The sequence below is a fragment of the Bactrocera tryoni genome, unplaced genomic scaffold (assembly GCF_016617805.1).
Source record: "Bactrocera tryoni isolate S06 unplaced genomic scaffold, CSIRO_BtryS06_freeze2 scaffold_7, whole genome shotgun sequence".
NCBI lineage: Eukaryota > Metazoa > Arthropoda > Insecta > Diptera > Tephritidae > Bactrocera > Bactrocera tryoni.
This window is the reverse complement of record NW_024396366.1, coordinates 6120239-6386269: the sequence shown is the minus strand read 5'-3', so window position 1 is coordinate 6386269 and position 266031 is coordinate 6120239. Positions and strand designations below refer to the sequence as shown.

Genomic DNA, 266031 nt, shown 5'->3' with positions numbered 1-266031 from the left:
GGTAGTATTTAAGCTACATATAAATTGTAAAGTCTGTTGCGACAATATGTAATGCAAGTGTTTGCGTTATTTAAGAGTTTATTTTGCATTACTTTGCATTTTTCTTAAATTTTAATGAGATGTTACTTGTTATATAAGTTCTTTTTTTTAACAAGTTTTAAGCACGCTTTAGAATTTCTTAAATTTTGCATGCAAAAAGATACAGTCCTGGGCGGTAAACTTTCGTTTGACATATACAAATTTATTAGCTGTTACAAAAGAAAATTAGTTGGTGTTCGTATCAAATGAACACATCCCTGCATTGTTCTCCTAACTCGTCTAAATAAAATGGCAGCACAAAAAATAAATAAAACTAAGCGAATGGCATTTCCATTTAGATTTTCTTATTGGAAAATCTGCTATTCACAGCTGTTTTTTGTTTACAATCAGCAAATTAAAACCGAAATAAAAAGTATCGCAAAGCATCAAAAATCATCAATAATTATCAAAAATTATTATTTATACAAAGAATTTTTTGAACCCTTAAAATTCGGATTACTTAATAAGCACATACCTTCAATAAAGTCCATTTCCTGAATAGCAGAACTTGTTTTAAATTCGATTATTTTGCTTTTTAAACTTTGTTTAGGCATTTTATAAGTAGGAATTTCATTGAACTAGAATTGTAAACAATGAACAGCTGTTTGTGTAAAAATAAGCAAATAACCATACATAGGATGTTCACGGAGCACAGAGGTTATTTTTAATTTAATAATCACATAACCCGATAACCCCCTTACCGTGAACATCCTATATGTATCTGAATTGTTATCCAAATTCTAATAATTTTAATTTATTTGGCACGCCGGCAAACACACGTCGATCACCCCGACATTTTGGTCCTTCGATCCGGATCGCCTGCCTATTAAAATAAACCCACCCAACTAATCATCGTTTGGATCAACAGGATTTGTATATTTCCACCCACCCAATCAACCATACTTCAGATCCTCAGGATTAATATTTACCCACCCAATCAACCACTTTGGATTAACACAAACTCTACAAATATCAGCAAACCCATACGTGAAAAAAATTGTAAGTACTCAAATCCAAATTTATTTAATATATAAATTTATTAGTGCAAGTCGGAATAAAACGGCATAGTGAAACAAAAACAAATTTAATATTCTATTCAAAGTAAATCTTTTGCTTAACCAGTATTAAGCACAAAGTATTTGCAGAATTGGTTATTGCTATATTCCGCTTTGCACTTTACCCGTTCACGTATATACACACGCACATATATTTTGAGAGCCAAGTAGCGTACCTACGCGTACAAATGTTTAGTTGCATTACCCGCTCAACTAACAACAAATTAACGTTGACTGCTAGTGCAGTGTGAGCAAGCAAAAAACAGACCCTGTACGAAAAATTTCAAAAGACCCATTAGGAAATTTTCGTTCGTCGGAATTTCACCCATCATATTTTGCGGTACAAAATATATACATCAAACAAAAAAATAAAGTCGTTGCTTACTAACTTATTAAAATTCAAAACTAAATAAAGAAATATTCTTTAAAATTTATTATTTGATCCATTTCAATTTAATTAATTGTTACGACCCGGTTAAGTGAATTTTTAATAATAATGGAAGAGTTTAAATTTTGTATTTCCGATTTATTGGAATATATTGAGGACACTCAACCCGATGAGTCGATTTATACCCTGGAAATACAAAATGGTTGATCTCAACGCGATATACGACAAGGCAAACAAGTCGTATGATACCTTTCGTAGAGCCCCACAAAAACCCGGTGACACTATTGACTTTGCAAAGATCAAAGAAAAATTTAAAAAGGGTCATCAATTATATTTGCAATGTTTAGGATCCATTAATCAAGCTATTGATGATCTCAAGACCCCAACTCCAATAATAAGGGAACGAGTTTCAGAGGAATATACATCGCGGGACATAGGACCCTCAATTCATCTATCTCCTTGTGATATGGATATATTTTATGGAGATTTCGCAACCTGGCCTTCATTCAGAAACATTTTTACGGCTACATATGTCAATCACAAAATCACCAACGAAAGACTGTTCCGTTTGATTCAAAAAACCCGAGGAGAAGCAAGAGAAATTGTTAAAAACGCATCATTAACAAATGATGGCTTCCTGATGGCATGGAGGGACCTGGTATACCAATACGAGAACAAATGAGTTCAGGTCAACGCGCATTTGAGAATTTTATTCAACCTACCACAAGATACCCAAGAAAGTGGAAGCGCGATTAAACACCTTCAGAGGACAATAATTGTCTCACAAATCTGCAAAACGTGTACATAGGCACTATTAGCTGGGACCCCATCTTAATCTTCTTGTGTGGATTGAAACTACCCAAAACCCTACTTCATCAATTTGAGGACACTCTAGAAGATAACTCGGAAATACCATCTTGAAAATCTTTCGATGCGTCGCTCATTCATAGATATAAATCTTTGGAAGCAGTAGGAAATCTAACTGATCCCGTTCCAGTGACCCAATCCGACAGTGGATCCTATAGAAAAGGAAAAAACAGAAAATTCAGCACATTTCACGCTACTGTGTCCGGAACTTCGACCCTGAAATTTTCACACGCTAGTGAACACGCAGTTAGAGGTAACAACTTCTCGAAAAACCTCAAGACATTGAAAGTTGTAAGCTATGTAGAACACAACATTCCATTCGAGAATACCCAATGTTCTTACAAATGAATGTTGAGACCCGAATAACCACAATAAAAAATTATGGTTATTGCTTCAATTGTCTTGCATTACCTCACAGTTTCAGAGATTGCAAGAGCAAATATTCTTGTAGAATATGCAGGAAGAAATATAACACACTTCTGCATAGGGATACACCACCCCGTTCCCAATCCCCCCCGCAAGGATCAAGAACCTCTAACCCGCCTCTTGATCCAAACACCAGCAGTACCTCCTAATACTAATACAAATCCGCAAGCTTACACAACCCTCTTACAGTCCACTAAAAATAAAATCCAAGACCCACAAAACTTCAGTGGGAAGCAGATTTTGTTAGGTACTGCTATAGTGCAAGTTTTATACAAAGGGCAAATATTCACAGCTCGCGCACTAGGCGACTCCGCGTCAGAAGCCACTTTTATTTTAGAGAAATTCCAGAGAAAATTGGACCTACCCACGTTCAAGAAAAACTGCACTAGTGACTGGATTGAACAACACCGTTTCGGCAACACCCACCAAAATTTGTGAACTCATCCTTCGTTCCCCGACAAGAAAAGAGTTTAAGATAACAACGCACGCATTTATCTTAAAAACTTTAACCGATAATTTCCCCACTCACTCACTTAATACGATCATTACTAATACAGATTTCGGTTTTAGTTTAGCTGACCCTCACTTTTATAAACCCAGACCAGTCGACATATTGATCGGAAGTGACTTGTACCCACAAATAATTATCAGTGGTGTACGGAGAAATGTACTCGGAACCCTTCTAGCCCAGGAAACGGAATTCGGTTGGATTCTATCCGGACTCACACCAGAAAAGCCCTTATCACCCTCAATAATGTAATTTTTCAATAAGTTGACCCCAGACAAGTTGCTCACACAATTTTGGGAAGTTGAAGAAATTCCAAGAAAGCGTCTACCCTCAACTTCAGATATAGTTTGTTAGTAAATTTATAAAAATACGACCCACAGAAACTCAAATGGGCGCTATGTGGTAACATTACCTTTTAAAACCCCAGACAACATATAATTGGGCAACTAAAGACACATAGCTCAATTTCTTAGAAATGAAAAATCATTGTCGAGAAAACCCGAAATAAAAACGGAATACGACAAAGCCATCAATGAGTATTTGGAACTCGGTCATATGACCAAAATAGAATACGACCCTGCGGATAATACGAAAACGTATTATCTGCCGCATCACGCAGTCATCAAACCGTATCGCTTAGCGACTTAACTCCGAGTGGTATCCAACGCATCAAGCCCCACCTCGAACAGGAACAGCCTCAACGATGTACTGCATACTGGACCCATTCTGCAAGCAGACCTCGTAATCCTAGTAATAAAATGGCGAATGTTTCGAATCGTATTCAACGCAGATATTCAAAAAATGTATCGCCAAATACTCATTGAAAGCAAACACACTCCGTTTTAAAGAATCTTATTTAGGAAATCCCCTAACGACCCTATAGAAAATTTTGAATTACAAACTGTTACGTTTGGTATGAACTGTGCTCCATATTTAGCTATTCGTACCCTCCTCAAATTAGCGGACAATACTTGTACACCACCCACTGGCATCAGAGACACTTCGAAACGGAATGTATGTTGATGACATGACGTACCAAAAGCGATAATGGCACGAGATGTACTCACTTCAACTTTGAAGTCCGCAGGATTCGCTCTACGCAAATGGACCTCAAATTTCCCAAAAGTTTTATCTGGAATCCCACAAGAACACCTATTGGATACCAACTCACTCAGTTTACCAAAATGCAATAACACACTAAGAATCAGATGGAATGCAAAATAAGATGCGTTCTTTATTCTCATCAACCCTATTCAGGATAAAACGTCGTATACTAAAAGAGAAGAATTATCGATTATAGCAAAATTGTTCGACCCAGCTCAGCCCAGTTGTAGTCACAGCTAAAATAATAATGCAACAGATATGGCTTGATAAATCCGATTGGGATGAATGTATAAAACATTTAACTCTGCATCGATGGAAAATATTCATAAAAAACTACGATTCCTTAAATCTCTTTGAAATTCCTCGATGGACCCACTTTTCGACATCAGCGATCAACAGTTTTCATGGATTCTCTGACGCATCTGAAAAAGCTTACGCAGCAGCCCTATATATCAGTGTTTTTACTAACACAAATACTTGGACAACCCTTTTGGTATCCAAGACTCGTGTGGCCCCAATATGCTGGATAGATTCTCATCCTTATCCAAAGCCATTCGAGTTTTAGCATATTTGTTCAGATTCTGTTCGAATGCGTCACCCAATAAGTCACAACAGTCATACACAACGTTAGAAATAACTCCAGAAGGGGTTCATCACTACTCGCACGAAGATAATTATTTTATCTCAAAAGAAGTATTTCCAGGAAGAGTATGAAGCCTTAAACCAAAAAACCAGCATACCAAAAAAAGTACAATTTCGACCCTAAACCCTTTAATCGATCCCAAAGGAATAATGCGAGTTAATGGTCAGTTGAGCAATTCAGCCGCATTATCATACAGCGAGCGTTATCTGATCATACTACCCCATAGCAGTCGATTAGCCAAACTACTCACCCAATTTACCCATCTAATAACCCTTCATGGCGGCAACCAGCTAGTCTTACGACTTATGCGTTCGGAATTCTGGATACCGAAGCTGAAACCCCTCCTCAAGTCTACCATTCATCAGTGCAAAACTTGCTTGCAAAAGGCGAAACACTAATCAGATTATGGCAGCACTACCCGCAGAACGTACCACCTTAACCCGTTCATTCGCAGCAACAGGAGTCGACTTTGTCGGTCCCTAAGACATAAAAAATTACACCGGCAGAGCATGTCTGATCACAAAAGGTTATGTATGCGTATTTGTTTGTTTTACGACCAAGGCAATATATCTAGAGCCAGTAACTGATCGTTTCTTTTCCAGGCGCGGATGTCCCGCCGATCTCTATTCGGATAATGGTACTAATTTCGTTGGAGCCTCTGAACTTTTAATTAAAGATCGGCGAGAATTCATGAAGTCATTGAAAAGTCATTTAACAACTAGTGAAGCACACCAAAACATCAACTGGCACTTTAATCCTCCAGGAGCTCCATACATGGGTGGACTCTGGGAAGCAAGAGTGAAAAGTTTAAAGAGCCACTTAAAAAAGGTGTCTCAGAACCAGAAATTCACTTTCGAGGAACTAGCTACTCTTTTAACCCGAATCGAAAGTTGCTTGAATTCTCGCCCTTTAAGCCCATTAAGTGAAGACCCAACGAGTTTAGAACCTTTAACTCCAAGCCATTTCTTAATAGGTACACCTTTATTAATCCCAGCAGAACCCAACTTAGAAGATGCATATCTAAGCATCGCACAAAGATGGCAGAAACTGAAATACTCCTTCAACGCTTCTGCAAACGATGGAAAGAAGAATATCTGAAAGAACTCCACAAAAGATATAGGTGGAAATACCTTCAACGCATTATAGACGTCAACGTTAAAGTAGTTAAACGTCAAGAAACACTACCCCCAAATGAGTGGAGACTTGGTCGCATCGAAAAAACGTATCCCGGTGCAGACAATAAAGCAAGAGTAGTTGACATACGTACCTTTCAGGAAACAGTTACCCGCCCAATAACCAAAATAGTTACTTTACCGTATAATTAATATTATTTCCTTATAGAGACATGGCCCGTCAAACCAGTACGAAGCCAATTTGCAGCCGCCAAAGCAGCCCCACTTTCACTGTGCGATCACTCAGCGTGACTCGTAGCATCAGCCTACTCCCCGACGAAGGAACCCTAGCACGACGCCTACATCGCTTTAAAGCGATCCTTTCCCCCATTAGAGAGGAGCGAGGAAATACGTATCGCACGGCCCGACGTACTATCAGCCTTTCCCCTATTCGAGATGAACGAGAAAGTACCCACCGCACGGCCCGGCGTGCTATCAGCCGTTCAACAAAACAAACATACAAACACGTCGCCTGTGGAATATGCAAAAAAGATCATAGACTGGTAACATGTTCAAAATTTACTAAAATGAACATCAACGAAAAGTTTGACGCAGTCATTAAGTATAAGTACTGCGTCAATTGCTTGGCCAGATCGCATTCCAGCGAAAATACATAGCACAAGTACAAAACGATGTGGCACGTGTAATGGGGAACACCATTCAACCCTACATGGGCACCCAAGGTTGTTCTGCAAAGAGCCAGAAAAAACATCAAAAAGCGAAGAAAGATTGCATAGACAAAAAATTCTACCCACTTTACTGGCCAAGCCCACCCTCATACCATCAGTCATGATCAAAGTTAAACACGATGGCAAATGGAATAAAATACGAGCCATAATCAACCCCACCCGAAAGGTGACTATAATGGCGTCAGAGCTGGTTCAAAGATTGAGGTTACAGAATACGTACCTCGACTCGCATCGTATATGCAAAGTCGTCATAAGATCATTAACTGATTCCGAATGGCATGTCGAAGTTAACTGCCTTCTGATACATGATTTACCGACCCGACCCTATAATCGTGACTTAAGTGGCGAAATCATTAAGAACTTCGACTACTTAGTCCTAGCCGACCCTACATTTTTGAAGAATGACAAAATCATGTTGGAACTGGGATCCGACGTATACCCAAAGTTAATGAAACCCGCATTATTCAACCACGATAACAGTACCGTGATCGCACAAAACACCGCACTCGGTTGGACTTTAACCGGTGCTTGTGCGATTTAAACCCAAAGTATACCTTTTTATTCGCAGACCCTGCAAGGCGGCCAGGATGTTCATATCAAATGAACACATTCCTGCATTGTCCTCCTAACTCGTCTAAATACGATATAGAGGGCAATGCAAAAAACACTCAACAGCGCCAACATAACAACGAAGACACAAACAGAAAGATACAATAAAAACGAATCACAGAGCGGACGGACACACAGGCGCCAGAATTCTTAGCAGCAGAAACAACAACAACAACAACAACAGCAGATTCATCAAATCAACAACCCGGGAAAAATTCAGGTTTTATTTAAAATATCTATTATACTTATACTTATAAATAACCCTTAAGTTAAATTATAATTGAATAAACCCACCCACATAACCACACAATTGTACATACTAACCCACTCATATTATATATTACACTCCCTGAAACATATACTATATATCTGAATTTTTATCCAAATTCTAATAATTTTTTATTTTATTTGGCAGACCGCCAAACACACGTCGATCACCTCAACAGGTTTTTTTTTTGCGGGTGAGGGGGTGGAAAATGCCTTCCGCATCATCGGTGCTATCGTCACAGCAGCGGTATGTGCTACATGCAGGTCACTAAAAACCCCCCCTCTAAGGAACCGTCGCCCACCCTGGGACCGCATTTGCAATACTTCAGGGTGGCGTTTATTGGGCCAACCAGGTTTTTTACGGCGGTGCGTTCTCGTGGCCAACACACACATTCAAAGAATGTGTGTTCAGCGTCGTCTTCTGTCGCGTCGTTATATAGGCATGACGGCTCTTCGACTTTTCCTCATTCTGTGGAGGTACTTTTTGAAGTATCCGTGACCGGATAATAGCTGGGTTGTGTAAAAATCGACTTCTCCGAATTTACGGCTTGTCCATAAGTCTAGATCTTTTATAAGCCTAGCCGTCCATCTGCCGCGACTTTCATTCTCCCATCTTTGTTGCCATGTTGTTATTGTATCTTTCCTTATTTGTTGTGTTGCACTCTTGTTATTAATCGGATATATCGGATGATTTCTTTAGCTCCCACAGTTTTTTTCTTTCATATGCTAGAAGGTCAATTGGGCATTACCGCTTGTAACTAATATTGCATCGCCTGATACTGTTCGGTAGGCTGATGCAACTCTGAGGGCTGCGGTGCGGTGCACTCTGGTTATTACCTTACGCCGGTTACCCCTTCAGTTGGAATTATTAGAATATAACTTTACAAATATTTTAACAAAACAAGATTAGCTTAGAAATTCAGCACCTTTTATGTTTTCTGTCGGTCAAATTGATTGATTGATTAATACGAGGAATGCACCGCGACCTTTGGTCTATTGAGCCCTCTCCTAACCTACATAGACTCACCTAGCCCCAGCGCATCGATGAAGTTCAATAGACTTCTGAGCGCTAGTGAGGCTATGCGATCCCTATCCGGAAGCATTGATCCGAGGGCCTTAGTCCTGCGTCTACAGACTGCTGTGCAGTCAATCAGCAGGTGCTCCGGGGTTTCAGGCTCCAAGTCGCAGAACCGGCAGTTAATGCAAGAGGATAGGCCCATGTTGTACAGGTGCCTATTCAACTTGCAGTGGCCGGTATACCATGCGACCAGTAGCCTGAGTTTGTTCCTGGGGAGGTTTATTATAACCTTGAACCTGCTTAGATTGTATCCTCCCATTGGCAACTTGGCATATCTCATACCACGCGTTTGCCGCTAATGCTCCTCTCTGCCCACTCCTTCTTCCCTGCGAAGTAGCTCCTTTATGGTATGTGGACCTACCCCAATAAAGGGTTCCGGTCCCACCATCTTGGTGGTGGCTGCGGAGCGGGCTAGCTCATCCACCAGTTCATTACCGGCTATACCTCTGTGCCCAGGCACCCAGATTAGGTGTACCTGGTTACGTTCTGCAAGGCTGTTCAGCCTCTCCCTGCACTCCTGCACTAATAGTGATTTGATTTCGTAAGAAGAGATCGCTTTTAGCGCCGCTTGGCTATCGCTGAGAATGGCTATTCTCTCATTGCGATAGTTGCGATGGAGGTTTATTTCTATACACCGACTTATGGCAAAAACTTCTGCCTGGAAAATGCTTGGGAACTCTCCGATGGGTATGGAGAGCTTAGTGTATGGGCCCGCGATCCCCGCACCGATTCCCTCCGACATTTTCGATCCGTCAGTGTACCACCTTAGCGTACTATTCCTCTGCATCAGTTCGAGGTTGGAATCATTCCACTCGTCTTTGCTGCCGAGGGTGACCTTAAACTTCTTCTTGAAGTTAACTGTTTGGTAGTGCTGTCCCTCGGGAGGAGGGCTGATGGTACATCGCCACTTATCTTTTTCCATCCTCTGGGACGAGATTACCCTAAATTTACCCCACCCCTCTGCCGTTATTTGCAGAATTGTGTGCTTGGCTACCTGACCGATAACCAAATCAAGCGGAGTAAGCTCCGTCAGAACCTCCAGTGCTGCCGTTGGACAGGTGCGCATTGCGCCCGTCATGCAGACACAGGCTAGCCGCTGCAGCATCGATAGCTTGGTCTTAACCGAAGTCTGCGACGCTATTGAGGCCCAGGCCACCGCCCCGTATGTGATTATTGGTCGCACTATCATGGTGTACAACCATCTGAGGATCCTTGGCTTACAGCCTCGGGACTTGCCCGCCAGCAGGTTGCACACCATTAAAGCTTTTTGTTGCCTTGACCAGGGTCAGGTTTACATGCTGATTCCACCGCAATGTAGAGTCTAGCATTAACCCTAGGTATTTGACACTTCCGGTCATTCTATCTCTCTGCCCCAAGTGTAAGATTCCTGAGACCGGGTAAGGACCTGCGTCTCGTAAACGGGACTACGGTCGTCTTGGAGGGATTTAATGTGGGGGAGGGGGGAGGGGGGAATGTGCTGCCACATTCCTTTTCTCCAGTGCCTTGGCTACACTTTTATGAGACTTGTTGTCAAAGGCACCTTCGATGTCCAAGAACGCGCAACGCATCACCTCTCCATGCTCCAGTGAACTCTCTATTTCAGAGGTTATCTGGTACAGAGCAGTGTTTAGTGGATCTACCCGCTCTGTAGGCGTGCTGAGCCGCATGCAGGGGGTGCTCTCTTCAGCACTGTCGACCTTATTTCATGGTCCACGATCTTCTCCATGGTTTTTAGTAGGAAAGACGTTAGACTGATTGGCCTGAAGGATTTCGCCAATGAGTAGTCTTTCCTACCCACCTTGGGTATGAAGATTACCTTCGATGTCCTCCATACTTCAGGGATGTACGCCAATGCGAGGCTTTCCCTCAGCAGCCGAATCAGGTGAGGCAGTAAATGCTGCTCCCCTGTTGTAACAGCGCTGGAAAAATACCATCCACTCCCGGAGACTTGAATCTCTCAAACGGGCCATTGCCCACCGGATCGAGCCCGCCGTAAAAAGCCGTTTGTGTCTGCGTACTTTTTCCGGAGGTCTGATAGTTTCCTGTACCACCAGGGACTGTTTCGCCTGTCTGTGGTCACTTGTAGGGGGCAGCTGCCATGATAAGCGTTAATGACAGACTCGTTTAGCTTAGATAGGCTAATCTCCAAGCCTGGGCCTGACACGCTGCTATCGGTCTGCTCCCCCCTGCCCAATTCCTCACCTAGTATAACCCTGAAGGCATCCCAGTTCGCCTTCCGAGGGTTGCGTCTGGGGGGGAGTTTCCTGACCTCTGCCTTTAGCGTGAACCTTAAAATCCTGTGGTCTGATATGGAGGGCTCCGTAGAGACTCTCCATTGCGAGACCAATCCATTTGCAGGCTCATTGCTCAAGGTGAGGTCCAGTACCTCCCTCCTGTTAATAGTTACGAAAGTGGGTTCACACCCAACGTTTTCAATCGCCAAATTACTGCCTACAACATATTCTAATAGGGACTCACCTCTCGCGTTGCAGTCGGTGCTGCCCCATTCTGTGTGGTGAGCGTTCGCATCGCAGCCGATGATGAGGGGGAGCTTGTGCCGTTTGCAGTGCTTTACCAGCCTTTTCACCGCCTCCGGGGGTGCCGTTGCTGTCTCTCCCGGAAAGTATGCTGAGGCCAGTACGAAGTCTTTGCCCTCATTATCCCTGGCCTGTACCGCCACCAAGTCCTGTGTCAGAAACTCTGAAATGCAAAAGAAATCAATATTGCTTCTGACAACTATACACGTCCTAGGCCTCTTGCTAGAGGGTCCCAGATTACCTTATTTGCCAGTTTCTCCGCAGTGAACCTGCTTGTAATGACAGCTGAGGCTGCCGCCGCATGATGCAGGTTCACTTGGGCAATTTCCATGACGTCGGCCATCATAGAATGGGCTCGAGGAGAGAGAGGTCCTCTACCCCGCCGACAACCGCACTGCTGTCCATTGGGCCTCCTAGTCCGTCTAGGAGCTCCTGCGTTGAGGGTAGCTCCGTGTTCCGGCCATCTGCGGGGACGTCAGTGGTCGTTGCTGGCCCTACCTGTCCGGACTTGCTCCCGCAGGGCTGCTCCGACAACTCGTCCACCTCCATTTTTGTTTCCTCCGGGGTGGACTCCGGCACTGCCTGGTTGTCGACGCCCTTGTCCTGTAGAGTTTTAGCTTCCTTGCTCGCAGTGTCAGCAGACTTGTAGGGCCGCATGACGACCGTGCTATATCTGTAGAACAGGCGGAAGCTCGCGGCCCGGACATACTTATATGACTCATCGTTGATGTAAAGGTGTAACCTCCATCCCTCAATGTCACCTAGCTTCTCCTTTTGCTGCCTGCAACACACCAGGACGAGATACTGGAGTCCCCGGTTCTGGTTCCTCACCAGGTTCAGGGCGTGCTCGTATGTCCTGTCCCCGCTGAGGGAGGAACATCGTCATGCTGTGCATGATTGGCACATCTTCCACCCTCTTCACGCAGAGGACAGGGCCCGTCCAGCCTCCCAGCTTTGGAGCGTGTTCCCTCAGCCAGTCGGCGGACGACTCGTCCAGGCAGTCTACCTGCATCATACCTCCCCTGAAGTCGATGCCCAGGAAGGACGCCGTGTAGTCCTCTCATTCGGACGCCTCGTCTATCAGGATGTCCTGGAGCACGGTGAGCTCATCCGGTTTCAGCGACTCCGCCGGGTATTTGACAGGCAGGACAGCCATGCGGACGTTTCTGACAGCATACGCATATCCGCGCCGCCCTTCCTCCACCCGGTGAGGAGCCGGTCTATATGGTTGGCCCCCGGCTGCCTTTGTATCCGTGCCTCGCACCCTTTTGGATAGGGGGGGCTCCTGCGACGTGATTTGGCCGCTCTTCCTTTTTCCGGCTTGGGCGTACGTGCCCGCGGGCAGTGCCCTGCTGTCGCCCCGCCTTACGTTCCGAGCTGGGCTGACCTGGCCACGGTTGCTGATACCGCTGCCTTGCGCGCTAACTGGCACGTTGCTGTTGTTACCCATTGCCGGAGACGCGTCCTTAGTTTCTGCTAGCGGCACCAGGCGTTGCCGCCAGGTGCGCTGCGCTGCAAGAGGGCACGTCGTCATCATCCTTCCTGGCGTGCTCCTCAAACAGCGAACGTCATCAAGAGCGTCGAGGAAGCTAAACTTTCGCCTAGCCCCTCGACCCTCGTTTCGATCTCCTTCTTATTTTCCGCTATCGTTGTCCTATGTCGTATTGTCCGTCATCAAGTCCTTTGTTTATGTTTGTTTTGTTGTTGTTGCTATTCCCTGTTCTTTCGACCCTTGGCTCAAACAGGGTGAGCTATCGGGTCTATGTTCTTTATGGGGAACTGGAAGGTCCGCCACGCCAGAGCCCCTTGACGCGGTAAGGCCACCGTTACTTCCCAATTCGTCCCGGTGTTGGGAAGGCTCCGTTAGAATACAGCCACATTAACCTCCTGGCTGCAAAGTTCCAATGGGCACGGGAGTCGCATAACACCCTGGATTAGGAGATGGTAGCTCTTGGTTAGCGCACGCATGCGGCATCCGACATCCCGCGTGGCAAGTAAAATCAAAATGTTGTGTAAAAATATTTTAGATTTTTGTTAGAAATTTTATAAATTCAAGGGATGGTTTTACGACTTGGCAATTAATATATTGCTTTTCGGAAGTGAAAAAGAAATATTCTTCAGGGATACCACCATCAAATCTGTGCAACGGCATGAAACAGTTTTGTTGTTTAAAATATTTATAAAATAAGTAACCGCAAAAATATAGGAAAGCATTTTTTTTGCAGAAAGCTGTTTTCACATTTACCTCTATTTGAATATTTTGAAATGTAGAAAGTGTCTATCCTGAGTCAGCTTTCTTATCATTAAATGTGCGAATCCCTTATGTGACTAGAAATGCCACAAACGTCTTAAGCTACTTATATTTAGAAGCCAACCTATTATAAAATTAAGAGTGTTTGTTATTTCACGACCGAAGGAATCGTACTCTTTAATAGAGCTAAGAAACTTCTCGGCTTCTTAGATACGTAAGATTTGTATAGTATAGTATATAAGGCTTACAAATATCAAAATAAAATTAGAATGTATAATTCTCAGCTTGAATAAGGTTTTTATTTTTCCCCCAACATCGGTAAGAACTTAAAAATTCTTATTTGGGTATAATGTGCTGAACACATAGAGCGCGACAGACTGCAAGCGACATCTGTCAAATATTAAAATACACACGTTCTTAAGGAGACAGTTATTTAGACAGCTGAACGACTATACGACTGCAGGCCGTTGTCGCTCTCGCTAACTTCAAAATATTTTTATATTTGCCAACGACAGTAGAGAGGGCAGTAGAGAAGAGTGATGCCACTAACGTGTAAAATGCAAAATTATTCAAAGCTCTAACAAACCTGACGTTATTTCACAAATAAAAGCATAAAATTGCTGTGTTATATCATTTGTAATAACAATTGATAACACTGGCCGACACTCATTTTGGTGTCTAAGATTTTATACCTGATTTTGGATGCATTTTGTGATTTCATACGAGAAAACAAGTCACATTTTCCATATCAGCTCTTGTTCATAAGAAAGAAGAAAAAAGTAGCGGGAATGTGGTTCATCCTACCCACTATACCGACTACTGATGCGCAGAGAGCTGCACCAAACCAAAAAAATTTTTTGTAGGTCAGTGTAATTGGTTTATTCACATAAATTGCCAATATTTGAAACGGTTGACCTCATGCAGGACAGTACCATACAAGCTTACATTACTTAGTGTATGCCAGGGCGTATGAGTGATGCGGGATGCGGTGGCTGTCAAGTGCCTGCATACATAGTATACGGGGAAATTTAAATGAGAATTGTAGCTAAACTAGAGCTGTCAGTTGACATCTAGTAGCGGGAATGTGTTTCATCCTACCTAGTATACCGACTACTGATGCCCACAGAGCTGCACCAAACCAAACTTTTTTTTTGTAGGCCAGTGTAATTTAAAACAAAAATATTTATCTATTTACTTATTTTTTGCATACAAAATTTCACTTTGAACAAACTATTACAATTTAATTGAAGTGAAATGTATTGGTATGGCAACAACGAAACTGTGTACATACAAAATGGACTGCTTGTTTTGCGGGGCATCTCGACAGGCAAACATTTATGGCATACTAACTTTCAAATCTATTGCTATTGCCATTGCCAAATCTGTATGTGGGCATTTGTTATCATAACCTAATCATTTGCGAAAAGGCGTCGTTTAGATAGGTTCTAGCTGATGTATCGCATGTTTGAACTCTTGAAAGATTTATTTTATCATTTGCGAAAAGCCGTCGGATAGGTAGGTTCGAGCTGATTTAGCGCATGTTTCGAACTCTTGAACTGTTTAAATATTTATGTAGAAAATAAAAAAGGAGAAAGGAAGTTTTTTTACAAATGTATTTCTGGGAAAAATAAGAATTCATATTCTTGGACTACTATATAATAATTGTGGCATACATTTTATATACCAATTAAATAATAAATTTAATATGAGCAATGATATTTTGATTTATGCTTCTATAAGTTTTTTAAATTTAAAACTTAGCTCATTTCCAACCCATTGTGCATAATTTTTCTGTAAATTAACAATATTGAACTAAATATTAATTTTTTGGAAAAATGTTATTTTGTAAATGTACTTTATTTTTATAACATAACACAATCGTCTTAATACTCGCTCTACTAAATTTCATATTACCGAAATGAAAATGCCGTCGGCATATGTGCAAATGGGATATGTTGCCGCTTCGAAATTTACATAGAAATGAAAACTGCACTCTCAAACTGCTGAAGTATTGCTTTCAATATATGGCATACTAATTAGTATTCTATATATTGCTTTCCATAAGCAATAGGGAGTCTCCACTGGCAATAGGCACGTCAATACAGTTAATATAACATAAGTTGTATCCAATCCAGATATCCCGTTGTGTACATGCCGGCCATTGTTATGTCGCTGCCTTCTTACAAATGTTCATGTATGTAGTAGGATTCACGACGCCATTTGCAGTTCATTGTTAAAGTTTGATCATACAAATCAAACAGTTTATACTACAATTCAAACATTTGATCCTTAGAGCCGGATAAGTAGGTTGAGCCAATACTGTAAGACCTGTATGAATAAAATACAGGCAATATCAAGGATTTTTTCTTAACTTGCCAAGAGAGTTGTGGCAGATGTAAAAGTTCTATTATATATGTATGAATATAGGCAATATAAAAGCCCTGTTACTTACAAAGGCAATTTAATAAAGAAACTGTAAGACAGGTGCATGTTCCCGCGTATTCATTTGATCACATAAGCCGCATTAGTACGAAACTAAGCGCTGTGTAAAAATTTAAACAAAAAATTCAACGGCTGTGAATCGAGACACAACAAGGTCAACCAGGTGACGAAAAAAATTACCTCCTACGTTTTTTGAAGAAAAAACAGTTTATTAAAAAAAAATTATTAAAAATGTGGAACACCGAGAACATGTTACAACGCCAAATAAAGGCGATCTACGCGTAGAAGAGATCATTACATTAAATTTGAGAAAATAAATGCGGTTTTTATATTGAGGAAAGCCGAATATAATGGGGAGCGACTCCAGGACCGCTCATAAAGAAACTAAAGTCCAAAGAGATGGACATAAGAGCTAGAGGAAATAGCCCAACTACTAATAGAGAATACTATTATAAAAATATCGACACACATATGTATATTCGATCTATTATTGAAGAGGTAAAAATGAAAATGTATACTGCCGACGAAGATGAACCTAAAATCGTTTTAAGAATTTAAGAATTTATGGGCAACATGGAAAGAAATATCCACGAATTGACACTCCATTACAACAATTCATATTTTAATGTTGAGATAAAAGATCTATCTTTTGATGTCACTGACATTATGAAAAGATTAAAAAAACAAAAAAGCAATTTAAAAAAATGGAGAAGATAAGCTACTATATGTAAAAGATATTACTTTTCAATTGTTTGAAATGTAATTTCAAACAAATTAGAATATTTAAGTTCTTACCGCTGGTGGCGGAAAAATAAAAACCTCATTCAAGCTGAGAACTATTCATTCTAATTTTTTTTTTTGATATTTGTAAGCCTTATATACTATTTTTGAAATCTTACGTTTCTAATTAAATATATGGATGTATATGTACTGCACACCATATGGGGTCCCTGCCAACCATGAGCGGGTAAAACACCAGATAATTAGCGGGTAACATGGTGGTAAACGTGGTGGTAAACATATAGAATGTTTCTTAAGCCTGGCAGATATTTTACCTACTCACGTACGTATACATGTGATCAGACATCTTTGTTGCGCTCATTCAGCAGTGTCATATAAAAAAGTATATCTGTCCTGCTCTAATATCCCCAATCGAAGGCTGATTCAGGGTTGCATTTTCTCTTTTTAAATAGCTGATGCAGGGTTGCATTTTAAACAGCTGATGCAGGGTTGCATTTTTTGATTCCTACTTTTAAAATTTCTTAAAATTTCAAACTAAACTTTTAATTTTCAAAATATTTATTTTATTTTATTTTTATATGTTTACAAAAATTTATTACAATTTATATAAATAAAAATATATTTAATTTAAAAAATATTTAATATCTGAAAAAAGATTAAATAAAGAAAAGAATTTTTAAAACCTGAAAATGAAAGAGTGGAAAAATATTATAAAACACAAATTCCTGTAAATAAAATTCAAGTTATTAAAACCTGAAAATAAAAGACTGGAAAAATATTATAAAAGACAAATACCTGAAAATAAAATAAAGATTATTAATACCTGAAAATAAATAATAATTACATTGAAGAAAGATTAATTGTATAAAATGATAGTAATATCTGAAAAAAAGATTAATATTATCTGAAAGAATAAAATATACAATATACATATAAATACAAATAGAATTTACTCTGATAGCCAATATTAATTAAATAAAAATAGTGATAAAATCTGAAAAGAAAGAATAATTAAATAAAAATCATATTAATATCTGAAATAAAAGAATAATATTACCCGATTATTTAAAATATAAAGCAAACATTTGTTTTCACATATTATATTGGATTGTGCAGGCCGCCTTAAACGCATAAAATACATACTTATGTACATATAATAGTACATATAAATATAAATAATTACATATTTTGCGTATTATGTTGAACTGCGCAATCCAATTTCAAACAACACACACTTTTTCTCACATACTTACTTAACAATTTAAATTTGCTGCTTCTGATGATATTGCTGCAGCTGCTAATTCCAATGCTATAAAAACAAATGAAGTAATTATTTGCAAATTATTTTAAAAAAATCATTCACTTACCTTCTTGTTGTACAAGCCTCCTTTACGATAGTACGATCACGAATGACATGCGTCTTTCAATCGTTTTTTTATTACCCTTTTTGGGATATTCTTTTGTCACTATTGACAATTATGTTTTCTCCTTCGCACTCATTCAAATAAATCAAGCAATGCCACAATCTTTTTTTCATCGCATTTAGGTAAAAAAAAAATAACCCGAAAATGTGCGTTGGTGTTAGTGTATAGAGAAAAAATGTGTAGTTGTATTGGAATATTTGTCTCAAGCGGGTAGCCGTGGTTCGCAGGGGATGTTTCAAACTATACAATGCAATACATGTGTGTGCCTGTGTTATCATATTGCTTATACTGTAAGGTTTGGGATTACTTTCAAGTGCACTGCTTAAATGTATATCTTATCAATAGCCCTGCCAGGCTGGTGAAAAAACTAGTAAAACAGTAGGTTTTGAAATCCTCAAAAGTAGTGGTAAGCTCGCCATAGTCCGCGTGAAGATTCTAACCACTTTTCGCCTCACACGTACGTTTACATGTGATCATACATCTTTGTTGCGCTCATTCAGCAGTGTCATATAAATTATTTATGTAAAAATATAGTTCTAATTACCCTAATTGTCAGCTGATGCAGGATTTCATTTTTTGATTCCTACTTTTAAAATTTCAAACAAAACTTTTTAATATTGAAATTATTAATATTATTATTTTTCATGCATATTTACATAAGATTTATTATTATTAAATATATTAACGCTAACATTGTGTAAATAAAAATATATTTAATTTGATCTGAAAAATAATTTATTAAAGAAAAACATTCTTAGTACCTGAAAATAAAGGATAATTAAATTGAGTTCGTAATATCTAAAATTAAAAGAAAGGTTATTTATATAAAAATTATAATAGCATCTGAAAGAAAAGATCATTTAAATAAAAATGATAATAGCATCTGTGAGAAAAGATTAATTAATTAAAAATAGTGACAAAATCTGGAAAGAAAGATTATTTAAATAAAAATTATAAAAATATCTGAAATAAAAGATTAGTATTATCTGATCATTTAAAATATAAAACAAACATTTGTTTTCTCATATTATATTGGATTGTGCAGGCCGCCTTAAACGCATAAAATACATATGTACATATGTATGTATGAATTTATTAAAATGAATTAAAAAAATACACACACTTTTTTCACACACTTATTTAACAATTGATATTTGCCGCTTCTGATGATATAGCTGCTGCTGCTACTTCCAATTCAGTTCTGATTTCCAATGCTATAAAAATAAATGAAGTTATTATTTTCAAAATATTGTTTAAAAATCACATAAAATTCATTTACTTACCTTCTTGTTGAACGAGCCTCCTTTACGATGGTACGATCACGAATGACATGCGTCTTTCAATCGTTTCTTTTATTACCCTTTTTGGGATTTTCTATTGTGACTATTGACAATTATGTTTTCTTCTTCATACTCATTCAAATAAATCAGGAAATGAAACAAACTTTTTTTCATCGCATTTAGGTAAACAAAAAATAACCCGAAAATGTGCGTTGGTGTTAGTGTATAGAGAAAAAATGTGTATTTGTATAAGAATATTTGTCACAAGCGGGTAGCCGTGGTTGGCAGGGCGTGTTTTGCTGCTTCATTGCATGTTATACATATTATGTATATTCATATGTACTTATGTATTTAATTTTAAGGTTTACAACAAAGGCATTACATATTTTATATGTATTTGGCCTTCAATGACTAGTAATAAAAAAAAAGAATGAACGAAATTGAGCATGTGAATTATTAAAAAAGTAAATATAACTTATTCTGATTTGGTCATATGCTTATAATAAGAGTGTAAAAATAGTAAACTGTCAACAGGTATTGGTCCCAATCTAGTCCGCTTTTCAGTAATGACATTGCCTGCTAATGAAAAAACTCTTACAGCCGGTGCACTACTTGCAGGTATTGAAATAAACTTCAATGCCACCTTTGACAGAAGAGGGTAACGATTTTCATTTACTCACCACCACTGCAATACATCGAAATCATGACTTAAAATAATCCTTTCTCTACAATATTGTTCTATTTCTTGGCGATTGTCTAGAGTTGTTAGCATTAGCAACTAATGTTGGGACTCCTCAGATTCATCGATTGATTGTCACTCATTATTAAAAATAAAACAAATTACAATTGAAAATGGTTAAAACACTGCTCAAATTTTTACTTTATTTCGATGGTTAACGTGAATGGAGGTTTTAAGTTTTTATTTATGGAGTACTCTCCAAGTACCATCCAATTCATTTGAAGGACGACTAAGCACAGTCCTATGCTTAACTCAAGCTTATATAGAAAAATAAAATGTAAGCAAATTGGCGAAAATAATAATGTTGTTTTTGCATACTTGACAATGGTCTGACCAAAGAACAGTATAATCGCATGATGTGCCAAGATAAAACGCATCATCTGATAATCGTGCTTCTAGTTGTTTTTCTATACTGCACAATGGTCTGACGCAAACAACGGTAGAAATGCTGATCATGGTGATGTTAGGTAATCGTTAACTACATGTGATTAATTACTCTTCATGTTTCAGAGTTTTTCTGCCATAATATCATAGAAATTATATTTTTTAGAATAAACAATTGAATTTTACAAAAAAATTTTCAATTTGCCGTAAAAGTTCGAATATTCCAGAAATTACCCAGAAGTTAACTTTAGCCTTGAATAACTTTTAAAGCAGTGAGTATATCGAAACATTGTCAAGACTTTTTTTGTAGAGCATTCAATTCTGTACAAGAATATGACTTTTTATACCTATAAACGAGAAAGTTCCAGAGAAAAAAAATATTCGTAAAAATGGTAAAATCCCATGTAATTTAAATGGGAAATGTTTCGTGTTTGGGACAAGGTTTATTATGAAAATTAAGTGCTTTTATGGTCTGATATTTTTTTTAGATAGAAAACTAAAAGTTTAGGGGGCGTCTCGTCAAAAATAATCAATTCGGTAAATAACGGACACCCTAATATATACATATGTATATACATATATAAGAGCACTAGCTGTTACCCTGTGCGTTTCGCTACACCTAAATCGATTAAAACTCTTAAGGGTTTTATTTATTGGTGTAAAACTGTTACTTATTTATAAAACATTTATAAAGCATATTGGTATACAACATTTTTGGTTTTTCCACCTGGCGCGTAAACGAATAAGCACCTTGGTGTTGCCACTCTCGAGCATGCGACGAACAATTGGCCGTGGGAGAATAACGGTTCTTCCAAATTGACGCCGCACACTTGAAACGTTTGCCTTTGCGATTTGTTGATGGTCATCGCAAAGGTAAGACGTACGTCGATCATTTTGCAATTGGACTCGCATGTTGAGGGTAAGAGTCAGCCTTTGAACATGTCTCCACAAAACTGACGATTTTAAACATACGTTTACTTCGTCAGTAGGAGTTGATCGAGGAATGACTGACAAAGTTTGCCGAAAATCGCCGGATAATAAGATTAATGCTCCGCCAAAAATTTGTTACTTTTGGCTTAAATCTTGCATTGTTCTATTGAATGCTTCTAATGACTTTTTGTTAGTCATTGGGCACTCATCCCATAGAACTATTGCAGCTCCTCGCAAAACTTTTGCCATTGTTGAATTCCTCGATATGTTGCACGTTGGTGTTTCAACGACTTGGATGTTCTACGATAATTTCAACGCAGAATGTGCTGTTCGGCCGCCATCAAGTAGAGTAGCAGCAATGTCTGACGAAGCAATTGTCAGCGCAATTTTCTGATGTAACCGTATAGTAGCAAGAAACAAAGAGATCAGAAACGTTTTCCCTGTACCACCGGGCGCATCAAGGAAGTGGAATCCACCGGCGTTATTGTCAACCGCTCGTATAATCTTATCATAAGCATTTTTCTGCTGAATATTCAATTTGGTAATGTTAGCTTGTATGAAAGCACGCAATTCATTGCAATCGTATTGTTGTTCACGTTGAAGCTCATGGTCAATGACTGGGCGCAGTAATGCCAAGTTGCGCTATTGCCTTATTCGCAATTGTAAGGCACAGATCTTCAACCAATATCAAAGCAGAATTATACATTTGTAATGTATATAGCAAGTCTGCGTCCGATGCTCGATTACGCTCCAAAATTAATAAGTCCTCGGTCATGCAGTCTTTGTACTTATTCCACAGTTATTGCGGATTTGACGGAAGGCATGTAGATATTATTATGGCGAATAGTACGCGTATTTGTTTTGGATGAGATGTGAGTGATGCGTCATGAAGTGCGGTGTCCCAATGCATATCATCTTCTAACAAATGCAATCGCTGACATGCTTCACGATACGTCGCACACAACTGACCGTCAACAGTTTTCATATCATCAAATGATCTTGGTCCGCGCACGTTGACTAATTGCAGACGCAAATAAAAACATTCGGCGTTGTTCGGATGGATGGTGTAAATGCGTCTTATGGCATCGGTTTTACGCGCATTTGGATAACCATCAACACGCTCCCCTTGCTTTCGTCGTTGAAATGTTTTCGATGATGGATTCCAAGTGAAATATTGTGGTATTTCGGAATATAGCAATGTTCTTGCAAATTCATCGTTTTCAGACAACTCGAAAAAGGTAGTTAGTGTTGTCCCCGGTGGTCGTGCTAGAGTATGCATATTTGATGTACATAAATAAAAAGGGAAAAATTAACCTAAAACTACATCTTAAACTATGTATTTTACCCACACATGCATATGCAATAAGACCCACCAACAGTGTATTTGCGAACCGCATGGAAGCACTTACGAAACAATAACAATACTAACTTGCTTTGTGTGTGTTGCACGGTCAGCAGAAAACACAAAATCGGTTCGAATAAATGTAGCAAATCGTTGGAATTAAATCTGGAAAAAACACACAATGTTGAAACACTGTTTTTTACACACACCGCGCATTTTCAAGCGACAATCGAACCGCATGGCATCACATATGAAACAACAACAATATTCACTTGCCTTGTGTTGTACGCAGAATGTTAATCACGTTGAAATCTGAGAAAAATACACACAATGTTGAAACATTTTTTTTGATACACTCAGTGTATTCGGAACACTTACGTTCTGTATGTCTTGTTAGCTTGACAGTCATCCATAGAAAGAACGAATGACAGGCAAAAACGATCAACATGCGATGTCAATGTTTTTTATTAATTGTAAACATCCGCCAGTTGTTTCGTTTTTTGGTTTGTACAGTCCACTAGATGGCATTATTACTAATAATATATTCATATTTGTGAAATGGGTGATGATGAATCAACGTACATTGGTATATGTTTGATAGCGTCATAAGGACTAAAACAAACATATATGTATGTACCAAGAATGATAGAAACAAGATTGCGCAATGAGGTGTTCAAATTTTGTTCGTTCTGCGCATCTACGTCACGGTTGACCAAAGTACAATCAGCTGATTTTCAGTTGCTTGTTTTTCTTTGCAATAAGAATCAATTTTGTATTGTAGGCATACAAAAACATGAATATCATTAAAAGTTAAGTGAATATATAAGTGAATATTAATAAAAGATATCAATATAAGTGAATATTTAATAGTGAACATTTACCTACATATTCATTTAATTGTGTTTTCATTGTATTATTTAATTTTGTCTCTTTGCTGTGTTTGTTTCAACCATATACATTTATTCAAATAAAAAGATTGAATATTTTGTGACCAAGTATCAATTTATTGTCTTATTTAATTTTCTTTTTTTGCTATACATGTGTTCGATAAAGTTTTTATTTACTTGCTCTGAAAACAATTCTTTTACTTTCGAGCTACAATTTACAAAATTACTTAGATCTAAGTGTTTCTGGACGTAATTTGTACATAGTATATGCAAATCAGTACCATTTACATCGTCAAATATTGCTTGCAAGGCTCTCATATGCTCCATCAACATATCTGTTGGTTTTGAGAGTCCTTCAGAAAGGTGATCCACCCAAGTATAAGACGAACAATTTTCTGAATTGGCACAAATTTCCGGGTTGTCTTTACCGAGTTTGTGGCAGATGTACCCTGCCAAATTCTCAAGTCAAAATTTGTTTCAATTGGGTCAGTGGAATTTAGATCAACTGGCACACGTTGAAAAATATTACCTGCAAAAATATAATAAACATACATACATGCGTATAAATAAATGGAATAAATTGTTAGTTAAGATCATTATTATAATTAGGATAATAAACAACGCAAAAACTTAGTTTGTATTTTAGTACCTATGTATTTGCATTTGTTAACATCAATACATTTTTATAAAAGAATGTTTTCTGTAGTTTTAGGTTTATAATACTATGTACGTTTAATATTTTGATAATTACCGGTTAGAGATAAGTAGTTCCCTTCCAAATCTGGTGTGTTGTCTACTTCAACATTTCCTTCTTCTGTGATCGCTCCTTCGTTGTGACCAAGTATATAGGAACGCAGCCTATATTTGAACTCCTGCCTGTCAGGGTGACCGTGAAGACCGCCTTTTGACCTGATTATGCCAAAAACGTCCTGGTTTAACCGGTAGGTCAAAAGTTCTAAGTCATCCAGCAGTAATTTCAAAGCATTATTGCTTTGGAGTATACCTGTAAATCATAAGTAAAATCAAAAACTGTAGAAAATCAACTTATCTAAATATATAGCTTGAGTATTACCTTTTTGGAATGGAAGCAACCCATTTTTACCAATGACTCTCATTGATGAAACCATCTCCGTCATTTGTTCTAGTACATTATTTTGCTTGTTCAAAGCCAAACCGTAGGCTTGTAAGCGCTCCCTCACTCCATCTTTGGGCACCCTGACATTCATAAAATCAAGCCAGTCATTTGTCTACAAAATTAATATTTATTATATATGAACATTTTAGTTAATATTTTAAATATTACTTACAATTTTGAAAAGACGATGGCATTCCTCCCAATTTTCGTTATCTAGCAGACCTAAACTAGCGGCTCGAGTTATTGCTTGAGCAATTGTGTGGGCGAACAATTTTGTGGCTAGTTTAACCTTTTGCCTTTCTGCTCCTGTTACAGACAAATGCTTCTGAGCAATTTTGTGCGTAATGGACAGGTCGTTGGAGGCAAGCGAGAGCAGCTTCAGAATAATGTCTTTTCTAACAATTTTTCCATTAATAGTAAAGCCCTTGTCCAAAAAATGATTTCTCTGTAGTTTTATTAAATAGGGGACATCAGCAAAAACCACAATCCTGTCTCCGTCGTGTAAGAACCTGCAATAGAAAAAAAGAACACAATTTAAAGTCTATCATAATTTAAATAATTGTTTAGTGAATGTACCAAGGTTTTTCCACATTAATTTCGAGATTATTATATAATTCTCTATTTGATCCACCCAAATCGCTTACAATTGCAACAATGTTTTAACCGCACTTTTTAATGCTTGACAAAATGCTTAAAAGTACTTCCTTCGTCATTTTAAAGTCATATTCGAAGAATACAGGCTGTTTCCATTTACTTCTCAAACTTAATAGAACAAAGTACATTAGAAAAAATTGACTTCAAGTAAATTAATTACCTTATCATTGCAACCTGAACGTAGTTAACAGGAGGCAATGTCGAATCAGTGGATCTATCCTAACAGTAATTCTTTCTGATCTTCATTTCATCAAAACTGAGTACACAAATTTTTTGCGCTTGTGTTAGCTCAGTTGGTGCCTTCAACAGTTTCATCACCGGCTCTATGACACCTGGAGCCACGTCAATTTTCTTTGACCACCATTGCAGAGTGCGCACACCTGGAAGAGGAAAGTTGTTTCTCCGTAAAAGTTTGTACGCTTTCGGGCTCGTTGAAAATTGCGTGATCGACTTAGCTATGTCTTCTTCTTTCCAATTCCGCCGTTTATTTCCATCTCTTAATTTTTGAATTTATGTATGTGTAATGAACTTTAATATATTTTGCAATATACTTTTTAGAATTTGGGCACTTACCTGGCCGTTTGTGAAAATGCAGCTAAGTTTTTGCTCCAAAATATTTCTGTGGAATTCCGAGGTTTTAATGAAATCCTAAAGCGTTTAATTTCTGCTGACTGCTCGTTTTTGCACTTCTTCAAAGATCTAACAACACTATTCAGTCTTTGTCTAAAAAGAATAAGAAATACACATACTTATGTAAGAAAAAGATACTTCATCAATATCAATTAGGACTAACATTTCTGTTTCCAACTGCAGTATTTCTCGTCTTTCTCATCGATGCCCTCCTCTCCTGCAGTTTGAGGTGCCTCTCCAACCTCGTCTTCTTGAATTACTTCAACAGGGGCGGTATTCTTTAACATTGTTTTTAACATCTCTTTTTTGGAACGGGACTCCATCCTTTTCTGCCGTTCATTAGCCTCTGCAGGAGCAGTGGTTAACGTGGGAAAAGCGCTAGGTAGCAACTTAGTTGGATTCAGCGAACTTAAACCTACAAGATTGTTTTGTTATAAAAATAAAATTATTGTGTTGAAAATGCTATAATTACCCATTTCAAACTGCAAGTTTCTTTCGAAGGCTACTGGCGCGAAGTGCTCTTCACAAATGCATGCATTTTTAACATTAATTTTGTCTGTACGACGACTAAAATGAATCCATTGTTTTACTATTGGTTTACCTTTGGGGAAACGGAAAAATCTCCATTTCGTAGCACAATTTTTACCATTATTATTATTGCACCCGAACACTGCGCAACGCATTTTAAAAAATATAAAATTTCACAATTATTAGAACACTTGAAAACACAATCGAATTCACTTTCAAAAGCGCGGGCGAATAATAAGTCAACCGTGACGTCAGCAAGAACAGCTGACTGAAAGCAAACATGCGCATTGCGCAATCTTGTTTCTATCTTTCTTGTGTATGTACAATGTTGTGAAAGTTCTAGAAATATAATTTATTTCTAGTATATTATTGCAATAGAGAGAGAGAGAGAGAGAATGAAAAGTTAATATATAACACTGAAAACTGCCATTATTATCGTGATAACGGATTATAACTAAAAATCTGCACAAATTTTATTTCAGCGTAACTCAAAACATACTTTTAACAGAAAGGTAAGCTATTCCATGTGGTATAAATATATTATTTTAAAAATGAAAAAAAGAATGAACTTTAAAATACGGGCCATTGTCAGCAATCGTGATATATAGTATGTATATATAGTACATACATACATACATACATACATACAAATGCGCACAGATATTGGCGTTCGCTTGAATATTTGGTGATTAAATTTTTTTTTAATCGTGAAAAAGGACAGTTTGTGACAAGACATTCCTAATTCGTGTAAGATTTCATCTTGAATATATCTATTTGATTGAAGTTATTGATACAGAATTAAATTTTTTTTATGAGCGATTGTTGAGAAATAACAACAGAATGGGAGGACAAGACCTTTTGGACAGCTCATTAAAATCCATTTCAAGAATTTTTGAGTACTGCCAACATTTTGATTTTGAAAAGGCTACACAGGAGGAAGTAAAAGTTCGAGCTGAAAAGGTAGACGTGTACTACGCACGGTTTGTTGATGCAGATGGGAAGCAGTTGGATCAGGGCACTACACAAGTCGATGCATACGACGACATTGCAGCTATAGTTGAGCTGCGCTATTTTACAGCACAAGCCATGTTGTCTACAAAGGACAAGGAACTAGCACCAGCGCCGACTGCACTTGAGAAGCAACCTATGTCGGTACAAGCAAATATGCCTTATCAACAACATGATTTAAAAAATACGTGGGGTTACTTTGATGGCACATTAACGATGTGGCCTGGGTTTCGTGATCGCTTTTCTGCTGCTATACATGAAAATAATAATGTTTCACCAGCTTTTAAATTCTCTTACTTACAAAAGTCGCTGGTTGGTAGAGCTGCACAAACTCAAGGAGAATGGCAGCTTACCGATGATAATTATATAGAGGCTTGGGATCGACTCAATCAGTTATATGACCGCAAGTATCCGATTTGCCGTGAACACTTACGACAGTTTATTCGTTTGCCAATTATAGGAGGGGTACCGCGAGCTCATGAGCTTCAGCGTTTGTCCATTTAACATATGAAGTGTTGCGACAACTACGAGCACCGGAAATCCCGGTCGATGATTGGGATATGATTATTGTTCATATGTTGCATGAAAGACTATATCCAGATACGAGTAGGCAGTGGGAATTACAACGAGACACAGAGACTCCCACAGCCAAGCAAATGTTAGAATTCTTGGATCTCCAAGCTGCAGCTTTAGTTAATGTTGCGGAGTTAAGTAATTTGCGGTCCAAAGATGCCATGGTAAATTACAATAATGATCTAAGCGCATATGATACACGTGAACGTACGATAAGAGGGGAGAAAAGATCATTTCCATGTATTGCCTGTGGTATTGATCATTATCTATGGGTGTGTGATGAGTTTGTAGCTTTAAATTTACGATCTCGTGAGGACTTTGTGCGAAGAAACGATATCTGCCAGAATTGCTTCAAACAGGGGAATGGAGCTGGTAAATGCTTTCAAAAAGGTTTTACTCGTTGTCTAGGGCAGGCAAAACATAATAGCTTGCTTTGTTCAAAGAGAGAGATGGCAAAACAAGCCCCAACTCTTAAGATTGAAGAACCTCATCGCAGGCGAAAGTGTAAGGGAAAATGTGAACCAACCAGCGCCAAGCGGCATCGTGATTTAGGAGTGGTTATGCCCATCATGCAATCAAATATTGCAGAGGACCTGGTTACCATCATTAAGAAAAATTAAGAAAGTCGACATGCAAATGAATTTGTTAGACAAGTGGTATAAAAAAGGATCATAAGGCAAGTGAGAATGAAATAAATTCCAATGTAGACTATTCTAAGACTTTTATTTTCAATTTAGATTCGAAGCCTGCTCTGTTACCAACTATATCTATAAGACTGGAAGCAAATGGTCAGATTTTCGGAGCAGTACGAGCACTGCTAGACTGTGGGGCACAACAAAACTTTATAGTTACTAGTCTCGTTGAAAAATATCAGTTGCCGTTTTTACTAACATCACACAAGATGGTAGGTATAGAATGGAAATATTTTGGAGTTAGTCGACGTACACAACTGAAGATAATTAAAACAATTGGAAACCAATGTTACCTGATTGTACTTCGAAACCAACATCAGTAAAATCTACCATACCACTTCCTGATTCACAATATTCGGTGCCAGGTATTGTGCAAGTGGTACTTAATGTAAAAACTTTTGCAAAGATTTTGATCACGGTGCATTCACATGATTGTGAAGGAGCTGTATATCTTGAGACTCAAATAGGAATGGTAGTTTGTGGAGCCCATGAGATACAAGGCAGTATCGAAACAAGGAATTCGATGTCTTACTTTTATTGCACAAGCGTTGAAGAATTGGGTGAGTTAGTCAGGCGATTCTGGCAACTTGATTCAGTAGGTTCGTTTTCTAAAAAGACTGAAGAAAATGTTGAAAAGATATTTGTCGATACATATTCAAGAGATGCGAACGGTAGATTTGTTGTTTCAATTTCTTTGAGGGAAAATTTTGGTGATATTGCAACTTCAAGAGAAATAGCATTGCGACGATTTATGTTGTTAGAGAAAAGATTAAGTAGAAATTCCGAACTAAAGAAACAATATATTGACTTTATGAGGAAATATGAGACGTCAGGACATATGGAAACGGTATCGAGGGCTGCAAAAGCTGGAGAACTGGTGTATCACATCATTGTGTCAATAAGAAATTCAGGGTAGTTTTTGATGCCAGCTGCCGTACAGATAGAGGCATTTCTCTCAATGAAGTGAAAATGCTTGGAGGAAAGTTGCAGCGCGACTTACCGGATATTGTTCTCAAGTTTCGCAGACATAAAATTGGTATCATGGGCGATATTAAAAAAATGTTCCGGCAAGTGCGAGTAGTCCAAAGTCAATGGGATCTACAGCGTATTTTTTGGAGGGAGAATACTGATGAACCAATAAAAGAATATTGGTTAAAGGTCGTAACATATGGTTTGACATCATCTACATTTAATGCTGTTCGGGCAGTGATAGTGTGCGAGGGATGCAGAAAAAGAATTCCCAGAAGCATCTAAAGTAATTGAGAATGATTTATATATGGATGATTGTGCCGCTGGAGCTGAAAGTGACGCGATGCAACTGACAAAAGAAATTGATCATATTCTAAAAAGGTGGCGGTTTCGAAATAAAAAAGTGGAAGTCGAATTCGAAAACACTTAAGGAGGAAACTTGGAAGAAGAAGAATGATCATTCATGTTTTCGGAATAAGAGAAAGCATCAGTGCTGGGGTTAAAATGGAAGGTCAAACAAAATCAATTTACCTTCGTAGTAAAGACTCTTGAGATAGAAATTGTCATTGCAAAAAGAAAAATATTAGCCTGTGTTGCTCAACTTTATGATCCAAATGGTTTCATTTCTCCAGTATCTATCTTCTTCTTTTTCTTAAGTGGGGTAGACACCGCTTCCGCGATTATAGCCGAGTTAACAACAGCGCGCCAGTCGTTTCTTCTTTTCGCTACGTGGCGCCAATTGGATATTCCAAGCGAAGCCAGGTCCTTCTCCACCTGGTCCTTCCAACGGAGTGGAGGTCTTCCTCTTCCTCTGCTTCCCCCGGCGGGTACTGCGTCGAATACTTTCAGAGCTGGAGTGTTTTCAACCATCCGTACAACATGACCTTGCCAGCGTAGCCGCTGTCTTTTAATTCGCTGAACTATATCAATGTCGTCGTATATCTCGTACAGCTCATCGTTCCATCGAATGCGATATTCGCCGTGGCCAACGCGCAAAGGACCATAAATCTTTCGCAGAACCTTTCTCTCGAAAACTCGCAACGTCGACTCATCAGTTGTTGACATCATCCAAGCCTCTGTACCATATAGCAGGACGGGAATTATGAGTGACTTATAGAGTTTGGTTTTTGTTCGTCGAGAGAGGACTTTGTTTCTCAATTGCCTACTCAGTCCGAAGTACCACTTGTTTGCAAGAGTCTTCCTGCATTTTATTTCCAGGCTGACATTGTTGGTGGTGTTTACACCGGTTCCAAGATAGACGAAATTATCTACGACTTCATAGTTATGACTGTCAACAGTAACGGGAGTGCCAAGTCGCGAGAACGACGACTGTTTGTTTGATGACAGGAGATATTTCGCCTTGCCCTCGTTCACTGCCAGACCCATTTCTGTGCTTCCTTGTCCAGCCTGCAGAAAGCAGAACTAACGGCGCGGATGTTGAGGCCGATGATATCGATGATGGTATCGAACGGCTCGGAGAGGTCCTTCCCGATTCTGAGGGAGTTTTTGGTGTTACTCAACGTTAGTTTACACAGCCGTATTAGTTTTGCAGGGATACCAAATTCAGACATCGCGACATAAAGGCAGCTCCTTTTCGTGCTGTCGAAAGCAGCTTTGAAATCGACGAAGAGGTGGTGTGTGTCGATTCTCCTTTCACGGGTCTTTTCCAAGATTTGGCGCACGGTGAATATCTGGTCGGTTGTTGATTTGCCAGGTCTAAAGACACAATGGTAAGGTCCAATCAGTTTGTTGACGGTGGGCTTTAATCTTTCACACAATACGCTCGATAGAACCTTATATGCGATGTTGAGGAGTCTAATCCCACGGTAGTTGGCGCAGATTGTGGGGTCTCCTTTTTTATGGATTGGGCATAGCACACTTAAATTCCAATCGTTGGGCATGCTTTCGTCCGACCATATTTTACAAAGAAGCTGATGCATGCACCTTATCAGTTCTTCGCCGCCGTGTTTGAATAGCTAGGCCGGCAATCCGTCGGCCCCTGCCGCTTTGTTGCTTTTCAGGCGGGCAATTGCTATTCGAGCTTCTTCATGGTCGGGCAATGGAACGTCTGCTCCTTCGTCATCGATTGGGGAATCGGGTTCGCCTTCTCCTAGTGTTGTGCATTCACTGCCATTCAGCAGGCTGGAGAAGTGTTCCCTCTATAAGTTAAGTATGCTCTGGGCATCAGTAACTAGATCACCTTTGGGGGTTCTACAAGAGTATGCTCCGGTCTTGAAACCTTCTGTAAGCCGCCTCATTTTTTCGTAGAATTTTCGAGCATTACCCCTGTCGGTAATCTTTAGAGGATGTATTCTGATTGTGTATATAGTATATGTCTATATTCTCTCTTGTTCCCACTTCCTAATACCTTTATCCTGAATGCCGAACTCGCTTCTAGGTTTTTAATTCTGGTCACCACCCCAGTGCTACATCCTTGTATGTACGTTAGAAATGGAGTAATGACTTCCGTATATATCCACATGACTATATTTGCCTTAAGGCCCCAGTTCCTGCTAAGTATTCGTTTGCTGGTGTAATAGGATATACACGCCTTATTTAATCGGGATTCAATGTTAATTTTATTATTCAGTTTAGTATCGGTTTAAACGTTTAGAGAGGATTAAATTGTGGTATTTTTGTTTTACTCGTTAACTTTATCAGTTCCGTTTTACTATGTGTTTAAATGAATAAAGATTCCACTCACTCTACCTGGAAAAAAACTGGCGCACCCTAACAAAACACAGATCAATACACCACAGTCGATGTCACCACAACACCAATACAACTCGCCGCACTTGTACACCAACACACTCAACAAAAAGGATGTACAACGTGATAGCAGACACAATTCGCACATCAACATACGCTTTATACATTCGTTTTTAGACATGCGATCCTACGTGGCGTCACGAAAATGCCTCTTCGATCATTCAGCGGTGCGGTTTGCGATTTACATTCACAACGATCCGTACACCTATTTTTGTCGTCCAAAGATAAATTAATATTTTTATAAGAAGTTAATAAACATTAATTTAAATGATTGTACATTTAATAACGTGAGCATTTTTTTAAACAATATTTAAAGTGGTTAAGACTTTTGTGTGCAAATTTGGTCAGAAAATTATTCACTGGGTTTACACCCATTTTGTGTAACCTTCGTAAGCCATCTGCATATGTAAATGCATATGTAAATAGGAGGAGGATCACCTCCATTAAGGTGAGGGAGTTTTTCATGTGTGTCGCTGAGCCATTTGATATTATAATCATCCTATTCATAAGCATAGATCTTATACATCCGCAAACCATGTCGTCAATACCGCCATGTGACAGACAACCGGTAATTGTGCTATAATTGAGTATGTGAACCACTTTTTCATATAATGTTAAACAATCATATAAATAATATTATTATAATCTATTTACAATACTATACTTTCGTAATACTTTCGCGTAATACTCCTTTCAGCCTTGGCGGCTTGCGACGGCGCACATAGGATCATTTACCCTCAAAAACCGGACAAAATTGAACATTACAAACTTCAGCGATAATACTCAAAATTTATTTTGTTTGGTACCTACATAAATAACCGTTCTACAATGAACCGATTAAATGAATGACCTTCAGGCCGCTATATTGCTACACAAGTAGTCGGAACCTGGACTTCGTTCAGAACGCACATACTAATTCGCGAAACTCTCCATTGTTCTCGAAATTGCAAGTGGTTTCTTTTATTGCGTGAACGGAATTCTTGATAATATTTTTATGGATTCAGGACAACATGGTATGTATTTAATATTAATGATATAAAAATTAATTTAGTTAATGTATTATAATGTTTTTTTCGGGAAAACAATGAATCATTAAAAAAACTAATTTTTTTTTAATTTTTTAGAAATTAGTGTTTTTGTTATAGTGTCTGGCGAGGTCGAGCTATAAATTATTTTTCCTAGTAAACTAAAGGGTTTCTAATTAACATATAAGCTTAGTCTTTCCCCTCTTTACAAAAAAAAAAGCGCGTTGAAAAACGTTGGTCAGTTGCATAAAATGAGTACTGCTTTATTTATTTTTTTTATTAAATACTGAAATCCTGCTTAATTATTCTATACGGATGGTATATAGATTGCATAAGGGGGCTCTATCGGAGCCGGTGTGAAAATTGGACAATAGGGGTGGCACCGCCCACTTACTGGTGAAATCCCATATCTCGGGACCCGACTGACCGATTTCGACAAAATTTGGAACGTAACATTATTTTTATTTTGCTGTGTCACTCTGTGAAAATAAGCGAAGTCGGACGACAACCACTCCAGTACACAAATAAAGAATTAATTAATATAACGGAATAAAATTTTGCGGTAATAATTCCTTTAAAGTAAGATACCTTTTGACCAATAATTGTCTAAATCCAACCAAAACTGTTCAAGCCCCTAGGTAACGAATATGTGAACCCGATACCAATAGTTGACTTTTGACCGAAAGTATCGTTCAATGTGTGAGATATGAAATTGAAATTCACACAGAATCCTTTTCTGACAATAGTATTTCATAATGTCAAAAATGGGTTGAATCAGGTCAATACTTTCCTCACCCCCCATATAGGTCACTTTATGTTGGATATATCCGCCAATATTTCAGTCGAGTCTCAATGAAAATTGCAGAACATATTTTATTCATAACAGTGTATCTTTGCGCCTAAAATAGATACAATTGCGTGAAAACTTGACCCCTCCAACACAACCCTCCCATCTATATAACTATTACCAAGATTTTCGGACATCCACTTAACCTTGCTCCATCTGATTGCTGATTGTATGTAAGGTATCTAAATGAAATCGAGGGAACATTTTTTTGAGTATGTAAAAATAGATCAAATCTGGTCGGCACTACCCCCTTCTCAAATATATTCAATATAAAATGTTCGGTTGCACGCGAACTTAGTCCTTCCTTACTTGTTTTATTTTAATATATTGCATTAATATATTTAATCATGCATTTTTATTCATTTTCATTCATAACAGCACTTTAAATAATTTTGTCCGGTTTTTGAGAACAAACGCTCCTATGTGCGGTGCTCTAAAAAAATAACCCTGGTCGAGTCAATACCCGGGGTGACTGAAGTATTTTCGCGTAGTTATACTTTCCCTATACTTTACACTTTATTACATAAAACTATTATATAATATTAAATATTTGTTTATTAAATTTAAATAAGAAAATACAGTCAAACCTGGATAAGCGAGAGTTTAAATGAGCAAAATCGCATTGTCATTTATAGAGATTTCTCACTAACCCGAGTTTCTCACTAATGCAGGTACATACAGGCGTTTCTCTTTTAAGGTTGGTACGCAGCTCTCAAGTAATTGCTCAAGAAAAAAAATACATTATTTCTCAAGTAATTTTGGCAGCTGGTTACGCATTGTGAATGATCTACATTAGAAGAGCAAGAGAGAATAAACAAAGAAAACAAACTTTGTGCGTAATATGTATGTGTGTATGTGTATGGTAACATAAATATTTTTATTGAGATTTAAGAAATGTTGTTGATGTTTGGTAGGTTTTATACAACATTTCAAAATGGAATATACTTCATAATAATGATTTCAACTAATTTAGGATGAATTTGACGATTACTTCGATTTTCCTTCAAGAAACAATTGTTGATTTGATGTTTCTTCGTAAAATAAGGTTTGCCATATTCACATTTTACTGAAAAAAGTATCAAAAATTGGTACTAGATTCCTTGAGAGCTGCGTACTAGCACAAGTAAGTTTGTCGCAGGAAAGTTTCTTGACCGTTTCTTAAGCGTTTTTTTATATGAAGTTTTTACGTTTCTTGGGAGCTGCGTACTAAGCTTTATCGGGGTACGCAGAAAAATGTAATATGATAAACTTGTGTGCATAATATGCACAGCATGATGTTGCATACAGATCTTTCCTTCGCAATTGATTAACTATAAACCAGGAATAAAGGGATGTCCAACTTATTCCAGTGTGAGAGCGCTTCAAAATTAGCGTTTTTTATAACATTTTCCATTATGGCCAGATTAAACAATATCATAATTTTTGGGGATTTAAATTAATGATACGAATAAAAATTACTATATAGTGGTTATTTATTATATGAAGAAACTATTTAATTCTTTTTAAAGTATATTAATATTTTCCAGTGAGAGAGGAGTTGGACATCTCTTTATCTCTGCTATAAACTGAGTAAGTTCAGAGGCACACATGTCCATTTGAAAAGAATGCGATAAAATAGCAACGATATTTAGTTCTACGCAATAGAATATGCACAATATTGACAAGAAAAAAAATACAAAAAAATGGTAAGAAATTCCACGAAAATTAAGAATGAGTCATAAAATAGCAGATGTTAAATTTGTAATTTGTTTTGTCATTTGTTACTGTATGTGTGTATCTTTTATGTTTGTATATATTTTTATTAGCTATAGTTCCTCCTAATAAAATGCATAACTAAATAAAGCTCGACCTTTTTGGTATAGAAAAATAGCAATCAAAAAATTTCGCCCTGGTTTCTATCTATATAATTATAGATATATAATTAAAATATTTATCAAGTAAAAGCTTACTTGTTGAAACGCCAAAATTAACCAAACAATTCCCTGCAAGACGGGTAGCTGTTAGCAAACGTGTAAGCGGCTTGTTATTGTTCACTTTTGCATTTGTTAAAATATTGTTACTTTTGTTCAGAGAGTAGGAAAAAAGTAACACATAGCTATTTGATGTTCAATGGTTATCTCGCTCTAACCAATGGCAAATATCGCATGCTGCCTTGTTCTAACAGAATACATGCATTTGTTAGCAAATCTCTTCACAGTATGTTACTGGTAACAAATTCTTTTGTTAGCGCATTCCTTACCTATGTGTTATGGATAACAAAAAGTATTTGTTACCCGAATATCTGTTAGTGTTATTATTTTCGTTATCAGTTTGTTACCTATAACATATAAGCATGTTAGCAAGAACAAGCAGTAACAAGATTATCTGTTACCCATTTGTTACTTCTAGCAAATTCAATTCTTTTAAATAAAATTCAGTTTTTTTATTATTTCGCTTTATTTAATAATAACATCAAAATAATCGAATATTTACTTAAACTAATAGCGAGCTCCACGTAATGCTCGTCCTCCAAGTCACCGGTGATGCGGCTAATTGAATGGTGCGTCTTTGTTATACGCATGCAAACGCTCCAAATGATTTCTGTAATATTAAAAATTTTAATTACACACACGACATTCAATTCACAATGCTTACCTTTTTCTCGTTGTTAATCTTTTTCGTTTACTCTATATAAAAGAAATTAATAACACATATAGTATAAATGTATATAAGAAAATAATTATAAAATATCGAATAATGAAATAACGAACTTACCTCTTTAAAAACCAAAATAAACTGCGCTTTTGGTTTTCTTTTTCTTGAAAAATTGGGCATTCGTCTCTCCTATTCTAGCAAGTTAATATTACAATATGTTTAGAATGTCGATAGTTTTTCTCTATCTTACTTACGTATTTTCCCATTCAATTGAAAATTCCAGAAAATGTAACAGTGTTAGTGAACAGCTGAAAATGTTTCAATGTGTTTGTGCAATCTGTTACCTCCGTCTTGCAGGGTTGGGCATTTCATTAATATTTAGATAAGTTTGAATGCCGATAGTTTCTTCTCCCTCAATTTTGTGAACAGCTGGAAATGTTTTAATGTGTTTGTGTAATCTATTACCTACGTTTTACAGGGTTAGAATGGGTTACCTATGTTAACGTAACAAAATAAATTTTTAAATTTCAGTTGATAATATTTTCTAACGAAAAAATTGGACATTAAGACATTGGAATACACAAATTTAGTTTTTTTTAAGAATCTATAAAGACATATAAAAAAATATGATTACAGTTTAGGGAGTTAAATAATTAATTCTATTTTGTCTCGAACATCTGCTACGCTCCAGCTGGCATTCATCCAAAGTGATATGCAAACTTTTTCACCAACTGGTATGGGTGCTAACAAAGGAAATGTCGAATGAGCGTTTGCGTTTGAGCATAACCGCACAACTGTCATTGGTAAATCGCTCACATCTTTCACGCATTCAGCCAACGTACTCGTTGATGAACTAAAGGTAAAACACTTGAAAATATGTTAATCAATTTTCGGGAATAATACACTTGCAGCAGCTAATTGCTCTTCCGCAAATGCTGTCAAAATTCTAAAAGAAAAGTTGTTCCTTTTATTAGCGATTAGAAGGATTAAAGTGACTGGAGGAACTATTCTTTGTTGTTACTTTATTTATACGTGGCCAATAAACTCACAATTCACATAATTGTACCAGTTTCCGGCGGACAATGCATTTTTCTGAAGGTATCGAAAATGTTGAAAAAGTAATGTGCAATTTATTTGTTTACACCTACTTCCATATTTAATTCAATGCATTTATGGGGTGAAAGCACCCATACAAGCAAATCGATGGTATTTATTTAAGGCCTCCATTCGACAATCTTCCGCACAGTATCAAACTTTACAACATTGACTTTGAGTAAATTGTTGCAACTATGGTGTTGTTGGATCGTATTCTGGCAGAGTTATTCATGCATTGTTATTCGCCAAACGAAGCACATATTTTCCAACTGTTTCTAAAGGTCGCATACATCAGAATTTCTACCTGAAGTTAAAAACAATTCAATAGTGTGTAGTAGGTTCACCCAAACTCTGCGCGACATTTCTGTCAAAGTTCCTAATGCCTTCTGTAAACGCGTATCATTGCCATACAAACTGAAAGATTGGAATCAAATGCTTGCATGGGAAATTACCTCATTTGACGAAGGGCTCGTGTGGAAAACTTTCGCAAAAATTTCTGCGACAAAGTTTGGTTATCTCAATTAAACAATTAAATGTAGTGATTTGAAATTTGGAAATTTTTCAACAAAATAAAAAAAGGTATATGAGAATAATAATTGCGGGAATTTTTAAAGTTTGAAAAGCCAACTTTCTGAATCTGCATGTGATGGTTATTTTTGAGAAACGAAAATTAATTGATGAAATTTTAGTTTGAATGAAAAAACCAAAATTCCTATGTTAAATGAATGGGAACCTAAAAAAAAATAGCGACCCCTTAGAGTTAAGCTACAGCGCCTGGCTTGAAGAAGGTTTTTGTGTAAGAGTTGAAAAAAATTTCAAATTTTTTTTAAGCACCCTAATCTCTATACTTCAGCAGAAAACCGATCCGTAGGGTGCTCGTCATCCGCCGCACAGGCAACCGCAGCAGTGGTGATATAAAAAACGTTTCTTCCAATCCAGTGTTTGAGATTTCACGAATTTAATCACGCTGCGGAATGTGAAAAAAAAACATTCTGTAAATTTTGTAAAAATTCAGATCTTTACATAGAGAATACGTCTTGGATAAGTTAAACTGAACTGAACTCACAGAATGACTGATGACGAATCCGACAATTGCGTTATGCACTGCATCCGAAATATTTGTTTGTATACGTATATAACGAAATCGTAGTTAGTTTGTTTAATTTATTCAAAATTTTGCATTATAATTAGAGATTTTTTAATATAAATTTTTAATTTGCTAATTTGTTACCTCTATACGCTCGCAGAAACAAAATATTTTAGGTAAATTTTGCAGTGAACGTGTTCTATAACGGCAAATTATCCAGAGCCTCATTTTGCTGTGCTGTTTTACGATGTATACCAACGATGTCTTAATAATGCCCTTAAAAAAGTTTGAAAACATACAGCATTAACTACAATGTAATAAAATTGAATATCAAAATTTTCTAGAGCAGTTTTCTAATTTTTTCAATTAACCCAGGGTATTTCACCAAACTCTTTTTAACAAACGGACGTCACATACGTGTTTTAAATTCACAATACTTCTTCTTAATTGGCGTAGACACTCCTTAGGCGATTATAGCCCAGTAAACAACAGCGCGCCAGTCGTTTCTTCTTTTCGCTACCTGGCGCCAATTGGATATTCCAAGCGAAGCCAGGTCCTTCTCCACCTGGTCCTTCCAACGGAGTGGAGGTCTTCCTCTTCCTCTGCTTCCCCCGGCGGGTACTGCGTCGAATACTTTCAGAGCTGGAGTGTTTTCGTCCATCCGGACAACATGACCTAGCCAGCGTAGCCGCTGTCTTTTAATTCGCTTCACTATGTCAATCTCGTCGTATAGCCCATCGTTCCATCGAATGCGATATTCGACGTAGCCAATGCGCAAAGAACCATAAATCTTTCGCAGAACCTTTCTCTCGAAAACTCGTAATGTCGACTCATCAGTTGTTGTCATCGTCCATGCCTCTGCACTATATGGCAGGACGGGAATTATGAGCGACTTATAGAGTTTAGCTTTTGTTCGTCGAGAGAGGACTTTACTTTTCAATTGCCTACTCAGTCCGAAGTAGCACCTGTTGGCAAGAGTCTTCCTGCGTTGGATTTCCAGGCTGACATTGTTGGTGGTGTTTACGCTGGTTCCAAGATAGACGAAATTATCTACAACTTCAAAGTTATGACTGTCAACAGTGACGTGAGAGCCAAGTCACGAGTGTGACGACTGTTTGTTTGATGACAGGAGATATTTCGTTTTGCCCTCGTTCACTGCTAGACCCACTTTCAGTGCTTCCTTGTCCAGCCTGGAGAAATCAGAACTAACGGCGCGGGTGTTGAGACCGATGATATCAATATCATCGGCATACGCCAGCAGCTGTACACTCTTATAGAAGATGGTACCTTCTCTATTTAGTTCTGCAGCTCGGATTATTTTCTCCAGAAGCAGGTTGAAGAAGTTGCACTATAGGGAGTCGCCCTGTCTGAAACCTCGTTTGGTATCGAACGGCTCGGAGAGGTCCTTCCCGATCCTGACGGAGCTTTTCGCGTTGTTCAACGTCAGTTTACACAGCCGTATTAGTTTTGCGGGGATACCAAATTCAGACATCGCGGCATAAAGGCAGCTCCTTTTCGTGCTGTCGAAAGCAGCTTTGAAATCGACGAAGAGGTGGTGTGTGTCGATTCTCCTTTCACGGGTCTTTTCCAAGATTTGGCGCATGGTGAATATCTGGTCGGTTGTTGATTTTCCAGGTCTGAAGCCACACTGATAAAGTCCAATCAATTTGTTGACGGTAGGCTTTAATCTTTCACACAATACGCTCTATAGAACCTTATATGCGATGTTGAAGGGGCTAATCCCACGGTAGTAGGCGCAGTTTGTGAGTTCACCTTTTTTATGGATTGGGCATAGCACACTTAAATTCCAATCGTTGGGCATGCTTTCGTCCGACCATATTTTACAAAGAAGCTGATGCATGCTCCTTATCAGTTCTTCTCCGCCGTGTTTGAATAGCTCGGCCGGCAATCCATCGGCCCCCGCCGCTTTGTTGTTCTTCATGCGGGTAATTGCTATTCGAACTTCTTCATGGTCGGGCAATAGAACGTCTGCTCCTTCGTCATCGATTGGGGAATCGGGATCGCCTTCTCGTGGCGTTGTGCGTTCACTGCCTTTTAACAGGCTGGAGAAGTGTTCCCTCCATAATCTAAGTATGCTCTGGGCATCGGTCGCTAGATCACCTTTGGGGGTTCTACAAGAGTATGCTCCAGTCTTGAAACCGCCGCATCTTTTCGTAGAATTTTCGAGCATTACCCCTGTCGGCCAGCTTATCAAGCTCTTCGTACTCACGCATTTCGGCCTCTTTCTTCTTCTGTCTGCAAATGCGTCTCGCTTCCCTCTTCAACTCTCGGTATCTATCCCATCTCGCACGTGTTGTGGTCGATCGTAACGTTGCGAGGTAGGCAGCTTGTTTTCTCTCCGCTGCGACACGGCACTTCTCGTCGTACCAGCTGTTCTTTTGCACTTTCCGAAAACCAATGGTTTCGGTTGCAGCTGTACGTAAGGAGCTTGAAATGCCGTCCCACAGTTCACTTATACCGAGGTTTTGACGAGTGCTCTCAGTGAGCAGGAGTGTAAGCCGAGTAGCAAATGGATCGGCTGTCTGTTGTGATTGCGGCTTCTCGACGTCGAACCTTCCTTGTGTTTGTTGACGTGCGTTTTTTGCTGCACAGAGGCGGGTGCGAATCTTGGCTGCAACAAGATAGTGGTCCGAGTCGACGTTAGGATCTCGGAGCGTACGCACGTCTAGAACACTGGAGACGTGTCTTCCGTCTATCACAACATGATCGATCTGGTTGGTGGCTTTTCGATCCGGAGACAGCCAGGTAGCTTGATGTATCTTCTCGTGCTGGAATCTAGTACTACAGATAACCATATTTCGGGCCCCGGCGAAGTCAATCAGGCTCAACCCATTTGGGGATGTTTCGTCGTGTAGGCTGAATTTACCGATCGTAGTGCCAAAGATACCTTGGCGTTAAAGTCACCAAGCACGATTTTGACATCGTGGCGGGGCAGCTCTCATAAGCGTGTTCCAACCGCTCATAGAATTCATCTGTGGTCACATCGTCCTTCTCTTCCGCCGAGGCGTGGTCGCAAATCAGCGATATGTTGAAGAACCTCGCTGTGATGCGGATTGTGGCTAGACGTTCATTCAACGGAGTGGATGATAGTACTCGGCGACGGAGTCTATCCCACCACGAATCCAACACCAAACTTGCGCTCCTTTATAGTAGATGTCACAAGGACCTACTCGTCTCTGTCCTTGTCCCGTCAATCGCATTTCTTGGACGGCGGTGATGTCAGCCTTTATTTTCGCGAGGACATCAACCAGCTGGGCAGCGGCACCTTCCCAATTAGGGGCCCGGACATTCCAGGTGCATGCCCTCAATTCGTAGTCCGTTTGCCATGGTCGTCATCAAAAGGGGGGTCTCTCATCCGAGGCTTGTTGTTCCTTTTCATTGGGGGTGTTTTTTACGTTGCGGGCCACAAGCCCAGCGCACAACCCTATGCAGGGAATGTTTCGCCTTCTCACTTTAGCTCGCCTTCAAACGGATGTTCTTAGGCTACCCAGAGGATACTTGGTCAAAGACCGGAAGTCGTGAGCTGCTTGAGTCATATGTAAAACCATCCTTTCTGGCCACTCCCAAGTGAATGGCGATCAGAAAACTTTCCTCACTTGCGTGAACTTCTACACATGACTCCATCCTCACAACACTACGGAAAATAAAAAAGCTAATTTTTAACCCAATTCTATGTCGTAATATTAATAATATTCATTTGTTGTGAATATGCTTTTACATCATTACTCATCTCCACAGACAATGTACAATGCTAAGATTAGAAATAAAGGGATGTCCAACTTATTCCAATGTCAGAGCGCTTCAAAATTAGCGTTTTTTTATAACTTTTTCCATTATGGCCAGATTGAACAAAATACTAATTTGTGGGCATTTAAATTGAAACACCCAACATTTAGAACGTATAAAAATTACTATATAGTGGTTATTTATTAAATGGAGAAGCTAATTAAATATTTTTAAAATATATTAGAACAACTGACTTTTGACCTTTAAATACCCAATAAAAGGATTTAAAATTGTTTGCTCTCAATCATTAAATGTTTTTAATCATTTTTCATTGAAAATGATACCATGATGCTTCAAATTACAAAACGTTTCATCAAATAACTTTAAATTGCACAAATTTATTTAATTTTCATTGTTTTACATTTTTTATAAGTGGTCTTGAACGATGCAAAAAATATCTCCGTTTACATATTTTTTTGGTAAGATTTCAATCTGGCCATCGCTCGATTCCAATTGATAGACTTCAAAACCTACTGAACTCGATGAGCTGTCAAAGTTCAGTAGGTTTTGACGTTTAGCAACTGCTGTCTCACTTCCAGTGAGAGAGGAGTTGGACATCTCTTTATCTCTGGCAAAGATTTTGTCAAATACATTGCCAAAGAGGTTGTGATGTCTGAAGCAGAGATAAAGAGATGCCCAACTCTCCTATCACTGGAAATGTGAGAACCGCCAGATCGAAATTTTACCGAAAATATATGTGAGCGGAGGGATTTGTTGCCGCCGTTCAAGATCGCTAATAAAAAATGTAAAACAATGAATACTAAAAAATGCGAAATTTAATTATATTTCATGCAGTATTTTGCAATTAGATGCATAGTAATCTTAATTTTCAATTACCAATGATTATTATTAATTGAAAACTAGCATGCTTAATGCACTCTATTCAATTTTAGATAGTTTTGCGATATATTAGAAGTCCAATATAAAATAACTTTTAATTGTAATAAATGGTAATTGTAGTAAATGGGAGGAATTATTCTTTCAAAGGCGTTATCTATTATAAAAATAGGTATGTGTCTATTACAACTTGCGGTTTTTGTACATTTAACATACTTCCAAGTATGAATAAAAAGACAAATACGCATTTATTTTTTAACAATATGCTTTAATGCTGCTGCTTCTCCTGAGTTGTTCTTTTACATTTTAAAATCTTAAAAATGGACAACCAGTAAAAGTGAGTAGTTTTGCAAATCTTTTAAATTTGCTCAATACATACCAAATTTAATAGTTTTGCAAAAATACTTATTTTTCTTGGCTGTCCTTTTCTATTTATTGTTTTGTTTGTTTTTGTTCACCTTACGAGGTGAGTGCTTTGTAATTTTTTTTGGGGTTTGAGCAAGAATAACCTCACAACGAAACTCAGAAATCTGTTGTAAGGTTTTATCATATTAGGCCTGAATAATTCGAATGATGGCGTCGGGTAGCTAGGTTCGTCCAGATATATTATATGTTTGAGATCTTGAGCTGTTTAAAATTTTTATGAGGATGAAGGAATTTATGTAGGAAATGAAAGAAGCAGAAATGTATTTAACTCTACAAATGTATCAAAAAAAAAAAGATTTTATATTTCAAGGTAATGTAATGTTGCATATTGTTTGCTTACCAATTACATGATTAAATTTATTCGTATATGAACAATGATATTTAAAAATGCAAAGAAAATAGCATTAAAATATTATCCATATCTTTATATACATATGTATGTGTTTAAAAGTCCGTTTACATATGAACTTAATCTCGTGATAAGCTTGTTCAATAATCTACCCGTTTACATAGGCAAATGAGATTATCAACTGTCAAATTTGTTATTTTTGTATCTTTCTTGGTGAATTGTAAAGTTTCGTGAATCAATATTTTTACTCGTGAACTAAAAAAGAAAAAATAATAAAAATTAAAGATATGGAAGAAAAACAAAAAAACGCGATTGTATACTTGATTACGCAGATTGCTGCCAGTAATAAGAAGTTGGCAAAAACACGGAAAAGACGACAACTTAGATTGGAAAAAATATTAACTGAGATAAAAATGCAAAATTCCTTATTGCTTTTTGTAATAAATAACAATAGGCCAAAATGTTTGTGGAAACACGTAAGCAATTACATCATTTTATAAAATTCCCACTTGGCGTTGTATTGTAGGAAAGGCGCGGTAATTTTTGGGAGTTCGACGTTGCTTTTAATAGTGACCAATTCTTCAAGGAGAGCTCCAGAATGAGTCGGCAATCATTCAAAATTTTATGTAATCAGCTAACAAACATTGGCAAATGTGATACTACATACAGGCAATGTATTCCCTTAGAAAAAGAATAGCTATCGCTTTGTATGCCCTTGGTTCTTCTGCTGAGTACAGAACAGTTGGAAAACTATTCGGGGTTTCCAAAGCGTCTGTATGTTGTATCCTTAAAGACTTTTGCAGAGCGGTGTGGGACATACTATCACCTAAATATTTAGCCAGCTCATTTCTTACGCAAGAAAAAATTACGGAGTGCGTTGAAGGATTTAGAAAAATTGGATTTCCCCAATGTCTGGGCGCAGTAGGTAAGTTTATGAATTTGAAATATTTTACCCCTAACATGCAAATACAATTTATTTCAGATGGATGTCACATTAAGGTTAGGCCCTACGCATCTGATGCTGTTGACTATTTCAACTATAAAGGTTGGTACTCAATGGTTTTACTAGCCCTCGTAGACTACAAGTAAGTTAACAACATACATGTTTTGGAAAATACTTAAAACATTTTTTTTTGATATAGGTTTATGTACATTAATGTTGGAGCACCTGGTCGTTGTAATGATTCCCAAATATTTGAAAAATCCGACTTGAAAAGAATGTTTCAAAACCCTCTGCTTAAAGAGAATGCGAAAAAACTTTGTGACACTAATGTCCCAATTGTAGTTCTAGGAGACTCGGTGTTTCGCTTTAGTCCGTTTCTAATAAAACCCTATCCCTATAACCAAGCCGCTGAGGATCACGAGAATATTTTCAATTACCACTTATCTAAATCTCGAAGGGTTGTGGAGATTTGGCCACCTGAAGGCAAGGTTTAGATGGATAGGGAAAGGATTTGACAAAGATATTAAAAACGCTATATTAATAATAAAATGTTCTTGCGTCATGCACAAATTTGTAAATGAAATGAAATGAATGATAGCATAAACACGAAATGGTTGCAAATGCAAACAAATTTCGAAAGCGCACACCCCCGAGAGCAACCTGATCCATTATTCCGACGACCCTAATGCAGAGAACATCAGAAAATCAATAGCTCTATTTCTATGTGAGTTTATGTGTTTTATTTTATACGTTCATTTTTTCATTTACAGTCAATCCATTTTTCATATTAATATATCACAATATAACAATATTAAATCATTAACAAAAGAAAATAATTCATAAGAAAAACAAAATAATTATTAAAACTTAAAATTAATATACATACATAACAATATAAAATAAAAAAAAATTCAAATACATATATATATATATATATATATAATAAAAAAATCTTCTCCTAGACTAGATATATGCTTCGTGGTGTAAAACGTAATTCTCATCAGGATGGCATTTCTTTCTCTTTCAATTTGAAGGGCCTTCCTGCCATCCTCTTTAATTGCTCGGAATTCCTCCAAAAATTCATTTTGAATATTGTTTGAAGTGTGTTTTTTTCTTTTCCTTGCAGGTTCCTCGTCTACACACGGCAATTCTTCCTGGGAATAAAGCGTAATGGAAGAGCTGTTAAGGGGTGATGCACAGTCTACAACTTCGTGAACTGTTATAAATTAGTTTATAAAAATAAATATAAACTTTCCAAATTTCTGTTTTGTTTTACTAACCTGTGCTCCCCTCCACCAATGTTTCCAAATTGAAGCTTTTATAGTTCCCGAGGATACTATTTGTTTTAGGGTAGAATTGCCATGTCGAAGGGCTGCCGCCAGAGGGACCAATAGATTTCCTCTCATCTCTGTAAAATTTTTTTTGTAATTTTTTGAAAACTTTTATATGAATAAATGCACATGCATATTAAATAAACTTACCTGTATTTATTTGTCAAATTATGTATTTTCACACGATCTTCATTCGCGGAATATACATGCCCCTTTGAGGCCATTTCTACAGACGTATCCTTAAAACCGTGAGAATTACGTTTTACACCACGAAGCGTTGGCAATTTTTCCTCCCACTAGCATAAAAGAAGTTCAACTTCCTCTTTGTTCCACCTTGATCTCTTTTTCCTGAAAAATTTACATATATTTTAAATAATAATTTTATTAAAAATAAGTTTACTAACCTCTTTCCCTCGCTGTCGGCCATTTTTGTTTACTTTGTCATTTGACATTTCTCCTCTTTTTCGCAAAAATTATCGATAAAATTAGGAATAACACCGCTAATCTAGTTGTGTAATCTGAGATTAATTTTTAATCTCGGATTAATTAGAAAGGAATTTTGTATGGTAAATCTCGTTTCTTAATTACGGAATATCGAGTTAATCTCGTTAATGGAGATAATCTCGTTATATGTAAACATACTATAACTACTATATTCCATGCTTTGCTAAATTTTATGTATATAGCATTATTTCTTTCAATTGCAATTTCTTTTTCTTAATTGGCGTAGACACTCCTTACGCGATTATAGCCGAGTTAACAACAGCGCGCCAGTCGTTTCTTCTTTTCGCTACGTGGCACCAATTGGATATTCCAAGCGAAGTCAGGTCCTTCTCCACCTGGTCCTTCCAACGGAGTGGAGGTCTTCCTCTTCCTCTGCTTCCTCTGGCTTGTACTGCGTCGAATACTTTCAGAGCTGGAGTGTTTTCAACCATCCGTACAACATGACCTTGCCAGCGTAGCCGCTGTCTTTTAATTCGCTGAACTATGTCTGTGTCGTCGTATATCTCGTACAGCTCATCGTTCCATCGAATACGATATTCGCCGTGGCCAAATGCGCAAAGGACCATAAATCTTTCGCAGAATTTTCTCTCGAAAACTCATAAAGTCGACTATTCGGTTGTTGTCATCGCACAAGCCTCTGCACCATATAGCAGGACGGGAATTATGAGCGACTTATAGAGTTTAGCTTTTGTTCGTCGAGAGAGGACTTTACTTTTCAATTGCCTACTCAGTCCGAAGTAACACCTGTTGGCAAGAGCAATCCTGCGTTGGATTTCCAGGCTGACATTGTTGATGGTGTTAATGCTAGTTCCTAAATAGACGAAATTATCTACAACTTCAAAGTTATGTCTGTCAACAGTGACGTGAGAGCCAAGTCGCGAGTGTGACAGGAGATATTTCGTTTTGCCCTCGTTCACTGCCAGACCCATTTGCTGTGCTTCCTTGTCCAGCCTGGAGAAGCCAAAACTAACGGCGCGGGTGTTGAGGCCGATGATATCAATATCATCGGCATACGCCAGCAGCTGTACACTCTTATAGAAGATGGTACCTTCTCTATTTAGTTCTGCAGCTCGAACTACTTTCTCCAGAAGCAAGTTGAAGAAGTCGCACGATAGGGAGTCGCCTTGGCTGAAACCTCGTTTGGTATCGAACGGCTCGGAGAGGTCCTTCCCGATCCTGACGGAGTTTTTGGTGTTACTCAACGTCAGTTTACACAGCCGTATTAGTTTTGCGGGGATACCAAATTCAGACATCGCGGCATAAAGGCAGCTCCTTTTCGTGCTGTCGAAAGCAGCTTTGAAATCGACGAAGCGGTGGTGTGTTTCGATTCTTCTTTCACGGGCCTTTTCCAAGATTTGGCGCATGGTGAATATCTGGTCGGTTGTTGATTTGCCGGGACTAAAGCCACACTGATAAGGTCCAATCAGTTTGTTGACGGCGGGCTTTAATCTTTCACACAATACGCTCTATAGAACCTTATATGCGATGTTGAGGAGGCTAATCCCACGGTAGTTGACGCAGATTGTGGGGTCTCCTTTTTTATGGATTGGGCATAGCACACTTAAATTCCAATCGTTGGGAATGCTTTCGTCCGACCATTTTTGCAATGAGGCTGATTCATGCTCTTTATCAGTTCTTCGCCGCAGTGTTTGAATAGCTCGGCCGGCAATCCGTCGGCCCCTGCCGCTTTGTTGTTCTTCAGGCGGGCAATAGCTATTCGAACTTCTTCATGGTCGGGCAATGGAACGTCTGCTCCATCGTCATCGATTGGGAAATCGGGTTCTCCTTCTCCTGGCGTTGTGCGTTCCATAATTTAAGTATGCTCTGGGCATCGGTCACTAGATCACCTTTAGCGGTTCTACAAGAGTATGCTCCGGTTTTGAAACCTTCTGTAAGCCGCCGCATCTTTTCGTAGAATCTTCGAGCATTACCCCTGTCAGCGAGCTCATCAAGCTCTTCGTACTCACGCATTTCAGCCTCTTTCTTTTTCTGTCTATAAATGCGTCTCGCTTCCCTTTTCAACACTCGGTATCTATCCCATCCCGTACGTGTTGTGGTCGATCGTAACGCTGCGAGGTAGGCAGCCTGTTTGCACAATTGCAGTTTGAACAAAAAAAACCAAAAAAAAGTGGATCGTTAACTTTCATCTTAGCTGGCATCATGCGACCAAAACCATCCATCCAAATGTTGCCCCCTCAAAAATAGTGTTGAAATATAAAAAACTCTGTCAAACATCCAAAATTACAGTTCAACGCTGGCAATGGTTGACATTAAATATATTTAGATATCAATTGCTATATATTAGCAATGTGCAATATCAAGACAATAATTCTAGCAATACATATTTCTATCATTCTAATTTGACTGTTGATGCCGATAATAGGTATATATTGTCGCTTTTACATTATACCGATAGTTTTATAACATACATATGCGTGAGGGAAGTAAAGTAAAAGTGTTCTCAAAATTTTGAAGAAATGTCATCTGAAAAAGGATATCGGTCAGATTTAAAGGTGACATACGCATTTTAAAAATTTTGTATTTAATGTTGGTAATTTACGACTCTTTTGGCGCCATGGTGTGATGGTACATATGTATGAAAGAGGAAACTTTAGTATACCATCCCACGATTTCAGGGTTAAAAGTGGTATGGTTGGATAGGGCTGATGCTCCAGATTAAGAAAATATATAATTATAGCCGCCGCAAACTTATGGTTTTCGAGATATTTGCTAATTTAATTTTGCTTCTTCTCGAATTATGGTTAGTTTTTCTTTCATATTATGCACTTTTAATACACTTACACTTCACTACAATATTTCTACATATTTATTTTTTATTAATATTTTATATATTTGCTTAAAATAAGCATTTCATATTTTACATAAATATTATTACACGCACAATAACAATAAGTGTTCCGTGTTTTCAAATAATAAGTGTTACCATGTCCCAAATGATTGAAAACAATAAAAATAAATAAAATAAACTCAAAATTATCCTGGGCGATCCAACATCTGGGTGTGTCAGGTTTTTACGATTGAAACCCCCTTTTGCGTTGGCGGCCTTCGGCCGCACTTCAAAAAAATAACCCTGGCCGATCCAACACTGGGTGTGCCAACACCATGGTGTGTCAGATTTTTCTTCGAGTAAAACTCCTTTTTGCGTTGGCGGCCTTCGGCCGCGCTTCAAAAAAATAACCCTGGCCGATCCAACAACGGGGTGTGCCAACACCAGGGAGTGTCAAGTTTTTTCGAGTAAAACTTTTTTTTTGCTTGTTATTCATGATATAGCAAGAAAAGGGATAATGATTTATTTGGGGTATAAACCTATTTTTTATTACTTTGATAAAGGTGACGTTCTCCAGATCACGAAAATATATATATATGTATATAGTTGCCGCTGACTTGCAGTTTTAAAGATATTTGCATTTAAAGTTGAAAAATTGAACACTTTTACATTGGTAATTTGTATATTGTGAATAACTTTTTTACTTATATTATGCAGGCACGATTCCGGCACAATTCCGATTTCTTTGGCGCCGCGATTTGAAGGTATCGTTGGAAAGAGGAAGTCCTCCTGATTAAAAAATATAGGTACCGCAAAGGCTTAGTTTACGAGATATTCGACCTTAAAGTTCAAAAATTCGCAAAATTCGAACATGTCAAGAAGCTATTTCACCACGTTAAACCCACTTTATTCACATTTTTCTCTTCAAATTAATTAAATTACACAATAATCTTTTAAATAAATCCACATTTTACACTTTTAAGAGTCTTTTTACGGAAGAAATCTTTATTTTAAAAATTATATTTTACACTCGTAGTGAACATCATGTGTGTGCTAAAAATTACGACGAAATGGAGCGCTGCCATGTGATAATAAGGAAATTCGCTGAAATGCCTTTTTCCCAAAAATTCCTCTATCCATTCATGTGGATATACTCTTTATTTAATTTAATAAACAAATAAGTAATATTATATAGTAATATAACCTAATAATATATACATATATTGTCACCTAATATACAAAACAACGTATTATCAAAAATAAATAGAAAGCGCTGACAGATATAATGAAATAACCAAAATTTAACCATTTTATAACGAAACTCAATATATTTTTTTTTATTTTAACGCAGAAAGGAGTACTATGTACGAAAGTACTTCAGTCACATAAATCACATATTACACATATACATATGTAGAAAGAATTTTTTTATAGTTAATATAGAAAAATGAATCACGCGAAAAAGCAAACAAAGAAAAATTGTTAAAAATCCTACATATTTGCTGGTTAAGATGTGGCAAGGCTCGTTCTCCTCATAATTGTAAACAACTTAACCTTTTCAACGATGAGTGTGCTAAGTGATTTTTAAATTAATCAATTTAGGTAAAATATAACAATATATTAACCGATAGCCCTAGTTGCTAGAGTTTTTTCACATTTATTCTAATTTCAATTATAATAAATAATAAATAAATAAAAAAACAATATAAAAGTCAAAGTGAACTTATTTTAATGTTTAGAGTGTATATTTAAATATACAGAGTGAAAAACGTGAAAAAATTTAGTGAAACATAGAGAAATACCAGTGTTATTAGTGCAAATTTTGAACTTTTAATCGTGAATATTTTAAAAAATATTAGTAATTTTTACATTATTTTTGCATATTCCTCCTCTGGAGAAGCTCCCCTAACCGTACATATCCCATTTATACGGAAATTCGGTTTTTTTTTACCCCGTGGTTTGTTTTACCTCACCGGCACGATTCCGATTACTTTGGCGGAGGGCTAAAAAAAAACCGAATTTCTGTATAATGGGGTATGTGCGGATAGGGGAGCTTCTCCAGAGAAGAAATATCCAAAAATAATATAAAAATACTTTTATTTTTTGAAATATTCACGATTAAAAGTTCAAAAATTTGCACTAATAACACTGGTATTTCTCTATGTTTCACTAAATTTTTTCACGTTTTTCACTCTGTATATTTAAATATACACTCTAAACATTAAAATAAGTTCACTTTGACTTTTATATTGTTATTTATTTATTTATTATTTATTATAATTGAGATTACAATAAATGTGAAAAAACTCTAGCAACTAGGGCTATCGGTTAATATATTGTTATATTTTACCTAAATTGATTAATTTAAAAATCACTTAGCACACTCATCGTTGAAAAGGTTAAGTTGTTTACAATTATGAGGAGAACGAGCCTTGCCACATCTTAACCAGCAAATATGTAGGATTTTTAATAATTTTTCTTTGTTTGCTTTTTCGCGTGATTCATTTTTCTATATTAACTATAAAAAAATTCTTTCTACATATGTATATGTGTAATATGTGATTTATGTGACTGAAGTACTTTCGCATAGTACTCCTTTCTGCGTTAAAATAAAAAAAAATATATTGAGTTTCGTTATAAAATGGGTAAATTTTGGTTATTACATTATATCTGTCAGCGCTTTCTATTTATTTTTGATAATACGTTGTTTATTATTACTATATAATATTACTTATTTGTTTATTAAATTAAATAAAGAATATATCCACATGAATGGATAGAGGAATTTTTGGGAAAAAGGCATTTCAGCGAATTTCCTTATTATCACATGGCAGCGCTCCATTTCGTCGTAATTTTTAGCACACACATGATGTTCACTACGAGTGTAAAATATAATTTTTAAAATAAAGATTTCTTCGGAAAAAAGACTTAAAAGTGTAAAATGTGGATGTATTTAAAAGTTTATAGTTTAATTCAATTAATTTGAAATGAAAAATGTGAGTAAAGTGTGTTTAATGTGGTAAAATAGCTTGTTGAAATGTTCGAATTTTGGGAATTTTTGAACTTTAAGGTCGAATATCTCGTAAACTAAGCGTTTGCGGTACCTATATTTTTTAATCAGGAGGACTTCCTCTTTCCAACGATACCTTCAAATCGCGGCGCCAAAGAAATCGGAATTGTGCCATTATGCACTTTTCACTTAGTAACACTTCACTATAACGTTTTTGTATATTTTTTTAAATATTTATTGAACATAAAGCTTTATTTTAATTATTTTGTTTTAGTTAAATTCAGTGCATTTGCACAATAAGAATAGGGTTGCATACTAGCAAATAAATGGTATAAATAAGCAAAAACTTTATACCCCAAATACATAAATGGAAAACGCAAAATCTTAAGCAATTTTTTATAAAAGAAAAAAAGTTGAAGAAAGGAGTTTTACGCGAAAGAACTCTGAACACCCCGGTGTTGGATCGACCAGGGTTAGTTTCTTTGCCGCGCCGCTGTAGCTGTTTACTTTCGAACACATGCCATCGATTCCACTGCCCGACGTCTATATCGTACAATCATCCATAACCTCGTGGAAACCCCCTCTGGTGGCTGCGGGAGTTTCGAGATGTAGAAGTTAAACAGTAGCGGGGAGAGGACACCACCCTGCGGAAGCCCCTATTTAATTCTTCTCAATTTCGATGTTTCACCCCGAAATAGTACGGATGACTGACGACCGTTCAGATAGTTCATGGTCCACCTCTTTAGCGTAGTTTTTTCGATGTCCTGCAATAGCGTTGTGTGGTTGACAGTGTCAAAAGCTTTTGACAGATCCAACGCTACGAGGATCGTTCTTTCGCAGGGTGGTTTCTGGTTGAGGTCACGACTTATCTGAGCGTTTATGACGCTAAGTGCTGTGGTGGTGCTGTGCACTTTTCGGAATCCATGCTGGTGGCTGGCTAGGCTCAGGTGGTGAGTGAAGGTCGGGAGTAGCAAGCCTTCAAGTGTCTTCACTACTGGGGAGAGGAGAGTTATCGGACGATAAGATTCCCCTTTGTTGCCGGGTTTCAGTATTGGGACCACTCTTCCGACTTTCCACACATCGGGTAATGAAGAGTGGTCAGCAACAGGTTGAGGACCTTAATGATGTAACTTACTCCCGTCGAGCCTAGATGCTTTAGCATCAGCATGCTAATTTCATCATAGCCAATACATTTGAACAGATTTTGAGTTATTGATGACACTCTGAACCTCCTCATCGGTAACACAACGTTTGGCTTTGTTTATCGAAGGGTGTAGTGTAAATTGCCGGCTAAACAAGCTCGCGCACTCCTTCGCGTCCGAAGAGGCATGTCCATTGAATTGAATTTCAACTCGGTCATCATGTCAGACAAAAACCTTGACAGTAGTCCAGAGCTTACTCACATGGTTGGAGAGGTTACAGGACCAAGTGCCTTATCCATTTTGTCCGCTCTTATTGCTTTATCATTTGCCGAATATGCAAATTGAGATCCTTTATTCGGGGATCACAAGGATCGGCATGGTGTAAGGTGTCGCGCACGTTAGCTCGTTGCTGGGAAATTTGGACGGAGTTCCGCGATTCTTTCAGCCGGGATAAAGCGAGTGGTAACTGCTGAAATCACCTTGCAGAATTGACGTTCGCCTACGATTATGTTTTTAGGAAAGGGTAAATGCGGATGCTTTCAGCATATATCCGACCCAGTTAACTTTCTTAAAGTGGCTGCGATTTAGAATAGCATCCCCCGATTTCGGGGTTAAAATGGGTATGTACAGATAGAGGAGGTCCTCCAGATAAAGAATATATATATTGCCGCTGACTTATCATTTTTGAGATATTTGCATTAAAAGTTCAAAAAAGAACTATTCAAAATGCGTGCTTCTCCGATTTATAATGCATTTTACACTTTTATTTTTAACTTTTATTTACTAATTCGTTTCGAATCATTTATTTTATAATAAATAGTGCAAAAATAACTTTACTTTTTAATTACAATCCATTTATTCGTAAAACCATTTGTAATGGAATAAAAATAAGAAAAAAGAAGGATTATGACGTCATAACTAAATTCATTATCGTGTGATAAGTAATGTAAAATCTTTCAGAACTCCCATCATATTGATAAATCTCGGTGTTGGATCGGCCAGGGTTACTTTTTTTTGAAACACGGCCCAAGGCCGCCAACGCAAAAAGGAGTTCGACGCAAAAGAACTGAGCAAGCCCAGGTGTTGGTCCGACAGAGGAATATTTTTTTGAAGCGCTGCCGAAGACCGCTAACGCAAAAAGGTGTTCAACGCAAAAGAACTGAGCACGCCCAAGTGTTGGTCCGAACGAGGGTTATTTTTTTGAAGCGCGGCCGAAGGTCGCCATTGCAGAAAGGAATTATATGCAGAAAACTAATGTGTTATATATTTCCTGTCATTAGGGTATTATTTGTTTTCTTGTTGTTGTTGTTGTTTTAACGGAGTACCTAATCCCCGTTAGGATGGTGAGGGTCACTTGTGTTGTCGTCGACGTCATCTAACGGGAGGCCCAAGAAACGTGCTGTTCGACGGGGTCGGACCAGAGGAAGGAGGGTGTTAGATGGGTGGGGTTTATGGGGCATGCAAAGAGGTGGTCAGTATCATGCGGAGACTCGTTGCATGCAGGACATACGGCGGGCATGTCAGGGTCTATTCTGGATGTGCTGCCACATTCCTTTTCTCCAGTGCCTTGGCTACACTTTTATGAGACGTGTTGTCAAAGGCACCTTCGATGTCCAAGAACGCGCAACGCATCACCTCTCCATGCTCCAGTGAACTCTCTATTTCAGAGGTTATCTGGTACAGAGCAGTATTGGTGGATCTGCCCGCTCTGTAGGCATGCTGAGTCGCATGCAGTGGTGCTGTCTTCAGCGCTGTCGTCCTTATTTCATGGTCCACGATCTTCTCCATGGTTTTTAGTAGGAAAGACGTTAGACTGATTGACCTGAAGGATTTCGCCAATGAGTAGTCTTTCCTACCCACCTTGGGTATGAAGATCACCTTCGATGTCCTCCATACTTCAGGGATGTACGCCATTGCCAGGCTTTCCCTCAGCAGCCGAATCAGGAGAGGCAGTAAATACTGTTCCCCCTGTTGTAACAGCGCTGGAAACATACCAGTCACTCCCGGAGACTTGAATTCTTAAACGAGGCCATTGTCCACCGGATCGAGTCCGCCGTAAATAGCTGCTTGGCGATACTCCAATCCTCGCGGGATGGCCTGTGTTCAGTCACAGGTAGACACTGGTCTTCCCGAACCGTCTCCGGGAAGTGCGCACGCAGAAGCTCCGTCGCGCTGTCCTCTGCGCTGGCCGTAAATGTCCCATCTCCTCTTTTGAATGCTACTACTGAGTCGTTTGTGCCTCTGGCCAGAGCTTTATGAAGCCGGGCCGCCTCTGGTGTTGAGCTGACATTTCCGCAGAATCTCCTGAAGCTAGCCTGCTTTGCAGACCTAATCTCCTTATTGTATAAAGTGAGATAGGTCCTATATTCTTCCCATACCCCCGTACGTTTCGCTTTGTTGAATAGGCTGCGTACTTTTTTCCGGAGGTCTGCTAGTTTCCTTGACCACCAGGGACAGTTTCGCCTGTCTGTGGTCACTTGTAGGGGTCAGATGCCATGATAAGCGTCCGAGGGTTGCGTCTGGGGGGGAGTTTCCTGACGTCTACCTTTTGCGTGAACCTCAAAATCCTGTGGTCTGACATGGAGGGCTCCGTTGAGACTCTCCATTGCGAGACTAATCCATTTGCAGGCTCATTGCTCAAGGTGATGTCCAGCACCTCCCTCCTGTTTATAGTTATGAAAGTGGGTTCACACCCCACATTCTCTATCACTAAGTTGCTTCCTACTGTGCAGATGGATACTATCGATGCGTGAGAATAGGAAGATTATAGCTTCAAACGGCGCTGCAACACAAACAAGCTATGTGAGTAGAGGAACGCCACAAGGGGGGGTCCTCTCTCCGCTTCTTTGGGTTGCAGCGCTGAACGAAATACTACTCCAACTAAACGGTGGAGGAGTGAAAGCAGTAGCGTATGCAGACGATATAGTGTTGTTGGTTTCAGGCATGTTTCCTTCAACAGTCAGCGAGATTATGGAAAGAGCACTTCGTAGGTTAAACCTATGGGCTAAAAACAATGGTCTAGGAGTTAACCCGAACAAAACAGAACTGATGCTATTCACTAGCAGAACCAAAATACCTCAGTTTCAACTTCCGGTACTAAACGGTACAACACTCACTCTATCCCCCACAGCTAAATACTTGGGGGTGGAGATTGACACCAAACTGTCCTGGAAAATAAATATAGAAAAAGAATAAACAAAGCATACATGGCCTACCTACTATACTTGTAAGAAAATCGTCAACAAGAATTGGGGCCTTAAACAAAGTATAATCATGTGGATGTATACGGCTGTCATAAGACCTATACTTACATATGGAACTCTGGTATGGTGGCCAGCGCTAAACAAACAATACAATATTAGAAAATTAAATGGAATACAAAGAGCAGCATGTGCGGGTGTTACGGGTGCAATCAGGTCATGTCCGACTGATGCGCTCAATGTGATCCTGCATCAACTACCAATGGACATTTTTATTCACAAAATAGCAGCTATTGCGGCGATAAGAATAAAAGAATTGGGAGGTTGGAATCAGCAGAACTACGGACATAGTGTAATTCTAAAGAAGTTCACTATTAATAAATCAGACTACATTTTCCCAAAGCTGGATTTCAATAGACACTTCCAGGTGAGGATACCATCTAGACGAGAATGGAGAAGAGGTTCAATGGTAGAGGAAGATACCACCTCAGTCTACACCGACGGGTCCAAAATGGACTGTGGAGTAGGCACGGGGGTATTCTCCGCTGATCTAGGCATATCTCTCTCTATACGTCTACCGAACTCGGCTAGCATCTTCCAAGCAGAAGTACTAAGCATAGAAAAAGCCTGCGAAGTTCTATTAGAAAACCACGGGAATATACATAAAGCAACTATATTTACGGACAGCCAGGCGGCCCTCCTGGCATTGTCTTCACCCATGACAAATTCCAGTACAGTTCACAACTGCAAGAGAGCACTAAGCTCAATAAAAGACAAGCTCCAGCTAAACTTGATCTGGGTTCCCGGCCACAGGAACATTTTCGGTAACGAAACAGCAGACGAGTTGGCAAAGGCAGGAGCTTTCCTCAATGAATCCAAGGCGGAGCTAATACCAAGCCCGCTAGGATCGATAAAAGGAGAGATCAATAGACAATTTCAGCAAATTGCAAACAACAGGTGGAAAAACATTACAAAATGCGTCATAACTAAACAATTATGGCCAACATATGACAGGAAAAAAACCAATGACTTATTAAATAGGTCAAGAAAAAGTATTTACAGAATAACAGCTACCACAACAGGGCACTGGCCATTTGGGGAACATGCGTCCAAACTCGACATCCACCAAGCACCAAACCTTGAATGGATTTCCACCAAAAGCATATCGGACATAAGTAGTTTCATCGAAACCTCAAAATGGTTTGAGAGAGAAGGTGAAACGTAATAGCAGATACAGGAGGTTCTACGAATAGTGTATCAAAATGGCACATCAAGTGCTAATTGAGCCCGATAGGGCTGCACTCCTACCTACCTACCTGCTTCCTACTATGTATTCTAAAAGGGACTCACCTCTTGAATTGCAGTTTGTACTGCCCCATTCCACATGGTGGGCGTTTGCATCGCACCCAATAATAAGGGGAAGTCTGTGCCTTATGCAATGCTCCACCAGCCTTTCCACCACCTCCGGGGCTGCCGTGGGTACCTCCCCTGGGAAGTAGGCTGAAGCCAGGACGAATTCCTTGCCTTCGAAGTCCCTGGCTTGCCCCGCCACCAGATCCTGCGTCAGGAACTCTGAAATACTGAAGAATTCAATGTTATTCCTGACAACTATGCAAGTTCTGGGTCTCTCGCTAGAGAGATCCCAGATTACCTTATTTCACTCCGTTTTGAAGTCTTTAACCTCTCTATGAACTCAAGGCTCTTAGATCAGCAGTATGCCCAGTTTCTCCGCTGTACAGGTACAATCTCCAACCTATCATATCGCCTATTTTTTCCACCTTGACGAGATGCTGAGCCCCAGTTTCGGATTTTTCACCAGACCTAAGGCAAACTCATAGGGTTTGTCCCCGCATCGAGGGAGGAACATTGTCATGCTATGCATGATTGGCAAATCTTCCGCCCTCCTCACGCAGAGGACAGGACTCTTCCAGTCCCCCCGCTTTGGAGCGAACTCCCGCAGCCAGTTGGTGGACCTCTCGTCTTTGTAGTCCACCTGAATCATACCTCCTTTAAAGTCTACTCCCAGGAAGGATGCCGCGTATTCAGTTCCCCTGAACACCTCTTCCATAAGGAGGTCCTGGAGCACGGTAAGCTCCTCCGGTGTTAGCAACTCCGCTGGGTAGTTTTGAGGCAGTACAGCCATGCGGATGCCTTTGACAGCATCCGCATATCTGCGCCGCCCCTCCTCCACGCGGTGGGGTGCCGATTCGGAAGGTTGGCCTCATGGCTGCCTTTGTGTTGCTGCCCCTCAGTCTTTTGGAGCTGGGGGGCTCCTGCGGCGTGATTTGGAAACTCTTTCGTTTTGCAGCTTGAGCGTACGTGTCCGAGGGCGCTGCCCTTCCACCGCCACGCCTTGCTGACAATGTAGCACTGACTGGGCCACGGTTGCTGGCTCCTCCGCCTTGCGCTCGAGCTGTCACGGTCTTGCCACGCACCTTATCTGGGGATGCGTTGCTCCTGCTTTTTGCCATAGCCTCCGCTGCCTCGAGGGTCTTCCCTTCTCGGATTTAGCGCAGGTACCACTTCCTACTGGCGCAACTCATACCTTTTCTAAGAGGGCGTTGCCAACCTCTTCTGCGCCTTCTGGAGGGCGTCTTGGCGGCGCTCGTTGCTGCTTCCGCGGCGTCAGGTCCTTTCGCCAGGCGAGCGCCGCTGCATGAAGGCATGTCGTCGTCCTCCTCCCTGGCATGCTTCTCAAACAGCGCCCGCTCTTCTGGCGAGAGAGCGTGAAGGAAGCTAAACTTCCGCCTAGCTCCTTGACCTCCTTAGCTCGCTGCTGCATCGGTTTCCTTGTTTCCGGGTTAGTTTGTTTTGGGTTATTTGTACTCATCTTTGCCTTACGACCCTTGGCTCAACAGGGTGAGCTGTCGGGTCTATTATTTTGATGGGGAACTAGAAGGTCCGCCACGCCAGAGCCCTTGACGCAGTAAGGCCACCGTTACTCCCAAATTTGGCCCGGTGTTGGGGTGGCTCCGTTATACTACAGCCGAACGGGAGTCGCATAACACCCTGGATTAGGAGGTGGTAGCTCTTGGCTGGCGCACGCATGCGGCACCGGACATCCTGTCTGGGCAATGCCTGTCGGCACCACCTACACCGGTTGGGGGATGCCGAGTATGCCTTGCGCCTAAGCCCCTGCACCGCGGCAAGGTGTCTACCATTCGCAGAGGAAATAATACTTATAAGACAGATATAACGACTTTACACAAAGAGGACATTATTTGCATATTTCGTTTGCTTTTGAAAAGTTCCTCAGGTAATACAACATTTTAAAATATTTGGTTTTAAGGATTCTTTAAATAATAATTTTAAGTAAAAGTAGGTGGCCTATTTTACTTCAATAGAAATATGCTAAGAAATATTCTGGTAGTACAGAAGCAATCTTTATTAGTTCGTAATTGTTATTTAATGTATATTGTTATTTGTTTAAGTCAAATAATTAAAATTTTCTTCCTTCGCTGTTATAGTTAAAATAATTACATATCAACAAAACTATATAAATAATTTGTATTAATTAAAATAATTATATGTGCAAAAAATGATTTCAATACCAGGACATATCTTGTATATATACTTCTTCTTAATTGGCGTAGACACCGCTTACGCGATTATAGCCGAGTTAACAACAGCGCGCCAGTCATTTCTTCTTTTCGCTACGTGGCGCCAATTGGATATTCCAAGCGTAGCCAGGTCCTTCTCCACCTGGTCCTTCCAACGGAGTGGAGGTCTTCCTCTTCCTCTGCTTCCCCCGGCGGGTACAGCGTCGAATACTTTCAGAGCTGAAGTGTTTTTGTCCATTCGGACAACTTGACCTAGCCAGCGTAGCCGCTGCCTTTTCATTCGCTGAACTATGTCAATGTCGTCATATATCTCGTACAGCTCATCGTTCCATCGAATGCGATATTCGCCGTGGCCAACGCGCAAAGGACCATAAATCTTTCGCAGAACTTTTCTCTCGAAAACTCGCAACGTCGACTCATCAGTTGTCGTCATCGTCCATGCCTCTGCACCATACAGCATGACGGGAATTATGAGTGACTTATAGAGTTTGGTTTTTGTTCGTCGAGAGAGGACTTTGCTTCTCAATTGTCTATTCAGTCCGAAGTAGCACCTGTTTGCAAGAGTTATCCTGCGTTGGATTTCCAGGCTGACATTGTTGATGGTGTTTACGCTCTTTCCATGATAGACGAAATTATCTACGACTTCAAAGTTATGACTGTCAACAGTGACGTGGGAGCCCAGTCGCGAGTGCGACGACTGTTTGTTTGATGACAGGAGATATTTCGTCTTGCCCTCGTTCACTGCCAGACCCATTTGCTTTGCTTCCTTGTCCATTCTGGAGAAAGCAGAACTAAGGCAATGATATCAATATCATCGGCATACGCCAGCAGCTGTACACTCTTATAAACGATTGTACCTGCTCGATTAAGTTCTGCAGCTCGGATTATTTTCTCCAGCAGCAGGTTGAAGAAGTTGCACTATAGGGAGTCGCCCTGTCTGAAACCTCGTTTGGTATCGAACGGCTCGGAGAGGTCCTTCCCGATCGTGACGGAGCTTTTCATGTTGCTCAACTTTACACAGCCGTATTTGTTTTGCGGGGATACCAAATTCAGACATCGCGGCATAAAGGCAGCTCCTTTTCGTACTGTCGAAAGCAGCTTTGAAATCGACGAAGAGGTGGTGTGTGTCGATTCTCCTTTCACGGGTCTTTTCCAAGATTTATCGCATGGTTAAAATCTGGTCGGTTGTTGATTTGCCGGGTCTAAAGCTACACTGATAAGGTCCAATCAGTTTATTGACGGTGGGCTTTAATCTTTCACACAATACGCTCTATAGAACCTTGTATGCGATGTTGAGGAGGCTAATCCCACGGTAGTTGGCGCAGATTGTGGGGTCTCCCTTTTTGTGGATTGGGCAGAGCACACTTAAATTCCAATCGTTGGGCATGCTTTCGTCCGACCATATTTTACAAAGAAGCTGATGCATGCTCCTTATCAGTTCTTCTCCGCCGTGTTTGAATAGCTCGGCCGGCAATCCATCGGCCCCCGCCGCTTTGTTGTTCTTCATGCGGGTAATTGCTATTCGAACTTCTTCATGGTCGGGCAATGGAACGTCTGCTCCATCGTCATCGATTGGGGAATCGGGTTCGCCTTCTCGTGGCGTTGTGCGTTCACTGCCATTCTACAGGCTGGAGAAGTGTTCCCTCCATAATTTAAGTATGCTCTGGGCATCGGTCGCTAGATCACCTTTGGGGGTTCTTCAAGAGTATGCTCCGGTCTTGAAACCTTCTGTTAGCCGCCGCATGTTTTCGTAGAATTTTCGAGCATTACCCCTGTCGGCCAGTTTATCAAGTTCTTCATACTCACGCATTCCGGCGCTTTCTTTTTCTGTCTGCAAATGCATCTCGCTTCCCTCTTCAACTCTCGCTATTTATCCCATCCCGCACGTGTTGTGGTCGATAGTAACGTTGCGAGGTAGGCAGCCTGTTTTCTCTCCGCTGCAACACGGCACTCCTCGTCGTACCAGCTGTTCATTAGCATTTTTCGAAAACCAATGGTTTCGGTTGCAGGTGTACGTAAGGAGCTTGAAATGCCGTTACACAGTTCCCTTATACCGAGTTGTTGACGAGTGTTCTCAGAGAGCAGGAGTGCAAGTCGAGTAGTAAATCGTTCGGCTATCTGTTGCAAATGCATCTTCTCGACGTCGAATCTTCCTTGTGTTTGTTGGCGTGCGTTTTTTGCTGCACAGAGGCGGGTGCGAATCTTGGCTGTAACAATATAGTGGTCCGAGTCGATGTTAGGACCTCGGAGCACGAGTTAATTTTTACATAAAGTAAAAATGAGTCAAAAGAATATATTTTGAGCTGCACCGAAATGTGTACTCTTTATTTATACTCTTAAGACTAACTTTTTACATGTTTCTTACTTCTATTTATACTAACTAGTATGTTTACTTATTACTAGTTAATAGTTTGTTAAGATACAGATTATATTATTTGTGTAGGTTTGTTTACATACATATATATTGTTTGCTTAGATACATTTGCTTTGTTTTAAGGTTGTTGTGGTATTCAAACTCAATGTTGTTTTGATACTTGTTTGTTTAGGATTGTTTGTTGTAGTGATAGTGATAGTGCATTTCAATTGTTCCAACTCAAGGTTGTTTCTGCATTCTGGTTACTGAAACAAAAGGTTGTTTTGATGTTTGTTACTATTATAAGGAATACATTCCTTAACTCGCGCGCACATCTAAAACACTGGAGACGTGTCTTCCGTCTATCACAACATGATCGGTCTGGTTGGTGGTTTTTCGATCCGGAGACAACCAGGTAGCTTGATGAATCTTCTTATGCTGGAATCTAGTACTACAGATAACCATATTTCGGGCCCCGGCGAAATCGATCAGCCTCAACCCATTTGAGGATACTACTGTGATCAAATTGAAAGATGAGTTTTTAATTTATACTTCGCGTGTTTTTCGAATCGGAAAATTTTTTTCTGTAGTACTTTTAGTGTCATCTATGCTAAATTTCACGTCAAAATATTCATTAGTATTTGAGATACGCGTCGTTTTGTGAGGCTCTAAAAGTGAATTCTTCCATTTTTACTATGTCTGAATTTATTGAACAAAGAAGTGCGATAATGCACTATCTCTCATTTCGCCTCATTTACCTTCGTGTAACTCGTGGCTATTCAGCAAATTCACAAGACCACTTCGAGGACACCGTTGTGCCCCCAATTGAGGATATAAAAGCTGAATCGAAAAAGGCTCTGCTGGCCATCACGATGAAGGATTTTTCCAAGTGCTATGATGACTGGATTCGTTCGTTGGCAGATGTGTATTGCAGCGGGAGGGGATTTCTTTGAAGGAGATGGAATGGACAAAATTTACCTTTCAATTTGATCACAGTAGTAAATCAAATAGTATTGAATTTTTAATAAGGGATTGTAATACTCTTATGTATTGGTACCAATTGGTCATGATGAGGCATTGACTGTACCAGCATTGTTTTTAGCATGCTCATACGAATTTTGTCCTTTTCGGCCAAAATTGGATTTTTAATTGCTTAAGGATGTGATATTGCTTAGTTATTTAGTCACATTTAAAGATAAAAAGTCATAAAGGACGGAAAATGCGCAAAAATATCCACCCGCGCCCTTAAAAGTTACGCAAAGGAATGATAATGGTTGAGCGTTGTAAAGTCGTAGGGTTAAATTAGAAACATTCTTAAATAAAAAAAACCGCCTACATCGCAACGTTGCAATCGACTACAACACGTGCTGATTGGGAAAAATACCGAGAGTTGAAGAGGGAAGCGAAATGCACTTGCAGACAAAAAAAGAGAGAGGCCGAAATGCGTGAATACGAAGAGCTCGACAAGCTGGCTCAAATAAAAACAAGCGAAATAAATGTTAATTTAACATAAAATATAACATTAAATACATCACCACCTAGAAAACTACACAAAATAACATACTTATAAATAAAGTTCTAGCAAATTCAGCTATATTATAAAAGGTTGTTATGAGAGGTATCGAGGCTTCGGTGGACTTACCAACTGAAGAGCTCTAAAGGCCAAGTAGTTGTCAAAAAAAGTTAAAGAGTTTTCGATAGACTCTAGCGATGTTAAAGAAGCACTGAAATAATGTGGTTTTAGTATTAAATCAGCAGTAAATATTTTTAGTAGGAATAAAGTCCCACAACCAGTGTTCAAAATAGATTAAATGCAAACTACTAACCAACTAAAGAAAAATGAAACACCTCCAATTTTCTGTTTAAAATATCTGCTCCATCGAAGAATTATCGCTGAGGAACAGCATAAAAGAAATGAACCAGTAGGATTTAAATACAAAATATAGTAATTGTGGTTAAATCACACTGCAAACTAAAGGGGTGCCATGCATATAAAGACTTAAAAATTAAATTGTCAGTCGGAATTCAAGCACATTGTAACTAAAGTTAAATATTCCTCCTAACAAAATTTTTGAAATCCCTTTCCATATTTCAAAACCAGTAGATCTTAAACACAATAATACACAAGGGAGCTATGCAAACCTGATGATAAGCAACACGGCACAAATGTTATTGCCCCAAAATCAATCAATTGGAAGCATTGAAACTATGATTTTCAACCTTACCCAATGCATGACACAATTGGTATGTCTACAATGCAGAATGTGATTCAAGGAATAATCAAAGCACAAAAGCAAATGTTGCAAACTTTTTTAAGTAAAAAATGAGCGTATTGAACAATTGTACTTATATGTAATGCTAGCGGTGTTAACCAATACAAATTGGACTTGTTAGATTTCTGGATGAAAATAATATTGATGTAATGCTATTGTCAGAATCTCATCTTACGTATAAAAATAATTTTAATGGAAAGGCATCCGGGGGATTTGAAGCGGAGGGTTGGCCTTCAGTCTTTTGGAGCTGGGAAGCTCCTATGGCATAATCGCTCGTCTGGCGGTCGTGGTTGCGTTAACGGAGACACTACTTCCTCTGACCCTGCTCCTCGCCAGTGCCTCCGCTACCTCAGGAGTCTTCCCCTCCCGGAGGGGCTTCAAGTACCACTTCAAGCTGGCACTACTCATGCCTTTCCTACGAGGGTCATCGTGCTCATCCTTCTTTGAGCACCTTCGGTGTGACTCTCTCGAATCCGGTGCTTGCTACCTTCTCAGCGGCCTGCAGAGCGCCAGTGCTTCTGTGAGCGGAAAGTTAGTTTTTCAAAAATTTAACTTTTTGTTATAAAAAAAATGAAAGAATCAAAAATTAATTAAACCTAAAATAAAAAAATAAACTTACTTTGCTCATGTGCTTTCGCGTCGATGCGATGGACAAATGATTTGCCATCGGATTCAATACGATTTACCTTTATTTTTGTGAAAGAGCTTTGCGCTTTTTTTTTTATATTTCTGCAATTTAAGATCTTCTTCTTCTTAATTGGCGTAGACACCGCTTACGCGATTATAGCTGAGTTAGCAACAGCGCGCCAGTCGTTTCTTTTTTCGCTACGTGCCGCCAATTGGATATTTCAAGCGAAGCCAGGTCCTTCTCCACTTGGTCCTTCCAACGGAGTGGAGGTCTTTCTCTTCCTCTGCTTCCCCCGGCGGATACTGCGTCGAATACTTTCAGAGCTGGAGTGTTTCCATCCATCCGGACAACATGACCTAGCCAGCGTAGCCGCTGTCTTTTAATTCGCTGAACTATGTCAATGTCGTCATATATCTCGTACAGCTCATCGTTCCATCGAATGCGATATTCGCCGTGGCCAACGCGCAAAGGACCATAAATCTTTCGCAGAACTTTTCTCTCGAAAACTCGCAACGTCGACTCATCAGTTGTCGTCATCGTCCATGCCTCTGCACCATACAGCATGACGGGAATTATGAGTGACTTATAGAGTTTGGTTTTTGTTCGTCGGGAGAGGACTTTGCTTCTCAATTGTCTATTCAGTCCGAAGTAGCACCTGTTTGCAAGAGTTATCCTGCGTTGGATTTCCAGGCTGACATTGTTGATGGTGTTTACGCTGTTTCCATGATAGACGAAATTATCTACGACTTCAAAGTTATGACTGTCAACAGTGACGTGGGAGCCCAGTCGCGAGTGCGACGACTGTTTGTTTGATGACAGGAGATATTTCGTCTTGCCCTCGTTCACTGCCAGACCCATTTGCTTTGCTTCCTTGTCCATTCTGGAGAAAGCAGAACTAAGGCAATGATATCAATATCATCGGCATACGCCAGCAGCTGTACACTCTTATAAACGATTGTACCTGCTCGATTAAGTTCTGCAGCTCGGATTATTTTCTCCAGCAGCAGGTTGAAGAAGTTGCACTATAGGGAGTCGCCCTGTCTGAAACCTCGTTTGGTATCGAACGGCTCGGAGAGGTCCTTCCCGATCCTGACGGAGCTTTTCATGTTGCTCAACTTTACACAGCCGTATTTGTTTTGCGGGGATACCAAATTCAGACATCGCGGCATAAAGGCAGCTCCTTTTCGTACTGTCGAAAGCAGCTTTGAAATCGACGAAGAGGTGGTGTGTGTCGATTCTCCTTTCACGGGTCTTTTCCAAGATTTGGCGCATGGTTAAAATCTGGTCGGTTGTTGATTTGCCGGGTCTAAAGCCACACTGATAAGGTCCAATCAGTTTATTGACGGTGGGCTTTAATCTTTCACACAATACGCTCTATAGAACCTTATATGCGATGTTGAGGAGGCTAATCCCACGGTAGTTGGCGCAGATTGTGGGGTCTCCTTTTTTATGGATTGGGCAGAGCACACTTAAATTCCAATCGTTGGGCATGCTTTCGTCCGACCATATTTTGCAAAGAAGCTGATGCATGCTCTTTATCAGTTCTTTGCCGCCGTGTTTGAATAGCTCGGCCGGTAATCCATCGGCCCCCGCTGCTTTGTTGTTCTTCAGACGGGTAATGGCTATTCGAACTTCTTCATGGTCGGGCAATGGAACGTCTGCTCCATCGTCATCGATTGGGGAATCGAGTTCGCCTTCTCGTGGCGTTGTGCGTTCACTGCCATTCAACAGGCTGGAGAAGTGTTCCCTCCATAATTTAAGTATGCTCTGGGCATCGGTCGCTAGATCACCTTTGGGGGTTCTTCAAGAGTATGCTCCGGTCTTGAAACCTTCTGTTAGCCGCCGCATCTTTTCGTAGAATTTTCGAGCATTACCCCTGTCGGCCAGTTTATCAAGCTCTTCGTACTCACGCATTTCGGCCTCTTTCTTTTTCTGTCTGTAAATGCGTCTCGCTTCCCTCTTCAACTCTCGGTATCTATCCCATCCCTCACGTGTTGTGGTCGATCGTAACATTGCGAGGTAGGCAGCCTGTTTTCTCTCCGCTGCGACACGGCACTCCTCGTCGTACCAGCTGTTCTTTTACACTTTCCGAAAGCAATGGTTTCGGTTGTAGCTGTACGTAAGGAGCTTGAAATGCCGTCCCACAGTTCCCTTATACCGAGTTGTTGACGAGTGCTCTCAGAGAGCAGGAGTGCAAGCCGAGTAGTAAATCGTTCGGCTGTCTGTTGTGATTGCAGCTTCTCGACGTCGAACCTTCCTTGTGTTTGTTGACGTGCGTTTTTTGCTGCACAGAAGCGGGTGCGAATCTTGGCTGCAACAAGATAGTGGTCCGAGTCGATGTTAGGATCTCGGAGCGTACGCACGTCTAGAACACTGGAGACGTGTCTGCCGTCTATCACAACATGATCGATTTGGTTGGTGGCTTTTCGATCCGGAGACAGCCAGGTAGCTTGATGTATCTTCTAATGCTGGAATTTAGTACTACAGATAACCATATTTCGGGCCCCGGCGAAGTCAATCAGGCTCAACCCATTTGGGGATGTTTCGTCGTGTAGGCTGAATTTACCGACCGTAGTGCCAAAGATACCTTCTTTGCGCACCCTGGCGTTAAAGTCACCAAGCACTATTTTGACATCGTGGCGGGGGCAGCTCTCATAAGCGCGTTCCAACCGCTCATAGAATTCATCTGTGGTCACATCGTCCTTCTCTTCCGTCGGGGCGTGGGCGCAAATCAGCGATATGTTGAAGAACCTCGCTGTGATGCGAATTGTGGCTAGACGTTCATTCAACGGAGTGGATGATAGTACTCGGCGACGGAGTCTATCCCACCACGAATCCAACACCAAACTTGCGCTCCTTTATATGGCCACTGTAGTAAATGTCACAAGGACCTACTCGTCTCTGTCTTTGTCCCGTCAATCGCATTTCTTGGACGGCGGTGATGTCAGCCTTCATTTTCGCGAGGCAGCTGGGCAGCGGCACCTTCCCAATTAAGGGTCCGGACATTCCAGGTGCATGCCCTTATATCTTAGTCCTTATTTCGTTTGCCATGGTCGTCATCAAAAGGGGGGTCTCTCATCCGAGGCAGTTGGTAATCTGTCATTGCGGGGGCTTTCTACGTGGCGGGTCCCAAACACAGCGCACAACCCTATGTAGGGGATGTTTCGCCTTCTCATTTTAGCTCGCCTTCGAACGGATGTTCTTAGGCTACCCAGAGTATACTTGGTTAAAGACCGGAAGTTCTGAGCTGCTTGAGCCATGTGTAAAAGAATCGTTTCTGGCCACTCCCAAGTGAATGGCGATCAGAGAACTTTCCTCACTTGCGTGAACTTCTACACATGACTCCATCCTCCAATTTAAGATCACTTTTAACTAAATTTATGGCGTTTCCTCGAACAGTTCATAATTTGGCAATTGTGTTGGATTTGTGTCTTTCTGCGTAGATCATTATCGAATTATTCACTATTTTCCGGGGTAAAATGCAAATTTTTACCCATTTTTAAAATGTCCAATCAAATTTCGTTATAATTCAACTGAAAGGAGTAGCAAACAAAAATTAAGCATAATAACAGCATCAGATTACCATTATAAGTTGTGAACGTAGGTAATTATTGTGGATTGACGTATGTAGGTAATTATTGCGCTAAAAAAAAATTAGAATCAATAGCAATCAGTTTCTACATGATTTGGTTGTGAATCATACACATATTTGTATGATTTAAGTTTTCGACAATGTTCGGGTTATATATGTATGTATTACATCCAATGCACTGAGTCACTCGTGTACTTGCTCTACACATGTACACGCCTATGTATGTATGCATCGAATTCTTCCAACATGTGCTCATACTCAAAGTCATACATTTTCCTGAGTATGCCTCACATGATTGGAATCAATACAACAATCGAGTAATTGATCGATTTGATTGAAGCAACCTTCTAAGCTGATGTGATTTGATTTGAAATAAAGTCGGTCATACCGTTTACTCGATCGTGATTGCCGAAGAATATATTGTTCGTATTTTATCAGTGGAGCCATTAAATAAGTATGAGAGATAAAGGGTAAGGGTATAATAATAAAAATGAGTCAAAATGATAACTAAATTTTATTGCTTGGCTGAGATCAGCAATTTTTAAAAATTACTACAGACAATGAAGTTTCAACACCTTAAAATATGCGTATTGAAATTCAACAACAAATGTTAAAATATATTTCACCGTAACAAAAATAAATAATTCTGAATTCTAACAATTTAAAAAATAAATCACAAAGTATTAATCTAGGATATTTTTGTAGACAATGTTATAAGTTTTCCTGTCGGGTGCAAATATGTGTAAATTCTGGGCATTAGATACACGTGAACAGGCTACATAAAATTGACCATGAGAGAAGCATGGGTTTTCTAAATGCACTCCTGCTACGGAGAACGTATAATATAGAGAAGGTTCAGGGATTGCCGATTGTCAAAATGTTCCTCATTTTGGAGGGGTTGAGTTTTCTATTAGTGGATTTCACCACAAAAATATTATTAGCGGATTTCACCAATATTTAACATGAAGGGGTCGAAAATAGCAGAATTGAGCAATTTCATTGTTAAATGAGAAAAGTGATGCTAATTTCAATGTTTACAAATGTACGCTTACAGATTCGCGTGTTTACAATGCGCAAACGACTATAGATATCATTTACAGATATTCTCCATATACTTATGTATTTGATAACAAACTTATCTATGTACATACATATGTATTCGCAATTTGACCTATTTAATGATAAATTCCATTAAATCTGTTGGAATTTATTATAAAGTCATATTTACATTATTACCTAAATGAATATAGATGCATGAACATACTTATATTGGGCATTAGAGGTTTTGATAACATTTGGAAGACCAAGCTGATGCACATATTCGCATATGGTTGTAATTATATGTACATACATACATATAAACAGATTTTCAAAAACCATACCCGTAATGATAAAATTTTTTTTGATAAAATCCCGTTTTGATAAAATCTTAAAAGTCATATGCATATAATTATGTGTGCATGTAAACAGATTTTGAAAAACCGTACGCATAAAGTTCACATATTCACATACTTATGTATGTAATTTTGTGTTCATGTAAACAAATTTGAAACAATCATTCGCATAATGTTTGTACATATGTACATTTGTCTACACAAAACTTTGTATGTAAATATATACAACCATTGTTACATACAAAAACTCCGTTGTCACGGACAACCAATGAGCTGTGCCGAAAAAAATAAACGAATGGCCGCCGTTTGTCACCGCTTCACTTGCCGCTGTACAGCTCCGCCAACAAACCAGCGTAAATATGTATGTATGTTTGTGCGTGAGCTTGCATACATATCGACGCAGCTGCGAAAAAATATTTCAGAATTACAAAATATTTTTCACATTCCTTGACAAATACAGTCAATCCCGGTTATGTGCCACAGTCAAAGATACCGAATTTTTTGGTTTGTTAAAAATAAAAATGTAATATGGTACATACGCGACTGCGGATACTTAAACGAGTCGTACTTAAACAATAATTTCTATGTATTTCAAAAAACAAACCGTGAGATGCAGCAAGATATAATATAGGCTGTTAAGAGTGATGAGGGAGGGATTTGATTTTCATTTAAGCGGAGTACTACTTAACCGGGATTGACTGTACACAAAATTCAGAAGAATATTGAATATTTTCTTTGAAAAATTTCTAGACTTGAAATTCGACAAATAAACTATGTTGTCTATTTTATTCTAATACTTTCTAATACTTATATTTGCGGGGTTGTGACTTTTTCCATTTCCAACTTCAGAAATATATTCAATTTATGAATTTTAGCTTTTGAAATCGTCGCGAAAATACGCTTGTAGGCAAGGCATGCTCGGGGAGATGTAATGGCGTCTGGTTTTATGAATGAATCAAATATGCTTTTTGAAAGTACGTTTGCGTTCATTCATCACTTTGTTGTTGTGTAATTTACTATAAATTTTGACGTCGAAATTCGGCTGCCATATTGATTTCTGATGCTTTTTCAAACGATATATGATTTCATATATTTTTGTTGTTTTTGTAGAACAATATTTGTAGTTTTTGCGGGTGACAAATTCACATGTGAACGCATGTATGTAAGTATGTATGTTGTATTGTTTGTGTAGGAATGTCATACGCACATATTTACATGTGTACTCATATTGTAAGTATGTATGATGATTTTTGAGACTATTGTTGTTTTTCCAGATGAACGTTTGTATTTTTTGTTTTACATGCGTACGCATATGTGTGTATATTATTTGTGTGAGAATGTCATACGTACATACATACATACATATGTGTGTACGTAAATATAGAGAAGCGCGCGCTTTTTATATTACTGATAAATGATAATATCTTGATTTGAAATTGATTTGTACTTGCATACATTGTATCTCCAGGATAGATGCGTATGAAAGTTTTAAATGATAAGAGGTATGATTTCATATATTATTATGGTAATATATTATGTTTTTAGGATATTACGATAATATTTCATATACATGTATGTATATAGCATATGTATGTACATTAGAGTGGGTCAATTTGTATGGAGCAAAAAAAATGCACCAAGCGGTTATCAAAGTCGTAAACTACGATGAATTCTAAGAAAATTTGCCCAAGAAACCATGGCTCTAAAACCAAAACGGAGCCTCCGTTTTTTAACGAGAAACTTTTCATTTTGTTTTGTATGGTCGTTGGCCGCTGTGGTCGGTGTGTGTATATGTTACCTATCCACCCATAAAAATTAAAATAATAGTAAATAAAATTCAAACTTTAATAGCTTTCATCTTCCGCGAAATCGTATTGCAGTTAACAATATCATTTTATATCTATATATAAAGCAAAAACTTAACTGTTAAGGGCCAAACAAAATATAATATACTTCTAAAGTTCAGAATTAATTAGTTTTAAGGTCTTGTTTGCTGTCCATCCTAGATGTTGCGTTTAGACTTGCTACCGTGACTGCCATAACACCATCGCGATTTTTTTCTATAGTTCGACGTGAAACGCTAGTCAGCAGTTGCACAAAGCGCTCGGTTCCGTGATTATGTGGAGGAATTTGTGGATCCGGAAGTGGAGGATTGTCAAATTTTATGTATTCGAGCTAATGGTCATAGGGTATGTTTGCAGTGAAGGGCGGCTCCAACAAAATGCTATTGTTATCTAAGTTTATCATCTCAACATAATCAGTGCAGTCAAAATTTATAGTTGGTTTTTTGTAAGCTCTTAATTTTGTTGGGTCGTAAAGTTTTTCACGATAGTACAACATTTTTTTTTAAAGCCCTCTGGCGCACTTCCTTTCTGGCATCAAAAAGCATTGTTAGTAGAACATTTTCTGAATGTGCAAAATATGAGTTATTTTGAACAACATTATTTACAATTTCGCGCAGATTTTGTGGTAAATATTGCGTTGAATAAATATATTTACATAAGAGTGAACTGCCATATATTACCGAGTTGTAATACTTAACATTAAAGTACATAGGTACGTAAACTTTCATGACAAACGTTGCTAAAATTCTTAAATTCAGGAGCTGTTGGAGCCAAATCCAAATCAACAACATCCGCCAGGACCGCTGGAATTGTCAGTTTCCTCGCGGTATGCTGATCAGTCAAAAATTCGTGTAAATGATCAGGCATCAAACCACATGAGCAACAATTTCTATGTAAATCGCACTTGTATTTTCCAATATAGAATAAGTTGTTCATAGTCTTGATAAATGCGGTGTATTTTTTAGATGTAGACGTGCCTTTTGTTTCTTTAAAATATTTATTCAGCAAGATTTTCAGCTTGTTTATTACGGTTTTCTTCGTCATTATGCCAATATTCAATTTGCTCCAAATTTCAATCAATTTATCCGCCACTTGTGGAGTAAAAGATGCGAACGAAAACATTTTATTTCTATTTTTAGACCGACCACTCAAAAAAAAAAATATTTTAAAACATCGCGACAAGTTGGTAAGTTTAGTTCGTGTAAATCACTTGGCAAACCAAAAGCACTAAAATTTGGATCTGACATATGCTTCAAATATGATTCCGAGAGAATTGATAATGTAATATCTTTAGCACAAGAACTAATTGATATAGGAGATGACTCCATTATTAAAAGACGCTTAAGTTTTGCTTTAAAATGTTAGAATCGCGAAAATCAGAGGCACACACTTCTTCCTTGAGTAAAAACTTCTAACTGTAATATTGTATCAAAATAATTTAAAGCGATGGTTTCGGAAACAATTGTTTTATTAGTAATTTATCAGCGTTGCCTTGCTTTCTCTGAGAAGTTGATAAAATCATAGCAAACAAATAAAATAAAAAAAAAAACAAGTGCAAATCAGACAAACAATCGACAGTGTAACAGAAATTGGAATGATTTGGTTTTCTGGCTGCAATACAACATCGAATACCAAACTCAAGATGTTTCCCTTCAACAGTTATTAAAATTTCCGATCTTTAGTGTTTTCAAAAATTACCGTTATATGGGAGGTGGGCGTGGTTATTATCCGATTTCGATCATTTTCCAGATATCTCTTAAGTAGGCATTGTGTAATATGTATACCAAATTTGAACGAAATCGGTGGGGTGGTTCCAGAGATATGCATATGAACTCATAAGTGGGCAGTGCCACGCCCCCTATAAAAAATTTCTGTACTGTCGAATTTTCTGCTTAAATACAACATCACATACCAAATTTGAGCAAATTAGCTTCGATAGCTACAAAACAAGCAAACAATCGACAGTGGAATAGGAATTGGATTTTTTTTTTTTACAAAATACAATATACGAAATTTTCTCGCTAAAAACCGGAGGCTCGATTTTCATTTTAGACCCATGGTTTCTTGGGCAAATTTTCTTAGAATTCATCGTAGTTTACGATTTTGATAACCGCTTTGTCAAGAAAAAAATTGTCCCACTCTAATGTACATACTTATATACATGCATACGAAATTATATTACATTATCAAAGATAAGGAATATTTAAAACGTAGCTCATTTGCCCATTAACTACAAATATTACCATGAAAATAGCATGATTTAATAATAATGTTATCAATTTTGCATGAATTCACAAAAATTCGCAAAATTATATTCATATCAATTGATATGATAGCATGTAAACGTATAAAAATATAAGCCAAAAGGCCAACAGGCGTCTGTAAAAGCAATGTATATTTCTGAGCATAATTTTCATTGAATTCTCAGCTCTGTTCACTCACCTCTGTTAAAATTTCTCCTGCCGAGCCAAGAGTGGTGAAATCCACTAATAGAAAATTCATGGCTCTTGACAGTTCACACGCTTGTCCGTAGTGGAACCTTCTCTATATTATACGTTCTCTGCCTGCTACCTGTAATGTTTGTCCTTGTGCCTTGTTTATAGTAACAGCAAAGCTAAGCTTGAAGGGAAACTGAACCCTTTTAAATTGGAATGGAAGTTCAGTGGGAATAATTGGTATCCGAGGTATTAGCACCAAGTATGTTTTGTCCCAATTTTGTTATCCGAAGCTTTGTTCCATTACATAGCTGAGGAGCATCTAGATTTCGCATAAGCATTACTGGTACATTTAGTTTCAATTTAAGTTTATGTGACGGTACACCCGATAGTTCAAGTGAATTTAAAAACTCCACAGGATATGAAGTACTTAATTCCGTATCTATAATTGTATCCATTGACAAATAATCCTTCATTTCTCCTTTTCTAAGAAAAGCAGAGTAATAATTAACATCAGCGACTAAGATCTATAATAATAAAGTGACTGCTAACCACAAAAATTACTGATTAAAAAATTTGAATAGTTTTATACTGCATGTAACGACAGAAGAAAATAATAATAAATATAGAAAAATTACAAACATTTGAAACTATGTACATATGTATATTCAATTGAATTATATATTGTCATCACCGCCGGTAATACAGTGGGACGGTAATACAGTGGGACGGTATTACAGTATTTATGGTTTAAACTTCATTACTGTAATGCTAGATGGCATTGAAGTAGCTAAATTTGACGATTTTTTGAAAAAAAAAAATTTATCTTAAATCTTCGCGACTATTAAAGAAAAAAACTAAGTTTTATTTTCGCGGTCTTCTTCGTCAGTGGACCGAAACTATAAATTTATCATAATAAATATAGACGGCTGTCTGCTAGCAAATGCGTTAACTACTTGATTGACAAAATTGATTTTCTTTTTTCAGTGAGTGGGAAAATAGTCTTTTAGATGTATCAAATGAATAGAACACAAAAAATTGTAAATCGTATGTGCTCGAAAACGTCGTCTGCTCTCACTTGCCTGCCCTCTCAGGTCAAGGTTGTTGTTTGTGATGTTCATCCCAATGAACCTATTTTCTGTAACCAATGGCTAACCAAACAAATAACCCATGTACCAATTATCTGTAAATTATCGAAATCACAAAAAAAAAAAATATTTTCAGTTACAGATGACGAACCAAACAAATAGCCAATGAAATAAAAAACGCTCTTAAGCAAAGAGTAACAGAAAGCTTTTCAAAATACTAAACAAATTAGCGGGATAGAATATAGTAAATGTAGCATTTGCTAAAGGAGAGCGAGTAGGATAATCCCACCGTCACGTGGTAAAAGAAGAGAAATATTTGATTTTTTTTCCAGAGTTTACAACAAAAGCAACCTATAAGAAAACAAATGCATTAATTACCGAATCCCTATCGGTTACCAGTTAGCTAACTTTCACCTGTCTTGTAAAGACCTTTTTGTTTTTAAATTCAAAATTATTTTTCTTTAGTTACTTTAGCATTTATTTAGTTGTTATGAGAACGAAACAAGATATTCTATAGTACAATTTTTGACGTTTTTTATCATGAAAGCCGTGGTTACCACTCTTTTTTGAGCTATCAACAAATTGTGTGATATCCTACTAGACATTTTTTTTCTACAATCAAATTTTCATGCTATGTTCTATGTGTTAACCATAACAAAAATATTTGTTCCCTAAAGCGTCAGTGTTATTGTATTAGTCAGAAGTTTGTTACCTTTGACATATAAACATGTTAGCGTGTATGTTTTCTATTTGTTAGCTGTAACAACAATATCTATCTCTATGTTATTTTATTTGTTACCCATTTGTTACTTCTAACGAATTCATATGTTATATTGGTATTGGTTGTTACTATAACCAGTTTCTAAAAACCCATTTAACAAATTTTCAACAATTATTTTGTTAGTTTTTCGTTTTTTAATATTAAAATTATTTAACAACTTGGAAGCATAGCTAAAAACTATGTTTAAAATAAAATATGAACAATATATGTAATACATTCACATCATAAGGCAAAGCCTGAATTCAATGCACAATTTAGTACAAATTAGTAAGAAAACTTATCAAACATTTTCCAAACATGATGCGATGTAACAAATATTCCGAATGCATTATTGTTCGTATACATTGCAATTGACGTTTTTGACAACAGCCTTAAATACTTATCTGCCATATGTTCACGATTCATGTCGTTATGCAGCAATCATGCGTGTTGGATTAAAATCGGGCATCTTATAGTAGAGAGAATGTAATATTTTGACAAATTTTAAGGTGTCTCCCATTCAATTGAAAATTACATAAAATGTAATTGTGGAATTGAACAGCTGGAAATGTTTGAATGTGTATGTGTAATCTGTTACCTCCGTCTTGCAGGAGTATAATTTCTCAATATCATAGTTTCGCTAAGTTCTGCGGCAGAGAAAGAAAATACTTTGCATATAATTTTGACAAAATTTGCGTAATTAGATTCTTTCCTCGATAAGCTTAGCATAGCCGACGTTGGGGCTTTGTGAAGTTCTATTCGCAAGGTATTAACTAATAATATTGTTTTCAAAGAGCCTGTTTTGGTGAAGGATACAATCCCCTCCCATCAATTGCTACCTCTAAGAATTAAAAATTCTTTTTTGTTGGGCATTTTGAAAAAAAAACTGGAAACCGCAAAGATAAAATTATGGTACTGTGGGAAGTGTTGCGAACATAAATAAGGTACACAATCTACAATTGCTAGGAGTATACTTTTTGAGTAAAATTAATTTTTGAAGCGTTTTGCTTCTTTTCAGATGTGCACAAATATAATATATAATATATAATTTTTAATATATAGTATCTTTAACAATCATAGATATAGTAAGTTGCGTTAGCCTAAAGTTAAAATTAATTAAAAATACATTCTTGATAACTACCGTCAGCGTTTTGCATTATTGTTTATTAATTTCATTTAGTAAAAAACAAAATGCTTCCCTATTTAGGCGAAAATAGCGTATTAATTTGTAACAAACATTATTTAAAAGCCATTTAATTGTCAATAAAACTTCTGTTTATTTAGGTTACAAATTTAGGTCATCGCATAATAAATCGAACTAATGTCCCTCTTTCTTTTTTTTAATTTTTGTCTGTTTAATTATCTGGTAAATATTTACTTCTTAGGCTTAGTTGAAATTCGTAATGCAAAATTAGAGTTGGGTTGATCTGAATTTAAATTGCATCAACTTCAATTCAACTTAATGAAGTTGAAAACCATAATGTGGGTATCTACCCAGTTTTAGTTTTGTAGCTTAATTTGTAGCTTAGGTACAACACTTTATAATTTAATAATTTTCAATTGGGGGACGTGGCAACGATCTGGCTTTGGCACCATTAAAGAGTGCTAAGGAACACGTATACAAGTTTCTACAAGTTAAACACATTTCATATATTTGAGTGACACTGTGTAAGCTAATAAAGCCGTTTTATTTATTTTTCTGTGTTTTATTTCAAGTGCAGTTCCATACGTCTATAATAATTCATTCTATAAGCAGGTGTTCATTTTTATAAATATTATATTTTAATTTTATTTTTATTATAATTATCATAAATATTATATTTTAAAATAATATCCTATTTATCTTTGTATTTACAGGGTGTTTTAAAGTTTTTATTGGACCATACTAAAAATGAAGATGCTAAGGGGACGACATGCCAAGAAATGGGTGTAGAGGTATGATGCATGGTACATTTGCTATATTTCTACATATTGCATTGGGTCAAGTGAGATTATAGAGTGATAACTTTGAACATAATAATGAACAATATACTTCAAAAAAATATGAATTCATCGCACAAAGATTTAGTTAGGACCTATGCTCCAGTAGGCAGCTTTGCGAATTTAAAAGTATGAATACATTAAATAATTTATTTTTTATTTGTTTACGAACGTTTCTATTTGAATAGGGTTGTTTTCTGCTTTTTCAACTAGACCGATAGATAGATGGATAGGATTATTGAGGTTCTGCACCGCGACCTAGGGTCTATTGTGCCCTCTCCTGTATCACATGACCTCCCAAAGCCCCAGCAGTCTGAAAAATTCCAGTAGTTTGCCGGGCGCTAGTGTGGTGATGTGATCCCTGCTGATAAAGATGGAATCCAGGGCCTTAAGCCTTTTTCCACAGATTGCTGTGCAATCTAGGATAAGGTGTGCTGGTGTTTCCTGTTCCAGATCGCAGAACCGGCAATTAGCACAGGAGATCATGCCCATGTTGGACAGGTGCTTCCTGAGCTTGCAGTGCCCTGTGTAGACTGCGACGAGGATTCGGAATTTCTCATGGGGGAGGTTAATAAATTCCTTAAACCTGGAGAGGTTATATCCTCCTAGGAGTAGCTTGGCGTGGCGCATACTTGCTGCCTGCCGCCAGTGCCGCTCCCTATCCTCTCTCTCCTCCGTGCGGAGCAGCTCCTTAAGAGTGTGGGGTCCTACTGCTACGGACGGCTCTATGGTCCCCACATCTTGGACGCTGCCGCCGTGCGGGCCAGCTCGTCTGCCTTCTCGTTTCCTTCTACTCCCTTATGCCCTGGTACCCAAATTAGGTGCACCCGGTTGCACAGGGACAGGCGGTTTAGCCTTCCTATGCATTCTTCTACTAAAAGCGATTTGGTCTCGTACGATGAGATCGCTTTTAGTGCCGCTTGACTATCGCTGAGAATAGCTATGCGCTGGTTGCGATAGTTGCGGCTGAGGTTGATTTCAGCGCATTGACTGATGGCAAGAACTTCAGCCTGGAAAATGCTTGGGAAGCAGCCCATAGGTATGGATAACTTGGTTCGCGGACCCGCAATACCTGCCCCAATGCCTTCCGGTGTTTTCGAGCCATCTGTGTACCACTAAATGGTACTGTCTTCCAGCAGTCTTTCCAGCGTGGAATCGTTCCACTCCTTCTTACTGCCTACAGTTACTTTGAAATGCTTTTTGAAGTTTACTTTCCTTGTTGTGCCGTCTCTTGGGAGGAGGGCCAGCGGTGTGCTCTCCGCTAGAGCGTCCATCTGCCTGGAGGACATTATCTTCCCTCTCCCGCAGCCTTCTGCTGACATTAGCAGCATGGTGTGCTTTGCTGCTAGCTTGATCACCTTATGCAGCGGTGTGAGCTCTAATAAGACCTCCAGTGCCACTGTGGGGCATGTGCGCATTGCCCCTGAAGCACAGACACATGCAAGTCTTTGCAGCTTTGACAGTCTCTGAATCACAGAGGACTGTGCTGCTTTGGTGGCCCAGGCAACTGCTCCATAGGTAACGATGGGCCTTACTATCATGGTATACAGCCATCTCATGATGTTTGGCTTGCATCCCCATGATCTGCCGGCTAGGCGTCTGCAAATCATAAGTGCTCTTGTTGCTTTGGACAGCGTTAAGTCCAAATGCCTGCTCCATTTTAGTGTTGAGTCTAGGGTGACGCCAAGGAATTTGACCTCCCTAGACATTTCCACCTCTGCGCCTCCAATTGTTAGGGTCCTCAGGCCGGAAGAGATCTCCGCCTAGTGAATGGGATCACGGTGGTTTTGCTGGGTTGATGTTTAACCCTACCGTGTTACACCATTCCTTCGCCAATTTTAAGCCCCTTTGAACAATGTCACAGAGAGTGTTCTCAAATCTTCCTCTCGCCATTATGACAATGTCGTCCGCGTACCCTTGACAGCGGATTCCATTGCTGGTGAGCAGCTCGAGTAGTTCGTCTACTATCAGGCTCCAAAGCAGAGGGGACAGTACTCCACCCTGTGGGCAGCCCCTCGTGGTGCCAAGACGAATTTTACTTCCTCCAACTGTTGTTTCTGCAACCCTAGTGCGCAGAAGGGCTTCCGTCCATCTGCGTATAGAGGGATTTACGTTCCTTCTCTCGAGTGCCTTGATGACGCTGGTGTGAGACGCGTTATCAAAGGCCCCTTCGATATCAAGGAAGGCGCAGATCGCAACCTCGCCATTATCCAGCGAATCCTGTAGCTCAGACGCGAGTTGGTACAGAGCGGTATTTGTAGATCTACCTGCCCTGTACGCGTGTTGTCCGGCATGTAGGGGTGCAATCTTCAGCGCTTCCGATCTAATATGGTTGTCTATTACTTTTTCCATCCCCTTCAGCATAAAGGACGTGAGACTAATAGGCCGGAACGATTTGGCTAACGAATAGTCTCTCCTCCCTATCTTGGGATGAAAATCACTTTTGCTATTCTCCACGGTTCGGGGATATACGACATCGCCAGGCTGTCTCTCATCAGCCCCAGCAGGTGTGGTAGGAGGATATCCATACCTTGCTGCAATAGGGCCGGGAAGACGCCGTCCACTCCCGGTGATTTGTAGCTCGAGAAGGAGGCCAGTGCCCACCTGACTGAGTCAGCATTGAACAGAGTCCTTGCCGTCAGCCAGTCTGAGCGATCCGGCCTGCGTGTGACCAAGGTTGGGGTTAGGTCAGCTTGAGCCGTCTCCGGGAAGTACGTTTGTAGGAGCGTTTCTGCCCTCTGCTCCGCGCTTGTCGTATATGTCCCGTCCTGTCTCTTTAGGGATAATACTGTGTCCGTCCTACCCTTCGACAACGCCTTGTGCAGTCGAGCTGCCTCCGGGGTCGAGGAGACGCTATCACAGAATTTCCTGAAACTGTTTGACTTGGCAAGCCTAATCTCCTTGTTGTAGGCTGTTAGGTGCCATTTGTAGTCCTCCCAACTGCCTGTGCGCTTGGCTTTGTTGAACAACCTACGCACCTTCAGTCTGAGGGCTGAGAGTTTACTGGACCACCATGTGCAGCCTTGTTTGCTGGTGGTCGCTTTCAGTGGACAGGCACAATGATAGGCGTCCACAATGGACTGGGTTATGGCACTCAGTCTGCTCTCCAGTCCATCTGTGGTGGACCTAACATCCGCCTGCTCCACTACACTTATGCTTCTACTTAGGGTCTCTTTGAAAGTGCCCCAATTTGTATTTCTGGGGGTACGAGTTGGAGGTCGGTCCCCGACTACCACCCTCAGAGCAAAACGAATGATTCTGTGATCTGACAGTGAGGGCTCTTTTGATACCCTCCACTGCGAGATCAACCCGATCATGTTGTCATTGCTTAGGGTAATGTCTAGGACTTCCTGCGGACACTTGTTACGAAGGTTGGCTCGCAGCCCACATTCTCTATGTTAATATTATTACTAAGTATAAATTCAAGCAGTGACTCACCCCTCATGTTGCAGTTCGTGCTACCCCATTCCGTGTGATGAGCATTTGCGTCACAACCTATGGTCAGGGGGAGATTGTTGGATTTACAATACTCCACCAGACCAAGTATCGATGGGGAGTGCTGTGGCTGACTCTCCCGGAAAGTATGCGGATGCAAGGACGAAGTCCGATCCTTCCCTTGTCCTTCACTTGCACCGCCACCAGGTCTTGCGTTAGAAACTCTGAAATACAGAAAAAGTCTATATCGGCTCTAACGACTGTTACAAGATCGGGGTCTCTCGCTAGAGAGATCCCAGATTACCTTGCTCCTTCTCATGTTGAGGCCTCTTACCTCTCCTTTGAACACCCAAGGTTCCTGGATTAGAAGGATGCCCAGGTTATCGGAGATGAACCTCTTCACGATGACTGCCGAGGCTGCCGATGCGTGATGTAGGTTCACCTGGGCCACTTCTATGCCGGTGCTGGAGCCTACAGAATCGGTTCTAAGAGAGACAGGTCCCCGTCTTCGTCCCCTTCATCGACCTGCATCTCCAACCCTTCCAGAAGCTCCTGGGTGGATGGCATCTTTTCTTCTTGCCCGTTACTCTCGTCTGCATCCGCGGCGGTGGTCGCAGCCTGCCCAGCCGAGATGAGTCCGCTGGGGGATTCGCTATCCTCCCCCGAAACCACAGATGCAGTCGCCTCCTGCTCCTGGGTGAATGACATCTTTCCTTCCTGCCCGTTGCTCTCATCTGCATCCGCGGCGGTCGCAACCTGCCCAGCCGAGATGGGTTCGCTGGGGGATTCGCTGTCCTTACCCGAAGCCACAGCTGCAGTCGCCTCATGCGCCGCTGGGCGGGCTGCGGGAGGAGCTGGTGCTACGTTCATCCCCGTCTTGGCCTCTTGGCTCGTGGACGCAGCCTTGGGCCTCCATGGCCGCATCATAATCTTGCCGAAGCGGAAATTCAGTTTGAATCCCTTCAGCCTTATAAACTTGTAGGACTCGTCGTCCATCGTGATGTTGAGGTTCCCACCCGGAACCCACAACACTGCTTTTGCTACGACTTTCCACGCCGAGGTACTTTTAAACCTTCGTTCTGGTTCCTCACCAGACTAAGCACGAAGTCGTAGCTATCCTCTGCACTTCTCGGAAAGAACGCTACCATGCTGTGTGTTCGCGGTATTTCCTCCCCTCTCTTTACACACAGGGCCGGGCCCTTCCAACCCTCGAGCCTTGGCGTGATCTCCTTCAGCCAGGTGGCCGACTTCTCTTCTGGCGGTCGACCAGCAGCATGCCGCCCTTAAAGAATATGCCGTTAAAGGCACCGGTGAACTTATTGCCGATGGATGAGGCCTTTACCAGGCAGTTCTGTAGGGCTGTAAATTGCTCAGGCTCTAGGGCCTCCGCCGGGTAATTGCGGGGCACCACTGCCATACGGATGCTACTTACAGCCTCCGAGTATTTGCGGCTTTCGGTACTTATTGGCTGCTGGTTGGGGTAGGAGCGCCTACCACTGGCCTCTTGTGGTTTATCTTCCCGTATTCTCTTGGGCTTAGGTGGCACCTGAGGCGTTATTTGGCCACCCTTCCTCTTCTCCGATCGACTAGGTGCCTCCTGGGTCGCCGGCCTTGCTGCGCTCTGTCCCTCCGACGAGGCTGCTTTAGCACGACGACGCCTTCGGTTCCTGCGTTTTGTCGCGGCCGATCCACCGTTGGTACCTGCGTGTCGTACATTGTTAGGAGAGGGGTCTTTCCCACTGCTCCTACCCAGAGCCCGCCTTTCGGCTGACTCCGGGGTCATGCCGTCCTCAAGGAATCTTAGGTACCACTTAAGAGTGGCTCCACTCATTCCCAATCTACGTGGGTCGTCATGACCTCCTGGCTGTCCTGGCTCCGGGGTACATGGAATGTTCCCCTCGTTGCCGTCTTCTTTTACGTTCACCCCTTGATTCCACTTTCAGTGAAACCACCCTCCTCTCCGCAGTCGATCCTGCTCGAGGGGGTTGCGGGGAGTAGCGTTTGCGCGAATTGCGGTTGACGCGCTGCGTTGAGTGCCGCTGCAAGAGGGCACATCGTCGTCGTCGTCACGAGCGTGCTCTTCAAAGAGTGCACGTTCTTCCGGCGACAGGGCGTCCAAGAAGCTAAACTTACGCTTAGCCCCTGGGCCACTCTTGCCTGCGGTACTATTGCTGCTGCTGTCCATGTTCACCGTTTTGATTGTTGTTGCTTTGGTCGTTGCTTTGGTCGTTGCCGTTGTTGTTGTTTGTTGTTGTTGTTTTTGTGGTTGTTTTTGTGGTTGTTGTTGTTGTTGTTCTTTCATCTTGTTCTTACGACCGTTCGGCTCGTGTTGTAAGCCTCCCGGTCTAGTCTTAAAGAAGGGAGTCTAAAGTCCACTGCGCCAGAGCCCCTTGACGCAGTAAGGCCACCGTTACTTCCCAAGGCGGCCCGGTGTTGGGAAGGCTCCGTACGAATACAGCCGAATTTACCTCCTGGCTGCAAATCATCCAATGGGCACGGGTCGCATAACACCCTGGATTAGGAGGTGGTAGCTCTTGGTCACCGTGCACATGCAGCCTCCGACAGCCACCGGGGGCGATGCTCTGCAGCAACATCTCCGGTAGCTGAGAGATGCTGTGCTGTGCTGCGGTTTAAGCCCCTGCACCACGACAAGGTGCCTACCATTCGCAGAGGCAACTAGACCGATTAATGTAGCCTTCTCTAAAAAATAATCGTTTTTTAGTATCCAACACACAACAGCAATACGGCAACTAGAATCCGTAAACATAATTTTTAACGGGACATCACGACAGGATAGAATTTATAGAATACTATTTGTCAAACGTATTGCTATTGTCATTGCCAAATCTGTATGTGGGCATTTGCTATCATAATATAATCATATGCGCAAAGGCGTAGGGTAGGTAGGTTCGTTTTGAGCTATTGAACAGTTTAAATCTTTTATGTGGAAAATAAAACGAGGATCTTTATCCTTTTCTTGGAAACATAAGATAATAAAAAAAGGATAATGATCCATTGATAATGATCCTTTTTTATACTCTCGCAACAAAGTTGCTAAGGAGAGTATTATATATAGTTTTGTTCATAGAACGGTTGTTTGTAAGTCCTAAAACTAAAAGAGTCAGATATAGGGTTATATATACCAAAGTGATCAGGGTGACGAGTAGAGTTGAAATCCGGATGTCTGTCTGTCCGTCCGTCCGTCCGTGCAAGCTGTAACTTGAGTAAAAATTGAGATATCATGATGAAACTTGGTACACGTATTTCTTGGCTCCATAAGAAGGTTAAGTTCGAAGATGGGCAAAATCGGCCCACTGCCACGCCCACAGAATGGCGAAAACCGATAACCTATGAAGTGTCATAACTAAGCCATAAATAAAGATATTAAAGTGAAATTTGGCACAAATGATCGCATTAGGGAGGCGCATATTTGGACGTAATTTTTTTTTGGAAAAGTGGGCGTGGCCCCGCCCCCTACTAAGTTTTTTGTCCATATCTCGAAAACTACTATAGCTATGTCAACCAAACTCTATAGAGTCGTTTCCTTCAGGCATTTCCATATACAGTTCAAAAATGGAAGACAAAGGTTATGTTGAAAATCACTAAAAGTACGTTAACCGACTAACAAAAAACGTCAGAAACACTAAATTTTACGGAAGAAATGGCAGAAAAAAGCTGCACCCAGGCTTTTTGTAAAAATTGAAAATGGGCGTGGCCTCGCCCACTTATGGACCAAAAACCATATCTCGGGAACTACTATACAGATTTCAATGAAATTAGGTATATAATATTTTCTTAACGTCCCGATGATATGTACGAAATATGGGTGAAATCGGCTTACAACCACGCCTTCTTCCAATATAACGCTATTTTGAATTCCATCTGATGCCTTCTCTGTATAATATATACATTAGGAACCAATGATGATAGCGGAATAAAACTTGGCTAGTTGGCTAGTTGGCGCTGCAAGCTCGTAGTTCTAGTTTTATTCGTCGCATCGGGTCATGCTATACCTTTTTGGAAAGCTCATTTCATGCGCTAACACGTGTTTGATTGATTGTCGTTTCTTTTAAATCGTTCGTGAGTTATAGCGTCGCAAACATGAAGCAAAATAAAGAGAACATACGGCATATTTTACCGTACTACTACGATAAAAGCAAACATGCATCTCAAGCCGCCAATAAAATTTGTGCAGTTTATGGACCCGATACAGTTTCCATTTCCACCGCACAACGATGGTTTCAACGTTTTCGTTCTGGTGTAGAGGTGGTCGAAGATGCGCCACGCTCCGGAAGGCCTGTCGTCGAAAATTGCGATAAAATCGCTGAATTGGTCGAAAGAGACCGGCATAGTAGCAGCCGTAGCATCCGGTCAAGAGCTGGGCATGAGTCATCAAATATTCATTTCAATTTCAATCAAAAAAAAAATTCAATAAAAATACCGCAAGACTTTTTTGACAACACATATACAGTGATGTGAAAAATAATAGGGACACTTGCTTGAAAATAGGTAAAAAATAAAATCTGATTCATTTTAAAAAAGTTTTCAAAAATGTAGCATGCAATTGTTTTCTGGGATGTCAGTGAAGTAAAGAACCGTTATCAAAGAAAAAATATTTGGCGTCGTTTCGCAGCTGTTGATCATTTTGTGTAGTAAGATCGTTTTTGAGTGTGCGAAATAATAGGGACGGGAATATTAAATTGGTGTTAGTTTTGAAATATTGGGATTCTTAAAAATTTTTAAGCAATAAAGGTATTGTATATGAGATTTTATATAATCATAAATTGAGAAAGTTAACATATAATTTAATTTAGTAATTTAAAATGGGCAGAGGACAACACTGCAGCGCTGAGCTGCGTAAGCAAATAAAACACCTCCACAATCAGGGATTTTCATATCGGAAAATAGCCGAAACGTTGAATTACTCCAAGAGAATGGTAGAGAATGCAATAAAATATAAGCCTCAGAAAGAAACGCGTGGACGAAAATCAAAAATATCTCCAACTCTTGAAAGGAATATAATGCGATTTTTAAAAAAGGACCCCTTCGCATCCTCTAGTGAACTTAAAAAGGAATTTTCTTTGGACGTCGACACTTCTACTATTCGTAAATGGCTAATTAATAAAAATTTAAAAGCAAAGAGACCCAGAAAAGTACCTCTTCTGTCCAAACCAAATGTGATTAAAATGTTACATTGCTAATGAGCACGTCAAGTGGCCAGTGGAGAAATGGCGCAATATCCTGTGGTCAGATGAGACCAAATGCAATCTTTTTCACCCTGACTGCTGTACTCAACATGTGCGTAGGCCAGTGAACACAGCTTTTAACCCGCAATATAAAGTTAAAACTGTAAAACACGGAGGAGGATCAATTATGGTGTGGGGATGCTTCTCTTACCAAGGAGTTGGTCCAATATATCGAATTGAGGACACAATGACAGCGGTGACTTATTGCAATATATTAAATGAGGTTATGCTGCCTTATGCTGAGGAAAACATGCCCCTTCGATGGGTGTTCCAGCAAGACAACGACCCAAAACACACATCGAAGCTAGCAAAAAAATGGTTCTCGGATAACAATATAAACGTGTTAAGCTGGCCTGCTCAATCACCGGACTTAAATTCCATCGAGAACTTGTGGCAACAAGTGAAAGTAGCTTTGAAGGGTAAAAAAGTAACAAGCAAAGATGCACTTTGGCTACTGCTACAGGAAGCGTGGAAAGCTATTCTTCGGGCCACGTGCCAAAAATTAAGTGACTCATTACCTCGCCGATGTGTGGCTGTCATTCAAAATAAAGGATTTGCAACGAAGTATTGACGCATCAAACTCTAAAAGTCGAAAGAATTTTGTAAAAAAAAAATGAATTGAACATTTTTTTTTTAAACTGCAATTGTCCCTATTTTTTTCACAACATAACTTGGGTAAAGCTATTAAAATAATTAATTTTTTTCTTCTTTGAATTGAATTCGAATTATTTTCTCTAATATTCTTATGGTAAAAACATAAACCTATTTAAAAATAAAAACACAATTTCAAACTTAATGAAAATATTCTTTTTCTTTGCATTTTTACGAAATACCGCCATGTGTCCCTATTAATTTTCACATGACTGTATGTAAATGACGGATAATGAAATCTCGATTATCACTTTATCATGCAAGAGTATAAAATGTTCGGTGACAACCGAACTTAGCCCTTCCATACTTGTTATAAATGTATTTCTGAGAAAAATAAGAAGTCATATTTTGGACTAATATACAATAATTACGGCATAAATATTATACACCAATTAAAATAATAAATTTAAAATGAGCAATGATATTTTGATTTATGCTTGTACTAGAAAACCCGGCGACTCCGTTTCGCCACCAAATTGTTTCGTTTTATGTAACATTTCGTTTGGTGATTAAAAGATAAAAAAAAAAAATTTGTTTGTTTTATATTTGAAAAGGAAAAAATATATTTCATTTCACAACAGTTTAGATGAACTTCTCTAAGTAAATGAAAGTGAATCCAAAGTAAATACTGAATCGAAGCGTTATACGTGTCCGCAAATTATCCGTTTCATTGAAGTGCTCTTTGACCCCGCAGCCGTTGTCCCGCGTGAAATTATGTGTTTTGACAACATTTTTTGGTTTTTGTTCCGATGTACAGAAACGATGGTTTTCCAACTTATGAGCACGCCACGTATATCTAACCGTGTGAAAAACATAGCATTTCCAAATTTATGCCACACACTATGCGACTATCCTTGTGTCCTTTTGATTGTCACTCGAATGCAATTTTCACTCGAATCGGAATACGTTTGAATTGAAATGGCAAATCGTTAGAACTCAAAGGAATTCGTAGAATCAAGCATTCTGCCCCCTTGTATTTGATAGCACAGATTGCGGAACATAATAACGACAGATCCAACTTTGAGACGCAAATGATGCGGTTGGATAATAAAGCCTCTCCAAAGAATTTAGAAATTCCACTGGATAATTCACGGCGTCGTCTTCATTGTCAAGACGATTGATCGATTTGTATGAGCGCAAGTCTCCCGGAATTTGACTTTGAATCTTCCAGTTTAAGTCAACAACATCGGTATTTTGGCAGCTAACATTGCGCGTGCACTTAAGGAATCGTAGTTACAATAATTTGGCCAATGTCCGAACATTCGTGATGAGTTCATCTTTCGTGAATTGATAAACGACAGATGGAAGTGATATCCAACCACGATGTAAAATGTCTTCGGCAATGTCATTTTTGTTCGTATCCCATAATTGACGCGGATTTGAAGGCTGATTTGTCGAAATGTTTTTAGCGAAAAGTGTGCGAACTTCATTTTTATTCCAGTGATTGTAATTGCTGTCTTACATCTCCAAAATTTGCACACACCATACCATTCACAGTACCCAATGACTCAAATAAAGTTGAACCGCGTACATTAATCAATAGCAACCGAAGGTAGAAACAATCGTCGTTTTTCGGGTGGATTGTGTAAATTCGTCCTAATGCATTAGTTGATAACACACCTGGATGTCACTCTACTGGTTGGCCTTGCTTTCTGCGCAACTATTTCTTTGACGATGCATTCCAGGTATAATATCAAGGTATTTCCGAATAGAGCAATGTTCTCGCAAACGGATCACTGACGAAAGTTGAGAAAAACTCGTTAATGTTAATTTTGTTGCTGGCGGTGTTTCCACTGGCTGTACTGTATTCTCTGGGTTGAAATACACTCTCCAAATTACCTGCGAGACGCACAACAGTCGGAAAACGTTCATGAATTGCAAAAGTAAATATATGTACCATATGTTGCTTCAAGATAAAGTCCATCAAACATCGCTGCTGTTGTTTGAAAAGTCGTGCTGTGACATCGTGACGATCGCTTGCTGATTGACCGCGTTCCATAATTCCACATGTATTTCATCGCATCCTGGGAGTAGTCGTTCATGTGTCTTGGGCTGTCATATGTTGATGGCAAAAAGAACGCCGACCGATATTAGCGCGCCCTCTTCGTGGCTTCGTAAGATATTTCAATCTGTATTTGATCACATTATGTGAAACATAAAGTTCTCACTGAATAATAATTTTTCTTTTGAATAGCCGGAATAAAAAAGCATGCGACCGAAATTGAATGATTCAAATATTTGCCAAATCAAAATATTGAAAAACAAAATAAACAAAAATTGAAAAAAAATTTGTATGGAAAAATGTTACTTTTTGGAATTTTCCAATTTTCATACTTTTCCACATGAAAAACATAAGGTATTTTTATTTCCAAACCTTCCCCGATCCGCAACGAAGAACCTCTGCAAATTTCATCGAGATTGCTGTAGCCGTTCTCTTAGCGTTACTAACAAACAAACATTCATTCGTTTGTATGGGAAAAAGAAAAGGGCTGGTTTTAGGGGTTTACCGCCAATTATTCGACATTTTCTTGTCGTAAAAAACATCCTTGAACCTCCACGAACATTAAGAAAAAAGAACTGGCCAAATTGTTTTTCTATTTTCCCGCTTTTCTGTTGAAATTTTTCCTGAATTTTCTTTTCTATAAACCTCTCGGAGCCCGAGACCTTTCTAACGAATGTGGAAATCGGTTCATGCGTTCTGGAGTTATAGCGTCAGGAAGGAAAACCCGGCTTGTTTTTATATATTAGAGTCAACTTTTATATGGGAAATAGAATTGTCGTCTTACTCTATCTTACTCGCAATTTTTCCTTATTTGCTCACCGTTTAGACCTACCCTGGACTACGACAAACATTTTAAAACCAAAATCAGCTCAATCGGCCCAGCCGTTCTCGAGTTTTAATCAGACTAACGAACAACAATTCATTTTTATTTATATAGATAAGTTTATTAAATTTAAAACTTCGCTCATTCTCAACCCATTTTGCGTCATTTTTCTGTAAATTAATAATATTAAACTAAATAATAATTATTTGGAAAAATGTTATTTTAAAAATGTACTTTATTTCTATAATATAACACAACAGTCTTAATACTCGCTTTACTAAATTTCATATTACCGAAATGAAAATGCCGTCGGCATATGTGCAAATGGGATATGTTGCCTCTTCGAAATTTTCATAGAAATGAAAACTGCGCTGTCAAACTGCTGAAGTGACAGCTTATAGCTTACGATATATGGCAAACTAGTTAGTATTCTATATCTAGTAAGCAATGAGCAATGTGGAGTCTCCACAGGCAATAGGCACGGCAATACAGGTAGTATTCTATAAATTCTATACTGTCGAGATGCCCCGTAATGGCTAGCAGACAATTTTTTTATCGAGCATTTCTACATAGGCTGAACTCTAAATCTCCACAAACAAAACATTTCCTTGTCCTGGACAGAGATAAAGAGATGTCCAACTCCTCTCTCACTGGAAGTGAGAGAACAATTGCTAAACGTCAAAACCACCTAAACTTTGACAGTTGACTGAATTGGGGAGGTTTTGACGTTTAGCAATTGGAAACGTGCGACGGCCAGATTGAAATCTTACCAAAAAAATATGTAAACGGAAGAATTTGTTGCCGCTGTTCAAGATCGCTAATAAAAATTTAAAACAATGAAAATCAAAGAAAATGCGAAATTTAAATATATTTCATGAAACGTTTTGTAATTTGATTACAAATGATTAACAACATTTGATAATTGAGAACTAACAGGATTAATTCCCCTTACTAAGTATTGAGAGATCAAAAGTCAGTTGTTTTAATATATCATAAAATCATAAAAAAGGATTTAAGTAGTTTCGTTATATATTAAAAGTCCAATATATAATAATTTGCAATCGTAATAAATGTTGGGTGTTTTAATTTAAAATGCTCAAAAATTCTTATTTTGTTCGATCTGGCCATAATGGAAAATGTTATAAAAAAACGCTTATTTTGAGGCGCTCTCACACTGGAATCAGTTGGGCATCCCATTATCCCTGGTCCTGGAGGACTAATCTCTCGACGAACAAAGACCAAACTCTATAAGTCACTCATTCTTTCCGTCCTGCTATATGGGGCAGAGGCATGGACAATGATGGTATTTGTACACATAATTTTTGATGGCTAGGAGACAATTTTTGTTTATCACACATTTCTACATGGGCTGACCTCTAAATCGCCACAAACAAAATATCGATTTCCTTGCCCTGGAGAAGTAATCTCTCGACGAACAAATACCAAACTCTATTAGTCACTAATTCTTTCCCTCCTGCTGTATGGGGCAGAGGCATAGACGATGCTAACATCTAATGAGACGACGTTATGAGCTTTCTAGATAAATGATCTGGGGAAGATTTATGGTCCTTTGAACACTTGCAACGACGAATATCGCATTCGATGGAAACGCGGCTTTGCTGGTTAGGTCATGTCGTCCGTATAGATGAAAACATTCCAGCTCTGAAAGTATTTGTCGCAGTACCCGCCAGGGAAAGCACTCCACTCCGTTGGAGAGATCAGGTGAAGAAGCAGCTGGCTACACTTGGTATTTCGAATTGGCCCCAAATTGCGAAAAGAAGAAATCTCTGGCTCGCTGTTGTTAACTCGAATATAACCGCGTAAGCGGTGTCTGCGCTAGTAGAGAAGAAGAATGAGGACTAATCTTAACTAGAAAAGCATTAAAATTCTATGAAATTTCATATTTGTTCACAATGGAATAATTTTAATTTCGTGTTTTGATAAAACATTGTTTTATTATCGGGAAGTACAGTAAGAGATTAAAAGCGCAATTCAGTAAGCAGCCTGAAAGTAATTTGTGATGAGTTACTATTCACAATACAATCTTTATTCACAAAACATTATCTCATATTTGTCACTTGATAGTAAACAGGTCACAAAAGTAATAACAATTCTTGTTTTAAATTTTGAATATACTGACCAATATTAATAAATTATCGGTTTCTATACTTTGCAAGCAACTCAAACATGTAAAATTAAAAAAAAAAAACATTTCAAATACATTTCGTAATTGTGATTCAAAGTTATTATTTTATTTTTATTTCTAATAATAGTTTTTGTCTGCGTTACAGAAAATTTTGATATTTGTTATCGACATGTTATTTTCATTCAGGTTTATATACATACGCACTACAGTGGGCAAAAAATTGTAAGAGTTTGTTCATAATTTTAAATTTCCTATGTCTATGTCGTTTCGCTTAAAGTAATTCCCTTGGTCCCAATACACTTGTGCCAACATTTTAATCTAATCCAGTTTTTAAAGTAAATTTCCAGTATAGTTTTCAATGCGCATAGCGATTCACGTTTAATATCTTCAAATTGACATAAACGGGTTTCCCCGGAGCAATCGTTTTACTTTGCCGAATAGTCAGAAGCCACACGGTGCCAAATCAGGTGAATAAGGCAGTTGCGGCACGATATTGGTTGAAAATTTGGCGAAACAGAATCAGTAAAGTATGTGACGGTGTATTATCGTGGTGCAAAAACCAAGAGCTGTCGACCCATAATTAAGCATAGCTTAATACTCAAATAGTATATAGTATTAGTATATGTATAATTATTATTTGAGCTTATTTTTGGTTTCATTGGGCATGCACAGAGGTGATTAGTGTAGAGTACTTAAAGCATGCAGGGCATATATTTTGTATGTCAGGGTAGATTTCTGCTAAAATATCCAGATCGAAGTTGCTTTGGGGTTTCGCCATTCACTGGAAGGGGGTCAACGAAGAGTTGTTAATAGCTCCACTGTATACGGCGTTCAGTATCTGTCTGCAATTAGTCGCGTCTGAAATTTTGTCGGTATGTTGCTTAAGTTTTTCGACATGTTAGAGGAATGTTCTCCTGATTTTCCTATGAAGCGGCTTTGTTTCAAGCAGGTGACTGCCGGGATGGTTTCTGCGGAAACACCCGAGCATAAACTGCTTGATGAGTAATATGCTCCTTTGCAGGAAGCATTCTGGCCTCACTATGAAGATGTTCCATGAGAGACATCTTGTTAAAGTCCGTTGTGTATTCTTCATCTTCGTCCAGCTGCATTCAGGCAACCATATTGAGGCTGCGTAGTTAATGACCGATTATTTTGAATTTAGCCAACAACTTCTCCTTGTCTTTGCCCCAAGTGCTGCCGGCTAGCGGCTTGAGAATCTTGCTACGGCCCTGTAGTTTGGCAATAATAGCGGTCGTATAAGAGTCGTATAAGGACAGAAGGAGCACAGACTGTCAAATATCACACCTAAAATCTTAGGGTTATGACCTATCGCCATCGATTGCAATATTTGGAACAAGTATGTACTCCTTTGTCCGGTTAGTGAATATGGCCGCTGTGGATTTAATGGGTAGACCGGGAGCTGAGTAGAGTTGAGTGTGCAAAATATGAAGACCGCATTCTATAAATAGTTTTGAACAAAGAAAAGCTTGCAGATTATGACTCTGAATGTTGCCGGGATACTTATTGTTCCAATTTTTTTTTTTACTCCATACCCGAAAAAAATATCCAATTGTTTTTTATGATTAAAGATACTTATATCTACTCAATTGGAATAAAAAAACAAAAAAATAAAAATAAAAGAAGAATTGTTGGAAAAAATGTTTATTACGAAAAATCAAATTTTTACATAAATTTAAAAAAAAGTGAATTAACAATCTTTTTTGTTTTGACAGTCATTATTAATGCATTTGCATAACAAAATACAGCTAAGTTGTAATTATTTGCAAGAACAAGCCTGTGTTTGACATTTCGATGTGCATTTACAAGGCTGAATCAACAATTCGGGCAATGGTGGTTTCGTCAGTTGCCGTGAGTACAATTTATCATATCTTTTTTCATAGCCTAATAAGGTGTAATCAATAGGCTCTAGTAGTGTTTGGTCAGTATTTATCCATAAATATGTTTGTGCTGAAGCTCTTAACAAATGTAAATGTAGATCATCTGATGTACACATTACTCTTGATAAATTTAATCCGAAGCCGATATTTTGGGAAATTAATTTATACCGAAGTTGATCAGCAGTTAATTTTTTTTGTGAGAAAAGATAGGTACAAATAGTTTGTACTTCTGTTAACTGTTCGACATTTAGGTATGGATTCCCTAAATCCCTTAGTGCTTTTTGTACAAAATCTAACGATGCAGCTTTTAGACCTTGGGGATGTTCGAGTCTCAATCACTGCGGCAATATTGCAAAGCATCGTATTCGACGCAAAAATGTAGCAACTTTTGCAAATGTCAAACGTTCGAGCAACTCAAATTTTGACATTTCTTGCGCGCAAAAGTGACAAAATCGGCATCAACAAAATTTATGATTGAAAAAATGAGGCAAGCCAAATCGCTCTTTATTGTTGTTTATAACTAATTATTATCATTAATTGTGTTTCACGAGACATCCGAAAATGTGATAAATATATATCTGGAGGATAAAATCGAATTGCTTTAAAGAGGTTTTGATATTACTATTGCCCTCTTCTTTAAAATTTCGGTCATAAGCCACTTTTTGTTTCCTTGCTTTTTTGTATTTAAGAAGCAAACTACACTCACTATCCACCAAGTTATCCACTGTTAAAATGATTAAAAATTCATTTTTAAGACTTCTTAAACTTCACTTCTTCAATGCACCTGCACGCCGCGCAAAATATTTGTTTAAGTATCAGCTGAGTATCTGCAAAAAAACATCAGGGATGCAATATTGCCGCAGTTATTTGCTTGCTCGAACATCCCTCTTTTTTTTAGGCTAATCTGCTAGTCGAATCGCAACCAGTTAGAGAGTGTAATGCTGGCAAAATACGATAAATGTTTTCGCCAAGGGATTCAGCAGCCAAATGACATCCTGAAATGTATTTATTCTTATATGAACCGTCGAACCACAGACTTGAACAACCTAGACGTGCTAGTTTATTCCAAAAATAAATTCCCAAGATAAAAAAAAACATCTGTATCAACGCTAAGGATTATGATATGGGCAGATTGGATTTTTACTGCGTGAAACATGTGAGAAAACATCCTTGAATCGGCTTCTAAATGGTCTGAATATAAGTCGGGTACTTCAAAAAACGAAGAGCCTTGTAATTTAAAACATTTTTTTGGATCATTAAATCCTCCACAAATATATAACTCGCAATCTTCTGGTACTTGTATGTATCTAGGAGCAGCAGCACAGAGGAATCGAACGAGCTGAAACTTATTTTCAGTGCTGGAAAAGAAGTTTTTATAATTAGTTGGGATTTTTGTGTGATCATTTGTAATTATAAAATTTTTAACCGTTTCACTTTTACTCCATAAAGTTGACTCCAAATATTTTATCGAAATGTCATCATATCTGTTAAATACAATATCTATGCGTTTTACATTTAGCTGCAAGAAAAAATTATGAATTGTTTTGAAGAATGCCTCAGCAAAATCCCCAAACGTGTTGAATTTTTTTAATTGGATTCGATGAACAAGTACCATACCATCAACAATATAAATTTTCGAAGTTTCTAAATTTAAAACATCCTGCCGCCTGTTTGTATCACAGTTAAAATTAGTTTGAATATGTTGGTCATAATTACCATTGATGATTTCGATCGATCACTTGGATATGAAAATATAATGTTTTCACCATACTTATCAATGAGTAATGATTTTATAACGCGGTTTACTACAAAATAGAAGAATTTCAGTGAGTTCAGCTAGTCGCTTAGCCAATAATGACACTTCAAAAGACTAAGATGTTAATTGATGTTTTATTTCATCCATCAGCTTCTCAAATGCCTGTATAAGTATGTCATGTGGTATTTTATTTTGAAGTCTACCTGCTGGATTTTTTGAATTTCTTGGTAGTCGTAGATAATTACGATAACAGTGTTTATGGTACCTCATTTCCATCGCAAATAAATCAACTGGATGTTTGCAAGTGCTAATTTTTGTGTAAACATCATCTTGTTTTTTTCGGGCAGTATTTAAAATTTGTTCCGCTGCCGAAACCTCAGAACACATAAGGTTTTTGTTTTTATTTTTTGTTACTTTACCGCAGATTAAACAATATTTTTCTTTGTCAAATTTTAAAGAAGCTCTTGATAACTTACGGACAGATTCAGTACCAGAAACACTTGCTTCTTCTGCAGAAGAGGTGGAAATAGAGAGATTCTCCTGCTTATACAATGCCACTTCTCGACGCCTTATTTTTTCAAGTTCGATGCCATGAACAATTGTGTTCATTGAAGTCTGTATTATTTTTTATTTTCTCACTAATGTCATCTTTTCTCCGATTTACTGCATTTTGAATGCTGATGAACGATTGTGGTTTCGGTTTCTTAACTAAATTATCCGTTTTTTCACAAAACAAACACGATACTTCGTTTAGTCTTCGCTTCTTTACATTTATCATTTGTATTGACATGTCCACGTTTTTGTTTAACTATAACACTAATAGAACACTTCAATACAAGAAAACATCAATAATTTTGCTTAGATACAACAATATGAACAGTTAAGCACTAAGAATTAGTTGCTACTGACTTTTACAAGGGCTACGACACATCGACGCGCATAGCGAAGAGAGGGGGGTGGGGCAAAGGGAAAGGGACCAGTACAGTTGCCGGCAACATGTTTTTTTTTGTTGTTTGGGATCTCAGGTAAAAGAATTTGAGCTTAGTTGCCGGTCCTCGCATTTTACATACTCAACTTCCTTTGGCGCCTGCACTAGGGGGAGAGTGTTAGGTTCCGTGCAGCGAGGAGGGTCGATTCCATTGCCGGACGTCATGATCGTGCAATCATCAGTGTACGAGGTGATAGAAATTCCCTCTGGTAGTTGGGGGAGTTTCCTGTTTAATTCTTCCCAGTTTAGAGTTGTAACCTCGAAACAATGCGGATGATTGTCAACCGTTCATATAGTTCATAGTCCACCTTTCCAGCCCTGAAAGGAGCGTAGACCTTTCTATGTCTTCAAGTAGCGTTGTGTGATTGACTGTGTCAGAGGCTTTTGACAAGTCCAATGCTACGGGAATTGTCCTTTCGCGGGGTGGTTTTTAGTTTAGATCATGAACTATCTCAACATTTATAACGCTAAATGCTGTGGTGGTGCTTTGTACTTTGCGGAAGCCATGCTGGTCATTTGCATGACTCAGATGGTGAGAGAAAGTCGGGTTTAGCAAAGCCTCAAGTTTCTTCACTACTGAGTTGTCGGACGATAAGACTCCCCTTTGTTGGCGGGTTTTCCAGGTTTTTCAAGTGTATGTAGTGGGACCACTATTCTGATTTTACCTACAACGGGTATTTAAAAAGTGGTCAACGCCAGGTTAAGGTCTTTGATAAGGAAGCTTAGATGCTTTAGCATCAGCATGTTAATTCTTATTTATTCCGCCAGTTCCATTCCCTTACGATCGATGACAGGCATGAATACCAAAGGTCGTGATGCGCGTTTAAGAACCAAGCGTCAAAGGCTTTTGATAAGTCCAACTCCACTATATGGGCGTTTATGACGCTATTTGCTGTTGTGGTGCGGTGCGTTTTGGGGAAGCCGCGCTGGAGTTCAGCTCGGCTCTGATGGTGTATAAATGTCGTGTGTAGCAAAGCCTCAACTACTAAGGAAAGAAGGTTTATAGTTGTATTACGATAAGGCTCTCCTGGCAGCAGGCTTTTCAGTTTTCAACAGTGGGACCACCTTTCCGATTTTTCACACAGCGGGTATGTGAAGGTTGGTCAGTCATAAAAAGACGACCTTGGTGCGAAAACTTACTCCCATCTAGCGTAGTAGATTTAACTTTAGATGCCTTTGCTTGGTTGACGACACTATGAACTTCATTGTTGGTGAAAGTAAGTGGTGCGCAGTCTTTTAAGTATTTTACGCAACCGTCTACGACACATACGACTGTTGCATTGAATTTCGAGACGGTTATTGTCGTATCTCTTCGGGTTGGATAAGGAATTGACAGTAGTTCAAAGCTTGAGGTGCTTCACCAATTTCGTCCGCTTATATTGATCTACCTGGAGTAAGGGATCGCGCTTATTTGCTAAGACTACTACCTCATCTGCGAAATTTTGCCATAGTTCTTAAATGGGATCCCTACAAAAAGATGTATATCGAAATTCTTTTCGTACAAAATTCTGAAGTGACAAAATTCTGCATTTACAAAATTAAGTATTTACAAAGTTCTGTAAAAGCGAAATTCCGCACTGACAAAATTCTGTATTAAAAAAATTCTGAATTGACAAAATTCTGTATTGAAAAAATGGTGTATTGACTAAAGTCTGTTTTTTATTTGAAAATTTCATGTGCCAAGTGAGTTGCTATTAAATAGTCGTAAATCTTATCAATAAAAAGAATTAGTACTTAAGAAAAGCAAAAGATTTATAAACTCCAATATTAACTTAAGCGATATTTATACAAAGAAAAATAAATGAGAATTTTAAGTCCAAAATAACAATACAACAAACAAAAGACTTCAATATTAATTCAAATGATAAGTACATATGTATGCAAAAAATAAGAAATGAGTATTTCAAGTACGAAAAAGTAGTACATATACATTTAATTAGATTAAAAACAAATATTTTTTGCTATTCTTTTCAAAAAAGATACTTTTCCCAATAAGTTTTTTCAGTCTACACTAACAGCTATTACCATTGCAGCGTAGTGATCATCAGCTTTGTTGTACTTACTCACGGTGTACTGACTAGTTTAGGGACTTCACTGCATTGAAATTTTGTTTAGAATTGTTGAACTGCATTGCTCAGTTGACAACAACAACTTAAACGAAATCAATTAAAAAGAAGTAAAAAGCAAAACAGAGATAAAGAGAAATGCAAACAAAACCAGGTAGGTTATTCTGTATTTACGTAATTCTGTAAATAAATGATAAGAAATACAAAGATTTCTGTAACAAAACCCTGTATGCGAAATACAAAGATTTCTGTATTTCTTATCATTTATTTACAGAATTTCGTCAATACAGAATTTCGTCAGTACAGAATTTTGAAATACATAATTTTAGATACAGAATTTTATAATACAGAATTTTTAAAAACAGAATTTCGCATACAGGGTTTTGTAAACAGAATATTGTATAGTACAGCATTTCGTACCCAACCTTTCGGGCGGAATTTAAATTAAAAAGTCTTTCTTTTGCCCATCCTTATCTTCTTCCACAAAGTTTCCCATGAATGTTAATTAAAAACTAAAGTATATTTTTCGCAAATGTCAAAATGTAACAAAATAATCCGTATAGTGAGGACATTTCGTGCCCGAAGAAGTCCTACATTGCGATTCATTTGAGTTTTTATTCATTCCCACAACAGCCGGTTCTACAATACCCGAGTTGATCCGAATCCTGTATGCGAAATTCTGTGTTTAAAAATTCTGTATTATAAAATTCTGTATCTAAAATTATGTATTTCAAAATTCTGTAAAAAATATTCTGTACTGACGAAATTTTGTATTGACAAAATTCTGTATTTACGTAATTCTGTAAATAAATGATAATGAATTTTTTTATAAAATTCTTTGTATTTCTTATCAATTATTTACAGAATTACGTAAATACAGAATAAACTACCTGGTTTTGTTTGCATTTCTCTTTATCTCTGTTTTGCTTTTTACTTCTTTTTAATTGATTTCGTTTAAGTTGTTGTTGTCAACTGAGCAATGCAGTTGAACAATTCTAAACAAAATTTCAATGCAGTGAAGTCCCTAAACTAGTCAGTACACCGTGAGTAAGTACAACAAAGCTGATGATCACTACGCTGCAATGGTAATAGCTGTTAGTGTAGACTGAAAAAACTTATTGGGAAAAGTATCTTTTTTGAAAAGAATAGCAAAAAATATTTGTTTTTAATCTAATTATATGTATATGTACTACTTTTTCGTACTTGAAATACTCATTTCTTATTTTTTGCATACATATGTACTTATCATTTGAATTAATATTGAAGTCTTTTGTTTGTTGTATTGTTATTTTGGACTTAAAATTCTCATTTATTTTTCTTTGTATAAATATCGCTTAAGTTAATATTGGAGTTTATAAATCTTTTGCTTTTCTTAAGTACTAATTCTTTTTATTGATAAGATTTACGACTATTTAATAGCAACTCACTTGGCACATGAAATTTTCAAATAAAAAACAGACTTTAGTCAATACACCATTTTTTCAATACAGAATTTTGTCAATTCAGAATTTTTTTAATACAGAGTTTTGTCAGTGCGGAATTTCGCTTTTACAGAACTTTGTAAATACTTAATTTTGTAAATGCAGAATTTTGTCACTACAGAATTTCGCGACGTTAGTTTTCAGAATTTTGTACGAAAAGAATTTCGATATACAGCTTTTTGTAGGGATCCCTCAAATGTTTAGTATACACTTGCGTCTCTGAAGAACATACATAAAATGCATTCATCGATTTTTACGGAATTTTTCAACAAAGAGGTTGAGTGCGGAATCAAATGTCTGGTTTCGAAGCGTTCAGAATGTTGGAAAAGGCCTTCGGTGATAATTGTTTGTCGCAAGCAAATGTTTTTGATTGGTACAAATTATTCAACTATGGTCGAGAACGCGTTAACGACGAACCACGTCCAGGACGACCATCAAGATCAACTGATGATCAATACTTTAATAAAGAAAGGTGCTTGAAAATCGACGATTAACAATCAGAGATCTAACTGGCATCGTTGGAATATCGGAATGATGAGTGAAAACCATCTTGAAAGATCATTTGGACCTAAGAAAAGTGAAAACAAGGTTATTTCCAAAATCAGTAAATTTTTTCGGAAAATAGGTCGGTTTAATGTCTATGAAACACAGCTCAGGATGTCAAGAAACGTATTATTACTGGCGATGAATATTTGATCTATGCTTACGACTCGGAAACAGACGATCAATGTGACAAAGATGGACCGATGCCGAAAAAACCACGCCAAAAATCAATGTTGACAGTTTTCTTCGATTATCGAGGTGTGGTTCACAACGAATTCCTTCCGACTGGCTGAACAAGGTATACAATTTGAGTATTATGCTTCGTTTGTGCGAAGCTATTCTTAATTATGGGTCGACAACTCTTGGTTTTTTCACCATGATAATGCACAGTCGCATACTGCATTGACTCTTCGTGAGTTTTTCGCCAAATTTTCAACCAATATCATGCCGCAACCGTATTCGCCTAAATTAGAACCATGTGTCTGAAGGCAATAACCTTTAACAACTGTTTCGAGAATTGGAAAAACCGTTGGCACAAGTTTATTGGGGCCAAGTGGGATTGTGGGGAGGGAACGGCATAGAATAAGAGTAAATTTGGAACTTTAAAATGATAAGCAAAGTCTTACTATTTTTTGCTCATAGTAGTAAGTCATAAATCCTTCTCTGAAAACTTTGTTCATATATAAACATTCATATAAATTTGTGCTTGTTTTTGCACACAATTCATTTCAACGAAATTGGCGAAAAAACCCACGATATCAATTAAAATTACCTTAATCAACTGATTAGAAAAAAATGGCGCATAGTGGGTAAGGTCCACTGCTACGAGCTATCTCTTGTGCTGTAGAAAATTGATAGGTAGGTACTTCTTCTTTTGCTATATTGGCGTAGACACCGATTACGCGGTTATAGCCGAGTTTACAACAGCGTTCTTCCTTTTCGCTGCTTGGCGCCAATTGGAGATTCCAAGTGTAGTCAATTCCTTCTCCACCTGGTCCTTCCAACGGAGTGGTGGTCTTTCTCTGTTTCCCCCATTCGGACGACATGACCTAGGCAGCGTATCCGTTGTTTTTTAATTCGCTGAACTATGTTTGTCAATGTCGTCGTATATCTCGTACAGCTGATTGTTCCATCAAATGCGATACTTGCCGTTATCAATGCGTAACGGACCCTTAATCTTCCGCGAAACCTTTCTGTGTTGGCAAAATTTATTCTGCGTTGGAGTTCGAGGCTGACTTTGCGGTTGGTGGTTTTAAAAGAGACGAAATTATCTACAAGATATAACTATCAAAAGTGATGTGGGAGCCAAGTCGCGAGTGCAACGACTGTTTGTTTGATGACAGGAGATATTTTAGATAGATTTTAGATAGATCTTGCCCTCGTTCATTACTAGACTCATTTGCCTCGCTTCTTTATCCAGTCTGGAGAAAGCAGAACTAACGGTGCGGATGTTGCGGCCAATGATAAGTACTATTTTATATTACTTCTATCCACCATCAAACATTATAGAAGATTTTCCCTAATGCGGGTAAAGTCTGGGCTGTCAACTCAAAATTTATTCTAGATGCAACATTTTCAGTTGTCTATTTTTATGTTTTTCAGAAAAAACAGTTCCTCGAATCAGCTTTAAATACTATGACTACAGATGTCATGAAAGAGTTTCAGAATGCTATATCCATTTTAGACGACCAAGAATCAGCAGTTACTGACAAAGTTAACGCTTTGCATATTATCAGGGAGAGTATTGACGACATAGATTTTGCAAATAGTTTCGTGAAAGCTGGCGGCTCTGTATATTTAATTCAAAACCTAAATCACACAGATTGTGAAATAATAAGTTTAGCTGCCTACATAATTGCAGAAATGTCACAAAATAACCCAGTATGTCAAAAGCATTTTGTTGATGCAAACACAATTCCAGCACTTATGAGATGTTTAAATCAATCGGATGAAGTTGCAACCAGTAGTTTACATGCAATATCATCTTTATTACAAAATTTTGGACCTGGTCTAGTGGAGTTTGTGAACGTAGATGGGATACAAATTTTATTAACCTGTTTGGATGTAAACAATGCAAAAATGTTTGTAAGAGTTTGTTTCTTAATTGGAAAATTAGCAGAACGACAAGATTTGCGAGGTAAGTTTTTTGTGAGAAAATGTTTTAAACTGATTTTCTGTGTATTGGTTAGATTTACATATACTATAGATTGGAAACAAGGTTTCTTTTTTATAGCCTTAGGTACTGCCAAATTGAGAATCTTTTTGCGGATTTGTGCTTTCATAAATATCGCAGTTGTATGAGAAGTGAAGGAGTACAGAGTACACAGGACCCAAAAGTCTTTTAAATGTGGGAATTTTAATCTTTCTATCCTTCGTACAGTTAGTTGTTGTTGTAACGGTTACCTAGTCCCGTTAGAATGGTAAGGTGCTTTACTTGCTACAGAATCCAGAACGAGGCTGCGCAAGTGTCACTCTCGATTCTCGCGGTAACTCGAGCTCGTCGTCTGCAATGGATGGTTTTACTCCAAGTACGCCATTCACTGAGAGGTCGTCAGTGAAAGTTTAATGGCTGCAATGTGAATGGCGGTCAGTGCATGTCTAAAGTTTGTTGCGTTTGGTCAGCGTATTGTTTTATGTCGTCGACGTAGTTGAGGAAGGACCTCTTGATTCAAGAAGGTGACTGAAGGATTGATTTCTACGAAATCACCCCAATAGAAGCTGTTAGGAGAGCAGTTCATTATGCCCCTTAACTGGCTCTGTACTTTGGCAATTATCGAGGTCATGTAAGGATAGAAGGAGCACAGGCTGTTGATAGTCACACCTAACATCTTAGGGTTATTGAAAGTCGGAATCTAAGCGCTATCGATTGCAATTTTTAGAACAAGTCTGTACTCCTACTCCAGTTAGTGAATATGGTCGCTGTGGATTTAGTGGGGGAGAGTGTTAGGTTCCGTGGAGCGAGGAAGCGGGAAGGGTCGGAGAGATAACCTTTTACTTTTGAGCATACGCCATCGATGTCATGATCGTGCAATCATCAGCGTACGAGGTGGTAGAAATTCCCTTCTTCTTCTTTATTGGCGTTGGCACCGCTTCCGCGATTATAGCCGAGTTAACAACAGCGCGCCAGTCGTTTCTTCTTTTCGCTACGTGGCGCCAATTGGATATTCCAAGCCAGGTCCTTCTCCACTTGGTCCTTCCAACGGAGTGGAGGTCTTCCTCTTCCTCTGATTCCCCCGGCGGGTACTGCGTCGAATACTTTCAGAGCTGGAGTGTTTTCGTCCATCTGGACAACATGACCTAGCCAGCGTAGCCGCTGTCTTTTAGTTCGCTGAACTATGTCAATGTCGTCGTATATCTCGTACAGCTCATCGTTCCATCGAATGCGATATTCGCGTGGCCAATGCGTAAAGGACCATAAATCTTTCGCAGAACCTTTCTCTCGAAAACTCGTATTTAAAATGTTTATTAGTTTTTTGCAATATAATTTCAAAGTTTAGTTCAAGAAACAAAACAGCAATTATAGTACCATATTAACCAGCATTGCTGCTTCCACGGCATTAAAACAATCAACTTCTGAAGGACGGCCTGATTTCAGTTTTTATCTCTTTCCACTAATTTTTTGCCCAAAGAATTTTCATATTGAAATCTTAGCTTTGGAAAACAGCTGTACTTGAAGATCAACATTTGAATATATGCAAATTCATATTTGTAGACGGAGAAGTTTTTTATTTTTTTTGCTTTTATTTTTGAAAATGTTCTCAATCATTACGGACAGTTTTCAAAATTTTTCAATTTGATTGGCAATTTTTTGGCCCCAAAACTGTACGTAGTTTCATTGACATCAGGAACGGAAAATTAATACAGTAATAGAAAAAAATAGAAAACAGTATTAGAAAATTTTGTTTTTTAGGGTCTACACAAATATGTTAAAAAACGCAAAAATATGCATTCAAATATGCAAAAAATACAACTTAAAATATGTATTTTAAATGCGTTTTTATTATTTTCTTAAATTTATAAATTAATCACATGTCAGTTTAATTTTGTATCTGCTATTTCTTCCGAGAAGGGCATTAAGCTTTTCAAAATATGCTTTATTTTTTAAAGTAGATATCAAGATTCGTACTTCTTTGACAAGATGGAAAGGTTATTTTATTTCTATATCTCGGGTTTCGATCCCTACAATAACATTTGACCGTTGTAAAGGCTAGGCAAGTTCTGCTTTGCATAAGCGAGGTCTGTAATTAAGCGGTGTGACTTAAACAACTCCTGGGACAATCGAGTGGCCAAACCATCGTCGCATTAAATGAATCTAAATTCAGTTAAATGTTCTAAAATAGTTCATCAACAATTAACCTTTAAAAATTCATTTTTCAAATTTGAAATGAAACTGTTAACAGTAGGAAACTGTGTCGGCACAAACTAGTAGTAGTAGTCTATGTAATCCATCTTAAGATACATAACTTGGAGAGCATTATCAACAGCCATTGCAGCGGGAGGAAGATTTCTTTGAAGGAGATGGAATGGACAAAATTCACCTTTCAATTTGATCACAGTAGTAAATCAAATAGTATTAAATTTTTAATAAGGGGGTGTAATACCCTTTTGTATTGGTACCAATTGGTCATGATGAGGCATTGACTGTACCAGCATTGTTTTTAGCACGCTCATACGAATTTTGTCCTATTCGGCCAAAATTGGATTTTTAATTGCTTAAGGCTGTGATATTGCTTAGTTATTTAGTCACATCTAGAGATAAAAAGTCATAAAGGACGGAAAATGCGCAAAAAATATCCACCCGCGTCCTTAAAATTTACGGAAAGGAATGATAATGGTTGACCGTTGTAAAGTCGTAGGGTTAAATTAGAAACGTTCTTAAATAAAAAAAAAACCGCCTACATCGCAACGTTGCAATCGACTACAACACGTGCTGATTGGGAAAAATATCGAGAGTTGAAGAGGGAACCGAAATGCACTTGCAGACAAAAAAAGAGAGAGGACGAAATGCGTGAATACGAAGAGCTCGACAAGCTTGCTCAAATAAAAACAAGCGAAATAAATGTGAATTTAACATAAAATATAACATTAAATACATCACCACCTAGAAAACTACACAAAATAACATACTTATAAATAAAGTTCTAGCATATTCAGCTATATTATAAAAGGTTGTTATGAGAGGTATCGAGGCTTCGGTGGACTTACCAACTGAAGAGCTCTAAAGGCCAAGTAGTTGTCAAAAAAAGTTAAAGAGTTTTCGATAGACTCTAGCGATGTTAAAGAAGCACTGAAATAATGTGGTTTTAGTATTAAATCAGCAGTAAATATTTTTAGCAGAAATAAAGTCCCACAACCAGTGTTCAAAATAGATTAAATGCAAACTACTAACCAACTAAAGAAAAATGAAACACCTCCAATTTTCTGTTTAAAATATCTGCTCCATCGAAGAATTATCGCTGAGGAACAGCATAAAAGAAATGAACCAGTAGGATTTAAATACAAAATATAGTAATTGTGGGGAAATCACACTGCAAACTAAAGGGGTTGCCATGCATATAAAGACTTAAAAATTAAATTGTCAGTCGGAATTCAAGCACATTGTAACTAAAGTTAAATATTCCTCCTAACAAAATTTTTTGAAATCCCTTTCCATATTTCAAAACCAGTAGATCTTAAACACAATAATACACAAGGGAGCTATGCAAACCTGATGATAAGCAACACGGCACAAATGTTATTGCCCCAAAAATCAATCAATTGGAAGCATTGAAACTATGATTTTCAACTCTTACCCAATGCATGACACAATTGGTATGTCTACAATGCAGAATGTGATTCAAGGAATAATCAAAGCACAAAACCAAATGTTGCAAACTTTTTTAAGTAAAAAATGAGCGTATTGAACATTTGTACTTATATGTAATGCTAGCGGTGTTAACCAATACAAATTGGACTTGTTAGATTTCTGGATGAAAATAATATTGATGTAATGCTATTGTCAGACATCTTACGTATAAAAGTTCAATTTTAATGGAAAGGCATCCGGGGGATTTGAAGCGGAGGGTTGGCCTTCAGTCTTTTTGGAGCTGGGAAGCTCCTATGGCATAATCGCTCGTCTGGCGGTCGTGGTTGCGTTAACGGAGACACTACTTCCTCTGACCCTGCTCTCGCCAGTGCCTCCCGCTTGTCAGGGAGTCTTCCCACTCCCGGAGGGGCTTCAAGGGCCCACTTCAAGCTGGCACTACTCATGCCTTTCCTACGAGGGTCATCGTGCTCATCCTTCTTTGAGCACCTTCGGTGTGACTCTCTCGAATCCGGTGCTTGCTACCTTCTCAGCGGCCTGCAGAGCGCCACTGCTTCTGTGAGCGGAAAGTTAGTTTTTCAAAAATTTAACTTTTTGTTATAAAAAAAATGAAAGAATCAAAAAATTAATTAAACCTAAAATAAAAAAATAAACTTACTTTGCTCATGTGCTTTCGCGTCGATGCGATGGACAAATGATTTGCCATCGGATTCAATACGATTTACCTTTATTTTTGTGAAAGAGCTTTGCGCTTTTTTTTTTATATTTCTGCAATTTAAGATCTTCTTCTTCTTAATTGGCGTAGACACCGCTTACGCGATTATAGCTGAGTTAGCAACAGCGCGCCAGTCGTTTCTTTTTTTCGCTACGTGCGAGTGCGACGACTGTTTGTTTGATGACAGGAGATATTTCGTCTTGCCCTCGTTCACTGCCAGACCCATTTGCGTTGCTTCCTTGTTCAGTCTGGAGAAAGCAGAACTAACGGCGCGGGTGTTGAGACCGATGATATCAATATCATCGGCATACGCCAGCAGCTGTACACTCTTATAAAAGATTGTACCTGCTCGATTCAGTTCTGCAGCTCGAATAATTTTCTCCAGCAGCAGATTGAAAAAGTCGCACGATAGGGAGTCGCCTTGTCTGAAACCTCGTTTGGTATCGAACGGCTCGGAGAGGTCCTTCCCGATCCTGACGGAGCTTTTCGTGTTGCTCAACGTCAGTTTACACAGCCATGCTTGTTTTGCGGGGATACCAAATTCAGACATCGCGGCATAAAGGCAGCTCCTTTTCGTGCTGTCGAAAGCAGCTTTGAAATCGACGAAGAGGTGGTGTGTGTCGATTCTCCTTTCACGGGTCTTTTCCAAGATTTGACGCATGGTTAAAATCTGGTCGGTTGTTGATTTGCCGGGTCTAAAGCCACACTGATAAGGTCCAATCAGTTTATTGACGGTGGGCTTTAATCTTTCACACAATACGCTCTATAGAACCTTGTATGCGATGTTGAGGAGGCTAATCCCACGGTAGTTGGCGCAGATTGTGGGGTCTCCCTTTTTGTGGATTGGGCAGAGCACACTTAAATTCCAATCGTTGGGCATGCTTTCGTCCGACCATATTTTGCAAAGAAGCTGATGCATGCTCTTTATCAGTTCTTTGCCGCCGTGTTTGAATAGCTCGGCCGGTAATCCATCGGCGCCCGCTGCTTTGTTGTTCTTCAGACGGGTAATGGCTATTCGAACTTCTTCATGGTCGGGCAATGGAACGTCTGCTCCATCGTCATCGATTGGGGAATCGGGTTCGCCTTCTCGTGGCGTTGTGCGTTCACTGCCATTCAACAGGCTGGAGAAGTGTTCCCTCCATAATTTAAGTATGCTCTGGGCATCGGTCGCTAGATCACCTTTGGGGGTTCTTCAAGAGTATGCTCCGGTCTTGAAACCTTCTGTTAGCCGCCGCATCTTTTCGTAGAATTTTCGAGTACAATTACCCCTGTCGGCCAGTTTATCAAGTTCGTTCATACTCACGCATTCCGGCGCTTTCTTTTCGTCTGTCAGCAAATGCATCTCGCTTCCCTCTTCAACTCTCGCTATTTATCCCATCCTGCAATGTGTTGTGGTCAGATAGGTAACGTTCAGCGAGGTAGGCAGCCTGTTTTCTCTCTCCGCTGCAACATTTAGTACTCCTCGTCGTACCAGCTGTTCATTAGCATTTTCGAAAACCAATGGTTTCGGTTGCAGGTGTACGTAAGGAGCTTGAAATGCCGTTACACAGTTCCCTTATACCGAGTTGTTGACGAGTGCTCTCAGAGAGCAGGAGTGCAAGCCGAGTAGAAAATCGTTCGGCTGTCTGTTGTGATTGCAGCTTCTCGACGTCGAACCTTCCTTGTGTTTGTTGACGTGCGTTTTTTTGCTGCACAGAGGCGGGTGCGAATCTTGGCTGTAACAATATAGTGGTCCGAGTCGATGTTAGGACCTTGGAGCACGAGTTAATTTACATAAAGTAAAAATGAGTCAAAAGAATATATTTTGAGCTACGCACCGAAATGTGTACTCTTTATTTATACTTCTTAAGACTAACTTTTTTACATGTTTCTTACTTTCTATTTATACTAACTAGTATGTTTACTTATTACTAGTTAATAGTTTGTTAAGATACAGATTATATTATTTGTGTAGGTTTGTTTACATACATATATATTGTTTGCTTAGATACATTTGCTTTGTTTTAAGGTTGTTGTGGTATTCAAACTCAATGTTGTTTTGATACTTGTTTGTTTAGGATTGTTTGTTGTAGTGATAGTGATAGTGCATTTCAATTGTTCCAACTCAAGGTTGTTTCTGCATTCTGGTTACTTGAAATAAAAGCTGTTGTTTTGATGTTTGTTACTATTATAAGAATACATTCCTTAACTCGCGCGCACATCTAAAACACTGGAGACGTGTCTTCCGTCTATCACAACATGATCGGTCTGGTTGGTGGTTTTTCGATCCGGAGACAACCAGGTAGCTTGATGAATCTTCTTATGCTGGAATCTAGTACTACATAGATAACCATATTTCGGGCCCCGGCGAAATCGATCAGCCTCAACCCATTTGAGGATACTACTGTGATCAAATTGAAAGATGAGTTTTTAATTTATACTTCGCGTGTTTTTCGAATCGGAAAATTTTTTTCTGTAGTACTTTTAGTGTCATTTATGCTAAATTTCACGTCAAAATATTCATTAGTATTTGAGATACGCGTCGTTTTGTGAGGCTCTAAAAGTGAATTCTTCCATTTTTACTATGTCTGAATTTATTGAACAAAGAAGTGCGATAATGCACTATCTCTCATTTCGCCTCATTTACCTTCGTGTAACTCGTGGCTATTCAGCAAATTCACAAGACCTCACTTCGAGGACACCGTTGTGCCCCCAATTGAGGATATAAAAGCTGAATCGAAAAGGCTCTCACTGGCCATCACGATGAAGGATTTTTCCAAGTGCTATGATGACTGATTCGTTCGTTGGCAGGTGTGCATTGCAGCGGGAGGGGGATTTCTTTGAAGGAGATGGAATGGACAAAATTTACCTTTCAATTTGATCACAGTAGTAAATCAAATAGTATTGAATTTTTAATAAGGGATTGTAATACTCTTATGTATTGGTACCAATTGGTCATGATGAGGCATTGACTGTACCAGCATTGTTTTTAGCATGCTCATACGAATTTTGTCCTTTCATTAGCCAAATTGGATTTTTAATTGCTTAAGGATGTGATATTGGCTTAGTTATTTAGTCACATCTAGAGATAAAAAGTCATAAAGGACGGAAAATGCGCAAAAATATCCACCCGCGCCCTTAAAAGTTACGCAAAGGAATGATAATGGTTGACCGTTGTAAAGTCGTAGGGTTAAATTAGAAACATTCTTAAATAAAAAAAACCGCCTACATCGCAACGTTGCAATCGACTACAACACGTGCTGATTGGGAAAAATACCGAGAGTTGAGGAGGGAAGCGAAATGCACTTGCAGACAAAAAAAGAGAGAGGCCGAAATGCGTGAATACGAAGAGCTCGACAAGCTGGCTCAAATAAAAACAAGCGAAATAAATGTTAATTTAACATAAAATATAACATTAAATACATCACCACCTAGAAAACTACACAAAATAACATTCTTATAAATAAAGTTCTAGCAAATTCAGCTATATTATAAAAGGTTGTTATGAGAGGTATCGAGGCTTCGGTGGACTTACCAACTGAAGAGCTCTAAAGGCCAAGTAGTTGTCAAAAAAAGTTAAAGAGTTTTCGATAGACTCTAGCGATGTTAAAGAAGCACTGAAATAATGTGGTTTTAGTATTAAATCAGCAGTAAATATTTTTAGCAGAAATAAAGTCCCACAACCAGTGTTCGAAATAGATTAAATGCAAACTACTAACCAACTAAAGAAAAATGAAACACCTCCAATTTTCTGTTTAAAATATCTGCTCCATCGAAGAATTATCGCTGAGGAACAGCATAAAAGAAATGAACCAGTAGGATTTAAATACAAAATATAGTAATTGTGGGGAAATCACACTGCAAACTAAAGGGGTTGCCATGCATATAAAGACTTAAAAATTAAATTGTCAGTCGGAATTCAAGCACATTGTAACTAAAGTTAAATATTCCTCCTAACAAAATTTTTGAAATCCCTTTCCATATTTCAAAACCAGTAGATCTTAAACACAATAATACACAAGGGAGCTATGCAAACCTGATGATAAGCAACACGGCACAAATGTTATTGCCCCAAAATCAATCAATTGGAAGCATTGAAACTATGATTTTCAACCTTACCCAATGCATGACACAATTGGTATGTCTACAATGCAGAATGTGATTCAAGGAATAATCAAAGCACAAAACCAAATGTTGCAAACTTTTTTAAGTAAAAAATGAGCGCATTGAACATTTGTACTTATATGTAATGCTAGCGATGTTAACCAATACAAATTGGACTTGTTAGATTTCTGGATGAAAATAATATTGATGTAATGCTATTGTCAGACATCTTACGTATAAAAACAATTTTAATGGAAAGGCATCCGGGGGATTTGAAGCGGAGGGTTGGCCTTCAGTCTTTTGGAGCTGGGAAGCTCCTATGGCATAATCGCTCGTCTGGCGGTCGTGGTTGCGTTAACGGAGACACTACTTCCTCTGACCCTGCTCCTCGCCAGTGCCTCCGCTACCTCAGGAGTCTTCCCCCCCCGGAGGGGCTTCAAGTACCACTTCAAGCTGGCACTACTCATGCCTTTCCTACGAGGGTCATCGTGCTCATCCTTCTTTGAGCACCTTCGGTGTGACTCTCTCGAATCCGGTGCTTGCTACCTTCTCAGCGGCCTGCAGAGCGCCACTGCTTCTGTGAGCGGAAAGTTAGTTTTTCAAAAATTTAACTTTTTGTTATAAAATAAAAATGAAAGAATCAAAAAATTAATTTAACCAAAATTAAAAAAATAAACTTACTTTGCTCATGTGCTTTTGCGTCGATGCGATGGACAAATGATTTGCCATCGGATCCAATACGATTTACCTTTATTTTTGTGAAGGAGCTTTGCAAATTTTTTTATATTTCTGCAATTTAAGATCACTTTTAACTAAATTTATGGCGTTTCCTCGAACAGTTCATAATTTGGCAATTGTGTTGGATTTGTGTCTTTCTGCGTAGATCATTATCGAAATATTCACTTTTTTCCAGGGTAAAATGCAAATTTTTACCCATTTTTAAAATGTCCAATCAAATTTCGTTATAATTTAACTGAAAGGAGTAGCAACCAAAAATTAAGCATAATAACAGCATCAGATTACCATTATAAGTTGTGGACGTAGGTAATTATTGTGGATTGACGTATGTAGGTAATTATTGCGACAAAAAACAAATTAGAATCAATAGCAATCAGTTTATATGTACATGATTTGGTTGTGAATATTTGTATGATTTAAATTTTCGACAATGTTCGGGTTATATATGTATGTATTACATCCAATGCACTGAGTCACTCGTGTACTTGCTCTACACATGTACACGCCTATGTATGTATGCATCGAATTCTTCCAACATGTGCTCATTTTCCTGAGTATGCCTCACATGATTGGAATCAATACAACAATCGAGTAATTGATCGATTTGATTGAAGCAACCTTCTCAAAGCGCTAAGCTGATGTGATTTGATTTGAAATAAAGTCGGTCATACCGTTTACTCGATCGTGATTGCCGAAGAATATATTGTTCGTATTGTATCAAATCAGTTAACGCTGATCGGTACTTGACGCAATCAACAATGTTGTGTATGCTCAGCCGAGTTGATTTCATTGTATATTTGATTTGACTTAATCGTACTCGTTGCAGCTCTTTGGTATGTATGTACTATATGTATGATGCTACATCCGTAACATTTAGTAGGAATTTCATACACTGAATATCTGCATTGAAATTGGTCGAAATAACGGGTTATAACTAAAAATCTGCACTTATTTTAATGCCCTGTTTTTTTGTTATTTTTTTTTCAAATGCTAATATTACGCAATTAGCGAACTGGTTGCATCATCTGTTTGGCGTATAATTTGTAACAGCTTACAAATTCAATTAGTGCTTAAAATGGCTTTAAAGCAGCGACACCTCCGCGACCGCGTTGTAAATTTTTATAAAAAAAATGACACCACTGGAAAAAAGTTTACGTACATATGTGCATAAGTCGTCTCCAGAAGACCAATATACTCAATATTTAGTACTCTAAAAATAGAAAGGCAACCGGGTTCTGAAAGAAAGCCGACAATTATGACGCCCCAAAACATTCGGAAGCTGAAGACATCGTTCAAAAATAAGAATTGCATAAGTCAAACCGAAGCCGCACGAAAATTCGAATGCTCACAGCCATATATGTATGTATCTGCAAAACGTTAAATAGACTTAACATTAAAGCCGAAAAAAAGCGTTGTCCAGGGTACCCCGAAGAGCAAATAAGTCAAGTTAAATCACAATGTCGATGAATGTGAAAGACTTTGAGTGGAAAATCATTCATGTTGGATGACGAGAGCTACTTTTCACTTAGCGGGCCGCAAATGCCAGGCAACGATGTTTATTACACAGACGATATGTCTATAACGCCTCCCGAGATAAAGTACAAATTTAAAAATAAATTTTAATGTTCTACATAACAGTTTCTCCTAAGGGTATATCTGTGCCGTTGTTTAAACCAAATGGACTGACAATAAATCATGAGGCGTACATCAATCAATGTTTGGACAAAATTGATTCCTTTCATACATAAACACCTTAAAAACGATGAATTCGTATTTTGGCAGGACAAAGCCTCTTCTCATTATGCAAATGTGACATTGGAGTCCTTGGTCAACAAAAACATCTACTTTGTGCCTAAAGAAAAGAATCCGACAAACTTACCACAATGCCGACCGATTGAGGAGTTTTTTGGAGAAGTGAAAGCTTTAGTGTATAAAAATGGTTGAAAGGTTCTGACACGTTGCACGTCGGAAGTGCCTTTAGGAAGTTGATACTAACGGTGTACAACGTGCAGACTCAAGTATCCTGACTAAACTAAGACGGGTTGCTGACAATGGCCCGTATTTTGAAGTTCGTTAATCTTTTCGTTTTTAAAATAATATAATTATACAATTGTTCAGTTCACAACCTGTCGTAAAGCATCGTAAAATCGTAAAATTATAAATTTTTACACTTGTTTTTTTATAATTTTACGATTTTACGATGCTTTACGACAGGTTGTGAATTGCTCAAATATGGAATAGCTTACCTATTTGTTAATAGTATATTTTGAGTTATGCTGAAATAAAATTAGTGCAGATTTTTAGTTGTATCAGGTTAGATAAATACGAATTGACATTTGCCCGTCCTGAATTGAATATAAACTCTCTGTTTGGTCAAATTACGTTACATTAGTTATTGCCCTGAGTCTGTTGTCTCGTCTACAGGTATGCAAATATGTATATAAGATGCATGTAATTCTGCCTCAACTTTGATTCATAACGAATTTGATAGTTTGTGTATTTCGAAAAAAATTAACACTTGAATTGCTGATCTTTTTTGGCGGTAGCAAATAAATTCCGCCGGAAATGTTTGTGCTTGTGAGGGTTTTCACTTCTATGCAGCCCTCTTTATGTTTTGCCGTTGCAAATTGTTATTTTACATTAAATATTTTTGTAGCCGTAACAGAGCAATTACAAAATGTGCAGAACAGCAAAGAACGATCCGGCCTAAATCCTCCCAGAAACTGCTTTACCAGTCGACTTATGAATTTGCAAAATGATTTCTTTTCCCTCGGCATTGTAAATGCACGCTTGCATAAGTCCAGACCCAATTTTCGATATTAGCTGACTTGTTGGCATAGACCATAGACATAGCTTCATAGTAAATAGTCTAACGGCGTCAAAACATTTCGTAAGATAACACGTTCACCAATTTTGGTTTTCAATAAATCAATGTGACATTCGCTTTGTAGCGTTATGTTATCGCGCCGTCCTGTTAGAATCACATATTTTCCTTGTCCATATCATTTAATTCGGGCCAAGATTATTTGGGATGCAATGGTGACTCATGGAGTACGTGTTCTGCCTGACCAATAACACATATTTTGCTTATTGACGAAGCCATTCCGCCAGAAATGAACCTCATCGCTGAAGATGATTTTTTGATGAAAATCCTTATCATTTTCAAGTTGCTCACCATAATTCACGAACATACGACGATTCTGGTGGACAAGAGGATTCAGTTCTTGCATAAATTTTATCTTATAAGGATGTAGGCCAAGATATTTGCGCAAAAATCATCACAACGACGTCACAGAGATGCCCAACCCAACACCGAGTGTGAGAGACAGATTCGGGTCTTCCTCAATTGATGCCCTAGCGGAAGCAATATTCTTGACACTACGGGCATTTCTTTGTCTCACTGGCACGGGAATATTTTGTACTGTGCCTGTGGATTCAAATTTTTCCACTAGACGGTCAATTGGTGATCTGACAGGACGATTATGACGACCATAAATCTTAAAGTTGAGGCCTCTGACTCCAAATTTCGATAATAAATTTTAATAATTTCAACTAGTTGTTAGATCGTATATCTTTCCATGATGAAATTACAAACATTACTGAAGAGAAATTTCAAATGAGCTGGAAAAATATGGCGTCGTTTGCGGTTCCTATCAGTCTGCTTAAGTAGCTCCCTATTGAAAACCCCTATATAATGGTTTGTGTAAACAAAATAAGGAATTCTCTTTTGTTTTCGAATAAAATGTAAGAATATGCCTTAAGATGCAAAATTTTTTAAACATGCTTTTAGTATTAAATATGCAAAATGCGTTTTCAATATCCATTTCGAAGCAAATAACCGCTCAGTTGATAACTTTTATTCATTGCTCACAGAATAATAATTATGCGGTGAGTTTTACATAACTCTTACGCAATAAGCGTTGAAGAGTAGGCTTTTTGTTTGGCATTTGCGATTTGAAAGTAATAGCTTGAGATGATTATTTGTCAAGACAATAGAAAAAGCTTACTTTTCAACTCGTATTGCGTAAAAAAATAAAATAATTATTTATCTTTATTTTTTACCCGTTTCCCGTAACTGTTACGGTCCCTGATTGAAATATCTTTTTTAATATTTTAAGTTAACCGTCTTAATAATCTTAATCTTAAGTCGTTTTGCCTTCGATTTTTGTTGTTGTAACTGCATAAAGATGATTACCAACACTATAATTTGTTTATATTTTCTTCAAGTTTATATACGCCAATAATGAGATATATGTTTATGTAGTTGTTATATTATTTGTTTATTTTTCAGATGAATTGGTAGAAAAATCAGCGATTATAAGATTGATAAAATGTTTACCTGTTAGTTTTAATGAATATAATAGCAGACTGGAGGCTTTGCTTTATGCACTTTCTGAACTTTCAAAAAGTAATAAGTGGATGATTGAAGAAAGTCAAGGAGAAAAATTGAAAAAACTGGCTACTAGTGTTGTTGAAAATATTAAGAGTGTAGAAGAATATGAGGTGAGTGTCGAAAATATTGTTTCTGGAAAAATATTTAATATTTATTAATTTCTAACTCAAATGTATATTAGTTGAAAATCGTGGAACGATATTAACTCGATACGTTATAAAAAAATCGGTTGAAGTACTATTGAATACCTGTAAATACTAAAATTTCGGTTGATTTTCATAACTTTTTTAATGAAGGAATTCTTATTTATTTTAAAAAATTAGTATGTGATTTATTTATACGCTAAATTGATACAATTTGTATACTATTGAAACATGTTGCTATAAAGTATAATAGTTTTGTTCACTTTAAGTTTGTATGTATCACCTAAAACTAATCAAGATTGATATAGGGTTGTATATGTATAAATGATCAAGATGACGAGATGAGTTGAAATTCGGGTGACTGTCTGTCCATCCGTCCGTCCTTCCATCCACGTATGCAAGCTGCAAATATTATAGTGTGAAAATGGATAAAATCGGATGGTAACCCCGAGATGGTATGAGAGAGCTTTAAAAGAGCCAGGGACAAATTTATACGATGGGCGGGACACCGCCTACTTTTAAGTGAAATCACATACCCCAAGACCCTTCCGACAAATTTTAACCAAATTTGGTTCGTGACATTTTTATGTTACACTGTGGAAATGGGTGAAATTGGTACACAGCCACGCGAACTTTCCATATAACACAATTTTAAATTCCATTAGGTTTTTACTTTTCTGTGTACAGATCAAAAATGAATTATTATAACGGGTTATAACTTTGCACGAATAGCTTAGGTACCGAATATGTGGATCCCAGTGTCTATTATTGACTTCTTACCGAAAATATCGGTCAATGTGTGAGATATATAATTGAAGTTCAGAGAGAATCCTTTCCTGATTATGATATTAAGATTTTCAAGTTTCAAGTTATACCTGAACTTAGCACTTCCTTACTTTTTTTTAATTTCTTCCGGGAAGGCCGCATTGAGACGTCTCAATCTGTTACCATCGCAGCTTCGGTTATATTGATCTTAAAAAGGAAAACATTTTTTTTATTTATAAGGTCATAGTTTATAGACGAAAATTATGACTAAAATAAATATAAATTTTGTATATAGAAGAAAGTTGTGTTAGTTACACCATTTATAACTCAAGAACGGCTGAACCGGATTGACTGAAAATTGGTGGGGAGGTAGCTTAGAAACAGGGTAAGGCCATAGGATACTTTTTATCTCTTTATGTTAAAATTTAATACAACTCATAAATCACAATTATATTTCAAATCATAAGCATTTGTTGAAAAGTCATGTTTGTAGGAATCATTTGAATATATGCGTAAAATTTTAAACAGCTTCTTCCTCAAAATTAATACAATTGCTAAGTATTTGGAATAGTACAAAAGAATTGCAACCAAATACGCAGGGAAATAGATTATAACTGGCTCAGTAATCCAGCCGAGTTTTACGTCTTTCCACGCCTGAAAACCGGTTCATCATGTGCAGTCCACTAGAATGACTGTCGATTGGACTCCAGTGAAAAATGATCGTAGATATTTCGTCTTGCCCTCGTTTGCCACTAGACCCATTTGCTTCGCTGCCTTATCTATTCTGGTAAAAGCAGAATTAACGGCGTGGTTGTTACGGCCAATGATATCAATATCATCAGTATGCGCTAGCAGCTGTACACTCTTATAGAAGATTGTACCTTCTTGATTTAGTTCTGCAGCTCGACTTATTTTCTTCAGAAGGAGGTTGAAGAAATCACACGAAAGAGAGTCGCCTTGTCTGAAATCTCATTTGGTATTGAACGGCTCGAAGAGTCCTTCGCGATCCTAACGGAGCTTTTGGTGTTGCTCGTTGACGCAGATTGTAGGGTCTCCCTTTTTGTAGATTGGGCGAGCACACTTCAATTCCAATCGTTGGGCTTGCTTTCGTCCAACCATATTTTAGAAAGAAGCTGATGCATGCTCGTTCTTTTCCTTTTCATTGGAGGCGTTTTTGTTTACGTGGCGGGTCCCAAAGTCTACGCGAAACCCTGTGGAGGGGATGTTTCGCCTTCTCACTTTAGCTCGAAATCAAACATATTTTAAATTCTGTCGTTAAACTCGAGCCCATCAAGCCATCGAATCTTGTGCCGCAGTATAGATCCTGACAGGCGTTCGGTCACACTTGAAACTGAAACTATTGCTGTAAATCACAGAGGTGTGTAAAGTGCGTTGGAAATCATACAACACTAAGCAGCACAAAACCTGCCGAACTACCGCCAAAATGCTGTAACTGTAGTCAAAATCACCCTGCGAAGGGGATCTGAAGTGGCAAAGCAACTTCAAAAAATTAAAAACGCGGCTGAGAAAAATAAAGAGCATAAATATGAACCAAAACGCTTAAGTACAACCGCTTCCACTGTTCCTCAGAAGGAAGTCACTAATGTAAATAATTAAACTGGAAAGCCCTCATTTGCCAGCAAAACTAAAGTTGCTAATAAAGTTTAATAAAATATGTCTGAAAATCAAACAAATACGAATGCCACTGGTGATATTACCGGTAATTTTTGGTTAATTCTCAACAAGCTTAATAAGCTACAAGAGCAAAATAGACTTACCCACGAACGTCTTACTAAACTAGAGCGAAAGCACAACGAAAGTAAGACGCAAAAATGAAACCGATGAAAATTATGACCTGGAATGCAAATGGCTTGCTCAAACGTAGTAAAGAATTAGAGGCATTACTCCATGTTGGAAAAATTGATATTTGTCTTATATCAGAAACTTTTGCTAGATTCTTAAATTTGGACCACTCGCCAGTATATATAATCTTAAATGTCCATCTAAAAGAAATCGGCATACCACCTTATCTTTCTAATAGACATACGGATTGGGAATATTTCAAAGTTATGCTCGACAAAAATATTGATTTTAAAGTAAATATAACAACTCAAGATATGTTAGAAGATGAAGTTCATACATTTACGAAAGCTATTCAGGAATCAGCTTGGAAAAGGATGCGATGGAAAAAAAAAACAAATTTGCATAGCTGTTTTTCTTGACGTATCCCAGGCGTTCGATAAAGTATGGCACCATGGCTTAATACATAAATTAAGACTTCTCTTTCCACAGCAACTAACTGAACTACTTGCCTATTACCTGAGCAACCGCTACTTCAGAATCAAGCATGGACAATCCTATACTATGTAACAGCTAATAAAAACAGGTGTACCCCAAGGAAGTGTCCTGGGACCACTCTTATACATTTTGTTTACAAGGGATATGCCTATGTCGCCAAACAGCAGAATCGCCACATTTGCAGATGATACCTGCATCATTACTACTGGTAAAAATGAAATAGAGTCGTCGAACAGAATGCAGTCTTCAATCAACCTAATCGTAGAATGGACACAAAAATGGAACAATACTCTCAACGAGTTGAAGTCTATACATATAAACTTCACTAACAAAACTGCTACGTATATCCCCTTATAGATTGGGAATGAAGTAATTCCGTACTCCACCTCGTCGAAATATCTTGGTTTGACGCTGGATGGAAAGTTAAAGTGGAAAGAGCATATAAGAAAGTTGCAGAACTAAAACTAAAATACAACAAAATAAATTGGTTAATCGGCAAGAAATCACCCCTAACAACATCAAATAAAATTTTAGTCAATCAAACGTTAAAGCCCATCTGGACATACGGAATTCAACTATGGGGATGTGCTGCACCGTTATAGCCCTGACAGACGAGCAAAATTAATGCACCTTGAGCAACGCTAATGCGCATTGCAATTTTATGGTGATAGGCGGCAGACTTGTGAATTTAGACAGCTGATAGTGAAATTTGTTTATTTATTAAAAAAAAGTGAAGTAAAAGTGTGCGAAAAAGTTAAGAATATTGGAAAAATGGATAGCAAACTGCGTTGTTTATTTTCTGCCATCTAAAGATATTAAAATTTGTTTTTGTTAATATACTTGCACATAATTGAATTAACAATATAAAAACTGTTTACCTCTAAAGCTGTAAACACAAACAAGGCGGATTTCAAGTGACATCTGTCAAAAAATAGCAAACATCGGCCATTTTTAAGCAGTGTTTCCTACTAAAATTTGGTAAATTCAGCTAAATACACGGAATTCTTGTGCATTAAAAACTTGCATTAATATGGGTCAAATGCGCAAGTTAAGTTTCTTGCGATTCTTCACCAAAAAAAAAAACAAAAACAACTTTAGCTCGTCTTCAAACGGATGTTCTTAAGCTAAGAGGATACTTGGGCAAAGACCGGAATGTAAAAGAATGGTTTCTGGACACTCCCAAGTGAATGGCGATCAGAGAACTTTCCTCACTTCCGTGAATTTCTACACAAAGTTGTTATTGCAACAAAGAAATTCATGCGCCAAAAGTGTACCATCATCCCGTTTCAATTCTAGTTCTTTTATTATATACTCAACGATTTAATGATTTAATACAGAAACTCTTTTTTAACACGCTTTTATTACCTTCACTTGTATGTTTTCTTGTTTGTTTGTAACTTTCTTAAATGATAGGTAAGTAGGAGTGCAGCCCTATCGGGATCAATTAGCACTTGATGTGCCATTTTGATACACTATTCGTAGAACCTCCTGTATCTGCTATTACGTTTCAACTTCTCTCTCAAACCATTTTGAGGTTTCGATGAAACTACTTATGTCTGATATGCTTTTAGTGGAAATCCAAACGTTTAGTGCTTGATGGATTCCAAGTGTTTTGTGTCGGATCCGTGCTAGAGCTAGGCATTAGCAAAGACAGTGGAAAATTGTTTTCTTGTTCCCTGCTACTACGCAGCCTCGGCAGATGTCGTTGTAGGGCATACCCATTTTGAACGCATGTTTCCCAAATGGCCAGTGCCCTGTTGTGGTGGCTGTTACTCTGTAGATACTTTTTCTTGACCTATTTAATAAGTCGTTGGTTCTTTTCCTGTCATATGTTGGCTATAATTGTTTAGTTATGACGTATTTTGTAATGTTTTTCCACCTGTTATTTGAAATTGTCTATAGATCTCTCCTTTGATTGATCCTAGCGGGCTTGGTATTAGCTCCGTCTGGGATTCGTAAAGGAAAGCTCCTGTCTTTGCCAACTTGTCTGCTTTTTCGTTACCGAAAATGTTCTTGTGGCCGGGAACCCAGATCAAGTCTAGTTGGAGCTTGTCTTTTATTGTGCTTAGTGCTCTCTTGCAGTTGTCAACTATGCTGGAATTTGTCATGGGTAAAGACAAGGAGGATGGAGTCATGTGTAGAAGTTCACGCAAGTGAGGAAAGTTCTCTCATAGCCATTCACTTGGGAGTGGCCAGAAACGATTCTTTTACACATGGCTCAAGCAGCTCACTACTTCCGGTCTTTGACCAAGTATCCTCTGGGTAGCCTAAGAACATCCGTTCGAAGGCGAGCTAATGTGAGAAGGCGAAACATCCCCTACATAGGGTTGTGTGGTGGGTTTGGGACCCGCCACGTAAAAAAACTATACCAATGAAAAGTAAGCGACAGCCTCGGATGAGAGACCCCCCTTTTGATGACGACCATGGCAAACGAAATAAAGACTACGATTTGAGGGCATGCACCTGGAATGTCCGGACCCTTAATTGGGAAGGTGCCGCTGCCAAGCTGGTTGATGTCCTCGCAAAAATAAAGGCTGACATCACCGCCGTCCAAGAAATGCGATGGACGGGACAAGGACAGAGACGAGTAGGTCCTTGTGACATTTACTACAGTGGCCATATAAAGGAGCGCAAGTTTGGTGTTGGATTCGTGGTGGGAGAGAGACTTCGTCGCCGAGTACTATCATTCACTCCGGTGAATGAACGTCTAGCCACAATCCGCATCAGAGCGAGGTTCTTCAACATATCGCTGATTTTCGCCCACGCCCCGATGAAAGAGAAGGACGATGTGACCACAGATGCCTTCTATGAGCGCTTGGAGCGCGCTTATGAGAGCTGCCCCCGCCACGATGTCAAAATCGTGCTTGGCAACTTTTACGCCAGGGCGGGCAAAGAAGGTATCTTTGGCATTACGGTCGGTAAATTCAGCCTCCACGACGAAACATCCCCAAATGGGTTGAGGCTGATTGACTTCGCCGGGGCCCGAAATATGGTTATCTGTAGTACTAGATTCCAGCATAAGAAGATTCATCAAGCTACCTGGCTGTCTCCGAATCGAAAAACTACGAACCAGATCGATCATGTTGTGATAGACGGAAGACACGTCTCCAGTGTTTTAGATGTGCGTGCGCTCCGAGGTCCTAACATCGACTCGGACCACTATCTTGTTGCAGCTAAGATTCGCACCCGCCTCTGTGCAGTAAAAAACGCACGACAACAAACACAAGGAAGGTTCGACGTCGAGAAGCTGCAATCACAACAGACAGCCGAACGATTTTCTACTCGGCTTGCACTCCTGCTCTCTGAGAGCACTCGTCAACAACCCGGTATAAGGGAACTGTGGGACGGCATTTCAAATTCCTTACGTACAGCTGCAACCGAAACCATTGGTTTTCGGAAAGTGCAAAAGAACAGCTGGTACGACGAAGAGTGCCGTGTTGCAGCGAAGAGAAAGCAGACTGCCTACCTCGCAACGTTACGATCGACCACAACACATACGGGCTGGGATAGATACCGAGAGTTGAAAAGGGAAGCGAGACTCATTTGCAGACAGAAGAAGAAAGGGGCTGAAATGCATGAGTACGAAGAGCTTGATAAGCTGGCCGACAGGGGTAATGCTCGAAAATTCTACGAAAAAATGCGGCGGCTTACAGAAGGTTTCAAGACCGGAGCATACTCTTGTAGAACCCCCAAAGGTGATCTAGTGACGGATGCCCAGAGCATACTTAAATTATAGAGGGAACACTTCTCCAGCCTGCTGAATGGCAGTGAACGCACAACGCCAGGAGAAGGCGAACCCGATTCCCCAATCGATGACGACGGAGCAGACGTTCCATTGCCCGACCATGAAGAAGTTCGAATAGCCATTACCCGCCTAAAGAACAACAAAGCGGGGGGGCCGATGGATTGCCGGCCGAGCTATTCAAACACGGCGGCGAAGAACTGATAAGGAGCATGCATCAGCTTCTTTGTAAAATATGGTCGGACGAAAGCATGCCCAACGATTGGAATTTAAGTGTGCTATGCCCAATCCATAAAAAGGGAGACCCCACAATCTGCGCCAACTACCGTGGGATTAGCCGCCTCAACATCGCATATAAGGTTCTATCGAGCGTATTGTGTGAAAGATTAAAGCCCACCGTCAACAGACTGATTGGACCTTATCAGTGTGGCCTCAGACCTGGTAAATCAACAACCGACCAGATATTCACCATGCGCCAAATCTTGGAAAAGACCCGTGAAAGAAGAATCGACACACACCACCTCTTCCTCGATTTCAAAGCTGCTTTCGACAGCACGAAAAGGAGCTGCCTTTATGCCGCGATGTCCGAATTTGGTATCCTCGCAAAACTAATACGGCTGTGTAAACTGACGTTGAGTAACACCAAAAGCTCCGTCAGGATCGGGAAGGACCTCTCCGAGCCGTTCGATACCAAACGAGGTTTCAGACAAGGTGACTCCCTATCGTGCGACTTCTTCAACCTGCTTCTGGAGAAAATAGTTCGAGCTGCAGAACTAAATAGAGAAGGTACAATTTTCTATAAGAGTGTACAGCTGCTGGCGTATGCCGACGATATTGATATCATCGGCCTCAACACCCGCGCCGTTAGTTCTGCTTTCTCCAGGCTGGACAAGGAAGCACAGAAGCACTGGCAGTGAACGATGGCAAGACGAAATATCTCCTGTCATCAAACAAACAGTCGTCGCACTCGCGACTTGGCACTCACGTCACTGTTCACAGTCATAACTTTGAAGTCGTAGATAATTTCGTCTATCTTGGAACCAACGTAAACACCACCAACAATGTCAGCCTAGAAATCCAACGCAGGATTGCTCTTGCCAACAGGTGCTACTTCGGACTGAGTAGGCAATTGAAAAGTAAAGTCCTCTCTCGACGAACAAAAACTAAACTCTATAAGTCGCTCATAATTCCCGTCCTGCTATATGGCAATGACGGCAACCGACGGACGAAAACACTTCAGCTCTGAAAGTATTCGACGCAGTACCCGTCGGGGTAAGCAGAGAAAGAGAAAGACCTCCACTCCGTTGAAAGGACCAGGTTGAGAAGGACCTGGCTACGCTTGGAATATCCAATTGGCGCCACGTAGCGAAAAGAAGAAACGACTGGCGCGCTGTTGTTAACTCGGCTATAATCGCGTAAGCGGTGTCTACGCCAATTAAGAAGAAGAAGAAGAAGAAAGGCAAGGCCAAGAGCGCCGCCTGGCTATCCGTGAATATAGTTGCTTTATGTATATTCCCGTGGTATTCTAATAGAACTTAGCAGGCTTTTGGAAGATGCTGGCCGAGTTCGGTAGACGTATAGAGAGAAATATGCCTAGATCAGAGGAGAATACCCCCGTGCCTACCCCGCAGTCCATTTTGGACCCGTCGGTACATACTGAGATGGTATCCTCCTCTCCTTTTGAACCTTTTCTCCATTCTCGTCTAGATGGTATCCTCACCTGGAAGTGTCTATTGAAATCCAGCTTTGGGAGAATGTAGTCTGATTTACTAATGCTTAACTTGTTTAGGATTGCACTATGTCCGTAGTTCTGCTGATTCCAACCTCCCAATTCTTTTATTCTTATCGCCGCAAAGCTGCTGTTTCGTGAATAAAAATGTCCATTGGGAGTTGATGCAGGATCACATTGAGCGCATCAATCGGACATGACCTGATTGCACCAGTAACACCCGCACATGCTGCTCTTTGTATTCCATTTAATTTTTTAATGTTGTACTGTTTGTTTAGCGCTGGCCACCATACCAGAGCTCCATATGTGAGTATAGGTCTTATGAGAGCCGTATACATCCACATTATTATACTTGGTTTGAGGCCCCAATTCCTGTTGACGATTCTCTCAGAAGTATAGTAGGCCATGTATGCTTTGTTTATTCTTTTTTATACTCTCGCAACAATGTTGCTAAGGAGAGTATTATAGTTTTGTTCACATAACGGTTGTTTGTAAGTCCTAAAACTAAAAGAGTCAGAGATAGGGTTATATATACCAAAGTGATCAAGGTGACGAGTAGAGTCGAAATCCGGATGTCTGTCTGTCTGTCCGTCCGTCCGTCTGTCCGTCCGTCCGTGCAAGCTGTAACTTGAGTAAAAATTGAGATATCATGATGAAACTTGGTACAGGTATTCCTTGGCTCCATAAGAAGGTTAAGTTCGAAGATGGGCAAAATCGGCCAACTGCCACGCCCACAAAATGGCGGAAACCGAAAACCTATAAAGTGTCATAACTAAGCCATAAATAAATATATTAAAGTGAAATTTGGCACAAGGGATCGGATTAGGGAGGGGCATATTTGGACGTAATTTTTTTGGAAAAGTGGGCGTGGCCCCGCCAACTACTAAGTTTTTTGTACGTATTTTGGAAACTACTATAGCTATGCCAACCAAACTCTACAGAGTCGTTTTCTTCAGGCATTTCCATATACAGTTCAAAAATGGAAGAAATCGGAAATTAACCACGCCCACCTCCCATACAAAGGTTATGTTGAAAATCACTAAAAGTGCGTTAACTGACTAACAAAAAACGTCAGAAACACTAAATTTTACGGAAGAAGTGGCAGAAGGAAGCTGCAACCAGGCTTTTTTTTTAAATTGAAAATGGGAGTGGCGCCGCCCACTTATGGACCAAAAACCATATCTCAGGAGCTACTCTACCGATTTCAATGAAATTCGGTATATAATATTTTCTTAACACCCTGATGACATGTAAGAAATATAGGTGAAATCGGTTCACAACCACGCCTTCTTCCAATATAACGCTATTTTGAATTCCATCTGATGCCTTCTCTGTATAATATATAGTACATTAGGAACCAATGATGATAGCGGAATAAAACTTTACAAAAATACGGTATTTGAAAAATATGGAAATGACGTAGAATGAAATCTCGATTATCACTTTATAATGCGAGAGTATAAAATGTTCGGTGACACCCGAACTTAGCCCTTCCTTACTTGTTCTATATTAATTTTCCAGGACAGTTTGGGGTCAATATCCACCCCCAAGTATTTAGCTGTGGGGGATAGAGTGAGTGTTGTACCGCTTAGTACCGGAAGTTGAGATTGAGGTATTTTGGTTCGGCTTGTGAATTGCATCAATTCTGTTTTGTTCGGGTTAACTCCTAGTCCATTGTGTTTAGCCCATAGATTTAACCTTCGAAGTGCTCTTTCCATAATCTCGCTGACTGTTGAAGGAAACATGCCTGATACCAAAAACACTATATCGTCTGCATATACTACTGCTTTCACTCCTCCACCGTTTAGTTGGAGTAGTATTTCATTCAGCGCTACAGCATAGAAGCGGAGAGAGGACCCCTCCTTGAGACATCCCTCTACTCTAATAACTTGTTTGTGTTGCAGCGCCGTTTGAAGCTATAATCTTCCTATTCTTAAGCATCGATAGTATCCATCTGCACACAGTGTTATCTATGCCACCATGTGCCATGTGCCAGAGAACTAATTATAGCATTTACTTCTATATTATTAAAGGCGCCCTCTATGTCTAGAAAAGCAGCCATGGTGTATTGTTTGTGGTGTAGTAATTTTTCAATTACGCTTATCACCTCGTGAAGGGCAGTTTCGGTTGATCGGCCCTTTATGTACGCATGTTGGGACTTCGATAACTTCTCCGCCATTATTGTTCTTACGTGTAAATCTATTAGCCTTTCTAGTACCTTCAACATAAAGGAGGTAAGGCTTATAGGTCTAAAATCCTCGGCATTCTCATTGTTCTTCTGCCTAGTTTTGGAAGGAACACAACTTTACTTCTTTTCCAACTTCTTGGGATGTAAGATAGTTGAATGCTAGCTTTGTATATATTTTCAAGCCTTTGAACCATTGGTTCCATCAGTTTTTGCAACATTATGGGCATAATCCCGTCAGGGCCTGGCGCTTTTAATGGTGCAAAACTATTTATGGCATACACCCAACTCTTTTTTTACACGGTAGATACGTTCCTCAGAAATCCATGTAAAAAAAAACCGTGTAAAAAAAGATGCGTTTCCTATAGTAAAATGGGGGTACGTTCCATTCATCTGAAAACCGTGTAAGATGAAATAAAGAATTATATTTACTTCGAAAAACCGTGTAAAAAAAGTTGAAAACTATAAAATTTCAGATATGCATACGAATTGTATGTTCATGTGGCATTTTATTGAGCATTAAAACTTAATATACATAATTGATACAGGTGAAAAAGTAGTAGAGCATGCAAAAAACAAAAGAAATCTGTTAATCCAGAACTAAGAACAGAAAATTTAGAATAGAAATAAGGGAAAAATATTTACATATCTCCATAATTATTCGTCGCTACTTGATAACAAGCGCAGTTGTTTGCGACGAACTGGACTAAAGTCGGTATCATCGCTGGAGATATCCATTTCAGCAATGTAAATATCATCGAACAAAATGTGTAAGTAAGAGTTGTCGATTAAGGGGATTTCCCAGTTACTGCTATGTATGTTCATTTCAGCAATGGTGCTAAGTGTTGTAAAAACAAACACAATTACAAGACAGTGATTTTGAAACCGTACTAGACTAAAATTTTTTTACAAAAAAAAAAATTTTCTCAACCGTGTAACTTCAAATCCGTGTAAAAAGAAACCGTGTAAAAAAAGAGTTGGGGGTATTTGATTTTGCTTTTGTCTACTATTTGGCTTCGATAATCAGCTGCGTTCAACGGTTCTGGTTGAACCCTCGTTGAAGGTGTTTGCTGACTCCCGGGGAAGTGCGTTGTGATTAGTACCTCCAGAGACTCTTTTGCCGAGGAGGTCCAATCACTTCTCTCCGCCCTAATGTAGGCAGTATTAATATGATCTTTGGATAGCATTTTGGTCAGCCTAGCGGTTTCTCTGCAACTTTCTATCGATGTGCAGAAAGATCTCCATGAGTCGTTTTTAGCTTTCCTGACTGCTTTTTTGTATCTTTTCATAATATCTTTATATGGCTGCCAGATTTTGGTTCTAAAACTCTCATTGAAAGCTTTCCTTAGTTGTGTTCTCAAATTCTTGAGTTCACTGTTCCACCAAGGAAGAGACTTTCTTTTTCAAAACTGTTAGCGGAGTGGATTTATTGAAAGTTGTTGTTAAGATTTTTTCCAAGTTCTCTCTTTCTGAATCTAGTTCCTGAGGATTTAGTACTACTCTTATTGCCTCCCTTTTCAAGGCATTTTGTTGCTATACTATAAATTTTTCCCACGCTGCTCTTCTAGGGTTCCGATATGTGAGAGGAGCACTGTATTTCTCGCGGATGGTGAAGAATATACAGGAGAGATCCGACATGGAATGCTCATCGGATACCCTCCAGTTATCCACAACGAGACTGTGTGTCTGTTGATAGCGTGAGGTGCAGCACTTCCTCCCACCCCGGAAACCTATCAGAGCTTGGGAAAATAAAGGTTGGCTTATCGCCCTTGTTGCATATACTTAGATTACTATTCAGAATATACTGTAAGAGTGACTCACCTCTGGTGAGCTACCCCATATGGTGTGCCTTGCGTTAGCATCACACCCTATTAGGACATCTTCCTTCCTGTTCTCCTCTACTAGTCTGGTGAGCGGGGCCGGTGGTATGTCTTCGTCATAGGCCAAGTAGGCCGAGACCAAGAAGAAGGGCTTTTCCTTCTGTTCCACCTTTACCACTGTGATATCTGCTGTGCTGTAATTAGGACGAAGAAATGCATTTATAGTTCTATTGATAAGAATGCATGCCCTAGGTTTACCTTTGTTACGTGTGTAAAAAAGGTTATAGTTGCTGCTATTTAGCCCTTTAATGGTGTCTTCATTGACCCAGGGCTCTTGTACTAGGCTGATGTCGATGCCCCCCTCGTTCATGAGGGTTGTCAGATTCGCTGTAGCACTCTTCGAGTGCTGCAGGTATTTCGGTATGCATCTTAAGTTATTGGCCATATCGGGTTTCTTCGATGCCCACATTCCTTAGCAACTGGCTGGTGTCGTCGATCTTTTCCGTGTCGTCTTCGTCAGCCGCTTTGCCGCCTTGGAAGATTTTTAACCTGACCTTGCGAATTCAAGGGACTCATCGCATATGGCCACCAGTATTGGTCTACTTGATTTATTTGCTTTTTCCTCCTTGATCAGCTGCCACTCATCTATACCAGGTATAGATTTGTTCTGCAGCTTGATGCACCTCAGGAGTTTTTCGCCTGGCTCCTCTAGAGGGGGTAACCAAATGCGAGAGTTAACAAACCTGTCGTTTGTTGTGAGTAAAAGAAATTATATTTATTTGGGCAGGACACTTATTTTTGTGTTGTCTTTTTTATTCAAAATTTCTCACTGCCTATTTTTCATAATCTTACTTCTATTTATACTAACTAGTATGTTTACTTATTACTAGTTGATATTTTGTTAGATACAGATTGGCTGACTTCGAAAACGTCAATTGCTTTGCATACGAACAAAGTTCGAAGTTCGATAAAGCATCCGCAGTATTTATTACATTACAACATATTTTGAAACGCATTAACTCGGTAGTCGATGCGCAGTGATACATAAAATCGTGCATCACTAAGACACTTGATGCTTTTCAAAGTTTGAACGCAATAGTTTTCCAGAACCCCGAATTTTTAGGCACCTTTCTTCCAATGTGCTTTTTGACATTATTATATTTGAAATTATTTAAAATGCACACTCTTTTATATTTTGATTTAAATATTTTACGAAAAATTTGAATGTTATTTGTGCATTTATTTTCAGAGAAACGCAAAACAACGTTTATAATTGCACTCTTGACTTTATTTTTATCCATTGTGATATTTTTACGCTCGTTGAATTTAAATTTCTAAAACAGCTGTTTGCGAAAATAAACTTTACAGTAAAAGTGTTGTAAAACGTCAAAATATACAATGCATAGTAATACGATGTTATTTGACGTTGCATGCAGATGATGTATAAATACTGTAGTAAAACCGCATTAAAACTTTGCAGTAGTACGTTTTCGAAGTCAGCCATTATATTATTTGTTTAGGTTTGTTTACAGATATTTGGTGTGATGAGCTGTTGATGTTGGCCTGATTGCTTGGATGATTTGCCTGTATTTCCTCACGAATGTCTGTGGATCACCTGGTGTGCTTGCTGTAACAAAGACATCACCGGGTATACGCAGTGTAGTCCCGAAAAGTATTTTAGCAGGAGATGCTTTCAGATCTGGTTTGTATGCGGTTCGGAGTCCTAGTAGAACTGACGGTAGCATGTCCGGCCAAGGTGTCTCATTGTTGCACATGAGAGCCGCCTTGAGTGTGCGGTGCCACCGTTGCACCAGACCATTCGATTGAGGATGATACGGCGTCGTTCTGATACGATGAATGCCCAGCATTCGTGAGAGTGAGGTGAACAGTGCTGGTTCGAAATGCAGACCTTGATCAGTGTTGATTGTCAATGGTGTACCGAATTGACAACTCCACTGGGTGTAAAAGGCGTGTGGAACTGTCTCAGCTGTCATGTTGTTGAGTGGTATGGCGTGTGGCCATCTGCAAAAGCGGTCAATGATCGTCAGACAGTAGCGAAGGTCCTTGACTCTGGGCAGCTCTATAAGATCCAGGTGGACGTGCTCGAAGCGATTGTCTGGTACGTCAATGTGGTTTGGTGTGGTGCGATTGTGACGATGGACCTTGGAACGTTGACATGGTATGCAGTGTCTGGACCAGAGGAGTGCGTCTTTTCTAGTACCTGGCCAGACGAATCTTCCGGTGAGTTCCTTGACTGTGGCCCTGCCACTAGGATGAGAAAGACCATGGGTGATGTCAAAGGCCTGGCGTCTGAGTGGCTGTGGAAGATAAGGTCGCACAATATTATTGCTCACATCACATAGTATATCATGACCTTCAATGTTCAGCAGGTGCAGCTTGAGAGATGTGCTGGATTGGACATCATTAAGCTGGTCATCTTGGAGTTGTGCCAGCGCAATGGCCTCAGCATCAAGTTTGGTTGGCATGGTTATGGCATTAATTCTCGAAAGCGCATCAGCTACGACGTTTTCTGTGCCTTTGATATGGAAAATCTGAGTTGAGAACTGTAAGATGTAGTCGAATTGACGTAGTTGGCGAGGTGATGCCTTGTCAGCACGTTGAGAAAATGCGTAGATGATTGGCTTGTGGTCGGTAAAGATGCTGAAGTTTCTTCACTCGAGAATGTGCTTAAAAACTTGATGGCGGCAAAGATGGCTAGAAGTTCACGATCGTACGTGGAGTATCTGGTCTCTGCTGGACTGAGCTTGCGGAAGAAAAAGGCCAGTGGTTGCCATGAGTCCTTGTGTCGCTGTTCAAGAACGCCCCCAATGTATCCGAGGCGTCGGATCTCAATGAGAGGATGGCGTTTGGTGCGAGAAAAGCCACGCGCGTGGCTTGGATGACACTTTTCTTGCAGTCTTGCCAGGCTTGATCTGCAGAAGGTTTCTACTGGATTTTAGTGTTGTCCTTCTTCTTGGCATGTTTTAGAAAGTCCGTCAGTGGTGATTGTATCTGGGCCGCTGGAAGGATCGCTCGCCGGTAGTAGTTGACGATCCCCAGGAAACGACGTAGATCGCTGACGGTTTCTGGCTTTGTGTAATCGGCGACTGCTTGCGAGTGTAGCCGTCTTTGTTGATAGTGTACCCTCGGTAGATGACTTCAGACTTGCCAAACTGGCACTTCTTTAGATTGGTGATGAGATGATGTGCACGCAGGACTTCATAGATGGTGGTGAGATGTCGTAGGTGCTGTTCGTGGGACTGAGAGTAGACAATAAGATCGTCTATGAAGCAGCCCACGAAGTCTAAATCTCTGAGGATGTTGTCCATATGTCTTTGAAAAGTCTGCGTGGCATTGCGTAGTCCGGGTGGCATACCCAGAAATTCGAAAAGTCCAAAGGTCCAAAAGGGGTGGTTACGGATGTTTTGGCAATGTCTGACTTGGCCATGGGTATCTGGTGGTAAGCCCTGACTAAGTTGATGGTGGAGAAAACGGTGGATCCGTGGAGACGCTGGAGAATGTCGTCCCCATGAGGGACTGGATATCGATCTGGAACTGTATTTGCGTTTAGCTTTCGATAGTCACCTGTGGTGCGCCATCCACCTGTTTTCTTTGGCACCATATGGATAGGGCTGGCCCATGGGCTGCTCGATGGACGGATCACGCCATGATGTAGCAGGAGGTCAAAGTCATCTCTAGCTATTTGTAGCTTCTCGCCGGTGAGACGTCGTGGGCGCTCAAATACTGGTGGCCCAGTTGTCTCAAAGTGATGAGCGACTTGACTGTCAGTGGCTGTGACAGGATTGGTGCTGGGATGAGTTATGTCGATGAATTGGTTGAGTATTTGCAGGTATTTGGCGTCATGTGCACCAGGACAGATTGAGCGATCGATTGTTGAAATGCTGTGTACCGTGGCCTCAGATAGTGTGCCCTGAGTTGTGCATGACGAGGTTGTATCGATGAGACATCGTCCTTTGAGATCCAGAAGCAATGCAAAGTGGACCAGGAAGTCTGCACCGAGAATGGCTGACTTGACATCTGCGATTATAAAAGACCAGTTAAATGTACGGCGAAGATTGAAATCAAGGGTGATGACTTTTCGACCGTAGGTTCGGATAACGGTCCCGTTGGCTGCGAAGAGAGTCAGATCATCTTCTGTGAGCGTGTGAGTGATGGCCGACTTGGGCATGAGAGAGATCACTGATCCAGAATCGACAAGAAATCTCATGTTTGTTGTGCGATCATGAATGTGAAGGCGATGCTCTCTGGTTGGTGGTGTGTTAGCCTCTATGCTGTCGCCGGCCGTCTGGATGGTCGACAGCGAAGTTAGTTTTCCGCCGATGAGTCGAAGATGCAAGGACGCTCGCACTTTTTGGCGCTGGGCTCATAGAGGCGTTGATAATAACAGAACTTCTTCTTGTCTGAGGCTGGCTCTTCCTTCGATGATGACTGCTGGAAACGGCCAGATGCAGGTTGGGGTCGGTCTCGAGTAATTCCCTGGTCCTTGATACAGGTCACCAGGTCGGCTATAACAAGTTTAAGGCCTGCCAAGTCCTTTGCCATGCTGGTGAGCTGAGTATTTTCGAATTTGTCGCCCCTGGGCAGGCTGGTGATGTGTAGCCATAACGGAATGTCCAGCCTGGTTTTCCATCAGCTCGTCTGCAACTTCAGCAAGCTCATCTGGAGGGGCATCTCTGAGTAGTTTGAGACACCGGCTGGTTGATGGTGGTAACAATGCCAACCATTTTATTCGCAGTAAGTCCTCTGAGGCTCTGTCGCCCTTGAGAATTCTGAGCTGGCGCAGGACCTGGCTAGGTTTTTTATCATCGAGTTGAACCTCCGTACGTGCTCGGTGAAGCTGGCGGTCGCTGGATTCTGAAAACCGCTTCAATATCTCGTCCTTCAGCTTCGCGTACTTGTCGGTCTCTGGTGGATTATGCAGGAAGGCCGCTAGCTGTAACATTGCATCAGTGTCCAAAGCACTAACAATTTGATTGTAACGTGGTGCATCATTTGTGATACGGGCCCCCTGTAACACTGGTTCAACCTGAACAAAACACAAACTAGGCTGGATGGACCAGAACTGCGGGAGTTTGCAACTGGACACAGCTACAATTGATGCAGTGTTCTGGGCTTCATCGACGGCGTCACCGATGGTCAGAGTTGGGTCGTTTGTAGTCATGTTCGAGGAGATTAATGTCAAGAAGTTTGAATTACTGGTGGATGTGTTTGGCGAATGCTCTAATAGCATGTCAATGAATCGATTGAGAGCACGTGGTCACTAGTTTGCACAAATTTTAGGACACTGATGAGTGAGAAATTGCGACGAGCGTGAATTTGCAATTAATATTAACGTTTGCACTCATTTGTACTTTAACGCGTGGAGAGACAAAGTTTGATCCAATTTAATCACGTCACCATAATGTGGAAATATTACGACACCACATTTAATATTAAAACGATTATTTATTAAAGAGATCTTAAACACTTGTACTCTTGACGGCGTCTGTACAAAAAGTGACGCTTCTTAAAACTGTAAACTAAAATTGTAAACACAATGGCTACGACAGACTGCAAACTACATCTGTCAAATATTAAAATACACACGTTCTTATGGGCAGTGTTATTTTGACAGCTGCACGACTACACGACTGCAGGCCGACAGTTGTCGTTCTCGCTAACTTCAATATCCTCCTATTTTTGCCAACGACAGTACGACGACAGTAGAGTTGACAGAGAATGGAAGATAGAAAGAGAGGAGGTAGAGTGGTGATGCCACTAATATGTAAAATGTAAAATTATTCACAGCTCTAACAAACTTGATGTTATTTTACAAATAAAAGCATAAAATAGCTATATTATAGCTCTATTATATCATTTGTAATAACAATTGATAATTTAAAGCAAAAATATTGAACTATTTACTTATTTTTTGCATAAAAAATTTCACTTTGAACAAAATATTAAAATTTCATTGAAATGAAAGGTATTAGTATGGCCACAACGAAATTGTGTACATACAAAATGGACAACTGCGTTGTTTTGTGTACATGCCGGCCATTGTGTTGTTGTTGCTTCTCAAAATGTACATGTAGTAAGATGAACAACGACGTTTTCAGTTCACTGTCGTGCCGCTGCAGTCTGTCGTAGCCATTGTGTTTACACTTTAAGAATAAGAATTCAGTAGGAAACTTTCCAAGAATATACAGAGAATGAAGTAATAGAAAAATAATAGAATAACTGACAAACAGTGCTGCCAGAAGTGATGCATCTTGTTAGTGTACCCACAGATATATTGTTTGTTTAGATACTTTTGGTTTGTTGTATTGATAGTGCATTTACAATGTTTGCTTACTTGGAGTCTTATCACACGAAGCAACTTTTGTTGCGGCAACTCTTAGTTTATAGGCGAGGGGGCGACGAGGAGAGGAGAATCGCGCCGAGTTTCCCGTGTTCAGCAACTCGCTTTGTGTTCTTATTCGTAACAGTTCGCTGCGACGTTTTTCGGCATTCGTGTTCTTTCTTTCGTAGTACATAGTTGCATTTGCGTATATTTTTTTGAAATTAATATTTTGAATATATTTAAAAAATTTAATTTCATCTTTTGGTAAGTAATTTGCAAATATGTATACAAATATAAATAATGTAATATAAATATTTTAGAAAATGGAGTATGACGAAAAAATCGAATTAATTAACGATATTGTGAAATGTATAGGATGAAGCCATACAAATTGATTCAGACAATAGTAAGAAGGGTGATATATCTTTGTTTTAATAAATAAAATGTATTTCTTAATTGACAGAGCTGATTAATATATGTATGTGATAGAGTGGCCCAAATACCTATAAGGAAAAAGAAGCGACAATGGGTTAAAGTAAAGAGTAGACAATGGGTTAAAGTAAAGTGAAAGAGAATGAGAAAAAAACTCGAGCAGAGTTGCGCAACACAAGTTGCTCGTGTGAAGGTAATGGGCAACAGCAAAAGAGAATCGCCCGAGAATAAGCAACAAAAGTTGCTTCATGTAATCGTACACTTGCTAATGAGATAGTTTGGTGCAGTTTACATTTCCGCACATGCATTTTGTTTGTTACATTTATGATGCTAGGCGAGATTATTGTTATTGTTTGTTTAGGTTACCAGTTGATAATTTATGTATTCGGTACAAATATGTGATAAGTAACACATGTTCCTTAACTCTCCTCCGTGTTAAAATGGAGCGTCCTCGCTACTTTGCTGCTAATTGCTGTTGGTGTAGGCGGTTCAGTTCGATTTCAAATAAGCCGTCGATTTATCGTTGTCTGTTGAGCATTCTAACATTTTGGCAATATTTGCAGAGGTGTACTAAACCATAAATAGTAGCTGTGAAGGTAAGAAATGCTATAATGATAATAAGTGTGAACTGCACTGGATTTTCTTCGACAGGAATTAAAAATGTTGAAATTTCCTGTATATTACTGAACTTGTAATTTGATTTCGAGGAAAGAATGCGGAGTACTTCAAGTTTTTCGCTGTGCTGGTTGTGTATGATTTCTCTGAGTTGTTGTTGATGATTGTAATATGTAATATGTAGGCATATTATTCCAAGAATGCTCATAATATGTCAAGATGTGACCGTTTTCTAAAATTTGAATTGGAGCGTTATTTTCATGAATTGTTTCGCATTGTGCTGATTTATCGTTTAAAATTTTTGTAGTACAATTATCAGAGGGTTCTGATTTACAAATAAAACTACTGAAATAATTCTTTGATAATTATTACATTTTGCTATCTTAGGATCTAAACCTATTTTACCATGCTTATGTGCTAAAGGGTATACATTATATAGTCTACATTTAGTTTCGAGTATTGGATATTTGTAAATTGTAATTATAGCTTGTTCTAAGTAACAAATATGGATGTCAGAATATTCCAATATATTAATAAGGGGAAGATCCAACTCCTCATGGTTTATTAATTCATGCACATGATTTAAATTAAGTGTGCCAGAGTAAAAATTGTTATTTTTCGTAAAATTAATAGTGTTTGTAATTGTTTGCAATTCATTATAAATTTCTGCTATAATTAAATTCTCATTTATTGCTTTAGGATCGAGTGTTTCAAGTATTCTCTCAAACTGCGAATTAATGCTTTTTTGTTTATTATTATTTTCTATTAGCATATTAATTGACGTTTAGATTTCTATAAGATCGTCATGATCTGATGTACCAGTTATAAATTTTAGCGCAGAACCAAGAAAGTTAATTGATCTTTTAGGCCTGTAAATATTTGGAATGAGTTGATTTTTTAAAGTTTCAATTTTATTTACTAATATTTTTGTTTCAGGCTGGCTTCCTAAATTATATGAAGATTTCATTATCTCTTCGTAAGGTGCAGGGATGTTGGACAAATTTGAAATGTGATGTAAAAACGAACTATTCTGGTAAATGTAAACCGGGTCAGTTTCAACAAGCACATATTTTTTGTTTTTTAAATCAATAATGTTGTCGCATAATGCGGTAGTGTAATAAAGAAAAAAAATTATTCTCTACATGCCTGTACTCTTATGTTATCTTTGTGAATAACACGTCCCCTATTTGTCGTTACCGTCCTTCCGTTGTCTTCTTTAACAATTTGTTTCGCGTATTTTTTCACGTTTATATTTCGCCTGTGCGTCTTTACAAATATATGACGTCACCTTGTCTATAATTCAGCTGCTGTCGATTACGATTCTGATAATAAGTGGCAAAATTTTGAGTATTTGTCAGTTGAGCTAATGTATATGTTATCGCTCATATAGAATAAATCTAAATGTATGTATGTATTCTCCTACTTTGTTTGGTGTTGGTGCTGCACCAATCGGTTGTTTGTTTGGTCGGCGTTCGTATTTGTTTGTGAGACAGATTTCACAGTCTTGTACTTCTTTTTTTCAAGCGTCTCGTATGTTTGGCCAGTAATATTTTAACGAAATTTCCTGCGCGTTATTTTTGTAATTTCTGTGTGCACGTCTATGTGTGTCATTTATGATTTGTTTTTGTTTTTTGATTTCGGTTTTGTTTTCAACCGTTTTATGAGTTAGAACAATAGACACAGTGGGAAATGCACTGATAATATCATTTTCAACGAAAAATAATATTTGTTCATCTATTTGTAGAACGTTTACAACTTGTGGTTTGATTACATTTTTTAATCTGTCCAATAGCTCAGTTTTAGTGTTAAAAAAAATTGTATGTCTACTGTTAAAAAAAATTGTATGTCTACTGTTAAAAAAGATATTTTGGGATGATACTTGGGTGGGGTTTGCGTCTGATTGTTTTATAATAATTTGATTTTTAAAGCAATTTAATGGTTGCTTTACACGTTTAATTTTTTCTATAGGAGAGCTTTGTGCTGAATGTTGGGAATTATTAGAATTAGATGTGTTATTAATTTGTTGGCGGGAAAGTGCATCAGCAACAACGTTCTGCTGACCAGGTTTGTAAGTGATTTTAGCGCCGTATTCTTCGATGAAATTTTTCCATCTTTTTAATTTTGTATTTGGGTTTTTTGAAAAATTGACGGAGCATTTTTCAGTTCGAAAGGCATACGAAGAAATTCATATTTGGCTCCATTTATGCTGAAAGCTGTTTTTTCTCTGTCAGATTCTTTAATAAGAATTTGATGAAATCCAGATTCTAAATCTAAAGTTGTAAATAATTTTGCTTTACCAAGATTCTGTATTGTCAGGTATGGGATATCTATCTGTAATAGTTTGAGCATTTAGCTTTTGAAAGTCTACAACCATTCTGCGTTTAGGTTTCCCTTTTTTAGCAACTGTCCAAATGGGTGAATTGTATGGACTTTTACTAGGTTGGATTATTTCATTTTCTAAAAGTTTATTTATTTCTTTGTTAATAAAATCATTATCAGATATAGGGTACGGATATTGTTTTGTCCAAATAGGATCGTCAGATTTCGTCCTAATTGTGGCTTGTACTGTAATAGTAAATGGTAATATTGAGTTAGTACCTTCATTTTGTTGCATTATTTTTTCAATTTCAGATTTATATTCTTCATTGCTTACTGTATAATTTAATTTTTGCAAAGTATCACTTTCTTTCTTGGCCCTATATTTAAGATTAATCTCTGCTTTTAGTGTTCTAAGTCCCTGTTCACCTAGAAGCATATCAAATTCTTCTAACGCATCAGTTTCAAAAAATGTAAGCAAATTATCTAACACTGATACTATTTTTTTTTTGATTTTGTTTTTGAGAAACCATGAAGAGTTTTCACTTTAATAGGTTTAGTTGGAATACACTCACCAAGATTACATTTAGTGCTTATATAATTGTTTGTTGCCCCGGTGTCCGTAAGAATATTTACTTCTTTGCCTGTATACCTGCAGTGGCGTTGCAGACACGGCAATTCATTCACTCGCCCAAAAAAAAACAGAACCTGTCTTGTAATCATCGTCGCTTTGTTGTGGGGCAAGATATTCTAGTTCTTCTTCATATGTTTGGTTTACACGTTGCATCTTCTGTGGTGCGACGTAGTTGCGTGATGAAGGATTTTGGTGCCTCTTCTGTGGGTCTCCTCGAAATGGGTTGTTTGGAGATAATCCGTGCATTTGGTGGTCATAGTTGTTTTGTATAGGTGCGGCGTTGAAGTTGGTGGGTCTTCTGTATTGGCGTGAGGAATATACGTCCATTGGTTGGCACTGCTGCGGTGGTGCACTTTGGGTATATTGCACTTGCACGTTTGGCTTGTATATTCGGTGGTCATTGTGGTAACTTCTGTTTGGTTGATGCTGCATGTTGTTGTATTGTCTCTGGTTGTTGTACTGTCTCTGGTTGTTGTACTGCATCGCATCAAATTGGCAATTCACGTTGTCATGGCTTATAGTGCAAGCGATAGCGTAGGCGGTTTCTAAGTCCTTTGGATTGTGGCTGTAGAGGGTGCCGCTGGTATACTTGCTATTCAAGCCAAGTATGAATGTTCTGATTGCTTCTTGAGTCGCGTATTGTTGCATTTTTGGAGATTCATCGGGGCTGTCCATCTCGATTTTAGTTAGGGCAAGATTCAATGCCTTGCTGACTTCACAATGAAATTCTGCCAGCGTAAATTTTCCTTGTATTATTTTTTTCATTTCATCCAGTAACACATATAAAGGCCTCTGGTCTGCATATGTGTAGTTCAGTCGATGTATTATCGAGTAAAAATTGAACTTTGTGTTGTGGTTAATTAATATGTCGGCTACCTCTCCTTGAATTTTTGAATGCAGTATCGAGAGTGCAGTGTAATATGTTGGGGCTGTGGCATATTCTTTTATGTTCTCCATGTGCGTCCACGCACGTTTCCTCCAGGATCTGTACTGACTTCTGTTGCCCGTGAAGTCTGGTAACGACTTGAAGACATCTAGGTTGATCTGCGATTCGTAGGCGATATTTGGCTTGCAATCATCGAGCTATTCGATAGTCCTTATATTCCATTGCAGACCATGTTCTAGGGTAGCCACCCTTTCTCGGGTTTCTGTTAGAGATGCAGTTAAGGTCGCAATTTGAGCCTTGAGGCTTGCTATTTCCTGCGCAGACGTCTTTGAATTGGCGTTGAATAAAGGACGATTCAAATTAAAAAGCTTCTGTCTCTTTTTATGAGATTCCAGCTTGATGATCTTTCGTCTAAGACTTGTCCGTGCTGCTTCCAATTTTTCAGGAACTTTTGAGATCCGCTTTTTCAGGACGTTGTTTTTATGTTATTTTTTGTGGTTGCCGCTATCCAGTGTTTCAGGATCTGCCGTCTGTCCGCTTTTTCAGAACCTTGTGTGTGGAAGTCCTACTTCCCGTGGAATTTGCTTTGAAATTTTATTTTGTCCGTTACCGCAGGATAAAAATGGCTTTAAGACCGGTTGAGCCCCCAGTTAACAAACTGTCGTTTGTTGTGAGTAAAAGAAATTATATTTATTTGGGCAGTACACTTATTTTTGTGTTGCCTTTTTTATTCAAAATTTCTCACTGCCTATTTTTCATAATCTTACTTCTATTTATACTAACTAGTATGTTTACTTATTACTAGTTGATATTTTGTTAGATACAGATTATATTATTTGTTTAGGTTTGTTTACAGATATATTGTTTGTTTAGATACATTTGGTTTGTTGTATTGATAGTGCATTTACAATGTTTGCTTACTTGCTAATGAGATAGTTTGGTGCAGTTTACATTTTCGCACATGCATTTATGATGCTAGGCGAGACTATTGTTATTGTTTGTTTAGGTTACCAGTTTATAATTTATGTATTCGGTACAAAAATGTGATAAGTAACACATGTTCCTTAACTCGAGCACGAGGTCTCTTCGGAATGTCCCTGGCGGGTATAAGCCTACAAAGGCGTTGCTGATTTTAGCGACACTACCTGTCAGAAAATCTAGCGAGGCCTGGTCCGCGCACTTGATGAGTACAAAGCTTAGCACCATACTCGACAATCTGACGTCGATCTCCACCCATCTTTCCTGTATAGTGCTCGGAGAAGAGGAATTCCCATCTATGGTGGCCACTATCCCTGGCTATATTGCAGAAATACCTTGCCGTTGTTGTGCTGCTGTGTTCACCTTCACTCCGCCTAGGTTTTTTGGGCAGATTTTCTGGAATTTCTGTGATAGAGCGATTCCTTTTTTGTGAAGTGCTCTCTTCTAGAGGTTCTGATTGATTCCTTGTTAGGTAGCTTTCATATTCCTCTACTATTGTTTTGAGGCGCTTTGTTTCTGCCTCATCAACTGGGGTATCGGCTGCCTGTTCTTTGGCTATCTTCCCTGGTATGAAGACTGCCTTCTGGTACCGGTTTTTCCTCAGCTGATTTTGGGATTTCTTGCGCTCTTTTTTGTTTTCTCCTTTAGCCACCAGTGCACTTTGGTTGGTGCTTATGGCAGCTTTGGAGGTGGACGCTTCCTTCCTTAAATCTGCTGTTTTCACTGCTGTATCTACCGGTATACTTTGGTTGGTATGTCCGGCAGTACTCTTACTCGTAATAGATACATTGTTAATTATTATTTTCATCAAATCGAGTGATTTATTTTAATGGTTTGCTATTTAGGTTGTATAGCTCTTTAAAAACTAAAAAAATTTATATATGGGTAGAAAAAGCATTGCAGGGCGGAGGAAAAGGACATCGTCTTAATCCTCATAAAAGAGGGCCAAAGTCTTAGGAATATCGCTAAAACATTAGGCCGTTCATTGTATTTCGTGCAGAATGCCCTAAGGATGAAAAAGAATGTTGAAACTCGCGGTTGACCAAAAAAGACATACATAGGACAACCGTATCGTCACTCTTGGTAAAAAGGACCCATTGGTATCTTCAAGGATAATATTAGCCGATATTGGTAGCATAATATCTTCCCGAATGGCCCGACGAATATTATATCGAGCTTATTTACCTGCCCGGATAGCCAGAAAATACCATTATTGCAAAAAAAAAGTTACAGATAAGATTACAAATTCGCGAAAAAGCATGCAAATTGGTCCGGCCCAAGTGGTCAGAAAAAGTGGGTGCAATATCTTGTGGAACGACTAAACAATGATCGTCGTCCGAAAGGTAAAGAATTGCATTCACAGTCTACAAAAAAGACAGTTAAACACGGTGCCGGCGACATAATGGTCTGGGGCTGCTTTTCGTGGTATGGTGTAGGACCAATACATCGTATATCAGGCACCATGAATAGGTTTCAATATAAAGATGTCTTGATTGGTTCCAGGACAATGGTGTGAGTTCTCTTATATGACTATGTCAATCTCCCGAATTGAATCCAACTGAAAACCTTTGGGGAAGCTAAAGCAACGGATTGGGATGCAATCGTTCCAAAATAAGGATCAGTTAGGGAGTTTTGTTGAAAAAACCTGGTATGAGATTTTAATTGATACGTGCCGCAAACGTATCTCCAGTTTTCCAAAACGAATCTCAAAAGAAATTGAAAATAATGGCGGATATACTAGATACTGATGAAAGAAGTAAATAAAAGTGAAATAGAAGACAGAAAACTTAAAGTAATAAATTTTTTCAAACACAGATACCTGATGTACGTATTATTTTGTCCAGCCATTTTTTTAGTCTTTTTATTATTTACTAGAAATTTAAGTTTCTATTTCAACTATTATTACAAATATCTTTATTTTTATTATTTAAGTCATATATGAAATGAAATATGATATTATTTCAGTTTAAAAACGAATAAAAGAAAATTTATAAGTCATTGAATGCTACACGGGCGTATGTACTTATTATTTTGACCATGTGTGTATGTATATCACTATTGTGGGAATTATGAGGTGTCCCTCTTAGTTCGTAAGACTAGAGTGCGTTGTCTTTGGGATGCACACTTTACTCTTACTTAAGCCCCTTCGCCACGACAAGGCGACCAACTTGAAAGAGAAATGATACTGAAACGATACTAAAACTTAGAATATTTAAGCTACAGCGTTGCGATCATATAAGTTTAAGTAGGTCACCAAAAATGTGCGCTTAAAAGTATGCAACGTTTAAATAAAAGTTTCAATTATTGTTGGAACTTGAATATTTTGAATAGCATATGTGTATACTCAAATACATATAGTTAAAGAAAGTAAATACAATATATGGGGAAATTTTAAATGCAAAGACGTACACAACAAAAATGTGTGGTAACATAAATATAAAATAATAGTAAACAACCGAAAGAAAAAATGTCGAATAATGCAAAACACATTACTTTCTGGTAATAAAATTCAGTTTTACAATTGAAAAGCTATGCATTTTAAACGTTGCGTACTTTTAAGCGCATCTTTTTGGTGAGTTGCTTAAACTTGTGATCACCTTCTCACAGTATTGCTCAAATATTACCCATAAGAAGTGGCATGGAAACTGAGTAATGGAAAAGAGGCCTTTTACATCGACAGAATCGTTTGAAGGAAATGCTTTGAGAGGGATGCGACAGTTATGGCAAAACGTTCAGTTTCTGTGTATAGATGAAATTTCTATAGTACTTTATGAGATGCCTTGCATGATTGACTCTCGTTTGCAACAATTGAAGAGACCGGACTCTTGTTTTGGTGGTATAAATGTCTTACTCTTTGGTGATCTAATGCAGTTACAACCTGTCGGAGAACATCAAGTATTTTAACAGCCAGAACATATGAAACCCGCTACACATCTGTGGCGGCAATTCCGCCTGGTGGAACTGAACTCCAACAAAACATGCGACAACAAGAAGACATGACATTTATAGATGTGTTTAATTCTTTAAGAGTTGGAAAGTTGACGTCTAAGGAAAAGTGTAACCAAATACCACTGCATAATTTTCAATTAGGAAAGCTTAAAAAATTTACCCAACTAATAACCAAGTTGTTAGTCATAATGAAAAAGTTCTCCAGAGTTTTCAAGATAAAGGGATTGTTATTTAATTCATTAAAGCACAAGACCCATAGGTAATAAAGAAATAATATAATACCTAATAAAATCAATAAAATAGGAGGTCTTCCTGATGTATTGAAAATATTCGTTGGAGCAAAAGTGATGTTAAGGTCGAACATTGACGTCACATAAAGTTTAGTGAATTTCCAGCAAATTACAGCTATGGAATTGCTGAAAGAGAATTTTCCAATAATACTGATTCGATTAAGAAGTAAAAATTCCAAAAGTCGTCAATAGAACTTAGTCGCAAATAATATATGTAATAATTGGTAACTGAAAGAGGATCAGAGTGAATATTAAATACAGCCTAATTATCGATTAACTTTAACAATACAACATGTCATAATTAACATTGAGGTTTCTCACATCAAACTAAAAAGTGAAAATAAATATAGTTTAAAAAATAAAAACACGCTTTTAAAGCAGCAAAGCAGACTTTTATTGAGCAATTTAATAATATTTTGCCTTTAAATTTGTTTCGCTAAATCAAAAATATAGTTTACAAAAAATAAAAACACGCTTTTAAAGCATATCAAACTAAAAAGTGAAAAATAATTCTTAGTATAAGCTTACAATAATTCATGTAATATATTTTTCGTATATCGAGCATCCCACGCTATTTTCACAATAATATACGAATTTTTGGTTCGCTATTATTGTTAGCTTATAATAAGAATTATTTTTCACTTTTTAGTTTCATATGCTTTAAAAGCGTGTTTTATATTTTTTGTAAACTATATTTTTAATTTAGCGAAACAAATTTAAAGGCAAAATATTATTAAATTGCTCAATAAAAGTCTAAAAAAACCTCAAATAGTATAGGTTCAGACATTGAAAAGGCTGTACGTACACTAACTTTTTCCGGGAAGGTCACAGTGATGTCTTGACCTGCTGCCGTTGTAGTTTCGGTTCTATTGATCTTAAAAAGAAAATTCATTAAGGTCATAGTTTCTAGATGAACCTAAAAATAATTAAAAAAAAATAATTCTCTAAAATAGAAATCTCCAAAAAATAAGTTTTATAGAATTTTTCGACTGTTTTTGCCTCGAAAAAATTATTTTTTTAAACAAAATTTCAAGAACATGTTGGTTCATAGTATTTATAAATTCATTACAATAGAGTAAAATTTTTCAATTAGGCGTATGTTCTATTTTGATGCATTTAAATTCAAATATACAAATGTTTACTGCTTTAAATATTAAATAATATTTAAATTATAATCATAAAATAAATAACTCCGATATGTTTGACAGTAAGTAAGTAATTTTTTTGTTGAGCGTTATACCCAATCTTCACGACAAGATTTTCCGTCTTTTCATGCCAAAAATAACAAACTTGCTTTCGTCTGAAAATAAAACTTGATTCAAAGACTGGTGGTATATTTAAATATTTATAAGCGAAAGCGTTACATATTTGTCGGTTTTCCAACGGCTTTTTAGTTCTTTTTACTGAAAATACGTCCATGATACCGTGCTTTCTTCAAATTCTTCCGTCGATATTTAATTTTTATCAAGGGATTTTGCTTTTTGTCGGTTATTTTGTATTTTTATTATATAATAATAATTTGCCTTCACCCTTTTTTAAATGGCCTAAACCTCACTCGACCACCTCTCTACCTGAGAAAAATTGCCGCAGCCAAATGCAACCAATCATACCTGAGAGCACCATCCCACTCAGCCAGATGTCTCACACACACGATGTACTGTTTGCCCACCTCGGTACAATACGCTTCCGCACGCGCCGACTCAATATCCTGTGATCCTGCACTATTAAGCAAACTTTACTGCGTATTTCGATCTCGCTACTTCGCTCATAAAAGTTTCTAATAACTAATTTAATTAATAACTCAACGGATATAAAAGATAAATATTTCACTGAATTACAAATCCTTGTGTTTTTGTGTGCTGCTGTTAAATAAATTCGGAATTAATTAATATCAACTCTTTTTAATTTTTTCGCATTGTCTTTATTACTACAAAATTAACTGAATTATTATTTTTTAATTGTTACTATAAAAATAAAAATTTATTTAAAAATGTCTAGTGTAGATGGGTAGGTAGAACTGCCCCCACCATGAGCTTAATCAGCCCTGGATGCGTCATTTTGAAGTACTGTCGTAGAACCTTATCGCCTTTCTAGGCCATATTTGCTTTGCTATCTTGCATCTTGTTGTTGTCTTCCATTTTGCATCCCCTTTAGAATGGTAAGATATAGCTAAGTTGTCGTCGGCATCATACAATGGTAGGCCCAAGAAACGTGACGGGGTCCGACTAAAGGGAGAAGGGTGTCAGATGAGTAGTCTTTGGTCTGCGTTTCACATAAATATATATTATATTGCTGCGGCGTAGTTAAAGACCGGCCGGGCGATTGCCTTGTAAGTTGGCAACAACGATTCTTTGAGGATTTTGTTGTGGCTTTGAACTTTGGCAATAATAGCAGTCGTATGAGGAGTGAAAGAGCGCAGACTTTGATTTTAGGATTATTGTCAGTCGGAATCTTGACGCCATCGACTGCAATATTAAGGTCAAGTATGTACTATTTCGTCTAGTTTGTAGATATGGTCGCTGTGGATAAAGGAGAGAGAGTGTTAAGTTCCATGCACCGATAGATCGGAGAGATAGGTCGGGAGTAGCAAGGCCTCAAGTGTAGCATAGGTCGTCAGGTTATGATATTTATCAGACCACCACTAACAATCGTAATATCGGGCGAGCTATTAAAGGTGCTCATAATTCCAGTGGAGGCTTCATCGTGCAGAATGTTGAATCGTCTATCTGTTCCGCCAGCTCTATACCCCTACGATCATTTGAGAGACGGGAATACCAAAGATCGTGATGCGCGTTAAAGTCGCCTAGTACCAAACGGTTTTCAACAGGGAAACATGTAACTGGGGGGATGTATATATTAGATATCTCGAGCTCGACATCACTTGACCGGATAGCTATACCCTGACATTCTGAAATGGCTGGGTGAATGGCTGGCTTTTCACTGGCGGACACGATTTCTAATGTTTGGATCATCTGAAGCACAAAAACCCAAATTATTTTTTAAAAAGGACGTGAATGGTTATCGTCCCTAGTGGAATCATGAAAAATGTTGATTAATAAAAAAGTAATTACGTTTTTTTTTTAATTTTCCCCCTTGTTATTTTACATAAATTTTGTCATAACATTGTCAATAAATTATAATATATATATACATATATAGGGACGATAACCAGGCGTTTTGTGAACATTAAAAAAAAAATTAAGCATATCGGCTGAGTAGCTCGACCGGAATCATGTCCGCCAGTTTAAAAAAGTTTGTTTTGAGAAAAACGCGTTTAAAGTTTGAGGAGTGCACTCCGAGCGCTCCGAACGTCGAGCGGTATTATTATTTTGTGGGCCTTTTCTGAAACCTTCCAATGGTAAAGTGGGTTTCTATATTAATTCTAAGAGAACAGAAAACGCAAAAAAAAAGAAGTTTTTTAAAAAAATATTACCCTGCTGTCCTCTTAATTAAGAGACTATACTTGCAACATAAACATATGCATTTTTGTGAATTTTTTGTTTATATATTTTTTTTTTTTGAAGAGACCATATGCGACATTTTTGAAGATATCTGTCAAAATGAAATAGCTGTCTATACAAGCACTTGATTGATTCATTTTGTATGGCAGCCGTACCTTGTATGCTATAGTGGTCCGATATTGCCGGCTCTGACAAATGAGCAGAGTCTTGAGGGGAAAAATGCGAGTGCAAAATATCTCAAAAACTGAGGGACTAGTGCACATATGTGCAGACAGACGAACAGGGCCAAATCGACTTAGCTCGTTATGCTGATCACATATACTTTAATATAACATGTTCAGGGTATAAAAGTCCTACGAATACGCTTTATTTTCGAAACTATTTCCCGGGTCAACATAAAATTTTGGAAGTATATTTAATTCTTCAATACTTATATAAACAGTTTTATTTTTATTTTTAGGAAATCTATCGACATTCATGCGCAATTCTTCGGAAATTGGAGACTAATACGAATTCAAGATGAAATGGTGTCACTTATAAAATTTAAATTAGTCATTAAGTCATTTCTAATAACTTAAATATATTAAAATATACCTCAATATTTTGTACTGCAATAATTTCAGCAAATAAGTACATAATCTCATCGTTATATTTTATATGATACTTCCAGTGCAAACAATAAAGTTCAAAAAATTGTTTGCATCTGATTAATTTTGTTTAATACCAAGTGGTTCGCTAGTACTCATTTTGCCATCTTACCCAAAACGCCTTGATAATAGTCTGTCATTCTCTTCACTGTTTTACGCCTTTAGTCGATGAATTGTCTTGAATTGCGAACGGAAGTGGAAGAACTAGTGGTTCTCCTATTAAAAAATGTGCAGGCGTCAAAACTTGAAGGTCGGATGGATCACCATTTAGCGGATGTAAAGGACGTGAATTAAGTATCGCTTCGATTTGGGTAAGTAAGGTTAATAGTTGTTCAAAGGATAGTACTCGCAGACCAATGGCATAAACGCTGTACCATTATCAGTGTATATTCTTTCACAGCGACCATGACGAGCTATAAAACGGTCATAACAAGCAATGAAAGCTATTGTTTTTAAGTCTGTCACCACGTCTAGATGAATTGCTCTGGTTTTGAGGCACACAAAAAGCGTAATCCACACTTTCTGCTTTATGAGCTGATTCCCATCCCTGTCAATCCTTTTGATCTCTATCGGTCCAGTATAATCTACTCCTGTTTATAGAAAAAGCTTACCTGCTCTGACTCGATCGGGGGGTACATCTGCCATCATTTGGACCTCTGTGCGATGATTGTGTCGCACACAAATAACACATCTGTGCAGGTATTTGCTTAGTGAACTACGAAGGCGCGTAATCCAGTAATTCTGACGAATAAATTGCATCATGATTTGAATGCCACCGTGTTTCGTTTCGTTATGCGCATGATCCATTATTAACCACGCTAATCTGGATCCGTCTGGAACTATCACGGAGTGTCGCATGTTTTCATCTAAATTTGAATTTTTTAACCGGCCATGTACTCTGAGTAATCCGTCCATCATCACAGGTTTCAACGATTCAATCTTACTTTAGGTTGGTATGCAGCTCGCAAGTAATTGCTCAAGAAAAAAAATACATTATTTCTCAAGTAATTTGACAGCTGGTTACGCATTGTGAATGATCTACATTAGAAGAGCAAGAGAGAATAAACAAAGAAAACAAACTTTGTGCGTAATATGTATGTGTGTATGTGTATGGTAATATAAATATTTTCATTGAGATTTAAGAAATCATGTTGATGATTGGTAGGTTTTATACAACATTTCAAAATGGAATATACTTCATAATAATGATTTAAACTAATTTAGGATGAATTTGACGATTACTTCGAATTTCCTTCAATTTGATTTGATGTTTCTTCGCAAAACTAGGTTTGCCATATTCACATTTTACTGAAAAAAGTATCAAAAATTAGTACTAGATTTCTTGAGAGCTGCGTACTAGCACAAGTAAATTTATCGCAGGAAAGCTTCTTGACCGTTTCTTAAGCGTTTTTTTATATAAAGTTTTTACGTTTCTTGAGAGCTGCGTACTAAGCTTTTTTCTGGAATCCTTATACCAGCTTTCAAATTCGTTATCTCTTTGTTGTAATATTTTTCTTGTTCTTGTCTCAAGAGAAATTTAATCCCTTGTGCTTGAATTTAAATAGATACGCCACAATATCTAAAGTTCTTTTTAATTTGTTTACATATTCAATTAACGAAACTCTATTTTTGGTTGTTCGCATTGAAATATGGATTGATTCCTCGAACTCTGCAACCGCTAAAGCTCTGAGTTCTACTTCAGCTTCCCCCACTGTGTTTGGCAGAAACACACACTATGGCCATTTAAATGGAGTAAGTGATAACCAGGGTGGGCTGTGCAGCCATAACCTTTCATGTATAATCTCTGACGACTTCATACCGCGGCTTAATAAATCGGCAGGATTATCATTGGTGTTGACATATCTTCATTTCTTCACATCGGTATTTGTTGGTATTAATGATACGCGATTTGCCACAAACGTCTTGAGGTTGGGTGGTATCTTTTTTATCCAATTAAGTACCACTTGTGAATCAGTCCACAATGTGTTGTTTACTTCTGTATATTCCATTACTCTTATTACATAAAAAAGTAAACGAGATAATAACTCTTCTTCTCTTCTTAATTGGCGTAGACACCGCTTACGCGATTATAGCCGAGTTAACAACAGCGTAACGTCGACTCATCGGTTGCTGTCATCGCCCAAGCCTCTGCACCATATAGCAGGACGGGAATTATGAGCGATTTATAGAGTTTAGCTTTTGTTCGTCGAGAGAGGACTTTACTCTTCAATTACCTACTCAGTCCGAAGTAGCACCTGTTGGGGAGAAATATTGCGTTGGATTTCCAGGCTGACATTGTTGGTGGTGTTTACGCTGGTTCCAAGATAGACGAAATTATCTACAACTTCAAAGTTATGACTGTCAACAGTGACGTGAGAGCCAAGTCGCGAGTGCGACGACTGTTTGTTTGATGACAGGAGATATTTCGTCTTGCCCTCGTTCACTGCCAGACCCATTTGCTTTGCTTCCTTGTCCATTCTGGAGAAAGCAGAACTAAGGCAGATGATATCAATATCATCGGCATACGCCAGCAGCTGCACACTGTTATAAAAGATTGTACCTTCTCTATTTAGTTCTGCAGCTCGGATTATTTTCTCCAGAAGCAGGTTGAAGAAGTTGCACTATAGGGAGTCGCCCTGTCTGAAACCTCGTTTGGTATCGAACGGCTCGGAGAGGTCCTTCCCAATCCTGACGGAGCTTTTCATGTTGCTCAACGTCACTTTACACAGCCGTATTAGTTTTGCGGGGATACCAAATTCAGACATCGCGGCATAAAGGCAGCTCCTTTTCGTACTGTCGAAAGCAGCTTTGAAATCGACGAAGAGGTGGTGTGTGTCGATTCTCCTTTCACGGGTCTTTTCCAAGACTTGGCGCATGGCGAATATCTGGTCGGTTGTTGATTTTCCAGGTCTGAAGCCACACTGATAAGGTCCAATCAGTTTGTTGACGGTGGGCTTTAATCTTTCACACAATACGCTCGATAGAACCTTATATGCGATGTTGAGGAGGCTAATCCCACGGTAGTTGGCGCAGATTGTGGGGTCTCCTTTTTTATGGATTGGGCATAGCACACTTAAATTCCAATCGTTGGGCATGCTTTCGTCCGACCATATTTTACAAAGAAGCTGATGCATGCTCCCTATTAGTTCTTCGCCGCCGTGTTTGAATAGCTCGGCCGGTAGTCCGTCGGCCCCTGCCGCTTTGTTGTTCTTGAGGCGGGCAATCGCTATTCGAACTTCTTCATGGTCGGGTAATGGAACGTCTGCTCCATCGTCATCGATTGGGGAATCGGGTTCTCCTTCTCCTGGTGTTGTGCGTTCACTGCCATTCAGCAGGCTGGAGAAGTGTTCCCTCCATAATTTAACTATGCTCTGGGCATCAGTAACTAGATCACCTTTGGGGGTTCTACAAGAGTATGCTCCGGTCTTGAAACCTTCTGTAAGCCGCCGCATTTTTTCGTAGAATTTTCGAGCATTACCCCTGTCGGCCAGCTTATCAAGCTCTTCGTACTCACGCATTTCGGCCTCTTTCTTCTTCTGTCTGCAAATGCGTCTCGCTTCCCTCTTCAGCTCTCGGTATCTATCCCATCTCGCACGTGTTGTGGTCGATCGTAACGTTGCGAGGTAGGCAGCTTGTTTTCTCTCCGCTGCGACACGGCACTCCTCGTCGTACCAGCTGTTCTTTTGCTCTTTCCGAAAACCAATGGTTTCGGTTGCAGCTGTACGTAAGGAATTTGAAATGCCGTCCCACAGTTCCCTTATACCGAGTTGTTGACTAGTGCTCTCAGAGAGCAGGAGTGCAAGCCGAGTAGAAAATCGTTCGGCTGTCTGTTGTGATTGCAGCTTCTCGACGTCGAACCTTCCTTGTGTTTGTTGGCGTGCGTTTTTTGCTGCACAGAGGCGAGTGCGAATCTTAGCTGCAACAAGATAGTGGTCCGAGTCGATGTTAAGACCTCGGAGCGCACGCACATCTAAAACACTGGAGACGTGTCTTCCATCTATCACAACATGATCGATCTGGTAGTTTCTCGATCCGGAGACAGCCAGGTAGCTTGATGAATCTTCTTATGCTGGAATCTAGTACTACAGATAACCATATTTCGGGCCCCGGCGAAGTCAATCAGCCTCAACCCATTTGGGGATGTTTCGTCGTGGAGGCTGAATTTACCGACCGTAGTGCCAAATATACCTTCTTTGCCCACTCTGGCGTTAAAGTCGCCAAGCACGATTTTGACATCGTGGCTGGGGCAGCTCTCATAAGCGCGCTCCAAGCGCTCATAGAAGGCATCTTTGGTCACATCGTCCTTCTCTTCCGTCGGGGCGCGGGCGCAAATCAGCGATATGTTGAAAAACCTCTCTTTGATGCGGATTGTGGCTAGACGTTCATTCACCGCAGTGAATGATAGTACTCGGCGACGGAGTCTCTCTCCCACCACGAATCCTCCACCAAACTTGCGCTCCTTTATATGGCCACTGTAGTAAATGTCACAAGGACCTACTCGTCTCTTTCCTTGTCCCGTCCATCGCATTTCTTGGACGGCGGTGATGTCAGCCTTTATTTTTGCGAGGACATCAACCAGCTGTAAAAGCTAAAGTAATGTAACTTTTACCTGTCCATCTTCTAGTACTTTTCGAATATAGATCATAGCCCCATAAGCCGTCCTTAATGCATCAGAAAACGAGTGTATTTTAACCCTTCCATCTATATCTTTAGCGACCCAACTGTCAAGAACAAATTTTTCAAGAATTACAATGTCTTGCCAATAGTCCCAATCCAATCCGATGCGCCATAAGTCTTGTATAATAATTTTGCCTAAGATAGTTACTGAAGGATGGAGTCATATGTAGAAGTTCACGCAAGTGAGGAAAGTTCTCTGATCGCCATTCAATTGGGAGTGGCCAGAAACGATTCTTTTATACATGGCTCAAGCAGTTCACAACTTCCGGTCTTTGACCAAGTATCAGACAGACAGCCGAACGATTTGCTACTCGGCTTACACTCCTGCTTTCTGAGAACTCGTCAACAACTCGGTATAAGGGAACTGTGGGACGGCATTTCAAACTCCTTACGTACAGCTGCAACCGAAACCATTGGTTTTCGGAAAGTGCAAAAGAACAGCTGGTACGACGCGGAGAGAAAACACGCTGCCTACCTCGCAACGTTACGATCGACCACAACACGTGCGGGATGGGATAGATACCGAGAGTTGAAGAGGGAAGCGAGACGCATTTGCAGACAGAAAAAGAAAGAGGCCGAAATGCGTAAGTACGAAGAGCTTGATGAGCATTTGAGCGTATGAGCATATGAGAGCGTATTGTGTGAAAGATTAAACCCCACCGTCAACAAACTGATTGGACCTTATCAGTGTAGCTTTAGACACGGCAAATCAACAACCGACCAGATATTCACCATGCGCCCAATCTTGGAAAAGACTCGTGAAAGGAGAATCGACACACACCACCTCTTAGTCGATTTCAAAGCTGCTTTCGACAGCACGAAAAGGAGCTCCCTTTATGCCGCGAAGTCTGAATTTGGTATCCACGCAAAACCTCTTTGGTAACCACGCAGGACCTCCGAGCCGTTCGATACCAAACGAGGTTTTAGACAAGGCGACTCCCTATCATGCGACTTCTTCAATCTGCTGCTGGAGAAAATTATTCGAGCTGCAGAACTTAATCGAGCAGGTACAATCTTTTATAAGAGTGTACAGCTGCTGGCGTATCCCGATGATATTGATATCATCAGCCTCAACACCCGCGCCGTTAGTTCTGCTTTCTCCAAACTGGACAAGGAAGCACAGAAAATGGGTCTGGCAGTGAACGAGGGCAAGACGAAATATCTCCTGTCATCAAACAAACAGTCGTCGCACTCGCACGTAGCGAAAAAAAGAAACGACTGGCGCGCTGTTGCTAACTCAGCTATAATCGCGTAAGCGGTGTCTACGCCAATTAAGAAGAAGAAGATCTTAAATTGCAGAAATATAAAAAAAAAAAGCGCAAAGCTCTTTCACAAAAATAAAGGTAAATCGTATTGAATCCGATGGCAAATCATTTGTCCATCGCATCGACGCGAAAGCACATGAGCAAAGTAAGTTTATTTTTTATTTTTAGGTTTAATTAATTTTTGATTCTTTCATTTTTTTTATAACAAAAAGTTAAATTTTTGAAAAACTAACTTTCCGCTCACAGAAGCAGTGGCGCTCTGCAGGCCGCTGAGAAGGTAGCAAGCACCGGATTCGAGAGAGTCACACCGAAGGTGCTCAAAGAAGGATGAGCACGATGACCCTCGTAGGAAAGGCATGAGTAGTGCCAGCTTGAAGTGGTACTTGAAGCCCCTCCGGGAGGGGAAGACTCCTGAGGTAGCGGAGGCACTGGCGAGGAGCAGGGTCAGAGGAAGTAGTGTCTCCGTTAACGCAACCACGACCGCCAGACGAGCGATTATGCCATAGGAGCTTCCCAGCTCCAAAAGACTGAAGGCCAACCCTCCGCTTCAAATCCCCCGGATGCCTTTCCATTAAAATTGTTTTTATACGTAAGATGTCTGACAATAGCATTACATCAATATTATTTTCATCCAGAAATCTAACAAGTCCAATTTGTATTGGTTAACACCGCTAGCATTACATATAAGTACAAATGTTCAATACGCTCATTTTTTACTTAAAAAAATTTGCAACATTTGGTTTTGTGCTTTGATTATTCCTTGAATCACATTCTGCATTGTAGACATACCAATTGTGTCATGCATTGGGTAAGGTTGAAAATCATAGTTTCAATGCTTCCAATTGATTGGTTTTGGGGCAATAACATTTGTGCAGTGTTGCTTATCATCAGGTTTGCATAGCTCCCTTGTGTATTACTGTGTTTAAGATCTACTGGTTTTGAAATATGGAGAGGGATTTCAAAAATTTTGTTAGGAGGAATATTTAACTTTAGTTACAACGTGCTTGAATTCCGACTGACAATTTAATTTTTAAGTCTTTATATGCACGGCAACCCCTTTAGTTTGCAGTGTGATTTCCCCACAATTACTATATTTTTTTATTTAAATCCTACTGGTTCATTTCTTTTATGCTGTTCCTCAGCGATAATTCTTCGATGGAGCAGATATTTTAAACGGAAAATTGGAGGTGTTTCATCTTTCTTTAGTTGGTTAGAAGTTTGCATTTAATCTATTTTGAACACTGGTTGTAGGACTTTATTTCTGCTAAAAATATTTACTGCTGATTTAATACTAAAACCACATTATTTCAGTGCTTCTTTAACATCGCTAGAGTCTATCGAAAACTCTTTAACTTTTTTTGACAACTACTTGGCCTTTAGAGCTCTTCAGTTGGTAAGTCCACCGAAGCCTCGATACCTCTCATAACAACCTTTTATAATATAGCGGAATTTGCTAGAACTTTATTTATAAGTATGTTATTTTGTGTAGTTTTCTAGGTGGTGATGTATTTAATGTTATATTTTATGTTAAATTAACATTTATTTCGCTTATTTTTATTTGAGCCAGCTTGTCGCGCTCTTCGTATTCACGCATTTCGGCCTCTCTCTTTTTTTGTCTGCAAGTGCATTTCGCTTCCCTCTTCAACTCTCGGTATTTTTCCCAATCAGCACGTGTTGTAGTCGATTGCAACGTTGCGATGTAGGCGTTTTTTTTTATTTAAGAATGTTTCTAATTTAACCCTACGACTTTACAACGGTCAACCATTATCATTCCTTTGCGTAACTTTTAAGGGCGCGGGTGGATATTTTTGCGCATTTTCCGTCCTTCATGACTTTTTATCTCTAGATGTGACTAAATAACTAAGCAATATCACAGCCTTAAGCAATTAAAAATCCAATTTTGGCCGAAAAGGACAAAATTCGTATGAGCATGCTAAAAACAATGCTGGTACAGTCAATGCCTCATCATGACCAATTGGTACCAATACATAAGGGTATTACAATCCCTTATTAAAAATTCAATACTATTTGATTTACTACTGTGATCAAATTGAAAGGTAAATTTTGTCCATTTCATCTCCTTCAAAGAAATCGCCTCCCGCTGCAATATACATCTGCCAACGAACGAATCCAGTCATCATAGCACTTGGAAAAATCCTTCATCGTGATGGCCATCAGAGCCTTTTTCGATTCAGCTTTTATATCCTCAATTGGGGGCACAACGGTGTCCTCGAAGTGGTCTTGTGAATTTGCTGAATAGCCACGAGTTACACGAAGGTAAATGAGGCGAAATGAGAGATAGTGCATTATCGCACTTCTTTGTTCAATAAATTCAGACATAGTAAAAATGGAAGAATTCACTTTTAGAGCCTCACAAAACGACGCGTATCTCAAATACTAATGAATATTTTGACGTGAAATTTAGCATAGATGACACTAACAGTACTACAGAAAAAAATTTTCCGATTCGAAAAACACGCGAAGTATAAATTAAAAACTCATCTTTCAATTTGATCACAGTAGTATCCCCAAATGGGTTGAGGCTGATCGATTTCGCCGGGGCGCGAAATATGGTTATCTGTAGTACTAGATTCCAGCATAAGAAGATTCATCAAGCTACCTGGTTGTCTCCGGATCGAAAAACCACCAACCAGACCGATCATGTTGTGATAGACGGAAGACACGTCTCCAGTGTTTTAGATGTGCGCGCGAGTTAAGGAATGTATTCCTTATAATAGTAACAAACATCAAAACAACCTTTTGTTTCAGTAACCAGAATGCAGAAACAACCTTGAGTTGGTACAATTGAAATGCACTATCACTACAACAAACAATCCTAAACAAACAAGTATCAAAACAACATTGAGTTTGAATACCACAACAACCTTAAAACAAAGCAAATGTATCTAAGCAAACAATATATATGTATGTAAACAAACCTACACAAATAATATAATCTGTATCTTAACAAACTATCGACTAGTAATAAGTAAACATACTAGTTAGTATAAATAGAAGTAAGAAACATGTAAAAAGTTAGTCTTAAGAGTATAAATAAAGAGTACACATTTCGGTGCAGCTCAAAATATATTCTTTTGACTCATTTTTACTTTATGTAAAAATTAACTCGTGCTTCGAGGTCCTAACATCGACTCGGACCACTATATTGTTACAGCCAAGATTCGCACCCGCCTCTGTGCAGCAAAAAACGCACGCCAACAAACACAAGGAAGATTCGACGTCGAGAAGATGCATTTGCAACAGATAGCCGAACGATTTACTACTCGACTTGCACTCCTGCTCTCTGAGAGCACTCGTCAACAACTCGGTATAAGGGAACTGTGTGCCGGCATTTCAAGCTCCTTACGTACACCTGCAACCGAAACCATTGGTTTTCGAAAAATGCTAATGAACAGCTGGTACGACGAGGAGTGCCGTGTTGCAGCGGAGAGAAAACAGGCTGCCTACCTCGCAACGTTACTATCGACCACAACACGTGCGGGATGGGATAAATAGCGAGAGTTGAAGAGGGAAGCGAGATGCATTTGCAGACAGAAAAAGAAAGCGCCGGAATGCGTGAGTATGAAGAACTTGATAAACTGGCCGACAGGGGTAATGCTCGAAAATTCTACGAAAAGATGCGGCGGCTAACAGAAGGTTTCAAGACCGGAGCATACTCTTGAAGAACCCCCAAAGGTGATCTAGCGACCGATGCCCAGAGCATACTTAAATTATGGAGGGAACACTTCTCCAGCCTGTTGAATGGCATTGAACGCACAACGCCACGAGAAGGCGAACCCGATTCCCCAATCGATGACGATGGAGCAGACGTTCCATTGCCCGACCATGAAGAAGTTCGAATAGCCATTACCCGTCTGAAGACCAACAAAGCAGCGGGGGCCGATGGATTACCGGCCGAGCTATTCAAACACGGCGGCAAAGAACTGATAAAGAGCATGCATCAGCTTCTTTGCAAAATATGGTCGGACGAAAGCATGCCCAACGATTGGAATTTAAGTGTGCTCTGCCCAATCCACAAAAAGGGAGACCCCACAATCTGCGCCAACTACCGTGGGATTAGCCTCCTCAACATCGCATACAAGGTTCTATAGAGCGTATTGTGTGAAAGATTAAAGCCCACCGTCAATAAACTGATTGGACCTTATCAGTGTGGCTTCAGACCTGGAAAATCAACAACCGACCAGATATTCGCCATGCGCCAAGTCTTGGAAAAGACCCGTGAAAGGAGAATCGACACACACCACCTCTTCGTCGATTTCAAAGCTGCTTTCGACAGTACGAAAAGGAGCTGCCTTTATGCCGCGATGTCTGAATTTGGTATCCCCGCAAAACTAATACGGCTGTGTAAAGTGACGTTGAGCAACATGAAAAGCTCCGTCAGGATTGGGAAGGACCTCTCCGAGCCGTTCGATACCAAACGAGGTTTCAGACAGGGCGACTCCCTATGGTGCAACTTCTTCAACCTGCTTCTGGAGAAAATAATCCGAGCTGCAGAACTAAATAGAGAAGGTACAATCTTTTATAACAGTGTGCAGCTGCTGGCGTATGCCGATGATATTGATATCATCTGCCTTAGTTCTGCTTTCTCCAGAATGGACAAGGAAGCAAAGCAAATGGGTCTGGCAGTGAACGAGGGCAAGACGAAATATCTCCTGTCATCAAACAAACAGTCGTCGCACTCGCGACTTGGCTCTCACATACCTATTGAAAATCATAACTTTGAAGTTGTCGATAATTTCGTCTATTTAGGAACCAGTATTAACACCACCAACAATGTCAGCCTGGATATCCAACGCAGGATTGCTCTTGCCAACTTCGGACTGAATAGGCAATTGAGAAGCAAAGTCCTCTCTCGACGAACGAAAGTCAAACTCTATAAATCGCTCATAATTCCCGTCCTGCTATATGGTGCAGAGGCTTGGACGATGACAGCAACCGATGAGTCGACGTTACGAGTTTTAGAGAGAAGGTTCTGCGAAAGATTTATGGTCCTTTGCGCATTGGCCACGGCGAATATCGCATTCGATGGAACGATGAGCTGTACGAGATATACGATGACATTGACATAGTTCAGTGAATTAAAAGACAGCGGCTACGCTGGCTAGGTGATGTTGTCCGGATGGACGAAAGCACTCAAGCTCTGAAAGTATTCGACGCAGTACCCGCCGGGGGAAGCAGAGGAAGAGGAAGACCTCCACTCCTTTGGAAGGATCAAGTGAAGAAGGACCTGGCTCCGCTTGGAATATCCAATTGGCGCCACGTAGCGAAAAGAAGAAACGACTGGCGCGCTGTTGTTAACTCGGCTATAATCGCGGAAGCGGTGTCTACGCCACTTAAGAAGAAGAAGAAGATAGTTACTGGAGAAATGAAACCATTTGGATCATAAAGTTGAGCAACACAGGCCAATATTTGTCTTTTAGCGATGACATTTTCTATCTCAAGAGTCTTTACTGCGAAGGTAAATTGATCTTGTTTGACCTTCCATTTTAACCCCAACACTGATGCTTTCTCTTCTTCCGAAAACATTAATGATCCTTCTTCTTCATCCAAGTTTCCTCCTAAAGTTTTTTCGAATTCGACTTCCACATTTTCATTTCGAAACCGCCACCTTTTAGAATATGATCAATTTCTTTTGTCAGTTGCATCGCGTCACTTTCAGCTCCAGTGGCACAATCATCCATATATAAATCATTCTCAATTACTTTAGATGCATCTGGGAATTCTTTTTCTGCATCCCTCGCACACTATCACTGCCCGAACAGCATTAAATGCAGATGATGTTATACCATATGTTACGACCTTTAACCAATATTCTCTTATTGGTTCATCAGTATTCTCTCTCCAAAAAATCCGCTGTAGATGCCATTGACTTTGGACTACTTGCACTTGCCGGAACATTTTTTTAATATCGCCTCTGACACCAATTTTATGTCTGCGAAACTTGAGAACAATGAGTTAGTTCGTAAACGCAGTAACTTGGTTGCACTGCATATTGACAGGGGCAACGCGTTCGTCAAAAAAACATGCGGCAATACTGCTCTTCGTCAAAAGTTTTTTAATGCATGCAGTTGGCAGCACTTCGGCAAATTGTCGCAGCCATTGCAGTAAGTTTTTTGAAACTGCGTAGAACCAAAGGCGAAATGGAAGAGTGAGTAAAATGATTTCTAATTCTACATATGTCTTTAATTATTAATATGATTATATAATAATAATAGGCCTTATTTACATTTAGATCCCACGAATTTCCAGCAAATTATATAAAAATTTTAATACGAACAAGGCTGGACATGGAGTCGGAGTTCCAGGAAGGAAGGAAAAAAAATCTTTCCTGTGGGGGAGAATTCCTGAAATAATTAAAGAAAAAGTTCCAGAATTTAATTTATCACGGGATCAGATTTCCCGTAAATTTGTGAATCTCTTCTGCACATATAAAAGAATTAAAAAGCGAAATAGTTAACAGGGCGTGCTGCAAGTGCTTGGGAGTTTTTTGAAGAATTTGACGATGTGTATGGAACCAGACATTCCATTAGTACGCCTCCTGAGAATTTGCATTCGTCTTTGTCACTGCCAAGTACAAGGGATGCTTCCAATGTGGTGGAAGATATTGGGGTTTCGAATGACTCTCCAGGAACCTCGAACAACACAACATCGACACAATCTCGGCAGAAGGCGTAGGACAACCAGTGCCAATGAGTCTCTGGAATTCCTTAAGGAAGAAGCTAAAAATGAAAAGGAAAGGCACGATCAGATTATAGAGCTTGAACGGGAAAAGATGCAAATAGAGCACGAGAGAATACAAAGAAGAAGAGATATGCTTCAAAAGTTTTTAGACAGATAAGATGATAGTATTTAGTCTTAAATATGAATATGGCTTTAAAACAGAGTAATTAGAGTTTTTTTTTATTTTTACTTACGAATAATTTTAAGTTGTTAAGTACACAAATAAAACAATGGATTCCACTCATAAGTATTTTACTTATATTCATTTAAGAACAAAACAACGTTGTCAAATTGCGCCTTATAGCAATTCCATATAAATCGTCATTTTCTTGAGGTGCCAGTGAAGTACTAAGGTGATTTTCAGTTTCTTCATTTATGACGTTATTATTTTCTGGTAATCCAACAAGATACTCCGAAGGGTTTTCTCTATGTATAATAAAGTTGTGCAATATTGTACAGGCAAATATTACCATTGATGGTTTTTTGACTGACCTCAAGTTTATATAATTTAGTATTTTAAACTTTTGTTTCAAAATCCCATACGACTGCTCGATAAAAACACGAGTTGAGCTTAAGCAGTAATTAAAGTTAATTTCTTCCGATCTTAAATGCCCATTATCTCTGTAAGGTGTAAGCAGGAATTTTGATAAAGGATAGGCAGAATCTGCTAAAATGACTGCATTTTCAGCAAGTTCCACTTCACCGGAAATAATTCCTTTATAAATAGGGCTAGTTTTCCATACATGAGCATCATGGCAACTGCCTGGACATCCAATAAATACATCCAGAAAGCGAAATTTACTGTCACGTATGGCCTAAACATAAGAGTTAGCAGAAATTTTGTGTTGATAAAACTGAAGCTTAAATACACAAACCTGCAAAATAATTGTATGATTTCCTTTTCGGTTGTACAGTGAAACTTCGATAATTCGTATTTGCAAGGGACCACAATTTAAATACGAGTTGTGGAGTTTTTCAAGTTATCAAGTTATACAACATATAGAATATACGAATTATAGAGTTTTTTTTTATTTATTTTTTCAATTTTACATAAAAAACAAGAAATGATTGTACATATGTACTATGTTTTCGTCACGTACGGTTTTTTGTGAAAAAAAAATACGAATTGTAGAGGCTTTTGAGGAAAAAATACGAGTTGTAGAGGCTTTTGATACACATTTTTCAATTTTTGTCTGAAGAAAAATACGAGTTATCAAAGGGACCGAAATACATGCATTTTTCGCGAATTTTTCTAGGGACCGAAGAAATACTATGAAATATCAAGGTTTTTCGCTTATCGAGGTTACGACTTATCGAGGTTTCACTGTAGTAACTAATCGCATCATTTTTTGGAAGCGAGATGTTGAAATGCGTCCCATCTACACATCCCACATCAAATGGAAAAAGACTGCATCTGCTCCTTTCGAAATGTTCCATTACTTGCCTTTGTTTAACAGCAGAAGGCCATATTATTTCATTTTTTAATGAAGAAACCATTTTAATAACATTAAAAAATATTTAATGCGTGGTTCCCTTCGCAACACCAAACCGGTCACTAAGCTCGCGAAACGTGACGTTGCTGTTACCCAATTTCCACAGCGTTTCATAAAGGCACATTTAAAGGGAATGCCCCAACCGGCCGCGCAATGATCTGGTCCAATATGGTTGGATAGAGTTTCGCAATATCTAAAACACAAAGTAGCACATTACATACATATCAAATTCAACAACTAAAAGTTAAGCTTACCATAAAAGTTGATCGCGCCATCCGAAAATGCGATTGAAATACATCCTCTGGATAGTTTTTTATTATATTCAGGTAATTGCTCACTTTTAGTACGGACCGCCTTTTCTTTTTTAAATCACTTTTTAGTAAAATATTTCTTCTCTTTACTTGTTTAATCCTTTTTTTATTGTAATTCAATAAAAATTCTCACTCTGAGTTTCCTGGTTATCAATAATTACGTTAATTAAAAATTCCATTTCTCTGGCGTTCGTAAATTCGAAAAAATTCTTCGCAGCACAATCGCAATGGCAAGGCAGTAGAATCAGCTGATTGTGCAGTAGCAACCACAGCCGGCAAGAATGTAGCAGGGTTGCACAAAATTACTGCGTTTACGAACTAACCCAATATCCGCTAAGTCGCGCTGCAACTTTTCACCAAGCATTTGCACTTCATTGAGAGAAATGCCTCTATCTGTACGGCAGCTGGCACAAAAACTAGCCTGAATTTCTTAGGGACACAATGATGTGATTCACCAGTTCTCCAGCTTTTGCAGCCCTCGATACCGTTTCCATATGTCCTGACGTCTCATATTCCCTCATAAAGTCAATATATTGTTTCTTTAGTTCGGAATTTCTACTTAATCTTTTCTCTAACAACATAAATCGTCGCCTGACTAACTCACCCAATTCTTCAACGCTTGTACAATAAAAGTAAGACATCGAATTCCTTGTTTCGATACTGCCTTGTATCTCATGGGCTCCACAAACTACCATACCTAAATGAGTCTCAAGATAAACAGCTTCTTTACGTTCATGAGAATGCACCGTGATCAAAATCTTTGCAAAAGTTTTTGCATTAAGTATTACTTGCACAATACCTGGCTCCCAATATTGTGAATCAGGAAGTGGTATGGTAGATTTTACTGATGTTGGTTTCAAAGTACAATCAGGTAACATTGGTTTCCAATTGTTTTAATTATCTTCAGTTCTCTACGTCGACTAACTCCAAAATATTTCCCTTCTATGTATACCTACCATCTTGTGTGATGTTAACAAAAACGGCAAGTGATATTTTTCAACGAGACTAGCGACTATAAAGCTTTGTTGTGCCCCACAGTCTAGCAGTGCTCGTACTGCTCCGAAAATCTGACCATTTGCTTCCAGTCTTATAGATATAGTTAGTAACAGAGCAGGCTTCGAATCTAAATTGAAAATAAAAGTCTTAGAATAGTCTACATTGGAATTTATTTCATTCTCACTTGCCTTATGATCCTTTTTTATACCACTTAGCGATATACGTTTTTTTAATAATTATTCCTGCTTGTCTAACAAACTCATTTGCATGTCGGCTTTCTTAATTTCTTCATTGATGGTAACCAGGTCCTCTGCAATATTGCACAGGATGGGCATAACCAACTCCTAAATCACAATGCCGCTTGGCGCTTGTTGGTTCACATTTTCCCTTACACTTTCGCCTGCGATGAGGTTCTTCAATCTTAAGAGTTGGGGCTTGTTTTGCCATCTCTCTCTTTGAACAAAGCAAGCTATTATGTTTTGCCTGCCCTAGACAACGAGTACAACCTTTTTGAAAGCAATTACCAGTTCCATTCCCCTGTTTGAAGCAATTCTGGCAGATATCGTTTCTTCGCACAAAGTCCTCACGAGATCGTAAATTTAAAGCTACAAACTCACACACCCATAGATAATGATCACCACCACAGGCAATACATGGAAATGATCTTTTCTCCCCTCATGTCGTACGTTCACGTGTATCATATGCACTTCGATCATTATTGTAATTTACCATGACATCTTTGGACCGCAAATTACGTAACTCCGCAACATTAACTGAAGCTGCAGCTTGGAGATCCAAGAATTCTAACATTTGCTTGGCTGTGGGAGTCTCTGTGTCTCGTTGTAATTCCCACTGCCTACTCGTATCTGGATCTAGTCTTTCATGCAACATATGAACAATAATCATATCGTAAGCATCGACCGGGATTTCCTGTGCTCGTAGTTGTCGCAACACTTCATATGTTAAATGGACATACGCTGAAGCTCATGAGCTCGCGGTACCCCTCCTATAATTGGCAAACGAATAAACTGTAAATGTTCACGGCAAAACGGATACTTGCGGTCATATAAATTCTTGGAAAAATCGGGTTTAGAGCCCCGTACTACCTCGCTGGTGTGACTTTGTTGCACTTTTGTAGAGTGAACAATTCTGAGAAATAAGCGTCTAAAGTCAAAGCGAATACCTCTGATCTGTAGGAGTTTAAAGAGAAAAACTCACGATTGTAGTGTATTTTCTATGGAAAATTTTTACAGGCCTTGGTCCAGTTCTTAATGTTAATATTAAGGGCATCTACTTTGTGCCTAAAGAAAAAACCCGACAAACTCAACACAATGCCGACCGATTGAGGATTTTTTTTAGGGAAGTCAAAGAATGCGTTATTATATAATATTAAAAAGAATTTCAAATTTGAATTTGTTTAAATGTTTACAGTGTAATTTAATAAATTTAAAGTGAAAAATGTAGTGAAATAGCTGTTTGAAATGCTGCAAGTTTTGGAATTTTTGAATTTTTAAGTCGAATATCTAGTAAACTAAGCGAAGGACTTCCTCTTTCCAACGGTTTCTTCAGATAACGGCGCCAAAAAAATCGGAATTTTGACTTATAATTATATAAAGTAATTAAATATGTACTTATTTTTTGCATTATTTTTTGTCAAGATTTTAAGCTTGCGATCGGAAATACCGAAGTTATATTAAAAATTAAAAAAAAATGTATCATTAAGTGCATGATTTCGTTAAACAAAACATTGTATAATCGCTCAGGTAAAAATAACAAAGTATTTTTTTTAACGGAATTATCCTTGATTTATTGTTTATTTTTATTGGTATATGTTTAATGTGTTTTGGTGGTATATTTGATTTGGTTGTTATACTGAAAGTTTTAACACATAAAATAAATAATAAAATGTGTCCCATAATTAAAAAAATTGAAAATTAGAAAGAAAATTTGCAAGATTGTAAAAAAATTAACAAAAGATATGAAGGAAACCACGAGAAATCAAAGCTGCATGCATATGTAAGTATTGTGCAAAAAGTTCTATTCGGCATTGTTCTCTTTGTGCCCAAAAATACATTGTATTTATTTTGAAAATTCCTTATTTATTCTTCCAAATCAATTTCATCCCCTTCAAAGTAATCCCCTCCCGATGCAATGCACTTATGCCAACGAATCACTGGTTGTAGTCACTTTCCGGGATGGCCTTCAGTTCCGTCTTCGCTGCGGCTTGAATCTCCCCTATCGTATAAAAACGGTGTCCCCTGAGCGGTCTTTTGAGCTTGGTGAACAGCCAGAAGTCGTACGGCGCCAGATCAGGTGAATACGGTGGTTGCGGAACGATATCGGTTGAGTTTTTGGCGAAATGATCACGAATTACGAGGGCAGTATGGGATGGTGCATTATCGTAGTGTAAAAACCAAGAATTGTCTTTCCACAATTCCGGCCTTTTTAGGCGGATAACGTTACGCATAACGTTCAAATAATATTCCTTGTTGACTGTTTGACCGGTTGGACGGAATTCATAATGCACAACACCACTCAATCGAAGAAAACAGTCAACATGACCTTGATTTTTAAGCGACTCTGGCGCAATTTTTTTGCTCTCGGCTCTCTTTTGGCACGATATTCGCTCGTTTGATCGGTTGTTTCGAAGTCGTAAGCATAGATCCAAGTCTCATCGCCAGTTATAATGCGTTTCACGACACCATGGTAGTCGGAAAGCATCGTTTCACACACTTCAACGCGACGCCTTTTTTCCAAAAAATGCAATGTTTTCGGTACCAGTCGAAATTTGACGCGCTTGAGGCCCAAAACATCCTTCAAAATGATATTGGCTGAGCCTTTCGATATGCCAACCTCATCAGCAAGGTCTCTAATTGTTTTTTTTTGGACATAGCCTCATCACCAAAGGCCTTCTGCACCATCCTCAACGTATCCGCAGCAGAAAATTGATTCCGTAAACAAAATTTAATGCAAATTCTTTGCTCAACAAATTTCGACATCGCAAAAAACGAAAAACTCACTTTTAGCAGCTCGCAAAACGACACGTATCTCAAACACTAATGAATATTTTGACATAAATGTGACTGACAGTACTACCAACCTAAAAAAAAAATAATTCTCCAAATCCTTCGACGCGCGCAGTTTAAATTCAAATGTCACCTTATTTTTTGGTTATTTGAACATTTTCGGCAAATGTCATGAGACCGAAAAAAAGTTTACCAAAAGTAAAGTTCATGCTGAAAAGCGGATGTACATATGTGCAAAATTTCCGACGTTTATATTCAAAAACATATGTTCTGCAAGTTGAAAATTGAAAAAATACAAAACGGGAAAAAACCATCATGATAGATTGAATTATTTAATTAAATGGGTGGAAGATATCCCGAAATTAGAATCCCATTGCCGACGTCAGTATACAAATAAATTTTATTTTTAATCGGAATTTAAATCGTTTGCAAATGTGTATGAAGTTTTTTCCCGAGACTGTAAATCGCATAACGGAATATATATATCCTATATCGTCCCAAATTTTATAACATTTTTATACTAATATAATATACAAATATACCCTTCACAGGTACATTTCTTTTAATAACTATGTGTTCAGTTTCTGTGGAAGCTATATGCTATAGTTATCCGATCTGAACAATTTTTTCGGAGATTATATTATTACCTTAAGTAGTAATCCACGTAAAATTTCGTGAAGATACCAAGTCAAATGCCAAAGTTTCCCAAGCAAGCATTTGACTCCGATCATTCAGTTTAGATGACAGCTATATGCTATAGTTAACCGATGTGAACAATTTCTTCCGATATTACATTATTTCTATGAACAATAACTCACACCAAATTTCGTGAAGATATATCGTCAAATGAGGAAGTTTCCCATGGAAGCATTTGTTTCCAATTATTCAGTTTGTATGTTATAGTTAACCGATCTGAACAATTTCTTCGGAGGTTACATTGTTGCCTTAGAAAATAACCTGCGCCAACTTTTGTGAAGCTACATTGTCAAATGTGAAAGTTTTTCATTCAAGAACTTAATTTCGATCATTCAGTTTGAGAAGAAAAAAATAATAACATTGAAAGTAAAATAACATGACGGGCTTATGCTCATTATTATGTATGGAGATGCAAGCGGGAAGCTCAAAGGCAAATGCATCCTATTAAAAAATGAAAATTCAACTTCATAATTTTACCATATAATGTATAACGTCATTGCTCATAAATCTGAAAACTACATACATATGTCTGGGATGAAACTGAGGGCAGTATTGCTGTTTCTACTTTCGAAACAATTATAATAAAGCACATAAAGAAATTAAATTAAGGGAGTATTCTGGCTTAAAACTTCGAAAAAAATCGAGTTTTTGTTGCATATTTTTATAGAATAACCCTTCAAGAAAATGTCCCTAAGGGGATTTTTCGAAATTCAAATTATTTTCCGAGTTACAGCTCATTTTGTGACACCGACTGCGCGCGAATAGTTCTCAAACTTTAAACTCGTTTTTCTCATAACTACTTTTCTAGAAACGGTGTGCATTATATCTCAAGTTCTGCTGAACCGATTCACATGAAATTTTACACAGAGCTTTTGTAAAAAATTTTTTTTTTTTCAAAAACTTTTCGCAGTGCGATAACTACACTTTTACTCTTCATGTATTTCGCATAAATTTTTATTTTAGGTCACGGAAAGGATTTATATCCTGCACACCAGGACAAGCCATTGTTTCATCAGTGTCTACTTCGCCGACCTGCAGATTTTTTTAATTAATTTTTTTTTTCTTATATTATTTATGTTTTGTATTCTTAGAATATCAATAAAAAGCATGTAAAAAAAATGGATAGTCAAAATAATTTTTAATTTTTTTTATCGCGTCAAAAAAATACCTAAAATTCGGGCTTCTAAACCAGAATACACCCTTAATGTTCGGCGTATTCATAATTTTTTTTATATATTCTGATGATTGCTTTTTTCCAAAATCGGAATGCATTATTATCCAATGCCTTAATATCGTTTTGTGTAGAAAACCACATCAAAGAACTGCAACGAGTAATAAATTTTTGTTTATACTTAAGTACTGATCCGTTACTCCGTCTGATTCTATCAGTTCAGTTCATGTACACGAAGCGAACTGTTTGTCTTCAAATCAGCGATAGAGAATAACTTTGTATTACTAGCGACCAGCTTATGCCTGATTTGTTTATGAACGTTCGTATCAGCAGAAAATACCCGAAGTGATGCAAACTTATACTTCAATGATTGAAATGATCGACAGCGTTTGGTTTGTAAGTATATCATCCCCTAAACACTGATTTACTAGTGCACTTTCGTTCCATTTCAAATACATATGTTTGTATATACATCAGAGAGCTGCAACGAGTATGATAAAATCAGAACAAACAGTCGTGCCAAAAACACAATCAAATCAATTCAGTTCAGCATAGACAACATTGTTAATCAATTCGTGTATCTGCCAGCGTCAACTGACCTGATGCAACACAAACAATCTGTTCTTCGGCAATCACGATCGTGTAAACGTATGGCTGGCTTCGGTTGCAATCGTATCATATGATACTGATTTGAATCATGTGTCACTGATTTGAATCATGTGTGGCAAAAAATTTATCAGCTTTGAAAATGTTCGCGTGTTACAAATTTTCGAAGCGTAAACAATGGAAATTGCATCGAATACGTACATATGTATGTACATACATATATACATACATTTGTTGTATGTATGTATGTACTCGATGGAATTTCCATTTTACATATAACATATATACATTCATACATACATGTGTATACAAACATACATATGTAGTTGAAATAGAACAGAAGTGCACTAGAGAAAATCAGTGTTTAGGGGATGATATACAAACCGAACGCTGTCGATCATTTCAATCATTGAAGCATGAGTTTGCATCACTTTGGGTATTTTCTGCTGATACGAATGTTCATAAACAAATCAGATATAAGCCGATCGCTAGTGATACAAAGTTGTTCTCTATCGCTGATTTGAAGACAAACAGTTCGCTTCGTGTACATGAACTGAACTGACAGAATCAGACAGAGTAACGGATCAGTACTTAAGTATACACAAAAATTTATTACTCGTTGCAGTTCTCTGATATACATGTATGTATGTATATATGTACATATGTTATATGTATAATGGAAATTCCATCGAGTACATACATACATACAAGAAATGGAATTCCATTGTTCACGCTTCGAAAATTTGTAACATGCACACATTTTCAAAGCTGATACATTTTTTGCCACACATGATTCAAATCAGTCCAGCAGAAAATTGTTGTTGTTTGCCGTACTCATAGATTCATTTCAATTCAAACAATCGTCGCAACGCTATGAACTGACATGATACGATTGCAACCGAAGCCAGTCATACGTTTACACAATCGTGATTGCCGAAGAACAGATTATTCGTGTTGCATCAGATCAGTTGACGCTGGCGGCTACACGAATTGATTAACAATGTTGTCTATGCTGAACTGAATTGATTTGATTGTGTTTTTGGCACGACCGTTTGTTCTGATTTTATCATACTCGTTGCAGCACTCTGAACCACATTATAATTACGCATAAGCATTTAGTCGTAGTGAATACACAAATTGAATGTGACTATAATCACCCATTCATACAACGAAGAATGAATAATAAAAATAATTAATTTGCTCTCCCAACCAGTTGCACGGAAAAATTCATATCCACCAGTTGTTCATCAAATACAGCACAGTTATTTTCTGGATTATGAAAATCTTCCAAAGCGGTGTTTATCTATTCAACCAGGTAAACAATGTAATTATATTTCTATTTACATACTTATATACATGCACATAACTTTGACAAGTTTTGCTCCGAGTTTTCTATTCTATTTTTATTTACTTATTCAAAATATTTATAGATATTTAAAATAATTTGAAATATGTTATTATATATTTTTTTTCTCAGGTAATACTGTTGGAGATCCTACAGTAAATATGAATCGTGATTTGGTGTTTGATACAACAGGATCCATATATTACAAAGCCTGTTTTAAGAACGAGTATCAGTTTCTCCCACAAAGGACTGTCAAAAATTTTGATATTCAGCAGCCTAATCCTTCGCAGCCGCAAAGGTTAACAATTACTAAGAAAAAATGGCAACATCTACAAGACCTAAAAGCTTTGATTCCAGCAGACTGTCTTTACTTTTATGATAATATGCCTTTTGAATAATTAATTGTTTAATAAATAATAATTAAACATTATCCTCAAATTTTTTGGCTTGAAATATTTTAAAATGATAATATGAAAAACTTGTAACTGTTTTTATTTAATATTAAAAAAATTAACATTAAAATTTTATAAAATAGATTGATCATACGTTACTGTTTCAGAAATGAAAATTGAAAATAACGTAAGACACTATAAAATGTGTTTTCTTTTTTCTTTATTTTTTTATCTAAAATATAGTTATAGTTTGATGTTAATTCAGATTTGAAAATTTTGAGTGGTTTTCTTTTTATACGATTTTTTGCTTCTGCTGTAAACCTATGAGGTGAGGATATGTATGTATGTATATAATTTATAATGTTTTCTTGTCATCATGGTCCATGTTTCTGCACCGTATAATAGGATGCGAATACTGAGAGACTTCTAGATCGTAATTTTCGTTCGTCGAAAGGGATCTGCTCTTTAATTTCCTACCAATTCCAAAGAAGCACCTGATGGCAAGAGTTATTCTTGATCACTTACTGCTGCTTCCAAGATATACAAAATACTTAACATTTTCAAATTTATAGCTACCAACAGTGACGTAGTTCCCAAGACGCGCTGAATCTTTGTATGTGGCCTCCAGGTACATTGTCTTGCCCTTGTTCACCACAAGACCAACCTCTTTCCTTTAACGTTGTTCTTAGCGACATTTTGTATAGCCTCATGAGTATCAAAGGGATACCAAATTTAGACATGGAGTTCAATAGACGGCTCCTATCAGTGCTGTCGAAAGTCGCTTTGAAATCTACAAAAAAGTGAAGAGTGTCGGTCTGTTTGTCAAGAGTCTTCTCCAGGATTTCGCTTATTGTGAAAGTCTGGTTCATAGTGGATTTGCCAGGTTTAAAGCCACTCTGATAAGGTCCAATCAGTTGATTTACAATAAGTTTAAGTCTGTCGCAAACACCCTATACGCGATATTAGGAAGATTGATTCCGCGATAATTAGCACAGACTGCGGAATCTCTCTTCTTGTGAATAGGGCAGAGTACACTCGTATTCCATTCATTGGTCATGTATTCATCCGACCAAATCATGCTTAGCGTCTGAAACATGTGAAAATTACAATAACAGTAATAGGTGTGTTCGTAGAAAATCCCTTACTAATCATCGCGTTTTTCATTGGTGGAAATGCATAGAAATCTGTTCGTAAGTCCATTACATTTCAACTAATGAGAAACGCGCTGACTAATAAGGGATGTTTCTACGAACAGACCTAATAATAACAATAACATGAAAATAAGAATAACATGCAGCAACAAAATGCTTAGTACTATTATATTCATATTCTACATAATTCATCTGAATCAGGGGGCCTATTCTGTAACTCGATTCGAAAAAAAGTTTACTCGAATTCGGATTTTTTATATTTTGTAACTCGATTTTCGGATTTTCAAGCCAATTTTCGAATAAAATATTCGTTAGCTTTTGAGTTGTAGAAAGCAAAAACGAAAATAGTACGTATTTATTCTGGCACAGGGTGGTCCAACTTTCGCATAATTATAAAGTATATCCGAATTTCGAATAGAATACATTTACGAATCGAGATACAGAATAGGGCCCCTGATACTACGTAATTTTTATCGTCATGGTCACATGTTACCTGGCGTGGTTTTGAGGGCGGGACAATTAAATTTGGAACTTCCACCGGTAATTTATCTGTTCTCTTTCTAAGAACTTCTCTGAGTGAGTTGATTACCGGATAGGATGTTATTAAAAGCATATGTACTAAATCTATATTCGTAGCTATACGTGACTACTTTCTGGTGTGGTGTTCGGGAAATTTACGACAGTCCTTATTACGCACCGGAATTGACCCGGATTTTATCCGACCAAGGGCGGTTTTTTCGGCGATCTAACACCGTTTGGATCGGTAAGTGTTAATCTTGTTAACGGGCCTCTTGAGATTCCTCCGAGAGCTGCCCGATTGGAAGAATACAATTTCTAAATACCTGCGTATTTAGTGCCACGATTTTGTGCACGGTGACTGGTATACAGTACCACGAATATAGATTAAGATAAAGGGTGCTGGTTTTGGAACAAAGACTTTCGAATTTATTCCAATCGAATTTATTGCAATTAATATCGTAGCCGGAGGATAGCGTTCTCAATAAAATGCTAAAACTTTTAATTAGATTAATATCTAATCCGGTAATCTGTCACTCAGTTCCGGATTCATAAAGAACCTGCGTGCCGTATTTCCATCATTAGAGTTCCCATATCCAGGTTTCGGTTTGTCTACTATAAGTCCCATCTGGTTTTTAAACTTTTGCCTAAATTCTTCCGAACGCTGTTTTACTCTAGTCTTTTCTATATTGCTTTTAGCTTGCCACTTTTTTATGTCATAACGATAACAAATGTATAACATACATACATTCAAAGGAACGAATCCATTCGTGCAAAGTAGACAAACCGAAACTGTAATGCTCTTTTTAACCACTACGTCTTTTAATTCGCCATTCCACCACAGATGTAACATTTTTGTGAAGAAAGTGTATCAGTCAGAGCATTACATACTTTTCTGTCTGAAATTGTAAGTAAAAGATTATGGTTTACAGAAATTTGAGAACCGCGATTATCACAAAATGTTGGAAGAAGTTGAGATACTTCTTCCAAAACCTTGTTAGTTTCTGATGTAATTAAATCAGTTATTTCCTTTGAAAAAATCAGCTAAATTGAGCGACAATAGAGTGTGGACGAAGGCCGCGGATTTTGCTATAAAATATTTTGGTTGGCATCGTCATTCAACGTCAATAGAACAATAGCAAAAACAAACAGATACTCATCAGTAGAATCGCAGTTCTCAAATTTCTGTTTATAAGCGCTATGGCCGCAGCTCCCGTCACATCCCCATTTGCTGATTAGTGTGAATGACGAATTAGAAGATATATTTTCTTTGAAAACTTCACTTTGCACTTCAATTAAATGTTTAGCGGTTTTATCCGAAATGGCTTGAAGTTTAATTTTGGCGCGCGTTTCTGTTACCAAGATATGCACATCTGCAGGGTAACACACATTTTTAGACTTACGCAAACTAAAATAAGATGGAAAAACTTTATGTCCCGCCTTCAATGACCATTTTCGCGTCCGTTTATACGAGTAACTTGTACACTTAGAATCCACATAAACTTCTTATTTTCTGTAGATTTCAAACTTTCTCTAATCGAAAATTGAGTTTTTTTTTGTGTATCAGAGATAAGATGTCAAGATTTAAAACAAGAAACGGACAAAAGATATTAGATGTAACGTTCATATTACATATTAAATAAGATGACCTATGATTCACCTTAATCTTGATTAAATAGTTCCCGGACACAATAACACAAATTAAAGGAACAATTAGGCCCCTAAGCTTGTCTCCCGGACTTAAAGAATTACAGAAGGAGTGCAGAAAAAAAATTTTATGTAGCTAAACTATCCCAAAACAAGGAAAACGTTAACTTCGGCTGCACCGAAGTTAATATATCCTTCATAGGTGCATTTCTTTTAGTAACTATGTGTTTAAGTAAATCTAAAGACGTAACCGGCCAGTGGTTTTCATCGAACGGAAACATTTAACTAGTTCTTTTTAGCCAGGTTGTTTGCCAAAAACATTAAGGTTATTTAATAAAGAAAATGCATTTTTTATACGTTTATAGTTATTTAAAATTTTAAGAAGATTTATTATTAACATAAACTTAATGGAAAACTTTATAATATTTATATATTACTGGAGGATCCGCCCACGCTTCACTGTGGCTGATACATAGATAATACTACTACTACCATCTATATGATTTCTATTAGTTGAATTATAATGTTAGTTAATGAGATATAGCATTTTTGTGAAGCAACTTGTGTTAGTTTACAAAAAAAATTGAACATAAAGCATTTCAAGTGTTAATAAAGCATTGCTTTTTTGGGGAAAATATTGTTGAATTTGGGCTCAGGGAAATTCACTGTTGAAAAGATATTTGCTAAGCTGGAAACAGGCGAAATGAGCAAAGTAGGTGCCTCGCAAGTTCATAGTCCAGCAAAAACAACGAATAACTGATTCTGGGCAGTGTTTAAGTGCTCTCTAATCGGAATAAAGCCGAAAGTTTTCGTCAGTGATAGAAATATAGCTCCATCATTTCCCACTGGAGTCCAATCGACAGGCATTCTAGTGGACTGCGCATGATGAACCGGTTCTCAGGCGTGGAAAACGATAAAGGCGGCTGGAAAGGTTATGACATCAGTATTTTGGGAGCCAGTTATAATCTATTTCACTGCGTATTTGTTTGCAGTTCTTTTCTTCTATTACAACTATTTAGCAATTGTATTATTTTTGAGAAAACTCTGTTTAACATTGTACACATATATTCCAATGATTCCCACAAATATGAATTTTGAACAAATGCTTATGATTTAAAATATAATTTTTGTATTTTTTGACAAAAAGAGATAAAAGGTATCCTATGTTCTTACCCTGGATCTAAGCTACCTCTCCACCAATTTTCAGCCGAATCGGTTCAGCCGTTCTTGAGTTATAAATGGTGTAACGAACAACAACTTTCTTTTATATATATATAGATGTGATGATTTTTTTATTGTTTTTGTTTATCTTTTTTTAAGAAATGAAATATTCAAATGATTCTTACAAACATGAATTTGGAACAAATTTTCTTTCTTTTATATATGTATATAGATATGTACGTCATAACAGTAACAAATTCCAAAATAAATAGTTTTGAGAAGAAAGTACAAAAAGTAACAAATGTGTCCAGCCGAACTGTCCTTTATGAATCTTCACCCAGGAGCCTGTCTTCTCCACAGGAGCTCTTGAAAAATTTATTTTATCGAAATGCCGTCGCATAGGTAGCTGATGTAGCGGACGTTTTGAACTCTTGAACGCCTTAAATCTTTTGTGTTGAAAATACAAAAAGGATAAAGATCCTTTTTTTTACAAATGTATATTTCTGGGAAAAATAAGAATTCATATTTTTGGACTACTTTATAATAATTGTGGCATAAATTTTATATACCAATTAAAATAATAAATTTAAAATGAGCAATGATATATTCCCAACCCAATTTTATTATTTTTCAGGAAGGATCAGTTTGAAATTGTACGCATATAAGTACTTCATCGTTCCCGTTTAAATATTGCATTGCTCTGTGCAATGCTTCGAAAAGATTTCTGTATATCTCAAATTTTAATAGACCTTTTTATCAACACTTCAGTTATGCCCCTATTTTTTTATGCCAGATCTTTTGAAATTTTAAATTGCCTGTCAAGATACCCCCTCCAATAGTTAGCCGGTATGAAAAAAATGTTATAGCTACCCAGGGATGTATTGAATCACCCATTTTATTACTTACGAACGAACAGATCTGTCCACATTATGAAAACTTGTCTACAGATGTCGCCTTTTACTTTGGCATCGTCTTGTTTATTGCACGTTTACGCCAATTTAAGGCGTAAGGTTTAATTTGAATATTGGATACTGCGATGGTAGCGCAATCTATCGGACCCAATGTAAAACATTCCAAATTAATTACAATTGAAAAATTAATTAAAAAAAAAACATTTTCCAGTGCACCAAATTGTGAATCTTAACCATTCTCGAATCTCCTTAAACACTCACAAAAAATTTCATCAAAATCGGTCCAGCTGTTTAGGAATAGTTCAATTACAAACACACGGTCAGAAGATTTATATATATCAAGATTACATAAATTTAAAGGCAAAATTTCTTCAATTATTGTAGCATTGTCTTACAAAATATCTCGTTAACTGAAAAAGTCTCCAATGCAAGTATTTGACTCCGATCGTTCAGTTTGTATGGAAGCTGTATGTTGTAGTAATCCGATGTGAACAATTTCTTCGGAGGTTACATTATTTCTATGAACAATAGCTCATACCAAATCTCGTGAAGATATATCGTCAAATGAGAAAGTTTCCCATGCAAGCATTTGATTTCGATTATTCAGTTTGTAAGGCAGCTATAGTTAGTTGTTGCCTTAGAAAATAATCTATACCAAATTTCTTAGTTTTACATACCAGCACTTGATTCCGATTGTTCAGTTGGTATAGCAGCTATATGCTATTGTAAGCCGATCTGAACAATTTCTTCGCATATTAAATTACTATCTTAGAAAATAACCTGTGCCAACTGTTGTGATACATTGTCAAATGTGAAAGATTTCAATACAAGAACTTGATTCTGATCGTTCAATTTGTATAGCAGCTATATGCTATTGTAAGCCGATCTGAACAATTTCTTCGCATATTAAAATATCTTAGAAAATAATCTGTGCCAACTGATGTGATACATTGTCAAATGTGAAAGTTTTCCATACAAGAACTTGATTCCGATCGTTCAGTTTGTATGACAGCTATATGTTATAGTGGTCCGATATCAGCAGTTCCGACAAATAAGCAGCTTCTTGAAGAGAAAATGACGTTTGCAAAATTTCAAAACGATATCTTAAAAACTGAGGGACTAGTTCGTATATATACAGACGAACAGACGGAAATTTGGAGTTACAGTTTTTGATATATTTTAATGAAATTAATCGTATAAATGGTTTAGACCTCCATCAACCATGATATAACTAATATAATTATTTGTTATGTTGGTTGACTTCATACCACAACAAAACTTAGTGGACTATTCCTTTTGACGTGTTATAGTTTGGTAACAAAAAATAATTATTGATGCTCAAAAGATATATGTATATCATGTCGCACCACATACATACCTATGTAAAGAGTTTTAAGAATTTTACTATCATTTAAAAAGTATGTAGGTTTATACTCAAACATGCGATTATTATCATTATATTAACAAATAAAATATATGATGAATGACTCTATAGAATATTAAATAAAACCTAAACAAACAAACAGTATTTTTAATATAGTAGCATGTAAAAGAGAAAATGTAAAAAAAAATCAAAAATTAAAGCTGTCTACAAATGGTTGACTTATTGACAATAACATGCAGAGAACGTATATTATATAGAAGGTTTAATTACGGACAGGCGCGTGAGCTCTCAAGAGCTAACAAGTTTCTACAAGTATTAGTACTTGTATTACTGGATTTCACCACTGCCGGCTAGGAAGGAGAAATTTTAACAGTGATTAGCGAACAGAGCTGAGCATTCAATGAAAATTATGCTCAGTAATATACATTGTTACCTCGCTGTTTCCGGATCAAAACACCACCAACCAGATCGATCATGTTGTGATATACGGAAGACACGTATCCAGTGTCCTAGACGTGCGTACGCTCCGAGGTACCAACATCGACTCGGACTGCTATCTTATTGCAGCCAAGATTCGCACCCGCCTCTGTGGAGCAAAATAACGCACATTAACAAACACAAGGATGGATTGACGTCGAGAAGCTGCAATCATAACAAACAGCCAAACGATTTTCTACTCGACTTGCACTCCTGCTTTCCGACAGCACTCGTCAACAACTCGGTATAAGGGAACTGTTTCAGTTTCAGTTGGTTTTCAGGAAATTCAAAAGAACAGCTGGTACGAGTGTCGTGTCGCAGCTGAGAAAAAGCAGATTGCCTACCTCGCAATGTTACAATTGACCACAACATGTGCGGGATGGGATAGATAGCGAGAGTTGCAGAGGGAAGCGAGACGCATTTGCAGACAGAAAAATAGAGAGGCCGAAATGAATGAGTATGAAGAGCTTTTAAGACCGGAGCATACTCTTGTAGAACCCAAAGGTGATCTAGCGACTGATGTCCAGATCATACTAAAATTATGGAGGGAACACCTCTCCAGCCTGCTGAATGTCAGTGAAAGCATAAAGCTAGGAGAAGGCAAATCCGATTCCCCAAATCGATGACGATGAAGCAGACGTTTCATTCCCCGACCATAAAGAAGTTCAAATAGCAATTACCTGTCTGAAGAACAACAAAGCAGCGGGGTCCGATAGATAGCCGGCGGAGTTATTCAAGCACGATGGCGATGAACTGTAAAGGAACATGCAACAGCTTCTTTGTAAAATATGGTCGGACGAAAGCATGCCCAACGATTGGAATTTAAGTGTGCTCTGCCCAATCCACAAAAAGGGAGACCCCACAACCGTGGGAGAGCGTCTTAAATATCGAATATTGAGCGTATTGTTTGGAAGATTAAAGTCCACCGAGAACAAAATGATTGGACGATATCATTGGAGCTTTATGCCTGGCAAATCAACAACTGACCAGATATTCACCATGCGCCAAATCTTGGAAAATACCCGTGAAAAGAGAATCGAAACGCACCACCTCTTCGTCGATTTCAAAGCTGCTTCTGACAGAACGAAAAGGAGCTGCCTTTATGCCACGATGTCTGAATTTCGTATTCCCGCAAAACCAATATGGCTGTGTAAACTGCCGTTGAGCAACACCAAAATCTCCGTTAGGATCAGGAAGCACCTCTCCGAGCCGTTTGATACCAAACGAGGTTACAACCTACTTTTGGATAAAATAATTCAAACCGCTGAACTTAATCGAGCAGGTACCATCTTCTATAAGAGTGTACAGCTGCTGGCGTACGCTGATGATATTCATATCATTGACCTCAACATCCGCGCCGTTATGTCTGCTTTCTTCAGAATAGATAAGGCAGCGAACCAAATGGGTCTAATGGTGAACGAGAGCAAGAATATGCAAGAAATATCCTCTCTCATCAAACAAACAGTCGTCGCACTCGTGACTCTCACGTCACTGTTGACAGTCATAACTTTGAAGTCGTTGATAATTTCGTCTATCGTGGAACCAGTATCAACACCAACAACAATGTCAGCATGGAAATCCAACACAGAATAATTCTTGCCATCAGGTGCTACTTCGGACTAAGTAGGCAATTGAGAAGTAAAGTCCTCTCTCGGCGAAGAAAAACCGAACTCTATAAGTCACTCATTATTCCCGTCCTGCTATATGGTGCAGAGCCATGGAGGATGACAACAACTGATGAGTCGACGTTACGAGTTCCGAGAGAAAGTTTGTGCGAAAGATTTATGGTCCTTTGCGAGTTGGCTACGGCGAATATTGTTCGATGGAACGATGAGCTGTATGAGATATACGACGACATAGACATAGTTCAGTGAATTAAAAGACAGCGGCTAAGTTGGCCCATTCTGAGCTTTAGCATTCATTTCTTTTATTTGAGGAAAAAAATACATTTCGATATGCTATATTTAGTGTTAAATATAGTACATCTTTTGGAATGGATAGAAAAAACACGAAATTTATTCATTTTAATGCAAATAAACGTGTCGTAATTTAATAGAACTAGGTGTATGTAAACTTTATTGATTAACTGTTTGATGGCCTTTTGGCTTATATATTTATACGTTTACATGCAATCATGTCAATTGATATGAGTATCATTTTGCGAATTTTTATGAATTCATGCAAAATTGATTAACATTCTCCAAGCAATATTTGTAGTTAATGGGAAAATGAGCTACTTTTTAAATATTTCTTATGTGTGATAATTTCATATAATATGTGCACATGCATATATACTACTTACAAAGCCACTATTATAATATCCTACAAAGACTTAATATAATACAATGTTACGCACATATGTACATACATATGTATGGATGTAAGTAAAATTCAAATTAAGATATTATCACATATACATATACATGTGCGGGTAATCCTCGATGTGTACATGCATATGTGCGTATGACATTCCATAACAAATAATCCATACACAACATACATACTTACACATGTCTCCTTCTTCTTAATTGGCGTAGACAGCGCTTACGCGATTATAGCCGAGTTAACAACAGCGCGCCAGTCGTTTCTTCTTTTCGCTACGTGGCGCCAGTTGGATATTCCAAGCGAAGCCAGGTCCTTCTCTTCTTGGTCCTTCCAACGGAGTGGAGGTCTTCCTCTTCCTCTGCCTCTCCCGGCGGGTACTGCGTCGAATACTTTCAGAGCTGGAGTGTTTTCATCCATCCGGACAACATGACCTAGCCAGCGTAGCCGCTGCCTTTTAATTCGCTGAACTATGTCAATGTCGTCGTATATCTCGTACAGCTCATCGTTCCATCGAATGCGATATTCGACGTGGCCAATGCGCAAAGGACCATAAATCTTTCGCAGAATTTTTCTCTCGAAAACTCGTAACGTCGACTCATCGGTTGCTGTCATCGCCCAAGCCTCTGCACCATATAGCAGGACGGGAATTATGAGCGACTTATAGAGTTTAGCTTTTGTGCGTCGAGAGAGGACTTTACTTTTCAATTGCCTACTCAGTCCGAAGTAGCACCTGTTGGCAAGAGCAATCCTGCGTTGGATTTCCAGGCTGACATTGTTGGTGTTGTTAATGCTGGTTCCTAAATAGACGAAATTATCTACAACTTCAAAGTTATGACTGTCAACAGTGACGTATTCGTTAGTTGACTGTCGACGCGTGCGCATCGTTGTGATATTCAAAGTGTTTTTTCGGTGATTTTGGCGATTCACTTTTGTGCGGGTATTTGTTTACGCGATTAGTTGGCACCGTTATTGCCTGGCGCGTGTGAGTAGCGGTTCGGTTGAATTGTTGGTACGATTGCGTGTAGTTCGGGTCGGTGACCGCGAGTGGTTTTGTGCGGCTACACATTTTTGTGCAATTTTGTGCATTTTTGTGTGCCAAATCGTCGGTATTCGGAGTATTATAGCGGTAAGTAATTTAATTATTACTACTGTATATACGGACAACGTGGTCATCCACGTTGTTGTTATTGGCGGAAGCTTCGCACAGTTTCAGTGTAGCTCCGTGTTGTTGGCATTCTTGCTGACTGGACTGCCGGCCAGTAGTTCTGTGCTGAGCATCTGGCGGTTAGTTGGCTCAGTGTCAGGAAGATCTGGACAGGATTGCCCAAAGGGTGCGAGCGTCTGTCCAGTGTTGGAGATTGCGACTCCTGTGAGGACCAACGGTCGTAACAGCGCTACCGTTTAGCCCACGGTGCGATTCGGCTCAGCGCCACATCGGTCGACTCCGGACCGTTACGGGGACTTTGTCCGGCCGGCGGCCAATTGAGTGGCCTTAACCCGACCACTGGTTGGGGTTGTGGGCTGTGCCACCGCGAGCACGCTATAATCGACCGCTTGGGTGGTCGCTGTTACTGAGGGGGCCCTTGCGTGAGTCGCACTTTTCGGCGCGTCCAGACGCGCGCACCTGGAGAGCATCTGCTCCAGAATCTTTTTTGTCCGTGAGCCTTCAACGCTAGTGGTACGCCAGCGGATCAGTTCAACTGAGCGGTAAGTTTGGGGAGCGAGACGCCTAGAGGACGGAAGAGGAAGACGAAGGTCCTCGCTGGAAGCGGAGAATCCGCCGCTTCCACAGTCGTGGATGACTCCACGTCGGGCGGCGAGAGGGAAACGACGGGAGCTTTAAAGTCTCCACCGCGGAGTAAGGCGCGTTTGGGGTCGCCGCGTAAGGAGAACGGAAGCGAGGGAGGGAGCGAGAGCTGTGGCGGGAGTGCCACCGTGGCCTCCGTCGAGAAGGTGGTTACGCGTGCTGGGTCGCCGCGTAACGTAGGGGTACAGGGAGGGAGCGGGAGTGCCAACGTGGCCTCCGCTGAGAAGGTGGTTGCGCGTGCGGGGTCCCCGCGTAACGTAGAGGGTGTCGAGGGAGGGAGCGGGTGTTTTGGTGGGAGTGCCTTAGTGGCCACCACCGTGAAAGCGGCTGCGCGTACGGGGTCGTCGCGTAACGAGGGAGGTAGCGGTAGTGGGAGCGTTGCCCATCCGTCTAGTACGGTGGGCAAAGGAGTGGGCGTCGCGAAGGAGGGCGCTGCGAAAGTTGTCACTCGAGCTACACGAGCTTGTGTTCGAAGCCAAGGGCTTTGACAAGGGGACCGCGAAGGGGCTGATGGAGCTTGCCTCAAAGTACGAGGCGCTTCTGATGACGGCCATAACCGAGAATGCCAATCTTCGCGGTCAAGTAGATGCCCTTAGGGGAAGTTGCGGGGGTCACCCCTCTACGCCGAGCAGGTCAATGCCGGCTCCGTCGGCACCGATGCCTCCGCCTCCTGCACCTGTGCTGGATGCGATCACACCGGTTTCGCCGAAGCCTGTGGAGACCTGGTCGGTCGTGGTGAGGAGTAAGGGGCCTGCAACTTCCTCTAAGGAGGTTATAAAGAAGGTGGTCAAGGAGGTGGGTCCCTCACTTGGTGTGAGGGTCCATGACCTTAGACCAATTAAGGGTGGTGGGGCGGTTATTCGCACTCCCTCTGTTCTTGAGAGGGAGAAAGTTGCGAATAACAAGAAATTCGAGGAGGTGGGGTTGGACGTCTCCATCAACCGGAAGTTGGGTCGTCGGGTGGTGGTCCATGGGGTTCATACGACGATCCCCCATGAGAAATTCATGGAGGATCTGCTCGAGCTGAACCTCAAGGACTTCAGCCCGGCAGCCCTGAGGACTGACGTGAGGATGGTCAGTCGCCCCTGGAAGGTGACCGCTGACGGTAGCACCAACGTCGTCCTGGAGGGTACGGACAAGTTGATGTCCGCCCTCTTGGAGAAAGGTGGCTGCTACATAAAGTGGTTCTACTTCCGGGTGCGACCGGACAGCCCCGTCGCTGGCTGCTTCCGGTGTATGGGTTTTGACCATAGAGTGGCTGAGTGTAGGGCCAAAGCAGATGTCTGTCGGAGGTGCGGCCAAGAAGGCCACAAGGCTGCCAGTTGCGTCAATGCACCCCATTGTCGCAACTGAGTTTAAGGGTAGACCAGCTGGGCATCTTATGATGCCAGCTGCCTGCCATATATATTTTGGCATTGTTGAGCGCGGCCTCGCCAGACACTGATGGGTGGGATCATCCAGCTCAACTGTCAGGGCTCATATGCCGTAATGTGTGAGTTGGGGGGTTGCATGGTTGAGGGTGGATGCGGTATTGCTCTACTCCATGAGCCGTACTCCACCAATGGTGTGGTTCGGGAGTTTCCTGGGGGTTTTAGGGTCTTTACTGACATTAGTGCTAACGCCGCAATAGTTGTTAATAATCCACGCTACGATTGCGTAGTTGTGGATTCTTCACAACTGGGTGAATGTGTAGCGAAAGAAGGGGAGTTCGGTTGGATGATTTTCGCTAGTTTGTACCGTAAATATAGCGAGCCCCTAGAGCCCTACCTGGGCTATATGGATAAGCTGCTACTACTTGCGAGTAGCAGTCCATTTATCCTAGGGCTGGATGCGAATGCCTCGTCCTCGATGTGGTTTAGTAAGGTATCCCGGCATTCGTCTGGATACCAAAGCCACAGTCGAGGCGAGGCATTAAGTGAATGGGTGGTGGCTAAAAGCCTCCACATTTTGAATGAGCCGAGTGAATGGTATACGTTTGAAGGGCCTGGGGGCGTAAGTGACATTGACGTGACGCTTATGAACGAGGCAGCAAGTAGGGCTTTTAGTGTTAGCTGGGAGGTTAGGGGGGGGTGGGGATTGAGTGATCATAATTTGATTCAAATTATGGTTACCCCTCGATCCCCTCCCTCGCCTTATGAGAGTCCATTGCGGCGATGGCGTACCTCTGGTACTGACTGGAACCAATATGGACTCTCGGTTAGGGAAGCGGTATCTTGTATACCGCTTAGTGAGTTTGAGGAGTTGGGGGTGGACGAGCAAATTGCTCGTCTCTATGAGGTAGTCTGGGGGGTGAATGATAGGGTTTTTCGTAGGTATGACTGTTCTAAGGTTAGTAAAATCAAGTGGTGGACGCGTGAGCTGACCTTGAAGAGGAGGACTGTCAGGCGATTGAGGCGAAAGTTTCAACGCGCCCGACGGTCCAATTCTGATAGAAGCTGTCCCATCTTAGGTATGAATTTGGTTGTGCGGATAGGAGTATAAAGAGATGCTAGTTAAAGTTAAAGAGGAAGAGTGGAGGAGCTTTGTTAGGAAAATAGGAACGACCCCTGGGGTCAGGTCTATAGGATCTGCCGGGGTCGTAGGAGGGGAGGATGTCACCTCTCTTCGCGTCGGTGACACTCTGTTATCGACGCGGAGAGAGTGTGCGGGGTTCTGTGCGTTCTTTCCCAGGTCGGAGGTGCAGGTACCTCAAGCACAAGAGGTGCCCGTCCCTCCATTAGATGATGGGGAGTTAGGGTATGCCTTTGGCCTGGTTAGGTCTAAACGGTCTCCTGGTTTTGATTGTTTGAACGGTGAGATGTGTAAAAGCTTATGGAAGTTCATTCCGGAATACCTGGAGGCCATTTATGATAAGTGCGTCTGGGAGGGATACTTTCCACGCGAGTGGAAAAGTGCTAGGGTTGTTCCTCTCCTAAAGTCCCCTGATAAGGTCAGGAGCGATCCTCGATCTTATCGGGCATCAGTCTCTTCCAGTACTTGGAAAAGTGCTGGAAAAGGTCATGGTGGAACGGCTTCAGGAGCTAACGCGGGGTATGTGGTCGGATAGGCAGTTTGGGTTCAGGAAAGGACGCAGTATAGAGGATGCGTGGTTCTACGTTCAAAGTGTCGTTAGGGAGAATGTCAACAAATATGTCCTCGGCATATTTGTTGACTTCAAGGGGGCGTTTGATTACCTAAGCTGGGATCGAGTGGTGCAACAACTGGAGGAGCTTGGCTGTCCGTAAATCACTCTTTGGCGGAGTTATTTTTCGGACAGAAAGGCCTCTCTTGTCGGTATGAATGGGAGTGTGGAGATTGGAGTTGTTCGAGGCTGCCCGCAGGGTTCCATCTGTGGTCCATATATTTGGAACCTTATGATGGACACTCTGCTTGGGCAGCTCGGGCCACTCTGTAAATGTTGTGCGTATGCTGACGACCTTCTTCTTATGGTTGAAGGTCGCTCGGGAGCGGAATTAGAACGGGCGAGAGGAGATCTCTTAGAGATCGTTAATTCTTGGGGTTTAGGTGTGGGGGTTGACATATCGATGGACAAAACGGTGGCAATGCTGCTGAAAGGTAGATTGTCATCGGGTCGTCCACCGATTGTCCGTGTGAATGGGGTCAGCATCAGATACGTGACGCAAGTCAAATATCTGGGACTGACCATGAGTGAAAGGATGTGTTTTACTCCACACTTGGCGAATGTGAAGGAGCGACTACAGGCAACTGCAGGCAAAATACGACGGATTTTGAAAAGCGGTTGGGGTCTTGGACGTCGTGCTATCCGCACCATATATCGTGGCTCGTTTGTGGCCTGTGCCACTTATGGAGCCCCTGTATGGTGGGAGACAGCCACGACTGTCTGGGGGTCTCAAAAACTCCTCTCAATCCAGCGTTGCATGATGCTTGCATGTTTGCCTGTATGTCGCACCGTCTGAACGGATGCGATACAGGTCTTGTTAGGTGCACCTCCTCTTGACCTGATTGTCATACAGCGTGCTGTTGCATTCAGGTTAAGAAGGGGCTTGAGTGTGTCATTGCTGCGGAATGACTGGATTTCCGACGATGATGTGGAGAGGGAGGGATATCTAGGGAGCAGGAGGCTCCTAGATAATAGGGTTAGGTGTAGGTGGCAAGAACGTTGGGACAGTAGTCCTAACGGCCAAGTGACGTACGAGTACATTCGGGACGTGGGGTTCGTGGAGGATAACCCAGACTTCAGATTTTGTCTGAGTCTGGGTTTCCTGCTTACGGGGCATGGGCCTCTGAATGCATTTTTGCATCAGAGGCACCTTTCGGATACGTCGGGGTGTTTTTGTGGGGCAGTTTTAGAAAACTGGTCGCATTTAATTGCGGAGTGCCCGATGTACTCGGACATTAGGGATCTGGGTGGTATGGGGATTAGCTGGACTGATGGACGATTAGATGTTAGTGGTGTGATCTCCACTAGTCGGAATACCGAACAGCTAGGGTCATATGCGCGTGAATTATTTAAGCGGCGAAGGCGGTTAGCTGGAAATTAGGGTTTTAGTTTCTGTATGATTGGTGTGTGTAAGGGATGTGTGTATGGGGTCCAACCCCTGGCCACCAGTCCAGAGCCGTATGGAAGCTCAACTGGTAGTAGTTTCGGCTACGAGGTCTGACCGGAGACTTAATTCTGGTACCACGGGGAGCAGGAGCCCTTGGAGTTCGCTCCAACCTGCTCGTGCGGACTGGCCCCTCGAGGAGTATCGTGGTGGTTGTGGTTGAAACCCAAATCGCGGGAAGAACTGACTTTGTCACTTGAATGTGGAGTTGCATTGCAACCGGGTGCTGGACCCAAAGCACGGCAGAGGTTTTAGATGGGCCTCGAACCCTACCAAGGTGGTTAGTGTGTCCATTCCACACTGCCAATTGGTACTGAAAATGCTTGCATTCTCAGGGCGCTGATCAACGCATTGATTTGATCCGCTGTGCTTTTGAGCGCCGTGGAGTAAGGCTGTCGTCAGCAGGTGCCCACGTAAAACACACCGGACGTTGTCAACAGTGACGTGAGAGCCAAGTCGCGAGTGCGACGACTGTTTGTTTGATGACAGCCCAGAATCAGAACTAAACGGCGCGGGTGTTGAGGCCGATGATATCAATATCGTCGGCAAACGCCAGCAGCTGTACACTCTTATAGAAGATGGTACCTTCTCTGTTTAGTTCTGCAGCTCGAACTTACACATGTACACATGTGAGTATGTTGCCCGTAAAAACTACAAATATTGTTCTACAAAAACAGCAATCGTTTCAAACATTACCACAACTCAATATGGCAGCCAAATTGCCCACGTGAAAATTTATAGTAAATTACACAACAACAAAATTTTCATTCATGAACGCGAAAGCACTTTCAAAAGCAAGTTCGATTCATTCATAAAAGCAGACGACATTACATCTCCCCGAGCATGCCTTTGCATACAAGCGTCTTTCGCGACGATTTCAAAAGCTAAAAATCATAAATTGAACAATTTCAGATATTTGTATGAGAAGGAAAAAGTGAACCCCGCAAATATAAGTATTCAAATATATTAGAATAAAATTGACAACATAGTTTATTTGCCGAGCTTTAAATCAAGAAATTGTTCAAAGAAAATATTCAATATTCCTCTGATTTATGTGTACAGGTAATCCCGGATAAGTAGTACTCCGCTTAAGTGTCAATCCCTCTTAACTGCCTGTATCTTGCTGCATCTGAAGTTTTTTTTTTTTGAAATTCATACAAATTATTAAGTTCCCACAGTTGCTTATATACCATATTATATTTTTATTTTTAACATATCACAAAATCTGTATCTTTGATTGTGGCATATAACCGGGATCGACTGTATTTGTCAAGGAATGTAAAAAATATTTATCTAAAATATTTTTACACGACACGCAAAAATCTGCGACGATATGTATGCAAGCTCACACATAAACATACATATTTACGCTGGTTAGTAGGCGAAGCTATTACAGCGCAGGGAAAGTGGTGACAATCGGCGGCCGTTGGTTTAATTTTTTTTGGCACAGTTCAGATTTTCATACTAGTTATGTTGTGTTCGACACATTGACTTTTTGACAAAACGTGAAGCTCGGCCATTGGATGTCCGTGACAACGAAGATTTATATGAAACAATGTGCTTATATATATTATTTACATACAAAGTTGTGTGTAGACAAATTTACAAACATGCGTATGATTCTTTCAAATTTGTTTACGTGCACACAAAATTATGTACATGCATATGGGAATATGTGCGACGGCTTGGTGTTTTAAAATGTTATCCAAACTTCTAAAGTCCAAAGCAAATAAATACATATATAAATATGTAACTTATCAAACCTATATTAATTAAATATTTCGGTAATAATACAAATACAACTTTATTATAAATTTCAACAGATTTAATGGAATTCATCATCAAATAGGTCAAATAGCACATACATATGTATATACATACTTATGTGCTTTGATATCAAATATATTGAGAATATCTAGAAATTATATATTATATCGTTTGCGCATTGTAAATATGCGAATCTGTAAACTTACATACATACATAAAAGGCTCAATTCTGCTGTTTTCGACCCTCTCAGAGTACCCCTTCAAAAAGAGGAACGTTTCGATAATCGGCACACCATGAACCTTCTCTATAATACACATTCTCTGTAACATGTGCTGCAAAAGAATCTGTAGAGAAAAATTTAACAGTTTTAAACAATTGTTAAATTCAATAAATGTTCTTTATTTGAATAGCCCGCTCGAAACGATTTTCTCTTTTACGATCATAAGATTCAAAATTAATAAACTCAGAAAAACAAAACAAACCGTTCAATCGACTTCCGCATGTTGGTATTCAAGAAACGGCTAATAGTCAATTCACGCAAATCCAAGAGTTTCGACACGCAATTTATCGCTGCAACTGTCATTACAGCAGATAATTCATGAAGACTTAAACTTGTTTCCGTACAAAGTTCAAATAATTTTGCCAAAACATTGTTGAGAAGACCGAAGAAGACAATAACTTAATAAATTGTCTGATGAGGCCCATTTTGGTTTAAACAAAATTGCCGCATATGGCGTGAACTAAATCCAGAAACAATAAACGATACGGGACTTAACCCTACTTTTTTAAGAAGAAGGTTGTAATAGCAACTGTCAATGAGCACCGTTATTTAAAGAAGTTGAAAGAGTTTCCTTTATCCAAAACTACGCCAGAATCGTATCCCTTTCAATAGCGTTTAGTTCCAGCAATATGGTGAAACTACATACAGGCTGGTTATTGTGGAACTCCAACGAAAATTTAAAAACAAATTAATATCAATAAACTCCATAATCCGTTTAGCCCTAAGTGTCACCTGACCTCACTGCACCAGGCCTTTTTTATGGGGTTATGTCAAGCAAGAAGTGTACAAAACAAAACCCAGAAAACAAAAAAAAAATGTGAGTCGTCGCCGTGTACTGACGTATTTTTTTCCGCTCCGTGTTCTTTTATTTTATTTTTATTAATGCCGTGTGTTTGCGGGCTTAGAGTTGACCGTGCTCAGCCCAAGATTAGTTGCCATAAATGCAATCAAATATTTCACTTATCGTGCGTGAACTTATCACAGGCTGATGTAGATTTCTTGCTGAAATCTAAAAACGCTTTTTACTGCAAAGTGTGCGCGGTAGTTCGGAGAAATTCCATTCGCTCGCCGCCTGCGTCGCCATCAGTGCGCAATGCTCAGTGCACTTATAATTTAAGTTCCCAACAACAAAATGCTGAACAATCGAACAGTGAAATAGCTGCAGCTTTGTTGGAGCATAATAAGCATAATAAAGAAAATGTAGTGCTTAATTCTCTTTTATTAGAAGTAAGTTCACTGAGAAGTGAACAAACGAAGGCGCTCGCGTTAATACAGCAATTATGTGATGATCGTAATTTGTTAATCGCTATGCTTAACGAACTCAAATCAGAGATCTGCACTGTGCATAAGAAATTGTCGGATAATGGCAATTTCTCTGCTGCCAACCCCACTCTCACTGCTGCAACTGCTGTTCTTACAAGTGACTCTACAATCGCTGCTCCGTCTAACATCGCTGTTCCCGCTGATAACGTGTGTGAGAATTATCTCGCTCTCGCTACACTGAAGGCACTCTCTGCAGCTTCAACTACTGCTAACTCTATCTTTACTACTACGACTATTGCGGGTACAAATGCTCCGTGGCCGAAAGTTGTTGTTTCTCCTCCCATCGATAGTGTGGGTATGGATCATCTTGCTCCCGCTACTTCGAAAGCACTCTCGGCTGCTCCGGCTGCTGCTTGCTCCACTCGCTCTATTGCTGCTGTTAATAATAATGCCAATACATATGCTGACGCTGTTGGTAGGAACATCAACACTCACTCGAAAACCAATAACAATCCAACAGTTGCTGCTAAACCAGTTCGCCAACCTGTCGCTGTCAATGCTGCTCACACTGTCGCCGTTGATGATTCTGTTAACAACGCTTCTACTTCAATTAGTGCTAACAGAAACTTGAAGTTAAAAGTGAGTACCAGGAACAAAAAATCCCCAACCACTTCAACTGTTGTTGGTGTTAATGCCAATGTTGATCTTGATGTCGTCATACCTAAGAAATGGATTCACTTATCTGCTTTTAAGAACTCAGTCACGGAGGAAGATATTATATCTTTTGTTGTTAAACATGCTAATGTTGATAGAGAGCATCTTCTATGTTATAAATTAATTAAGAAGGATACCGATGTTAATAATCTTAAGAGGATAAACTTTAAGCTAGGTGTGTCCCCATCTTTTTTTAATGCTGTTTTCTCCTCTTCAGTCTGGCCTTCTGGCATTAAACTGCGTCCCTTTAAGTTTTTTCCAAAGGGAGGGGAAAACAGAGCTGCAGATTAGTTAATGCGCCTCTTAATCGCAATTCTACTCATGCGTTTTCTGCACCCTCCTCAACTGGTTCCTGTCTTAAGATCTACTACCAAAATTTATCGGGTATTAGGTGTAAATCAAATATTATTCGCAATTTTTCTTCACGTTTGGATTTCGATATTATCGTTATTGTTGAGACTTGGCTGAATTCTAGTTATTTCGATAGCGAATACTTTGACTCAAATCTCTATTATGTCTTCCGCAAGGACAGAGATCACGAAAAAACTGGCTGTCTAAGAGGGGGTGGAGTTCTCTTAGCAGTTCATCGCAAATTTCTTCCTCGCTTAATTATGCTTGAGAATGAAGATTCTATCCTGGATCAACTATGTATCTGTGTCAATGATGCTCTGTTCATTGCAGTCTCATACATCCCTCCTAATAGTCCGTTAGAGTTGTACAAGTCCCACGCAAATAATATTTCCTCGCTGGTATTAAAGAAGGTGAAAGAAAATAATATTTGTGTTTTGGGTAACTTTAATCTAAGCAATATCGTCTGGTCTGGTTGTTCCTATAGTCCTGCTCTTATTCCTTCAAATTTTTCGTCTTCACAGGAGTTATTTCTCATTGATAGCTTGCTTGGTCTCAATCTGATTCAAATCAACTCATATTCAAATAGTCTCGATCGGTTTCTTGACTTAGTCTTTCTCAGTGATAATTTAAAATTTAAGTTTCTTGATGGATTCTCTTCAATTACTCCAGCCACCATCCATCATTCACCGCTAGCGTTTGAGGTGGATACTTATCTTTTCGCTCCTGTTAAACCAATTGATGGGCTTGGTTTTCATTTTGCATTTTGTGACTTTGAACGACTCAACAATCGGCTCTTTGAAATAAAATGGGACGATTTACTATCGGGACTTGATACAGCTAATGTTTCTCCATTTTTAAGAAATCTATCCAGGAATTTTGTCATTATAATATCCCGCTCAAACGCTTACAACCATATAAGTTGCCTTGGTACACTAAGGACCTTAAACGTCTAAAAAATCTTAGAAATAAATATTATAGAAAATTCTCTTCAACTAAATCTCATGTTTCCTTTGTTCAATATCAGCACTACACAAAACTGTTTAAAGAATTGGATAAGTTCCTCTATAAAAGGCTTATTAATAATACGGAGACTATAATTAAGTCGAACCCTAAGTTCTTTTGGAACTTTGTAAAATCTAAAAGAGCGTGTTCGGCCATTCCCTCTGCTTTACGTTGGGGTGATAAGTCGGCATGCACTCCGGTCGAAATCTCCAATTTGTTCGCTGAATTTTTCAAATCGAACTATGTTCAAGATGATCCTGGTACTAGTTCCACTTTTTCAGCTGATAACTTCCCATCCATAAATTTTGGCTCACTGTGTCTTTCACAGGACGATATTGCCAAGGCTATTTGTGACATTAAGTCTTCGTCCAAACTGGATTTGGACGGGCTTCCGCCCGTATTTATAAAAAATTGTACTGCCTTATTATATCCTCTCATGCTTATCTTCAATAAGTCTCTCGCCACAGGGGATTTTATTTCTGACTGGAAATTGACACGCATTACCCCTATTCATAAAGGTGGTAGAAAGGATGATGTCTCCAATTACAGGCCTATTTCTAAACTTTCTACTATTTCGAAAATTTTTGAGTGTTCTGTTAAAAATAAATTATTTTTTGCAGTAAAATCAATAATTAATGTCAATCAGCATGGGTTTGTCCCTAGGCGCTCCACTGGGTCAAACTTAGCAGTTTTTAGCGATTATTGTATGTCTGCATTCTCCGCTGGATTTCAGGTAGATTGTGTCTACACAGATTTCTCTAAAGCCTTTGATAAAGTATTACACAATATTCTAATTAAAAAATTATCATCTCTAGGATTTCACTCGGCCTTCTTGAAGTGGATTAGATCATATCTGCAAAACAGACGATGCGTAGTCACTGTCGATGGAGTGTCATCTGATTCATTCATTGCATCTTCGGGAGTTCCACAAGGAAGCGTCTTGGGTCCACTTCTCTTTGTGCTGTTTATCAATGACATCTCCTGTTGCTTCTCTTTCGCCAACTTTCTGTTATATGCAGATGACTTAAAAATTTTTGCATTAATCAATAACACACAAGATGTACTCAAACTTCAATGTGATATTGATACTTTTCATAATTGGTGCCTGAAATCGAAACTTTTTCTGAATGTAGATAAATGCTCATAGATCTCCTATGGTAGGGGGCGCAACATCTTATCTTCTAGCTACAGTATTTCTAATTGCGTCCTAAAATGCGTTACTGAAATCAAAGATCTTGGGGTATTCTTTGACCACAGATTTTCTTTCAGTAATCACATCAACTATATAACTTCAAAATCTTTTTCTGTACTTGGCTTTGTCCGTCGAAATTCTGCAAACTTTTCCGACCCCTACACGTTAAAATTACTGTACACATGTTTTGTGCGGTACATTTTGGAGTATGCAGTGTTAATGTGGAGACCATATTGCATATCAATTAACAGGATCGAGCGTGTTCAAAAGATCTTTCTTAAATATGCTCTCCGCTCCTTAAAGTTTGTTGATCCAACACCATCGTATACATCGCGTTTATTGCTTATACATCTTAAATCACTGGAAAATCGAAGGTCCGTTCTCTCACATTCATTTGTCTACAATATAATTAACGGGGAAATTGACTGTCCCTACTTATTAGGGAAACTTAACTTCAATACTCCCCAGCGTTGTCTCAGATCCAGTTTGCCATTTTATTACAAAAAGGAAAGTACTAATTTTGTTGAATATGCTCCCCTCAAGAGGGCTTTAACTCGATTTCCGAGAAAGTTCTACTTGATTTTTCTTACTCTAGGGTATCCTTCATTAATACCCTCAATTCTGTTTTTTAGTTTAAGTTATCTACTCATGTTATTGTAATTTAATTATTTTAGAATTCTAATATGCATCCTAGTTTTTCATTAGTCTGTAAGAATCATTGTTCTTAGACTTTACTAAATAAATAAAAATTGGCTGAATTGTAACAGTCCATTAAATCGATAATTGAGCAATCTCGACTTCAACCCTTCAGGCAGCAATGAAAAATGTTCTAATAAGGTGTCTGAAATGCGTGGCTGAGAATGGAGGTCATTTAGGGTCCATAATTTTAAAAAATTATGAATTATATAAAATCAAATAATTAAAAACTTTCCATTAACAAAATATGAAATGAGGTAGGGAAGCTTTCACAAAATATTTAGTGGTAAGTACAATTTGCAATAAACTACATACTTATTTCCAGCTTTCACAATTTAGTGAAAATTTCGTATAACACTTGACGTGAATTGACGCATTGTAACTAGCAAACCTTTAAAAACTCTACAAGTCACTCATCATTCCCTTCTTGCTATATGTTGCGAAGGCTTGGACAAGTATATCATCTGATAAGTCGGCCTTAGGAGTGTTCGAGAGATAGGTGATGCGGAAGATTTATGGTCTCTTGCGCATTGGCAACGGCGGGTACCAGAGTCGGTGGAACGACAAGCTGTACGAGATATACGGCGACTTTGACATATGGTAGTTCAGCGAATCAAGAGACAACGGCTGCAATGATTAGCTCATGTTGTCCGGATGTAAAAGAACACTTCAGTTTTGAAGGTTCTCGATTCAGTACCCGCCAGTGGAAGCAAAGAAAAAGTAAGACCTCCACTTCAGAGAGATCAGAATCAGGACCTGGCGTATTGGCGCCAAACAGCGAAAAGAAGAAACGAATGGCGCGCCGTTGTTAATTTTTCTATAACCGCGTATGCTGGTCTTCTTCTTCTTCTTCTTAATTGGCGTAGACACCGCTTACGCGATTATAGCCGAGTTAACAACAGCGCGCCAGTCGTTTCTTCTTTTCGCTACGTGGCGCCAATTGGATATTCCAAGCGTAGCCAGGTCCTTCTCAACCTGGTCCTTTCAACGGAGTGGAGGTCTTTCTCTTTCTCTGCTTACCCCGGCGGGTACTGCGTCGAATACTTTCAGAGCTGAAGTGTTTTCGTCCATTCGGACAACATGACCTAGCCATCGTAGCCGCTGTCTGTTAATTCGCTGAACTATGTCAATGTCATCATATACCTCATACAGCTCATCGTTCCGAATGCGATATTCACCATGGCCAACTCGCAAAGAACCGTAAATCTTTCGCAGAACTTTTCTCTCGAAAACTCGTAAGTCAACTCATCAGTTGTTGTCATCGTCCAAGGCTCTGCCCCATATAGCAGGACGGGAATTATGAGTGACTTATAGAGTTTGGTTTTTGTTCGTCGAGAGAGGACTTTACTTCTCAATTGTCTACTCAGTCCGAAGTAGCACCTGTTGGCAAGAGTTATCCTGCGTTCGATTTCCAGGCTAACATTGTTGGTGGTGTTTACACTGGTTCCCAAATATACGAAACTATCTACAACTTCAAAGTTATGACTGTCAACAGTGACGTGAGAGCCAAGTCGCGAGTGCGACGACTGTTTGCTTGATGACAGGAGATATTTCGTCTTGCCCTTGTTCACTGCCGGACCCATTTGCTTTGCTGCGCGGGTGTTGAGGCCGCCAGCAGCTGTACACTGTAAGCTGGTGTATTCCAGTAAAAACAAAGTTTAAATCATTTCTGGAGGTGGTTCTTTCACTAAATACCAGTTAACTGTAACAGAAAAAACTAATGTTAGATTGTGTGGTTTTACGCAGCAAGTAGAGGTTATACCAGTAATTTCATACTGACACACGTATACTCAATTCGGAATTAAAATACTGTTTAATGACAAGGAAAAATGAAAACAAGTAGATTAAGTATTAAAAGTTATCAATAATATAAGACGATTACATAGGCTATCGAAAAAGTAATGACTCGATCTCAAAGTGTTTAGAAGAATATGGAAAACAACCAGAGTACCAGAATTCATTATATTAGGGATATGAGGTTGAGACCAAGGTATAGACTAATCACATTCTAATTCATCGCTAAACCACATAATTTGTAAGAAAACTTGTTCATTTAGTTTCATTACATTATCAGACATTTTTACCAATCTGAACTTTTTAAATACAGGTGAAAAGACGGAAACCATTTTGTGGCATATATTGGTGGCAGATATTGCATTAATTTGGACATGGCGTACCCGAGAACATATTTTAAACCAATAATATAAAAATAATACTCACTGACTGACATATTCGGTATAAACTTGTTAGAATAACGAAAGCCATTATAAGTAGTACAAGTTAATACCACCAGTTCATATTACATGAACATATTGTATTTCTGGTATAAATATGTAACCCATATGGTACTTTCCTAATACTGTCCGCCTTAGGTGGTCCAAAAATGTAACTCATAGATTGTAAGATGAATCTTCCCACTTGTAACATATGTCCTACATATGTCCTATCTCAAGTGGATTGTAGATATACTTCCTAGAATGTAAGATTAATATTTGTATCTAGGCTTAAGCAAAATATTGTATTTAAGAAAATGTAATAAAGAAAACGAGGCAGTTGCCCGTAGTTGCCCACGAGAACTAAACGGAGTTTTTAATTGGCGATCCTGCCAGGAGAATCGTAAAACTCCTGTTGCACCAAAACCAAAAAAAAGAGAAAAAACAAACAAAACGCAAACAAGTATCGCGAACTCGCGAGAAAAGAAATACAAAAGTACTAGTGTGTTACTCAAAGCGTACGGTAGCAACTAGAAACGCGCTAAGCAATTAACGGCAAAATAAAAATCGCTAAGAGACATAAGAAAAAATCTCAGCACCACAATTGAAAAAAAATTCGAGTGTTTGCCAACTGCCTATCGAACGCGCCACCTCTATACGGATTACGAGCGAAAAACAAGCTAACGTACGCGTTACAACAATTGAAAAAATAAGTAAAATTGAGAAACAAAAAACTACAACAGTTTCACAAATAAAGTGATTTTAAAATGTGAATTGAAAAACCAAAAACTGAAAGTGAAAGTTTTTGAAAATTTCAAACAACTAGAAGAAAGTGCGTGGATCTATAAACTATCCACATAAAAACAAATAAATAAAAAAATTCTGTAAATCAGAAATTTCACCAAAAAACTGATTTCATTTAAACCTCGCACACGGCCGCCAACGACGACCATTGCACAACCAACCGCCAAAATTCGACTTAAAAAGCAACAGCAGCAGCAAAGTCAACAATAGCCGCAACAGTAGTAACAGCAGCAACAGCAGAAATAGCAACAGTAACAACAGCAGCAGTAGAAGCAGCAACATAAAATTAGTTGTAAGTAAGGCTTATACATATGTATTTATTAATTAAATTAAGTAAAAAAATTGTGTATTGTGAGTATTAATTTGCTTCATGAAACTCACAAATACATATACACCTAATTCTGTTTTTACACGAATTATTTTTACACGAATTTGAAATAACACGAGTAAATACGAAAAAATATTTCTATTTTTACACGACATAATTTGAAATAACACGAATAAAAAAAACAAAATTACTTTTTTTACATGAATTATTGGATTTAACACGTTTTTTTTTTCAATGAATTTTTTTCTACTTAAAATAATTCTGGTGTGTATTCTGAGTTATGTCTATGTATGCGTAATTTCTGTTTAATTTCTGTGTAATTTCTGGAAATGCGGGATTCCCCGAATTATTGAAAAAGTAAAAACGTACATAATGTATTGTACACACAATTTAGTTCCTATTTGACAATTATAATTGAAAGATCGTTAGTTTTTGCTGATTTTTAACAAGTGCTAAGTAAAATAAAAAATATTGCATTTTTGATTAATAAAATATATTTTGGTAGCCATACCCATGTTACATAATTCTCCTGCATTAAAAATGAGGAAAGCGATCAGCTTAGATACCAAAATCAAAATTTTAGATCAACTTGCAACGGGACAAGGCGCAACGGTTGTGGGAAATAATTTCGGAATCCATGAAGCTACTGTAAGAACAATTAAAAAAAATGAAACGGCAATTAGAGCATCAGTATGTTCTGGAACAAAATTAAGTGCAAAGTCATCATCGTATGTAAGGGATGTTGTTAAAGAAAATGGAAAAAGCTTTGGTAATCTGGATAGAAGACAAATCCCAAAAGAGAATACCAGTAGACGGACTTGCTATCAAGCAGACAGCATTAAGAATCTATAAACGTATCCAGGAAATTGATCCAGATACATCATCTCAGTCAAAACAACATGCATTTTCCGCAAGTACTGGTTGGATGACTGGTTTTTTAAAAAGACACGCTCTCCACAATATAAAAATTAAGGGAGAAACTGCATCCGCTGATGAATTGGCTGCTAAAGAATTTCCCGAAAAACTAAAAAAAATTATTGAAGATGGAGAATATACTCCAGACCAAGTTTGGAATTTAGATGAAAGCGGCCTTTTTGGAAGAGAATGCCTAGAAGAACTTATGTAGCAAAATCGCAGAAAACAGCCGGTGGTTTTAAAGTAGCAAAGGACCGTATTACGTTGTTGTTTTGTTCCAATGCTTCAGGAGAACGTATTCTTAAGCCACTCCTAGTACATCGTGCCTTAAGACCACGTTCCATGAAAAGTGTAGATTTCAATAAATTGCCTGTACACTGGATGGCGAACAAAAGGCTTGGGTAACCAGTGCAATTTTCACAGAGTGGTTTCAGAAGCACTTCATCCCAGAAGTTAGGCGCTACATGAAAGAAAAAATGTCTCGAATTTAAAGTTCTTTTGATTCTAGACAATGCACCAGGCCATCCAGTTTTGGAGCACCCAAACGTACAATTTTGTTTTTTGCCGCCTAATACCACTTCCTTATACAGCCACTAGACCAGGGGATAATTGCTACGTTTAAAACGTATTACATAAGAAGTTCATTTCATTATGTTGTAGAAAAACTTGATAATTATGAGGAATCATCAGTCATAGATGAATGGAAAAAATTTTCTATAATGGACTGCATTAATCAAGTCAAGATCGCGTTAGATTTATTAAAGCCATCAACTTTGAACTCGTGTTGGAAAAATATTTGGCCAGAATGCGTAAAATGCAAAGATCCTGTTATCGATAATAACGCTGAACTTGCTGATATAATAACAATGGCCAATGCAATCGGTGGGGATGGATTCGATGACCTATCGTTAGCAGATGTAGAAGAATTGTTGGTAGATGAAAGCTTGAGCGAAAATGAAATTATCGAATTCACCCTTGAGACTCGTTATGATAAAGAACATAGTGACAGTGACGAAAGAGATCGTCCAATTTTGAAAGCATCTCTAATTAAAGAAGGTCTTGATCTCGCTACAAAATTAGGTAGTCATTTTGAACAACATGATCATGACGAGGAACGAGCTGCCAAATTTCAACGTGAACTGAAATCATTAATGGCATCTTACAGGGAAGTTTATAATGGGTTAACGCGAAATAAAACTCAATCTAAGATAACTGATTTCGTTCAAAAATCTACTGATGTCCCAACACAGTCGGCTAGAAATGATAATGATCAACAAAATCACCCAGTGATGGCAGTGATATTGTAGTCTTTCGCAAACGTTTACGTTTATTATCAGACAGTGACAATAAATAAAATTGTTTAATGTTTAAATTTTTCTTATGGTTGTACTTTATGTTATTTAAGTTTTTTGGCAATGAATTTCTGATATTATTTTTTTTATGAAATCTAAATTTTAATTTATTTTATTATAATTTAGTTTATTTAATAAATTAAAACGAAAATGAATTCTTAAAATAACTACAACAATATTTTTTTTATATTATTTAGTCTAATTTTAACTTATTTTTTGAGGTCTAGAACCAATCTATTATTTTTGTACTTGGCCAGTATCTTTTTTACACGATTTTTTTTTACACGAATTTCTCGGGAACCATTCTATCGTGTAAAAACAGAATTAGGTGTAAAAATAACGATTATAAAAAATAGGCGATAGGAATAAAGAATTTTTAAGAGATCAAGATAATTTTATAATTTTTCAAAATGGCAGTGAATAATTTTACTGTAGACGATATAGCTAGATTAATATCTACACAAACCGCAAACTTAAGAACTGAGATAGCTCAGTTGAGTAATAGAATTAAAATTCTAACAGATGCGTCACATGTAACTGAGTATGAAACTCAAAGAATTAACGATTCCATAACATGTGACGAAAATTTAGACATAATAAAGTCTTTGCCAGAATTTTCCGGTAAATCTTATGTCAGCTGGAGAGAAGCTGCAAAGAATTCGATGAGCCTATATATTGAAGGTAGTAGAAGGTATTTTGGAGCATTAACTACCCTCCGAAATAAGATTGTAGGTAATGCCAATGATATGTTAACTAATCATGGCACAGTTTTGAATTTAGAAGCAATATTTGCAAGATTAGATTTTGCTTACGCCGACAGACGACCAATTCACGTAATTGATCAAGAAATGAGCGTTATGAGACAAGGATCGACATCCTTAATTGAGTATTATAATGAAGTTAATCAGAAATTGACATTACTAATAAATAAAACTATAATGACGCACGGCACCAATTCCGATATTACAAAACAATTAAATATCAAGAATCGAGAAACCGCGTTAAGAACTTTTATAACTGGTTTAAATTACCCTCTAAACCAAATATTATTTACATTAACACCTACCGATTTGCCAAATGCTCTTGCTAAAGCACAAGAACTTCATTCAAATCAAATACGATCGCAATTTGCTTTGCAATTTACTAAAAACAATCATGAAATTGGTTCACGAAACCAGCCTCAAGCTAACCGAAGATATTCGAATTTTCAGAATAACTTAAGGTACCCCCAAACAAATAATAATTCATACCAAATGTATGCCAATCACCCAGAACCTATGGAAGTGGATCAATCAATCCAATTAACAAATAAACCCAATCAAAGAAATCAACCACACGTGAGGAGTAACAGATATAATTGGCAGACAAATTATCAGCTAACAAATATACCAAAAAGGTCCATTGAAAGTGCACAAATAACCACACAACCTCAACCAAAAATTCAACGAATTAATAATATTGGTGAGAACCATTTTTTAGGGTAAACTCCGATTTGCCGTATGTTATTAAAACCGATAAAAAAACTGGGCAAATCTTTAGAATTCTCATAGATACGGGGGCAACCAGCTCATATATACGAGCCGGAATTTATAATAATAAAAGCATTTTAGCAATTAAGAAGAAGGTTAGAACCATTCATGGTTCGACCATAATAAAATATTTTCATAATATCAATCTGTTTGGTATACAGGAACGTTTTTATGAAATTAACAATTTAGAGAGCGATCTTTTAATTGGAATTTCCTAAATAAAATCGGAGCGACAATTGATATTCCGAATAGAAAATTGATTTATGGGAATAATAAAACAGAGAAAATAAATTTTCTCAATGATTTAATTATACTAAACCCCTTGGGACAAAAAAGTCCTGAGGCACCCGTCAGTAATAATATTAGCAAAAATGATACTAAGGATAGGAAAATTAATGAAGCAAATGCTCACAACATTTTAAAAATAAATAATGTTGAACATTCTAACGAAGTTGCTGATACGTACAAATGTAATAATAATGAAACGAAAGATAACAACATTTCATTGCTAAGAGAGGATGTTATTGAAATAATAAATAAAGCTCATCAAAATGTTAACATGGATTTACCTTTTAGAACAGATATTAAAGCAGAAATTAGAACTGAGGATGACAAACCTATATGGTCCAAACAATATCCTTATTCTATATCTGCAAATAATTTTGTTAATAAGGAAATCGAAAGTTTACTCGCAAGATGGATTATACGACATAGTAAAAGCCCATATAATTCTCCCGTTTGGGTCGTTCCAAAAAAAGGAATAAAAAGGATGGTAGTCCGAAATTAAGACTGGTCATCGACTTTAAAAAAATTAATGAAAAAACAGTATCCGACAGGTACCCAATGCCTAATCCCGAGGTGATACTTTTTAATTTGGGAGAATCAAAATACTTTTCCACAATAGATTTAGAGTCTGGATTTCATCAGATATTGATGGAAGAAAACGATATAGAAAAAACAGCATTTTCTGTAAATAACGGAAAATATGAATACCTTAGAATGCCATTTGGACTTAAAAATGCTCCAAGTATATTTCAGAGAGCAATGAATAATATTTTACATGAATTTATAGGAAAATTTTGTCACGTATATGTTGACGACATAATAGTATATTCAAAAACTCTAAAGGAACATATATCTCATTTGAAATATATAGTACAAACCCTCGAAGAAGCCCATATGAAAATATCTATAGAAAAATCTAAATTTATAGAAACCGAGGTGGAATTTTTAGGATACGTTGTATCCCATAAAGTTATAAAAACTGATCCCAAAAAAGTAGAGACAATAAAAAATTACCCATATCCCAAGATGTTACGACAACTTAGAGGATTTTTAGGATTAACGGGATACTATAGCAAATTTATAGGAAATTATGCAACAATAGCTAAACCACTAACAAAACCCTTAAAGGGAGAAAATGGTAAAATATCTCAGTATATGTCCAAAAAAACAATTATTAATCTTGATCAAGAAGGAATTGTTGCTTGTGAAACCTTAAAAAGAGCGTTACAAGAACAAGTTGAATTAGCTCAACCAAACTTTGAGAAAAAATTAATTTTAACTACTGACGCATCTAATGTTGCTGTAGGTGCAGTATTATCCCAAGAAGGAAGACCAATAACATTTATTTCAAAGACATTAAACACCACCGAACAAAATTACGCAACAAACGAAAAATAAATATTCGCCATAGTTTGGGCATTAAAGACATTACGCCATTATCTTTATGCAGTAAAAAATTTAGAAATTCATACGGATCATCAACCATTAGCATTTGCAATGTCCGAAAAAAATCCAAATGTTAAACTGAAAAGATGGCGAGCTTTTATTGAGGAGTTTTCTCCAAAAATTATTTATAAACCGGGAACAACAAATGTAGTTGCTGACGCATTATCAAGACAAGTATTAAATAATTTAACTAGTTCATGTGAGTCGAGTGACTCAAGTGATTCACTAATAGAAACCCAACATTCCGCAGAAAGTAGCGATGAGTACCAAATTCATGAATATAATTGGTATTTTAAAAGAATATATGAATCCAAAAGTAGTTACAGGAATATTTTGCACACCTGAAGTGCTATATGCAATAAAAAACATTTTGAAGGAGACATTTCCCACGATAAAATTTCTATATACTAAACTATTCCCTAATGATATATGCAATAAAGAAGATCAGCGATCGATAATCGAGCAAACACATAATAGAGCACATAGAAATTATAGGGAAAATTTGGCACAAGTAGGCAGCAATATTATTGGCCTTTAATGATAAAACAATTTAAACAGTACGCAAAAAATTGTAGCATATGTAATAGTAATAAATATGAAAGACATCCGAAACTAATTCCAATAGGGGAAGCACCAATACCAAACAAAGAGGGAGAACAGCTCCATATAGATATTTTTTTCGCACAAAAGCTTAAATTTCTTACATGTATAGATTCATATTCCAAATTTCTAATCGTAAAATATATAGAAGACAATTCAAATTTAGAACAAAAAGTTTTGGAACTGTTACAAACATTTCCAAATGTTAAAAGTATAGTTATTGATAATGAACCAGGCTTAAGTACGATACAGTTCAAGTCTTTAATGGAAAGGATTAATGTGCAAATTTATTATTGTACACCACGCCACAGTACAAGAAATGGCCAAATAGAAAGAGTTCATTCAACACTGATTGAAATCTCCAGATGTTTGAAACAAGAACACAGCTTAATTAGTAATTTTGAATCAATTATGAGAGCAGTTCAACAGTATAATAAAACAATTCATTCTGTAACAGGTAAACAACCTTGCAACATTTTGTTTAATAAAGAGCCTCACGATAATATGAAAAATGTGTTGCAAAATGCTCGTGAGAAAATGCTAGAGCATCATAACAAGAAAATACTTCAGAAAAGTTATCAGAAAGGAGATATTATTTATGAAAAAATTTATGGGGAAAGAAATAAATTGAACCCCAAGTACAAAAGACAAGTAGTATTAGAAGATTTAGGAAATACAATTAAAATACAAAACAGAAACAGAATAATACATAAAGATAATATTAAATCTTAAAATTCTTTAGGTTCGCAATGTTATACATCATCATATTTTATATGGCGATTCCATTCATCACAGTTCAAATCGAAATAATAGATCTCAATCACGGAAATGGATATTCCCTTCTGAACCTAGATAAAGTAAAGTTGGTTGAAAGATACGACAGAATTACATATCTTATTAATACAACAATGTACAAAGAAATAGTTGACAATTTAGAGGAAATGGCACTCAAAGAAAAAGAACCAAATCCGCTTGTAATGGCTAAAATTAAGCATATTAGAACTCAGATATATACACTCACCCCACATCATAGAATTGAGAAAAGGGGATTAGTTAATATTATAGGGACAGGTCTTAAATATATTTATGGCGTCATGGACGACGAAGACTTTAGAAATAAATACAATCAATGCCCACAATGCAATCGAACAAATCAATGTTCAGAAAAACATTAATAAAAAATTTAACTACCAAATTAAAGCTATTAGCGATAATACTAACAATCACTACAGGAAATTATTTCAGAATATAAACGCAGTTAGCTCAGAATTAAATAAAATAGCAAAGGAACGGTGGACAAACAAACTGTTGGGGAATTTAATGTATATTGAGACTAATATCGTAAGAATAAAAGAGATCATAATGACGAGCCAAAATAACCTCTTAAGTAGAGATTTTATTTCAGATGCCGGTAGTTTAAAATTGAATATAACTTTTGAAAAATTGGGTAAGATCAAAATTGTAATTGTCATTCAAAACGAAAATATTGTGATTTTAGTAAAGATTCCTAGTTTTACTAAAGAGACATATCAATCAATATACATTCAACCTATACCGAATATAAATCAAGCAGAATTAAATATACAAGAAAAGGAAATTTTATGTCTAAATGATATCACATATAAAAAGACTTCCATAAAAAAAGAATTAGAAGAATACAAAGACGATTGCATCGAATATTTATTTAGGAGTCAAATTAAGATGAATTGTAAATATAAGTATAATAACCAATCAAAAGTAATAGAAATGGATACAAACCATATTTACGTAATCAATGCAAACAATAAAACCATTTATCACAACTGTAATTCTAACAACTTTACTATTAACGGTAATTATTTAATACGATTTGAAAATTGTAATGTTCAAATTGATAACTTAGTCTATAGACATCGTAAGCCTCTCACAATGAAATTATTACCAAATCCAGTTAAGGTTATTAATATTACAATCACAAAGAATTTAAGTATGGAAGAAATACATTTTCAAAACATTAAAAATATTCAGGAAATAACAGAACTCAGGCATGAAGCAAAAAAAAGTAAAATGATAAATTACAGTCTGATAACAATTGTCAGCCTTATAATAGTAATACTAATAATCTGTAAATACAAAAAGAATAAAAGCACACAGGTTAAAATTAACATTGAACAAATTCCAATGCAAGATCAAGCCCAACCTATAGATCAAATGATGGAAAGAATCAAGCACTATTCCTCTTTGAATCGGGACGCTTCATTTTAGTGGTGGGGGAGTTAATACCACCAGTTCATATTACATGAACATATTGTATTTCTGTTATAAATATGTAACCCATATGGTACTTTCCTAATACTGTCCGCCTTAGGTGGTCCAAAAATGTAACTCATAGATTGTAAGATGAATCTTCCCACTTGTAACATATGTCCTACATATGTCCTATCTCAAGTGGATTGTAGATATACTTCCTAGAATGTAAGATTAATATTTGTATCTAGGCTTAAGCAAAATATTGTATTTAAGAAAATGTAATAAAGAAAACGAGGCAGTTGCCCGTAGTTGCCCACGAGAACTAAACGGAGTTTTTAATTTACATGAGAGTTAGGTGAAGTCGATTTTGTTAATTTTTGCCGATACTGCACGCAATTAACATGCTACAGACTATTAAAATGCTCACAGGGTTTCATAAAGGTAGATCGCCAATCACATGGAGCAAAGTCAGCCGGATGTTCGAAAATTGTGATGTTAGTTATATTTTTTTGAGATATCTGAAATATTGGCCGATATATGTATGTAGTTGAAGTATCCCAGAAGTTCGAAAATCTGTGTATTAGGTATAAGGGTAGTATTGACTCAATTTAAGCCCTCTTTGACACAGTGATCTATCATTATCAGGAAAATATTCTCTCTGAATTTCAATTATATATCTCACACATTAACCGATATCTAAATATTTTGATGCTGGGGTTCACATATTTAGTACCCAGGGGCATGAGCATTTTTGATTCGATTACGGCAATTTTTGCACATAAAATGGCATACTTCATAGGCACTTTTCATGCAAAGTTTTAACTCGCTATAGTAATTGCTTCTTGATTGGAATATTGGAAAGCGAAATAACCAAATGGAATTTAAAATTGTGTTATATAGAAAGTAGGTGTGGTTGCAGCCCGATTTTTCCAACTTTCACACTGCAACATACGTATGTTGATATGAATATGGAGTATGGAGCCATGTGTAGAAGTTCATGCAAGCGAGGAAAATTCTCTGAGCGATATTCATTTGGGAGTGCCCAGAAACGGCAACTTTAAGTCTTAGACCATATACAACCGAAACATGCCGCCCCATGGTTGTGCGCTTAGTTTGGATCCCGCCACATAAAATAAACACCACCATTGAACAGGACTCAAAATCCTAGCGTCTTTTCTTTCGATGGCGACTACTACCAACGTATTAAGGGAGACAAGTATACCCTTGTGGCATTTACTATAACGGCCATAGAAAAAAGCTCAAATTCGGTGGATGAACATCAATCCTACAAAGAGAAACCCCAGAGGTGATCTAGTGACAGATGTCTACAAAGTACTGAAATTTTTGAGAAAACACTTCTCCAGCCTGCTGAATGGCAGTGAAAGCATAGCACCTGGCGAGAGTGAACCCGATCCTCCAACCGATGATAAACAAATACGGGGCGAAAAACTGATAAGAAGCATACAAGCTTCTTTGTAGAATATGGTCGGACGAAAGCATGCCCGAAAATTGGAATTTAATTATGCTCTGCCCAATCCACATAAAGGCAGACCCGCCTACTACTGTGGGGTAAGCCTCCTTAAGGTCTTATCGAGCGTATTTTGTGAAAGACTGCAGCCCACCGCCAACAAACTGATGATCTGCAAAATCTACTATGAACCAGATGTTCACCATGTGCCAAATCTTGGAAAAGATCCGTGAAAAGAGGATCGACACACACCACTTTGTCGATTTTAGAGCAATAATTGACAGCACGAAAGCAAGCTGCCTTTATACCGCTATGCCTCAATTTGATATCCCCGCAAAGCTAATACGGCTGTGAAAACTTACGTTGAGTAATACCAATAGTTCCGTCAGGATCAGGAATGATCTATCCGAGCCTTTGTATACCAAAGGAGGTTTCGGACAAGGCGACTCCCTAACGTGCGACAAGTAAAATCTTATAAAGAGTTTTCAATCATTGAATTTATCCTTCGATTTGGGTTTCAAACTTATTTTTGCGAGAGAAATACAGTACAAATTATGAAACAAAAATTATCAATTCCAATTTTTTGGTAAAAAAAATGGTTGTAATCGAAAAGTCAACCATATGCATGCATTACATAGTGGCTCATTTTATTAAAAATTCAAACCGAAAATTCTTTTATATTGCGTATTTCATAACACAAAACGATGACTGCCAAGTTTTGCGAATCTTTCAATGACTACTTCGGCGGGGATTTCGATGTCATGATGCGTATGAAGCAACGCTAATCCAACTAGTCTTTCTTGAAGCATGGTCGTCCTAAGCCATGTTTTGATGCGGCGAAGATAAGAGAAAGAACGTTCAGAGCTCGCGTTTGTTACGGGAAGTGTACAGAATACTCGGAGATACATAGGTGTGGATTGTTGGGAATATGTCGACATCACATTTTCTTAATGTTTCCAGTGACATTGCCAGTATCTTAATTCACCTTTGAATTTCAATTTTTGTACGTTTTTTTTATCCACCAGAAGATTCACGAATCTTTCTATCAAGCATCCGATGAGATCAACGATTTGGCTTTCTTTTAAAAGACTTGCTTTTTCTGGGAGCAACACACTCAATTGGTAACCATCCAAAACTTCTTGTGAAAAACGAGCTTCCAAATCTTCTGTGATGGTGTCCAGCATTCCGCCATTTTCTTGGCTTCTGAATAAATCAATCGGAATATTTCATCAACTTTTTCCCTCTTTTTTTCCAACGTGGCAAACAACGTCCCAATCATTTTTGATGCCTTCGCCAAATCAATTGCTTCCTTTTGAAGAACTACGCTGAGCGAATGGGTGAGCGATGGAATGTCGCTGAGACAGAAGAGCCCGACGATAAATTCGAACTTGCACAAAGCCGATATGAAAATTGTTGCTTTGCCTGCTGTTTCTCTGTTCTTCCACTCACTGATTTTTGACAGAGCTTCGATGATCAACGGTAACTTCGTGCCCATCCCCCATCGTACCCATCTTGTTTCACACAACTGGACATTTTTTTCACCAAGTATCTTTGCTAATACAGTCACACGTTTTGGAAATGAGTTCTTGAAGAATTTGTCGACTTCTCGTATGGCACTGGCAACGTTTTCGATTAATCGTACTTTCACTAACTTTGAAATACTGTTGTTGAGTTTGTGCGAGAAACACGGAGTCGTGACAGGAAATTCGGCCAAATATTGTTTTTTTTTTTTACAAAATGTGAATAAAAATCGGGAACATTTCCCGACAGAGCCGGGACAATTTCCGTGCCTGATTTCCAGGCGCTTCCGGACCAGCTGTTATCGTCGGGAATCGTCGGGTTCCGAGGACGGGGCAAGTTAAAACCCGGGTTCTATATGCAAAATTGGCTACTACTATTGTTGAATAAACAAACCTAACCTCAATTTTTATGTAAACACTCGTTTGAATGTCAGTGAAACTTCACCACGCACAAAAATTAACAGTAAAATCGAAACAACATCGATACTTATAATTTTAGATATTCAAAATTGGGCACTTTATTTTCCAGAATAAGGTATATCTTCACAGAAATTGACGAAAATGAAATGGGTAACTTGGGCAACTTATAGTAACTATATAGATGATTCCGCTCAGCTGGGCATAGCGTGATTCTATTGGACAGTCAAGTTGAGGCGTTTTTGGCGAGATAAACGGATTTAAATGAAACGTCACCATGAGGGAGTATTTTTATACTCAATAGTACCAATTGTACAGTATGAGACATATATGCCCGCAGAGATATGGAATCTTTAGGCATTCGATAGTCGCAAGCGGCATTATATCTATATGTTTTTTGTGGTTCGTGGTGTCAACTGACGCTAGGTGACACCACGAACTTCGAAAAACATATAGAAACGATGCCGCTTGCGACTATCGAACGCCCAATTAATTCGATATCTCTGCGGGCATATACATATGTCTCATACTGTACTCAAGAATTCGACTCTTTCTCATTCAGAATATATTACTTCCGCTGTGAGTCGCCCAAAAAAGGGTTAAATAAGTTTAGACAGGTCATATAATGCAATTTATGATAGTATCTTGTTGTGATTTCCATTGTGTATTTGGTGAGAAGAGTGACATATTTCTAGCAAACAAGTGAAATTTTTAGGTTCTGCGGTTCCAAGGGGGAGGAAATTTCCCTAATTTAAAAGATAACAAAAAAAAATTTTTGTTTTATATTTGAAAAGGAAATATTATATTTCATTTCACAACAGTAATGAATTCATTTCGATTACAAAAATTAAGTATTATTTAGTTGAACTTCTCTAAGTAAATGAAAGTGAATCCAAAGTGAATACTGAATCGAAGGGTTATACGTGTCCGCAAATTATCCGTTTCATTGAAGTGCTCTTTGACCCCGCAGCCGTTGTCCTGCGTGAAATTATGTGTTTTGACAACATTTTTTGGTTTTTGTTCCGATGTACAGAAAAGATGGTTTTCCAACTTGTAAGCACGCCACGTATATCTAACCGTGCGAAAAACATAGCATTTCCAAATTTATGCCACACACTATGCGACTATCCTTGTGTCCTTTTGATTGTCACTCGAATGCAATTTTCACTCGAAACGGAATACGTTTGAATTGAAATGGCAAATCGTTAGAACTCAAAGGAATTCGTAGAATCAAGCATTCTGCCCCCTTGTATTTGATAGCGCAGATTGCGGAACATAATAACGACAGATCCAACTTTGAGACGCAAATGATGCGGTTGGATAATAAAGCCTCTCCAAAGAATTTAGAAATTCCACTGGATAATTCACGGCGTCGTCTTCATTGTCAAGACGATTGATCGATTTGTATGAGCGCAAGTCTCCCGGAATTTGACTTTGAATCTTCCAGTTTAAGTCAACAACATCGGTATTTTGGCAGCTAACATTGCGCGTGCACTTAAGGAGTCGTAGTTACAATAATTTGGCCAATGTCCGAACATTCGTGATGAGTTCATCTTTCGTGAATTGATAAACGACAGATGGAAGTGATATCCAACCACGATGTAAAATGTCTTCGGCAATATCATTTTTGTTCGTATCCCATAATTGACGCGGATTTGAAGGCTGATTTGTCGAAATGTTTTTAGCGAAAAGTGTGCGAACTTCATTTTTATTCCAGTGATTAAAATGTTCCAGCAATTGTAATTGCTGTCTTACTTCTCCAAAATTTGCACACACCATACCATTCACAGCACGAAAGAAAAGCACTTGGATAGTGTGTCGTGCATATATTGTCAGACATACAACCCGAAGTGGGATTGTGGTGTCCGCAAGGTCCATGAACCATGTTGGTTTTCACCACTTGGTATAATACAGTACCTTTCTCTGCATCAGGAATTTCCGCAGAAATGAGATCATCAGTTTGGTCTGGTGTAACCACCATCCACCATCCAAAGAAGAATGTGTGCGTGCGGCTAACTTTTTTTTTGCTTCTCAACAGAATACATCCAGCATCTAACAGCACCACATATATGTACCATATGTTGTTTCAAGATAAAGTCCATCAAACATCGCTGCTGTTGTTTGAAAAGTCGTGCTGTGACATCGTGACGATCGCTTGCTGATTTACCGCGTTCCATAATTCCACATGTATTTCATCGCATCCTGGGAGTAGTCGTTCATGTGTCTTGGGCTGCCATACGTTGATGGCAAAAAGAACGCCGACCGATATTAGCGCGACCTCTTCGTGGCTTCGTAAGAAATTTCATTCTGTAATTGATCACTTTACGTGAAACATAAAGTTTTCACTGAATAATTTTCAATAATTTTTCTTTTGAATAGCCGGTATAAAAAAGCATGCGGCCGAAATTGAATGATTCAAATATTTGACAAATCAAAATATTGAAAAACAAAACAAACAAAAATTGGAAAAAAAAAATTGTATGGAGAAATGTTACTTTTTGGAATTTTCCAATTTTCAGACTTTTCCTCATGACAAGCATAAGGTATTTTTATTTCCAAACCTTCCCCGATCCGCAACGAACAACCTCTGCAAATTTCATCAAGCTTGCTGCAGCCGTTCTCTTAGCCTTACTAACAAACAAACATTCATTCGTTTGTATGGGAAAAAGAAAAGGGCTGCTTTTACGGGTTTTCCGCCAATTATTCGAAATTTTCTTGCCGTAAAAACCATCCGTGAACCTCCACGAACATTTAGAAAAAAGAATTGGCCAAATTGGTCCAGGCGTTGTTGAGTTATGCGCTTACCAACACATTTTGTTTTTGTTTTTCTATTTGCCCGTTTTTCTGTTGAAATTTTTCCTGAATTTTCATTGCTCACGGAGCCCGAGACCTTTCTAACGAATGTGGAAATGGGTTCATGCGTTCTGGAGTTATAGCGTCAGGAAGGAAAACCCGGCTTATTTTTATATATTAGAGTCAACTTTTATATGGGAAAATGGAATTGTCGTCTTACTCTATCTTACTCGCAATTTTTCCTTATTTGCCTACCGTTTAGTCCTACCCTGAACTACGACAAACATTTTAAAACCAAAATCAGCTTAATCGGCCCAGCCGTTCTCGAGTTTTAATCAGACTAACGAACAACAATTCATTTTTATTTACATACTAGCTGACCCGGCGAACTTCGCACCGCCTAATTATTGGAGACATATTTAGTAAGTCACAAACACACGACACAATACTTTTTTAATTTTATTGAAATTTGCTGCTTTTAGATTTTTACGAATATTAAAAAATTATAGTATAGATGCACAGCAAAGAGACGTTAACATTTCAAGTGACATTTTACCATAGACAATTTTTTTTGAGTGAATACTGACAAATATTTACACTATAACTATCAAACTACATCTGTCGTTTTTTTTTTTTGACGATGGCTATGGTTAGGAAAAGAAGAAGAACTACATCTGTCATCGAGAAAATAAAGAATTCAAACAACTATAATACATATAGTTATAGTGAAGCTATATATCCCTCAACTCCTTAAAATGCATTGTCCGTTTTGTAAAAAGTGGATGGAACGGCAGAAAAAAAATAATAACTGTCCAGATTGTATTAAATTATTATTAAGATGCGACGAATGCTACAACATAATCGCTGTTACCTTCAGATTTTGTACCAAGTGTGGTAAGAATGTAGAACGAATAATACGCGTGAACAATGCAAAGGTACAAAATAATATACTAAAGCAAAAGCTGCTATCTAAACCAAAACACGTTTCTACAATGCCATCTTCATCATCTGAGGAGACATTCTGTAAATTAAATTTATCGGCCGAAGACATACAGTTCTGATCGAATCAGATTTGTCCGAGTCGCCTAGTACTTCCACCATATTATCATGTCCTGGCGAGCCAAGTGGTTCCCAAGTAGATGGAAATAAAGAGTTACTAATACACGTTGACATTAAGGATCCAAATGCACATAATATATACATATTAAGTCATTTATTTATATTTATACACTTCATATACGAAAATTTAAAATTTTCTTGGATGTGCTTGTTTCTGGACTGTGAACATGATAAACAAATCTTTGCTTAAATTAAATACAACACAGTTATGATCATATACAGTTAATTAATATAGTGCATTCTGGTAGACAATATTTTTAGTTTTTTTTTGCGGTGCGTAAATAAATAAGGATGTTGGTTTTCCGACATGCGAACATGCAACGTATAATTGTCCATGTGCGAAACAGGGAAACTCTAAGTTTTTTCCGCAAACTTGCAACGATTGGCCTTGCGATTTATTTATGGTCATCGCAAACGCCAGACGCACGGGAAATTGCAACCTCTTAAAATCAAATGGCAAATCCGTTGGAATCATAGGTATTCGTGGGATTAAGGCATCCTCTCCTTTGTATTTTCCTTTGATTATTTTAGCTTCGATGATGTTATTCATGAGTTTCTTCACAACCAATCTCGTTCCATTGCAAAGTCGAGGTTGATTAATATTACGCAGCATGATGACAACTGACCCTACTTTTAATTTCAAATTATATGGTGGTAGTCTAGGCAAGTCCAATGAATTTAAAAATTCTGTAGGATAGTTGACTACGTCATCCTGGTTTGTGGCCGTGTCAACTGATTTGTACGTAAACAACTCTCCTGGAAGGAAATTCTGAATGGTAGCATTGAGATCATCGACATCTTTGTTTTTTGCTACCAATATTGCTCGTTCACTTAGCCAATCGTGGTTATTATATTGTTGTTTAATGTCCGGAAAAACACGCTGAATAAGCTCCTTTTTCGATTCTGTGAAGTGACAGAAATCTGTGGGAAAAGTCATTAATCCTGCTTCGAAAACACAGTCGCAGTTTGATCTTGTTGCAAAAACACTCGCATGTTAGTAGTTAATTGATGATTTTAGACATGCGTTTATTTCGTCAGCAACAGTCGATCGAGGAATTACTGGAAGAGTCTGACGAAAATCACCTGACAACAGTATCATAGCTTCACCAAAAATGTTTTGGTTATCACGTAAATCTTTTAACGTCCTATCTAGTGCCTACAGCGACCTCTTGTGGCCATTGTGCATTCGTCCCAAATTATCAATTTGCATACTCGGAGAGTCTTCGCCATAGCGCTATTTTAGGCAATGTTGCAAACTGGCGTTTCGTTTATATGCATGTTTAATGGTAATTTTAAGGCTGAAAGTGCAGTTCGTCCCCAGGAGAATCAAGAAAGTAAATCCCCCCAGACCCACTGTTTACAGCTTGTGTAAAACGATCGTACGCAATCCTTTGTTCTTCGTTCAATTGCGGAACAGTTGTGCGAACTGCTTCGGTCATAGCTTGAGTATCGTACTGGAGTTCTCTTTGCAACTCATGGTTTAATGCATCTTGCATAGCACGATTGGGTGCTGTCAGGCCCAAACACGACAATACTTTGTTTGCCATCAACAAACACATATCTTCTATTATGATCAATGTGTCATTGTAAATCCCTGCCGTAATTTCCAATGTAGGATTCAAAGTTTCACAACGCACGCGATGCAACACATCCTCAGACATGTCATCCCTATATTTCATCCACAAATCATTCGGATTTGAGGGAAAACATGTCGATATTATAATCGCACACAGTGTGCGAATTTGATGCGGCGATGAAGATATCACGGAATCCTTGAGCGTATCATCCCAATGCGAATCGTTTTCAAGCAACCGTAATAATTGACTTATTAGGATGTACTGTATATATACGGCCTATAGCATCTGTGGCAAATACATTTTCATATCCTTCAAGTGGTGTTCCTTGTTTACGACGCTGAAAAGAATTTGATGATGCGTTCCATGTGTAGTAGCGCGGCATATCGGCATACAGCAAAGTGCGAGCGAATTGATCAGTTGCACAAATTGAGAAGAAACCTGTCAATGTGGTCACAGGTGGACGTGCCGCTCTATCCACAGCGTTGTTTGGGTTGAAATACACTCGTTGTCCATTCTCTAAATGAAGTGCCAAATGCAATACAGTGTCTTTCATGAATGCAAACGAAAGTATGCGCCAAATAGCCTCATTGCTGCATACATAGCGACCCATTTGATAGTGAGACACTTCATCATTTGTGTTTGTTACTGCGAACATGGCCATGCCGCTACCTTTGTTAACATATTTACATATGTACTTTATGTATTTCACAGAGTTACAAAATTCCACGTTGATGTGAGCTTCAAAAGTTTTGGACAATATGGGCGAGAGCGGCACAATCCAACGATTGTCTACATGAAAATCTTGTCCTTTTATCTTGACATCTACAGATCGTCCACCGTCCTCAACTGATCGCCGACGATACAATGGGTGACCATCGATTTCCGAGATGGTTTCGGCAAGCAAGTTTCTCGGGTACCGTTTGGAGCACTTGCCGTCGATCATACAGGGTGAGCTGTTGTTGAAAACTCCGCAAGGTCCATGTATCATGTGTTTAGTTACTATCGTATGCAATTTTGGGTCAACCGTTTCATCAGGAATTTCGGCTGAAATAATGGAATCAATTTTTTCTGGCCTTATTTTGTCAACAAACCAGACTAATATATGAGCGTGTGGCAAACCACGCTTTTGCCACTCAACAGAGTACATCCAACAACGTACTTGGCCATACACACGATTCTTTGTAATGAAATTCATTCAAGATTTTAATTTTTGCTTGTAAACTCTGGCTGTGAAGTCATGCCTATCAAGTGGTGTTTGGTTGTGTAGCAGTTCTTTTTTTATTTCAATCCATTGTGGGTTACAGGTGAATGTAATAAATAGGTCTGGACAGCCATACTTTCGAACATAAGACATCGCATATTGAGCGTACTCGTGCATGTGGCGCGGGCTTCCGATGTAAGTGGCCGGTAAAATTGTCATTCTTCCTACATTATTTACATTGCCGTCAGCATTGATTGCATCGCGAAGATGAATGTACTCTTCAGATCGAAGCTGCTGTTGGTTAAGACGGATTTATGTCAATCTTTCAGTCTCAATTTTGACGTACATGTCCACTGCATACTGATGAAAGAGCCGTTGACACATCAAAATGTGATTTACTTCACCTCCACGGATCATGAGTCTGTATGCATAATAATTCATGGCACTGATTTTTTTGTGTGTATCAGCACCTGGAAGTACATATGATAAAAAAATACATTTATATAGTGAACATATAAAAAATCTTATTTTGTATAATCTAATTACCTGTTGTTGGATTAACCATTTTGATATTAAAATGGTACCCATCTTCTCCCTGCCAGAAAATTAATGGGTATTGTAAAGCATCATAAGCTCTATGCGTTTCATATACACGTGTCAATTCATTGTTCCGGCGATGAAGTACAATATCTCTTGATTGCAAATTCTCTCCAACAACGACAATAGGCACTTCATCTATTGTCGATGAATTAAACCTCCTTGCATGCTCTCCAGCAGGTGTTTTGTCGGCTCTTATTACAACATTATGGCTGTCTGATGGCATCCGATTCAGTCCATTTTGAACATCTTCACTAATTCATTATTCTCGTGAAGAAATGTTTGCAGTTGTTGGACAATGATTCGCTTGACGGTTGGATTATGACCACAACGTGTATCAACTTCCACATCTTGATTGCCCATAAAATAAATTTGCAAAAATTTATGATCTGCATCTGGCACTGGCAGCATTGCCCCCAGTAGGTGATAAATTTGTCCTTGTATCTGTAATTGTTTAAGAACTGGTTAAATTAATTGTGATACAAATACAAATTAGAATTTCACTAAAACAATTATGGTATACTACCTTGAAAGTAGGCATGAACCCGTCTTGTACTATATGCGTTGCACCAAACGATGTCATTTGGAAGCAATTATTATATTTTTGGATGTTAGCCAAGTGTTTAGACTCACTTTCCATTCCATTAACTAATGAGTGTAACGGTTCAGGTGGTGGAACCAATTGAGGCAATTGTACGTTGCCACCAGCACAACATAATCCTGCAGGTTCACTACTGTACTTTAATGCTTTACTATGTTGACAAATGATTGACATTTCTCCAATCGTCACAGATTTGTCGGCACTATAATCAAATTCGGGTCGTAGGAAAATGCTCCTCGTTCGAGGTTTACAGAGAACTTGTGCGTCTGCGGAATCGATTAAATTCGTTATCCCGTGCTCGCTGCTGTTGTGATCGATGTGCGAGCTCGTTCCATTCTCCCCCTATCCACTTGATAGTTATTTACTCTTGAACGTAATTCTCCCATACTTGTACGACTGTTATCATTATCAGCATCTCGCTGGTCATTAGTGCGGTTGGAGCGTAAAGTAGCTCGTTGCACGTTTACACGACTTCGACGACCAATGTCAGGTCGTTTTCTTTTCCTCGGCATTGTAAGCAGTGAGAAGAAAATCACTTTTAGCAGTATTTCAATATTTCTCCAATTAAATGTTTCTTTTTTTAACATGAGATGACAAAACCAAGGATGTTAAAGTAGGAGCGCAGCAAAAAGTCTCTAAATTTATGGACAAAACAATGTAACGTTCGGATACACTTATTACTTTCTTATTTCTCCAATTAAATGTTTCTTTTTTTTTAACATGAGATGACAAAACCAAGGATGTTAAAGTAGGAGCGCAGCAAAAAGTCTCTAAATGTATGTACAAAACAATGGAACGTTCGGATACACTTATTACTTTCTTATTTCTCCAATTAAATGTTTCTTTTTTTTCAACATGAGATGACAAAACCAAGGATGTTAAAGTAGGAGCGCAGCAAAAAGTCTCTAAATTTATGTACAAAACAATGGAACGTTCGGATACACTTATTACTTTCTTATTTCTCCAATTAAGTGCTTCTTTTTTTTCAACATGAGATGACAAAACCAAGGATGTTAAAGTAGGAGCGCAGCAAAAAGTCTCAAAATTTATGGACAAAACAATGGAACGTTCGGATACACTTATTACAGGGCATCTCAACAGGATAGAATTTATAGAGTACTAACTATTATTGCCATTGCCAAATCTGTATGTGGGCATTTCTATCATGATATAATTATTTGCGCAAAAGCGTAGGGTAGGTAGGTTCGAGATGATGTAGCGTATGCTTTGAGCTCTTGAAAAATTTATTTTATCATTTGCGAAATGCCGTCGGGTAGGTAGCTGATGTAGGGCACGTTTTGAGCTCTTGAACTCCTTAAATCTTTTGTGTGGAACATAAAAAAAGGATAAATATCCTTTTGTTTACAAATGTATTTTTGGAAAAAATAAGATAATAACAAAGGATAAAGATCCTTTTTTTACAAATGTATTTCTGGGAAAAATAAGAATTTATATTTTTGGACTACTATATAATAATTGTGGCATAACTTTTATATACCAATTAAAATAATTAATTTAAAATGAGGAATGATATTTTGATTTATGCTTGTATAAGTTTATTAAATTTAAGACTTCCCAACGCAATTTGCATAATATTTCTATAAATTAACAATATTATACTAAATATTAAATGTTAATTTGAAAATGTACTTTATTTTTATAATATAACACAACCGTCTTAACTCGCTCTTCTAATTTTCATATTACCGAAATTAAAATGCCGTCGGCATATGTGGAAATGGAATATGTTGCCTCTTCGAAATTTTCATATAAATGAAAACTGCGCTGTTAAACTGCTGAAGAGACAGCTTCTAGCTTACGATATATGGCAAACTATGTAGTATTCTATATCTAGTAAGCAATGAGCAATGTGGAGTCTGCACAGGCAGAGATGCCCCGTTATTATTATAAAAGTATTTTTGAGAGTTGGTAACACTGTAAGGTTCGCATCATCAAATATGTCAACACATTAATCATATTTTTATATTTTGAAATTTGAAATTGAAATTTAAATACACGATGTTATGAGCAAAGTTGATGATGTTGTCGATTCAAAAGTCTTGTTTTAATGTGTTCTTCAACTCGAGTGGAACTGAGAGTACAAATACCGTCAAATGTTTGACAGCAAGTAAGTGGTCAACTTTTATATGGGAAAATGGAATTGTCGTTTTACTCTATCTTACTCGTAATTTTTCCTTATTTGCTCACCGTTTAGACCTACCCTGGACTACGCAAACATTTTAAAACCAAAGTCTGCTCAATCGGCCCAGCCGCTCGAGTTTTAATCAGACTAACGAACAACAATTCATTTTTATTTATATAGATATATAGATAGATAGATAGATATAGATTATCCCACATACTACGAATATGCCACAAAAAAATGGTACTTTACATACAATCACCAATCATATGGAGCAAGGTCAAGTGGATATTCGAAAATCTTGGTAATAGTTATATGGAGGAGGGTCAAGTTTTCGCCCAATTGTATCTATTTAGGGCGCAAAGATACACTGTTATGAATAAAACATGTTCTGCAATTTTCATTTCCATTTATATTAAGTACATATATGCGGGCCCAGGAAAGTATTGACCCGATTCATTCTATTTTTGATACAAAGAAATACTATTGTTAGGAAAGAATATTAATTACATCTTTACTCGTATTTGTGTAATCGAAAGTGAAAGAACCAAATGGAATTTTAAATTGTATTATAAGGGAAGTAGACGTGATTGTAGTCGCACTATGACATAGAAATATTAAAAGAATATCGCATACTAAATTTAGTCGAAATTGATCTGTCGGGTCCCGAGATATGGGTTTTCACCAAAAAGGTGGCGGTGCCTCGCCCATTGTCCAATTTTCACACCGGCTCCAATAGAACCCCTTTCTATCATCTATATACCACCGGATTTCAGTATTTAATTAAAAAAAATTAATAAAATCAGTACTAATTTTATGCATGACTAATTCTACGTGCTTTTTTTAAAGCAGTGAAAAGATGGGAAAAAAGTTTAAGTTTATATGGTAAGTAGAAACCCTGAAAGTTTAGTAAACAAATTAATTTATAACTCGAACTCCTCCAAAACTGTAACGCTGATTTCTAAAAAATGAAAAAAATATTTGTTTGTTTTTTTGATACTTCATTGTTTTCCCAAAAAAAAAAAAAAAACAAATAATAACATATAAACAAAATTAATTTTTATATAACTAAAATTAAATACATACCATGTTGTCCAGAATCCAAAACACATATTTTCCACAATTCACTTTACGCAACACAAAACACCAGTTTCAATTTCGAGAATAATAGAGAGTATCGAGATTAAGTTTCTGACCACTTGTGTTGCATTATATCGGGCTGATGGTCAATCGGTTTATTGTAGTACTGTTACGTAGGTACTAAAAAAATAAATAATGAGTAGCATTGCTGTAGTTTGTAATTCTCACTTTTGTCCAGTTTTTAAGGGAAAATGCTCCTATGTGCAGCGTAGCTGCTTTTTTTCATTTCACTGTACTATGTCAATGTCGTCGTATACCTCATACAGCTCATCGTTCCGTCAAATGCGCTATTCGCCGTGGACAATGCGCAAAGGACCATAAATCTTCCGCAGAACCTTTATCGCGAAAACTCGCAACGTTTACGATGGAGGATTTCTCCAAGTGCTACGAGGGCTGGAAAATTCGTTCGCATAAGTGTATTGCAACGACAGGGGATTACTTTAAGGGAGATAAAATGGACAAAATTTACCTTTCAACTTGATCACAGTAGTATAAGCGATATTAATGAGATTTATCCCGTGTTTGAATAGCTCGACCAGCTATACATCGGCCCTCACCTCTTTTTTGTTTTCCAGGCGGGAATTGCTAATCGGATTTCTTCATGGTCGGGCAATGGAAGGTCCATCATCATCGACGGTGGAATCGGGTTTTCCTTCTCCTATCGTTATACTTTCACTGCCGTTCAGCAGGCTCTGGACATCGGTTACTAGATCACCTCTGGGAGTTCTACAAAAGTAAGCTCCGGTTTTGAAACCTGCTGTTAGTCGCCGGATCTTTTCGTAGAATTTTTGAGCATTACCCCTGCCAGCCAGCTTGTCAAGCTCTTCATACTCACAAATGCGTCTCGCTACCCTATTCAACTCGTCGGTTAGGTAGGTAGGTAGGAGTGCAGCCCTATCGGGCTCAATTAGCACTTGATGTGCCATTTTGATACACTATTCGTAGAACCTCCTGTATCTGCTATTACGTTTCACCTTCTCTCTCAAACCATTTTGAGGTTTCGATGAAACTATTTATGTCCGATATGCTTTTGGTGGAAATCCATTCAAGGTTTGGTGCTTGGTGGATTCCGAGTGTTTTGTGTCGGATCTGTGCTAGAGCTGGGCATTCGCAGAGAAAGTGGAAGATTGTTTCCTTGTTCCCTGCTACTCCGCAGCCACGGCAGATGTCGTTGTAGGGCAATCCCATTTTGGACGCATGTTCCCCAAATGGCCAGTGCCCTGTTGTGGTAGCTGACGCATTTTGTAATGTTTTTCCACCTGTTGTTTGCAATTTGCTGAAATTGTCTATTGATCTCTCCTTTTATCGATCCTAGCGGGCTTGGTATTAGCTCCGCCATGGATTCATTGAGGAAAGCTCCTGCCTTTGCCAACTCGTCTGCTTTTTCGTTACCGAAAATGTTCCTGTGGCCGGGAACCCAGATCAAGTTTACTTTTATTGAGCTTAGTGCTCTCTTGCAGTTGTGAACTGTACTGGAATTTGTCATGGGTGAAGACAATGCCAGGAGGGCCGCCTGGCTGTCCGTAAATATAGTTGCTTTATGTATATTCCCGTGGTTTTCTAATAGAACTTCGCTGGCTTTTTCTATGCCTAGTATTTCTGCTTGGAAGATGCTAGCCGAGTTCGGTAGACGTATAGAGAGAGATATGCCTAGATCAGCGGAGAATACCCCCGTGCCCACTCCGCAGTCCATTTTGGACCCCTCGGTATAGATTGAGGTGGTATCTTCCTCTACCATTGAACCTCTTCTCCATTCTCGTCTAGATGGTATCCTCACCTGGAAGTGTCTATTGAAATCCAGCTTTGGGAAAATGTGGTCTGATTTATTAATAGTGAACTTCTTTAGAATTACACTATGTCCGTAGTTCTGCTGATTCCAACCTCCCAATTCTTTTATTCTTATCGCCGCAATAGCTGCTATTTTGTGAATAAAAATGTCCATTGGTAGTTGATGCAGGATCACATTGAGCGCATCAGTCGGACATGACCTGATTGCACCCGTAACACCCGCACATGCTGCTCTTTGTATTCCATTTAATTTTCTAATATTGTATTGTTTGTTCAGCGCTGGCCACCATACCAGAGCTCCATATGTAAGTATAGGTCTTATGACAGCCGTATACATCCACATGATTATACTTGGTTTAAGGCCCCAATTCTTGTTGACGATTTTCTTACAAGTATAGTAGGCCATGTATGCTTTGTTTATTCTTTTTTCTATATTTATTTTCCAGGACAGTTTGGTGTCAATCTCCACCCCCAAGTATTTAGCTGTGGGGGATAGAGTGAGTGTTGTACCGTTTAGTACCGGAAGTTGAAACTGAGGTATTTTGGTTCTGCTAGTGAATAGCATCAGTTCTGTTTTGTTCGAGTTAACTCCTAGACCATTGTTTTTAGCCCATAGGTTTAACCTACGAAGTGCTCTTTCCATAATCTCGCTGACTGTTGAAGGAAACATGCCTGAGACCAACAATACTATATCGTCTGCATACGCTACTGCTTTCACTCCTCCGCCGTTTAGTTGGAGTAGTATTTCGTTCAGCGCTGCAACCCATAGAAGCGGAGAGAGGACTCCCCCTTGAGGCGATCCTCTACTTACATAGCTTGTTTGTGTTGCAGCGCCGTTTGAAGCTATAATCTTCCTATTCTCAAGCATCGATAGTATCCATCTGCACACAGTGTCGTCTATCCCACCATGTGCCAGAGAATTAATTATCGCATTTACTTCTATGTTGTTGAAGGCGCCCTCTATGTCTAGAAATGCAGCCATGGTGTATTGTTTGTGATGTAGTGATTTTTAAATTACACTTATCACCTCGTGAAGGGCGGTTTCGGTTGATCGGCCCTTCATGTACGCATGTTGGGACTTCGATAACTTCTCCGCCATTATTGTTCTTACGTATAGAGTCTATTAGTTTACAGCATTATGGGGTTTACAGCATAAAGTAAGGCCGTCAGGATTCTGCCGCTTTAAATAGTGCAAAACTATTTATGGCATATTTGATTTTTCTTTTGTCTACTATTTGGCTTCGATAGTCAGCTGCGTTCAGCGGTGGTTCTGGTTGAACCCTCGTTGAAGGTGTTTGCTGACTCCCGGGGAAGTGCGTTGTGATTAGTACCACCAGAGACTTTTTTGCCGAGGAGGTCCAATCGCTTCCCTCAGCCCTAATGTAGGCAGTATTAATATGATCTTTGGATAGCATTTTACTCAGCCTAGCGGCTTCTCTGCAACTTCTATCGATGTTCAGAAAGATTGCCATGAGTCCTTTTTAGCTTTCCTGACTGCTTTTTTTTATTCTTTCATAATGTCTTTATATGGCTGCCAGATTTTGGTTCTAAAACTCTCATTGAAAACTTTCCTTAGTTGTGTTCTCAAACTCTTGAGTTCACTGTTCCACCAAGGAAGAGACTTTCTCTTTTTCAAAATTGTTAGCGGAGTAGATTTATTGAAAGTTGTGGTTAAGATTTTTTCCAACTTCTCTACTTCTGAATCTAATTCCTCAGGATTTCTGATACTCTTACTGCTTCCCTTTTCAAGGCATTTTGTTGCTATACTGGTAAATTTTCCCCATGCCGTTCTTCTAGGGTTCCGGTATGTGAGAGGCGCACTGTACTTCTCGCGGATGCTGAAGAGAGTATCCAGGAGTGATCCGACATGGAAGGCTCATCGGATACCCTCCAGTTATCCACAACGAGACAGTCTGAGTCTGTTGATAGCGTGAGGTCAAGCACTTCCTCCCACCCCGGGAACCTATCCGAGCTTGGGAAAATAAATGTTGGCTTATCGCCACACCCTATTAGGACATCATCTTTCCTGTTCTCCTCTACTAGTCTGGCGAGCGGGGCCGGTGGTAAGTCTTCGTCATGGGCCAAGTAGGCCGAGATCAAGAAGAAGGGCTTTTCCTTCTGTTCCGCCTTTACCACTTTGATATTTGCTGTGCTGTAATTAGTACAAAGAAATGCATTTATACTTTTATTGATAAGAATGCATGCCCTAGGTTTACCTCTGTTCCGTGTGTAAAACAGGTTATAGTTGCTGCTGTTTAGCCCTTTAATGGTATCACCATGCCCCTCTCGTTCACGAGTGTTGTCAGATTCGCTGTAGCACTCTTCGAGTGCTGCAGGTTTATCTGTACGCATCTTATGCTATTGGGCATCTCGGGTGTCTTCGATGGCCACATTCCTTAGCAACTGGCTGGCGTCATCGACCTCTTCCGTGTCGTCTTCGTCAGCCGCTTTGTCGCCTTGGAAGATTTTCAGTCTGGCCTTGCGGATTCCGAAGCTGATTTTGTAGTCAGTCTTCTTCAGAGCCTCAATGGACTCATCACAAATGGCCACTAGTATTGGCTTGCTTGCTTTATTCGGTTTTTCCTCCTTGATTAGCTGCCACTCATCTATACTAGGTATAGATTTGTTCTGCAGCTTAATGCACCGCAGGAGTTTCTCGCCTGGCTCCTCTAGAGGGGGTAACCAAATGCGAGCACGAGGTCTCTTCGGAATGTCCTTGGCGGGTATAAGCCTCAATTGGATGCCTACAAAGGCGTTGCTAATTATAGCCACACTACCCGTCTGGAAATCCAGCGAGGCCTGGTCCGCGCACTTGATGACCCTGTAGCCCCTGAGGGTCTCAGAAGAGTCAAACTCCGGGTGAGGACCCGCAGGATTGTCGAGTACATAGCTTAGCACCATACTCGACAATCTGACGTCGATCTCCACCCATCTCTCTTGTATTGTGCTCGGAGAGGAGGAATTTCCGTCTAAGATGGCCACCTGCAGGCTATCTCTGGCAACATCGCAGAAATGTCTTGCCGTTGTTGTGCTGCTGTGTTCACCTTCGCTTCGCCTCGGTTTTTTGGGCTGAGTTCCGGGTACTTCTGTGATGGAGCGATTTCTCTTCTGAGAAGTGCTCTCTCGCATGCTCTCTTCTTGAGGTTGTGATTGCTTCCTTTTCAGGTAGCCTTTATATTCCTCTACGATAGATTTGAGGTGCTTTGTTTCGGCCTCATCAACTGGGGTACCGGCTGCCTGGTCTTTGGCTATCTTTCCTAGTATGAAGACTGCCCCCTGGTACCGGTTTTTCCTCAGCTGATTCTGGGATTTCTTGCGCTTCTTTCTGTTTTCTCCTTTAGTCGCCAGTGCACTTTGGTTGGTGCTCATGGCAGCCTTGGAGGTGGACGCTTCCTCCCTTATATCAGGGGCTTTTACTGCTGTATCTACCGGTATACTTTGGTTGGTATGTCCGGTAGTACTCTTACTCGTCTCCTGGCTGGAGGCAAGTAGCTCGTCTTCTTCGGATTCCGTAATAGGATTCCGATAGTTCATGTCTTTAGTCGTTGCTGTTGTCGTCAATTTGGTTGTTGTAGTTGATGTTGTTGTTGTTGTTGTATTATTGTTTTCGTTCATGTTTGGTCCCACGAGTAATCCGGAAAGGGTTGGTCACTCGTCCGCAGAGCCGGTATGCGGAGAGAAGGCTTTTAAGTGCGCTTAGAGTTGCCAGCGCCCTCCGTACGGTGTCTCACGAAGCCGCAGGAGTGATTGCAGGCATAATGCCACCTGAAATAATGGCTAGTGAGTTAGAGAGAGTGTACAGTAAAAGCAAAAGTAGCGGGGGCCCCTAACAGCTAAAGAGCGCGAGGAAGAAAGACAGCAGAGTCTGAAAGAATGGCAATCTATGTGGGACTCAGCGCCCAAAGGACGATGAACGCAGAGGTTGATTGCAAATGTGGAGAACTGGGTTAGCAGAAAGCATGGCGACGTTGATTTTTACTTGACGCAGCTATTAAGTGGTCATGGCTGTTTTAGGGAATACCTCCACAAATATGGCCATGATGAGGTAGAAATATGCTCATCTTGTGGCTATGGAAAAGAAAATGCCGAACATATCTTTTTTCATTGCCCAAAATATGAGGAGGATAGGACATTTTTAGAAACGGAAATTTCTGAAAGAATAATGCCAGATAACATAGTGCCACACATGCTGCGGTCAAAGCAGGTGTGGAACCATGTTAAGCACTGGGCCGCTAAGATTATTCAAGAGCAGCGAAGACTAGAAAGACTACGATATAGCGAGGCAAACAGACAAAACCAGTTCGAAAATCCCTGAGACGTTATAGTCAATAGGCTCAGCTTGCTCGGCGATGTAATACTTAATCGGTAGTTCCGCAGGGCTTTTCACCAAAGCTAAAAAAAAAAAACAACCCTATTCAACTCTTGGTATCCCATCCCGCATGTATTGTGGTCGATTGCGAGGTAGGCAGTCTATAGTTTCGTTTGCAGCTGCACGTAACGAGCTTGAAATGCCGTCCCATAGTTCCCTTATATCGTGTTGCTGACGAGTATAAGTCGAATAAAAAATCGTCCTCATGGTACAAGCTTTTCTTTTGCATTTTCCGAAAACCAATGGTTTCGGTTGCAGCTTGAAATGCCGTCTCACAGTTCCCTTATACCGAGTTGTTGACAAGTGCTCTCAGAGAGTAGGAGTGCAAGTCGAGTCGAAAATCATTCGGCGGTCTGTTGTGATTGCAGCTTGTCGACGTCGAGCTTTTCTTGTATTTGTTGACTTGCGTTTTTTGCTGCACGGTTCAAAAGGTTCATATAAGCATCTCACACAGACACATCTTCCTTCTTTTCCGTTGTGGCGTGGGCGCCAATCAGCAATATGTTGAAGAACTTCGCTTTGACGCGGATTGTGGCTAGACCTTCATCCAACGGGACGAATGACAGTACTCGGCAACGGAGTGTCTCTCCCACACCGAATTTGCGCCCCTTCATATGGTCACTGTAGTAAATGCCATAAGGACCTACTCGCCTCAGTCCTTGTCATGTCCATCACATTTCGTGGACGGCGGGGATGCCAGCCTTTACTCTAACGAGAACATCAACCAGCTGGGCAGCGGCACCTCCCATTAAGGGACCGGACATTCCAGATGCTGGCCCTTAAATCTTTATCCCTAATGCTTTTGCCATGGTCGTCATCAAAAGGGGGGTATCTTATCCGAGGTTATTTGTACTTTTTTATTAGGGGCATTTTTTACGTGACCCGTCCTAAACCCAGCGCACAATTCTGCCAAGGGTATGATACGATATCTCAATTTTTACTCAAGTTACAGCTAGCACAGACAGACGGACTGATAGACATCCGGATTTCAATTTTTTTCGCCATCCTGAGCATACGCTGTAGTAGCGTATTAGCGGAGTATAATAAACAACTAAAAACAACACAATGAAACTTATTACACCTGTTCCTTGACACCCCAACGAGGTTAGCATTGCCACGCTCACAAAATGCTTTAATCGAAAACTTATAAAGTGTTATAGCTAAGATCCAAATTAGAATAAATGTGATAAGTTTAATTAATTTATCTCATAAACCATATATGACCAAACTTGCTAAATAGGAATTCTTTTGGCAAATTTGAACAAATGGTCGCTTATATTTAGGTGCGAATTATTATATCTCATTTCTTAACCCCATATAATTCATTTCCTATAGGTACATTTTATAAATTGGGAGCAAATGACGTTATCGGAACAAAACTTCCCAGCAAGACGGAGGTAAAACATTCCACAAACACATTGAAACATTTCCAGCTGTTCATCAACACTGTTACATTTTTTTCAGTTTTTAATTGAATGGGAGAAAGCGTAAGTAAGAAAGATAAATCCTATCGACTTTTAAGCTCATCGAAATATTAGCATGTTAGAAGAGAAAAGGCGATACACAATTTTTCAAGAAGAAGAATTAATAACAGAAGCTGGGAAATGCGCAATTTTTTTGCTTAATTTTGGCGTTTCAACAAGTAAGGCGAATTTTTTAACTAAAACTTTCTTCAATGCAGATTAACAACTCGAGAAAGAATCGTAAATGTGTGCATTGATAATTTCTTCGGAGATTGCACCGTTGCCTGCGAATATAATCCGTGCTAAATTTTTATGAAGATGTCTTTGAAAATACACAAGTGTTCTATACAGAAATTGATTTCGATTGGCCTTTTGGGTCGTGATTAATTTTTTAGCCGTTCTATAAAATATAATTTTGTTTGGCATGCTTGGCTTAATAAACACTTCTATTATTGGTGTCGCACAACAAAACTTTTACAGGACCTTACGGTGGATGATGAAGCCTCACAGCTAAGCTCGCTGTTTTAAGATTCCAATTTAATGGAGAATGGTGTGGTAATGAACACCAAAATTCTCACGAATCTCCTGAAGAACCGAAAAAAATGATTGAAGAAAGTTTACTAAAAACGACTGGACATTGCTGGCCGGATATCACAAGTTATCTGTTTAAGGTTTGTGACGCTTAGTACACACATTAGTATAATAATAAAGTTAGACAAAAGAATCTTATTAAAATTACGAGATTAATTTTTTATAGTTGCAGCTGTTTGGTGGTTATACGCTTAATCATTTCTTTGCTTTATCACCTATGACATCGAGATGAAACAGTGAGTCGGGTTGGAAACAACTGTGCTGGTCACCAACTAACGAATTTTACTAATAAATTATTTTTTTCTTTAATACAGTTACCCGATGATTGTGTGATAAAGGTTTTGAGGCGCTATTCCAACTGCATTTAATAAAGTCCAATGAAAGACTGTTTCTTTATTTATTAATATTAAGTATACACATGTGATCATTATATTTAACAATGAACAAAGAGAGTTGTGTTTCTTTATATAGCATTCCTCGTAATGTGTTGTCGATGAGTGATTGGCTGTAGTGTTTTGTTGCCATGTGTATTGATAAAGACTTTGGAATGCTGTGGTTTTGTGTTAACTGTACTTGGTTGTACATGGATCTACAGCTTACTCTCTTGATTGATAAGATGTCGCATACCGGCATTAGTAAGGGCTTGATTGTAGTTTATGTATTTCATTCTTTAATATGTGATCTACATATAGAGTTTGTAAAATACATATTATATATACTTGTTCAGATAACACTAGTCAACAAATGTGTAACTTTTTTTTTGTCACATGAAAATTTATATCAAATATTGAATATACTAGGGCCACCAAATAATAATTTATTAATGAAAAAAAAATGTACACATCATGTTTTCTTGTGACATCAAAACATATTTATATTTTCGTAGGAAGTACAAAATTCAGCCACACTTACAGAATTATTTCCTAATATCTAATAGATACTTATGATTTTCTTGAATATTTGGTTTTCGGTAGGTCCCTTTTAAGTCTCCAATAATAGTCTGCTAGCATTCCTGGATTCAATTTCCCTTGATAACGCTCCTCCATTAAGGAGATGTCTTGATGGAACCTCTCACCTGGTTCGTCACTCATAGCATCCAAATTTGCCGGAAAGAAATCCAGATGAGAGTCCAGCATATGCATTTTCAAGGACATATTACACCCCAAAGCTTTAAATGATATCATAAGTTCATTTATTAAACCTTTGTAATTTTCCGCTTTATGGTTACCGAGAAAATTTTGAACAACATTCACAAAACATTTTCAGGCGAGTTTTTCCTGATCATTCAGATTTTCTTCAAAGCTCTTATCCTTCGTCAACTGCCGTATTTGTGGGCCTACAAATATTCCCTCTTTGATTTTCGCCTCGCTGAGTTTAGCAAATATCTCTTTTAGAAATAAAAATCCATCTCCATTTTTAGGCATAGCTTTTACAAAATTTTTTATCAGGCCAAGCTTTATGTGCAACGGTGGTAAAAGTATGTCATCAGAGTTCACTAGAGGATCATTTTTAACATTTTTATGGCCTGGAGTTAGTGATTCACGCTTGAGCCACACTTTCTTTGTATAGTGACTTTTTCTGTCTCTCTGTCCCATTCACAAATAAAACACCAAAATTTCGTATAACCAAGCTGTAGTCCAAGTAAAAGTGCAATGACTTTAAAATCACCACAAATTTTCCAAGCATGTTTACTGTATTCAATTTTTTTAAATATAAATCTCATATTTTCGTAAGTCTCTTTCATATTAGAACCATGAGCAATCGGCACTGAAGGAAGTTTATTTCCGTTATGCAGTAACACTGCTTTCAAACTAGTTGTTAAAGAGTCAATAAACAGTCGCCAGTGACTTGGATCATATTCCAAATTTAATAAATTCATCACAACAGGAACATTATTACAATAGACTAAATCACCTCCTTCAGAAAAGTAAGGTTTTATTTCATCGTCACGACGTCGAAAATAAGAAATCTTTGTACCACGAGAAAGTGAATTCCAGTCGTTTAATCTAGACCCCAAAAGCTCAGCCTGTTTTTAGACAGATTTAAATCACGTACTAAATCGTTTAAGTCACGTTGTGTCAATAAGTGCGGTTCTTTTGAAGTTGACGGTTCATAACTTGAGTCACTATCTTCAGATACCTTATTATGCTGACTGAGAACAAATTCCGGACTAGAATTCTCACTTTTTGATCGATTTGGAGGCATCGGCACAGGCAGTTCGGCACTATGTAGGATGGGTCTCTTGGCCGAAGACAAGTTTGGATACTGGATAGTGTGTTTGGATTTGGTAGTAATACCTTTTGTTTGATTCAAACAAAAATAACAATCACTTACATGATCCATTGGTTCCGTCCAAATCATTGGTATAGCAAATGACAAATGTCTAGGTTCTTGTTTAGCCCAACCTAAAAGGAGCCTCACATGTTACACAACATTTATGTGGAATCCAGGATTTGTCTTGATTCCTCACAGGAAAACCAAAATAGTCTAAATAGCACTGTTCAATTAGTGATGTGAAATTTCAACGCTGAGATGTAAAAGTTAATTCTCCACACACATAACAAAAATTGTCCGGGTTCTTCAAACACTTTCGTGGCATATTTACGATATAACTAAAATGTAATTTGGCTAACACAATAGTTACACAGTCGACAAAATGCAGTTATGTAAACAAAGAAACGTATTTGAGGTCAGAAATGAATATGTAGCGGTCACAAGAATATATATATTATTAATGAGGGTACACCAACATAAATAAAAATCATAACAAAGTTCATGTGACAAAAACAGTGTTTACCAGTGTAATTATTATTATTATGTTCTAATTGGATGTTCTTCGAAAGCGATTATAAATTTATTTAATTTTTGAACATTATCAAATTGATATTTGGATTGGGACTGGGTATTTCTAATACATGCAATTTTTCATATCCTTGTAATTCAATAAATTCTTTGATCCTGATTATGATAGTATTCTGAATCTCTACTGAAATGTTGAACTGTACTAAGTTAGTTCCTTTCATAGTTTTGTTATTGACTTTGTGTTTTCCATCAATTACAATATTCCCATGACTTAAATCTATTACGGGGTAATTCTTTTCCTGGATTATGTTACAATGAGCTTGGTTTAAAATATAGGGATAGTTCAATTGTCTTTATCCTTTTGTTTACATATATATTTGCAAATTATTGTTACAGTATGATACTGGGGTATAAGTATTTTTACATCTTTTATTTACTTCATATAATTGAAGTTTTCCTTGTTTAGACATTAGTGGAGTGATTTTAAATGTTTGAGAAATTTTATAGTATTTATTATTGGATTTTTGTATACTACTATAAACTATAAAGGTATCGGGTAATCTTAGTATATGAATTTTTGCATGTTGTAGGATATTTATAACTGGTACATTTTGTTCAGTTTTAATTATTATTTTTCTTTCTTCTATATTAATTGCAACAGAGTAAAAATCTCCGTTGTTAGCAAAGTTTATTATAGTGGTCAAATCTAATAGTTCCTCATGAATTTCTTGGATCAATGTCTGATGTTTTAATGCTTTAATATTAAATCTTTGTAAATTAATATTTTTTATTAAATAGTTTAAAGTTATTTTAATTTCAATTAGATCATCATGATCGGTACTCCAGTAATAATTTTAATACTGAGGCTAAAATATCTATTGACCTTCTACGGCGGTCGTTGTTTAGCAACTGATTTCTAAGGAACTTTATGCGGTTTAGTAATGTTTCGTCAGTTACGTCTTGATGAATTTGTGTTTCTAAAGTTTCTTGTATTTCGTATTGTTGTTAGGTTAGTCATGTGAAACAGGTACTCTCCTTTTCGGTATACGTATTTCGGATCTATTTTTGTCAGTAAGTATTTCTTGTCATGCAGGCTCGCTATTATTATCTGAGCTGTCATTACGAACATTAGGTTTAGTATCAGGATTGTCTGGGTGTACATTAGAGTGATTCAAAAATTTTTTTTTTTTTTAATCACTCTAGTGTACATTGCTTCGTAGATTATCTTTATGTACAATTCTCCCCTTCGTTGTTAAAATTGTGTCCTCACAATTCTCCTTGGTTGTCTGTTTAATGTAGCGGCATGTAAATTTTTTGCGACGATTTTGTTTCTCGCATACTTCTTCACCTGGAGTGTACATTTCATTTTGTAGTTTTTTATTGTGGTATGCTAAAATGCGTTCTTGTTTTTCTTTTAATATGTCCTTGATTTCACTAAATTTATTTCATTCAAAAAATATGTCCACATGCTTAAATTCTTTTACTGAATATTTGAATATTTCTTCATCCGTGATTTCTAAAATTGTAGAATTCAACTGCTCGACTTGAGCGTTTGATGTCGAATGACTGGGTTCAGTTATGGTCATTGCATAAACCTACAAGTAACCAATCCTTCATTTTTCACTAACACATACGCAAAAATCTACTACAAATTAGTCATTTGGTACGGGTTGCCCCTAAATATTCTACTACAAATTAGGCACTTGGTTCGGGTTGCCCCCAAATATTCTGCTACTAATTAGTCACTTGGTACGGGTTGCCCCCAAATATTCTACTACTAAAACGTTCAATTGCCTCAAATCTGCTATAGTGTGTTGCCGTGTGAGGTTTTAAAATTTATAACTTTAACAATATTTTTATAAAATATTCAAATATTTTTCGATTATTTAAATTCCTAAATATTAAATTTAATCAGTTTTGTCCAAAATATTAATTATTTTATCAATATATTATTAAATGTTTCCAATTTTATAAAAAAATGTTCATATAATATTTGTGTAAAAACTATGTATTTCGTGCAGCCGTGTAATGTGTCAAATCATTTCAACGGACATTTTTTTAAGCTTAAGAAGCTCAGGAAAATGTAAATAGTGATTTTAAATTTGTTTTTAGTGAAAATTAAATCATCGATCAAAGAGATATTCAGCGTATGTATGTAAGTATAGTAACGTTAATTAATTAAATTTGTTAATATTTGTTGTTTGATTTTGTATAGGATGCCTTGCAGAAAGAAAAATAATATAATTAAGTACATAATATTATCGTATGTATATAAATATGTACATAATATTATCGTAAGTAAATAAATATGTAAAGTTAGTGCAAATTAGTGAACAAGAAGTGAATAGGGTCGTCCTAAATCGTGGTTTTATAAAAAAAGTGAAGTTTTAAAATCGTGTTGTTAAATGTTAAAAAATTAATTCGATAGTATTTGTTTATAGTGTAGTATGTCAAAGTGTATTCAACAAAGTGAACTAATTATTTGGCTTACGCTTATTTGACAATAAAATAGTAAACAATTCATGTATTTGTTTATATTAACCCGCGTGTTTTTATTTTTTCGATCTCGAACAATATGAAGCCACTTGCTTTACATACATATGTATATATGATAAATATAAACGTAATAGAAATAGAGACAACCAATTTATTTGTTCTCAACGTTATAATGAATTCATATTTATTTTACAAACATGCGTGTATAAATACTACTACTATTTTATTGTAACTATATATATACGTCATAACTAGTACCCCGCCAAACTATTAGAAACTGTATGCAGATGTTTAACCGACTCTTTAAATTATAATAGTTATTATAATTCTTTCATATAGTTCATTCAAAAGCATAAATCATATAAATCAAAGATTAAATTAATAGTTTTGTTTCTAATATTGTATTGTCGTTGTGATATTTTTGATGCAACTGTTTATTTTTAAATTGTTAGTTTACTAGTTTAGTTAATGTACGTATTTTTTGTTTAATTTCAACTAGGCGGCACGAATGGATCAAGCTGTTGGACGTAACAAATCCGACGGCTAAATATTTATTTGCGTGCCAAAGACATTTCTCTTTAAAGATGAGGAAGGGACGGCTTATCTCCAGATCAGCTAGAGTAGATAAGGCAATAGGTTGTAGTGGACAAGTAGGTAGTGTATTTGACCAACACGAACAAGACATTATAGAATTAGGTAGTGCAGATTTTAACCCGATGCATCTTAGCTCTTCTCCAATTAGAACTGTCTCGACTTCAAACACTAATATGTTTGAAGTTGAGACTTTGGGTAAATCCCTTCAACCCCTATATAATGAAGATCATACATATTCTTCCTCTTTAGGTAACTCTCAAATAGTTAACACTTGGGCAAATAGTAGGCAAACGCAAGCAGATGAATATTTAACAGAAGGGACACCTAGAAAAAGAATGTATCGGGAGAAGTTAGACAAAAAATCGCAGGAAATAAAATTTTTACGCAATAAGGTGAGAGCTTTAGAGAATAAAATAGAAATTTTAGAAAATAATAAAAATTTGTCTATAGTAGGGCAGGAAGAAAATAGATAAATTTCAGAGCTATGCGGCAAACTTCCTTCACATCTTGCGATATGTGTGAGAAATTGTTTAAAAAATGCACCCCGTACTTCGAAGCGTTATAGATATGATAGGGAATTAAAAACATTAGCTCTGGATGTAAAATTTTTATCACCTATTGCGTTCAGGTATTTACAGCCCATTTTTAATTGGCCATCGCAAGTGACCCTCGAAGAATTTGTTCAGGGTTGGCCACGTATCGCTGGCTGCAATTTTAGCAGCATTAAAGCCCTGGAATTGAGAAGCCGTGGTTTCACTGACGCACAGAGATATGTTTCGATATGCTGTGACGAAATGTCTCTGAAAATTCACCTTCAGTATGAGAGAAATAGGGACTGGATTATTGGGTTGGAGGATTACGGTGATGAAAATCGTACCTCTCGAGGAGCTTCTAGTGTTTTAACACTTTTCGTTCAAGGTATTGGTGGAGAAACTTGGACCCACCTTTAGCATATTTTTTTGTGCACAAAGCTTGCAAAGGAGATATTATGAAAAAAAATATATTCGAAGCCATAGGTCAACTCCAGGGTATTGGATTGCGTCCCTGCCAAATAGTTAGCAACCAATGGTCAAATTTTGTTAATTTTGCTAGGTTATAAGGAGTATGTAAAGAAAGGCCCTATTTCGAAGTGAATGACTCGGAAGTCATTTACTTCTTTGATTCTCCTCACATTTTAAAAAGTACACGAAACTGCTTAGAAAATAAAAAAAAAATAAAGTAGTTGTAAATGGGCGCCCAGTGAGATGTGATAATAACTCCGCAGCGTTTCTCATCTCTTTTCAGACAAGCCTGGGGTATAGGATATATTCGTTGTGTAGAACTCTTGCCAGTTGACCAGTGTGAGTCATTTTCTAATAGCTCCCTCAAAAGCGCCTGCAACGACGCTTTGGTTCAAAATACCTCTTGGCAAACTTTTCAAATTCCAATTCTACCTCATTTCAAAATATACAAATCGAGGTAAATGTGGACGTAGATAGGATATAGGACCCTTCTTTCCACCACTATTCCTTTGATAGGGTTTTTAATAAGTATTTCGCTGTGGGTGATTTAGAATATTTTGTAAATATTATTTATTACTTAGTAGATTGTTTTGAATATAACTGTTGTTGTTCCTGAATTGTACCTGATTTTTTATATTTATTTTAGTTTCTGCTTAATAATTACAAGTTGATTGTTTTGACTTGTATTGTTAATGTATACATACAATGGAATCTGATTTTTTTTATATTTATTTTGGCTTTTGTTTAAAGAGTTTCCAGTTGATTGTTTTGACATATATTGTTAATGTTATATTTTTAATGTAATTAATATTCATGAATTGTACCTGATTTTATATATTTATTTTTGTCTAGTCATATTTTTTATAATAAGTAGATTGATTTAAAACTGTATATATAAAAAGGGTGAAAATAGGCCTCCTGGGGAACCGAACACCCAAAAAAGATCGATAGCGCGCCTACATTGCAACCTCTGAGGTGGTTCTTGAAAGTTTTCATTAATGTTTTCCGTTACAAATACTTTTTCACAAAAAGTTGATCTACTACATTTCTCTGTATGCTATATACATATGTAGTTTTTCGTACAGTGCTTTTGACGCTATGCTTTTAAATATTGACTCATTGTCACTCATGAGTTGAGTTAAAAATGAGTAAACATAAGTGAGAACTTCTTCTAGTATTTTGTGGAATTCTCTTTTATTATCTAGTTTTCGGTGACTTTATTCAGTTTCTGAATTTTTCTTTTTGATTTTTTTGCCTCATCGGTTCCTTTCTTTGAGACTGTCCAAATAGGGGAATTATATGGGCTTTTGCTAGTATTATTTTATTTTTTATTATTTATTAATTCCCTCTTCTACGAATCCTCTCTCAGTCTGTGGATAGGGATATTGTCTTACCCATACCGGTTCCTTTGTTTCGGTCCTAATTTTTGTTTCTATGGTTGTAACATATGGTAATAGTTCATTATTATGATTATTTTGCATTAGAGTTTTAATATCTTCATATTCTTGTTTTCTTACAGTGTAGATTAGGTTTTATTTGGAAGAAGCTAATGGAGTAGTCGAAAATGTTGATATCTGCTTACATTTAGTTTAATCCTTAAATGCCTATTATGAAATTATAATCCTAGAGTTTATCTAGCTCCAAGATATCCATATCAAACCCTAATTAATTGATCTCTTTTTTAAGGGTAATTATTGCATTCCCATGCAAAGTTTTTGTGTTTAATTGTTTGGATAATTTAATTTTCTTAGCATATGGATACTTAGTACTTACATAATTTTCTTTAAACCCTGTCTCTATTAATAAATATACTGGATTGCCATCCGGTTCCTGACGGCTGTGTTCATTAGTTAATGGTTCATTGTAGAGGGAATCATTATTGCACTTGTGTCTGGTGATTTAGTTCAGTTTCCTGTCTTTCAATCGTTGCTGGATAAAATTAATCTTCTCGATTTCGTTTCCTAAAATGGTTTAAGGGATTTCGGAAAATATTGAATCGTTGTTCTTGCTGTTGGAGTTGTTGACCTTGCTTGCCGTTGTTTATTGTTGCTTGTTGAACATATTCCTTGTAGGTTGATGAATCCTTGATGAGTACTATAGGAACTGGTCTTGCGCGTCGTGTTGCATTGTACGTACTATGGTATACGTATGCTTCCATTATGTTTTTACATCCTCTGGAGTATTGAGTATTCTTTGCTGCTATGCTTCTAAGTCCTGCTATAAAGTATTTGTCACCCTGAACAGACTGAAAAGAGATTTGGTAACAAATGTACACATGTCATTCTGTTAACCAAAACATAATAAACAAAGTACACATATAAGGGTAACTTAGAACAAGACAACATGCCATATTTGCAATTGGTTAGAGCGAAAACATCTTTTTTCCCACTCTCTAAACAAAATAAACAAATAGTTTAACGTATGCAAAAGTGAACAATAAAAACTCGTTTTCACGTTTGATAACAGATACCCGTCTTGCAGGGTTCATTACGATACAAAAGTGTATTAAAGGTATTTCACTTGCAAATATATGAGAAATTTGGCAAATATTTTTTTAAATATTTTATATCAAAAAAATATATATTTTAATACCTTTCGCGAAAAGATTTGAGGAGTAAGTTTTTTGTTATGCAACTGAGATCTGAAAGTAAGGCTGACTTCGAAAACGTCAATTGCTTTGCATACGAACAAAGTTCGAAGTTCGATAAAGCATCCGCAGTATTTATTACATTACAACATATTTTGAAACGCATTAACTCGGTAGTCGATGCGCAGTGATACATAAAATCGTGCATCACTAAGACACTTGATGCTTTTCAAAGTTTGAACGCAATAGTTTTCCAGAACCCCGAATTTTTAGGCACCTTTTCTTCCAATGTGCTTTTTGACATTATTATATTTGAAATTATTTAAAATGCACACTTTTTATATTTTGATTTAAATATTTTACGAAAAATTTGAATGTTATTTGTGCATTTATTTTCAGAGAAACGCAAAACAACGTTTATAATTGCACTCTTGACTTTATTTTTATCCATTGTGATATTTTTACGCTCGTTGAATTTAAATTTCTAAAACAGCTGTTTGCGAAAATAAACTTTGCAGTAAAAGTGTTGTAAAACGTCAAAATATACAATGCATAGTAATACGATGTTATTTGACGATGCATGCAGATGATGTATAAATACTGTAGTAAAACCGCATTAAAACTTTGCAGTAGTACGTTTTCGAAGTTAGCCTAATACTCATCGCACAAATATAACTTAGCGTAAGAGTACTATATACAGAGAACGTAAACTATAGAGAAGGTCCAACTACGGACAAGCGTGTGAACTATCAAAAGCTAACAAATGCGATGAGCGTGTTTCCCCACAGCTAGCTCTAAAGGAGAAATTTTAACAGTGGCGCGTGAACAGAGCTGAACATTCAATGAAAATTATGCTCAAAAGTATGCATTGCAATTACAGACGTATGTTGGTATTTTCCTCTAACATATATTTTTATACATTTACATGCAATCATATTAATTTATATGATTACCCAGCAAAACTTGCGTGACCGAAACTCCAATACATTTACACAATTTTTATTTGTCACTAAAACTTCCTCACAAATCTTTGAAATGAGTAAGAAGTCAATATTGTGTCTTTTGTTTGTTTTATATTATAAGCTCTTCACTCAACAGATGTTAAGCAAAAATAAAACAAAAGAAGACAAACAAATTTTTTAGCTGTCACCGCTTATTGAAAACGATGGATGTGAAAGCGTACAGCATGATACCGTGAGTTTGACGTTTGCCTGTTCGTTGTGACAAATTGAATTCGAAGAAAAAAAGAATTCGGTTACAAACGCGTCGATAGTTGAGAATTGTGCAGATTTGTGTTTGTGCATATTTATTATATTTAAAATAAATATTTAAACCTACGGATATTATAATTGTGTTTCTTTAACTTTTGTGAATATTTTGTGTCTTCAAGATAATATTTTGAAAAAGGGTGAGTAAAACAAACACTAATTCAATATGAAAAAATATACATTTAGTGCATATATGTATGAGCCGGGAAAAAAAGGCTTTTAATCTTAGTGCATCTAAATTTATGAAAATTTGTGAAAAAAAATGTAAATTATTGTAGCCCGGTCGTATTTTAATATATTTTGTTAAGTTATTTAAAATGAATTTTGATGCTGCCAAATTTTTATTTCTTAATCAGATGGATTCACCAGCGCTTTTTGATGACACCTATTTGGAGGAATGCCCGACAACTTCTTCGACTCCCGTAAAAGGTTAATGTAAAATCGTCATTTTGGTTTTCAATTTATTTTTACGCATTTGTTATTGTAGAACAATTCACATTTAAACGGAAGAAATTCAACATTTCTGGTTGCTACAACCCAGAGGCAAGCTTCTCAAAATAACAAGGAAAGAATTTGGCTGTGGAAGGAAATGGTAATCCAATATATTGTTAAAATGCATAGAAGTATATTTATATATTATTTTTTGTATCTATATAAGAATTTATAGAAATAATTTTTATATTATTAAAAAAAAATGTCAAAAGATGAAGGAAATGAATTTAATGTAAATTTAAATAAAATTATTTTATTATTAAAATTAATAAAAAAATATATTTTATAAAAAAAAAATCTTTATATTTTTGAGTTTCGAACCTTAGGTTGAAGGAATGACAAGGGAGTGGTTTACCCACTAGGCTATTACAGAATGCACCGTCACGCTTTCCTGAGAGCAGTTTTGTTGAATTATCCCAAATTTAATGAAAGTGTGAGAAAGAAGGTAGTAGTAGTTTTATTACAGCAGAAAATATGTGAGCGAGAAGGTGATACAAGATCACATGTATACAAAAGTTTTGGGAGCTTTTTTGATTCGCCCTTAAGAACATGATAGGGAAAAGTGACAATTAAACCGGCACTCGTTACCGGCATGTCACTAGGTAACCTGACTGTTTTAACTGGGTTACCATTTGGCGTATTTTTATGAATACATGCAAAACGGATAACACTCCAATTAAAATATGAATTTCAAATTTTCGATCAAAATGCATATAGGAATTTTAAATTAAATTGGTAAACACAAATCATAAATTTACACTTTAGAAACCCAGATCAGATAACATTAAACACACACACAAGTATTGAATTGTACACTTAAAAACAATCCCATGTAGATAAAGAGCTCGGCCAAAATTAAAACGTGTTGATTAATAAAACAGGCAATATATAAAGAAGGCCTGTTCAAAATACAGGCAAATCAAAAAAAAAATTGTAAAACGTTCAACTGCCACATTCTGGCATCAAGAATATTAGCTGAGCATTTAAGTTCTGTCGAAGAATGGCTAGCGAACTGGCGTATAAATGTGAATGAACAGAAGTGTAAGCATGTTACATTTTCGCTTAGACCAGAAATGTGGCCGGCAGTAAAAATAAACAATATTTTAATGCCCCAAGTGAACGAAGTAACATATCTTGGTATTCACTTAGATAGAAGGCTTACTTGGAGAAAACACATCTCTAGTAAAATTACATATATGAAGATTAGAGCTGCAAATTTAAATTGGCTTTTAAATAAAAACTCCAAATTAGCCTAGACAATAATGTGCTTTTATATAATGCGGTCATAAAGCCGATTTGGATGTATAGCATTCAACTGTGGGGTACGACCTGTGCAACTAATATTGATATAATACAAAGGTTCCGATCGAAAATGCTTAGAACAATTACGTGTACACCGTGGTACATGCGTAACTAAAATATCCTTAAAGACCATTGCATTCCTATGGTAAAGAAAGAATTAGGAGATAGCAGAATTTAATATATATCTAAACTCCGAGATCACCCAAACCCTTTGGCCAATGCTTTGGTACATTCCTGCGATCAAACACGCATTAAAAGAAGAGATATCCCCGCGTACTAAGGAGTAACGTATCACCAAAACAGCTCAATCACTTGCTTGAGCCTGTCTAGTTTTTAAATAGATTTAAGATTTTATAACTTATTGTTAGGCTTAAAAAAAAGATCCAATAAATAAAATAATATTGAAAACAAGTTTTTCAAAATGGTTGGAATCTGGAATATTCATGTTTTTCGCGTGTTATATGTGGCATGTTCAAAGGCTGAAGACCATCTGCGTTCTTTATTATTGCGTCTGATAATTGAACAGAAAATGTCGTGTCTGACAAGGTACTTGACTGTACGACATCTTCATTAGAATACATGAACAATAATGAATCACTAAAATACTTAAATAATTTAAATTTTATTTCCTATAAAAAGGACTTAATAAAATCCAAAACCTGCTAATTTCCTGCATCTATGTCTAAGTTCGCCGGGTCCTTTAGTTTATAATAATAATTTCATCTAATGTATTCATAGGTATTTTATGAATACATTAGATGAAAAAAGTTTCCATCACTTAGTATTATTAATATTTAAACTGTTGTATATATAGTACATAAATACAAATCAAGTTAACAATGAATATATAAAAAACTATTTGACTAGCATAGAAAAAAGAAGTTTTGCTAGTTTAAACGTCATTATATGGAGCTGTAAGCAAAACAGCAAAATTATGTTTTCTTCTTCTTATTTACTGGCATAGGCACCGCTTACGCGGTTATAGAAGAGTTTACAACAGCGCAACAATCGTTCATCCTTCCCGCTGTTTGGCGTCAATTTGAGATTCCAAATGTCATCAGGTCCTTCTTCACATAGACTCACTTCTCAATTGCCTACTCAGTCCGAAATATTACCTCTTGGAAAGAGCTATTCTGCGTTGGATTTCGAGGCTGAAGTTGTTGTTAGTAGACGCAATTATCTACAACCTAGAAGTTATTACTGTCAATAGTGACGTGTGAGCCTAGTCGCGAGTGCGACGACTGTTTGTTTGATGACAGGAGATATTTCGTCTTGCCCTCTTTCACTGTCAGACCCATTTGCTTCGATTCCTTATCCAGTCTAGAGAAAGCAGAACCAACGGGGTGGCTGTTGAGGCCAATCAGAGGTTGAGGTCTTTTCGAAGATCTTTTTTGTGGATTGGGCAGAGCACACTCAAATTCAAATCATCGGGCATGCTTTCGTCCGACCATATTGTACAAAGAAGCTGATGCTCCTCACTTATACTTCGCCGCCAAATTTGAATAGCTCGGTTTTTTTTGTTTTTCGGACGGGTAACTGCTATTCGAACTTTTTCATGGTCGGGTAATGGAACGTCTGTCCTGGAAAAACAGTCAATCACATAGAAAACAAATAGTAATATGTTTTTATAAATTTGTATGCATATTTGTGTATAATCACATTTATTTGTTTTGAAGTGGTATAAGCTTTAACACGCAAAGTCTTAACTATCCTCTTTTTATGTAACTTTTACGATTAAAGGCGGCCTGGAATAAATGTTTGTAAAATAATTTTTGTGTACTATTTCACCAGAACTTTGCGAGAAGAGCAGCGAAGACTGTTCCATTTGGCTGCCACTTGCGATCGCGGCATATTCAATATCTCTGCCACTTCAAGTCATTGAGCCTCTCGTAGGGTTCTGTCCCCACATTCTTTGAAAAGGAAGTTCCATTTTTCTTCTCTGGATTTAGCTTCTTGAATTAGCCGGTCCATTTCCGCTGTCCACTTTTTTCGCAATCGCTTTTTTGGGGCTGGACACGTAAAGTCTGCTAATAAGAGTTCCTCAATATTTGAAACAGCAAAAATAAATATTTTCCTGAAAATATAATAAAAATCTTACCTCGAAATTGTTAAAAAACGTTTTGAAAATACTTTATTCTTTTTAGCAGCTGTTCGCGCGGCAAACGATAGAAAATTTCCAACATTTGAATGCCAAAATTTGCACATATCGAGGTTTGATTGTTTTTGTTTAGCTGTAATTTTATATGACCGTGCATTGTCAAATATGCCAGTAAATGTAAGGAACCTTTGTTTTGACCAAAACTTAACTAACAGATGGCTGCTAACCAGACATTGAGAAAACGACCCTAAACCTATTAATTGTAGTAGTTATTTATACTTTCATCATAAGTAATATATTGCCGTCTGCTGGACGGTTTTAAGAAGAGGCTAATAACAGTATTGATTTGTTAAAAAACTTTTGTTATTTTAAAACGTTTGCCACGAGGTAATAATTACCAAAATGATCTGCCATTAATTTGTGGTGTTGCTTTCGTTGTACTCCTTAATATGACTACAACAAAGCTACCGTTGTTAAAATACTGCGGAAACTCTTCTAATTTTCGTATAACTATACTAAAATGAAAATAACAAAATACTTCAAACTGTGCCCTATTGTGCGAGTCCCTCTCTTATACAGACTCCCATAGGACCAGCACCCTGTTAATAATCATAAACCATTTTTTGACAATGGCTTTTCGGAGCTGCACCACTGAATCAGATTTGACTCCGTAGACCTGTCGAGCTAAATTACTCAACAAAAAGATTCAGATCCCTCCAAAACAGTAATAATAAACAAAATATCGAAACATAATTTCAATTTCAATTTAGCCACCAAAATTACAGTATCTTGAATTAAATTTCTCCCTGTGGGTTTATAATTTGTTTAAAGCTTAGGAGGTTATATATTAGCAGATAAGGCTTGCTTTTTTAGCTCTCTTCTCTTTGTTGACTCCCCCACAGAAGTCAGCGAAACTCTCAACGCACACGTAGGCTCCATAAGTGACAGGGCAAATATGGTTGATTCCAGGGGACACCAAGGGGAAGGGGAGGACCAAGCCTATAAACTTTACCTCACTTGTCATGTTTATTTTCTTGCCTTTCAGATTTATTGTTCTTAGTGACAGAAGAGTACTTCTTCTGGTGAAAGTGACCATGTTCATTTTTGCCTGGTCGAGATTTAATTCCATTTTACATCTTTTTCTAGACCACAACTGCTTTGAACAATGTGAGAATCACGGAAAGTCAAAGATTTTGTTTTGCCACATAATAAACATAAAGAAAAGATGATCTTAAGCAGATTTTGATATTAAATCTAAGTAATTAGATATACATATACATTTACAATATGTTAAAATAGTTGTGTACGTTTACGACTCTGATTCTATTTTTCTATTAAAATAGCACACCAATTCCTAATCGATTTTTTATCCAGAACTTTTTTATATTCCTGGAACCAGTTGCTACAGAGTAGTATTTTATTCACTTAACAGTTATAATTTCCAAATTATCAGTTATACGTATCGCCTAAAACCAATCGAGATAGATATAGGGTTATGGATATAAAAGATTAGGATGACGAGAAAAGTTGAAATCCGGGTGACTATCTGTCTGTCTGTCCGTCCGTCCGTGCAAGCTATAACTTGATGAAATTTGGTATGAAGGTTTCTTGGTACAAAAAAAATTACAAGTTCGTATATGGGCATAAACGGGTCATTGCAACTCCCACAAATCGGCATTAACCGAAAACCTATAAAGTGCCATAACTAAGCAGTTAATTAAGGCACCTGTTGATAAAAAATCTTGAAAAAGTAGGTGTGGCCCAGCACTGTAATGAGTTTAATGTACGTATCTCCAAAACTACTAAAGCTACATCAACCAAATTTGCTCAGCGCAAATACTATAAGAACGAAGGACATTTTGAGACACGTAGTACTATTTTAGACGAGTGAACAGGCATTCCCGTTACAATTTTAGTGGACACAGGATCCACTAATAATTATACTAGCAATATGAAATCGGTAAGTCTTTACCAATCAACTATTTCAAAACAAAAACTTTATATGGATTTTCAGTCATTAATTCCAAAAAATTTATTGAGATAAATGACTATGATATGGCATATTATAAAATAGTCAAACTGAATTTGACATACTATTAAGAGAATAAGAACTTAGAACTCTTAAGGCAGAAGAGAATTTATTTGATTATAGTTTAAACTAACAGAAGGAAGTGATCCATGATGTAGAACTAACAATAAATTTTACTCAATAATCCTCAATACGAAGATCCTCACAGGATCCAATATGGACAAAATATTACCTATATCCTTTTGCGGATAATGAGTTTGTGAATGAAGAAATTAGGGAGTGGCTAAAATAGGAACTAAAAAGGACGATCTCAACAATCTTGATACCATTCATCCATCACTTTTAGATTTTGGTTGAAGCGTTCTCTCTGTTCCCTACTATAATTTCCAAATTATCCGAAAATACATCCAGATGATTACGGAGATAGTCTTACTCAATATTGAAATTTGTTCATTGAGTTTGACTGTTTCTTCTTCTTCTTAATTGGCGTAGACACCGCTTACGCGATTATAGCCGAGTTAAAAACAGCGCGCCAGTCGTTTCTTCTTTTCGCTGCGTGGCGCCAATTGGATATTCCAAGCGAAGCCAGGTCCTTCTCCACATGGTCCTTCCAACGGAGTGGAGATTTTACTCTTCCTCTGCTTCCCCCGGCGGGTACTGCGTCGGATACTTTCAGAGCTGGAGTGTTTTCATCCATCCGGACAACATGACCTAGCCAGCGTAGCCGCTGTCTTTTAATTCGCTGAACTATGTCAATGTCGTCATATATCTCGTACAGCTCATCGTTCCATCGGATGCGATATTCGCCGTGGCCAATGCGCAAAGGACCATAAATCTTTCGCAGAATTTTTCTCTCGAAAACTCGTAACGTCGACTCATCGGTTGCTGTCATCGCCAAAGCCTCTGCACCATATAGCAGGACGGGAATTATGAGTGACTTATAGAGTTTAGCTTTTGTTCGTCGAGAGAGGACTTTACTTTTCAATTGCCTACTCAGTCCGAAGTAGCACCTGTTGGCAAGAGCAATCCTGCGTTGGATTTCCAGGCTGACATTATTAGTGGTGTTATTTCCCATTTTTTTCATAATTTGGAACTTAATAGAAATTTTCGACTATCAATACAAAATTTTTCCACGGTTCTCTTTCCAGAACAGGAATAATTTTGATTAAATCTGTAATTGATAAATTGTTATTTTTAAGCACTATCATGTTATTAAACCAATATCCTTCGACGGCCAAGGCTTTGATAACTTTCCTTATCATTCCTAAACTGATCATGTATTAAATCGCTGAGAAAATAACTTTGATGTGAATGTTTTACCCTCTTATTCACATCCAACAGGACATTTTTTGGACTGTAATTTTAAATATCTGCACGTTTTATTTTTAGTAAAACCATAAAGCTTTCCTCAAAATATTTCTAATTTTTTCAGTAAGGAGCTTAAGAAAATAGATCACGTGACGTTTGCATGCGCGAAAATGGAGCGCAGAACCATAACCACAACTGGAAAACTGAATTTATTTCACTAAAAAGCTGATATTTATTAAATATTAGTTCTGCCATTAACAAGAGCGCATTCAATATTTTCATGAATGGTTTGAACTATAGAAAGCTTGCAAATTTGCCAGGACAACAAAAATAATGGTTTTATTATTTAATTAATCAAAACTTTAATACACGCAGACAATATCTTTTCCGTATTTGTATAACTATTGTACTTACATACATATATTGGTCATGTTTAGCACTTTTAACACGAAATAATTATTCTCAACTAAGCGAAACGATAAATTTATACTCTTCTAAAAGCAGCCAAGTGTTACGGTAAGATTGACAATACACTTTAGGAATTTAAAACGATTATACAAGACAAGGACGGAGGGAAGTGAATGGACCTCCTCGGCAAAAGAGTCTCTGGAGGTACTAATTACAACACACTTCCCCGGGAGTCAGCAAACACCTTCAACGAGGGTTCAACCAGAACCACCGTTGAACCCAGCTGATTATCAAAGCCAAATAATAGACAAAAGCAAAATCAAGTATGCCATAAATAGTTTTGCACCATTTAAAGCGGCAGGTCCTAACGGGACTATGCCCATAATGTTGCAAAAACTGGTAGAACCAATGGTTCAAAGACTTGAAAATATATGCAAAGCTAGCATTCTATTATCCTACATCCCAAGAAGTTGGAAAATAAGTAAAGTTGTGTTCCTTCCAAAACCTGGCAGAAGAACACACGAAAATGCCAAGGATTTTAGACCTATAAGCCTTTCCTCCTTTATGTTGAAGGTACTAGAAAGGCTAATAGATTTACACGTAAGAACAATAATGGCGGAGAAGTTATCGAAGTCCCAACATGCGTACATAAAGGGCCGATCAACCGAAACTGCCCTTCACGAGGTGATAAGTGTATTTGAAAAATCACTACACCACAAACAATACACCATGGTTGCTTTTTTAGGCATAGAGGGCGCCTTCAATAACATAGAAGTAAATGCGATAATTAACTCTCTGGCACATGGTGGCATAGATGACACTGTGTGCAGATGGATACTCTTGATGCTTGAGAATAGGAAGATTATAGCTTCAAACGGCGCTGCAACACAAACAAGTTATGTGAGTAGAGGGACGCCTCAAGGAGGGGTCCTCTCTCCGCTCCTATTAATAAGTCAGACTACATTCTCCCAAAACTGGACTTCAATAGACACTTCCAGGTGAGGATACCATCTAGACGAGAATGAAGAAGATCAATAGACAATTTCAACAAGTTGCAAATAACAGGTGGAAAAACATAACAAAATGCATCATAACTAAACAATTATGGCCAACATATGACAGGAAAAGAACCAACGACTTATTTAATAGGTCAAGGAAAAGTATCTACAGAGTAACAGATACCAGAACAGGGCACTGGCCATTTGGGGAACACACATCCAAAATGGGTATGCCCTACAACGACATCTGCCGTGGCTGCGTAGTAGCAGGGAACAAGGAAACAATCTTCCACTTTCTTTGTGAATGCCCAGCTCTAGCACAGATCCGACACAAAACACTTGGAATCCATCTAGTACCAAACCTTGAATGGATTTCCACTAAAAGCATATCGGACATAAGTAGTTTCATCGAAACCTCAAAATGGTTTGAAAGAGAAGGTGAAACGTAATAGCAGATACAGGAGGTTCTACGAACAGTGCATCAAAATGGCACATCAAGTGCTAATTGAGCCCGATAGGGCTGCACTCCTACCTACCTACCTATACAAGACTCAAAATCGGGAATAAACATGGCGTTAGCAGGACACTTGTAGAAGCGCATGTTTACTTCTGACAATACTTGAATAAAAACTCAAATTTAATGATTAGTAGCGTCCTTTGAAGACAAACAAACGCGCCCAATAAAGGTTATGATTAAAAATCTCCACCGTTCGTGTAACATTAGTGATATTATCGCTGATTTAAAAGAACAAGGTTTAAATGTTATGAACGTCGTAAATAAACTCAAGCGGAAAACACGAGAGCCTTTAAACATGTTTTTAGCTAGTACTTTTGATTTTAATGAAGACATCAAGAAAATTTATAAAATCAAACACATTCTTCACACCGTTGTTCTCATCGAGCCTATTAGGTATTCTAAACTTATTCCACAATGTAAAAATTGCCAGGCATTCGTAGTAAGCACAAAACCATAGAGTGCCAAAAACCAAACTCGGAAAAACCAAAATGCCTAACCTAAACGGTGGCAACAGCTGAATTAAAACGAGAAATCTCTCATATTAAGAATGAGTCAATTAATAAATATTTATCTCAACTATCCGCTGATAAAAAAGATGATTATTCACTCTGGAAAAGTACAAAGTATCTGAAACGTCCAATAAGCCACGTTGCACCACTAAAAATTGTTTCCAATACATGGCCTAGAAGTGATTGTGATAAAGCTAATGCATTTGCAAAACACCTAGCTGAAACATTTCGTCCAAACGAGGATAGTGAAATCGCGTTCCTCCAACAATCGCAACAATCCCAGCAATCACCATTTGTGAACTAAAAAGTGAAGTTAAAAAGCTTAAAGTAAAGAAAGCAGCTGGCTCGATTTAATTACAGCTGAAGCGTTAAAGCAGTTGCAATACAAATGTTTACGGATGCTCACCTATCCTTTCAATACTGCTATCCGTCTGACACATTTTCCAAGCCTTTGGAAAGTTGCCGAAGTTGTTATGGTTCCTAAGCCAGGAAAGGATCCACACGTAGTCTCATCATATAGACCAATTTCACTATTTCCATAAATCTCAAAACTTTTTGAAAAATTAATTTATCTAAGATTAAAATCTATAATCGACGAAAAGCAGTTAATCCCAATATGAAATGGCTAATAGGGCGAAGGTCAAACCTGCCCATATACAGCAAATTACTTATTTATAAACAAATAATTAAGCCGGTATGGTCATATGGTGCGCAACTATGGGGATGTTTGGGGACAAATTTCACCATCAGCTGTCTAAATGCACAAGTCTGCCGTCTGTCACCATAAAATTTCAATGCGCATTAGCGTTGCTTAAGGCGCATTAATTTTGCTCGTCTGTCAGGGCTATTAGAGGCATTGTAAATGCTCCTTGGTACTGGAGAAGTGCTGATATTCATCGAGACCTAAGGATGAATACAGTCGCAGAAGAAATAAGGAGTCAGGCAGATGCCCACTACAAAAAGCTTAATGCACATGTGAACGAGGAGGCGAGAAATCTCCTTTTAGACACATGCCGCCCTAGTCGTTTATGTCGAAAAAAACCACATAGTCTTCTTGGAAGCTAAAATATAAAGGAATTAATTATATTCCATATATGTATGAATATTACTATTAATTTCTATGTAATTTGTTTTTAAGTTATTCAAATGAAACTGCTCGTTAGTTTTTGAAACTAGTTGTAGTGATATCAAACATTGTTAAAGTTTTAAAAATGTTTGTAATAAGACCAAAAAAAACAGAGAAAAAAGTAGCCTTACAAGTCAGATTTCACCAGGTTTTATTACTAAGAATATTTCAAAAACAATTCTATTTTAATTTGTTTTACAATACCTGATTAGAAACACGAAAAATAATTGGTAGTAGCAATCCCAACAGTAGACTTAACCAATACAAGATTTTATGCTCAAAAACACCATACTTAAGCATTTAAACATTCTCAACAAATAGAGGTGCTCCAGTGTAGCCAAATGTCTTATTGCTTTGGTCATAATATTAGTGATGTCTATTTATCATTTCTTGTTTAGTTGATTTTTATACTCTCACAACATGTTGCTACAGAATATATTATAATAATTTTGCTCTCCCAACGGTTGTTTGTATCACCTATACTTAATCGTGTAAATTTACGAACGTTAAAAAAGTTGAAATCCGGGTAACTGTCTGTCTGTCCGCCCGTGCAAGCTGTAACTTGAGTAAAAATTCAGATATCTTAGTACAAAGAAAATTCGTAGATGGGCATAATCGGACTATCGTCACGCCCGCAAAACGTCAAAAGCTTATAAAGTGACATAACTAAACACTTAATTAAGATGTAAAACAGCGACCCGTAGTTTTACCGTTAGCTTAAAAATTGATAAAATCGGATCAAAACCCCATTCACTCCCCATATCACGATACTCCTCAAAACTACTAAAAGCGCAATAAATCAATAACTACTTACGCCACAGACATTCAATTTTACCTTCGACATGGTAAGAGGGGGCTTTATGAGAGCCGCAAGTTCATGCAAGTGAGGAAACTTCTCTGATATTAATTCACTTGAGAGTGGCCAGAAACGATTCTTTTATATATGGCTCAAACACCTCACGACTTCTGGTGTTAGACCAAATATCCTAAGGGTAGCCAAAGAACATCCATATACTCATAACAGTGTATCATTGTGCCTAAAATGGGTACAATTGAGCAACAACTTGACCTAGCACCCATATAACCATTACCAGGATGTTCGAACATCCGGCTGACTATGTATAATGATTTCAGATTTTCTAAAAAATCTTATTCCGAATATATATGTAGGTCAGTGTAGAAGTTATAAATGGTGTAAGTATGTACATATGTATAAAATTGCTTAGATTCTGATCCTCTCGTTGACGTTTTTCATCCTAAGGTACATCGCTAGCTTACCTGCAAGTTGCAAGAGTATAAATGTGTGGTTGCACCCGAACTTATCCCTTTCGTACTTGTTATTCACTCAATTTACCCCGCTTTCTGATTGTGATCATACTAAACTAATGTTTGTTTAAATATATTTGTATACTGACTTATTCTTCTTCCACGACACTTTATACGGTTGGGTGTCTCAAATGTGATTTTCCACCCTTCATTGCACCTTTTCAAAGGAAACGTTTAATTTTATTTGGGTTACAGATTACAATGATAATTTCACTTTTTTTTGGGAATGTACTCTGAAACTTTAATTTTATTTCATTAAAACACTTTAAATTTACTAAATTTAAATACTTCAGCAAATTTTACTATAAGCAACTATTTTCGCAACTCGTTTCAGTGCCACGGACCGCCAGAGAACGTTGTCGTCGTACGAACGGGAATCGAAAAAAATGGCCGTTTTCCGTTCTTGTTGATGTTTTAAAGGTCTGCTGGGTATTGAATATGCGTAACTGCATGGTGTTGTCATGTGTGATGTCTTCGCGTGTGGTGTATTCATGTGTTGATCGCGTTGGTGAGCTGTGTTACCGTCCAGTGACGTGTGTTGAGGAGGAAGCGCTAACTCATCTAACCAATATTAAATATAAAAAGTAAACAGAGATTCGCAACAAAATATAAATTTCAAAGTTATTCACAGTATGTTGGCGTCCGAGATGGTAATCACGACAGCAAAAAAATGGTAAAATTAATGCTTGGACTTTCACTAGGTCATTTGAGAAGTCAAATGTTCTCAAAATAATGAAAACGGGTATTCAAATGGCCTCGATTACGTTTGCCGCCATAATTGGCAAAAAACGTTAATGTAAAATGAAAAAAATCAAACTTCGATTTTTAACCACTCTCTCCACCTAGGAACGCAAATTTGGAATAAAGAATTCTTTTTCCAGACAATCTTGAGTTTTTTTTATACCATAGTGCCCTTTTCTATGAGCTAACCTAATAATTTCTTCCTCCATTCCGGTTGGTACTACTAGCAATTCTAATACTGGGTCTTTGTACAATATATCATATTTCACGAAAAAGTCCATATATTCTTCCTTCTCAAGTACTTTGCGGATTGCTTTTACCCACTCGTCACTTAATTGAGCTACTTTTAACAGTTGTCTTATGAAGTCCTCTATCAGTAAGTAAGAAATTCGACTCAAAGCGTCTACGTGCCTCAATTTTGTTCCGGATAGGTGCTCGATAGTAAACGAAAAGTCTTGAAGAAAAATAGCCCATCTCGAAATCCTTGCAGGAACTTTACTCCTTTTCATCGTTTGAGCGAACGCGTTACAATCTGTTATGATTTTAAAATGTATACCCAATAGATATATACGCCACTTTTTTAAAGCCTTTCTTTAAAGCCTGAATGATATTTTTCCTCCTGTGGAGTTGTCCGACGACTCATGTATTGTACTGGATGATACTGTTGATCAGTTGAGTCTTTTTGCAACAATACCGCCCCATATCCATACATGCTCGCATCTAAATGTACTTCGTTCCTCGCCTGCGGATCATATAGTTTCAGTTCTGGCGCACTTGTCAAAGCTAATTTTAGTTGTTCGACTGCCAAAAGCTCTTCGTCGCAACAAGTCCGTAAGCGGCCTAGCTTTCGATGCATAATCCGCCATAAATCTTCGAAAATATGACGTTAATCCCAAAAAACGCTGAACCGACTTCACATTATCAGGGATTGGAAGTTTGACACCGCTCGTATTTTCTCCTCTGAAAGCTTTATAGCTCCCTCTTTTACTAGATATCCCAAGAACGACACTTTTTCTTTAAAAGCTGGAATTTGCCACAACGTATTCGTAAACCATATTCCGATGCGCGTTTCAACACAAGCTCAAGTTTCTTGATATTAGTCTCCTCATCTTTTGCAGGCACAATAACATCGTCCATATACACGATAATAATACCATTCTGTTTTAAATCTCTGAAAACTGAACTAACGCATCGACAAAAAACTGCAGGAGAATTCGAAATGCCAAACGGAACATACAAAGACACATATTGACCATGGTGAGTAACAAATGTTGTAAACTTTTGAGACTCGCGTGAAACTGGCACATGAAAGAATCCATTAGCCAAATCTAAGGTTGTAAAAATCTTTGCGTTCTGTAATCGTTCTACGACATCGTCAAGCAATACCTAGGAAAATTATCCTAAGCTCGGCTGTATTATTCCTTCCTCTAACCATTGACTAACCACATAAGATACTCGTTTAGGGGTAGTATACAAATCAAAATAATCTTCATAGCGACTAGACTTTCTATTTTCTTTACAGGTGAATACATATTAATCATGGAAGATAAAACTGTAGCTTGCTCTCTATTCAAATTATTTAAATCAGCAACCAGCTTATTCTCCTTCTCATCCTCTATAGGTAAACAAAAAATTTTCAATTCGGAAAACAAGTCGCTTTGGTTCTGCAAAGGTTCACTACTAACATATCTCTTAATGAAGATAGTTTCACCTTCTCTTACCAACATGTCGACTTTTCCCAATACACTATTACCTATTATAGCATACATGTACCAATACACTGTTACCTATTATACTACTTGGAAGTTGATATTCATCTTTATTTTATGTATGTTTATCTCTATATAGAAACTTCCTAGTGTTATAATAGCACTATCCTTTAATCCTACTAAACGCCGTTTATCGTTACTTAATTGAATATGCTGATCAAGTTGCATTAGAGTATAATAACGCAGAATGCAAAAATCACTTCCAGTATCAATTAACGCGGAAAAAGTAAAACCATTTTGTTGAATGATCTTAAATATTAAATATTTGATTCTTATTATTTTAGAATCTGAAATAGCATTCGCGAAATATTCGATAATACTTTCGTCATCAATTTTAATAGGCTTACCAATTTAAATTAAACTGCATAAATACTCAAGAAACGATTCTGATACTTTTTTACGACGGTTTCTTAAACTATTGTGTATTTCCGCTGAAGACAGTTTCTCCCCAAACTCTTCAACAAGTATCTTTTTTAAAGACGACCAATTGCGTATACCACTTACGCTCCTAATAAATGACTTAGCTGCACCATTTAAGAGTTGCTTTGCATAAATAAACATTTGTAATTCATTCCTCTCTACTGCAGCCGCATTATCTTCAAACTCAATTACCCACTGATTAACGTCTAGTGAGTCTGTACCAGTAAATGAAGATATACTATCTTCAATGTCTCTCAATGTAAAGTGCAAAATATTCCTAACACGCGGACCTACGGTTTCTACGTCTTCATACTGACCTGCACTCGATTCATCGTCACTAAACTCAGCATCAGTCGGGCCAAAATGTCGGATCAGACGGGTCTGTAAGTCTGATTTCTTTCCGTTCGTCGTCAGTCCCAGTTCTACGCACTTTTCTCTTAGCAACGCTAACGTCATAGCTTTAATGGTTTCAGTATTTATGTTGGGTTATGAACTTTTACAAATAATCTTATATAATATATAATATAATATAATTATAATGTTTAGATTTAATAGCAAGTTAGTTTCTTAACATTTAATGTTTTAAATTTTCGCATTGGAAAAACATACTTAACCATATATGCTACGATACATTTACAATTTTTAGTCGGTACTAATATGTATCGCCGTTACTCTAGCTTTTAAAAGCCGAATCACCAATTCAAAATGAACAATACAACTTCTTATACTCTTCTAATTGGATACTTACTAGAATCTTCGCTAGTAATCGATGCTACTCTTCCTTATCTTGCCTTTGTTTATTCTGCTACCTCTTCACTATGCTTGCTCGCCGCTTTGATTCGCATCCTATTCCCGTTCTGGAATCTTCGCTAGTGATCGATGCAGAGAACGTATAATATAGAGAAGGTTCAATTGAGGACAGGCGTGTGAACTGTCAAGAGCTAACAAAATCCTATTAGTGGATTTCACCACTTTTGGCTCAGAAGGGGAAATTTTAACAGAAATTAGTGAACAGAGCTGAGCATTGAATGAAAATTATGCTCAGAAATATACATTGCTATTACAGACGTATGTTGCTCTTTTGCTTATATTTTTATACGTTTACATGCAATCATATCATATATTGATATGAATATCATTTTGCGAATTTTTGAAAATTCATCCAAAATTGATAACATTATTATTAAATTATGCTATTTTCATGGTAAAATTTATAGTTAATGTCCAAATAAAAGCTACTTTTTAAATATTTCTTATCTTCCATAATATTATATAATTTCATATGCATGTACATATAGTATATGCTATATATATGAAATATTATCGTAATATCCTAAAAACATATTATATTACAATAGTAATATATGATCACACCTCTTATCATTTAAAACTTTCATACGCATCTATCCTGGAGATATGTATGCAAATACAAATAAATTTCAAATCAAGATATTGTCATTTATCAGTAATATAAAAAGAGCGAGTTAAGTGTGTAGAGCCAAGATTAAATAAAAACACAAAGTTGTTATAATTAACTGCACTCTACTTTATTGGTTCTTCTGAACTGAGCTGAAAATGTGAATATCACTACTATTTATAATAATAAAAATTGTTAAGCTGTTATACTGTAACATATTGTGTATTTGTTTGTGTACATATTTGCATATGCAGAATTTATTGGTCAATGCTCGAAAAGTAATATAAACAATAATAAAGTGAACGACGCTTAAAGTTCCCATACACGAGCACACAAGTGCGAAAATAGTGACCGAGCGTCTAGCAGATATACATATGTATGAGCGCTTGGGTAAAAAGCGAAAACTTTGAAGCGTGATTTCATTTTTACGATTATTCTTAATTGGCGGGCAAGATAGAAAAACAACTAAACGTCGTATGCAATTAGGGCAAAGTTTATCATCATTGGCATAAAATTATCTTCTATTTAAACTAAAAAAAACTAAATCAAGTTCGAACATATTTTTAAACAACACAAAGTAAAATTTTTTTGTTCAAAAACCACTTTTTTTCAATTAAAAAAAATTGTAAAATTTTACACTTTTTTTTATAAATTTTCTTAGTTTAACTAGAATATAAATTATTAAAAAATATGAATCTCTTTTTTGTTTCCGATAGAAATTGCGACCTGCATCTTGCCCGCCGTCCGAAAAATGCACATGCGAGATGCAATGGAGCAATTGCTTCCCACAGGCAGAATATCAAAGATTTCGTATCCAAAAAATTTGTGAAAGATGCTCAAATTTATAACTATAAAGCCTAGAAATTTCGCTTAAATCAATTATTTCTTTCCCTCCCAAAAAAATCCTCAAAAAAATTCGATTTTTTGAAGCCTATAAAGCAGGCTCCCCCCTTAACGCTTACCATTGTTCGTCCGCGATCTGCACTGTTCGGCGACACGAGAGAAATGAGATTTTGTGCGCACACAACGCCATACACGACACCATGTGTGTATCTGGTGGGGACTTCAAATTCCAGTGGGAATAGTCACCGTCGCTGAGCTTTAAGCGACCGGGGGGGTCGGCAGATCGCGGATAGCCGGACGGCCTATAGTAGCAGGTTAGTTGCGAAATAAGTTTAAACGAATAAGCAATCCCCAACGAGAAGCGGCTGGAGTGGAGGTTGCGGTATAAAAGCCAGCAAGACGGTTGAAACTCCTGCGACAGTGGGCGAATCGACACCGCCCCTTGAAGTAAGTGTCCGCCACAACATGCAAGGGCATGTTGTGTAATAAAAAATCCAGGCGCGACGGACCCATAATGGGCGGTTTTCTGGTCAGCGTCTGTTCACCATGTTAGGTGCGGCTGATATTACAACGTGACCGGTACACAGCGCGGCGCACTGGGAGTCTCTGGATAACTTAACAGCGATGTCTCCGCTGTTTGGATAAAAAGGGTGATGTGAGCTTGCTCTGCCGAGGTGTTAGCCGCGTGGTGTATCAGTAAACACATACGATGCGCTGTAAAAAACAAACCAATGGAGAATAATTTGAGAAAACACACCAAAACCAATAGTAGCAGTGTACCTGACTGCATGATGAGCAACGGCACTCAAAGCCCTGGCAGGATGTTTTTAGAAACTGATTTATCCAGGGAAACGCCGACGATTAGCGGATCTAGCGAAGCGGATCCATTCAAACGAGCACCAAGATTGATGCGTTCACCAAAACAGGCGCTAGTTGTTGAAAAACCTGTAAGAGCGAGGTCGTCACCACCTGCGCTGCAAGACAGCACGCCTCAACCGGAACCAACGCAACCGAAGGGTGACACTATGTCGGAAATAGAGGACGTGATCAAGAGGCTAACAGAAGCAATGAAACTGCCTCAAAGATCGATTAATAATCAGATCCGTGACCTACTTACTTCGGTCACAAGACTCCACGCACGTGCCCAAAGCGAGTACAACAGAGTCAAGGAAATCAGGCGAAATGTTCCCCTAAGGCTTACAGGAACAGACTCAACGCCGAAAAGACCCCGCGAGGATGAGCAGCTGACGCGAAAGACCCCGCCTAAAAAAATAGCCAGCCAAGAGGAAGTCCAAAAGAGTTTTTGCTCCACGTCCGAGGCCCGATGCAATTATCATTGCACGCACGGGAAACATGTCGTACAGCGATATGCTTAGAGCCGTCAAAAAGGAATCATGCTCTAAAAGAGCTTGGCGAGAACGTTTCGCGGATTCGGAAAACGGCAAAAGGCGAAATACTGCTTAAAATGAAGAAGGCCCAGATGGAAAACACGGGAGCATATGAAAGGGAGATATGCAAAGTTCTAGGCGACCAGGCGAAAACAAGAACCCTAACCCACGAGTTAACAGTGGAGATCAGAGACCTGGACGAAATCACCACCAAAGAGGACATAGCGGTGGCAATACGCTCACAAATTAAAGAGCTGAGTTCCTTTGACGTAAATGCCATCAAAATCATCAGACAGGCATACGCGGGCACGCAGACGGCAGTCATCAGCCTTCCCGCAGCAGACTCAAAACGGCTGCTTGAAGCTCATAAGCTCAAGATTGAATGGGTGGTCTGCAGAATAAGGGAAAAGCCGAACCTCATAAAGTGTTTCAGGTGCTTGGAATACGGTCATCTGGCGAGGGCATGTACCAGTGAGGAAGATCGAAGTACATGTTGTGCCAAATGTGGTGAAAAGGGACATTTCGCAAAGGTATGTGACAAAGGCCCATCGTGTGCAGCATGCAAAAGCAGCGGGAAAAAAGACACCGGACACCGGATCGGAAGCTGGAAGTGTCCACTATATCAAGCGGCGTGTAAAAAGACAAAATGAGAGTTGTTCAAATCTACCTAAACCACTGCGAAGCGGCCCAAGAGCTGCTGAATCTAACAGTATTCGAAAAAAAGATAGATGTGGCGATAGTGTGTGAGCAATATAAAAACATAAAGATCGTGGACCTCCGACAAGGAAAAGAAAGTTGCCATATGGGCCTGTGGGAGCAACGCCTTCCAGGATAAGCCGCTTCTGGAAAGATCTTACTATACACGAGCGAAAATAGGTGGCATTTATTTCTACAGCTGCTATATTCCCCCGAGCGTGCTGCAAGGAGACTATGAAAGAATTCTCGATGAGCTAGTACGAGACGCCCTCACTACCACGCCAAACGTGATAGCAGGCGATTTCAACGCTTGGGCAATTGAATGGGGTAGTAGCTACACAAATAGACGGGGTAATGCTCTACTCAAAGCGTTTACAGTGTTAGACGCCGTGCTGCTCAATGCAGGCAGAAGAAATAGTTTCGAAAAGAATGGACGGGGATCAATAATATACATCACATTCGCCAGCAGCACGCTGGTTCGATCGGCAAATTGGAAGGTGTGCGATTTCTACACACATAGCGATCACCTGGTCATCTTGCTGGAAATCCGCAAACAAACACAAACTCGATCCAGCGTAAAAAAATGGCGGAAAAAAGGATGGAAGGTGGAAACGTTCGATGAAGAAACTTTCAAACTCATGTTGGATGGGAACATAGATGGTGCGATCAACGTTGACCGACAGGCTGAAACCCTGGTGAAGCACATAAACAAAGCCTGTGATGCTGCTATGTGTAGGAAAAGGCACAACATAATCCAAAGGCCCGCATACTGGTGGAACGAGGGGATCAGCACATTGAGAAGTGAATGCCATAAAGCTAGACGCCTCTGCCAAAGGAGCCAAGGTACGCCACACAGTGGTGCCAGAGCGGAAAAAAAGGATTTTTTTTATCATTCCAAATTTGTACCATCTTTTCAATTTAAGCTAAGAACTAATCAAATAACATTGTCCGAATACTTGGGCTTGATATATTCAATGGTTTTTTGTTGGGAGAGCTTCAAAGCCCAACAAAGTATCAACGCAAAGTTACTCAGAAAAATGTGATGAATATTGCAAAGGTTAAAACTCAAAAGTTAACTATAAAATACCAATTGTAAAGTTTCTATTTATTAAAACCAATGTTATAGATGTGATTTACATCATCAAATGTATACTTTCTTTTTCAAGATTTTTTTTAATATGATGTTTTTTCATAGTCCAAAAAAATCATATATTTCACAACTTCAACAGAATATAACTATTGTGCGCAGGAGCGCGCAGGTTAGCCACTTACACAAAACAAACTTTAAAATCTCCTTAATCGATAGAAAAAAAATCAGCTGCCATTAGCTGCCAATTCATGAGTAATTAGCATTTTAATCTACTACAACTAGCTGTGATAACAGCGAAAATATTGCAACTTTTGTGATTATATTATATGGGAGATGGGCGTAATTGCCCATCCATTTAAACAAGCTTATATTTACAAAATATTACACTGTAGAAAATTTTGTTACTGTTGGATGATTTTTGATTTTTGTGTTATATGGGAGGTGGGCGTGGTTGTGGGCGGATTTTAACAATTTTTTTTTTCATCTAATTTGGCAATATGAGAGATGTGTGCCAAATTTCAAAGCCCTACCTCGATTCCTTCTATTTTTTGCCGCGGATTGTATGAAGCGGCACCACTGTGCGCCACACCATACAAGATTACGAGAAAGTTTTAAAAGAAAACGTAAAGAACTCAAGAAGGCGATCAAAAGTAGTAAGTCTTCGAGTTTTAAAGAGCTATGTGAAAAGGTGGACGAGAATCCGTGGGGCGATGCTTATAAAATAGTAATGGCGAAAATCAGAGGGGGAAAAAGTCAAGCACCAACCTGTCCGATTCTCCTAGAAAAGGTGGTGAAAACGCTTTTCCCAACGCAAGAACCACAATCGAGCAGAACGATACCAACCATGATGGAATCTGCACTTGTAGGCGAGAAGGAGGTAATGGAAGTGGCAGAGAGATTTGGCAACGCAAAGGCTTTAGGACTTGATGGCATCCCGAACAAGGCACTTAAAATTGCCATCAGCCATAAAAAGAGGGCATTTGCCGAACTCTACACACGATGTCGGAATGAAGGAATCTTCCTGAAAGTATGGAAGAAACAGCGGCTGGTTCTTCTGCAAAAGCCAAACAAACCGGCTGGAGACCCGAGTGCGTATTGCCCACTCTGCATGATCGACACGATGGCAAAAATATTAGAAAGATTGATTTGCACACGGCTAGAACGCCACCTAGAAGAAGAGTCTCCTGGGTTATCTGAAAACCAATTTGGATTCAGAAGGCATCGGTCCAGGTTAGACGCAGTTGGAAAAGTGGCGGACATTGCGGCCAAAGCCATAGAGGGCACCAGATGGATGTTTGGTGATAAAAAATACTGCGCAGTTGTTATGTTGGACGTGAAAAACGCTTTTAACTCGGCATACTGGCCACATATATTGAGATCATTAGAGGCAAGAAACACCCCGGTCCCAGGTCCAAAAACCTACACGGTGACAGGTGGAGTACCACAAGGCTCCGTACTAGGTCCACTACTTTGGAATGTGCTGTACGACGGGGTGTTACGATTACCGCTACCAAAAGAAGCACAGATAATTGGCTATGCGGACGATATTGCCGTAACGATCGTAGCTAAAGAACTCTTGCAGATACAGAATATATGCAATGAGACCGTGTCGAAAATCAAAGACTGGCTTACGAGTAACAAGCTACAACTTGCAGGAGAAAAAACAGAGGCAGTGCTCATCACGAGCAGAAAAAGGCTAGAAACAGTCACATTGTACATTGATGGGTATAACGTTGTAACGCAAACTTTTTTGAGGTACCTTGGCGTTATGATCGATACGAGGCTCAATTTCAAGACGCACATTGAAAAGGCCTGTGGTAAGGCGGCTAAAGTGACTGCGGCCCTGTCGAGGATCATGGCAAACATTGGAGGCCCAAGTCAAAGAAGGAGAGCTCTGTTGGCCAAAGTTAGCCAGTCAATGCTTATGTACGCTCCCATATGGGGGACAGCCCTGCGTCAAAAAACCAGTGTAAATATGGCAAAGACTGCGTCCAGGTTATGTGCCCTGAGAGTTGCCTGTGCATTTAGAACGGTGTCGCACGAGGCGAGTGCTATCATATCTGGTCTTATGCCACCGGATATAATGGCCTCTGAGCTAAGTAGAGTCTACCATAAAACAAAAACAATGAATAGGCGCCTAACGGTCGACGAGCGCAAAGAGGAGAGAAAATCAAGTCTCGATGAGTGGCAAAAGCAATGGGATGCGACAGATAAAGGAAGATGGACCCATAGATTAATTAAGAATGTATCAGCCTGGATTGACAGACAACACGGAGAGACAGATTTCTACCTAACGCAGTTCTTATCGGGCCATGGCTGTTTCAGGGAATACCTACACAAATTTGGCCACGATGACGAAATACAATGTTCCTTCTGCGGAAATGCCGCAGAAAACGCAGAGCACGTCTTTTTCACCTGCTCCAGGTATGTAGTAGAGAGAGAGACGATAGAAAAGCTGACAAATGAAAGCATAACGCCCAACAACATAGTGAGTCACATGCTGCGATCACAGCTGGTGTGGGCTAAAGTGAAAGAGTGGGTCGCAATAGCGCTCCTAGAACTGCGAACAAAAGAAAGGCAGCGAAGTAGCATAAGACCCCATGAAGAACCCGAGCGGTAGGTCGTGAAGAGGCAGTTATTGCCCAGCTTGGTCCCGCCTAACGGCGGTCCCGCAGGTCCGAATACAAGCTATAGCAGCCGGAGTTAAGGGTTTAGTACGTAGGCATAATGTCCCGCAAGTCCAGAATAGTTATGTATTACTGCCTGGGCGTGGTCTCGAAAGAGGTGTACACTAGCGGACAATATGAATCGTGCATGCTACCAGTTCCACCCTGGTGGTATCTTTAGAAGATTCCCCCTTCGGAAAAAAAAACACGACGCACATGTGCGCGCATCGATCGTAAAAAATAAAACATTTTCGTGAACATGGATCGGTACGCGCACAAGCCCATATACGAGTAAACCGCATGCGCACACATACCGATCGTACGCACTTGTGTGCCGTGTATGGGCACTTTTATGCAAGCAAATTACGTAAGTGTCGTTCTGTACATAAATTGTGTAAGTGTCGCTACAATAGTAATAAGCGACGTAACTGCTGTTTATGCTTAATCGGCATATTTCATTTCTTATTGTTTATATTTTCGTGCATTGGCTTTTTCAATTGTGAAGGCCAAGCCTTAGCTGTGGTTTTGGTGTTTTTGGAGTTGGAGCTGCCGTAGTTGTTACTGACGTAACTCCTCCATCCCATGGTTGAAAATTCTCCCGAATTTTTATTCTAAGTATTGAGAATTTTTTGTATATGTGGACAATAGCATTCACAGTGATATTTTTTATCAATAATATGATTACAAAAGTTATAAAATGATTGATGTTGAGTGAATATTTTTATCGAATTTTAATTCTTTGATATTTTGTCTATTTCATTCAAGACTATTTCGTCTAACGATAAAGTTAATTTTGTATTATTGTACATAAATGTGGGTAATTTAACGATATATGTTATTTATGTTTTTTGCAAGAATGATTCCAAGTTCGAGTTCTTTTATTTCTTCTTTTACATTTTTGATTTTTGGACATATGTATGTACATTTATGTTGAATATACAAAGATTTTTTTTTTCTTAACTTATTTACATTACGATTATTGAAGTATTCAT

At 38.2% G+C, this 266031-nt stretch overlaps 2 protein-coding genes and 4 long non-coding RNA genes across 17 annotated transcripts; 3 read left to right on the top strand and 3 right to left on the bottom strand.

Moving 5' to 3' along the window:
- Nucleotides 1–27097: 27097 nt before the first annotated feature.
- On the top strand, nucleotides 27098–173493 carry LOC120781533. 11 transcript variants are annotated; one of them, XM_040113762.1, is made up of 6 exons: nucleotides 27098–27300; nucleotides 33497–33812; nucleotides 79609–79686; nucleotides 104369–104903; nucleotides 172927–173037; nucleotides 173191–173493. In XM_040113762.1, the coding sequence occupies exons 2-6, from the start codon at nucleotides 33810–33812 to the stop codon at nucleotides 173454–173456; spliced, it is 993 nt and encodes a 330-aa protein (XP_039969696.1). In that variant the 5' UTR covers nucleotides 27098–27300; nucleotides 33497–33809; the 3' UTR covers nucleotides 173457–173493. The 11 variants fall into 11 exon arrangements, with proteins under 11 accessions (XP_039969696.1, XP_039969697.1, XP_039969695.1 ...); XM_040113763.1 differs by lacking the exon at nucleotides 27098–27300 and adding an exon at nucleotides 29258–29273; XM_040113761.1 differs by lacking the exon at nucleotides 27098–27300 and adding an exon at nucleotides 32273–33367.
- LOC120781536 lies at nucleotides 37160–37456 on the bottom strand. Its single transcript, XR_005706089.1, has 3 exons — nucleotides 37426–37456; nucleotides 37306–37337; nucleotides 37160–37251 (listed from the first exon to the last, which is right to left on the bottom strand). It is a non-coding gene; the product is annotated as an uncharacterized LOC120781536 (long non-coding RNA).
- Nucleotides 148579–151720, bottom strand: LOC120781535. Of its 2 annotated transcripts, none has more exons than XM_040113767.1 (2): nucleotides 151343–151720; nucleotides 148579–149142 (listed from the first exon to the last, which is right to left on the bottom strand). In XM_040113767.1, the coding sequence occupies exons 1-2, from the start codon at nucleotides 151647–151649 to the stop codon at nucleotides 149123–149125; spliced, it is 327 nt and encodes a 108-aa protein (XP_039969701.1). In that variant the 5' UTR covers nucleotides 151650–151720; the 3' UTR covers nucleotides 148579–149122. The 2 variants fall into 2 exon arrangements, with proteins under 2 accessions (XP_039969701.1, XP_039969700.1); XM_040113766.1 differs by having other exon boundaries at nucleotides 148579–148848.
- LOC120781537 lies at nucleotides 162167–163661 on the top strand. The gene is made up of 2 exons (XR_005706090.1): nucleotides 162167–162842; nucleotides 162927–163661. It is a non-coding gene; the product is annotated as an uncharacterized LOC120781537 (long non-coding RNA).
- Nucleotides 173494–230675: 57182 nt separating the features above from the next.
- LOC120781637 lies at nucleotides 230676–231695 on the top strand. Its single transcript, XR_005706112.1, has 3 exons — nucleotides 230676–231228; nucleotides 231315–231384; nucleotides 231463–231695. It is a non-coding gene; the product is annotated as an uncharacterized LOC120781637 (long non-coding RNA).
- Nucleotides 231696–236475: 4780 nt separating this feature from the next.
- On the bottom strand, nucleotides 236476–240711 carry LOC120781668. Its single transcript, XR_005706122.1, has 2 exons — nucleotides 240634–240711; nucleotides 236476–240286 (listed from the first exon to the last, which is right to left on the bottom strand). It is a non-coding gene; the product is annotated as an uncharacterized LOC120781668 (long non-coding RNA).
- Nucleotides 240712–266031: the final 25320 nt, after the last annotated feature.

What these genes read in the sequence shown, in the direction of transcription:
- LOC120781533 (XM_040113754.1), top strand. Translation starts at nt 50,162, where the DNA reads ATGTCATCTGAAAAAGGATATCGGTCAGATTTAAAG. An exon ending in GATATCGGTCAGATTTAAAG is followed by an intron (nt 50,198 to 79,608) that starts GTGACATACGCA and finishes TTGTATTTACAG; the next exon opens with GGTGTTTTAAAGTTTTTATT. An exon ending in TATTCAACCAGGTAAACAAT is followed by an intron (nt 173,038 to 173,190) that starts GTAATTATATTT and finishes TTTTTTTCTCAG; the next exon opens with GTAATACTGTTGGAGATCCT.
- LOC120781535 (XM_040113766.1), bottom strand. Translation starts at nt 151,649, where the DNA reads ATGATGGACGGATTACTCAGAGTACATGGCCGGTTAAAAAATTCAAAT. An exon ending in CCCCGATCGAGTCAGAGCAG is followed by an intron (nt 148,849 to 151,342) that starts GTAAGCTTTTTC and finishes TTCTCCCTTTAG; the next exon opens with TCGGACCCCGTCACGTTTCT.